This window comes from Tursiops truncatus, chromosome 4 (assembly GCF_011762595.2).
Source record: "Tursiops truncatus isolate mTurTru1 chromosome 4, mTurTru1.mat.Y, whole genome shotgun sequence".
NCBI classification, from domain to species: domain Eukaryota; kingdom Metazoa; phylum Chordata; class Mammalia; order Artiodactyla; family Delphinidae; genus Tursiops; species Tursiops truncatus.
The window spans coordinates 78,159,220-78,421,371 of NC_047037.1; the positions used below are offsets into that span (position 1 = coordinate 78,159,220).

General features: G+C 38.2%; 2 protein-coding genes and 1 pseudogene across 9 annotated transcripts; 2 read left to right on the forward strand and 1 right to left on the reverse strand.

The window, feature by feature from the left end:
* The first annotated feature begins 25,665 nt into the window (after positions 1-25,665).
* On the forward strand, positions 25,666-226,830 carry GSK3B (glycogen synthase kinase 3 beta). Of its 8 annotated transcripts, none has more exons than XM_019922438.3 (12): positions 25,666-26,149; positions 93,377-93,570; positions 121,838-121,921; positions 143,692-143,802; positions 145,853-145,983; positions 153,252-153,358; positions 156,138-156,235; positions 180,125-180,220; positions 189,182-189,220; positions 191,999-192,185; positions 206,298-206,396; positions 221,233-226,830. In XM_019922438.3, exons 1-12 carry the CDS (start codon positions 26,062-26,064, stop codon positions 221,298-221,300), a joined length of 1,302 nt encoding a protein of 433 aa, XP_019777997.1. In that variant the 5' UTR covers positions 25,666-26,061; the 3' UTR covers positions 221,301-226,830. The 8 variants fall into 8 exon arrangements, with proteins under 8 accessions (XP_019777997.1, XP_019777996.1, XP_073660296.1 ...); XM_019922437.3 differs by having other exon boundaries at positions 226,385-226,830; XM_073804195.1 differs by lacking the exon at positions 221,233-226,830 and adding an exon at positions 212,454-212,473.
* Positions 127,243-129,055, forward strand: LOC109547837 (hypoxanthine-guanine phosphoribosyltransferase pseudogene; annotated as a pseudogene).
* Positions 226,831-229,924: 3,094 nt separating the features above from the next.
* On the reverse strand, positions 229,925-250,590 carry NR1I2 (nuclear receptor subfamily 1 group I member 2). Its single transcript, XM_033855791.2, is given in 10 exon segments — positions 229,925-230,192; positions 231,387-231,492; positions 231,855-231,980; positions 232,182-232,315; positions 234,357-234,600; positions 234,949-234,979; positions 235,475-235,662; positions 236,888-236,933; positions 236,935-236,987; positions 236,990-250,590. Coding segments are annotated over 10 exon segments (1,104 nt in total). The 5' UTR covers positions 237,021-250,590; the 3' UTR covers positions 229,925-230,047.
* Positions 250,591-262,152: the final 11,562 nt, after the last annotated feature.

The following is a 262,152-nucleotide window of genomic DNA, read 5'->3' on the forward strand; positions in this document are numbered from 1 at the left end:
GCTTCAGTAGTTGTGGCACGTTGGCTCAGTAGTAGTGGCTCGCAGGCTCTAGAGCGCAGGCTCAGTAGCTGTGGCGCATGGGCTTAGTTGCTCCGCGGCATATGGGATCTTCCTGGACCAGGGCTTGAACCCGTGTCCTCTGCATTGGCAGGCAGATTCTTAACCACTGCACCACCAGGGAGGCCCAATGTCTTTTTTTTTTTTTACATCTTTATTGGAGTATAATTGCTTTAAAATGGTATGTTAGTTTCTGCTTTATAACAAAGTGAATCAGTTATACATATACATATGTTCCCATATCTCTTCCCTCTTGCGTCTCCCTCCCTCCCACCCTCCCCATCCCACCCCTCTAGGTGGTCACAGCACACCGAGCTGATCTCCCTGTGCTATGCGGCTGCTTCCCACTAGCTATCTACCTTACGTTTGGTAGTGTATACATGTCCATGCCACTCTCTCACCCCGTCACAGCTCACCCCTCCCCCTCCCCATATCCCCAAGTCCATTCTCTAGTAGGTCTGTGTCTTTATTCCCCTCTTACCCTTAGGCTCTTCATGACATTTTTTTTCCTTAGGTTCCATATATATGTGTTAGCATACGGTATTTGTCTTTCTCTTTCTGACCTACTTCATTCTGTATGACAGACTCTAGGTCCATCCACCTCACTACAAATAACTCAATTTCGTTTCTTTTTATGGCTGAGTAATATTCCATTGTATATATGTGCCACATCTTCTTTATCCATTCATCCAATGATGGACACTTAGGTTGTTTCCATCTCCTGGCTATTGTAAATAGAGCTGCAATGAATATTTTGGTATATGACTCTTTTTGAATTATGGTTTTCTCAGGGTATATGCCCAGTAGTGGGATTGCTGGGTCATATGGTAGTTCTATTTGTAGTTTTTAAGGAACCTCCATACTGTTCTCCATAGTGGCTGTACCAATTCACATTCCCACCAGCAGTGCAAGAGTGTTCCCTTTTCTGCACACCCTCTCCAGCATTTATTGTTTCTAGATTTTTTGATGATGGCCATTCTGACTGGTGTGAGATGATATCTCATTGTAGTTTTGATTTGCATTTCTCTAATGATTAATGATGTTGAGCAATTTTTCATATGTTTGTTGGCAATCTGTATATCTTCTTTGGAGAAATGTCTGTTTAGGTCTTCCGCCCATTTCATGTCTCTTTTGAATTATGGTTTTCTCAGGATATATGCCCAGTAGTGAGATTGCTGGGTCACATGGTAGTTCTATTTTTAGTTTTTTAAGGAATCTCCACACTGTTTTCCATAGTGGTTGTATCAATTTACATTCCCACTAACAGTGCAGGAGGGTTCCCTTTTCACCAAACCCTTTCCAGCATTTACTGTTTCTAGATTTTTTGATAATGACCATTCTGACTGGCATGAGGTAATACCTCATTGTAGTTTTGATTTTCATTTCTCCAATAATTAGTGATGTTGAGCATCTTTTCATGTGCCTCTTGGCCATCTGTATGTCTTCCTTGATGAAATGTCTGTTTAGGTCTTCTGCCCATTTTTTAACCGAATTGTTTGTTTTTTAGATATTGAGCTCCATGAGCTGTTTGTATATTTTGTAGATTAATCCTTTGTCTGTTGTTTCATTTGCAAATATTTTCTCCCATTCTGAGGGTTGTCTTTTTGTCTTGGTTATGGTTTCCTTTGCTGTTCAAAAGCTTTTAAGTTTAATTAAGTCCCATTTGTTTTGTTTTGTTTTGTTTTAATTTCCATTACTCTAGGAGGTGGGTCAAAAAAGATCTTGCTGTGGTTTATGTCAAAGAGTGCTTTTCCTATGTTTTCCTCTAAGAGTTTTATAGTGTCTGGTCTTACATTTAAGTCTTTAATCCATTTGGAGTTTATTTTTATGTATGGTGTTAGGAAGTGTTCTAATTTCATTCTTTTACATGTAGCTGTCCAGTTTTCCCAACACCACTTATTAAGAGGCTGTCTTTTCTCCATTGTATATTCTTGCCTCCTTTATCAAAGATAAGGTGACCATATGTGCGTTAATTGCATCCCGGGCGTTGGGAGCCCCTGATCTAGATGATCAACATTCTTGTTCTCTGGGGAAAGCTTCTAGCATCTCTGTTGATGACTAGTAAACCTACACTTTTTAGCCCTGTGCTCCAAGCCAAAGTACTAAAAATAATGTCTATCTGCTTCTAGATATCCATGTTCAAATTCTACATGTTCCAAACCAAAAGCTTCACTATCACCTTAAAGTCTGCCCCCTGAACTTTCCTAACCCTGTTAATGGGATTATCTAGCCTCAGTCATCTAGGCTAGAAATCTTGCTGCCTTTGACTTTTTCCAACATGTTTCTATATAGTAACTAGGAAAAAATATATTAAGGCCTTATAAAGAGTAGTATGCTTGCTTCAGAGACAGTGAGGGAGGGAGAAACTGGGAATTAATTCATAATTCATAAATGGTCTGGAGGGAGAGGCACCCATTGAGAAAGTGTGCTAACAGTCACTAAATCGGTGGATTGCAAGTACCGTTGATAATGCCTCAAGTATGTTTCTCTTTTTGACTCTTCCTTTCTGGCCACACTGCACTGGTTCAGTGCCTTGTGCCTTTTCTCCTGGATTACTGTAATAGCCTGCTAAATGTAAGGCCTTGGGCTTGATTTTCAAAATCTACCTGAACAAGTTAAAACAGGATTGATGTGAGAAAGCAACAGAACATAGTAGGGGTAGAGGGAGTGGGAAGGAGTGTGCTTAGCTGGCGGTTAGGAAAATGAGACAGCAGTGTGAAGTGGACATCAACAAAGTTAGGCCAACTTAGGTCACGCTGTAAGACCTAGAATGAGAGGTGAGCGGACCTCTTTAGTTGGAGGGTGTCACAAAATTAGACTACTGTCTTTTGTTCTTTGAACAACACATTAAAATAAAGGGATAAAGTGGAGTTTATTTGAGAGAGTAACCAGGATAGCGAAGGGCCCTAAAGTAATACCTCATGAAGAATTGCTGACCAACTGGAGATATTTAGCTTGGAGAAAATACAAGGGAGTTATTATAGTTGTTTTCATATACGTAAAAGACCATCTTGTGGAAATCACCTGAAAACTTTATGAATGTCAGAGTTGTCCTGAAATTGAATGCATTCATTTCAACAAATATTTATTGTATGCCTACTCTGTGCTAGGCACTGATAGGCAAGACAGTCCCTACCCTGTTGGAATTTGAGTTCTGGTCTGACAGAAAATAAGCAAGTAAACAAATAACTGAGTAATACAATTTCAGATAGTGATAGAATCAGCTGCCTTAGGAGATAATAATGTATCTTTTGCTAGGATGGTATGAGCCTAGATTTTATGATCACTTGGCAGGAGGATTTTAGAAGAGGTTTAGGCATTGGATGATTTATTGGATTAGATGACCTTAGGGGACTCTTCAACTCCAAGATTTTATGGTTCTACTATCGTCTACCAAATTAGGACTTCCTCATAGATACTCTAAGGTATAGAAACCCCAAACTCCTTGCTATTCCAGGAACAAGCCCTGCATTGAGGTTGGTGAGTCAACAGTGACTCCGTGTGAGTATTTGCCCATGTGGTTTCTTTGCCTGGAATATCTTTCTCTCACTTCTCTGCCTCTCAAAATTCTCTTTGTCCGTCAAGTCTCAACTCAAAGATAAACTTTGTAATCAAGCATTTTGGATACCACTGAAATATGTCGTTCTCTGTTCTGGGCCCAGTGGCTCTTGGCTTGCAGCACTATTAAAGTACTTACTGTATTTTACCTGTATTGGAGTTCACTATTTCTCAGTCTGCTTCCCTATTAGCTTCTGATTTTCTTGAGGGCAGGAACCATATATTTCTCTTTTTATAATGAAGAGAAAAGAAACCTCCTAGTCATTACTTTGCACCCAGAAGATATTCAACAAACAAATGTGACAGTAGGCAATATATGTACTCATTATTACTTGGAGTGAATTAGATTGCTTTAAGTAGAAAATGAATAACCTATTGGTTTAACTAATAACTTTCCCTCCCAATCTCTGCTGTATCCTTCTCTACCTACTAGCTATGATGAGCATGTTGCCTAACATCTTCATGCCTCAGTTTCTTCATCTATAAAATGGCAAGAATAATAGTACCTGCTTCTAAGATTGTTGCAAGGATTAAGTACCACAGTCCATGCCTAGGTCAGTACCTACCACATAATAAGCCCTCACTAAATATTAGCAATTATTATTATTAAGGTTAGGCATCCTGCCCTCCAATAGTTTTATGGTTTAAAGGATTTAAATATTAACTTTATATTAGGGAAAATTTCCATCATCCTATCAGGCAAAGATAATTTGAGATATAAAGTTAAGAAGGAAGCCTCTACTTGTATTGAATTGTTAAATAGCGTAATAGAAAAACTAAATATAGTTACCAGCAAGAGCCCCTATATGGAATGGGCATTAGAGACAACCTCCTCTTTATGGAAAAGAAGCAGACGGTTCAGAGAGGTTCAGTGACTTGTCCAAGGTCACACAGCTAAGGGTCAGAAGCGGCAGACTAACTTTAACATTCCAGGTCTGCCTGGCTCCATAGCCACTGCTCTTTCCACTGCACCCTGCTGCCTCACAGCTACATGAATGAAGTCAACACAGATTAGAGATGATGTTACTCTAAAGCCTCACAGGCCCCAATTCTTCACTGCTAGCATTCTGTGGGCAGCAAGCCTAATTTGACTGTTAGGGCAGAGGCTGCTGATATTCTTCCGGCCTTAGGGAGAACTGACTCACGGCTCAGGCAGGCTGGGGCCTGCAGGTGAAGGTTATCTAGGGCTCCCTCTGTGAAAGGCTGTGGGCATGGCAAAGAGGATCTGAGGCCTGTCTGATGTGCATTTAAGCCAGGAGAAGAAAGACAGCACTACACCATTCTGCATCTGGTGTGTCAGGAAGACAAACCCTGGAATGGATCAAGATGTACCCATAATGCCAAAGCCAAGCAAAGAAGAATTTTTATGAACTTATTTACAAAATAGAAATAGACTCACAGACATCGAAAACAAACCTACTGTTACCAAACAGGAAAGGGGAGGGAGGGATAAATTAGGAACTTGGGATTAACAGATATTATATATAAAATAGATAAACAACAAAGACCTACTCTATGGCACAGGGAACTACATTCAGTATCTTCTAATAACCTATAATGGAAAAGAATCTGAAAAAGAATATGTATATAAATGGAATCACTTTTCTGTACACCTGAAACTAATGCAACATTGTAAATCAACTATACTTCAATTTAAAATAAAAGGATTTTTGGACTTCCCTGGTGGTCAAGTGGTTAAGACTCTGCCCTTCCACTGCAGGGGGCACGGGTGCCATCCCTGGTCTGGAAACTAAGATCCCACATGCTGCCTGGCATGGCCAAAAAAATAATAATATTAAAATAAAAGGATTTTCAATCTATGCTTGGAGCAAGAAGCAAAAATCAGGAAGCATAGCCCTCACCTCCTTACTCTTTGAGAAGTGGTGTGATGTTAAGAAAACATTGAAAAGAGGTAAAGTTACTTTGATCTCAAGCAGGGGAATGGTGTTCAATTGCAGATGTGAGAATAAACAGAAGAGACTGGAGCCCACCTAAGAGGAGAAGTGGTAAAGCACATCTTGCTGTTTTTCTTGAGTCATGAGCTTAAAAGAATTATGTACCAAGAGACTGATTGGCTAATATTGATCTTTATATTATTAATACGTTATATCTAAATAGAGTTTCTCAGCTACAAAAAGTTCTCAATAGTCAACAATATTCCAGTTAATAAACATTTACTGAGATTTAGATTATGCAAAGTGTGACCACTCTTCCCCACTCAAATTAGATGACTGACTTGTCAAGTCTTCCTAAATATAGATCAATCACACCCTGCTTCTCACCCTGGGTCGTGGAGGGCTCCTCTGCCACATGCCAGGATAGAGGGAAGCCATGGCCGAAATGAAGCATCTTCCTGAGGAGTCAATTACTTGAGGATTTGTGTGTGTGTGTAAGCAGGGGTGAAGGGTGAATTTTTATACTAAAACAACCATTTTCTATTTTGTAGAAAATAGAAAGAGTTGTAGAAGACAGTCTGCTTCTTTGGGCTTTGTTGTGGGCAGGTCCTAGTGGAATAGAGATATTTTTGTTAGTGGTAAAATGTGAAAAGTACTATATCTTGACCAAGACACTCAGACTAATGCCCTTACTTGTAGGCATATTAAAACTTCATTAATTCAGGCTCCATTTATTTGGAATTTTTAATAATCTGAATAAGTACTATAGTCTATATATATGTAAAAATGATGATGAGAAATATTTTATTTTTTTAAGTTCCATGGCGATGATTTAAGTAGTAAAGAAAACTTATAAAAAAACACCCTCAAATACTTTATAAGGAGAAATTTATATTCAAATACTTAATACATGAATTGTAAGTATTCTTATCTACTCATCAAAGCAGATGTAGAAAGTTGATCAGTCTCATTTTGAATTACATTATGTATTTGAACATTTATAAAACTTCCTTTGATTTTCTTGAACAATATTTTTATAATCAAGGCTTTTCCTTCACTTTTTCCTCTTCCTGCCATTCATGATAATCAGTAAGGTTTAAATCACTACCCACCTCCCATTTTCAACCACATAAACCTTCTAAAGAAGGTGTGGTTTCCTAGCTTCTAGCTGGGCAAGTTGTAACAGGGTGATTGTACCGAGGTTCCTCAATACAGTTACCCTTGAAATGACCTTATTAGCTTCAATTCAGAGAAAAAACTGGGCAAATAATAACTCAATGGGCCATTCCCCAGGGAAACCCTGACATATCTTTAATCATTTCTAGACCTGAACAATTCATTCTATTTAGATAGAGGACAATTGTCACAAATATTCCTTCCAAAGCCAGTAGAACAAAAGTTTTACAGATTAATTTCCACCTTTAGTGAATTCCCTATTAAGAGGGTGGCAAATTCTACATAAAGGACATTTGCTGCAAACACAGTATGTTGAAGGCACATTGGGTTTTTAATTCTCAATATTGCTTTATGCATCATTTATCCCATGCCACGCTGTTCCCTGGGTACGGGTTCTACCCATCCTATCCCAGTGCTTAGGACCAGAGGAACAAGTTGTGTGGGGAATGGAAAGCATGTTGTCTTGGCCACAGTGGAGGGGTTGTGTATGGCCTTGGGAATATCACCTCACCTCTCTGGGCTTTAGTTTTCCCAACTATAAAATACGAAGATTGGATGAGCACCATCTTTTTTTAAATTATTGAAGTATAGTTGATGTGCAATATTATATGTTATGTGTACAATACAGTGATTCACAATTTTTAAAGGGTATACTCCATTTATAGTTATAAAATATTGGCTATACTCCCTGTGTTGTACAGTATATCCTTGTAGCTTATTTTATACATAATAGTTTGTACTTCTTACTCCCCTACCCCTATTGCCCCTCCCCTTCCCTCTCCCCACTGGTAAGCACTAGTTTGTTCTCTATATCTGTGACTCTGCTTCTTTTTTGTTATGTTCACTAGTTTGTTATATTTTTTAGAGTCCACATATAAGTGATATCATACAGTGTCTGTCTTTCTGTGTCTGACTTATTTCACTTAGCATAATGCCCTCTAATCCATCCATGTTGCTGCAAATGGAAAAATTTCATTCTTTTTTATGGCTGAATAGTATTCCATTGTATATATATACCACATTTTCTTTATCCATTCATCTGTTGATGAACACGGGTTGCTTTCATATCTTGGCACTTGTAAATAGTGCTGCTATGAACATTGGGAGCAACCATCTTTTTGATGATTGCCAGTTCCAACAGTACCTGCTTCTACAATGTGAAGCAGGAAGAGGTGAGACTGGAAAGGTGGTGGAGGTTGGTGGGTGAGTGGAAGCGGTGTATAGTTGAATGAGGACTTTGGTTTGTTTTTCTTTTAATTAAAAAAAAATGTTTGGCGTATAGTTGATTTACAATGTTGTGTTAGTTTCAGGTGTACAGCAAAGTGAATCAGTTGTACATATACATATATTCACTCTTTTTTTTTTTTTGTGGTACGCGGGCCTCTCACTGCTGTGGCCACTCCCGTTGTGGAGCACAGGCTCTGACGCGCAGGCTCAGCAGCCATGGCTCACAGGCCCAGCCGCTCCGCGGCATGTAGGATCTTCCCGGACCGGGGCATGAACCCACATCCCCTGCATCGGCAGGCAGACTCTCAACCACTGCGCCACCAGGGAAGCCCCTAGCCACTCTTTTTTTAGATTCTTTTCCCATATAGGCCATTACAGAGTGTTGAGTAGAGTTCCTTGTACTATACTGTCGGTCCTTGTTGATTGTCTATTTTATATATAGTAGTGTGTATAAGTTAATCCCAAACTCCTGATTTATCCCTTCCCGCACCTTTCCCCTTTAGTAACTGTAAGTTTGTTTTCAAAGTCTATGAGTCTGTTTCTGTTTTGTAAATAAGTTCATTTGTATCATATTTTTTTTAGATTCCACATATAAGTGATATCATATAATATTTGTCTTTCTGTGTCTGACTTACTTCACTCAGTATGACAATCTCTAGGTCCAACCATGTTGCTGAAAATGGCATTATTTTGTTCTTTTTTATGGCTGAGTAATATTCCATTGTATATATGTACCACATCTTCTTTATCCATTCCTCTGTTGTTGGACATTTAGGTTGCTTCCATGTCCTGGCTATTGTAAATATTGCTGCAATGAACACTGGGGTGCATGTATCTTTTCGAATTATGGTTGTCTCCAGGTATATGCCTAGGAGTGGGATTGCTGGGTCATATGATAGTTCTATTTTTAGTTTTTTAATCAACCTCCATACTGTTCTCCATAGTGGCTCTGCTGATTTATATTCCCACCAACATTGTAGGAGGGTTCTCTTTGCTCCACACCCTCTCCAGCATTTATTGTTTGTAGATTTTTTGATGATGGCCATTCTGACTGGTGTGAGGTGATATCTCACTGTAGTTTTGATTTGCATTTCTCTAATAATTAGTGATGTTTGAAGGACAACTTTGAATGCAAGACAGAAGAGCTTACATTTTCTACAACAGACAGGGGAATCAATTTAGGTTCCTGAGCAGCTGGGTGAAGTGATGACAGTGGTGTGAGAGTTAATTTGACAAGTGTGTAGGATGTGTTGGAGTCGTAAGGATGTTATACATACACAATAATAACAAAGTCAAGCATTCATCTCATTATTTTTGCCTCCCAGAGGGGAAAATATTCCACTCCAGTATTATGGAAAAGAACTAATTAAATAAGAAATTGTAAGCCAAAGGAAAAATTCTGGGCTTAACTCTTTGTTATCTCCCAATAATCATCCTCACCCATATCCCCTACAAGAGTACAGGCCTTTAAAGATTTCGAACAATTTTCACAGGTGTTACCTCATTACATCCCCTCAAAAACCAAGTATTTTCCAACAGCAGAAACAGTCCTAAGCCAAGGCCAAGAAGCAACCAACCACAGGGAGCCTGGCTGCATTAGCATCTCTTTATGGAAAGGTTTGCTTAGCTGATGTCTACTCAGATCAGGTACTCTTGGGCAGTGGGCCATGAGTAATGAAGCATGGCAGTCCACTTCTGGGGGTAAGCTGAATGCAAGTGGATCCCTGAGCTCCTGGACATCCTCATGAGTGGACATTCACTTAGTTGTGTTGCCCAACCTCTTGTGAGATGAAAGCCCCTCCCACAGCCAAGTCCTTTTCTTCAGGACCATTATCCTCTCACCTAAGGGTAGACCAGGCATCTGTCATATGGGAGCAGTTCGCAGGCAAGGAAATAGGTTTCGAACGACCTGACGGATCCCACTAATAGGCAGTGCCTACTTAAAATGCTGTGTTGATTTGAGAAGGACCCTGAGACTGAGAAGGACCCTGAGACTGCGTTATCTGTCATCCATGTCTCTACATGCATAGAAATGGAATAAATGGTGCCACAGGTCCTCATTTTTGCTATGCCTGCCCTAGGCCTTAACACTTAGGGCTTAAAACCCCTACCCAGTGATTTACCTTTACCAAAGTGGTTTCCGATTTGCCAGCTCATTAAGTTAGTGCCATGCCCAATTATGACTATTTTGCTTTCAGCACAGACTTCAGCAGGTCCCTCATCATCTGCCTGGAAGGCCATCCCTAATACCCTCTCCCTTCTGGGTTATATGAAGCTCCTTTGCCATCCACTATGGCAGTTTGATATTTTTGGCAAATCATCATTTGGCTGTCAGCATAGTATGCACCCGCTCCCTAAAGCAAAGTAATCCTAATTTTGGCAGGGAACAAGTTGTTTCTTTTGGGAGCATGATGAGGCCTCTTTCATAAATTGTCATCTGAATGCCAATAGGTTATGGCCTCAACATTAAAGTTCAAGGAGAGAGATCAGTCTTTATTTTTTTAAAATTAATTAATTTTTGGCTGCGTTGGGTCTTCACTGCGTGGAGGCTTTCTCTAGTTGCGGTGAGCGGAGGCTACTCTTTGTTGTGGTGCGCGGGCTTCTCATTGTGGTGGCTTTTCTTGTTGCGGAGCATAGGCTCTAGGCGAGCGGGCTTCAGTAGTTGTGGCACGCAGGCTCAGTAGTTGTGGCTTATGGGCTCTAGAGCGCAGGCTCAGTAGTTGCTCCGTGGCATGTGGGATCTTCCGGACCAGGGATCGAACACATGTCCCCTGCATGGCAGGCGGATCCTTAACCACTGCGCCACCAGGGAAGTCCCAGGGATCAGTCTTTTAAATGGGCACCTGGCAGAAGTACTCAAGAGTGTCCCCAGATTCACTGGGTCCTGAGCCACTTTCTAAAAGAAAAAAAAAAATCTATCAAATTGATTGATGAAGCTTTAGCCAGTCTCTGAAATTTGCAGCTTTGGACTCATTCACTTTGGAGATAAATTTTAGTGTGTCTTTTCCAAAATCCTATAGAGTACCAAGTTCCCTGTAAATGTATAAAACATCAACGTGGATTATCTCAAATTGTACTTTTTCCATGAAGGAGATTCCAGACTAAGCTCAATTTTCCATTGTATGACCAAGTAATGCAAATCTTAACTTAGAAGAATACCTGTCTCTGTGCCAACTCTTGGCTTCTAGAGTGATCATCATACTGACCTCAAGTTGCTCCTCCAAGACACTACTGGTATCAGAACAATTTCTGTTTTGCTTCCAAGATAAACATTAGTATCCGCATATCTTCTTAGTATACTCTTAGTTACCTGTAATCCCTGGTTTCTTCAGCTGAATTATTCTTTTGGCTATTCAGAATTGATCTGCAACCTGACCTCACCTTCATAATTCTGACTCTACATAGTTATAGAGGACTCTAATGACTTCCTAATGATAAATATAATATCATTTTGCAGTCTTTTAAAAAAATTGATATAATGGTCCACTGCTTACCCTCTCGAACCATTCTTTCTACTATTTCCATACCTTTGCAATCCTTAAAAATGAGGGAGTCAACATCTCAACTCTGTTCTCTAAATTCCACTGTTTCTTAGATGCCTCATTCATCCTACAGAGTTAGTGGATAATCCCTTGTTCTCTTGATATAGCTCCAGATTTTCTTCTAGGCACTGGCCTTGCACCTCCTGCTGCTTTCTGGGTATGGCAAATATCCTACTGAAAAATTTAAACTAAATAGGCCTATAGTGGCCAGGGGTAACTTTAGTTTTGTCAGTGTGCTGTCCCAGCCTTTCACCTTAAATTTTTTTTGTAACAGAATTCCTCTTTTTCTTGTGGGGACATTACTCTATGTGCAGGAGTGAGTATGCAAGATGGGTTTGACCAGTAGAGTATTCCATTCTCTATTCCAACTATCACCTGAACTCCAATCTATATATACACATTCTCTCATTTTCTTGGTATTTATCATATGCTACTATGGACCAATAATGAACTATTATAGCCATCTATTTATTCATTCAACAAATATTTATTGAGGCTTTTTTTGTGTGTTAGTTTCTGATATACAGCAAAATGATTCAGTTTTTTAATATATTCTTTTTCATATTCTTTTCCATTATGGTTTTTTACAGGATACTGAATATAGTTCCCTCTGCTATACAGTAGGACTGTTTGTTTATTTTCAATATATCTGTCTTATCCCTTCCTACACAGATTAGAAATTATTAAGGGTAGGGGCTTTCCTGGTGGCTTAGTGGTTAAGAATCTGCCTGCCAATGCAGGCGACACGGGTTCAAACCCTTATCCAGGAAGATCCCACATGCCGTGGAGCAACAAAGCCCGTGCACCACAACTACTCAGCCCATGCACCACAACTACTGAAGCCCATGCGCCCAGAGCCCATACTCTGCAACAGGAGAAGCCACCACAATGAGAAGCCCGTGCACTGCAATGAAGAGTAGTCCCCACTCGCTGCAACCAGAGAAAGCCCGCGCGCAGCAATGAAGACCCAACGCAGCCAAAAATAAACAAATTTATAAAAAAATTATTAAAGGGCAGTGATCATGTCTCATATTCTTTTTTGATTCACTCTCATTAAGAACACCACTTTGGGGCTTCCCTGGTGGCGCAGTGGTTGAGAGTCCGCCTGCCGATGCAGGGGACACGGGTTCGTGCCCCGGTCCGGGAAGATCCCACATGCCGCGGAGCGGCTGGGCCCGTGAGCCATGGCCGCTGAGCCTACGCATCCGGAGCCTGTGCTCCGCAACGGGAGAGGCCACAACAGTGAGAGGCCCGCGTACCGCAAAAAAAAAAAAAAAAAAAAAAAAGAACACCACTTTGCACATAATAAGTATTCAGTGTGTTCACTAGTTAAACCGTATTTCAAATCTGGTGGGACTCTATATGTACATCTTTCTTTTAAAAAAATCTCTGATTCATATGGTAGATGCCATGAATAGTGTTCTGTACTCCAACAGTATTTGTTTTCAAAGGGTCTGTTTATTTTAATGCAGTTATTAAACACCAATTACTACACCATATAAAGGGAGTAAATAGACCAATGAGAAAAAGAAGGCCCATGAAAAAAATTTTTAAAACGATGTCACATTGTAAGCTACTTTCATTTTATGAGAGACTTCTCTTGCCTGCTCAGAGCATACCTTCATGCCTTTAAAAATATATATTCCAAGAACATAGTGGAATGCCATATAACTGTGACTGCTCAGTAAATATTTACTGATCAATGTGGTAAAGTTGAGCCAGAAACCTAATTATAGTTCTCTTTGCCTCCATTTTTAATCTGTAAAATGGGAGTACTATTACCTGTTTTATCTACCTTACAGGTTTTGTCTGGTACATGTCCAATTCTGTAATGTTCATTATGAGCCTATTAAGCACTATATGAAAGGTAAACCCCTGGAGTTGCCTCTTTGGCAAGATTTAGGTTCTAAAAACAGCATTTTTGGATGTATACATCCAAAATTACTCTTTAAAGGACCATAGATAATAAAGTCTGTCTTTTTATTTATTAGTTTTTCTCCCAGTATTGGAACGTACCAGTGTTTCTTTCATTGAACCAGATGAAGAATTGTATTTAACTTGTATTATGGGTCATGTTGTAAGAAAAATAAGCCCTGTATTTTGTTTATTTATTTATTTATTTGGTTGCACCGGGTCTTTGTTGTGGCAGGTGCACTCCTTAGTTGTGGCTCACCAGCTCTTAGTTGCGGCACACGGGCTCCTTAGTTGTGGCATGCAAACTCTTAGTTCCGGCATGCATGTGGGATCCAGTTTCCCGACCAGGGATTGAACCTGGGCCTCCTGCACTGGGAGCATGGAGTCTTATCCACTGCGCCACCAGGCAAGTCCCAAGCCCTGTATTTTAAAAACTATCAGCAGGCTTAGTTCCATGAAATGCTCACACTGATAAGTAGCATGTGGGGGATGGGGAGCACTGAGTGAGATTCAGCAGATTCACTTCTCACATTTCATATTCTTTATGAACTAAAAACTATAATTATGAACTTATTAGTAATGGTTTTATAATCCATATTTCACTGGCTCCTGGCTTCCCTGCTGTTGCAGGACCTCCAGCTCCTTGCAAAGTCCCCTGCCCATAATTTCTAAGAGCCTGTGGAGAGTGTTCTACATGGACTCAAGAACAAGTCTTGTCTGTGGCCACATGGATGTCTGCTGCTGAGATTTCTGCTGTCTTTGAACACTTCTGGCACTCATCGCTGAGTCAGTCCCATTAAGCCAGGTCACCACAACCTTCTACTGGACATTTTCATGATCTACAGTGTGGTTCTCAAGGAATCAAAATGCTTCTGTGTTTGCTGGAGTCTCCAATACTGCAAAATTGTATCGTATTTCCTCAGAAGTAGAAAAAAACACCCAATCACTCATCTTTGGATTATATTTTGTGATGTAATAAAGATTTTAGTGCACTCCTATTTCTGGTTATGGTGCTTTCCAAGAGGAGTCCATGAGACTGCATGAGAGTATGAATCTTTAAGATAGGTAAGCATTGTCCTCTCAATCCAAGAGTTAACATTCAAAATTGGTTCAGCTGGCCTGGTACGGGCATTGACCAAGTGGAATACTGACTAGTGCATTGTAGCAGTGCAAACTGATCAAAAAGTAGCCTGGCCAACACCCTCCTTGATGGCACCCACACTTCTTGGCAGTCTTTCTGCCAAAACCCTTATGTAAATCACCCTCTTGGCAGTCTAAACCCACTAATTTGCCAGATATGCCAAGATATGTTTGAACCCCAGTGGTGGACAGAGGTTTGTCTCAAGCTGTGATTCTCTGTTAAGTATTTGAATGCACCTACTTTTTAAAATTTGATACCCAAGTTATATTGCAGCAACAATAATGGAAAAAAATTTAATGTAAGAAAAAACTTTCAGAAAACCAACAAATCAATAAATCAAATGTTTTTATTCTTGGACATTTCCTCAGAGTCCCTCTCCATATGCAAATATTTTATAAAGTTCTAATTTTAACGGTTATAATTAGGTTTCACTTTTTCAATTGTAATCATATTGCTCATTTTGCCAGCATTTACTGAGTTCCTATTATGTGCACAGCATCAACTGAGGTCAAGAGAAATGCTTTACATCTCCATGTAATTCCATTTAAGCAGGAAGAAAGATAAAAGGTAAACTATGTGTGTCTTTTGGCAACTCCTGTTGATGAATTTTTCACTTGATGGTTTCTCTGGTGCTTAGAAGTACTTCATTTTAACTCCTCTCATGCTAGATTAAAAGCTTAACCTCTACGGAATAGTTTACTTACATAGCGTTCCAGCTGACTTTGCTCTGTAAGAGATTTGTTTTGAATTCTGAAGGAGCCCATACCCTTTTGACCTTGAAAATATTAAAACATATATATAGTTTAAACATGTATAGTTTTTAGTTTTCTCAATTTGCTGTGAGCAAATGTGTTTCCCACCATATCTGGCACAGTTCTGGGCATGCAGCAGACACATAATAAACACTTCCTAATGGAATCAGGATATTCAATATTGTGTTTTTCAAACACAAACCCAGCAACATTTATAAAACTTTCATAGAACCACAGCCAAAGCATTTAACGATAAAAATTGGAGTAACTGGATCACTTTTTTTTTTTTTAATATTTATTTATTTATTTGGCTGTGCCGGTCTTAGTTGTGGCTTGCAGGATCTTTGTTGCTGCATGTGGGATCTTCATTGCGGCATGCAGACTTCTTAGTTCTGTTATGCAGACTTAGTTGCAGCATGCATTCAGGATCTAGTTCCCTGACCAGGGATTGAACCTGGGCCCCCCGCATTGGGAGTGTGGAATCTTACCCACTGGACCACCAGGGAAGTCCCAACTGGATCACTTTTGATAGGAAGACTAAATGTAAAACTGCATTCAAATTGTAAAGACATAATTCGAGAAAATAGAAGAGGACTGAAAAGAGGAAGTGCTCAGCTGTCTCAGACATGTTGATTCCTCAAAAAGAAAAAAAAAATCTGTGTTAGTATTTTTCTGAGACTCTTGAATGCTCCTAAAAAGTAGTAAGAATCATTTAGGATTCTTTTTCCTGAATTATTACTTTTATCTTCAAGTAATGGGCACTATCAATACATATACAGTATAAATTATAAAAATAATGAATAATAGACACAGAAAAATATTAATGGGTTTACAACACTGAGCTATAAACCTTCCGCCAAGAATCCTTTCTGGTCTGATATATGGTACTTCCTACTACCCTCTCATCTGGATGTCATACAGGGACACACACTCCTTGGGGCTTTGTGCATTCTCTCCCATCCCCTTTCAGAATTCCATCCCACAGGGCACAGGAATGAAGTCAGAGCAATGATGCCTCTTGATGGCCACAATCCAAATGAAACTGTGGCCTGACTGAAGAAGACAGGCCGTCTCTGCATTCTGGAATTCCTTCTTGGATAATCCATGGGACTTAATTTCTCTTCAAGTGTTTCCCCCAACTCCAAGTTGAGCTGTTTAATAGCCAAGAAACAGAATGCCAATTTTCTTGTAACTTTCACATTCAGCATCAACCAGATATAAAGACCTAGAGTTTTTGGCTTCCCTGGTGGCGCAGTGGTTGAGAGTCCGCCTGCCGATGCAGGGGACATGGGTTCATGCCCCGGTCTGGGAAGATCCCACATGCTACAGAGCAGCTGGGCCGCTGAGCCTGCGCGTCTGGAGCTTGTGCTCTGCAACGGGAGAGGCCACAACAGTGAGAGGCCCGTATACCGCAAAAAAAAAAAAAAAAAGACCTACAGTTTTGCTGTATTCTCAGATGTGAGTCCTAGTTCCATGTGAACAAGAAAATATGACCATTTCTGATTTACTGCTGGCTAATGAGTTCTTAAAGTATTTGTTCCAACTGAGAGTTTTGCACTTTTAATTTAATACATTTAATGCACATAAAACAAGGCTGAATCACCTAGAATGTTGTAAAGTATACTTAAGTCAAAGTATTCAATCAATACATACTTATTGTTTTCAATTCATGTGGATTCACTTATTCAGTTCAATGTGGAAATATTTACACTCTTATCTAAAGAAGCCCTTTCTTAAAATTGTGAATAGAAATGGAGTAAAAGAAATAAAATTGAAACAGCTCAAAATAATCTAATCAGTTATAATGTATTAACCACATGATTATACCCTCTTTGGAGCAAAAATATGACAAGCATAAAAAACTAAAAGGATTCACCGAGTGTTTGCTTTCTTTTTAGATAGTATACTTCTTTAGATGTTAAATTAGAGTATTTATATGATCAAAGGCTTGATATGAAACTTTTAATATAACCAGAGTCTACTTCATAGTGGCAATGTTTCAAACACTGTCCCTCTTCTTTCTGGGTAGTCATCCATTATTTTCCCATTTGGGCACACCCCATTGGTTATAAGAAGCATGATCAAATATGCTGTCTTGTTACCCTGGGCACATTTTCAGCAACGGGAAAAACCACACAGTGTATGTTACCCCAGAGGCTCTCCTGCAGTGACAATGTCTTACATCTGCTACCTCCCATAATTCTCCATTGTCTACAAGATTTCTTGGTATAACATTCAAAGCTTTTTCAAATCTGGCCCCAAACTACCTTTTTTTTTTTTTTTTTTTTTTTTCGCGGTACGTGGGCCTCTTACTGTTGTGGCCTCTCTCGCTGCGGAGCACGGGCTCCGGATGCACAGGCTCAGCGGCCATGGCTCACGGGCCCAGCCGCTCCGCCGCATGTGGGATCTTCCCGGACCGGGGCACGAACCCATGTCCCCCTGCATCGGCAGGCAGACTCTCAACCACTGCGCCACCAGGGAAGCCCCCAAACTACCTTTTAAGCTTTATCGTCCATTAGTCTCCTCTATCAGCTTTCTATTATAGCCAAACTGGTTTTCCTATAGTCAAATGAACAGACTCACACTGTCCTTAATTGCTCTGACAGCTGGATCCACCTAAGTTTACTAAGGGGGTTTGTCTGATGGGTTGGAAATGAAGTGGTAGAAAATAGTTTACTTCCACTTTCCTTTCTTCATCTCCAAATCCTACTACCCATCCTTTAAGATTCACTTTAGATTGAAGTGTCCTCCATTTACCTATTTTAAATAGGACAGCATGACCAATTCATTTGAGCATGAGTAACAAACATATTAGCAAATTATGTTCTGCCTTACAACTTATGGATTCAAATATGATCTTAAATAATTACTTATTTAGCTTTTCATGAGGTTGTTTCCCCAGAGGATAAGTTCACTAAGGGCACAGAGCCACTCAGGTGGCTCATGTACTTCTTTATATCAGGTGCCTAGCAGATGTCTTGCATATAACAAATGTTGGCTAGTTTTATTAATACAGTGTATAATTTATAATACAAAGGCTTATCAGTAGAAATGTTAGCATTGGAAAGCTTTGCTGAGAAATTTGGAGTTTTTGTTAAGAATTCCATGTAATGAGAGCCATTCTGAGGAATATGTGAATCACAGTAAAGAAAAGGGAGCCAATTCCCTTTTAAAACCCAACAAACATTGATTTATTGTAAAAATATGACATGAAAACAGTTAAAGTGAATATTTTCATCTATAATATGCCAATATATTAACAAAATTATTCTAATTTCTGTCTTCCTTTTCAATATGTTCATATTTTGCAGAATTGGAAATTGGTAATATACAATCAAGTTCTATATTTTTTAATTAGTATTAAGTTGCTATTAGTCTTTGTATTTATTCTTTTTTCTGTTTACATAATATGGACTTAGTAGAACATAATTTACTTAACTACACCTTTATTATCTGATACTGTTTCCCTTTCTTTTCTCTAGGCCCAGATTTTACATGCTACATAATTTCAAACTACCTCCAGTTCTCTGATACCCTGTAACATATATTTCCGCCATTGCATAACTTCTTTTTGCCTAGAATGTTCTTCCCTTCCATCATCTAAAAAACTAATCTTTGTTTAAAACAGTGGTCTACAAGATGAATGGATAAAGATGTGGCACATATAAAAAATGGAGTATTACTTAGCCATAAAAAGAAACAAAATTGAGTTATTTGTAGTGAGGTGGATGGACCTAGAGTCTGTCATACAGAGTGAAGTAAGAAAGAGAAAAACAAATACCGTATGCTAATGCATATATATGGAATCTAAAAAAAAAAAAAATGGTACTGATGAACCTAGTTGCAGGACAGGAATAAAGAGGTAGACATAGAGAATGGACTTGATGACATGGGGTGGGAGGGTGAAGCTGGGGCAAAGTGAGAGGAGCATCAACATACATATACTACCGAATGTAAAATAGTTGGCTGGTGGGAAGCAGCAGCATAGCACAGGGAGATCGGCTCAGTGCTTTGCAATGACCTAGAGCAGTGGGATAGGGAGGTTGGGAGGGAGGCTCAAGAGGGAGGGGACATGGGGAAATGTGTATGCATATGGCTGATTCACTTTGCTGTACAACAGAAACTAACACAGTATCGTGAAGCAATTATACTCCAATAAAGATCTATTAAAAAAAAACCCAAAAAACAGCAAAAAAAACAGTGGTCTACAAACTATTTTGTTCTTACACTGTACTAGTAAAAAATTTTAATATCAACCCCCCAATATTCTGCATATTTATAAAACATATACTCTTGAGCTAACATGATATGCATATATAAGACATATACAGGAATAAAAAAGGATAACAGGCATAATAAACAATATTTTAAAACAACATTATTTAAAGCCCAATACTTTTTAAAAAATTAATTAATTAATTTTTGGCTGCATTGGGTCTTTGTTGCTGCGCGCAGGCTTTCTCTAGTTGTGGTGAGCGGGGGCTACTCTTTGTTGCAGTGCATGGGCTTCTCATTCCTGTGGCCTCTCGTTGCGGAGCACGGGCTCTAGGTGCGTGGGCTTCAGTAGTTGTGGCGCACGGGCTTACTTGCTCTGTGGCACGTACGAATCTTCCTGGTCCACGGTTTGAACCCATGTCCCTTGCATTGGCAGGCGGATTCTTAACCACTGCGCCACCAGGGAAGTACCCCCAATACTTTTTTATTCTCACCGCTAACCCCCCGCCCCCCCCAAATTATTAACTGTCCCAGATGCATAGTCTTTAAACATTTTGGTAATTGTGAAGACTTCACACTGGCATTAGCTATATGTCATACTTAACCTTAGGGTAAATTTTGACTAAAAAATAGTGGATGGTTCATATTTCAAAAATTCCAAAAATTTCAGGCCTACTTCTTGTCAAATTTGATTAGCTCATTATTGTTTTTAACCTATTGATGTGACTGATGAAGAGTTCCTACTAAGAGTAGAATGTGAGCTTTGCCATTTTGTTTGTTCTTTTATCTACACTTTATTTGCAGGAATCATTTTCAATCTATGAGGGTCAAGTTAGTTAAAAATCAAATAATATGACTGCAAATCCATTAATTAAGCACAAGTAAAGTGTCGTATGTTGCTGAAATTTTTAAAAAGCAGGAGGGTACCGTATATTCACAATCCCTTCTAGGCTGTGGATTCATCCCCTTCCTTTAGGAAAACTGTATGGTGGACCATGTGACTCCTTCCTTTGACATAGGGACTGAGGAGGGCACCACTGTCTACCAGTATATTAACCACTGGAAAGGTAATTTCTTACGTTTTAAGATAAAAATAAGATTTAGTAGTTCTAGCATTCCAAAGGATCATCCCATACAACCTCTGGGTATATACACGCAACTTTGGAGACCGGTAGTTTAAATACAACTTGGAAAATGATCTCTGGGCCACTTTTCTTCCATAGCTGCCCAGATCACATTGTGGTGTTGTCTGTTTACACGTCTCCACTCTACAAGAGCTCCCCCTAAGACTGGAGCAAGACAGTCACCTCTGAATGACTTTTATTCATCTTCACACTCCTGTATTCCTAAGACTTGGCACAGTGTCCTATAAATCAAATTGATTTAATCAAACTGAGCGATTTCACACTGCTACTTCTTTTCTTTGGTTCGTCTGCAGTCTTACCTTTGTTTTCTCTTTTTAAGTATTTTGTTTCTTATGTAAAGGTGGAAAATGAAGACAATACTGGAAATCATGAATACAGTAAGTATCATCCAAAATGCCATCAAAATGAATATTTCTAGACTCTTATGTGTGGGTGTGCAAGCACACACACATATGCAATTTTACATAAATGGGATAAACAATATTATTTTTTGATGGAGAGCAGAGTAATCTAGTATAAAGAAGCTGGATCAAATATACTCAGCTGTAGATTCCATCCCAGCTCTGCCATTTTCTAACTGTGTGGCCTTGATCAATGTACTTATTGCTCATCCCCCCTCCCCAATCTATTAACAAAAGAGTTAATAATGGCTGTCTCTGGAGGTTCAGGGAAGGACTGAACAGGCACTCAGTAAATGCAAAATCTTTTCCTTCCTCTTAATCTTCACATCGACCTTGTTATTGGAGGGTTTTCCTAGAGTTCATTACTAAACAACTCTTTTCCATCTTACAGTATCTGCAAATATCTGGAGCAGAGACCATATCTTATTAAATTTTGAAGGCCAGCACCCAACAACATTTAGGTATTTAATATACGTTGGCTAACTAAATGAGGTCCTAGGAAGAGTTTGCTAGTGAACTTCTGTTTGTACTGACTGACCCTGGGTTCATCTAAATAAACAGCATCTCATATTCTATTTGCTATCTTCATTATTAAACCTGCATATATTTTCTTCTAGTTTCAATTAAAAATGCAGCTAAGTGATTCTGAGCTATTGTGTAGTTTCCTCATTTGTAAAAACATAATAATAGTTCCATAACAGTACTTGGTAAACTTCATTAACGTAATAGTACTTCCCAAGTGCAAAGTGCTATACAAATACATGTAATTACTATAGAAGCCAGTTCATTGTGCATTTTAATTTATAACTGTTACCTTGTGGACAGGCTCACCAATCTCTTTTTTTTCCCCCTCTACTACACTACTTACCTGTTCTGTATCACCCAGCTTTCCTATATTCATCTTTTTCTAGTCCTCTGGTTGGTTACTGTGGCTCAGAATCACTGATCTTTGCAAGGGACCACCTGATGAGCCCTAAAGGAAACCAAACTATTAGAAACCAAACTAGGGGATGTATTCACAACCAGGCACACACAGTTGAAGATATAAGGCTTAGAATTTAAGATAAAGCAAGACCAGGAGAGGTGGGGACTATGTTTGAGAGAGAAGTACAAGAGATCTGAATCCTGGTTCTGCTTACTTTAGCTCTGTGGACCTTAGGTAAGTCAGTACAACTTTCAGACCTTGAGTTTCCTCATCTTTTAAGTGGAGGCTGGTAACAGTACTTACGATTATAATTTGAGATAGCATGTGTGAAGCACTTAAGAACAGTGTCTGGCACATTATAAACACTCAGGAAGCATTAACTATTAAAATCATTAAAAACTGATAAATGGTTGACAGCAGGCGGGAAGGTAGAGGAAGAATTTGAAAGGTCAGAGAAACAATCATGGAATGTTAATTTCAGTGGTTCTATATTTTCTCCTAAACTTCTCCCTCCTTATGTCCTAATTCTAGATTGAACTACTTTTATTTTTTCCTATAAAGTTTCCCCCCTCTTGGTCAGATTTTTTTTTTTATTTTAAACAGCATCAGTTCAAAATATTTGAAGGCAGCAACAGTAAAGCTATTAATCATAACCTTAAGGTAGACTATTTTTGTACTTTATTATATACAAAAGAATAGCCATGTTTCCAATTTGTATAACCTAAACATTTGTTATTCACTTTCCCGCTGGTATAACTGGGAGTAGGGATGGGGAGTAAAGAGGAAGGCAGGATTTAGAGCTTTGCCTCACAGTGTTTTAGGGACTAGTGGCAAAGGTCTTTCATAATAGTTTGCAGGGAGAGGCAACAATCATTTGACAAAATTGCCACGCACTGAGTTTGCTTTTAACATTCTTTACCCTTCTCCCTGGCATCCAGAGGCCTCATGTTCTCTCTTCATTGCAAAGAACAAGAGCTGCTACCACTCCTGGGCTATATAAAAAAACCTATGTCCAGGTTTGAGATTACAAATTGATTGCATGTTGGCCACATCTACCCTGGGATGTTTTTAATTCGGCCTGTAGGGTTTGGAAATATTGGTGTAAAAATCGAGGGATTTCATAGAAAAATCCTGCTTTACGGTTTCTCTTGGGGGAAAAAACCAGAATACCTCAGAACACTGGATCCACATTCTTCAGGGTAACAATCTGCTAGAGCCGAACAGCTGCTCCTTTCAGTTACAGCAGGGACACTCCAATTTGCCACGTTGCTTATCATTCCCTATTGTTTTACACCAGGCCAGTTTCACTCATTTGCTTTGCTTTTCTGGCCCCTGTAGACATCTGAGTTTGCAAACACTATCTAGACCTTTCCGTTCTCCCATCAAAGCTTACTTTGTTCTGTCCCAAGTTCCTCATCAGTTTAACAAAGCAACATCTAGTTAACCTGACCAAGTATGTGTATTTTTATATGTGCTCCCAGAGATAGTATCTTAACAGAACGGGATGACTCTGCAGGTGGAAATTACAGACACCACGGGACTGCTGGCAACTGCCCTTTCTACTTTTTCTGTAGCCATACCTCACTGTCCTTAGGCAAACCACGGGAATCTTACCACTGGCCTACGTGCGAAATCAACTTATATAGTACTTTTATAGATCACCCTAGTTCCAAAGAACCAAAAACTACAAAGGGCTATTCTGACTCCCTGTTTCCTCAGAGTCTTCGGGATATCCGACCTGACGGCACTTCCCCTCACCTGCTTTTGGGGCCCGTTCTGCGCTGGGCAGTCGCGCCCGAAGAGCGCGCGCAGCCAGCATGAGCTCATTTCTCAGGGGCGTTTCTGGAAGGCCGGGTTTGGCCTGGCGCACGAGGCGCAGTCGCCCTCACTCTTATCAATGGCCTCCGCGACTGGGCGGGGCGCGGCCGCCGAGGGGCGCTGCCTGTCTGGAAGCTTTGTTCTCAGTTTAGCGCCCGAGAGCTCGCACCCAGCCGGGGAGGCGCCCTGAATCCGTCTGGCCCTTCCTGGGAAGACGCCGGCACTCGGGACGCGCTCTCTCGGGCGGAGGGGAGCCTCGGGCGCGCAGAATTAGCCCCGCCCCGCCGAGAGCCTCCAGTGGGTGGGGAGACCCCTCAACCCTCCGTTCGCTCGAGCGCTCGGAGCCCAGCGCCGCCGACCACAGCAGCTTCACACCGGCTCGCGAAGGGCTCGTGCTCCCTATCTGCAGTTTCCACACAAGCTGCAAGTAGCCGCAGGCCAGCCCGTCTAACCATCCGCCACGACCCCAGTCGCGATTCTCCCCGCTCCAGGGACCGCCACCGGAGACCGAAGGCCAATCACACTGCAGCTAGGTCTTGCGATTGGACGGCAGCGAGAGCCGATTGGCTGCCGCTACGGGTTTCGACCTCCCTCCTTTTCCCTTTTGCCCCGACTCCGGCTCCAGAGCTTCAGGCCAATGAGAAGGCGCTTTATAGATGCCCTCCCTTCGCTCTCAACTTCTCCCCACCTCGTCGAGGGAGGGGACGTCCTGACTGGACAGACTGTCCTCGGAAGCCCCATTCCTTCACCAATCACCGAGGGAGGTGCACTCCCAGCGGAGTTTCGGCCAATTACAAAGCGGCCACGGCGCCCAGCCGTGCGGTTTCACCAGCGACTCCGGGCTTCACCGTCCTTAACTCTTCAAGCATTTTCCTGAGGGCCGGCGACTCCGATTGGTCACTGTTGCCATTGTCGAATTTCTCCTCCAGCCAGCCACAAGACAAGGCGAACCCACCTTCTTCTCGGTCGGCTATCTTCGGCATTTTCCGTCCTTGGGCGTGAATTTCCAGCGACACTTTCTAATTGGCTCCTCAGGTCGATCGGCTTTTTCCGGGAGGATCTGCAAACAAACGACATCCGTGATTGGTTCCGCTCGGGCTTCGGCTCCCCTACCGAAGGGGGAGGACACTCGGCTCGGCCGGCGATTCCCAGACGCCTGTTACGCGGACGCGGGGGCGCTGGGCGGTGTAAGGCTGGGTGGGGGAGGAAGGAGGCGGAGGACGAGTAGGAGGGGGGAGGGGGAGTGGGGAAAAGCTAGGCGGCTGCGCAGACGGCACTCCTCACACAGAGCTGCCCCCGACCCGGGCGAATGCAGGTTTGTGCTGCCGCTGCCGCTGCCGCCGCCGCCGCCGCCGCCGCCCGGGCCGAGTGACAAAGGAAGGAAGGAAGCGAGGAGGAGCCGGCCCTGCAGCCACTGACAGGGCCCGGGCTGGGGGCAAAGCGCGGACACTTCCTGAGCGGGACCGTGCAGAAGCGAGGGGCGGGAGGGCGGCCGCGCTGGTGCCTTGGACGGGGGAGGGGGCCCCGAGGGACGGAAGCGGTTGCTGGGTTCCCATGTCCCCGGCGTATGGGGAGCAGTCGAGGAGCCGCTGCCTGGGGTCTGAAGGGAGCTGCCTCCGCCACCGCCGCCGCCATGGCCGCTGGATCCAGCCGCCGAGTGCAGCTGCTCCTGGCGCAATGAGGAGGGGAGCCGCCGCCACCGCCCGCCTCTGACTGACTCGCGACTCCGCCGCCTTCCAGTTCGCCGGGCCCCTGCCGTCAGGCCGCCGGATCCCGCCGCTGTCGGACCCGCAGCGTTTCCCGACGCATCTCCGAGCCACCCCCTCCCTCTCCCTCCCTCCTTCCCATCCCCCTTTCTTTTCAAGCGTGAGACTCGTGATCCTTCCGCCGCTTCCCTTCTTCATTGACTCGGAAAAAAAATCCCCGAGGAAAATATAATATTCAGAGTACTTATTTTCAATCAAGTATCTGCCCCCGTTTCACGTGATATATATTTTTTAGGACCTCCCAACCATTTCTCCCTTCCAAGGAAAGGGAGGGGAAAGAATTGTATTTTTTTCCCAGCTCCCGATCATCTATATGTTAAATATCCGTACTGATCTGTCTTCAAGGAGAAATACATCGCTCGCTTTTTTTTATAGCTGTACAAAAGGAGTGAAAAGCCAAGAGGACGAAGTCTTTTTCTTGTGGGAGAACTTAATGCTGCATTTATCATTAACCTAACACCCCAACATAAAACAAAAGGAAGAAGAGGAGGAAGGAAGGAAAAGAAGGTGATTCGGAAAGAGAGTGATCATGTCAGGGCGGCCCAGAACCACCTCCTTTGCGGAGAGCTGCAAGCCAGTGCAGCAGCCTTCAGCTTTTGGCAGCATGAAAGTTAGCAGTGAGTATTGATTTTATTTTACACCCCCTTTCCACCTCACCCTTTAAATAAGAGACTTTAAAATATCAGGATCTTAAATTATGAGACCTTCTGATATAACAGCCGGAGGTAATGGAAAAGGGCAAAAACCTGTCTTCAGTCAAGGATGAGGCAGCTCCCTCTTTTCTCCTCCCATATCCCCTCCCCCGGTCTTATTAACCTTGAATTGAGGGAATATGATTTTTATTTGGATGATTCGATCTGAAACTTAGTTCTTTTCATATAGTTTTCTTGCAGTTCATAGCTTTATCAAGCGGTTGAGTTTTTCCATCTTAGAATAGCGATGGAAGTGTTTACTTGCTCATCCTTTTGAATAAAGCGAAGGACAAGACTCATAAACCATTATGTGCCTTTGCAGAATGTGTCTTTTGGAATGAGGGATAGTTTAGTTAGCTCAGGTCTCAGGGGTTATCATAGTTTTGTATACTTAATAGAGGAGCTAAATGTCACTGTCTCGTAACATTTCTTTCTTGCCTATGTGACTATACAAAGTATGTGTTCATAATCTAGAGATGAACTTGCTCCGTAACCACATTACGGTTTGGAGGCAAGCTTTGATTCTTCCCTTTAGAAGGGACCGGTGGGGCTGATTGATATGCAGTAGCAGTAGTATCTCAACATGCATTGTTCTAAATTGGATAAGTGGTATAATATGTTATCTCTTAACCTTTCCATTTTGACATTACCAATCTACCACTATAGAATTAACGTTTAATCAAAAGGTAATTTGGAAGTATGTTCAAGTTTTGATTGGGGCTTGTATTGTCATGTTGCCAAATGCTAAGTTGAATGTTAATTGTCACTGACTCATCATTAAAGTTCAGTTTTAGGGTGCCATTGCACTCAGTACTTGCTAAATGATCTAGAGTTCAGGGGTTCCTTCTTAAGACTATTTAAAATACTCTTGCATTGGTTTCCTGTTGAATTTAGGTAAGACTATGGAGTTAGAAGAATATGGATTTAGACCTTTCCATCATAGGTTTTGCAGAAGGCTGTGGTCCTGCATATAATAGGGATACTTGGGCTGTGTTCAAGGTTGTTGCTAGACTGTACCGTCTTCCCTGATTTGTGCAGAAAAGTCTATGTTGAGTGTCCAAGTCTATACTAAGTGTCCAATGTTCTAATGTTCTCTGTATGTGGATATGTTTATGTGGTATTTAATGACAGTTTATTTAAACATACTTACAGAATTTGACAAAAATATCTGTATTGTTTCCTTATTCCTCCAGAAAGGGGCATGGTGAGGGCAAAGAAAAACTGTTTTGCTGCCTAGAAGGAGAGAATTGAACTGAGATTTTTAAAAAGTATTTGCTGTTATATGAAATTGATTATGTCCTTAAGCAACATAAAATGATCACTCTTATTTGAACTCAGAATTTCAATTTATTTTGGCTTTTGGAACTTGCCTGAAACAGGGTAGTCTAAGGTAATAACTGAATGGGAGATTATTTTTGAGAGTTAAGTTTTTTTTTGGTGACTAGCTAGTTCAGAATGCAGGGTATGTGAAGAGGGAAGCTGATGATGCATCTTTCAGGGAATGGTCAAGCTTTCTAAGCACTTCATGGGGTCATTTGAGAGGAATATTTTAAAATTCTGGGGTAATTTTCTGCTGTGATGAAGCAAATCTTATAATAGCTACTTAAGAGCCTCTTGTGGTACTGGAGTGTTAGGATGTTTTTCATCTTGGTTTAAAAACCACTTGAAATCAATTTTAGGTAATTAATGTATTAGATCTATTTCAGAGAGCAAAATAGGATAGCTTATAATATTAAATTTGGGGACTTTTCATTTAATTTCCAGGATTCTCTTTGAATCCTGTGTGGATGTTGCCTGAGGATGGAGTAACCCTTGCAAAGTGTGCAGGTTAAAATGTTGACTTTTCTGTTACCATATAGGTCAACCTAACATTTTAAAAGTTGGAGATCAGTGCTAATTATGTGTTTTTGACAACCCTGACTTTAAGGACATTTTGGAAGAAAGGGGAGTAATTAAGCATTTGTTGGAGTGCTAGTGTTCTAAGGGACCCCTGTTCAAATGAGAGATACGTAAGAAATTATAGTCCTTGGCCTGAAAATCTTGTCAGTTGTTGAGACAGGTTATAGGTCAAAATGTGAAAACAATATCATGATGACTGCAAGATTATAAATGCAAACAGAAGTGCTTCGTTCAGAGGGACAAGAAATGAAGGGATGAGGTAGAGGGCTGGAGAGAGAAGACTTCTGTAGAGGTGTGTTTTAAGACAGGTGTTAAAGGAGGCAGTAACTTGAATCGACAGAGAAGCATAGAGGATTCTAGATGGAAGGAATGGACAGACACACAGAGGTGGTGATTTTTGTATTTATAAAGCAGGTTAGTAAATCTGAATGAAAGGGGCCTAAATAGGAAAATAAGAGGAGATGGAATTTGGGAAATGTGTTAACTGATGGAGGGCAAAGGGGGCCTGTAAGAGTTTGGTTGAGATTCAAGAGAGATTGGTATTTACTGTAGGTTGCTGAACGAAATATTTGAAGACGATCTGGGCAGCTGAGTTGATGGGTTAGTAGCAAAACATCAGAGCCATTTTAGGGAGTAGTAGGGTATGTCATGAAGAATGAGAATATAAAGTGTGAAAATGAGATGAAAGCACATTTGCAAGACAGCGTGAATGAAGAACTGGCAGGGCTTTGGATTGGATTGAAGGGGAATATTTGGGAAGGAGTCAGGAGTTAAAAATAAATTCTGATGTTACTGGTCTGGAAGATTTGACCACCAAGTTATATTGTTGATTGTAATGGGAAAGTTGAGAAAGTGCTGAGATGAGAGGGTAGTTGAGTTCACTTTTTAAAAATTTAATATACAATAGGTTTTCTTGAAATTCAGAGGCAGCAGTTGGTTACTGGCAATGATATTTAACTTTACAGTCTTGAACTGTTTCTAATTTTTCTGAACCCAAAACTGTCAGATTTATTTTCAGGACTAGTAAACTAAAGGTTTTTATTTATATGCATTCCATTTAAAGTCCTAAAAAAGAAAATAATTTTTTATGTAGATTCAAAAACCTCACACTTGAAACTTAGTTATAATAACCCTATGGTAATTTATTTGAAAACAATGAAAATATTTTTTGGGCTAAACCGTGACATAAAAATTTTAGATATTTTATACAGCCTTTAATCTTCGGTACTTGCTTAAAACTAGTTTTTCATAAATAATGGTTATTCTTAAGTAAACCTTCCATTTAAAATAATGGTAATATGCAGACTCCAGCAGAAATTAAAAGTTGATTTTATAACAAGTATTTTTTGCCTTTTTTTGTTGAGCTAAGTTTAAAACAGTATATTTGAATTTTTTTTTTGGCTGTGTTGGGTCTTCGTTGCTACACGTGGGCTCTCTCTAGTTGTGGTGCACGGGCTTCTCATTGCGGAGGCTTCTCTTGTTACAGAGCTCGGGCTCTAGGTGCTTGGGCTTCAGTAGTTGTGGCGTGTGGGCTCAGTAGTTGTGGCTCGTGGGCTCTAGAGCACAGGCTCAATAGTTGTGGTGCACGGGCTTAGTTGCTCCGCAGCATGGCGGATCTTCCCAGACCGGGGCTCGAACCCGTGTCCCCTGCATTGGCAAGCGGATTCTTAACCACTGTGCCACCAGGGAAGTCCCTGAATTTTTTTTTTTTTTTTTTTTTACTCGCTATGGTGAACCCATTTTTTTTTTGCCCTCGTCCATATTCAAGTGTTATTAAATAAATGTAAATAGTTATGAAGTTCTTCTGTAGAATCACATGATATTTTACTCAAAATAGAGAAAGTGAGGGACTGTCTATGGTGACTTTTGGTTAAAATATTAGTAATAAATCTTTTTGATAAACTGTTAGTGAAAATTTAGCTAGTTGTCTAGCTAAGTCAAGTTATTTCCTCATATAAAACTTTTTTAGATCAATTTTTTTTAGTGAAGTGAATAATTAATAGTAGTTGCATATTACTGTGCAGTATTTAGTTGTATGGTGACTAAAACCAAAGAGCAGGTGGCAACTTAGAGTTTTTCTATTCCAGAGGGAATTTAATCTCTTTGTGACACATAAAAATCAGGTTATTAGAATGTAACCAATTTCTAGATTATTCATTGTGGAAGAGAGCTCATGTGTGAAACTGAAAACTAGACTTTTATTTTCATTGTTTTCATTCCTTTCCCAACCAGCCCTTTCCAGAGTTGTTAAAAAAACTAGACCTTCATATAAAAATTGCATGCTCTCTTGTTACATGCACCTCTAGAATGCTAATTGTGAAATGACTTTAAGGCACAGTAGTGTACTAGGAAAAAACTTCAAGGGAACCCAGAGGTTCACAAATCAATTTATGACTGGTTGGGAATTGCATTTAGAAAATGAGGCGACATCTTCTCATTTCACTTGCATAGTTCAGCTGAAAATCAGTATATACTTGTATCCTGTGCTGTCTGCCCCTTGTTTTGGACTTAGGTTGCTGGTGTGAGATACTGTTTTGGAGAAACAGCAAGGCTGGGGAAGCAGCCTTAAGTGTCAGCAGCAGATTCTGAGACCAAGGGAGCTCTGTTTTTTTGTGTGCATTATGTGTAGAGAAGGCTGTGAAACGTGCATGTGCTGCAGTTCCATACATTTAATAACTCTCATGGGATTGTGGGACAGCGGTGGGATTGGGCAGGCTGTGGGATTGTGGTGTCTCTTGTGATGCTCCACCCTGCAATAGGAGAATGGAGGGGCAGAGCATGTGGGTGTGATGGGATTATATGCTGGTACTAACAGAACTAACCTGATTTCCCAGATATTGTTCTACTAAGAACATAATCACCATGAGTAAATGAATTTATTGGAATGTTTAGCATCATTTTCTAGCCTATTTTGGGGGGGGAGGGGTTGGAGGAGATAGTATGGAAAGGGAACCTTGCATGATTGCAAGGATAGAAGCATTTTCATGGTTCACTGGTTTTAAAGTAGAGGTTCCAATCTTTGCTTCTATCTTGGGTTGTACAAATCATCCTTGGTTATATAAATTGTCTTTGACCTTGTTTGAGTGCGATATAGAAATGTATATTTATATGAAGACCTGTGTGAATAAAACAGCAAGGAAAAACTGACAGAGTTAAAGGAGAACAATTTGTTTTCCCAAGTTTCCTACCATTAAATTGATAAAATAAAGGGATATTTATTCTATTCTATCTATTATTGAGTTTTTATTCTAGTTTTTTTAAAAAATGAGTTAATATTTAGCACATGATGGACATTCAGTAAATTATTTCAGTTTATGCTCATGTCTGTAATATACTTGGTCTGAAACAAGATACAAAGACACAACTTTGTAGATTTGGATTCTTAGTTTATGATCTCCTTTCTCACTTTTGCTTATGTTTTGGGGAGAAAAGTGTACTTTCAAAGCGTGTGCAAGTTGAAATTCTGTAAATGATTGAATCTTATATTTTTGTATTGAATAGTTTTCTTAGAAGCATTTTAGTGTGATCATATTGAGGCAATGATGTTTTGGTTATTTTGAAACTAATTTTGCCAAACCAGGTTTTCCTTTTGTCTCCAGGATACCATGGCCAACAATGGCATGAATATGAACCTTTAACGTGTTCCTTTATTAACATAGTTTGGAGTTGTCAATTTCTTGATTGTCCTTTGAAATCAATTTAATAATGAAAAGTAAACATTCCTGATGAACGAGGCACTATTTTCCTAGAAACTTGTATTTTTAAAATTTTAAACTTTTTTTTGGCTGCACCACGGGGCTTGTGGGATCTGAGTTCCCGGACCAGGGATTGAACTTGGGCCACGGTAGTGAAAGCCCGGAATCCTAACCACTGGGCCACTAGCAAACTCCCATAGAAACTTGTGTTTTAGATGGTGGTATAATTTAAATGAACTTACAGTCCTAGGATTTAATGAGCATGCCCTAATGCCAAAGAGATGGTAGGAAGGCAGGCAAAAATATTGGTAACATTGGTGCAAAGCAGTAACATTAATACTCCATTTTTTCATTACCATTAATTGTATCATGTTGAATTCCTTGGCTTAGGAAGCCAAAAATAAGTAGGTTGCTTTAATAGAAAGGGGCTGTGAATAATAACGTGATTGACTTGTGATATGTCTATTGAATGTTTATTAAATGCTAATAAGCAATCTGCTAAATTCTTTACATGCAACAGCTCATTTTAATCATTACAACTCTACAAAGTAGCTAATACTATTATCCCCACCTTATAGATAGGTAAATGACATTTAGAGAAGTGAAGCCACTTGTCCAAGATTACCTGACTAGAAGATTGCTCTGCTAGAATTCAAATACAGGCATTCTGATTCTAGAGCTCTTGCTCTTTATTGTATATTTTATAGAGAATGGATTGCTGTTGCCTTAACACTTGGATTCCAAGTGTTAAGCTAAAGTGCCTTTTCTTTTAGGATAGTCTTTCATTGATAATTTAGCAGTGACTGTGTAAGACTTTCATGATTGGTACCTCTTTTGAAATTAGTTTCAGGCATGCCTGTTAGCAAATATAGTATTTAATTACTTACAGTTATATTGGAAAAAATTCTCAATTCTTTTAAGGTTTCAGGGAAAACTTGTTAAGACAAACATTGAAAATGAAAATGTTAGGGCTTATGATGGCACAAAAAGAAAAATAAGTTATGGTATTTTTTTGTTTAATGTTCAGTTGGAGCACTGGTTTTTATTGAAAAGTACTGATTGATCGTAAGTAAATCTGGTGTATTTATATTTCCAGGTAATATTAGAATGTGATTCTACAAATTAGCCATTATTATTTTTTTTTTGGCGGTACGTGGGCCTCTCACTGTTGCGGCCTCTCCCGTTGCGGAGCACAGGCTCCGGACGTGCAGGCTCAGTGGCCATGGCTCACAGGCCCAGCCGCTCCGCGGCATGTGGGATTTTCCCAGACCGGTTTGTGTCCCCTGCATCGGCAGGCGGACTCTCAACCACTGCGCCACCAGGGAAGCCCCAAATTAGCCATTATTAAGGATTATTTCTCTCCATCTCTTCATATAGGTTGTGAAGTATTTTAAGTGTTCTACTCTTTATTTTAATATTTGACAGCAAACTTCATGAAATTTTATTATATGTACACAACGAATTAGTCAAGTATCTATCGGACACTTGTTATGTCTGGAACTGTGAGCCTTGTACTTGTTGTTAAAGAATGACAGCTATGCATCAATGTGCAGTTGGGTTATTTGGAACATCACCTTTTTGGAATTCGTTGGTATTTGACAATCAGGAGGTGAACCAAAAATCCCCACACAAATGGTGCATACTCTTTCTTCATAGGTTATTTTTTGGCTTTTATTTAGAGTTCTTTTTTTATTCTTTAACACATAGCTCTAAGTCATTCAATTGTCTTTTTTTTTTTTAAAACTGCAAATTAGAAGGGACTGAATTACACTGATATTAAGCATTACACCTTCTAAAAAGTATAGACAGACAGTTCAGGAAAACAAGCATATTGCGATTACTTGGTGTAGCCTCACACAACCCCAGGGGAAATCACTCTGATAATTGTTCAAAATTTTGGTCTAGGGAAGGTTAAATTATACTAACTTCACTCTCAAAAGGACAGGAGTCAGGAAGGTCTCTTCTGGGTAGCTGGGATTCTCAACTTCTCACTGCATTAAACAGTCTCTAATTTCTTGGTTACCTGAAGTGATGAGGAAGAGAACTGGGTCATCTCTGTCTGGTTGACCAATTCCAGTTGGCTTTCAGTGATAACGGATGAAGGTACTAAAGTCTTCAGTATGCTAGCCCAGAGTATCGTTTCTAACTCTTTCTTCCATTGCCCGTCTATGTATATTACTCAGCAACAGCATTTTATCTGATTTAAGATTTGTTGTCTTATTTTTTCTTCTGTGGTATATATGGAGTTGCTGTTTGGATTTTGACATGCCCATACCTTTGTGGAATGCTTAGAAGGCACTGCATGGAGTCATTTAAGCTTTCTTATGAATTATGATTAGCTGTTAGAGAGTCACTTTACCAAATACACTTATGGCCTCTATAATGAGAATTGAAAAGGTGGGTATCTTAATTGTTGACCTGAAGAAAAAGGACAATCATGACAACGTACTTTTTTTTCTCTTTTGGAGGTCTAAGAAATTTTTAGGGGCTTCATTGACTAATATAAGTGAGAAGATGTTTCAGATTTCTTTCTAAGGAAGGCTAACCTATCTTTTAAAAATGTGACTCCCTCTACTTCCCCTTATTCCGTAAAATCAGTTAATTCTTTTAAATTGATTAACCACTTTCTTCATGATCTGTGTGGAAGTTATTGAGTTGAATCGAGCTGCTAATCCTAGACTTTTGAATTCATAAAGGCAGCACCTGGAGAATTGGAGTGCTGGAGTTATGCCTGGCATCAGACTGACGGTATTGTAGGTGCATTTGCTGTCTTACTGGAATTTCAGAGCTTTCGCACTTTACACATTATTTAAACTCTGAAGGGAAGAGGGAAGCTTTGAGTTGGTAGGGTTTCAATAATAATAATAAATTATATGTATATATGTGTATCATATTTACGTAATGTATAGTAACAATCGCAATAATAATATAAATTGGATGCTGTATGATAGACAATTCCATGTTTGTCTTATTTACATATTTTGCTTTTAAAAATGGAATTTATTCACATGATTCAAAATTTAAAAGTATTCAGTGATGTCTTCCTCCTCCTCCTGCTCTGTAACTACCAGTCCTCTTTCCTGGAGACAGTCAGCATTCCAATTTCTTAAGTATCCTTCCATAGATATTCTGAATCTTTACAGGTTATTTCTGCTATGAAATAACATTTTGTGTATGCAGACCTAAATTAACACTGGCTTTAGCATAAGAGTGTTAGAATTAAAACGAAATTTAAATCAATTATTCTAGAAAATTGCTATTGTTTTTCATCCTAGTAGATTACTAAACCCTTATTTTTAGAATATGAGTTGGATGGGGAGTAAATACGAAGATGAGAGAGTACTTCTCTTGGTAATAAGAGGTAAAATGATAACAGGCATAACCGATGAACGCTTAGTGGCACATTTAAAATATTTGCCACTCTGTGTATTTGAGAAATGATCTATAAGGTCAAGTAGATATTATGTGTGTTCTTGCTGGAAATAGCTGTTTATTTCATTGTAAAGAAAAAGATAATTGATATTTTCCTTTAACTTTGCATTTTTTGAACATCTTAGATGAGAAAACCTGTTCTCTTGAGAGATCAGAGGCGCAGAGTGCGTCAATGTCAATGAAGCCTGTGCCTTTTACCTCTTTAAGAGCGCATGGTTTCATTCTGCTCCTAAACCAGCATTCCTTAGTCTTAAAAAATTAAAAAAAATTTTTTTATTAAGTAATACACTCTATCGTATGATTCAAAGAAATCAAATAGTGCAGAAAGTCTTAATATCGAAGCGTAACTCCTCTCCCTCATTTCTGTTTCTCAGAGGCAACCTTAACTATGACAGCTATTTCCTCTAGTAGTTTTATTATAATTTTAATTAGTGTACTATTTGTCTATGTCTTTAAATTATTTTTAGATATTATTTATTGTTATCACCATCTCCCTTTTACTATCTTACTAATGCAATTATACCACCATTTTTAGTTAAATAATTATTTATTTAAATTATTATTCAAATGATCAGTACTCAATATCTAGACATTAAGGTGAATAGTGTACAATAGTGTACAATTTCCTTTTAAAAACTGCATTATTGAGATATAATTCACATACCATAAAATTCATTAATTTAAGGTGTACAGTTCAGTGGTTTCCAGTACTCACAGAGTGATGCAACCATCACCACAATCTAATTTTAGAACATTTTTAATCACCCCAAAAAGAAACCCTGTATCCATTAGTAGTCATTCCTCATATTTCCCTTCCTTCCAGCTCCAGGCAACCACTAATCTACTCTCTGTCTCTATGGATTTGCCTATGCTTGACATTTCATATAAATGGAATCATAAAATATGTGGCCTTTTGTGACTAGCTTCTTTTACTTCATATAATGTCTTCTAGGTTCATCCATGTTGTAGCATTTATCAGTACTTCATTACTTTTTATTGCTGAATAATATTCCATTGTATGGAAATGCCACCGTTTGTTTACCCGTTCATCAGTCAGTGGACATTTGGATAGTTTCTACTTTTTGGCTATTATGAATTACGCTGATATGAACATTTGTGAACAAGTTTTTGTGTGGACATATATTTTCAGATCTTTTGGGTATATACTTAGGAGTGGAATTGCTAGGTCATATGGTAACTGTTTAATATTTTAAAGAATTACCAAACTGTTTCTGAAGTGGCGATCACATTTCCTTTGCTTTCAACTTTTTTTTACACTTTTTTGTTGCCGTTTTCTTTTTCTTGCACAGCTTGCAATGATCACAGTCTTCATTTTTTTCCCCTCAAATTTTATTAAGCATTCTCTGGATTCTGCCCTACCCTCCATTCTTTTCCTGGAGTGCTGTCCTACTGGGATCTGGCCTGGTTGTTCTCCAGGCCTCTGCTGTACAGCTGTCATCCTCTAACTTCTTTCACTGCTCTTTAGGGTCCACTGTCCTATTTCTTGGATCCCATCTCTTTGCATCCCTGAGTAGTTCTTATCTAACATAGTCTCATGACATCAGCTAGCAGTGCCTGGAGTATTAACTGTTTGGTAAATGTATCTGGAAAAGTTTTTAGTTGGTTGTTTTTTCCACATTTGCTCCAAAAGGGTAGTTAAGAAGCTGGCACACTTTTTTGGCAGGTGTCTCACCTTTTCAGTATCTAGACACTGAGGCAAGATGTTTGGAAGGTTACTTAGTATCATTGTGATCAAGTGATTACCATGCCAATCTGAAGCAAGTACAGAAATCTGAACAATATAAATGTTAAGTAGTTGTTTAAACCAGACCTATTCAATAGAAATATAATGGAAGCCACAAATGTGAGTCGCATATGTAATTTAAAATTTTCTAGGAGCCACATTAAAAAGAGTAAAAAGACAGGTGAACTTAATCTTAAGAATATATTTTATTTAAAGCAGTGTATCCAAAATATTATGTCAACATGTAATGAATATAAAATTTACTAATGATAAATTTTGCCACCTTTTTTGAGTACTGAGTCTTCACAATCTAGTGGGTATTTCACTCTTAATAGCACATACTAATTTGTAGTAGCCACATTTTAAGCGCTTAATAGCCACATGTTGAGCAGTACAGGTTTAGAATTTTCCAGAGTTACGTTACTGTGTAATATTGTTGTTAATCTGCCTAATCATATATATATATATATAAAATATATATATGTATTTTAAAGGAACAGATAAGGTGTATGTAGTTTAAAAACGCTTCATTGATTTGTCTCATTGCTTTGTTTTTAGTCATGTCTTCAGTTTATTTTGAAATTTACACCACATTAAAGGAGGTTGAGAGATTTATGTTCTTCAGAAAGGTCCTTGGTGTAGGAGGTAATGATTTTTTCCCCATATTTTAGCACACTTAAAAAGTATATTAAAATTCTTATTGGTATACTTGTTAGATGTTGTTATTGCCATGATTGTCTTGGTCCCAATGAGATCTTATTAGTCTAAATATTCTTTGTCATACATTCTCTCCCCTTGCTGTTTCAAAGAGCCACCCAGCTTTCAGAGTCTCATATGCCACCTCAACTACTTAGTCTTCCTGGCCCTTTACTCCAAGGCATGAAATGCACTTGCATGTAACTCCTATAGCACAATTACTCTTCTTATGTGCTGCCTTGTATTCTAGTTAACTTGTTTTGTCTCTTTCTAGGTGATTATAAATTCGAATATGGCAAAAACGGTATTTTACTCACCTTTATGTTTCCTGCAGTGTGGAGCACAGTGCTTTCTATAGTGGGTTACTTAATACGTATTTGAGTTGAAAGCAATTTATCATGGTAGTTACATGTATACTATACATGATAGTATTAGAGTTTCCAGGTCATCAAACTGTCACTGATGTTTCTAAAAACATTTAAGTTTTGATACAAGAAATTAATTTATAAAGTTAAACCTGGGTTTTTGTTTAAACACAAAGGAACAATAGTAGGGAAAGGAAAGAGACACAGAGATATAGACACTTGTGTTATACTGTGTGCTTAGCACAGAGGGGTGTGAACTCTGGATGGATAGCTGAATGAAAGAACTCAGGTGCTAGGTTGCACTGGTTGGTAAGCACAATACCTTTGAAACATTGAGCCTGTCCAGCTAGTACAATACCCCCAGGCCTTCCAGGAGTTTATTTGGAGAGGGTGAGGGTAGAAGAGAGATTTAGAATAATGAAAAGTGATAAATCAGTTTCCTTATTTTTACCAGGTAGCTTATTCTGCAAGAGACAAAGTAAACAGACTATTTAAATATGAACAGGCCCTTTCACCATGGATGTACTTAGACATATAATTGTATTGTGGGGATTTATGAAAACTTTAATTTTTACAGGGCCTCTTTTTGTGTCTCTCGGATAGTGTGTGTTTGTCTGATATACTAGTGTATATTCGTATATCAATTCAAGAGCTTTCCCAGAGAAAGTAAGAAATATTAATAAGCAATAAGGGTTCTCTTCACTAAATAATCCAACTTCTTAAATAGCTATAAAATTTGGCCGTCTGTATTGGGTTTTGAGAAATCATGATGTCAGGATAATAATTTGGTTTTTACTGATCAACATTGTATCTGCTTCTTTAACTAATTGTATACATTGTGAGATGTTTGGCTGACCTAGGGCATGATTCTTAGAAGAGATTTATTTTCTCTGTAAGTAGCAAATGCTTGCTGTGCCATTGAAACGTAAGAGGAGTTAATAAAGGACAAAACATAATTCTATTTAAATTCAGTTGAACATCAGGGATAACCTTTATTGAGAGAGTTTTGAGACTTTACAGTATATATTTACCTCTTGTCAATTTATAGAAAGTTAAAGAATGGCTGTGCACTTTCAAAGGATAGAGGAAATGTTCTAGTATTTTATTTCTGCTATAGTGGAGAATGAGTACTTAGTAAGAAACAAAGGATCTGTGTGTCATGACTTCTAACGTAGGAGCAAGTGGGCCAGTTCCTGGGATCCTTAGAAAAGAAAGATCCCCAGAGGCAGAAGATTCTCTGACTCCACTGTCTTGTATATGGCATCAATATAAATTGTATAGCTTGTCAACTACCATTATTAATTTAAGAATAAAACATTGTTTAAAAATGTAGCTTTACTTTATGTCCCAATTAACAACAACAACAAATTTTTTTTTCATATATATACCTGGGAAAGCCTATGTACTTTCTAAAGTTTAGGGAAGAGGTAAGAAATGCTGCTGTTGACCATAGGAGTGAGGGTTGGGGAAAAAGTTAATTAGAAAAAAGATTGTGGTTATTATGATGAGTATTGAGTTTCCCTAGATGCTATGATGGTAGTCCATATCTTAGAACTAGAATAATTCAGATGTAGCTACTGTTTGAGTGTTTACTGTGTGCCAAGGACTGATACTTCATATAACTTTCATAATGCTTTGAGGCAATATTCTCCGCATTTAAAGGATAATGGAGTTAAAAATATTTTAATTGATATATTCAGGATCTCACAACTAGAAGGGAATAGGCCCAGCATGTTGAACTCAGGCCACCAGACTTTAAATAAAAGACAAAAGTTTTTTCAGTACTTAGTATGTCATTGCACTGTACTAAGCAATTTATTTCTATCTTATTTAATCTTTACCACAATCTGGTAAGGCAAATACAATTTACAAGTGGGGAAACTTGAGGCTTAGAGAGCCTTACACAGCCAGAAAATTTTGTAGCCATACTTCAAATTTGTTCTTTTAACTGCTGCACTATGTAACCTTTATAATTTGGAAAGAAAATAGGAAGATTCTGGGAAGTTGGTTGAACTAAGATTTCTTAGGGTAGGGCTTTGGAACTTTTACTTTTTATTAATGTTGCTTACCAAGAAGAAAGTAAATTGTCAGCCATATACAAGTAAAGTTAAATTGTTTTATCCTTTTGAAGTAAAAATTTTAAGAGCAAATACCTTGCTTTAAAATTAATGCAGCCTGTCTGTGAAATAGTGGCTATAAGAAATGGATAACAAATATAGTTGAAATCCATATTGCAAAGTCAGTTATGAGCCAGATCCCATTATCATTGAGGAAATTGAGGCTTAGAGAGGTTGGGTAACTTTTGCCAAGGTTTCAGAACCAGCAGATGGCAGAGCTTGGATTCCAACCAAGGTAATTTAATCTAGAGCTCTTTTCTTAACTACTTTACTGTCCTAAGAGAATGTGAATGATGTGCAAAAATGGAGCCTTGCTACCTCTGGTAACTTGAAGACACCGATTTTGAGTTTGACACATCATAGCTTGACTCAAGGCAAGCGTTAGACTTCACCCACCTGCTTCCATCCTTATTGTTTCCTGAGGTCACTAGTCTCAATAATTTTAAAAAAATTAATTAACTTATTTATTTGGCTGCATCAGGTCTTAGTTGTGGCATGTGGGATCTAGTTCCCTGACCAGGGATTGAACCCAGGCCCCCTGCATTGGGAGGGTGGAGTTTAGCCACTGGACCACCTAGGAAGTCCCTCAATAATTTTTGTTGTTGCTTTGCATTTTTGTTGCACATGAAGATCCTCTGTATCTAGTTGTTGCTTAATAAATGTTGAATGTTGAAAAATAAATCAGAAATTTAAAGCAGTGACTCTTGAGCATAGAGACCAACTTTTAATACATCAGTTCATAATCATGTTTTTCTCTCTAAGTAGTATTTTTGTAGCTTTTGAGGGTAGTTAAATATTAATTTAAAAGGTTGATTTATAGTTTTCATGACGTGGAGTAAATTTTCTGTGCTTCTGAGGAACTTTTCTTAGTTGATAAGTGTTTTAAGTGTCAGATTATAATAAAATCCTGTGATGATACAAAATTCAGGTGCAGTATAATTGGCTCCCATTCTCTGTACTGGCTTTTTCTCTACAGGTGAGGCCAGATACACATTATGTTTGTAGTGATTTAGTTTATTTTATGTCCTACAGTTTTGGTAAATGAAAACTGATATGTGAACTTTTTATCCCCTGTCTCCTCTACTCTGTAACTGGAAGACTAGTGGAAAAATACTGTTTTCTGTTAACATTGCAGTAACAAGCCCTGTTAGAATTTTCAGACCACACTTATAAGAGGACATCTGGGTTTTAATGTATAATAGTTTATAAATGGAGTATTCATATATCCACAAGGCACTTACTCAGCTAAGCTATCCAGAATGCAGGCAGGAACTAGATAGTGGATAAAAATGAACACTGAGAGCCAAAAGAGCTATCATCTGAAGCAAAGTGTCATTTTGTTTTTTAACCTATGTAAAATCCTTTGGTCAGCATTTCCTACACTAGTTACTTTAAGCAGTGTTATGCTGTAATAATATTCTGTGGCTAAAGAAGTTTAGGAAATGCTGCTTATAGGATCCCTCTAAGGGTTGGTGTTCATTGGATCACACTTTGGAGTCCTTACCTTAGGTATCTGGGTCTTGCTTTTATTTTAGAAGAGAAGGGAGGGGAACCAACGTTTAAAGAGCATTACTATACAGGACCTAGGTGATATCTCCATTTTACAGACAAGGAACCTGAGGCTCTTCTGGAGGATAAAGAACACAAAACTAGCAACAGGGCAAAACTGGGAATGGATCCCTAATCTCTCTGATTCCTAAATCTTTGCTCTTTTGACTTTATTGTGCTACTATATAATTGTAATGAACTGCCCATTTGGGTTTTACACTTTAGAAACAGCAATTTAGCAATAATACTAGGAAAGAGATTAAGCTGCCCTACTTAGGGAAGAAGGAAAGGATAAATTTACTTACCTGACACATGGCCTGTGTCCTTTGCTTTGCATGGATGAATTCCATGCTCCAGAGGGGAAGGTTTCAGAGAATACTGTGTAAATTAAAGTGAGAGTTTTAGAGTGAGATTTTAGAGTGAGATTTGATAGTATGTTTAGTTATGTATAGCTTTATGTCCATTTTTGACATTATAAGGCCAGAAGCCCCTCTTTGATCAGATATAGTGGGCTTAGACAAGTTACAAACTTTTTATAGCTTCATTTTCCTCTTCTGGACGTGGTGATAATAATACCTACTTTTCTGGGTGATTGTGATGCTTAAAGGAGGTAATTATGCATGTAAGGTGTCTGGCACAGGGTAACCTTAGCTGCTGTTATTATTATTAGTAATAAAAGTAATTAAGGCTTAGGTGTAGATTGTTACCTCTCTGTTTCCTGTTTTTTTGTTTTGAACAGTTTCTTAATGGGCATGTGTAGGGTGGTCATAAGGAAAGCCTCCAAATCTTTTTTTAAACTTACTTGAGGAAAAATCATCACCATTTGCCTTACTAAATTACAGTCATAGCTCATCTTACTGTGCTTCGCTTTATTGCACTTTGCAGATACCACATTTTTTACAGACTGAAGGTTTGTGGCACCCTGTGTTGTCAGATGATGGTTAGCATTTTTAGCGACAAAGTATTTTTTAGTTAAGGTGTATACATTGTTTTTTTGTAGATATAATGCTATTGCATGCTTAGTAGACTACAGTGTAGTGTAAACATAAATTTTATGTGTGCTGGGAAACCAGAAAACGTGTGTGGCTCACTTTATTGTGATACTCACTTTATTGCGATACTCACTTTATTGCGATGGTCTGGAACCGAACCTGCAATATCTCCGAGGTATGCCTAGAATGAAAGTCCTATCTTGGGTATATTTTATAGGGCATTAAGAAAGTTACGGTTGCTGTTAGGCATCTGGCACTTTTTCAGTGAGTACTATTTGTAATCAGCAGATGTTGGCCTAGTGCCCATAAAGTTCTTGTTTGTTTTTAATGTGAGATGTGTATTTTGAGTAGATCTAATGTCTGTGTAGTCAATTTTTTTTTTTTTTTTTTTTTTTTTTTTTTTTTTTTGCGGTACACGGGCCTCATCACCGCTGTGGCCTTTTCCGTTGTGGAGCACACGCTCCGGACACGCATGCTCAGCAGCCATGGCTCACGGGCCCAGCTGCTTCGCAGCATGTGGGATCCTCCCGGACCGGGGCACGAACCCGAGTCCCCTGCATCGGCAGGCGGACTCTCAACCACTGCGCCACCAGGGAAGCCCGTGTGTAGTCAATATTTAAAAAATTTTTTAATTTATTTTTGGCTGCACTGGGTCTTCGTTGCATGCGGGCTTTTCTCTAGTTGCGGTGAGCGGGGGCTACTTTTTGTTGCGGTGTGTGGGCTTCTCATTGTCATGGCTTCTCTTGTTGTGCAGCACAGGCTCTAGGCGCCTGGGCTTCAGTAGTTGTGGGACACGGGCTCAGTAGTTGTGGCTCTTGGGCTCTAGAGCACAGGCTCAGTAGCTGTGGCACACGGGCTTAGTTGCTCTGCGGCATGTGGGATCTTCCTGGACCAGGGCTCGAACCCGTGTCTCTTGCATTGGCAGGCAGATTCTTAACCACTGCGCCACCAGGGAAGTCCCTAGTCAGTCTTTTTATACTGCATATTTTTCTCCTGAAAACTGTTTTCAGGCTAATCTGTATGCAGTGACAGTTTGGTTTGTATTTGACCATTAGTTATTAAATGTTTAACTATGGCAGGCAAACCAGATTACTGTGGAATGTGAAGATTTTTTTTCTCCCAACTTGGATGTCTATAGTCTTGCTCAGTAGAGTTAAATAGTCTGAGGTGCCCTCTGAAAATTTGGAAAGCATGTTTAGAGCCTTTCAAAACCAGTTAATAAGACTATTAACTGTGGATTGAGTTAAGCAGAGTAAGGTATTTTTCTTCCTTCAGTTTTTATTCCTCTTCAGTTCTGAGGAAGTGGGGGAGAGAGCCTCCCCACCACCCCCCTGAAAAATTTTTTTCTTTTCCTAAATTTTTATTTCCTGCTTTGAAATAGCCAAGATCTTTGGGGGCTCTAAGAACACCAGTTTTCACAGCTTGAGGCAGAGTGATTTTCATGGGAAACCTTTTCTTATAAAATAAAATACTCTTTGTCCTTGTCAGGACATTTTTAAAGGAACAGCTAGTAGCAGCACCTCACTACCTTGTCACTAACTAGGGTGAAGGAAGAGAAGAATGAGTCACAGTTTCATTCTTTCTCCTATTCTGCTTCTCTTCTCCTTTTCCCTTTCCACTTAGCTCTTTATTGGCACTGAAAAAGTTTGCCAGCCCTGATCTAGATCACTCTATTTGATGGTGGTGATATTTTTTTATTCCTTCTGTTTTATTTGCTGGAGCTCTTCTATAAAAAAGAACAACTTTACTTCAATCAATTGTATGATTATTCTGAGGAACAGTAGAATAAATGCCTGATTCTTTTCCTAGTATTTGATAGAGGTGGCCAGTGAGGTTTTTGTTTGTTTGTTTTGTTTTCTTTAAGAATCAATATGAACCCCAGGTTTTGGATATGTTTGTTATAATCCGTTGTAGTTATTCTTTTTAATTCTCAAATTGTCTCATCTTTAGCTAGTGGGAGCCCCTTCATGTTGACTCCTGTATTCCTCGAGAAAACCTCAATAATCTTTGGTAACCCTGTTTTCCAGTATAAAAAGATGTTCCAGGCTCATCTTGTACATCACCTGTCTCAGATCTAGAACCGGTTATTTCTCTAAGGGTTTTGATTCCTTTTAGTGTAAGATTATGTTTAAAGACCATCATCTGAGTCTTTGTTGCTATGGTTGTGTTGTTTGTAGGCCCTTTTATTGGACAGAGAGCTAGGGGGTGTGGTGTGTATATGTGTGTGATTTTTTTTTTCTGGTAAAATAAGCAATGTAAAATTGACCGTTTCTATTTTAAAGTATACAATTCAGTGACATTAAGTACATTCACAGTATTGTTTATTGATCACCACTGTCTAGTTCCTGAACTTTTTCATACTCCAAAAGGAAACCCTGTATTCATTAAGTGGTCACTCTGCACTCCTACCTCTCCCCAGACCCTGGCACTACTCTGCTTTCTGACTATGGATTTGCTTGTTCTGGACGGTTCATAAGTAGAATCATACAACATGTGGTCTTTGTGTCTGGCCTCTTTCACTCAGCATAGGTGTTTTCAAGGTTCATCCATGTTGTAGCATGTATCAGTACTTCATTCTTTCTTATGGCTGAATAACATTCCATTGTATGGATATATCACATTTTGTTTATTCAGTTGATGGATGTTTGGGTTGTTTCCAGATTTTGGCGATTGTGAATAGTGCTGGGGTAAATGTGTACAAATTTTTTTTGAACACTTGTCAGTTTTCTTGGGTGTTTACTGAGGAGCTGCCAGTTTTCCACAGTGAGTGCCTCATTTTATATTTCCACCAGCAGTGTATGAGGGTTCTAATTTTTCCACATCTTCTTTAACACTTGTTATTTTCCATGTTTTGATAATGGCCATCCTAGTTGGTATGAAGTGGTATCTCATTGTGATTTTGATTTGCATTTCCCTAATGACTAATGATGTTGATGGGCATGTTGGCCATAGGTATATTTTCTTTGGAGAAATGTCTATTCAACTCCTTTTCCCATTTTTTCTTTTTGTTGTTGGGTTGTAAGTCTTCCTTATATATTCTGGATACTAGACCCGTACCAGATACATGATTTGAAAATACATTCTGCCGTTATGTGGGTAATCTTTTCACTCTCTTGACAGTGTACTTAGATGCACAGAAGTTTTAAATTTTGATGAAGTTGAATGTACCTGCTTCTTTCCTTCTTGTGCTTTTGGTGTCATATCTGAAAAAGTATTCCCAAATCCAAAATCATGAAGATTTACCCATGTGTTTTCTACCAAGGATTTTATATTTTATTTCTTATATTTAGGTCCCTGAACCATTTTTGAGTTAATTTTTATATATGGTGTGAAGTAAGGGTCCAGTTGTCCAAGTTCGATGTGTTGAAGAGCCTGTTCTTTTCCCGTTGAAGTGTCTTGGCACCCTTGTTGATTATCAGTTGACTATATAGATGCATGGGTTTATTTGTGGGCTCTCACTTCTGTTCCACTGATCTGTATTTCTGTCTTTTTGTCAGTACTACACTGTCTTGATTACTCTAGCTTTGTGGTAAGTTTTGATACTGGGAAGTTTAGGTAGTCTAACTTAGTTTTTTTTTTTTTTGCGGTACGCGGGCCTCTCACTGTTGTGGCCTCTCCCGTTGCGGAGTACAGGCTCCGGACGCGCAGGCTCAGCGGCCATGGCTCACGGGCCCAGCCGCTCCACGGCATGTGGGATCTTCCCAGACCGGGGCACGAACCTGAGTCCCCTGCATCGGCAGGCGGACTCTCAACCACTGTGCCACCAGGGAAGCCCTAACTTAGTTTTTTAAGAAGATTATTTTGGCTGTTCAGAATCCTTTTCAATTTCATTTGAATTTTAGAATCTTCTGTAGATTGCTTTGGGTAGTATTGACATTTTAATATTAAGTCTTCTGACCTATGAACATGGCATGTCTTTCCATTTATTTAAGTATTCTTTTATTTCTTTCAGTAACTTTTGTAGTTTTCAAGTCTTGTACCTCCTTGGTTAATTTACTCATAAGTGGTATTTTATGCTATTAAATTGAAATTTTTAATGCTGTTGTAAACTGAACTGTTTCTTAATATTCTTTTCAGAGTGTTCATTTGCTTAGTGTATAAAAATATGCATGATTTTTGTGTTGATCTTATATTCTGCAACTTTGCTTAGTCTGTTGTATGATTATTTAAATGCGAAAATACACTAACAACGCTGTAAAGTAGCTATACGCCAATAAAAATTTAAAAAATAAATAAAAATTTTTAAAAGTAAAAAAAAAAGAAAATAAAATACACCATGAGTTCATACTAATATTTCTAAGTCTGATTTTGTTTCCAGTTTAAGGGTTTAGGATTATAAGATTTTCCCTTTAACTTTTTAAAGATTTATATTTATAGCTCTTCTTTTACGCTGAACGTCTTGGAGAGTAATGAATTACTTGCCATGTTACTTATATATACATATGTGTATTAGTATTATTATTTTGAGCTTATTTTAGAAAATGGTTGCTGAAAACAATTGCCAGTTCTGCCACCACTGGGGTGGCTTCGTTATTCTCACAGTGGCGGAGTCCTCGGTCACTTCTCTGCACTATGTCAGGTGGCCTCCTGAAGGTGCTGTGCAGCGACTCCTACGTCGAGCTGAGCCAGTAGCGGGACCAGCACTTCTGGGTCTCATTACTTTAGAAAGTTCCACATCATAACCATCATGAATTTCAAGCATCCTGCAAGATTGAAACAGTGAATGGATTCAACTTTTGCGGATTCAATTTTCAAATTTTAAGTTTGCATGAGATAAAGTTTAATAAGTGGAGTTTTGCTATGTAATATAGCTTTACTCTAAATTAGGAATAGATGTTTGATAACTGAATTTTTTTCTGTGTTGAATTTTAACCTCTAAAGGCAAACTTAAGAGTCAAGGGAACTTCGTAAATAGTTGGTAAGCCTTAGACAGTCACAGGGGACACCACGTCTTATGTGCTTTACATATAAGGAAATTAGGTCAGGACTTGAAGGGTATTTTTACTAAACACATTTTTCAAAATATGTGTTTTAGCTAACGCTAAAAAAACCTAGGGTCAGTATTATAGGGAACCTCAATTCTGTAAGGGCAAGGGGGACGCTGTCGGTAGGAAATGGGCAGGAAATATCAGGAGATGTGAGTTAAACCAGTGCCTTGACATGATGAAGGTTGCTGTGAGAGCCAGCAGATCTATTTTTTTCATTTTCAAACTGATCTTGGGAATTGAGTGGTTTTTTTTTTCTTTTTTTTTTAATGAGCTTAAAGATCAAGAGAATACTTAACAAAAACAAAATCAGAAATGCTTCCCTCGGGAAATGTTTTGGCTCATTCTCATACTGAAGTCTGTCTTGTTTTTTCCCTAACTAACTGTGCTGAGTTTCAGAGCCTGGTTAGTGAGCTGGTGGTCTCTACAGAGAAGGGAGTCTGGAGGATTTATTTTGCATTTGTAAGGCAAGAGAGAATTTCTCTAATATTATGTGAACTATTGCTCATTTTAAACTGGTAGTCTAGTATAATTTTCCCTGACGTAAGTGATATTTATTCATCTAGCAACAGAGTATCTCCTAATTTCCAGTAGTTTGTGAAGCTGGGGCTGAAGTATCTCAATGTGAACATCTTTCATGTTACAGTAAGTATGTTTTCTCAAATTTAAACTGGCTATTTGAACTTTAAAAGATATCTCTAAATTAGTTGTAAGTATTTAGGAAAACATTTGCAAATATCTAATTTAATGAGGACGTACAATTCATTATTAAAACCTTTTTACGCTGTAGTTTGAATTAATGTATTTTATATTTTGTAGTAAAACGTAACTCAGATTTCTATAGGCCTTAAAACCACAGACAGTGGTTCCTATTTGAATTGTCTTCTGTAACAGATTTCAATCAAATTGGACCAACTTAAAAAAAAAAAGAATTCTTACAAATTCTACTAGGGATTTATAGTCAAACTACTGTTTTAAAATCATTTGAAATGATTGCTCTCTAAGCCACCCATTTGATATATAGTTTGGTTTATTCATTTTGCTGTCAGTTTTTGGGAATAATCTGTTTTCATTTTGATTTATTTTTGATTACTTCTATAATTATGTAAAACATTTTCATTGTTCCCGAACCAAAACTACAATACGTAGTCAGAAAAATCTAGCCTTTATCCTCTCCTTCCCCCATAAGTGACCATTTTTATTAGTTTTTCGTTGTTTACAAAAAATGTATATATACTTGGTCATATTACTCTTTCTTTCTTAGATAAAACTTACACTTTATTTAGCACCTTGTATTTTCTTCTACTTAGCAGAAATCCTGGAAATCACTCAGAATATAGGGAGCTCCTCCTTACTGCTTTTTAAACCTAACACTCTGATTTTTTAATTCAAGCAGTTCCATATTGATTACATTAGTGTATTACATAGAGAATTTTTTTTTTTTTTCACTACGCGGGCCTCTCACTGTTGTGGCCTCTCCCATTGCGGAGCACAGGCTGGACACGCAGGCTCAGCGGCCATGGCTCATGGGCCCAGCCGCTCCACGGCACGTGGGATCTTCCCGGACCAGGGCACGAACCCGTGTCCCCTGCATTGGCAGGCGGAGTCCCAACCACTGCGCCACCAGGGAAGCCCCATAGAGAAATTTTGATGGGACCAAGTTCCTGGTTCTTCTGGCACTGAAACTTCAAAGTATTTTATTTTTTATTTATATAATAAAGATATTATTTTACCACAAATACTCAAACAGTATAGAAGTGTATGCAATAAAATTTGTAAAGTTGTCTCTGATTACCATATGCTCAGTTTCCCTTTATTCCTATCTCCAGAAATTACTGCTAGTAAGTTAGTTCAAGATATTTTTCTACGAGTGTATAGCATTTAATATACTACAAATAGTTTTTAAACAAAATGGGGATCATATCATGAATATTCTGTAACTTGATTTCTTCAATGTGATATTATCGATTGAGCTTTAAATTTGGATAATGAAAAAGATTCGTGAGTATAACTAAGACTTAAAAAATTATTTTGAGGGCTTCCCTGGTGGCGCAGTGGTTGAGAGTCCGCCTGCCGATGCAAGCCCCGGTCCGGGAAAATCCCACATGCTGCGGAGCGGCTAGGCCCGTGAGCCATGGCCGCTGAGCCTGCGCATCCGGAGCCTGTGCTCCGCAATGGTAGAGGCCGCGACAGTAAGAGGCCTGCGTACCGCAAAAAAAAAAAAAAAAGATTTTGAGACTTTTTTCCTTCTCTTTCATTAACACTAGTCAATAATATTTTTTTTTTGTGTGTGTGTATATAACTTACTAAATTTTCTGTATTGTAATTTTTGCTCTAAAATCCAGAAAGTAGTGTGTGTAGCTATATCCCTCTTTACTTTCTTCTTAGACTCAAACTTACATTTGGAATGAAATTGAGAAAAATTTTATTGTATTCTATTGTGGCTTAACACTAAAAGGAAATCTAAATAAAGTCAGTATACCTGTTAACCACCAGTGAGCTCCATAAAAACAGGAAAAAACCTGCCTATCTTGTTTATCACTGGGTCCCTAGCACCTAGGACAGCGACTGGTTCCCTATTCTTCTTACTCTGTATTTGTTTTATTTTCACCATAAATTAGAAATGGATCATGTTCTGTATCCTTTTTTCATTTGTTAATATATTATGGAAAGTTTTCTTGTCAATACTTAAGTATCTGCTTCATTCTTTTAAATGAATGTATTAATGGAGATACTATATATTACATAATTAGGTGGTTTTAAAGACTGTAATTTGAACCCTCCTCACCCCCCCCAGACTTTGGTACTAGTGTTCTGTTTTTAAAATATTAGTGAAAAATACTAAGTTGAGGATTATATTGGAACGAACTTGTATAACTCCCTTTCTTAAAGTGTATAACATAAGTAAATGTTTATGTAGAATGGCAGTGTGCATTAACGTGCTTTAAACAAATCTAATATATGAGTATTCTGATGATGAATATTAGAGTTATTCACATTAAAGTATTTTGATAAGCAATTCACATAATGAGAAATAAAAATAGTTAACGTGAAAAAAGTGTTCAATTTAGTATAATTGGTGAAATACAAAAATAGAATGAGGCAAAATTGTACCCCTTCCTCCCCAGTGAAATTGGCAAAGATTAGAAAGGTCATATTTAGTTGGTGACAAGAGTTTTGGGAGTTGTGTTGCAGAAGGAAAGTAAATTTATTCTTTTTGGAGGGCAGTTTGGAGAGTTTCAGAAGTTCTAATTCTGAGACTTTAAGGAAAAAAATTAAGGCTATGCTCATAAATTTAGTTTCACATGAATGTTTATGAAAAATTTAATCCTGGGATTAATAACAGTAATACTACTTAAATAGTGCTTCATCCATGCCATACATTTATTTAATCCTTTCTACAATACTATAGTATTTATACAGTAGGATTAAAAATGATGATGTATAAGAATTTAACATAGAAATAAGTTCATGATAAGAATGAGTGAAAACAAACAGCACACTGCATAGGAGTATGTGCAGTGTGATTGCATTAACTGCAACAAAATAGAGAAAACTGAGAATATTCTCCAAATATTTATTCTTATGGTTATAACCCTTTATTGTACTTACAATACAGTTATAATCCTGTTGTTCAAATATGTTACTTTTTCTGAGTTTTTTTACAGTGAACATATATTTGTCTAACAACAAACCTGTTATTTTTTCAAATGTTCTTTGATTTTGCAAAAGGGTTTGCTTCAGGATTCCTGAACAGTAAATTCTCTAAGTACCTTTAAAGTAGAAATCCATTAGTAACTAACTTTTGGTGAACACCTAAATTAGGGATTAAAATGAAGTGTAGTCTTTGATTTCTGTTAATTGGATGGTGTTTTCTAGGGATTAGAAATGGAAAGAGTAGAAAGTTAACTGAAGCATATAAAGTTTGAAGCCTGACAATGGCAAAATGACGAAGTCTTTTAGATGTTAGTTTTGTGGTTGCTGGCAGTAAAGCTTTATCATAAATAAAAGAAAGAAAGAAAGAAGGGGGAGGGGGAAAAAGAATGAAGGAAGGAAATAGAAAGGGACTTGCTATATTTTTGCTTGCTATATTTTCATGGTATTATAATCAGGTATTTTCTCTTTTCCAGTAGGAATTTAGTAATTCTTTTTAAAAAATTTTTATTTCATTATATCTTTCATTTTATTATTTATTTATTTAATTTTGGCTGCGTTGGGTCTTTGTTGTTCCACGTGGGCTTTCTCTAGTTGCGGCGGGTGGCGAGCAGGGGCTGCTCTTAGTTGCGATGCGCGGGCTCCTTATGGCAGTGGCTTCTCGTTGCGGAGCACGGGCTCTAGGCTCGCGGGCTTTAGTAGTTGTGGCTCGCGGGCTCTAGAGCGCAGGCTCAGTAGTTGTGGCCCACGGGCTTAGTTGCTCCACGGCATGTGGGATCTTCCCGGACCAGGGCTCGAACCCGTGTCCCCTGCATTGGCAGGTGGATTCTTAATGACTGCACCACCAGGGAAGTCCAGTAATTATTTTTTTTTTTTGCGGTACGCGGGCCTCTCACTGTTGTGGCCTCTCGCGTTGCGGAGCACAGGCTCCGGACGCGCAGGCTCAGCGGCCATGGCTCACGGGCCCAGCCGCTCCACGGCACGTGGGATCCTCCCGGACCGGGGCACGAACCCGTGTCCCCTGCATCGGCAGGCGGACTCTCAACCACTGCGCCACCAGGGAAGCCCCCAGTAATTCTTATAATTATTTTTTCTCCTCCTTAAGAATTGGTTTCTTTCAAATCTTTTGAGTCTTATAGTTTCAGTCTTGTTCCTACCCTTTTCAGGAATTAAGAAAATTAGTTCACCAGGTTGCTGCTTATGAATCTGATCTATGTAGGACTAGAACTTGTGCTAGTTTTACTTAGCTTCATCTTTAAGACCTTGTTAAAATGTTTTTCTCAGTCAGGCCTTCTTTGCCCCATATTTTAAAAATTGTAGCTGCTCCCCAATTCTGCACTTTCCATTCCCCTCCTCTGCACTTTTTTTTGAAACATTTATCACCTTGTTATATATAATTTATTTTGTGTCTGCTCTTCCCTCCTCCCCTGTTTAAAATGAAAGTTACAGAGAGTGGGCAGATTTTTGTTTCTTTAGTGCCTTGTGTATTTCCAGAGTGCAAAGCAATGCCTGGATAATAGGATTTCAGTAAATATTTTTTGAACAATGAATAGAGGGTACTCAGTATTTGTGGAATGATTGGATGTTTTATATTTAGTTGATGGAGGTGAAATTCTAAGTGTTTACAGTTTAGGATTCCATAGTTGTTTTGTATTGTGGTGTTTCATTGTCAGTCTAGTAATAGAATTAAATTTATTGACAAGTTGAAATTTCTGAATTTATTTCTGAATAATTCCAGAACAGGGATTATTCTTTATTAATTTAACTTTTATGATATTGTTTATTAACATTTGCTAAGTGAATACCAAAAAGACTAATAAGATGAGTAGGGGAAAACCTTTTAGCTTGCTGTGAGAGTCTGGCTTTTTTGGTCCTTGTGAGGGACCTGGATTAAGGTTTAAGAGCTTTCTTGCTCTCTCTCTGACTTTGAGATTCATCCCAGGGATTTTGTGTTTTTAGTTATATTTCTTTGGAAATAACAAGTTGTGAGGAAATGAGTTTGATGAAACTGCTGCCATGATTGCTTTTTTGAAATCAAAACTGTTGTTGAATGTTAATTAGCACCACAGCTTTGTGTGAAGGCTTTTAGACTTGAGTGATAATGAGTCTCATTATTATAGAGTGTAAGATGTTCCAAGGTCTCCACATTTATTCATCCAGCACTTAAGGCCAACTATATGCTAGGCACTCTGCTAGACTACTGAGCATACAAAAGTCAGTGGGACAGATTCAGTAAAGAGGAGATAGTAAAAATGTTTGTTTCACAGGTGCTTCTCCTGGATGTGGGATTTCCCAAAAGCAGGAGAATTTATTTTCTTGGGTATTTTTGATTTTGATTTAATCTAAATTGAAATAGAAAATGAGCCACTAACTAGTATTGAGATGTATGATCACAGCATAATTTTTTTTTTTTGCGGTACACGGGCCTCTCACTGTCGTGGCCTCTCCTGTTGCAGAGCACAGGCTCCGGACGCGCAGGCTCAGCGGCCATGGCTCACGGGCCCAGCCACTCCGCGGCGTGTGGGATCTTCCCGGACCGGGGAACAAACCCATGTCCTCTGCATCGGCAGGTGGACTCCCAAACACTGGGCCACCAGGGAAGCCCTCACAGCATAATTTTAATATCAATCTGCTATTGAGCTGGAGTTTGTATGAATGTATATGACTTTTTGAAGGTATTAACATTTATTGTCTTGTACTTTTTACCTGCTTTATTCTTTTAACGTAGTCCTTATAACAACCCTGAGAGATGGGAGTTATTGTCAGTATTTTACAAATAAGAAAAGTGAGTTTCAGAGAGCTTAAGTCATTCGCTTACGGTTCATAGCTTATAAGTTGTGGATTTTAAACCAAGCCTATTGATGCTGAAGTCCATAAACTTTTTATAACACTTCCCCAGAGGAATCTGGTTTTCTTTATTTTGGCAGGGTTGGGGGCATGTAGGTAATGTTAAATAACAAGATGTACTGAATTTGTAAGCTGTTCTGCAAATTTTGAGCCAGAGTATTTCAAAATAAAAATTCTCTTTTTTTTTTAAGAAAAAATAAAATATATTCATTATGGCAAGAAATACAACATTAGGGAGAAGAGAAAAGAAGAAAAGAAGAAAGGTAGCTGGGATGGGGAGAGCCATAGTCCTGTTGATCCACTGTTAACCTTTTGGTATATGGGTGATATTTAACGTAATATATTGATAGTTTGGATTCCAGAGTTTCTGAGACCTGGAGTTAAATCTGGGCTCTGCCATCTAATAGTTTTGTGATTTGAGACTTTAATGGTTTTGGGGCAAATTATTTAAATTTTTCAAAGGAAAGAACTGAGGTTTGGAGAGGGCAGCCTACGTCATAAAGTTTTTTTTTTTTTTTAATAAATTTATTTATTTTTGGCTGTGTTGGGTCTTCGTTGCTGCTCACGGGCTTTCTCTAGTTGCAGCGAGCAGGGGCTACTCTTCATTGCAATGCACGGGCTTCCCATTGCGGTGGCTTCTCTTGTTGCAGAGCACAGGCTCTAGGCACGCAGACTTCAGTAGTTGTGGTGCATGGGCTCAGTAGTTGTGGCACACGGGCTTAGTTGCTCTGTGGCATGTGGGATCTTCCCGGACCAGGGCTCGAACCCGTGTCCCCTGCATTGGCAGGCGGATTCTTAACCACTGCACCACCAGCGAAGTCCCTAATGACATTTTTAATAAAAATAATATTTTCCCAAATAAAAATATTGAGAAATTTTACATTTTTGCAAATCTCTTTGCAAAGAGAATGAGAGTGAAAAAGGCATTGTTATGTTATGTGAAATATTATTGTTATGAAAATAGTTTTGGCCTCATGGGCCTCCTGAAAGGATCCAGAGATCTAGACTACACTTTGAGAACTACTGACATAAATATTCAATTATATTTTCTTCTTGTATTTTTATGACCAAATTTAAATCTGGAATGAATTTGATTACTACCTTCCCACCACTCATTAGTCAACAATTTTTTTTTTTTTTTTTTTTTTTTTTTTTGCGGTACGCGGGCCTCTCACTGTGTGGCCTCTCCCGTTGCAGAGCACAGGCTCCAGACGTGCAGGCTTACCTGCCATGGCTCATGGGCCCAGCCGCTCCGCGCCATGTGGGATCTTCCCAGACCGGGGCACGAACCCGTGTCCCCTGCATCGGCAGGTGGACTCTCAACCACTGCGCCACCAGGAAGCCCTACCCAACATCTTTTGAAAGTCCCATTTTCTTGTAAATCATTGACTGACTGCCTAGAAAGAAGCTATAAACCTTTCCACCTTGCTCAGTTGTTACTGCCTGAGCTTAACTGTTGATTGAAAGCCCTAGTCTTAGCAATCTTTGCTTAATGTTGTATTTCTATTTTGGTATATTCTCTTAGGTTCCTGATGCATTCCCTCAACCCCAACTTTCAGTTTCACATATATTGTCCTAAAACTTAAAGATTTTTTATTTCTGTTGATGATTGTGGCATATTGCTCTGATAAATAGTTTGCTCACCAATTCTGAAAGTGATGTATAATCACTGTAGGAAATCTAAAATGTGCATAGAAGCATAAATGAGAAAAGAATATTTTGTCACTATGAATATGCGGAGTGCTGCAGACATGCTATTGTTGTTGTCCTGTGGTGGAGGTTACTTCAGTATTGAAAAATGCTAGCAAGTTGAACTATACGTAAATTCCTGCTCCACTCTTAATAAATTGTACATCTTTTGATGTGCTGCTTAGCTTCTTGGGATCCCTTGCTCACCAGACTTATGTTTATTACTTTTTGTGTGTTCCTAGGTACTTTGGATAAAAAGAACAAGACTTCATTTCTCTTGTCACTAATTTTGCAGGTTAATGAAAAAATAATAAACATGTTATGTGATAAGTATTATTATAGCTGTAAGCAATTATGAATATTATGGGAGAGCCTAAGCAAGCTATTGTTGAAAAATGATGAGGGAGTGAAGAGTAGGTAGTGGTCTTGAAAAAATTAAGGTTGTATAATCTTTCTTTAGTATTTTTTGATGATTTGTTTGGCTGTCTGGGTCAAGAGAAGGTAGGAGTCAAGAATGACTCCCAACTATTTGGCTTGAAAGACAGGGTGGATAATGAAGTTTACTAAAATAGGGAATATATTCTGCTCCTAACAAAATAAAACTCCCTGCACACCTACACTTTCCAAGGCTCTGTTCTTTTGCTTTCCAAGATGAGCTCAGTTGTGGCCATGTTGAGTTTGATGGGCCTGGAAATATTCAGGTGGAGATGTGTAGGAGGCATTGGAAAGCTGTTAGGAGAGAGTGTGGGCTAGAGAGTTAGCAGTGTAGCATAAGTGGTTGAATGAAGATTAAGATCATCCTTTGAGAATTATTAGCAGGAGAAGAGAAGAAGGATAGGGACCCTCCAACATTTGAGAGACAGGCAGAGGAAAATAAATCCAGCAAAAAGTAGTCAGAAGAGGGGAAAATGGAAGAGTGGTGGTGTAGAATGCAACTGACCAGAATTTAAAGAAGGATGAGGGTAGCGGAGAAAGGGATTTGAAATGTTAAATCCAGCTTAAAAAGGCAAGCCTGAAAATGGTTCATTAGATTTAAGAATAAGGAGGCATTGTTGACTAAAGCAAAAACAGTTTAACTGGGGGGCTGGGTACAGAAATTAATAGCAAAGAGGTTAAAGGTGAAGAAGTGGAAGATAGTATTGGCTACTCTTTGAGAAGCTTGCCTATGAAGATAGGGGAGTGTGAATTAGAAGTGGACAAAAACATAGGGATTTGAGAGTGTTTATGTTCTAAGGAAGAAGAGAGGAGAGAATAAGAGATTGAACTAGGAGTTGGGGAAATACAGTCATCTTGGACTTTCTAGAGAAATGATTTCAAACTTTTTGTTCTTTTCGTAAAAATTTTTCTAAAATGTATATTTTAGATAATACTGACTATGGTTTTTGATACCTTTTTATGATATTTCAGTTGTCACAAACAGGAGTTACTCTACTGTTGTTCTTCTGAAGAGCTCCATTCTAAAATGGGCTATTTAATATAATCATGTAGCTTTTTGATGGTCAGTTTCATCTTTTTCTTGCATGTGTATGTGTCCCCCCAACTCATTAATGTGGTTGATGCTAACAGTAATACCATCTGTTCCTACAAATGTACTGCCTACGTAACTGAACTGGGAAATCTGTTAATCAGTAGTTAGAATTGTGCTCTGAATGAGATTACTGATATTAATTAGTAAATTGTAAGGAAGATCTGGGGGATGGCTGCTTCCATAAAGCTTAGTTTGTGATCTATCTATGTATCTGTCTATGGTTTTCTGCTGCTGTTTCACTTAAAGGATGTAGAGCTCATAGTTACATTGCTTTAGAATGCCAACTCCAACACTTACTAACTCTGAACTTTCAAAACTTTCAAAACTTGACTTTATTTTTAAAATGATGATAATAGTACTTACCTCACAGGACCATTATGGAGGATAAATGGTGTAACCCATTAAAAACACGCTTGGTACAGAGCAGGTAGATTAACAATTGTTAGCTGTTACTGTCTCCAGGGTTTTGATTTTCTAGGCTTGATGTTCCTGGATGTTTTCTTGATTAGAGAGGTGTTACTATATTTGAAAAGGGACTAGATTAAAATAGAGCATAGTGTAGATTTTATGTGTCTGGGAGGGCAGTGAGAATTTGCAGCATATATAAAGAAGGAGATTTATTTCCTGAGATAGGTTGCTTGGTTGTTATACCTGTTGAGGGCAGGTTTTTCTTAGAGGCATTTGAAATGCTGTATACCTCTAAATTGGTTCTGTAATCCCTTTATTTTTGAATCGAATACAAAAAGTATTTTAAAATGAGAGGGGGGTAAAAATGACCTAGAATTATGTTATGGGGCATTTTAGTTGAGAGAGACAGAGACACACACAGAGAGAGAGAGAGAGAGAGAGAGAGAGAGAGTGTGTGTGTGTGTGTGTGTGTAGGAGAACAGGGGTTGCTGTAGGCTGCTATTTTAGGACAGGAAATTAATGTAACCTGGTGAGGCTCATGAATATTGCAGGCTTAGTATCAAAACCACTGGGTAACCTGTAATTTAACCCAGGGCAGTACTTGGAGGGCAGGAAGTTAGAGTCTGTGCCTTTGTCTGAGAAAGCCTATATTCACCTTTTTTTATGAGAGACTTGAGCTCTCAAAAAAGACAGAGAATGAAATTATCTAGTATTTGATAACCGTCAATTTAGTCATTCTTTTTTTCCTTCTATCAAATAAGTTGTACTATTCTTTTAAACAATTTAGAGTTCTGTTGAGAATCTATGCCTTTTTTGGTATAGTCAAACATTAATGGATGGAAAATCCTGTTTTGTAGCTTTTGTGAATGTACAAGTACATATGTAAGCCTCGCCATTGAACTTCTGTAACACCCACAGACCCCCTTTATAAAGGAGAGGAGCATTTAATATGTTTAAAAATAGTTAACTAAATTGTTTCCTTCTGAGAATTTCTCTGGATGTGTTAATGGAGTTGAAAATTTATAAAGCTGCTAAACCCACACGGGAATTTTCACTTGTTTTAAATGCCATAAAAACAGATTTTACTTTTATTGATAACTGGCTTAGTAAAAAGACCATGTTAAATTCAGAATGATTTAAGAAAACATTAAAGGTTTCAATGCGTTTTTTTAAAAAAAGTACTTCCTGTATGCAGGTCTCTCCGTATCTGCAGTCATACCAAATGAAACACGAGTGCCTTGGTTCTTGCCTTGCTACAAAACCACCCTCTCAGCAGTAGGTAGAGCTTGTTGGCATTGGCAGTGTTAGGTCAGTGACCTGACTATTAAAGCAGTGCTAGCTTTTCATTGAAGGAGGGATAAGATCTCTGTCCTGTGTTGAAATATGTTAGGTGCTTGCCAGTTGAGAAAACTATTGTACCATTTGTGGGAGGTATTGGATTAATAAGGTTTAGTATTTTTGACTTGTCAAAGTAAGATTTAATTGTCTTGTATTAAAAAGTTGCTCTCGTGATACAGTTCTTCTGGAAAATTTAGAAACACTTGGAGAATTCCCTTACTTAAGCAAAAGGAAAAAACCCTAAAAACTCCAATTTTAGTTAACCATATAAATACCTCCCCTCTAAGTACAGTCAGTGGCCACTATGTGATAGTTGTTTTTCCAAAGTAATGTCATGTTATCAAAAATTGCATTTATGTTATTAATGGTTTTAAGTTGCTAAAATTTTAGAAAAAAGGGTGGTGGTGGCTTAGTAGATTGGTTTTCAGATTTCTAATCACAAAGTAATTGTACAAATTTAATAGGTAGGTTTTCTTTTTCTCTTTAAGATATAGATTGTATATCTATAGAACCTAAACCACACTGAACAAGTGAGTATTTGATAACATAAAGCTAGCTTTTGCACCAGATTAATGGCCTTTACCTGTCATCACTGGTATCAGTAGTGTGTGTTAGCTATTGACATATAACAAACCACTGAAAACATGGTTTAAAACAACCACCATTTGTTATTGCCCATGAATCTTTGGATCAACTGGGTAGTTCTGCTGATCTGGGCCAGGCCTACGTATCTTACATGGGTTTGCTCATATTTCTCATGGATTTAGTCAATAGATTGTCTAAGACTAACTTGTCTAGCGTGGTCTCACTCATGATTTGCTGGTTGTGGCTGCATGTCAGCTGGAGTACCAGGGTAACTGGGCCACATGTCTTTAGATACCCTGCAGTCTGACTTAGGCTTGTTCCACTGTGGCAGAGCATATTTTCAAGAGAGAGAGATGGAAGCATGCAGGAGTTCTTGAGGCTTAGGCTTAAAACTGGCAAACTGTCATTTTTACTGCCTTCTATTGGCCAAAGCATGTCATCAGTCCAATTCAAATTCAAGAGTTGGGGAAAGACTACAAAGTCACACTGTGAAGCGTGTAAATATAGGGAGACCTGAAAAATGGGGGGAACTTTTACAGTCAGTCTCCCACATTTAATGGACTATACTCCAATTAAAAAAAAAACCTCCCACATTTAGTATAGTGATTTTTTTTCAATTACCCAATCGTATACTTTTAAACCTTTATTAGTGATAAAGCACATACCTACTCCCTGGAGTAGCTGTGCTATACCTACAAACAGCTTTTATCTTATTTCCTTCACAGTTACGCTTTCCTACATAATGCAAATTGGGTTCCCAACTAAACAGTTGAGTTATGTCCTGTTTAGTTAAGAAAACTGGAAGAGATGTTTAAAATTGTCCTCTGTTGCCTATTTTAATCTGATTAATTTTCCTGCCTTTCTTTGAAGGCTTTCTTAATAATTTGCTTTCTCATAGTCTATTCAGTTTTATTTCCCAGAGTTCTGTTCTCTGGCTTGCCCAGTGACTTTCTCTCTGTCATTTTTTTTTTTGGAGATAAAATTGACACAACAAAAAAATCAAACACTTTAAAGTGTACATGCGTTTACATTCACAGTATGTAGCCACCACTTTTATCAAGTTCCGAAACATTTTTATCACCTTGAAAGAAAAATCTGTGTCCATTAGCAATCACCTACTCAAGTCTTCCTATAAACCCCTGGCAACCACCAGTATGCTTTCTGTCCCTATGGATTTACTTATTCTGGGCTGTCATTTGTTTTTATCCTCTATGCATCCGGTTTTGTTCTTTCTGCCCAGAGTATCCAGAATCCTATTAGGCCTCTTCAGTATTTGGCCCACTTATTTCTTCCTCCTCACAGAGATTGTATCCTGTAGTTTAATTTAGCTTCAGTGAACATTAGCACTGCACTCCACTGGAACTGCTTTTCCGTTTCTCAAGTTGTTTCCTCTGAGTCTTTCCTGCAGGGTGCTTCCTTTGCGGGAAGGCAGGGAGAGGGCCCTCCCCCTAATGTTTGTATATTGACCTCAGCCCTTTGTTCTTACTCTTTCCACCTTCCTTCTCCCTGGGTGATCTTAGCTACTTCTGTGGCCAAATTGAGATCTCTAACCCAGATATCATCAGAATTCCAGACCTGCTGGAATTACCACCTGGATGTTTCACAACTACTTTAAACTGAACATGTTAAAATTGAAATCCTTTTCTCTCCTTACCCTCTCCTTCCTTAAATGAAATGAAACCTTAGTATTACTCTTCCTTCTATTCTCTCTCTTGGTAAATGGCACCATTATCCATGGAGATCCCTGGGTTTGTTCCCAGGAGTCAGAGTTGTTTCCTCTTTATATGAGTACCTAATTCTCTACCTCTAGTCATTCTTCAAGTCCACTCCACCCCTTAAATATCTCTGGAATCTCTTCCTTTTCATTGCTATAGACCTCACTTTAGTTTAGGACCTTATCACTTTTTGCCTAGAAAGGGGTTCACAAACTGTAGGCCAAAGACCAGTTATGGCCAGCTGTCAGCAGTTTTTGTAGAATCAAGTTTTATGGGAATACAGCTTTGCTCATTAGTTTTACGTGTTCATCATCTATGGCTGGTTTTATGCTACAGTGGCAGAGTTGTATAGTTGTAACAGAGACCACATGGCCTGCAAAGCCTAAAATATTTACTGTCAGACCCTTTACAGAAAAGATTTGCCTACCCTTGGATTTTCTGTCTTTACTGTGTCTACCGCTCCAGGTGAATATTCAGAGGTCTGACCATATATCCCATTGCATGAATCTTTTATTTACTATTCATTCCCTATTGAATAAAGTTTGAGACTCTTATCATACATAAAGCCCTTGCTTACCTCTCTTGGCTTATTTTCTCATTCAGAAGGCATCTTAGTCTCTCTGGTATGTGCCTGAAATGTTCTCTTTTCTTTCTGGTACATTTATATGTCTCTCAAAATCTAGCACAGATGTTATTTTCCTAAGAAATCTTCTGATATTCTAGATTATTCCCTCTTCCTTGCTTCCTTCATACCTTCTACAACTTTTGTTGTACTTAACATACCCATCATGCAATCTTATCCATTTAATGGTATTCCCCTAGTAGACTTTAAAACCAACCCTTGGCCATGCCTGGAGCCAGGTATTGAATTACTCTTTCAAGAAGTGTTTGTTGACTGAGTGAATTGATTGCTTTTGTGTTAAACTTTTCCTAACTAGTCTGTCATGGCAGGAATCATGTCTTAAACAACTTTTACTTCCTCTGATTGTATCTAGGGAAATGCTATATCCATAGTAGGTACAGTTATTGGTTAAATTCTTGGTTTGAATTGTCATCTAGATAAAGGAAGCAAAAGATTCCTTTTGGGGAGAATGGACATTTATCAAAGAGAGGCTATCTGGCTAAGCCCATTAAAAGGGGACTTGATTTGTTTTAATTACTAACTTCCCCCCCCTTGTCATATATAGGCACTTTTTATTCTCTTCCGTACTGGGCAATTTAATTGATTTTAATTTAATATTTTGTGCCATTAATTAGGCATCATATGACCTGTTCTGCATAGTGCAGAGATAAGGAACAAGATAGATGGAATGTGCTAAGTTGATGCATTCATACAGGACAAAGTCATTCTAAAAGTACTGAGTTAGTCTGGGTGTAAATGGGAACAGAAATGGAATGTGTTACTATTGCCATTAGCTGTTAGCTATCTATACTTTTTCTTTACTAGATTAATATACCTGTTTGTGGGACGTAGGTGCTGGTCCTCATAATATTTCCTACCAGTAGAAGGAGGAGGAGTCATCATTGTCATTGTCATTGTCATTGTCGACACCTGTCTAGTGCTTTTTATGTGCCAGCGACTGTTCTAAGCACAGTAGTACATAAATTAACTCATTTATAACCTATGAGGTAGATTCTGTTATCCTTATTTTACAGATGAGGGGCCTGAGGCACAGGGAAGTGACATAAATAAACTTGGCTAAGATAATACAGCTAATAAATGGTGGAGCCAGAATTTAACCCCAGCTGTCTGGCCCCAGACTAGGTGCTCTTGGTCAGTACGATGGACTTTTCCTTCATGGATCATGGAATGATTTGAGTGCACAGTTCTTGTGTTCATTGCCTTCCTCTTTAAAACAAAACTCTGGGATTTGGGGCCAGTGGGGAAAGGAGGAAGTACTAAATGGTTAAAGATAGTTTTCTTAAAAAAGACATTTATATCCCATTTTATATTTTTCGTGATTAGTGATAGAATTCCTTTTATCTTTTACTGCAAATTGAAGCAAGAGTTTGGTTTTCTTTTGGCTTAACTTGTATGTATATAGTAAGTGCTTACTAAATGGTTGGCTTTAAGCAAAGAACTGTGGGGCAATAGAGGCAAGTGTACTACAGTTGAAAGTTATATATATATATATATATATAATGAAACAAATTTATGTATGTAGCTATAGAAGGTATAATTTTATTTAGCTGTGAGTATATAAAGTCCCTAAACCTGGAAATATATTAATAACTGTGGTAATCAAGAGGAAATCATCATTGGAGATTCTAGGTGTTGCTTTTAGCCAGCTTAAAAAAACACCTGGAGATACAACGTATATAAAGCAGATTACTCAAAGCCTAAGTGTACAACGCAGTGAATACACTACCACAGAGATCAACCGAAGTGTTCAACATTTTCATTATCATTCCAGAAGACTCTCTTGTGGCCCCTCCCAGTCAGTAAATGCCCCATCCCTTATCTTGCTTTATTTTCAAAAATTGCAATTATTTCAGCTTGGTATATGTTAGTTTGTCTTTTCTACTTAAAGTGTAAACTTCCTGAGGACAGAGACTTGGTTTTGCTCACTGTTCTTTTCCATTGCTCAGCATAGTGTCTGGTATATAGTAAGTGGTTAACAATTATTTGCTAACTAAAAATACTTAATTATTCCCTATATACATATTATATGGTACACAGGTGCTGCTTAATGTACTAGGTGCTGAGGATAGATGGTAAATTTTAGTTTTCTAGGGTGAGACTTTTGATATCAGCATGATACTTAGACCAATTTTTAAACAGGGATATTGAACCGTACTGGCATTGAGTTTAGTGTGTGCTGGTCTTTGCTCTCGTGAATGTTAGGAAATATGGGAAATTTGGTACCAGTGAGCGATAATAGCAGTCTATCAGATTGCTTTCTTGAGAGTATCTGATTTCTTAGTTATCTCAGATTCTTAACTTACACCCTAAATGATCTTTTTGAATACCCCAAACAGTTGCAAAAGACTTAAATGCTCTTGTTCTTGTGGGAAGAGAACTGTGATAGAAGAAGCATTGGTTTATTTGATCAGGTAAGAGTTTAGGTGTAGTTTATAGGTCTTTTGTATCACTTCAGTTAAAACAATAAAAATTGTCTATCTTGATTAAAATAAGTTAAGGAGTATGTGGTTTAGAAATCATTCTAGTTCAAACTTATATTCATGTAGAGAAGGAAATTTTGAGCCAGAAGTGACCCTAGTATTCTGGTTCATGTTCCTGTTTGTCAAGTTTAATCCTCTCATTTTACATTTGAGGAAATTGGGGTGCAAAGAAGTTATGTTACGTGCTAGCTCAGTACAAATCAGCAGTCATCCAGTCTGTTTAACTCAAAAGTTCCTGGCTCTTTTGCATCATATTGACAGTAGAATCACTTGGGGACTTTTATAAACTTAATAAACATGTTAGGGTCCTACTCCCAAAGCTTTTTTTTTTTATTAGATTTGGGATGGGGACCAACAGTGGAAGTTTCTGTTGCTCTACATCCTCACCAGCCTTTGGTGTTGTCAGTGTTTTGGATTTTAGCCTTCCTAATAGGTTTGCAGTAGTATTTTATTTTAATCTTGCAATTCCCTAATGACATACAGTGTTGAGCATCTTTTCATACTTTATTTGCCATCTGTATATCTTCTTTGGTGAGACGTCTGTTCAAGTCTTTTGCCTGTTTTTAATTGGGTTGTTTTCTTATTGTTGAGTTTTAAGAACTCTTCATATATTTTGGATACAAGTCCTTTATCAGATATGTGTTTTGCAAATATTTTCTCCCAATTTGTGGCTTTTCATTCTCTTAACGGTGTCTTTTGCTAAGCAGAAGTCCAACTAATCAGTTTTTCTTTCATGGAATTTGATTTTGGTGTTGTATCTAAAAAGTCATCACCAAACCCCTGGGCAGCTAGATTTTCTCCTGTGTTATCTTTTAGAAGTTTTATAGTTTTGCATTTTACTTTAGATCTGTGATCCATTTTAAGTTAATATTTGTAAAAGGTGTAAACGCAGTTTATATTCAAATTTTTTTTTTACAAGTAGATATCTAGTTGATCTACCACAATTTTTTTGAACACCTGTCATGCTTTTTTGATGTCCTCTTTCAATGGAGCTGTGCTCAAGTGTGAATTATGATTCTTAAAATAAAATAAGGAGGGCTTCCCTGGTGGTGCAGTGGTTGAGAGTCCGCCTGCTGATGCAGGGGACACGGGTTCGTGCCCCGGTCCGGGAAGATCCCACATGCTGCAGAGCGGCTGGGCCCGTGAGCCATGGCCGCTGAGACTGCGGGTCTGGAGGCTGTGGTCCGCAACGGGAGAGGCCACAACAGTGAGAGGCCCGCGTACTGCAAAAAATAATAATAAATAAAAAAAAATAAAATAAGGAACTTGAGATTACCATCACTGTTTTGATTTATAGAGTTAAATTTTTTTTTTTTTTTTTTTTGGCTGTGTTGGGTCTTCATTGCTGTGCATGGGCTTTCTCTACTTGCGGCAAGTGGGGGCTACTGTTGGTTGTGGTGAGCGGGCTTCTCATTGCGGTGGCTTCTCTTCTTGCGGAGCATGGGCTCTAGGTGCATCAGCTTCAGTAGTTGGGGCACGCGGGTTCAGTAGTTGTGGCTCACGGCCTCTAGAGTGCAGGCTCTGTAGTTGTGGCGCTTGGGCTTAGTTGCTCCATGGCATGTGGGATCTTCCCGGACCAGGGCTCGAACCTGTGTCCCCTGCATTGGCAGGCGGATTCTTAACCACTGCGCCACCAGGGGAGCCCTGATTTATAGAGTTTAAGAGTAGTTTAGGAGGTAGTAGCATATTGAGTAAGAGCTTGGGCTCTAGGACAACTCATTTCTTTTTTTCAGATTCTGAATTTGCCATTTACTAGCTGTGACCTTGGACAAGTTACTTAACTGTGCCTCAGTCTCCTCCTGTGTAAAAACTATTCTTATGCTAAGTGAAAAATATGTAATATAAAGCGGTACAGTATGTTGCCTATCATATGGCTGATTCTCCTTGTTGTGCAACAGAAACTAACACAGTATTATGAAGCAATTATACTCCAGTAAAGATCTGTTAAAAAATAAGAAACCCCCAAATGCTTTATATACTTTTAAATTTCTAATCTCTGTTACTTTATTCCCTACAGTGTGTTATAGAGAAATAATAATGGTGTTAATCTAAAGAAGAATAAACATTATACTTGGACTGTTTCTGTTGTTATTGATGACTTTCTGGCAGAAGCAGATTTACATAAGGGAGTTTAATGACTGACCTAGTATAATCATCGTTTAAAGTGCGTAAAGTATAAAAAACTGAGTGCTTACTTCATTCTACAAGCTCATTGTTTTCTAAACTCAATAAATATCGAATAGTTCAAGAGTAACAGTTATATGTAAAAGGTGATGGTGAAAGAAGAGCTGTAGTGTCTATGAAAACATATTTCACTTCTTTGTATATGATGAATTACACACTATCTGCTTGCTTATGTATTTAGAATAATTTATTTTAGATTTTGTTTGAGTTAATCTTGCCAAAAAGAATATGAATTTTTTAAGGTAATGGGTCTTCAGTTCTTCAATGTTACAGAACTTCTGGGTAGAGAAGTATGTGTTTCTTAATTGCTATGGATAAGCTAAGATCAGGAGCAAGATAAGAATGTCCACTATTGCCACTTCTATTCAACATTGTATAGGAAGTCCTAGCCACGGCAGTTTGGCAAGAAAAAGAAATCAAAGGCATCCAAATTGGTGAGGAGGAAGTAAAACTGTCTCTGTTTGTGTATAGATCAGATGTGTATAGAAAGTCCAAGAAATCCACTATTACAGCTAATCAGTGAGTTTATTAGCATGACAGAGAATCACTGTATAAAAGTAAGTTGTATTTCAGGAGATTGGGATTCACATATATACACTAATATGTATAAAATGGATAACTAATAAGAACCTGCTGTATAAAAAAATAAATAAAATTCAAAAAAAAGGTTGACTAAAGTTCCCTCTATGCCTACTTTCTGCAGGGTTTTTATCATAAATGGGTGTTGAATTTTGTCAAAAGCTTCTTCTGCATCTATTGAGATGATCATATGGTTTTTCTCCTTCAATTTGTTAATATGGTTTATCACATTGATTGATTAGCATATATTGACGAATCCTTGCATTCCTGGAATAAACCCCACTTGATCATGGTGTATGATCCTTTTAATGTGCTGTTGGATTCTGTTTGCTAGTGTTTTGTTGAGGATTTTTGCATCTATGTTCATCAGTGATATCGGCCTGTAGTTTTCTTTCTTTGTGACATCCTTGCCTGGTTTTGGTATCAAGGTGATGGTGGCCTCGTAGAATGAATTTGGGAGTGTTCCTCCCTCTGCTATATTTTGGAAGAGTTTGAGAAGGATAGGTGTTAGCTCTTCTCTAAATGTTTGATAGAATTCTCCTGTGAAGCCATCTGGTCCTGGGCTTTTGTTTGTTGGAAGATTTTTAATCACAGTTTCAATTTCAGTGCTTGTGATTGGTCTGTTCATATTTTCTATTTCTTCCTGATTCAGTCTTGGCAGGTTGTGCATTTCTAAGAATTTGTCCATTTCTTCCAGGTTGTCCATTTTCTTGGCATAGAGTTGCTTGTAGTAATCTCTCATGATCTTTTGTATTTCTGCAGTGTCAGTTGTTACTTCTCCTTTTTCATTTCTAGTTCTATTGATTTGGGTCTTCTCCCTTTTTTTCTTGATGAGTCTGGCTAGTGGTTTATCAATTTTGTTTATCTTCTCAAAGGACCAGCTTTTAGTTTTATTGATCTTTGCTATCATTTCCTTCATTTCTTTTTCATTTATTTCTGATCTGATTTTTATGATTTCTTTCCTTCTGCTAACTTTGGGGATTTTTGTTCTTCTTTCTCTAATTACTTTAGGTGCAAGATTAGGTTGCTTATTCGAGATGTTTCCTGTTTCTTAAGGTGGGCTTATATTGGTATAAACTTCCCTCTTAGAACTGCTTTTGCTGCATCCCATAGGTTTTGGGTCATCATGTCTCCATTGTCATTTGTTTTTTTTTTTTTTTTTTGTATTTTTTGATTTCCTCTTTGATTTTCTTCAGTGATCACTTCGTTATTAAGTAGTGTATTGTTTAACTTCCATGTGTTTGTATTTTTTACAGATCTTTTCCTGTAATTGATATCTAGTCTCATGGTGTTGTGGTCGGAAAAGATACTTGATACAATTTTAATTTTCTTAAATTTACCAAGGCTTGATTTGTGACCCAAGATAAGATCTATACTGGAGAATGTTACATGAGCACTTGAGAAAAATGTGTATTCTGTTGTTTTTGGATGAAGTGTCCTATAAATATCAATTAAGTCCATCTTGTTTAATGTATCATTTAAAGCTTGTGTTTCCTTATTTATTTTCATTTTGGATGATTTGTCCATTGGTGAAAGTGGGGTGTTAAAGTCCCCTACTATGAATGTGTTACTGTCGATTTCCCCTTTTATGGCTTTAGTATTTGCCTTATGTATTGAGGTGCTCTTATGGTGGGTGCATAAATATTTACAATTGTTATATCTTCTTCTTGGATCGCTCCCTTGATCATTATGTAGTGTCCTACTTTGTCTCTTCTAATACTTTTTATTTTAAAGTCTATTTTGCCTGATATGAGAATTACTACTCCAGCTTTCTTTTGGTTCCCATTTGCATGGAATATATTTTTCCATCCCCTTACTTTCAGTCTGTATGTGTCTCTAGGTCTGAAGTGGGTCTCTTGTAGACAGCATATATATGGGTTTTGTTTTTGTATCCATTCAGCCAATCGGTGTCTTTTGGTGGGAGCATTTAATCCATTTACATTTAAGGTAATTATTGATATGTATGTTCCTATTCCCATTTTCTTAATTGTTTTGGGTTCGTTATTGTAGGTCTTTTCCTTCTCTTGTGTTTCTTGTCTAGAGAAGTTCCTTTAGCATTTGTTTGTAAAGCTGGTTTCATGGTGCTGAACTCTCTCAGTTTTTGCTTGTCTGTAAAGGTTTTAATTTCTCCATCAAATCTGAATGAGATCCTTGCTGGGTAGAGTAATCTTGGTTGCAGGTTCTTCTCCTTCATCACTTTAAATATGTCCTGCCAGTCCCTTCTGGCTTGCAGAGTTTCTGCTGAAAGATCAGCTGTTAACCTTATGGGGATTCCCTTGTGTGTTATTTGTTGTTTTTCCCTTGCTGCTTTTAATATGCTTTCTTTGTATTTAATTTTTGACAGTTTGACTAATATGTGTCTTGGCGTATTTCTCCTTGGATTTTTCCTGTATGGGACTCTCTTTGCTTCCTGGACTTGATTAGCTATTTCCTTTCCCATATTAGGGAAGTTTTCAACTATAATCTTTTCAAATATTTTCTCAGTCCCTTTCTTTTTCTCTTCTTCTTCTGGAACCCCTATAATTCGAATGTTGGTGCGTTTAATGTTGTCCCAGAGGTCTCTGAGACTGTCCTCAGTTCTTTTCATTCTTTTTTCTTTATTCTGCTCTGCAGTAGTTATTTCCACTATTTTATCTTCCAGGTCACTTATCTATTCTTTTGCCTCAGTTATTCTGCTATTGATCCCATCTAGAGTATTTTAAATTTCATTTATTGTGTTGTTCATCATTGCTTGTTTCATCTTTAGTTCTTCTAGGTCCTTGTTAAATGTTTCTTGCATTTTGTCTATTCTATTTCCAAGATTTTGGATCATCTTTACTATCATTATTCTGAATTCTTTTTCAGGTAGACTGCCTATTTCCTCTTCATTTGTTAGGTCTGGTGGGTTTTTATCTTGCTCCTTCATCTGCGGTGTGTTTTTCTGTCTTCTCATTTTGCTTATCTTACTGTGTTTGGGGTCTCCTATTTGTAGGCTGCAGGTTCGTAATTCCCGTTGTTTTTGGTGTCCGTCCCCAGTGGCTAAAGTTGGTTCAGTGGGTTGTGTAGGCTTTCTGGTGGAGGGGACTAGTTCCTGTGTTCTGGTGGATGAGGCTGGATCTTGTCTTCTGGTGGGCAGGTCCACATCTGTTGGTGTGTTTTGGGGTGTCTGTGGACTTATTATGATTTTAGGTAGCCTCTCTACTAATGGGTGGGGTTGTGTTCCTGTCTTGGTAGTTGTTTGGCATAGGGTGTCCAGCACTGTAGCTTGCTGGTCGTTGAGTGAAGCTGGGTGTTGGTGTTGAGATGGAGATCTCTGGGAGATTTTTGCCCTTTGATATTACGTGGAGCTGGGAGATCTCTTGTGGACCAGTGTCCTGAAGTTGGCTCTCCCACCTCAGAGGCACAGCACTGACTCCTGGCTGCAGCACCAAGAGCCCTTTCATCCACACAAAACTGCTTTTTTGCAGAAATTGATGAGCTGATCCTGAAATTCATGCAGAAATACACGGGATCTTGTATTAGTTTTCTAGGGCTTCCATAGCAAAGTATCAAAAGCAAGGTGGCTTAAAACAACAGAAATTTATTGTCTCACCGTTCCAGAAGCTAGAAGTCCAAAATCAAGATGTTGGCTGGGCCATGCTCTCTGATAGCTCTAAGGAAGAATCCTCCCTTGTCTCTTCAGGTTTCTGGTGTTTGCTGACAGTCCTCTGTATTCCTTGGCTTGTAGACGCATCACTCCATTCACCTGGATGTCTTCTCCATGTGTGTCTTCACATTGTCTGCCCTCTATGTGTTTGTCTGTGTTTCCAGAATACCCTTTTTTATAAGGACACGAGTCATTGGATTAGGGGCCACCAGAATAACCTCATTTTAACGTGATTACTTCTGTAAAAACCCTGTTTCTAAATAAGGTCACATTCTGAGGTACTGAGGGTTAGAACTTGCATGTGTCTTTTGGGGGGGACCCAATTCAATCCATAGCAGCCTCTTAGTAGCCAAAAATATCTTGAAAAGAAAAAGAACAAAGTTGGAGGACTTATACTTACCAATTTCAAAACTTACTACAAAGTTACAGTAATCAGACAGTGTGGTACTGGCATAAGGATTGACATATAGATCAATGGAATAGATTTGAGAGTTTAGAAATAAGCCCCTACATTTATGGTCAGTTGGTTTTGAAAAGAAGTGTCTTTTCCACAAATGGTCTGAGACAACTCGTTAACTACACACAAAAAGAATGAAGTTGAATTCCTACCTCACACCATATGTAAAAATTGTCTCAAAATAGATTAAAGACCTACATGCAAGAGCTAAAACTATAGAACTCTTAGGATAATAAAACAGTAATAAATCTTTGTGACCTTGGATTAGGCAATGGCTTCTTGCATATGATATCAAGAGCACAAGTAACAAAAGAAAAGGTAAATTGAACATTATTAAAAATAAAAACATTTACGGTTCAGAATACCAAGAAAAAGAAAAGACTGTTTTCTTGGGAGAAAATAATTGCGAATCATATATCTGATAAGGGACTTATATCTAGAATATATAAAGAACTCTTATAACTCAATAATAAGAAAGCTAAGTAACCCAGTGGCCCATAAACACATGAAAAGTTGCTCAACATCATTAGCCATCAGGGAAATCTAAAGAAAAACTACAAGGAAATACTACTTCACATCTGCTAGGATGGCTAGAATAAAAATGTCAGATAATGTTAAGTGTTTGTGAAGATGTGGATAAATTGGAACCCTGATACTCTGTAGGTGGCAATATAAAATAGTGCAGCCACTTCAGAAAACAATTTGGTAGTTCTTTGAATGTTTACACATAGAGTTACCATATGCTCCAGCAATTCCGCTCCTCGATATATACCCATATGTTCATGTACATGAATGTTCATAGCTTCATTATTCATAGTAGCCATAAAGTAGCAACACCCAAATGTCCATCATCTGATGAATGGACAAAGAAAATGGGGACTATCCATACAATGGAATATTATTCAGTAATTTTAAAAAATCGTATCAATACATAAAGAAATCAAAGTACCTCAACATGGATGAACCTGGAAAACATTGAAAGTTAAAGAAGCCAGCCACAAAAGACCACATGATTCCATTTGTATGAAGTGTCTAGAACAGACAAATCTGTAGATAGAAAGTAGATTAATATTTTCCTAGGGCTAGTAGGGATGGAGGGTTGGGGGGATGATGGCTAAGGGGTGTAGAGTTTCTCTTTGATGTAATGAAAATGTTCTGAAATTGATTGAGATGATGGATGCACAAGCCTGTGAATATACTAAAAGTCACTGAACTGTACACTTTAAATGGGTGAATTATATGTGATGTAAAGTATAACATAACAAACCTGTTTTAAAAAATGCATTTAAAAAAGTAACATTTAAAAAGTTCATATTGTCATTTTATAAGACTAGGGACCCTTCATTGTAGGGAAACATCACATGAAAATTTAAATAACATAAGAGATGCTATAAAATAGAAATATGTAAGTTATAGGTCAGTGTTGTTCAGTAAAGATATACTGTAATGCCATGGAGTGGCTAGGCCCGTGAGCCATGGCCGCTGAGCCTGCATGTCTGGAGCCTGTGCTCCGCAACGGGAGAGGCCACAACAGTGAGAGGCCCACGTACCGCAAAAAAATAATAATAATAAAATAAAATAAAATAATATATATTGTAAGGCACACATATAATGAAAAATTCTAAAAGCCACTTTTAAAAAAAAGAAATGGATGGGATTAATTGTAGTAATATATTTTATTTAACCCAATATATAAAAATATTCACATTTTAACATGTAATACATATAAAAGTTATTGAGATATTTTGCATTCTTTTTTTTATATTGAGTCTTCAAAACGTGTTATGTAATAACAGCACGTCTCAATTCAGACTAACCACTTTCAAGTGTTCAGTAGCCTCATGTTGTTGGTGACTGTTGTGTTAGCACAGATAGAGACAGTCAGTGTGACTCCAGAGGATGAATAATCATTGTAGTTTAGAATGATTAGGACAGGTCACAGAGGAGATGGAGGTTCAGTTTATTTTGCTCACTCATTCATTTATTGAGTCAGTCATTTATTCATCCAAGAAATGTTGAGCTCTTTTATGAAAACTGGTGTAAAATGCAGACCTGTCTTATCTCCTTGTGGACAGTACATTAAACAGTTAATTATACAATTATTTAATTAGAATTGGTTAAGAGTAGTTAGTGGAAAGAGCATAGGCTTAAAGTTAATTATTCCCTGTGAAACAACGGATGATGATAACTGCATTGTGGGGTTGGTGGGAGTAAGTGAAATAGGATATGCCCAACACTGTACTTGTTGCCAAGTATTTAATAAATACTGCTCTTCTCTTTCTTTGTTCCCACTTTATCCTCTGTCCCTTGTTGAATGCATGCATCAGGGCATGGGAAAAAGAAGCTTAGGATGTGGCAGAGTCAAAAAACAAGCAGGCTACCCAGGGACTTAAATGAGCTCTTACCTTCTTCTTTTATCCTCAGCCTTCTTTCACTACACAGTCCTGCTTCCTAGACCCAGAACTCAGGTTTGTACTATTAGTACTAAGGCCTATTTAACCAGTGTTAAATAGGTTTTTATGGACTGGATTAAGAACATAAATTATTGCTTTTTCTGTAAATTTTAATGTTTCAATCCAAACAATTCTATGAGTGAAAATTTGGAGCTCTGCCTGCTAAATTTATTATCTTTTGCTTATTCAGATAAGAAAGTGTTTCAAAAATATTTTGAGAAGTGTTGAAATAAAATTATTATTAATATTTTCTGCGGTACGCGGGCCTCTCACTGTTGTGGCCTCTCCCATTGCAGAGCACAGGCTCCGGGTGTGGAGGCTCAGCGGCCATGGCTCACCGGCCTAGCCGCTCTGCGGCATGTGGGATCTTCCCGGACCGGGGCACGAACCCGTGTCCCCTGCATCGGCAGGTGGACTTTCAACCACTGTGCCACCAGGGAAGCCCTAAAATTATTTTATTTTTCAAAAATTCAGACTTCCCATTACATTTCTGAGCACTCTGATCCTTGTAATTTTTACATTCTAAGATCTCAAAACTTTACCATACTTTTTTACAGTAAGAATTATTAAATCTAGTTAAATACTAAAGTTAGTTACATTAAGTTTGAGATGAGTTGTAGTGACATTATTATTGTATGTTGAACACTGGATTTAGGTTGGGCAGATCTTGCTTTCATGTGTGTTAGCTATATGGTTGTAGTAAGTCAGTTCATTCACTGATTGTCGATTCATTTGAAAGATATAGTTTGAATATTTAATGTGATCAGGACATTATTTGTGTATTTACTTATATTTACAGATTGTGATAAATACTTTGAAGGAAAAGAGCTGGTTACAGTGAGAGGATAATAACAGAGGAAAACTACTTTGTTAGGACGGTCATATAGTAGGCTTCTCTGAGAAAGTGATATTTAAGCTGAGACCTAAAAGAAAAGGAGTCGGCTAGTGGCCTAGAAAAATACCATTCCAGGCACAGGGAAATATCATGTAAGAGTCCTGTGGAGGCAAAGAGCGTTGTGTATCCAATAAATTGAAAGAAGCCTAGTGTGACCTGATGATGGGAGCAAGGGGAAGAATGGCATGAGGTGAGAATCCAACCAGATTTTTGTAGAGTCTTGTATAACATGTTGAACCCTTTCAAGTATTTTAATCAGGGACATGATTTAGACAAGTGTAACACTGAAATGGGAGGTTGAATATAAGGGTCTCTAAAGGTTGAAAGAGAGGTCTGGGCTACAGAAATAAATTTGAGAACCAACAGCTCTCAAATGTTATTAGCAATTTGAATACCATGTAATTAAAGTTCTGGGAATGTGTAAGATAAATTTGGGGAAAGTATAGTGGCAGAAGAGAAAGGAGGTCTAGGACCCAGACCAGAAGACCTCCAGCATTTAGAGGTTTGTAGAGGAGGAAACAGAATAGACAGGAGTCCCTCAATTATAAGCAAGGCTGTATTTTTTTTTTTTTTTTTGCGGGGTGGTGGGGGTTGTTTTGGATGACCAGAGGTTCTGAAATGGAAATAAGGAGCAAGAAGGACATTATTTGAGATGTGTCGAGGAATTGAATCAGCCTCTGTGGGATTTCTGAAAGTAGTGTCCTTGGGGGAAATTATGTTTTCCTTAAGGCCAGCAGATGGGAGTTTGCTGATCAGAGTAAGAATTCAGAGGATATTGTAGAAGGGGAAGTCGAGTTGACTCAGATGAGAAGGATATATAGAGTAGATGGGAGATGAGAGTTAATAGCAAATAAGAGGGGCTTGTATTTCTGGCGAAGACTTAGGTAAACAAGGATATGCGGTGTGATAGATTTAGTCCTTAAAGTTTCTTGTAGGCTGGAGGGATCTATGGCCTTAGTGGTAAAATTTGGACAATTTCAAATAGTTGTTGGGGGAGGAACAGGTTTTTGTTGATGTAAATTGGCTTTAGTACTTTCTAGTTGTACTATGGTGAGGCTCTGGGCTGGCCAGTTCAATTCTTTTATTTATTAAATAGTAATAATACCTCGTTGATTGTTTTATGATTTAAATGAACAGTCACAGAGTGGTTCATAAAAGTTGAATCTGAATACGGATAGCCCTTTAGGAAATCTTTTAAATGTACATCATAATGAGTCATGATTTATCCAACTTATTTTCTTGTCACTCTTTTCTGTATTGAATATAAGAATCAATGCTTAATTGAAAAATAAACATTGGCTATGAGGCACTCAATCCATCTCTTCATAATACTGATTATACTCTATTTTAGAACTAAGGATAAGACATTCAGAAAGTAGGCCTTTGCTCTTTTTTTACTTTAGACAGTTCCTTAAGCGTACTTGGATATTTTAGAACCCAGTGATGAAAATGGTAGATTATAACAGTAATACTTCTATGAAAAGAGTATCTTTTTAGAACTTTAAGCAAATTCATCTTTAAAAAATTTACATGCTCAATTATAGAGAATTTGGAAATTACAAAGAGGTACAAAAAAGAAAATTTGTCTGTATTCTCACTATCCAGAGAAAAACTCCGTTTACTTTTTGATGTGTTTGTAATATTTTTTTTCAACATTGGGCTCACACAGTATATAGCAGTTTGTAACCTGCTTTTTCATGTAATCATGAGTATTTCCTTGTACACTTAAGTATTCTTTGAAAGTTAATTTTAATGGTTGTTTAATCTGTTCACTGGAGCATTATCGTATTTACCTAGTTATTCTCTTATTTTGGAGTATCTAGATTGGTTTCAATTTATTGATATATATATTGCTTCAGTGAATATGAATGTCTACATAAAGCAATCATTCTCTCTCAGTTTATGATTACTTTTTTTTTAATGTTTATGTTCTTTATTTATTTATTTATTTTTGGCTGCATTGGGTCTTCGTTGCTGTGCGCAGGCTTTCTCTAGTTGTGGCGAGCGGGGGCTACTCTTCATGTGGTACACGGGCTTCTCATTGTGGTGTCTTCTCATTGTGGAGCACGGGCTCTAGGCGCATGGGCTCAGTAGTTGTGGCGCACAGGCCTAGTTGCACAGCATGTGGGATCTTCCCGGATCAGGGATCGAACCCGTGTCCCCTGCATTGGCAGGTGGATTTTTAACCACTGCGCCACCAGGGAAGTCCCTCTGATTACTTTTTTCCCCACCATATTCCTAGAAAGGGAAATACTGAGTCAAAGGGTAGGGTTTTGTTGTTGTTTGTCATTGTTGATGCTTTTAAGGAAAAATATACTTAATACAGGATTTCATATTTAAGAATCTATATACATATGTGTATATATTTGTGGGTATGACATTATTTATTGTGCAATTCCAACAATGGTTGGTTTGTTTATGGATTTGGAGACCCCCTTGCAATAACAGATTCTACAGGGTCTCTTTGGCTCAAATGTTGCGACTACTACTGGAGATTATATTATATATAAACCTTCACTTCTCTCTCACACCTTATCTTTCACTGCTCTTACTCCAGCAGATACCTTCTCATTGCCCCTAACAAATACTCCTTCTTCATTAAGTGAACTTTTTTTCTAACATTCTTGCTTGATATTTGGGAACAATTTTAAGACGTTTTAACAGTTTTAAGATATTAATTCTCGAACACTGGGAGTGAAAGTGTAAATTGATAAAACCTCTAGAACTCAGTAAGAGCTAATTGTGTTTGAGGATGCCTAGTTTTATTGTATCCTTGTTAACCTCGAGTGTTTACTTTTTATTTTTTAATATTTGCTAATTTGCTGGGTATAAATGATAGCTATATTTGGGGGTAGGAGGAGTGACTGAAATAGTAACTTCTTTATTTCCCAACCTGTAACTGAATAAAAATTGGAAGGTGAGAATTAGGTTCTGAAACCTAGTGTTTGAAATTTATCCTCTTCATCTGGCTGCCATGAAATCATATACTTTAAGACCCAAAAAGGATCTAAAAGCTCATATTTATTCACTCCTTTCAGTTTACAGATAGGGAAAGTGAGGTTTAGAAAGGAGCTTCCTTGACTTTGCCAAAGTCATAAACCAAACAGTGGTACAAAAAAGCTGGCTTGTTTTTTCATAGCTAGTCTGTTGGCTTTTCTGCAAACATCCCCTGCCCCCCCACCCCCGCCCTTGTAGGTGACTAATTTTTTTCTGTTTGGATGCCTGATAGAATCTTTTTTACCCTTTAGTTTAACCAGGATATTTCAACCATTCTGAGTCAGTTCTTTCTGGTATACACCATAACTTTTTGTCCTGCAGATGTAGTTTGCTCAATTTCAAGGAAATTTGTATCTTTGAATACGTTTTCTACTCATGTGTTGGAATCCATTCTTGGAACAATAATTATCATTTTTGTTCTCCACATTTATTATCTTCTCAAGAATTACTTTAATCTCTTCATTGATTCCCTCTGCATTACTATGATTTCCTTTCCCCCTTGCATTAATTTTTCACCAAGTCTCTCCTGTTCTTTGCTGTTTCTAGTTTATTAGATCTGTGGTTGTTTTGCTAAGCTAAGGAACAAATTGAGAACTGTGGTAGGCTGAAAAATGAGCCCCCCAAAGATATCCATGTCAAACTTTAGCAACCTGTGAATGTTACCTTATTTGGAAAAAGGGTTTTTGCAGATTGCAGGTAAATTAAGGATCTTGAAATGAGACCATCCTAGATTATCCTGGTAGGATCTAAGTCCAACTGACAGATGTCCTTATGAGATACACAGAAGAGAGCAGACACACAGAGGAGGAGGCTATGTGACCATGGAGGCAGAGATTTGGAATCATGTGTCCACAAGGCCACAATGCAAGCAACGTGGACAGCTACCAGAAGCTAGAAGATGCAAGGGATGGGTTCTCTCCTACAGCCTACGGAGGGAGTGCAGCCATACTGACAGCTTGATTTCAGACTTCTGGTCTCCAGGACTGTGAGAATAATTTCTGTTCTCTTAAGCAGCCCAGTTTTTGGTAATTTGTTACTGCAGCCACAGGAAACTAATACAAGGACCAAAATAATTTTTCTTTTTAATCTTTCTGTTGTTTTATGACCTTATCTTTGGACTCTTGTTTTAATTACTTTCTTTTTAAGTTCTCACTATTGGAAGGAATTTTTTTCCTGTTCTTCCAGATAAGTGTTTGATTTGGCTTTTGCATGTTTTTCCTGTAGTGTGTTTGTGTCAGTTTTTTTCAACTTTCTTATGGTTAAATTGGGCAGCTCTTTCCAGATCTTTTGTTTTGATACAATGTCTATCAGTGAATTCTTTCTTTTGCACCTTAGTTTGGACATCTTTGTCTTCTACTAATGTGGCCATTGTTTTTCAACCACTCTTCTGTAGCCTGAGGGGTATAGTAGGTAAAGAAGTCTATTAACCAGTGTAATCCTTTCTGAGCATTTTTTCCACCACTAAGCCATGGGTACATTCCATTTTTGTGGGCTTCTGTTTTTTCCCTCAATTTAGTATAATCTTGAAGACATCGGCCTTTTCAGCTTTTGCTGAGGTTCACCTGTGGTGTGTAAGGGGCTTTCGGGGGTAAAAAAATTAGCTGCGGACTTCTCCTGGACCCTCCCTCCCCCACCTTGCCACTCCCAACTCCATAGCTGCCTATGGCATTTTCATGTTCTACTTTTTACCATATTGAGGAGTATCATAGAGAGTTCTCAATACGTTGTCTTTTCACCATTTTCCTTCAGAATTGCTTTTAGACGTATGAGCAGTGTTAGGAACCATGCCGTAGTGTATTATTTTCACTGATGGTCATTGTTTTTCTAGAGGTAGCCTGCCAAAATGTCTAATTTTATAAATAATCTACTTAATTAGAAACCATTCATCTCTCAGTGACATCAGTTTCATTTAAAGTATCTGATAGCTAAAGTAGTTAAACTACCTGTTTTTGCTGTAAAGCCAAAGTTGGGGAGATAGTGGATCTATTCTTCAAATGACCATTTCTGAGTTGCAGTGAATATATACTGAGGTATCAGACAAGAAGTCATTTAATTCAATCTAGTGATACTGAAATGGTTTACAAACCTGCTTAGTAATACAGCTCCTGGCCTCTTCTCCAATCCCCTGCCTCCATTCTTTTTTGCTCACTTAGCTCTAACCACGCTGCCTTGGGCTTTGGGTGCCCCCACTTTTAGAGAGTATGTATTTTCATACTGTAAAATTCACTCATTTAAATGGTACAATTCATTTATCTTTAGTTTGTTTACAGGGTTGTGCAATCATCACCACAATCTAATATTAGAACATTTCCCTCATCTCGCAAAGAAATCTCTAACCCATTAGCAATCATTACCTATCTTCTCCCCCACGCCCCTCCCCAACCCTAGGCAACCACTAATTTACCTTCTGTAGATTTGCTTATTCTGGACATCTCATGTAAACAAGATCATGCAATATATTGTCTTTGTGACTGACTACCCTTCTTTTAGTCCCCTATTTTCCTGAACTCCTTCAATGTCTTTCTTTTAACATGCCTTTATTATCTTTTCCCATCCTGTTGTCCCTCCCCCCTTCACAATTCTTCAAATTTCAACCAAAATATATCACTCTCTCTAGGTGACCCAACCCTAATTAGGTTCTAGATCCTCCATCATGGGCTTCCTTGAATCCTGTAGTTCTCTTTTACATACTCTTACCTCATTTGTTATATAACTGGATAATTATTTGTATAAATAATCTTTGCTTTTCTCACTAGACTCTAGGTCCATGAAAGCAAGGAGTTAGTTGTTTGTTGTTGATTTTCCACTGTCTAGTCTAGGAAGAAATAACTACTTGGATGAATACATTCAGGTGCTCAACCCAGTGAGAGGGGGGAAGTTTTTAGAGAAGAGAGGGAGGGTATTAATTGTGTGTATTAACTCTCAGTGTAACAACACTACTCATAGTTGAAAACGTAAGCTGAAAAATTAGAAAATTAGTGGTAAATTAGGCTTTATGTACATGTGTTGGACATAAGCATTGTCTATTACACTCTCCCAGAAATATGACTTGAGAAAATCTGTCACTAAAGGAAAGCTTAAGATATTAGTGCCAGGTTAATTTCTGGAGTCCATTTATGTTGTTGACTAGATTATGTGGAATATTTATCCTACCCAAGAAGTGGAATAGCCCAACTAAAATATTCTCTCTTTTTAAAATTTGGAATCAAACATTTCCAAGGACATTTGTAAATTATGGGTTCTGTTGTCTCCTTGGGACACAGTTTATTGCAGGAGCATGTTGCTTCACTTGCTTTGATGGATATATTAATGAATTTGTCAAGGTTCAACTGCTGTTATTGGTCTCTGAAGTCCACTATTTCTTCTCTATTTGTTATAGTACCTGGATTGTTTGGTACATTTGTTCTTTTCTCCCTTAATGTTTATTTGCTCCTTTTTGGATAATGCAGGGGCCTGGGGCAAAGGTATGTGACTATGGGTTGTGTGTATGGGGGTCTCAAAAATAGGGGGAAATAGTATATTTCTCCTTGATGAGATTTAAAGTAACATTTTAAGAGTAATAGTTCACATGGCTTTCTGTTGACCTTGTTGATCTACAAGATCATAAGTTGCACAAGACTGTTTACCAAATCAAATCTCTGAAGCCTTAAACTCTGTCTCTACCGTTAAGCTCTTCTGTGGGTTCGTAGTTTCATTTTTTTATAATGGAAACTGGTGAGAAAGTATGATGGTGCTACAGATACTTACTTGATAATTAACTTTTATTACAGTGTATTTCATCTGTGAAGCATGAATGTGCACAGAATGGAGGGCTGTATTGGATGGAGTCTTGAAGGGAATCAACTCAGAAATGTCTTCATTGCAGTCTTGGTCCTGTTATTTGTATATATTTGCACCAGAATGTTTTTAAAAAGATTTTTGGAACTTCGTTTCTTGTTAAAGTTAATTTCATAATCTGGGCAGCCAGTGGTACCTTTTCCTGTTTGGCCTTTTCTTAGAAGCAGATTGATCTGTTAGTAACGGAGTCGTCACTTGGAGTTAGAATAGCTGTTTTAATGTGGTCCCTCTTAATAGTTAGTGATTTCCAATGAGTCTCTTAACTTCCTGGAGTCTCAGTTTCCTCATCTGTGAAGTAGAAGTAATTTCATGAACTTCACAGGATTATTAAGGTTAAGTAAGGTATTATGTGAAAATAATTAGTAAGGTGTCTGGCTCTATTATGTTACAGGAAATACTGAACCCAGATTTTGAATAAATATTGAATCCAGATTTCATTAATAAATAAATAACTAAATTCTCTTTGAACAGAAAACTCCATGAAGGAAGGGTTCTTATTTATCTTATTCATTTTTGGGGACCCCAGTTCTTAGCACAATACCTATTTAGTACACAGAGAATGCTCATGTTTTTAAAAATAAATTTATTTATTTTTGGCTGCGTTGGGTCTTCGTTGCTGCGCACAGGCTTCTCTCTAGTTGCGGCGAGCGGGGGCTACTCTTCGTTGTGGTGCATGGGCTTCTCATTGCGGTGGCCTCTCTTGTTGCGGAGCACGGGCTCTAGGCGCTTGGGCTTCAGTAGATGTGGCATGTGGGCTCTAGAGTGCAGGCTCAGTAGTTGTGACGCACGGGCTTAGTTGCTCCGTGGCATGTGGGATCTTCCTGGACCAGGGCTCGAACCCATGTCCCCTGCGTTGGCAAGCAGATTCTTAACCACTGTGCCACCAGGGAAGCCCCGATAATGCTTATTAAGCATGTGAAGAATTAATCAATAACAATGTATGTGAAGAAAAATTCAACTGCATCTTCTTTTTCTGTTCTCAAGATTTTTGAAACTTTCTACAGTTAGCCTACTGTGTGCCATTAATGTGAGAGAATACTTACAAACTAGAAAGGTTGTATGTAACACAAACACATATGAGAATATTTTATAAAGCCACACACAGATGATTTATTAAAATACAAGTACTTGAAGTATAGGATTACATTTCTGTCTCTCTTGTTCTCATTTTAAATGGTACTCACTTTCCCATTGACTTTAGAGTATGTGTTCCAGTGCTTCTGTAGATTGTGGGGGTATGGTATAAAAAAGGAACTTAGCCAGCAGTCACTGTTAATAGGCTTACGCTGGTCCTGTCCTGGTTTATCATTGGATCATGTAGGTAACAGTAGGAGATGACAGAGACCATCTGAAAAGGCAAGGTTAGCAAGGTAGGTGTTTCCCAAGGACGAGAGTTCTTTTTCTTTAAGTCCTCTTAGGCTTCTTACATTATACGTTATGAGTCAGCAGTGTGAGAATTACTCTACCCTGGCATGGGGGTGTCCCAGCATGCTCTTCTGTGACCCACTAGTAAGAGGATCAGCCATACTTCTTAGGCAGTGGCAATTGAAGCCAACTCTTATTATAGTCCCACTGAGTGTAAGACTGTGTCATTTCAATGCTCTTTATTTAACAGAGCCCAGTTAGCTTCTCTTGTAGCAGAGCTTTGTGAGGAGAAATGCAGAGTGGACTCTGCTTTGTGAATTGACCCAGTTGATCTGTCATTACTCTTCCTCCATGGAAAGATGGGCCTGGGACTTGTCCTATTTAAATGGCATTGTTCTGTTCTCTAAAGTCCATTTTTGTGGGCAGAGTACTGGGGAATGTTGTCAGCTTTTGGAGGAAGGAAGAAAGGGGTAAATATGAAAACCAATATGGATTTGATTCCAAAGGATTAGCATCAGTTGGGACAATGCTATTTAATATATTTTTCTCTTAGGCATATTTATTAACTATAAACGTAGTGTTATTACTCATGTAGTTATAAATGTAATCTAAAAATTAATTAACCACTATTTGAAAGTGTATGGTGTTCCTTATGGAAATGGAATTGACAGAACTCTTATTACCTGGTTATTTTATTTTTCATAGTTAAAGAGATTCTTGTAAAGTTCTTAGGAGGTACTCTATCTCATTTCCACTTTAACAGTTTAACAAGTTAAACTGTAACATTTTATGTTTATTTTCCTCCCAGATTATACAGAATAGTCTTAGCCTGTAAACAGATTGTGTTTTAAAAGTTCATCAGTTGTTTTGGAACTCAAAACATACTTTTTCACTGAAAGTTTTGTAAATATGTGAAATAAAAATAATTAGGTTCCCAGGCTATCCTACAAAAGCCTAACTAAGCCATAATTAGCTCAGATATCTACATACTATAGTGAAAAATAATAGAGAATAATAATATTCTCTATATTATATTATTACTGATAATATAATATCATATTATAATATTATTTTAGTAAAACTAAACCCCCCCCTAAAAATTAGTTTTGAAAAATTCTTCCAAATGCTGGTACTACTAGATTGATAAAGGGATTTAATCTGAGGGAGATGAGAAGTAGATAGAGACTATGGGAAACTGACATCTTTCTGGGTACTTTCAGGAGCTTAATAGATGGATGGGATTGGCTTTTTAACTCATGGCTTTACTTTCTCTTGATACTGGTGTAAGAGCAGAAGTGCTATCCTTTTGCTTACCAGCTGTGGTTAAGGTTGCTTTTTTAGTTCTTGAGTGGAATGAAGTGATAGGGAAAAGAAAGGGAGAGAAAGTTTCTTTTGGCAACTACAACTTGAAAACAGACAGAAGGTGAAGTAACCTAGGATGTCTGTTGTCTGAGGTGGATTTAATTGACATAAGAATAATGCAAGTGTAAGGGAGTGGGGGGAGAGTATAACAATGTGAATGATTCCTGTTCTGGGAGAGAGAAGGTGATAATAAGAAAGTGTGTTGAGTTAGACAACCTTGTGTTGGTCAGTAACTGGTGCTGGGTACCTTTGGAAGCTGTTTAGAACTGGGAATGAGGAACAGTGTGCTAATTTGGTATTTATATTTGCACATATTTCAGAGTTGGTTTTTCATGATGTGGGACAGCATCTACCACCAAATATTACATAGATTTGGGGGTATTTTTTAAAATAAATACAATTATCATTATTAAGCAAATATGCTGTTATCTTTACATTTATGAAAAGTGAAATATTGTATGTTAATTATGTTAACATGTAATGGGTTTATTTTTGTTATTTCTGTTATTTTTAAATGAATTAATAAATCAGTATTTTTAAAACTTAAAAAAAAAGGGAAATATTGTAATTCAGCCAGATCAATAGGAGATTCCTAAAACTGTGTAATGTAGAGAGATTTAGTCTTCATATTTCTTTTTTGTTTCTTGATTAGAAAAATCATGCTTCCCTGCTTTTTCTGTCCTCAGTAGGTTTCTTATTTAGAATAAACCACACAAACCCCCCACCCCCGCAGACGTGCCCCCACCAAAAAAAAAAAGGCAGGAAATGTTTCTTCTGTTCCTGCAAAAGTAGCAGCTATCGTTAACCAGTGGATTATTATTTTGTATTGTGATGAATCTGTTCAAGCACTTAAATTTTTGCTATCAGGTCACTGATTTGATTTTCCTCAGAGGAATTCTGACTCTCATTTTACTCATTTTAGATAGCCTTATGTATCAGGTAGCCTTATGTCTCAGGCAAAACGAAGCAATTTTTTATTGAAAGTATTTTTGCAGTTTATATTAAAATGTGTGAGGGGACTTCCCTGGTGGCGCAGTGGTTAAGAATCCGCCAGCCAGTGCAGGGGACACGGCTTCGAGCCCTGGTCCGGGAAGATCCCACATGTCGCGGAGCAACTAAGCCTGTGCCCCACAACTACTGAGCCTGTGCTCTAGAGCGCACATGCTGCAACTACTGAAGCCCGCATGCAGCAATGAAGACCCAAACGAAGCCACAAATAAATAACTAAATAAATAAAAATTTTAAAAATGTGTGAGGATGCTTAAGTGGTACTGTTGGCTGAGTTATTTTTATGGATTTATTTTGGAAAAAAATAAATGGCTTGGTTTGCTTCCATTTTTATAGGCATTGGAAAGTGTGTTAAACTTGGGAATTGGACGACCTGGGCAATTTTGCTTATCTTTTGAGCTTCAGTTCTACAGTTCATTATTGGTTCTACCTCCCCCATAGGACTGTTGCCTGGATAAAGTGAGGTTATGGGTCTAAACATGTTCATAAACTATCAAGTGCTCCACAAATATGTTATTGGTGAAGATGATGTGTGGTGATCATGGTTGGTCCCAGGGAAAATTGTCAAACCACTGAATTTGTCTTTGCATTTTCTTCTCAGTCTACTGAGTGACCCAGTCCTTTTGAGAGATTACAGAGTCTTGTATCATTTTAGAGGAGGAATTAGAGGTACTTGTAGTGACTTTAAGAATTTTAGCAGATTTCAAAGTTTAGTGGAATCCTATAGGAAGCTGTTCACTTATAAATGAGCAAATATTTTACAGCCTGCTACGTGCATAGGCATAAAATGGGTTACAGCAATAAACGTGTGATAAACTTGATTGTTGCCCTCATGGATTGGATATAGTTGTTAAATTGTAATTGATAAAGCACATGGGACCAACCTAGAGTAACCAAGTCTTCTGGGAGAAAACAGATCCTGCCCTTCCCCTCTTTCCTTTACTGCTGTTTGAAATATAGCATAAAATTTTAGGTTAATAACTTCTTTAAAATGCATATAAAAACACTTGTAAATTTGTATGCTGTGCTGTTGGAAAAGCAGTTTGGATTTAGGGGTGGAGATAACTTTGGTGCGTAGTTCAGGAGAAAGCAAGACTGAGTCAGGGTTTTGGGTTGTCAGAAGGTAATATTGAGTATTGAGGGGATGTGTGTCAGGCCAAGAACAGACGTAATCCATTAAAAAGAAATTATAGAGTGCTGATTTTAATATTACGCTCACTAAAGACTAGAATAAATTATATCAGCTTTGTGAGAGCTATTTTTTGGCTTTCTTCTGGATTCACAGCTGTTCAATACTGAAGTTGCCAGAAGTGTGATCACTGCTTAGTGAGTCATTGTGTTTCTTAAAGTAATTATTTGTTTCTTTAGTTTAAGTGTTTACCGTTTACTCTTCCCACCCATGTATGGTATACTGTTTCTTTGGTAATATGGTGAACTTCCTCATTAAGAAAGATTTTAATGTATTTGTCTACTTTCTCCCTGCCCCAAATTGGTCACTTTTTGTAAATCAAGCAGATAAGCATGTTTAAGACTTAAAGATTCTAATGTTAATTCCTAAAAGCCAAAGCTCTTTAGACACATGCTGCAAGCCTTTTAGACTTCTATGGGAAATAAACCTGTTTCTAAAATATTGATACATCTTGATACTGTTTCAAGTGAAGGCTTAAGACCAAGTAAAATGTTTATTAATTTTGGGTTTGGTTTAATTTTATTCCAGTTCACTTGAGTTAGAAAAAAGGAAAAAATGTGCTTGATTCCAGTTCATAGTTCATTAATAAAATAATATTTAAATTCAGACTGTTGAAAATTAGCATGGTTCATTCTGGTTTTTGGTTTAAAGTAAAATTTGGGTTTTAAGAGAAGATTTAAAATTTGAGTAAATTAAAATTAGTTCAAAAGGAGTATAGATAACTTGAAGTAAGAGTTTTGCATCAGAATCTTCTGTAAAATATTTAAAATTTTCAGTTTTGCTGAAAATAGAAGGTTGATTTTAGGACCTTAATCCCTGTGTGTTATTTTCATGGCATAGTCTTAAGCAAAGTAGTAGGGTACAGGTTTTAGAGTAAATGGATAGGTCTGAATCCTGTGGGTACACTTTGTTGAAGGGGTTACTTTGGGCAAATTACCAATGAACCTTTCAAACATCCTAGTTTCTCCCATTTGTTAAATGATTATCTGAGTACATCACAAAGTTGTACGAATTAAATGGTATTATGGTTCTTTCTCACAATATGGTAGCTAGGGGCTTCCCTGGTGGCACAGTGGTTAAGAATCCCCCTGCCGGGCTTCCCTGGTGGCGCAGTGGTTGAGAGTCCGCCTGCCGATGCAGGGGACACGGGTTCGTGCCCCGGTCCGGGAAGATCCCACATGCCACGGAGCGGCTAGGCCCGTGAGCCATGGCCGCTGAGCCTGCGCGTCCAGAGCCTGTGCTCTGCAACGGGAGAGGCCACAACAGTGAGAGATCGGCGTACAGCGGGAAAAAAAAAAAAAAAAAGAATCTGCGTGTCAATGCAGGGGACACGTGTTCGAGCCCTGGTCCGGGAAGATCCCACATGCCGCGGAGCAACTAAGCGCGTGCGCCACAACTGAGTCTGCACTCTAGAGCCCCGCGAGCCACAGCTACTAAAGCCCGCATGCCTAGAGCCCGTGCTGTGCAACAAGAGAAGCCACCGCAATGAGAAGCCCGCGCACCATGCTGAAGAGTAGCCCCCACTCGCCGCAACTAGAGAAAGCCGTGCTCAGCAACAAAGACCCAACTCAGCCAAAAAAAAAAAAACAAAACAGTGGTTGCTAGAACTGCATTAAGAATCATTGGGGCGGGGGGCTTATTAAAAATACAGTTTCGGGCTTCCCTGGTGGCGCAGTGGTTGAGAGTCCGCCTGCCGATGCAGGGGACACGGGTTCGTGCCCCGGTCCGGGAAGATCCCACATGCCGCGGAGCGGCTGGGCCCGTGAGCCATGGCCGCTGAGCCTGCGCGTCCGGAGCCTGTGCTCCACAACGGGAGAGGGCACAACAGTGAGAGGCCCGCGTACTGCAAAAAAAAAAAAAATACAGTTTCTGCCCTACTGCAGATTTACTGAGTCTTTCTAGTGGTGAAATTCTAGAATCTTCATTCTTAGTAAACTCTCCCAGGTGACTCTTACATCCACTGTGAGTGGTGCTTCCAAACTGTAAAATAGTACTCAAGGAATATACTTATATATGTATTGATGTAAATTGAGCTTCAGACCTCAGAGATGTCCCTTGCCCAGTTCTTATCCATTGCTGCATATTGATGCTCTGAAGAAACCAAAATTACTTGGAAAAGGGTTATGAACAGAGTAATTCTCCTACCTGTAAATAGATACACATGTGGCAAATTGTGTTATTTGTTTTGGCTGCTTGTTGTTGCCATGTTTTTAGTAAACCTTCCATTCTGTTTTGCTATTTTTAAGGTTTCTATATACCTTGTCCCTAGGGATTTGTATCTGATCAATGGCAAGTGCAAGAAGTTAAAACACTACTAACTGTTTAGCAGGAAGTAGTCATTTCCCAAATCCTAATAATTCTGCTCGAGTGATTTTTATATAAATTCAAGAGCAGACATTTGCTGGGCCACCTGCATTGTGCTGAACTCTCTGCTAATAAGTACTAGGGAAATAAATCTAAATGATTTAGGTAATGTCTGGCTTTCCTAAGAGCTCATAGTCAAGTGGGGGGCTCGGACTCTTAATAATTATAGAACATTGTGATCAGCACTGTAGTAGGGCATGTACCTGGTGGTAAAAGAGCATAGGAGAAGAATTTTTTTTTTCAATTCCCACTACCAATAATTCTTCAGAGAAACTATAATTTATTGAGCACTCACTATATGGCATGTACTTAAAAAACAAAACAAAACAAAACTGCTTAACCTGTGTTATTTAATCATTACAACAACCCTATGAAGTAGCAGCTATTTACATTTTATAGATACTAAGTGGTAGAATACGTGATTCAAACCTTGGTCTGACTTCAGAGCCCATATTAACACCATTATGCCTCTCTCTAAGGACAAAAATGACTGATTTGTTTTTCTTAAGATTAATTTTATGGTTCTTCAGAATTGATGCTTGTTAATCATTTGGCATGGTATCTGCCTGTGATTGAAAATGTGGTATTATTGCACTATCAAGGACTTGGGAGTCTTTTCTGTCTCACCTTTATCCTCTATCACCCTATGTTTTCCTTTCATTTCTAGAAGTGATATACAGGAAAACATCTCCAAAAGCCAGCTCATGTATAACATCTGTCCTTTTTTTTTTTTTTTTTTTGCGGTACGCGGGCCTCTCACTGTTGTGCCCTCTCCCGTTGCGGAGCACAGGCTCCGGACGCGCAGGCTCAGTGGCCATGGCTCACGGGCCCAGCTGCTCCGCGGCATGTGGGATCTTCCTGGACCAGGGCACGAACCCGTGTCCCCTGCATCGGCAGGCGGACTCTCAACCACTGCGCCACCAGGGAAGCCCCTAAAATTTTTTATCGTGCTGTTGACATTAGGATTGATTTGACTGATTCAGCTGCTTAGTTTGCATTCTCTTTCTTTCTTCATAGTTTTGCTCCAAGTTATGAGAGCAGTTGCACACTCGCTAGAGCTTCCACATCATAGGGTAGAGGCCCTATTTCTGGACAATAATAAGCTTATTTTAGAATTTGTCTAACTCTGATGTTCTGTGGACCTCAGTTCCTTGTTTCTTATTTCTTTTGCTTATTAATTTTTATGTTGTTTTCATGTCTCTAAGCTGTTGTGTTTATTTAGGGGAGGACATCTTGCTTTAATAGAAGTTCCTTAGCCATATACTTAGGATAAAGAGTTATTTGAAGTTTAATTTAAAAACCTGAAAATTTGACAGTGGTCAGTGTTTCCCCTTCAGACTATCTTAATCATGCCTGAAAATAAGGTTTTTTGGTTCTTTTAAGTAATTTATATAATAATATTTTTCAATAGACTGTTATATTGTTTTTGAACATCCATAAACATAGCTATCTGTTATATCTCTTAATGAGAAACAATAGTCAGAGCTAGTTTCCTTACTAATCCTATTGTTAGGTTAAAAAGCTTCATAAAAATACCTTGTATCCTCCTTGTATCATACCGGGTGTGCTGGTTTCTCTGGACTTTGTAGACTTTTAATTTTCTGCTATTTCTACACGGGAGACATTCTTCTGGAGGTAAAGGAAGATTTAATATAGATAGTCGTTGCTGACTTTGTTCAGTTTATTTAGTAGTATGACTTATTAACATCTCTAAAAGTCTCCTAGTTAAAAAGGGTCACAGTTGCTTTTTCTCAGCTCTGAATCATTAAGAAATACTAAAATTAGAATGTCAGTGTCAGATACCTCCTAAATATTTACATATGCCCAAAGTGGCCTTTTGGGTTTTGGATGGATCGATTGTTCTGAGGAGTGACTTCAGAAGACAAAAAAATGTAACCACAAGGTGTTGCTGTGTTTGAGAGACTGAGAACAAGACTGCACATATCATTTTGGGATACATATAAGGGGCTTTGTAAAATTGTATTCTGTATTTAACAGCCTTCAATTGAAAGTGGTTGTTCTGTTGCATACCACCTTTCCATTGCTTTATGAGGAGTCTTTTGTGGTTTATATATTTAAGATTTATCCACTGTGCTAAAGAATAGGGGATTTAATTCTATGTTCTAATCAGAATAGGAAATTCATACCACCTGAGTGAATTTTAGTTGTAATAGAGGATCCCAGGAGTTCTCTGGCCAGAAGAGAGTGCCTGAAACTGAGCTGTTCCCACTGCTTTGCTGTTGTTGCTCCTGAGAGACAGTGGCATTTTTTAGGGACCAATTTTATTGTAGTTGGTGTGAAGCTCATGATACCATGCATTCTGGGAAATTCAATATTGGGCAAAGTGGTGACTTTTTTTTTAATTTTTTAATGAGGCATGTCTGTTATGAATTCTAGCTTTTCATGAGGATTTTGGTTTCTTGGTAGCAGTGTTTAAAATGCTGCTCTGTTGTTAAGATCCAAAGTTATGCAGTTTCTAGTAGCAAAAGTTAAATTGTTTGAACATCACAGAATCAATTGTTTTATATTTTTGTTTTCCATGCTTTTGCTTTGGGATAACTTTCAAACTAATGTTGCCAAAGTATCTTTGGAAAAAGCTCTTCAGCTATTAATAAATGAATAATTGAGGACTGAAAACTACAAAAGATTATTCATGTATTCTCTTACTATTATTCTGGAACTGACCTTTTTTACATCATATTTTCAGAAACATCTGCTTCTTGGGGGGTGGGGTGGGTAATGGTATATGAAGTCGGTCTTTCAGCTGTAGTAGGAAGGTTGTAAAATAATGGCAGAGGCAGCCTGACGTGAATGAAGAGTTCTTTTACTTAAAGCTTTATGATATTGGACAAGTTAATCTCTCTTACTTTCCTTATTTGCATAGTAAACATGGCCCTCCATTTAAGTATTAGAGTAGATGAAACAATCGGAAAGTTCTTTTGTACAGTGAAATTTTATACAGCTGTTATTTTATTGCTGAGTCAGCAAATTGCAGGCCAAATGGTGACATGCTTTTCCTTGGCACACTAGCTGCTGACTGTCCCATGCATTACTAATGCTCATACCAAGTCACCCCCGGTGTTACCTTGCCATTCTTTACAGCTCTGCTCTTTCAGATCTCTGATGGAGCAGTCTGAAGAGCTTGGTGATTTCTGAATAAAAATTCCAGGATGCTTAGGCTCAAAGAGCCATTGTTCCTTGTATACCCAGGATTTCCTACTAGTGGGAGAATATAGTCTGTAAGAGTTCTCAGCAGTTTCTCTAACTGCTCAAAAGAGAACAGAGTAAACCTTTTAATTTTTACTAAGATAGTGACCAGAGGTTTTTGTTGTTGTTGTTTGGTTTGGTATCTAGGGTTAAATATTACATTATTTTTCTTCTATGAGGTTAGTATGAATTCAGTGAGCATCTTAAAAATAAAATTGCTATAATGGAAGAGTAAGAGAGAGAAGAAAAAGAAGTGAAGTTTAGTCAGTGAGCCTAAGGACTTACATTGTAGTGAGAATTGGTTTTAGATTTGTCAGGAAAGAGAGAACAAGCATGAAGTCATAATTGCTACTTCACAAAGATTGTAGTCCCTAGAATCTTTGTGTATTCTGGAATCACTAAAAGAACAATTTAAAGCTTCTTAAAATTAAGTGCTAGGTAGTATAGAATGGTTTAGAATAGTTTAAGAATTCCGAGATATGAACTGTGCTTAGTCAAGAAGGAGGTGGCTCTTGAGCTTGAATTGAAGAGTCTTTGGATTGTTACTGGCGAGGAGAGAAGGCAGAAGAGTTAAGGAGATGGTCATGAGTGGGCAGAGACCCCAGAGCTGGAGAGCTAGTTATGAATGAGGCTCAGTTCAGAATGGGTTTGATTTTTCTTTTAAGTTTTGCATCTCTTACCCCCAAATTTAACATTCCGCTATTTCTTTTACCCATCAGACCTTTCTTGGAAAGCCATCATTATTTTCTGAAGAAGAAATAAGACACGGAGAAGCAAAAACTCAAAGCCTTACCTTCCTAAAGGGAGAGTGGTCTGAATAGAGTCAGCATATTTAGACTTTTTCAATTGCACTTATCTTATTTTCAAGTAAAATAAGAAAGCCCTGAGGAAAGAATTAGGGCCTTTAGAGTTGGACAGATAAGGATTCTTTGGTGGGTCCATCATTCGCCTTTTGACTGAACAAACGTAACATTCTTCTCATTATGTTTAATATAGGAACAGTTCTGTCTACTTCATGGGGTTGTTTTCATTAAATGAAGTCATATATATAAACTAAGCATGGTGTCTGGTCTATGGAATGACTGAATAAATGGTGGTTAAAATAATTACTTATAATTGAAACAAATAGTTGAAGTAATACTATGTGATAAACTAAGATGAGCATTTAAAAATAATTTGTAGTAAAGAATATAGTTTACTTGGTATACTTTGGCAATTTTCTCTGTTGAATTTTTACAGTTCTCATTTATCTATCCCTTATTTCTTTTAGGAGACAAGGATGGCAGCAAGGTGACCACAGTGGTGGCAACTCCTGGGCAGGGTCCAGACAGGCCACAAGAAGTCAGCTATACAGACACTAAAGTGATTGGGAATGGGTCATTTGGTGTGGTATATCAAGCCAAACTTTGTGATTCAGGAGAGCTGGTTGCCATCAAGAAAGTATTACAGGACAAGAGATTTAAGGTAAGACCTTCAGTATTTCATGTATTTTGTTGCTGTCAATACATGTAAATAATTATTTTTTCAGTTGTTTCTCTTTGCTTTAAATTTCATTTATTGAACAAATTTTTATTCAGCTCAACTACTGTAGTGACTTTATTTTGCATTGTGTATTATGTAGAGATAAAATTTACTGAAGATTGCAGTATTTTTTTTGAACTGCTGTGAGTGACATATGTATTTAAAATGCTGTGAAATGTAGATTAAAATTTCTTAATTTCTATTTTAAAATGTGACCTTTCTCTGCCTTGGTTGTCATTGGTGTAGGAGACCAGAGAAACATTACCTGTAGCATATGATCATTTGGTACAGTTGACTATGCTTCCTCTCTTGAAAAATTTCCTTTGAGTCAGTGATATAACACTATCATTTTTTTCCCCCATAACTGACCTTTCTTTGCTATCTTCTTATGTCTCCCTTTCATCTGCCCCTAGAAAGCAGTACTCCCCACAGTTCAGCTTATTTTTATTTCTTACACCGTCTTTTTAGGGTGTCCTGTACATAGATGGTCAGAGTCACCTGTACGTTATGGTATAGTGGAGAATCAGTGAGCCTGCGCTCTAATCAAGGCTCTGCCATTAACAAGCCATGCAACTCTGTTCCCTTCCCTACTCTTCCCACCTCTGCAACATTTTACTGAGAGTCTCCTGTGTACTAGGAACTGTGCTAAACATTGAGGGATTAAAAAAAAAAAAGAGGTGATCACTGCTCTGAAATAGCACACAGCCTAGTGTCTGTATGCTCCAGAATGTCCTGAACTTTCTAAAGAGATTTAAAAAAAAAATTCTGAAGTTTTTGTCTTCAATTCTCTCTCTCCCAAGCACTAGTACCATGTTGCCCAGTCTGAAGGTACTGTTATTTCATATTGGCAAGGTTTCTTATCTAACTCTAACTTAAACTTTCAATCTTAAAGGAAATCCTCTCTATTGGCTCCCATTCCTTGTGGCTCTTTCCTTCTAATGGTTTTCTCATTTACCTGTCATTCAGGCTCTTTCATTCTCTCATACCTCATATCCAGTGATTACCAAATTTGGTTGATTCCCCCCACCCCACCCCGCCAACTGCCTTGTTGAGCTATACCTTCTTTCCTTTTCTCATCACTGCTATTCTAGCCAGACCTTTGTCATTATTTGGCTTAATGACTAGTAAGACTCTTGCCTCTGATCTTCTCACTTCCAGTCTTTCTGTATACCGACATTAGAATAATCCCACAGTTCAGTTTGGTCATGTTGTTTCTCCTACACACAGATCTTCTATGGGTTCCTCATAGCCTAGAAAATAAAGCCTGCCCAGTTTTAATTGTACATTCGGGAGCTTCTATAGTCTTGCCTTATCTCCAGATATTCAGCTTTTACAAACCTTATGTATCACTATCTTTGAGATATATTGGTTTTTATGGCCTCTCTGCTTTTGTTCAGTTTCCCTTCTGTCACTTGCATTCTCCTGCTGTCTAAACCGTGTGCATATATAAAGATCCATGTCAGTTTCTTCCTTTATGAAATTTCCCAGATGATTCCAGCCAGCCCTATGGGTCTTGCTAGTCTAGATTCCTTGAACACTTATTGTTCATAAACTAGGAAATTCCAAATTTTTTCATGACAAGGACTCCATTTTTATTATGTGTGTCTCCAGGATATCCACACACTTAATGTGTTTTTGAATTAATAGTTGCTGATAGCAGATACTTATCAAATCCTTAAAATATGCCAGGTGATCTAAGGCTTTTACATGAGTAGTTTTATAGGAGCTTTACCGTTAGTCCTGTGATATTGGTACTGTTATTATTCAGATAAGGAAAACTACACACAAAGAGATTATAAATTAACTTGTCCAGGGTCATACAGTTAGCAAGTAGATAGATGGGCAGGTATTTGAATCCAAGCAGTCTGACTCCAGAGTGCTTTATTATATTTTATCATTGCTGTATCAAACCAGTATATTCTGTTCAGAAGATACTTCGGTTAGTTCTTCTTTTTCTTGCTTTTTAAAAAAATTTTAATTTTTCCCTTTATCATAGTTAAGTTATTCAACTGAAATACAATTTGGTTCATCTGTTTTTGTATGTATCCCTTTGTAGAACTTTATCCCCATTCTTTCTGACTTTTTAAAAAAAATTTATATTTTCAGTCTGTGAAACGCTAATGTGGTTCTAAAAGTCAGAGATACACAAATGTCATTCCCTCTGTCTTGTTTCCACTCACTCCCTCTAGATAGCCAATCTCATTATGTTCTGATTTATTTTTTCTGGGTTTCTTTTGCACAAATGAGCAGTAAGTGTACAATCATCCCTTGGTATCCACAGTGGACTGGTTCCAGGACACCCAGTGGATACCAAAATCTGCAGATGCTCTAGTTCCGTATATAAAATGGTGTGGTATTTCCATGTAACCTAAGCTCATCCTCCCATATACTTTAAACCATCTCTAGAATACTTATAATACCTTGTTGATGCTATGTGAATAGTTGTAAATACAATTTAAATACTATGTAAATAGTTGCTGATGTGGCAAATTGAAGTTTTGATTTTTGGAACTTTCCAGAGCTTTTCCCCCCTGAATATTTTTGATCCCAGCTTGGCTGAATCCCTGGTTGCGGAATCCATGAACGCAGAGGGTAGACTAGTTCTCTTTTTTTCTTTCTTACACAAAGTGTAGTATTAGAGATACTCTTTTGTACTTTCCTTTTCTGTTAACTATAGTTCCTGAAAGTCATATCAGTTCAGAGATTTTTCTCATCCGTTTTATAGCTTCATAGTATTGCAGAGTTGATTCCAACCATTCTTCTATATATGGATATTGAATTACTTTTCAATATTTTGTAATCTCCAAGGGGGCTGTTATGAAAAACTTTGTGCATAGGTATTTATTATTAGATGTGTATCTTCACAATAAATTAAGAGAACTAGGGCTGCTGAATGAAAACATAAACATATATGTAGTTTTGTGTGATATTGCTAAATTCCCCTGCATAAGAGCTTGTACAGATTTGCATTCTCTCTAGTAATATATGAATGCCTATTTACCAACAAGGTTTGACAACATGCATTGATTTACTTTTTCAGTTTTTGCCAATCTGATAGGTGAGAAATGGTATCTCGTTGTAGTTTTAATTTACAATCTTATGAATGTAGTTTAACATCCTTTCATGTGTTTAATGTCCACTTTTATCATATCTGGATTTTAGTTGTGATTAGAAAGCCTCTTCCTTATAAAGTCTTATAGAAAGCCTTTTCCTCAGGTTAAAGAGAAATTCATCCATATTTTCTAGCACTTGTAAGTTTTCACTTTTTACAGTTAGATCCCTGATCCATTTGAAGTTTGTTCCTGTTTGTGGAGTTTATTCCTATGTACGGTATGAGTTATTGATCTAATTTTATCCTTCCTAAATCATTAATCATTTATCTCATTTATTAAAAAGTCTATGTTTGTTCCAGTGATTTGAGATGCTATTGTTATTATATGTTATAATATAGCATATATTATATTATATGCTATGTTATTATATTGTTATTATATGTTATTATATACAATATATACACATATATTGTTATATGTTATTATATATATTATATGCTATTGTTATTATTATTGTTATTATACCGTGGAAATTATATTAATTTCCACGGTAATTTGGTCTATTTCTGGACTTTCCATTCTGTTCTACTAGGTCATTTGCATATATCTAAGTCAGTACCACATTGTTTTAATTATAGAGCTCTATAGTATATTTCAGTGTCTGGTAGGGCTAATCCACCCATGTAGCTTTTCTTTTTCATGTTTTTCTAGCTATTTTTGGATGTTTATTTTTCCCGATGAACTTTGGTATCAGTTTGACTAACTCCATGAAAAGGCTCATTGATATTTTTAATTGGAATTTCATCAACTTTATAAACTAACTTAGGGAGTTAAATCACCTGTCCATGATGCTGAATTACCTTATCCAGGAATAAGAGATGCCTTTCCATTTGTTCAAGTTTACTTTTGTGTCTTTTAGGAGTTTTACTTATATAGGCTTTGACATTTCTTATTAAGCTTATTTTATTGCTTCTGTTGCTATTATATAATTTTGTTTTTCTTTTTATTTTTTTCTGCTAAATGCTATAACGTGGCAGGCTGTGTGACACCAGGCTCAGTTCTTTCCAGTGTATCACCTTTTCTTTGTGAAACTTAGGTATTCTTTGTTCTCCTTGCTAAATATTAGCTGTTTCCAAAAATATAAAATTTGGTGTATTGACCGATTCATTTCTCTTGATTATCATAAAATAGGCATTTTTTCTGACAACTTAAAATTCTGTAGTTTCACATTTGTAATTTTTACATAGCTGCTACCTAGGATTAAATAATCATGTATTTTGCATTAAATAATTACGTATTTTCAGGAAAAGGTGGAATAGGATCTTCTTGCACAATTACATAAACCAACATGCTTAACCTGCTGGTGTCAGTGAGAGGCAGTTTGTTGTGGTGAAAAAACAAGAAGAGAAAGAATGGTCAGAGATAGAAAGAAAACAAGAGTAATTATCCCTGTACTGTAGTCATGAAAACTATATCTAAGATACTGAACCTTTTTTTTTTTAAAAGAATTTCTGGTGTAACAAGTTTCATTTCAGTAGTGTTTTACTTACAATTTGAATACTTTTATCCTTCTGGACCCATCATACTGTGGCAAATAACTAAAATTAAGCAACTTCAATTGGCCAGTTTGAAAGTGCTTGTGATAGAAAATGCTATTGTGGTGTTAGGGGTAGAGTCCAGCTAGGTACCTAATGTAGGAGACCTTTGATATTAGAGCAGGGAGAAGATTAATGAATCCCAAAGGCTACAGATGGTTGTTGGGGCTGGCTTTTCCAATTTGAAAATCAGTAAGCTACATTTTAATTAATTAGTAATCTTAGCTTCATTAACTATTAATTTCAGTTCTCCTTTGAACCAAGTCATAGGTTTCAGGTGTCCTGCTTAGTTTCATTTGTTCTGTAGTTAGGATGTGGGGGTGAAGTGAAGTGTCACTGTTGTTCTGTTGTGAATAGAGAATTTGAGCCCTACTTTAATATATACCATTTTGGAGAGTGAGGAGAGAGAATGTCTGGGCTCAGTCCTTAGGGATATGATTATTTTCTGTATGATATTCTGGAGACAACAAAGGAGAAATAAGACCTTGGTCCACTATTAGTTTTGTAAGCTTAAGTATATCCATTAACTTCATGAGCTTCAATTTCATCATGTGTACAATGGGAATGCTGTTACTACAGCAATGCCCCAGTCCAGTGTTTGGTGCATAAAAGAACTCAATAAGGAACTTCCCTGGTGGCGCAGTGGTTGAGAGTCTGCCTGCCGATGCAGGGGACACGGGTTCGTGCCGCGGTCCGGGAAGATCCCACATGCCGCGGAGCGGCTGGGCCCGTGAGCCATAGCCGCTGAGCCTGCGCGTCCGGAGCCTGTGCTCCGCAACGGGAGAGGCCCGCGTACCGCAAAAAAAAAAGAAGAAAAAAAAAAAAGAACTCAATAAGTATTGTGCTCCCTTTTTACTCCAATATTGTGTGAATCAAATGAAACAATGTATTATGAGAACATTTACTGAATTTTAAAACTCCTTATAATTAAGTTCTATTGGTTTTAATTTTAGGCTTCTGAAGTATTACAAACTGCTATTTACTTTGGATTTTTTTCAGTGCAAGGTTGAACCATCAGAGGAGTCCAGTGTCTCCTGGGAAAAGAGCTTCATTAAATATGTCTGCCATGCTGAGTCATTGGCAGGGAACAGCTCATGAGAAGCTTGGCTTGGCCCCAAACAAGAGAATAGCTTTGAGAGTTCAGCAGCTGGGACCATTGGTCAATAATGTTTCCTGCGGTGGGATATCTGAGAGGCACATTTTCATAGTTGACATACCAAACTTCCTAAGGATATAGACTATTTTATGCTACTTTCCCAAGTGCCTATGTAGGATGACTGGTAAAATGTTTTTTCAAATTGAATTTTCAGAGACTGTACAAAGGTTTATTGGTAAGGATCCTATTGATTTTGCTTTAAAATTATATATAGTTTTATTGCCTCCATTATTCCAGAGAGAAAAAATGGAGGCATGATATTGTGGTCCTGAATGTCTTCTTTCTGCCTTTCAGTGGCTTGAATGGCTTGAGAGAAAGAGAAATAAAACTTAATAGAAGGCGGCCAGAGTAATTAGGCAAGAAAAAGAAGTAAAAGGCATCCAAATTGGAAAGGAAGAAATAAAACTGTCACTGTTTGCAGATGACATAATATTACATACGGAAAATCCTAAAGACTCCATTAAAAAAAAAAAACTGTTAGAATAAACCAATTCAGTAAAGTTGCAGGATACAGATCAGTGCACACAAATCTCTTGCATTTCTGTATACTAATAACAAACTATCAGAAAGAGAAATAAAGAAAACAATCTCATTAACAGTTGCACTGAAAAGAATAAAATACCTAGGAATATATTTGACCAAGGAAATGAAAGACCTGTATATTGAAAACTCTAAGACATTAATGAAAGAAATTGTTGAAGACACAAATAAATGGAAAGATATTATGTGCTTGTGGATTGAATCAATATTGTTAAAATGTCCATACTACCCAAAACAATCTACGGATTCACTGCAATCCCTATCAAAATTCCAATGCCATTTTTCAAAGAAATAGAACAAATAATCCTAAAATTTGTATAGAACCACAAAAACCTCAAATAGTCAAAGCATTCTTGAGAAAGAAGAACAAAGCTGGAGATATAATGCTTCATGATTTCAAACTATATTACACAGCTACAGCAATTAAAGCAATATAGTATTAGCATAAAACCAGACACATAGATCAGTGGGACAGAATAGAGAATCCAGGAGTAAACCCACACATGGTCAATTAATTTACAGTGAAGGAGACAAGAATATACAGTGAGGAAAGGACAGCCTTTTCAATAAATGGTGTTGGGAAAACTGAAGAGCCACATGCAAAAGAATGAAACTTGACAACTGTCTTATACCATACACAAAAATTAACTCAAAATGGATTAAAGACCTGAGTTTAAGACCTGAAACCATAAAACTAGAAGAAAACATAAATGGTAAACTACTTGATGTAGGTCTTGGTGATGATTTTTTGAATCTGACACTAAAACCAGAGGCAACAAAAGCAAAAATAAACAAGTGAGACTACATCAAACTAAAAAGCTTCTGCACAGCAAAGGAAACCATCAACAAAATGAAAAGGCAGCCCACTGAATGGGATAAAATATTCACAAATCATATGTCTGATAACAGGCTAATATAAAGAAAAAACCCCAACAATCCAATTAAAAAATGGGCACAGGACCTGAATAGACATTTTCCTGAAGAAGACATACAGATGGCTGACAAGTACATGAAAAGATGCTCAACATCACTAATCATCAGGGAAAGGCAAATTAAAACCACAATGAGATATCACCTCACACCTGTTAGAATGGCTATTATGAAAAAGACAAGAAATAACAAGTGTTGGCAAGGATGCGGAGAAAGGGAACATTTGTGTGCTGTTTGTGGGACTGTAGATTGGTACAGGCACTATGGAAAACAGTATGGAGGTTCCTCAAAATATTAAAAATAGAACTACCATAGGATCCAGCAGTTCTACTTTTGGATATTTATCTATAGAAAATGAAAATAACTAACTTGAAAAGATATATGTACCCCATGTTCATTGCAGCATTATTTATAATAGTTAGGATATGGAAACAACCTAAGTGCCCATCAGTGGATGAATGGATAAAGAAATTGTGGTGTGTGTGTGTGTGTGTGTGTGTGTGTGTTGTGTGTATGATGGAACATTATTCAGCCGTAAAGAGAAGGAAATCCTGACATTGTGACAACATGGATAGACCTTGAGGGCATTATGCTAAGTGAAATAAGTCAGACAGAATAACACAAATGCCATATGCTCTCTCTTATGTATGAAATCTTAAAAAATGAACAGCAGCAACAACAAAAAACAAGCTTGTAGATATAGAGAACAGATTGGTGGTTGCCAGAGGCAGGAGGTGGGAGAAATAGGTGAAGGGGGTCAAAAGGTAAAAAGAAAAAAGAAAATAAAACTTAAATATGAGGCATAGTACACTTCTGAGTTTTCTCACTTTTTTTCTTTTAATTTTATTATCCTTTAGTGTTTATACCTTTTCAAATTCCTATATTTCTGTGGTAAGTTCCAAAGAAGTGTTTAGTAGCCGGAGTTAGATCTGCTCTTTTGACTAGTTTCACTGAAGGCTTTGCAATTTTTGTGGATGGTCAGCTGCTTGATTCTTTTTTTATTAACAGTTTTATTGAGATATAATTCCTATACCATAAATTTCACCCTTTTAAAGTAAACACTCTCTCACCCTTTTAAAGTATATACACTGGTTTCAGTATAGTCACAGAGTTGTGCAACTGTCACTACTAATTCTAGAATATTTTCATCACCTCAAGAAGGAACTCTTTTAATAGTTCCCTATTCAATTCTTATTAATAGTCCCTCCTCATCCTCCTCTTCCCCTAGGCCCTGGCAATCACTAATCTACTTTCTATCTCTATGGATTTGCCCATTCTGGACATTTCATATAAATGGAATCATAATACATGACCTTTTTGTTTCTGTCTTCTTTCACTTGGAATAATGTATTCAAGGTTCATCCACATTGTACTGTCTCATTACTTAAGTACTTTTTGTGGATGAATAATATTCCATTTTATGGATATGCTACATTTTGTTTATCCATTTGTCAATTGATGAACATCTGAGTTGTCTTCATTTTTTGGCTATAATGAATGATGCTCCTCTGAACATTTGCATACAAGTTTTTGTGGGGACTTTTTTTTTTTTAACAGTTCTCTTGGGTATATACTTGGAAGTATGGTGGGTCATATGGTGACTCTGTGCTTAACATTATGAGGAAGTGCGAACTTGTTTTCCAAAGCCACTGTACCATTCTACAATCCACAAGCACTGGATAAACATTGCAGTTTCTCCACATCATTGCCAATACTTGTTATTATCTGGTTTTTGATGGTATCTGTCTTAGAGTAAACTGATACATCTTGTCTTGATTTAAATTTCCTGGTGGCTAATGGGCATCTCTTCATCTTTTATTGGCCATTAGTATGTGTTCTTTGGAGAAATGTCTGTTGAATTTCTTTTTTTTAATTAATTAACTAATTATTATTTTTGGCTGCGTTGGGTATTCGTTGCTGCGTGTGGGCTTTCTCTAGTTGTGGCAGTCGGGGGCTACTCTTCATTGTGGTGCGTGGGCTTCTCATTGTGGTGGCTTCTCTTGTTACGGAGCACGGGCTCTAGGTGCGCGGGCTTCAGTAGCTGTGGCTCTTGGGCTCTAGAGAGCAGGCTCAGTAGTTGTGGTGCACGGGCTTAGTTACTTCCTGGCATGTGGGATCTTCCTGGACCAGGGCTCGAAACTGTGTCCCCTGCATTGGCAGGCAGATTCTTAACCACTGTGACACCAGGGAAGTCCCTGTCTGTTGAATTTCTTTACCCACTAGAATTTTTTTTTAATTTGAAATTTTCTCTTTTTAACAGATAACTATTTTTTGAGCAGTTTTAGTTTTACAGAAAAATGAATGGAAAGTACAGTGTTCCTGTATACACTCTTCTCCTCAGTTCCCCCGTTTTCAACCTTTTGCATTAATGTAGATTTGTTACAATCGTAGCAATATTGATGTATTAGTAGTAATTAAAGTCCACAGTTTGCATTATGGTTCAGTATTTGTGGTGTATAGTCTGTGGACTTTGGCAAATGTATAGTGACATGTTTCCATCATTACAGTGTCATGCAGAATAGTTTCACTGCCCTAAAAATTTCCTGAGCTCCACCTATTCATCCCTCCCTTCCTCCCCTCAACCCTGACAACCATTGATTTTTTTAAAAACTGTTTCTGTAGTTTTGCCTCTTCTAGAATGTCATATACTTGGAATCAAACAGTACATACATAGCCTTTTCAGATTGACTTTTTTCACTTAGCAGTATGCATTTAATGTGCCTGCATAGCTTTTCTTGGCGTGATAGCTCATTTCTTTTTCTCTCTGAAAAAATATAATTATATGCATATACTACATGTTGGTTTTTTTTTATTTGCTTATTGAAGGACATCTTGGTTGCTTCCAGGTTTTGGCAGTTATGAATAAAGTTGCTGTAAACATTCATGTGCAGGTTTTTGTGTGGATATAAGTTTTCAGGTCATTTGGGTAAATACCAAGTAGCACAGTTGCTAGATTGTATGGTAAGAGTATGGTTCAGTTTTTCAAGAAACTGCCCAATTATCTTCTAAAGTGACTGTGCAGAATAATTTTGTATTCCCACCAGCATTGATGAGAGTTCCTGTTGCTCTGCATCCTTACCAGCCTTTGGTGTTATCAGTGTTTTGGGTTTTAGCCATTCTAATAGGAGTGCAGTAGTATCTCACTGTTGTTTAAATTTGCAGTTCCCGATGAAATACGATGTTGAGCATCTTTTCTTTCTATATCTTCTTTGGTGAGGTGTCTTTTCAAGTCTTTTGCCCATTACTAATGGTTGAGTGTTTTCTTCTATTGAGTTTTAAGGGTTCTTTGTATATTTTAGTTAAAAATTCTTTATGATATAAGTGTTTTACAGTGCTTTTCTCCCAGTCTGTGACTTGTCTTTTCATTAGTGTCTTAGACCAGAAATTTTTAATTTTAGTGAAAAGTCCAATTTACAACTTCTTTCTTTCATGGATTGTGCTTTTGGAGTTGCATCTAAAAAGTCACTGCCAAATGCAAGGACACCTAAATTTTCTCCCATATTATCTTGTAGTGTTTTATAGTTTTGCCTTTTACACTTAGATATGTGATCCATTTTGAGTTAATTTTTGTGAAAGATGTAAGATCGGTGTCGAGATTCATTTCTTTGCTGTTCAGTTGTTACAGCACTATTTGTTGAAAAGACTATCCTTTCTCCTTTTAAATGCCTTTGTTCCTTTGTCAAAGTTCAGTTAATTGTATCTGTGGCTATTTCTGCACTCTCTGTTCTGTTCCAGTGATCTATTTGTTTGTTCTTTCTCTAATATCGTATCCATTTTTACTCTAGCTTTATAATAAGTCTTGAAGTCAGTTAGTGTCAATCTTTTGACTCTTCTTCAGTATTGTGTTGACTGTTCCATATCCACAAAATAATTTGCTGGGATTTGATTGGGATTGCATTAAATCTATAGATCATGTTAGGAAGAACTGACATCTTGACTATTCAGTCCTCCTCTCCATGTACATGAAATATGTTTCCATTTATTTAGATCCTTGATTTCTTTCCTCAGAGCTTTATAGTTTTCCTCATATAAATCTTTTATATAGTTTGTTTGCTTTGTACCTAATATTCCTTTTTTTTCTTTTTTTGTGTACTAATGTAAATTGTATTGTTTTTTAATTTCAAATGTAAATTGTTCATTGCTGGTATATAAAAAAGCACTTGACTTTTGTACCTTAATCTTGTATCCAGCAATCTTGCTATAGTCCCTTATTAATTCCAGGGTGTTTTTCGTTTTTGATGCCTTGGGATTTTTTACATGGACAATCACGTCATCTGTGAACAAAGATAGTTTTACTTCTTTCCAAGTTTGTATACCCTTTATTTTCTTGGGGGGTGGGTGTCTTATTGCATATGCAATCTTGAATAGGAGTGGTGAGAGTCTCAAGTTTTTCTTGGCTTGTTTCTGATCTTAGCAGGAAAACATAGTTTCTCCTCATTAAGTATAAAGTTAGCTGTAGAATTTTTTGTAGATGTTCTTTTTTTTAAAATTTATTTATTTATTTGGTTGCGCCTGGTCTTAGTTGTAGCAGGCAGGCTCCTTAGTTGTGGCATGCGATCTCTTAGTTGCGGCATGCATGTGGGATCTAGTTCCCTGACCAGGGATCGAACCCAGGCCCCCTGCATTGGGAGTACAGAGTCTTAACCACTGCACTACCAGGGAAGTCCCTGTAGATGTTCTTCATCAAGTTGAAGATGTTCCCCTCTATTCCTAGTTTGCTAAGAGTTGTTTTTTTCTTTTTTTCATCGTGGACGGATGTTGGATTTTGTCAAATACGTTTTCTACATCTATACATATGATCAGATAATTCTTCTTTAGCCAGTTGATGGACTGGATTATATTAATTAATTTTAAACGTTGAACCAGCTTATCATACCTGGACTAAATCCCACTTGGTCTTGGTGTATACTTCTTTTTATACATTGTTGGAATCAGTTTGCTAATATTTTGTTGATGATTTTTGCATTTATGTTCATGTGAGATATTGGTCTGTAGCTTTTGTTTCTTGTAATGTCTTCTGTTTTTGGTATTAGGGTAATACTGGTCTCAAAGAATGAGTTGGGATATATATTCCCTTTGTTTTTGTCTTCTGGAAGGGACTGTAGAGAATTGATATAATTTCTTCCTTAAGTGATTGGTGGAATTCACCGGTGAACTCATCTGGGTGTGGTGCTTTCTATTTTGGAAGGTGATTAATTGTATGTCAGATTATTTAATAGATACAGACCGTTTCAGATTATCTAGTTCTCCTTGTGTGTGTTCTAGTAGATTGTGTTTTTCAAGAAATTGGCCCATTTTATCTATGTTATCAAATTTGTGAGTACAGAGTTTGTCATGATATTCCTTTAATCTGTTAATGTCCATGAGATCTGTGATGATGACATCTTTTTGCTTTTGATATTAGTAATTTATGTCTTCTCTCTTCTTAGCTAACCTGGCTAGATTTTTATCAGTTTTATTGATCTTTTCAAAGAACTATCTTTTGATTTTGCTAATTTTTCTCTGTTGATTTCCTGTTTTCAGTTTCATCTCTGATTTACATTTCTTTTCTTCTGCTTACTTTGGATTTAATTTGTTCTTTTTCTACTTTTCTAAGTTGCAAACTTAGATATTGCTTTTGGATTTTCTTCTTATTTAATATATGCAATCATTGCTATAAATTTCCCTGTAAGCACTGCCTTCATTGCATCCACAAATATTGATTTAGCTCAAAATATTTTCTATTTTCTCTTGAGACTTCTTTGACCCAGTTGGTACTTAGAAGTATGTTGTTTATGCTCCAAGTTTTTTTTTTTTTTTTTTTTTTCTGACTGTTTTTCGGTTACTGATTTCTAGTTTAATTCCCTTGTGGTCTGAGAGCATACCTTGTATGATGTCTCTTCTTTTTAATTTGCTAGGGTATGTTTTATGGCCCAGAATTAGGTCTATCTTGACTAATGTTCTATATGAGCTTGAGAAAAATACATATTCAACTGTTGGGTAAAATTTTCTGTAAATATGTTAATTAGATCCAGTTGATTAATAGTGTCGTTCAGTTTAACTATGTCCTTCATTGATTTTCTGCTTGCTGGATCTATCAATAACTGATAACTGATGAAAAGTTGTTGAAATCTCTAAATATAATAGTGGATTTGTCTGTTCCTCCTTGTGATTCCATTAGTTTTTTTTTGTTTGGTTTTGTTTTTTTGAGGTACGCGGGCCTCTCACTGTTGTGGCCTCTCCCTTTGCGGAGCACAGGCTCCGGACGCACAGACCCAGCAGCCATGTCTCACGGGCCCAGCCGCTCTGCGGCATGCGGGATCCTCCCGGACCGGGGCACGAAGCCGTGTCCCATGCATCAGCAGGCGGACTCTCAACGACTGCACCGCCAGGGAAGCCCGATTCCATTAGTTTCTGCCTCAAATATTTTGACTCTGTTGTTAGGTGCATACACCTTAAGAATTATTATGTCTCTTTGGAGAATTGATCCCTTTTTCATTATGTAATGTCTGTAATGTCCCTTTTTATCCCTGATAATTATTCTTGCTGTGTAGTCCTCTTTGTCTGAAATTAATGTAACTACTTCAGTTTTCTTTAGCTCAGTCTTTGTATGGTATATTGTTCTGCATTCCTTTATTTTATAAAAAAAATATGTAACATTAAACTGATTTACATAGCTATTTTTTCTGTTTTGAGGGTTTTTTTTGTTGGACGTTTTCCCCCCAGTTTTATGAAGTATAATTGACAAAACTGCATATATTTAAAGTATTCAATGTAATAATCTATTATATGTATAAATTGTGAAATGATTGCCCTAAGAAGTAATTAACATATTCATCACCTCACATAATTACCTTTTTTGTATGTGCATGGTGAGAACACTTGAGATCTACTCTCTTAGCAAATTTCAAGTATACAATACAGTACTATTAACTATAGGTACCATGCTGTACATTAGATCCCCAGAACTATGTCGTCTCATGACTGAAGGCGTGTACCCTTTAACCAGCATCTTTCTATTTCACCCACACCCCAACCCATTGTAACCATAATTCTACTCTATTTTTCTGTGTTTGACCTTTTTTTTAATTAAAAAAAGGATTTCACATACAAGTTAGCTTATGCTTTAATTTCCTTTAACACTCAGAAGTTTAAAAGTTTGATGTAGTCCCATTTGTCTCTTTTTGCTGTAGTCACTTGAGCTTTTTGATGTCATCAAAAGAAAGAAATTCTGTCACTTGTCAGAACATGGATGAACCTCAAAAACATTATGCTAAGTGAAGTAAGCTAGTCACCAAAGGTCAAATATGTTGCCGATGCTCGTGTCCTGAAGTGTTTCCCCTATATTTTCTTCTAGGATTTTTGTGGTCTTCTGTTTAGGACTTTGATCCATTTTGAGTTAATTTTTGTGTATGGTGTAAGGTAAGGGTCCCTCTTATTTTTTTTTTTTTTTTTTTGCCTGTGAATATCCTGTTTTCCCAGCACCATTTAAGAGATTATCCTTTCCCGATTGTGTAGTCTTGGCACCCTTGTTGAAAATACACATAAGGGTTTATTTCTAGTTTCTCTATTCTGTTCCATTAGTCTGTATATCTGTGTTTATGCTAGTTCCATACTGTCTTGATTCCTGTTGCTTTGTAGCTTGTTTTCAAATCAGGAAGTGTGAAACCTCTAACTTTGTCCTCTGTTTTCAAGATTGTTTTGGCTCTTTGGGGTATTTGAGATTCTGTATAGGATTTTAGGATTTTGTTTTTCTATTACTGCAAAAGATGCCATTGGGATTTTAATAGGAATTGGATTGAATCTGTAGATGACTTTTGGGTGGTACAGACATTTTAATGTTATTAAGTCTTCCAGTCCATGAGCGTGAGGTCTTTCCACTTATTTCTATCTTTGATTTCTTTTGGCAGTGTTTCATAGTTCTCAGTGTACAAGTCTTTTACCTCCTTGGTTAGGTTTTTTCCTAAGTATTTTGTCCTTTTTGGCGCTATATATAGTAAATGAAGTTACTTTTTTTTTTTTTTTTGCGGTACGCAGGCCTCTCACTGTTGTGGCCTCTCCCGTTGCGGAGCACAGGCTCCGGACGCACAGGCCCAGCAGCCATGGCTCACGGGCCCAGCCGCTCCGCAGCATGTGGGATCTTCCTGGACTGGGGCACGAACCCGTGTCCCCTGCATCAGCAGGCATATTCTCAACCACTGCACCACCAGGGAAGCCCGATTGCTTTCTTTTTTGATTGGTCATTGTTAGTTTATAGAAATACAATCAATTTTTGTATTCATTTTGTTTTAGTATCCTAAAACTTTGCTGAAATCGTTTCTTATTTCTAACAGGGCTTTGTGGGTTTTTTTTGTTTTTAATTCTTCAGGTTTTTCTACATGTAAGATCATCTCATCTGTAAACAGAAATAATTTTACTTATTTTTCCAATTTGAATGTCTTTTATTATTTTTCTTTTGTAAATGTTCTGGTTAGGGTTTCAAACACTGTTTTAATAGTAGTGGCAAGAGAGGGCATCCTTGCCTTGTTCCTGATTTTAGAGGGGAAGCTTTAAGTTTTTTGACATTGAGTATGATGTTAACTGTGGGCTTTTCACATACAACTTATTATGTTGAGGCAGTTTTCTTCTATTTCTAGTTTGTTGAGCATTCTTATCATGAAAGAATGTTGAATTTTGTTAAATGCTTTTTCTGTATCAGTTGAGATGGTCATTTGATTTTTGTCCTTCATGTTGCTAATGTGATGTATTACATTGATTGATTTCCATATGTAGAACCACCCTTGCATTCCAGGTATAAAACTTGGTATTTCTCCAGAGATATACCCAGGAGTAGGATTACAGGATCATATGGTAGCTCTATTTTTAGTTTTTTAAGGAACCTCCATACTGTTCTCCATAGTGGCTGTGCCAATTTACATTACACTCCTGGGCATATATCTGCAGAAAAACATGGTCCAAAAGGATACATGCACCCCAGTGTTCATTGCAGCACTGTTTACAATAGCCAAGACATGGAAGCAACCTAAATGTCCATCAACAGAGGAGTGGCTAAAGAAGATGTGGTGCATATATACAGCAGAATATTACTAAGCCATTAAAAAGAATGAAATAATGCCATTTGTAGCAACATGGTGGACCTAGAGATTATCATACTGAGTGAAGTTAAGTCAGACAGAGAAAAAGATACATTGCATGATATCGCTTATATGTGGAATCTAAAAAGAAATGATACAAATGAACTTGTCTGATGATACAAATGAACTTATCTGCAAAACAGAAACAGACTTAGAGCAAATTTACGGTTACCAGAGGAAAGGGTGAGGGGTAGGGATAGTTAAGGAGTTTGGGATTGACATGTACACACTGCTGTATTTAAAATGGAGTGGGTGTGGAGAAAGGAGAACCCTCTTGCACTGTTGGTGGGAATGTAAATTGATAGAGCCACTATGGAGATCAGTATGGAGGTTCCTTAAAAAACTAAAAATAGAACTACCACATGACCCAGTAATCCCACTACTGGGCATGTAACCTGAGAAAAACATAATTCAGAAAGACACATGTACCCCAATGTTCATTGCAGCACCATTTACAATAGCCAGGACATGGAAGCAACCTAAATGTCCATCGACAGATGAATGGATAAAGAAGATGTGGTACATATATACAATGGAATGTTACTCAGCCATAAAAAGGAATGAAATTGGGTCATTTGTAGAGATGCAGACGGACTTAGAGTCTGTCATACAGAGTGAAGTAAGTCAGAATGAGAAAAAAATATATAGTATATTAACGCATATATGTAGAATCTAGAAAAATTGTACAGATGAACCTATTTGCAGGGCAGGAATAGAGACACAGACATAGAGAATGGACATGTGGATACAGCAGGAGAAGGGGAGGGTGGGATGAATTGGGAGATTGGGTTTGACATAAATACACTACCATGTGTAAAATAGCTAGTGGGAAGCTGTGGTATAGCACAGGGAGCTCAGCTTGTTGCTCTTTGATGACTTAGATGGGTGAGATGGGGGGTACTGGGAGGGAGGGGATATATGTATACATATAGCTGATTCACTTCATTGTACAGCAGAAACTAACACAACATTGTAAGGCAATTATACTCCAATTTAAAAATAAATAAATAAAATGGTTAACCAACAGGGACCCACTGTATAGCACAGGGAACTCTGCTCAATATTATGTAACAACCTAAATGGGAAAAGAATTTGAAAAAGAATAGATACGTGTATATGTATAATTGAATCACTTTGCTGTATACAAGTTTAAAAAAAAACTTGGTAATGTTTATAAGGTATATAATCCTTTCAATGAACTTTTGAGTTTGGTTTGCTAGTATTTTGTTGAGGGTTTTTGCATCAGTATCTATCAGGGATACTGGTCTGTAGTTTTCCTGATGTTTCCATCCCTACTTTTAATGTATCTGTGTCTTTGAATTTTAAATGGTTTCTTTTAGATTATATAGAGTTGGGTCTTTTTAAAACTTATTTTTTAAATTATTTTTATGTTTTTAAATTGTGATGTAATTGATTTATAACATTGTGCAACTTTAATGTTTTTTCGTGTTTTTTTTTTTAATCCACTGATAGTCTCTGTCTTTCGTGTGGTATATTTAGGCCTTTGATGTTTAAAGAGATTATTGATATAGTTGAATCATATTTTTACCATATTTGTTACTGTTTCTATTCATTGAACTTGTTCTTTATTTTGTCTTGCTGGTTTTTTGCTTCCTCTGTTTTTGAATGAGCATTTTATAGGATTCTGTTTTTTCTCCTCTCTTAGCATATCTATTACACTTTTCTTTTTAACTTTATTTAGTAGTTATACTTGAGTCTACAATGTACATTTTACTGCTTTTTTTTTTTTTTTTTTTTTTTTTTTTTTGCGGTACGCGGGCCTCTCACTGTTGCGGCCTCTCCCGTTGTGGAGCACAGGCTCCGGACGCGCAGGCTCAGCGGCCATGGCCCACGGGCCCAGCCGCTCCGCGGCATGTGGGATCTTCCCAAACCGGAACACGAACCCGTGTCCCCTGCATTGGCAGGCGGACTCTCAACCACTGCGCCACCAGGGAAGCCCCATTTTACTACTTTTTGAAGTCCATTTTCAATTAACACTATACTACTTCACTGATAGTGAAAGTACCTCAGGGCAGAGTATTCCCAGTTCCTCCTTTCCATTCCATATGACGTTGCTGTCATTAATATCACTAATCTGTAAGATATCATCACTGAATGCATTGTTGCTGTTATTATTTTGAACAAATGGTTATATGTTAGATCAATTAAGAATACGAAAAATAAAATATATTTTACTTTTATTATTCATTTTTTAATGCTCTTTTTTTTTAACATCTTTATTGGAGTATAATTGCTTTACAATGGTGTGTTAGTTTCTGCTTTATAACAAAGTGAATCAGTTATACATATGCATATGTTCCCGTATCTCTTCCCACTTGCGTCTCCCTCCCTATCCCACCCTCCCTATCCCACCCCTCTAGGTGGTCACAAACCACCGAGCTGATCTCCCTGTGCTATGCGGCTGCTTCCCACTAGCTATCTACCTTACATTTGGTAGTGTATATATGTCCATGCCTCTCTCTCGCTTTGTCACAGCTCACCCTTCCCCCTCCCCATATCCTCAAGTCCGTTCTCTAGTATGTCTGTGGCTTTATTCTTGTCTTACCCTTAGGTTCTTCATGACATTTTTTTTTTCTTAGGTTCCATATATATGTGTTAGCATACGGTATTTGTCTTTCTCTTTCTGACTTACTTCACTCTGTATGACATCTCCACATCTTCTTCTACTACTTTGTACGTTTGTGTGTATTTTCTAATTCTCCCCAATTTTATTATATGTGTAGGTTTGTGTATTTACTACTACAGTCAAGATATGGAACAGTTCCACCATCACAAGGACCCTCTTACTGCCCTTTTATAACCATACTCATTTGTCTCCCCACCATCTTTCCACTCCTAACCTCTAGTTTAACCCCTTGCAACAATCAGTAATCTGTTCCCCATTTCTGTAATATCGTTATTTGAAGAATGCTATATAAATGAAGTCATATACAGTGTGTTACCTTTTGAGATTGGCTTTATTTGCTCAGCATAATTCTCTGGAGATTCATCAAAGTTGTTGCATGTATCAATAATTGGTTCTCTTTTCTTATTACTAACTAGCATTCCATAGTATGTATATACCACAATTTGTTTATCCATTCGCCCATTGAAAGACATCTGGTAGCTATTCTGAATTCAGCTATGAACATTCAACTGTAGGTTTTTTGTATAAACATAAATTTCCATTTCTATTAAATTGCTTCACAGTGCAGTTGCTGGGATCTTGGAAATATTTTGAAGGTGGAGCCAACAGTATTTCTTGACAGATTGAAGGTGAGGTCAGAGACAAGGAGGAATCAAGATTTCAAATTTTTGGCCTGCACGGCTGGAATAGTGGAATTGTCGATAATTGAGACAGGGAAGCTATGAGTTGAACAGGTTTAAGGAAGATCAGGAATTTTACTCATGATATGTCAAGTTGAGATGTATATTAGAAGAATTGTCAAGTAGGCAGTTGGCTAGAAGATTCTGGAGTATTAACATAGGAAAGATCTGGTCTGGCAATATAAAATTGGGAGTCATCAGCCTTTAAAGCCCTGAGACTGGAAGAGATAATTGAGATAGCTAAAAAGAGGTGAGAGACCAAGCCCTGGCTACTCCATTGTCTAGAAAATAAGGAGATTAGATGAACTAGCAAGTGAAACTATTAATTTGGCTAGGCTTTGAGAACCCTGTGGGTGATATAGAAAGACACAAAATTCATATTTTGCTCTAAAGGCACTTATAGTAAGCTAGTTGGGCAAGGGTGTGTGTGTGTGTGTGTGTGTGTGTGTGTGTGTGTGTGTGTGTGTGTGTGTGTGTGTGTGTGTGTGTGTGTGTGTGTGTGTGTGTATCTCCAGTGATATATATGATTTTTATAAGCTGCTTTTTGAAAAGCAGTGTTTTATATAACAGCACTGAACTATAGTTGTAAAATAAAACAAAGCTAATAGAGTATATAATAAATTCCAAAATAATTCTTAGGTGCTACAGGAATTTAGATACTGGAAAAGATTAGTGTGAGTGGGGGCAGCTGGAGATGGCCTTGAAGAGGTGGGGGTTAAATAGGAACTTAAAGGATGGGTAGAATATATGTAGGAGGGAGGGAGGGTAGAGACATTCCAGTGATGCTAAGTGTGATCAGTGGCTTAGAACTGGGAGTGAAGTAATATACTCAAGAAGAGTGAGACGTGGGATCTAGTTATGATCTCATTGGCCTTGAGCAGAGGGTAAGATTGAGTTGATAAAGAGGGACGAGATTATGAAGTGATTTAGACTTTATCTGGTAGGAAATGGGAATATTTCTTATCTCTCTTAAAATTTACTTTGCTAATAACATTTCCACTCCAGATCTCTTTTGTTGCTGTTTTCATGGCATATGTTTTTCCATCATTTTATGCTCAAGTTATTATGTCTTTGAATCTGAATCTAAAGCGTGCCTATTGTAGAAAGAATATAGTTGGAGCTTGCTTTCTTCTCCAGTCTGACAATCTTTGCCTTTGACTGTATGCTTAATCACATTTTACATAGTTTTTCATATGACTAGATTTACCCCTGCATGTTGCTCTTTGTTTTCTGTATCTCTCGTGTTGTTTTTGTTCCTCCGTTCTCATTTATTGCCTCCCTTTGTGTTGAACAACTTTTTTAGTGTACCATTTTAGGTTCAGTGTTGATTTTTTTTTTTTTTTTTTGCGGTACGCAGGCCTCTCACTGTTGTGGCCTCTCCCGTTGAGCACAGGCTCCGGACGCGCAGGCTTAGCGGCCATGGCTCACGGACCGAGCCGCTCCGCGGCATGTGGGATCTTCCCGGACCGGGGCACGAACCCGTGTCCCCAGCATCGGCAGGCAGACTCTCAACCACTGCGCCACCAGGGAAGCCCCCGGTGTTGATTTTCAATATTAAAAAAATTATGTTCTTAGTGGCTGCTTTAGGAATTACAGTGTGCATTTCAGTTTATCACAGTCTGCTTCAGTTTAGTTACTGACTTAATTCCAGTAAAATATAGCACCTTTTTTCCAAAATACCTTTTCTGCTCTCTCCTTCCTGCTATTATTGTCGTATGTATTATATCTATTTCTGTTATAAGCCTACTAACACACTGTTATCATAATTGCTTTGTAGAGTTTATGTCTGATGAAATTAAGAAAAGAAAAAATGTGTAGTTTTTTCTATTTTCCCATTTATATTTACCATTTGTAGTGGTCTTATTTCTCCTTGTGTATTTGAATTACCTTCTGGTGTCATTTCAGCCTGAGAGACTTGCTTTAGTATTTTTAAAAGACAGGCCTTCTGCCATAGAATATTCACCATTTAAAAAAAAAATCTGAGGATGTTTTTATTTTTCCTTTCCTGTTTGAAGAATAATTTTTTTGTATATAGCATTCTTGGTTGACAGGGTTTATTATTTTTCTTTCAGCATTTGGATTTTTTTTTTAATTGCTTTCTAGCCTCCATTAGTTCGATGATTAGTCAGCTGTTAATTATATTGTTTTCCCCGTGTATATGCTGAATCATTTTTCTTTTACTGCTTTCATTATTCTTCTTTTGTGGCTTCAGTTCAAAAGTGCTGTGCCTCCATGTGAATCTTTTTGTGTTTATTCTGTTGGGGGTTCATTAAGCTTTATGGTTCAGTAGATTAGTGTTTTTCATCAAATTTGGGAAGTTTTCAGCAATTACTTCTTCAAATATATTTTTTCTCCTTTTTCTTTTTCCTCTTTTCTGATGTTGCCTTTAGCCATATTTTGGTAGGTCTTTTTTCTGATTGCCTTTATACATATTTCTAGTTGTTTGGTAGGTGTGACATTATCCTACAGCAGGTCTCTGAGGCCCTGTTCATTTTTCTGCTGTCTTATTTTTCTCTTTGGTTTTTCAATGGAATAATTTCTAATTCTCTGTTTTCAAGTTCACAGATTTTTTTTTTAATGTCACCTCAAATCTTATCTTGAGCCCATAGTGAATCTTTTATTTGTTACACTTTTCATCTCTAGTATTTCCAGGTTTTAAATGTTAATATTTCTTTATTGAAGTTTTCTACTTGTATAGTTGTCATCATATTTTTCTTTAATTTTTAAAATATAAGTTCCCTTAATTCTTTGAACATATTAATTTATTTAGTATATATTAAAATTTTTTTCAGCTTTATTGAGATACAATTGATGTATAATATTGTGTAAATTTAAGGTACAACATTTTGATTTCATGCAGTTATATATAGCAAAATGATTACCATCATAGCATCTGCTAACATGTCACGGCTTGTAATTACTATTTCTTTTTTGTAGTGAGAACATTTAAGGTCTACTCTCTCAGCAACTTTCAGATATACAATAAGTATTATTAATTATAGTCATACTGTATATGAAATTCTCAAAACTTGTTTATGTTATAATTTGAAGTTTATATTCTTTGACCAGCTCCTCCTTTCCCCCAACCTCCAGCCTCTGGCAGCCACCTTTCTAGTCTGTTTGTATGAGTTGGGCTTTTTTAGATTCCACATGTGTTATCGTACAGTGTTTGTCTTTCTCTGTCTGACTTACTTCACTTAGCATAATGCTCGCTCTCTCTCTCTCTCTCCTCTCTCTCTCTCTCTCTCTCTCTCTCTCTCTCTCACACACACACACACACACACACACATTTTCTTTATCCATTCAGCTGTTGATGGACACTTAGATTGCTTCTATGTCTTGGGCTGTTGTAAATAATACTGCAGTGAACATGGCAGTACAGGTATCTCTTTGAGATAGTCATTTCATTTTCTTTGGATATATACCCCGAAGTGGAATTGCTGGATCCTTTGATAGTTGTTTTTTTTTTTTTTTCTGCTTTTAGCTCTTTATTCATTACAATGATATACTGAAATAATAGAGGTCAAAATGGTAACATTTCCATAAAAAGCTCCTCAAATAGTTCTATTTTTAATATTTTGAGGAACCTCCATACTATTTTCCATAGTGGCTGCATCAGTGTACATTTCCACCAGTGTACTATTATTTTCCATAGTGGCTGCACCAGTGTACATTTCCAAGGTTCCCTTTCTCTGCATCCTCACAAACACTGGTTATTTCTTGCCTTTTTGATAATATCCATTCTAACAGGTGTGGTTTTGATTTGCATTGCCTGATGATTAGTGATGTTGAGCATCTTTTCATGTACTTGTTGGCCATCTGTATGTCTTCTTTGGAAAAATGCCTGTTCAGGTCCTTTGCCGATTTTTAAATCAGATTATTTGAGGTTTGTTTTGTTTTGTTCTTTATTTTGCTGTTGAGTTGTATGAGTTCTATATATTTTGGATATTAACCCCTTATCTAATACATGATTTGCAAATATTTTATCCCATTCCATAGGTTGTCTTTTCATTTTGTTGATAGTTTGCCGTGCAGAGGTTTTTAATTTGAGGTAGTCCCACTTGTTTATTTTTGTTTTTGTTGCCTTTGCTTTTGGTGTCAAATCTAAAAAATCATTGCCAAGGCCAGTGTCAAGAAGCTTAACATTCTTTGAACATAATACCTGCTTTGTATTCTTGTCTGCTAAATCCAACAGCTGTGTCTACCCAGAGTCAGTTTCTGTTGGCTCCTTTTCTTTTTTACCTGAGTGTAGGTCAACTTTTCCTGTTGTTTGCAGGTCTCACAATTTTCTTGGACAGTTGGAAATGTTGGATAATATATTGTAGCAACTCTGGATTCTGTTAATTTTTTTTTATTCGCCCTGAAACTTGTTTTGCGGGTTTTCTTTCTTTTTCTTTTTTTTTTGTAACTTACCTGCAGCTAATCTATAGAATCTTTCTCCTCCCCAGTTTGAAGCCCCTGAATTCTGTGTTAAATTTTTATTCTAATTTTAATTTTTTCTCCTCATTTCTTAGGAGTTACTCTTTGTCTGCATGGCTTAGTGGTCAGCCAGTTATTGGTTAGAGATTATGTTCAAACATTTTGAGTTTATAAAGCTTCCATCATTTTTTGGATGCTTCTGTACACGGGTTCTGTACATTAAAAATTCAGGCAGTTTTTAAGTCAGCCTCAGCTTTTACTTTCTCCAAAGGCCTTCTTGGATCTCCCATGCATATGTGCACAGCCTCTAAATCAGCCCAAGGGTATGTGCAGAGCTTATTTAGCCTCTCCATTTTCAGGATCTCCCTGTTATATTTCTTAGTGTTCTGCCAGTCTGTCATTTTCTCCACCTGGTGTTGAATCCTCAGGGTAGCAGAGCTGTGGGCTGAGCTGGGAGGTGATTGTGGGGGAAGGTAGTATTCCCTAGCAAGAAGGTCACCAGCCCCCACTGTCATAACTCCAGTATCTAGCAGTGTTTCTTGAATAAATGCTTTTTGATTTGTTGTTGCTTTTGGTTGATTTCCTGAGCCCTGAAATGATTGTTTTCTACAATGCAGTTCTTTTTACAGGTGTTTTGGGGGAGTGAATTTGCTGATTTCTTCATTCCGCTAGAGCTGAAAATCTCATTTCTCTTTGAACTTTCTGACTTCTTAGTTCTTTCCCTTGTCTCCCAACCCCAATTTAATTCACTGTAGTCAGACTTTTGTCACCACTGAAATCACTCTTGTAAGAGTCACTAACATCCTGCATTTGCCATATCCAGTTGTCTTCTATTTTCATCTTAATCAGCCTTTCAGCAGCTTTTGATATAAATGGTCAGGGCCTTTTCCTGAAAACTTATTTTACTTGGCTTCTAAGGTAATCTTCTCTCTTGCTTTTCATCCTGCTTCACTGATTACTTCACTTGATTTACTCCTTTTTATACCTGTGGACGGACAGACAGATGAACGGATGGATGGATAGGTAGGTAGGTAGGTAGATAGATAAATAGACAGATATAGATATATAGATATATGAATATATATATGTATTTTTCTAAACTTCTTCCCTAGGTGATATTATTAGGTCCCCTTGCTTTGAGTCCCCTTTATGCGATGACTTCCAGACATATATTTCCAGCCCCACCTTCTACCTTGAGCCTCAGTGTTTTCACTTGGATGTCTAATAAGGATTTCAAACAGAACTCTTGATCCACTTTCTCCCCCAAATTTATTTTTAGTTTTTGGAATGATCATTTAAAAATGTAAGTCTGATTATGTCATTTTCTTGGCCTCATTGGCTTTCCTTTACATTTAGTGTGAAATTCAGTTTCTCACCATTATTAATAAGAGTTTATATGACATACCACCTGCCTCTCTCTGTACTTGTCTCCCGCCTCTTCCTTTACTCAACATGTTGCAATCACATTATTCTTCTAGCTATTTTTGAATATACCAAGCCCACCTCTAGGCATTTATATTTGGAGTTCCCTGTAACTGTAGTGCTCTTCCCCCATATCCTCACATGGTTCTCATTATTATATCATTCAGATTTGTGTTCAGATCTTACCTTCTTTGTGAGGTCTACTCTGACTTCCGTATCTAAAATAATAACCCTTTCTCTCTATCATGATCTATCCTCTTACTTTACATGAAAATATATTGTTTATTCCTCCCTGTCCTCCATAGACTGAAAGTTTCATGAGGATAAGAACTTTGTTAGTCTTGTTCACTGCCATATCCTTAATACTGTAAATGATGCCTGTCACAGAATAGGTGCACTGTATTTGTAGAATAACAATTTTTTTCTGTAGAATTAGTATGTCATTAGTGTACTAATAAAGAATGACTCAGTAAAAATGGTTAGGCTTGGGATAGTTGTGTATTAAATTCATCTCAGATATGAACTTTGTCTAATATTGGCTTGATTAATAATTTAAAATATTGCTCTATGAAATTTATATTTTGGATCTTTTAGGGAAATTTTTTTTTGGCTGTGTTCGGTGTTTCATTGCTGTGCACTGGCTTTCGCTAGTTGTGGTGAGTGGGAGCTACTCTTCACTGTGTTGGGTGGGCTTCTCATTGCAGTGGCTTCTCTTGTTGTGGGGCACGGGCTCTAGGCGTGTGGGCTTCAGTAGTTGCGGCACGTAGGGTTAGTAGTTGTGGCTCACGGGCTCCAGAGCGCAGGCTCAGTAGTTGTGGTGGACGGGCTTAGTTGCTCTGCAGCATGTGGGATCTTCCTGGACCAGGGCTCAAACCCGTGTCCCCTGCATTGGCAGGCGAATTCTTAATCACTGTGCCACCAGGGAAGTCCCTAGATGAATATTTGGTCCTTGTACTTGCTTCACTTATGCATTCTTTTTGATAAAAGATCATATGCATAACCTTAACACAACTTCTGTTATCTGGGAATTTAATAGTTCTCTGTTACCTTGGTTAATGAGTCCGGAAAAATAGATAGCTTATTTTAACATGGGTGTCTATGTTAAAAACAATCTTAATATCTGAGAAGAGTGAGTCTTAGCTTACTAGCAGTTCTCCCACAAAACTAGCTACTTAGATGTGAATTGGCAAAGTATAGCCTACTTCAGAAATAGCTTCAATTTGGAAGAAATGGAAAGTTTTGAAATTTGCAAAATTTTCTGTGTCCTTCTCTGTAACAGTCAAAACTCAGAGTCTGATACAAGTTATTATTTTTGTTAAAGCAAGTATACTGTACTCTCTTAAGTTTCTGTTTATTGCTTCAGCTATAAACATTTTATAACAAGTAATGGAGTGAAAGATGGATATTTTATAAAAGGATTTTAAATATCACTGTGTACATAAGCCCAGCTCTCATAGTCAGTTTAAAGGGACAGAAGGAGAGTCATCTTGAGTTTCCTATTTCCTTTTAGAGGACATGCTAGAACCATCATAGAGTCTATTGGAAGTTTCTAGAGGAGGAGGAACATTTGCTTATTTCTGCTACCATCTTCCAAGAACTGGAGCCCACTCTGCTCTAGGACGGTTCTGCTTATTAGGCTCTTTGTCCGCAGTACACCCCCCACCCCTCTATATTTTGGCCTTGTTTTCTAACCATAACATTATTTACCTTCCAAATTCCCAGGTATGTACTTTATGTTTCTAGCTCTTCTAAATCACCATTTTAATTGAAATTGTATGTTTTCTGTCCGCTTAACAGACATTTTGGTATTCTTTCTCTGTGTTATATAATTTGGACTTTATTAACTGGATTTCTGACAGCTAAGTATAATGGTTGGAATTGTTGTAAATATACATGTACTCTTCAAATTTATTACTGCAAAATTCATGGTGTTAGGAAGTTGTCATATTATTTAATGTTTTATTTTCTTGAAGCATAATTTTGAAACTCCCCAAAGGGAATATTATTTGTAGAATCTATAAATTTACCAGGACTGTACAATTTCCAGCATGTCATATTTTAACTCTGGCAACTGAGCCCTTCTAATGGGGCTAACGCTCAGAGTTTTCACTGTATCTTGGAAAATAATAGGGCTTGTGAGAGTTTTCTTGGCACCCAAATTTATTTGTTTGGTGAGAAGTTTGATTTTTATTATAGTTGCAAAAATTATAGTAATAATAGCTTCTTTCAGATAACTCTTACATACTGTAGACCAGTGCTTCTCAAGCTATTTGTAGTGAGGTACTTACTGGTTTTAAAATTTTCCAATTCATTGAAGACTGATATTTTTTATAAAATACAATAAAAATGAATTATGAGAAAAGTGAATTTTAAGAAAATACAAACTATAGGCCCCACTTTTAATTATAAGATTCATAGATATCAAATTATTCTTTCACATTGCAATAAAAGAGTCTGAACACTTATTCTCAATTTCTATATTTATCTTATTGCAGAACAGTAATAAATAGTTCACAGACTGGTCTATAGATGATACTTTTTAGTAACATATCTATAGCCTGCTCTTTTTAGTGCTTAATGTTATTTCAGAAGCATCTTAGTCAATATGAATAGCAGTTATCCTTTAAAAAATATTTTCATGTGTTTCCTTTTCAGAACCGAGAGCTCCAAATCATGAGAAAGCTAGATCACTGTAACATAGTCCGATTGCGTTATTTCTTCTACTCAAGTGGTGAAAAGGTAAGTCTTGTAGAACGTTGATACTGAATATTGTGATAGACTTGTTATTTTTCTAGAAATAGTCCATATCCCCCCTTCCCCTTGAAACAGCTTTGCTCATTGAATGGAAGTATTCCAAAACACAGGCCCTAGTGATTCTGACCTCAAGATATGATTATTGAATATCATTAGTTATATCAGGAAAATGTTAATGAAATGATAGAGGGGATTAATTTTTAAGAATTTTCTTCTTTTTAAAACACTTGTCTTCAGTTCTAAAGCAAATATGTATATATTTTAAAACCTTTTGTGTTCCTTATGTGCTTCTGGAGCCCCATGATAGTTCACCTGTTTATTGGAGGGAGGAAAATGATGTCATATTGTTAAGTGGAAGTGTTGGAGGGGAAAGGGAAGCAGGAGGACTTTGGTAGGACCAGAATGAGACTTAAACATTGGGAAGCATGTTTAACCTATCCTTGGCTAGGGAAAAATTTGGAAAAGATATAATATTACAGAACTTCTTAATAAGTGATCACTATTTATGATCACATTTAATTCTGTGAAAGCAAAGGATAATTAAAGAAGATTTCATGCTTTGGATCCCCCTTGCCCCCTACCCCGACCCCCTTGGTCTTTCTCTTTAGAAGATGCAATGGCTAATGTCACTGTACTCACGGGAGTTGGAAGCATAGAAAACCAGTTTCTTCTGTTTTACCATGGTCTTTTTCTTTCTGTCTGTTCACTGTTCCTTCTTCCCAGATTCAGTCTTCCTTCACTGGTTTGGGGTAAGGGGGAGGGCAAGTAATAAGCACTTCATCTTTTTGGCTAAATAAACATTACTTTGGATAAGTTCATTTGATATTTTTGGACCTCACATACCGTGCTTATACTGTCCCAAAGCCCTTAGATCCATAATACCTCTTGATTTCTAGCCCAGTTCTTTTTACTCACATATTTCCCAGTGTACCATTTAATCATTTTCCATTAACTTTTTTTTTTCCCCCATTAACTTTTATTGAGATTATTTTCTTAGAAATTCTTTTTTCATGACAGAGCCTGTAATATGGGAAAATACCTATGTATTAAGCCAGAATTATGATATACATGCCTACAGATATATAGTTGTTGCGCGCATGCACGCGCGTGTGTGTATATGATAGCTAATGTTCTAACAACCATAATTAGCAGATTGGCCCTTTAGTGACTCTCATTTCTTAGGTGTTTTTTTTTTAATTTTTTTTTTTAAGTTTAAATGATGGCCTCTGCTTGTATTAAGGACCATAAACCCTCAAATATTTGAGCTCTTTTGTTCCTAAAGCCCATTATTTGGTTCATGCTCCTTTTTTTTTTTTTTTTAACGTAGCAAACTGCCTGTTATGTCTTTGATCTTACCTGTTTTGACATGTTTTTACTTTTTCCTGTCCCTTCCCAAATAAAATTATGGAGCATCTGTTGTGTGCACAGCACTCTTATAATGGAATTTCGCATCCCTATGGGTTTTGTTATTAAATGCTAGACATTATAATACCCCAGGGAGGAACGTAAAGGTCAGAACTGTTTGTTCCATGAACCACTGAACTGCATGTGGATTCATTTGCAAAGGCCTCCCTACAAAGCCCCTTAAACATCTTCTCTTGATTACTTAATTTATATAGCTTTCCCTGGATAAACAACAAGGTCATATTGTATAGCTCAGGGAACTATATCCAATATCCTGTAGTAAACCATAGTGGAAAAGAAAAAAATATATATATATAGATATATGTGTGTGTGTGTGTATGTATATAGCTTTTCCTGTATGCCAGGCACTGTTTTAGTGCTTTACAAATACTAACTCATTTAATTCTTACGAAGATAAAGAGCAGAAAGGGAAGCACAAACCTTTTGAACAAACCTTTTCAGGACTACCTTTTGTGGTAGCACCTAAAGGCTTACCTGTCTGGTTTTGGTTTGGTGGAAGCCCCCATCACAATCTGCCCTTACCCTTACTTAATCCTGCAGAAGAAGTGACAATGGACTGACTGTTATCTGTGTACCGCAGAGGATGATTTCCTCCCTGCTGCTCTTCAGAGCTGCTTATTTATCTTAGATGGTCTTACAGATAAAGAGCAATTGAGAAGTCATTAAGGGAAGATAACCGGAAGGACAATGCACTTCTCTCTATTATAAAAAAGAAATACATATACTTTCTAGTATTTCATTTATCTCAGAACTTTCTCTTGAGTGTTGTAAGTTTTCCAAAGTGAAAAAAAGACCCCTTTTAATTTTGCCTAGCTCCATTAAGAGAACAGAAAGAAAGGAAGAAAAGTTGTGATGTGTTGCTGAAAATAATGATCCTCCGTTGTCAAAAAAGGGAAGGCTTTCTAAAGATATGCAGAAGTATATAGGTTAAGGAACTTCCATAATCTTCCAGCCACCAAAATGATAATTTCTTCTTCCCCTACTCATGATCTTCACTTCCTTGCTTCTGAATTGTTCTGGCAGGACTAACATCACTCAAGAGACCAGGTAGTAAACTAATATTTCTCATATGAGAAAATGGATTCTGCTCTAGGTTTGAGAGCTTAGGTTTGTTAGTTCTAACTCTCCAAGAGTAGGTTACTGAGAGTGAACTCAGAGCTGCTGTTTAGAAAGGGATCTAAATGTCTTGTGAAGAGCATTATATATTGCCTATGTATATATATTAGAAGAGTTTAGGGGGAGGAAATAATAAACTAGTAGTTTGAAATGCCTCTGGGATATGCAAATAGAGAGATGCCCAGTAGACATATACATGTAAGACTTCTGGGTGGTGGTGGTGGGACTCTTAAGTGGAGAGATGACATTGACAAGGTTGGGTAGATAGGGTGTGTAGTCATGTTGTAGAGCTCTTAGGAGTCAGGAAGGAGGGAGAGGTGATGTTTGAGCAAAGAGCTAGCAGTTTATCAGTATTGCTCTCTTGTCCTAGAATATGTTGAGGGTTGAGAGCAGGCTTCATTTGAGAGAGGTGCAAGGAAACCAGTGCCTTTGGGTTGGATCCAGGTTTTGTCTAGGGCAAGGCCGTGAAAAGAACCCTCTTTGAAGAGACTGGGGTTTGAAGCTCTGTGAAGAGTTTCTTTTGGGGTTTCAGATTGCTTAGGGGAAGCTCTGAGCAGGAGATCTCTGGTAAGAACATGAGCCTAAAGGAGGTGTGAGGAGGCCATTAGAATGAGTTGACGGCATTGTGAGGATGAGAAAGAGAAGATTTCAATGTTTCATCATTATAGGCATGAAATTCTTGTAAGGTTCTGTGGATATGTTTAAATATAAATGGGAATATTTTTTAATCCTCTCATCATCTTCATCATCTCTGATTCTCTTTCTTCTCTATGATTTTCAATCACTCTGTTCTTCTAAGCTTTTTACCTCCTTTTCCTTCAGTCTCTGTCCACATTCTGGGTTTCTGGCCCTTTCACTCTGGGCTCTTTGTCTCTTTCTGTCTCTGGGTTTCTATCCCATTCTCTTGGTCTGTGGCACCCCCTCATATTTCTTTCCTCTTTAACTCTGGTGTCTGTCTATCTGTTTCTCTCTCTGTGGGCTACTTCTTTTCAACCTCTTTCTCTGGGTTTCTGTACCCCTCATTCATTGGGTTTCTGCCCATCCTATTCTCTTTGAATATTTGATCCTTTCTACATTTTTGTGTGGATTTCCATCTGTCCTGAGCCTTCCTCATTCACTCTCTTGGTATGTCTTCTCTCTGAGCCTCTACTACTCCTTTTTGGGAATTTTTTAAAAAAGGAAAAATTTTCACTCACTATCCTGGCTTTTGACTTCAGTACTACATATCTTATTCTGTATGTTCATGTTCTACATAGTTGTGTGAATAACTATTTTTAACCTTGTTAAGTATTCAAAATCTCATAAAAGCTTTCCCTTTTTGCCTTATAATATTTTTAGTTATTGGTTATGTAATATTCCTCTGGGTTTTTGTACTACATAATACTCTTAACTGTTCCCCTATTGTTATTTTTAATTTTAGAATTGTAGCTAAGCTATCCAAAAGTCTCATCATAATTTTTGTCCATAAGCATTTTCCAGCTCTGGGTTCAAGTAGGATGGCTGTTAATATTTGACAAATATGTCCACTGGCCACAGTTTGACTGAACGGTTATACCTATTTTGGTGACCTTCTCTTTATTGTGCTCCACCCTACCATTTTAAAGACTGTTTTTCTTTAGGAATTATACATAATCAGCTTTCAGCCTATAATTGTGGAAGAGAGTAGCCAATGTAGCTAGAAGAAGGAGGAATTAGTCAGGACAGGGACTAGAAATGTGACCAAATTAGTCCTAGTCATTAGTCTTCTGGTTAGAATTATTAGTATTTGCTGTAATAACTGGAGCATCATGTAGTCAATTAGTATACTCCAGGTTAACCAATAGATTTTATTAACTCTGATTTAGTTCAGAGTAATTAGTACTCTTTCTCCTTGATCAGAGAGAAATGGAATTTTTTAAAGGTTTTGAACAGTCTGGGCTTATAATAGTTTTGTGAATTCCAAGTATCTTAGAAAATAGTGTTTTTTAGTATTAATATTTAGCAATAGGAACCTTTCTCCCCCTAAATGAAATTTATGAAGAATCCCTGTTCTACAGGTAGAATAGATAAAAAGCAAAGTTGTTCTGGTTGAAACTGGGATATGGGACCAGCTGACTTTACCTTCCCTTGAGTTGCGGCTCACCTTTGTAGAACCTTGGGTCTCTGTAGGAGTATGGAAATCATATTTTGTTTTTACAGGAGCCTTCAATTTTATTTAAATCAATTAAGTTTTCTGTAAGAAATATTTCTCTAAGTAGCCTTACATATAAAAATGTTTTACCTGTGGTTCATCATAGATTGATTACTTGAGTGATAAAGGCTATCTTCCTTAAATAAAACTCTCCCTCTATTTGTATGAGAGACAGTTTAAATAGCAAGGTTTGCAAATTGATCTTATTCCTCATACCAACTTTTCTATTGAGAGTAACTGTGTGGAGGGCTGTGTTCAGAAAGTGAAGACTGTACCAGTGCTTCTGGGATCAGGGAGAAGAATGCTGTGCTTGATTATGCCTGTTTGTCACTAGCCCTGGAGAGGAAAGGTTGGGGTGAATCCATTCTGAAAAGTAAAGAGCTCTGGCTTTGTGTCCAGAAATATTTGGGTTTGCATCCTATTTGTGCCACTTGATAGCAGTATGACAGGGCAAGATATTTACCTTTGTAAACCCTTTTCAACCCTTGTCATCTGTACAGTAGGGATTTTGTAAGGAAAAAATGTAATAATGTTTACTAAGTGCTTATCATAGCACGTGGCATATAATTAACACATTAACTTACTATTTTACAAATTATTGTTTAATAATAGCAAATATATGTTGCACTTGCTATGCATCCAGACACTTAAACCTCACTGCAACCCAGTGAAGAAAGGGTATACTGTTATTATCCCCATTTTATAGAAGAAGAAACGGAGGCAGTCACAGTTAAGTTACCTAAGAGTCCTACAACTACAGAGTGTCAAAGTTAGGAGTCAACTCCAGAGTCTGTGTCTCCAGAGTCTGTGTAATATTGCTATACCATTTAGCATAGAATGTAGATTTCTCTAGAAGCAGTGTGTTAGAAATGTAACACTTAAAAATGTCTTAGTAGAGCTGCAGCGTTGGCGGTGGGGAAGAGCGCTGCGGCGGGGAAGAGTGCTCCCGCGGACCACTCTGCTTTCCCGCGCGGCGCCGCTTCCCGCCGCGCCTCTGCCTCCTGCTGGGCCTGGCCATCGGCTTCCTCCTCCCCAGACTGCCCTCAGCCCGCGCGCCGCCCGGCTCCGTTATGGCTACCCGGAGCCCCAGCGTCGTGATTAGTGATGATGCACCAGGTTATGACCTAGATTTATTCTGTATACCTAATCATTATGCTGAGGATTTGGAAAAGGTGTTTATTCCTCATGGACTAATTATGGACAGGACCGAATGACTGGCTCGAGATGTGATGAAGGAGATGGGAGGCCATCACATCGTGGCCCTCTGTGTGCTCAGTGGGGGCTATAAATTCTTTGCTGACCTGCTGGATTACATCAAAGCACTGAACAGAAGTAGTGATAGATCTATACCTGTGACTGTAGATTTTATCAGACTGAAGAGCTACCGTAATGACCAGTCAACAGGTGACATAAAAGTAATTGGTGGAGATATCTCTCAACTTTAACTGGAAAGAATGTCTTGATTGTTGAAAATATAATTGACACTGGCAAAACAATGCAAACCTTGCTTTCCTTGGTCAAGCAGCATAATCCGAAGATGGTCAAGGTTACAGGCTTGCTGGTGAAAAGGACTCCTCAGTGTGTTGGATATAGACCAGACTTTGTTGGATTTGAAATTCCAGACAAGTTTGTTGTAGGATATGCCCTTGACTATAATGAATACTTCAGGGATTTGAATCATGTTTGTGTCATTAGTGAAACGGGAAAAGCAAAATACGAAGCCTAAGATGAGAGTTCAAGTTGAGTTTGGAAACAGCTGGAGTCCCATTGAAATCACCAGGAAAATTATCAGATGTTCTAGTTCTATGGCCATGTGCTTAGTAGATCTTATTGCATGTACCTTCTAAGAATTTTATCCGTTTTGTACTTTAGAAAGGTCACTTGCTGCATTCCTGAACTCTTTATTTGCACTATGAGCCTATAGACTATCAGTTCCTTTTGGGTGGATTGTTGTTTGACTTGTGAATGAAAAGTCTCTTAAACCACACCACTATTGAATGAAAATATTGAAATTGTATCTGTAAGAAACATTGAAAGAGAAAAATATATTCGTTTTTTAATTGGTATTTTAATTTTTATATATTCAGGAAAGAACAGAAGTGATTGAATATTGTTAATTATACCACTGTGTGTTTAGAAAAGAAGCATTCAGTTTCATATCGGTGACAGCATTTAGAGGTATCGTTATGTCGGACAAACCGTATGTCCTGGAGTTATTTTAGTAGGTTTCAGTAGTATTAACTGTATTTTCCCACTTGTTCAGATTATTTCTGGCGAATCTCTGTCAACAGTTCCTTTTAAATACAGGTCAATAAGTTCTAAAAACCTACCACTTTTTGAAGTCTTCAATGTAAAAATCCTTAAAATAAAGGCTGTCTCTTTAAAAGAAAAAAAATGTCTTAGTAATGATTAACAAGGGGAGATTGTACAGTGTCTACTTTGTAGAACTTTTTTAGAAGAGAATAAATAGCCTTTTGCTGTATGATAGTAATAGTAGTAATAGTAAATAGTAATACTAATAGTAAATAGTAATAATAGCCCAAACTTATGGTGCTTACTATATGGCTATAACCTAAACATTTTACTTACTCTTTTGTTTTTTGTTTTCTGTTTTTTTGGAAGAGCTTTTGAGAGGATTGTTGTTAATTCTTCTTTAAATGTTTGTTAGAATTTGCCATTGAAACCAGCTGGCTTTGGACTTGTGGGGAAGTTTTTGCTTACTGATTCAATCTCTATTTGTCATACAGGTTTGTTGAGATTTTGTATTTCATCTTGAGTCGTTTTAGTGATTGGTGTGTTTCTAGGAATTTATCAGTTTCATCTACATTATCTAATTCGTTGGCACACAGTTTATCATATTCTGTTTAGTCCTTATTTCTATAAGGTCAGTAGTAATGTCCTCACTTTCATTTCTGATTTAGTTATTTGTGTCTTCTCTCTGTCAGTCTAGCTAAAGGTTTCAACTTTGTTGATCTTTTCAAAGAACCAACTTTTGGTTTTCTTGAATCTATTGTTTTTTTTCTGGTCTCTTATTTCTGGTCTAATCTTTATTATTTTCTTTCTTCTAGTAGTTTAGGTTTAGTTTCCTCTTCTTTTTCTAGTTCTTCAGGATGTAAAGTTAGGTTATTGACTTAAGATCTTCTTCTTAATGTAGGCATTTACAGCTGTAGATTTCCCTGAGTACTGCCTTCACTGCCTCCCATAAGTTTTGGTATATTGTGTTTTTGTTTTCATTTATCTCTTAAGTATTTTCTAATTTTTCTTGTTTTAGAGTGTGTTGTTTAATTTCCTTTGACCTGTTGGTTGTTAACAATGTGTTGTTTAATTTCCACACATTTGTGAATCTTTTGGTTTCCTCTGTTATTGATTTCTAGTTTTATTTCATTGTGGTTGGAGAAGATAACTTTGTATGATTTCAGTCTTTTTAAACTTATTGAGATTTGTCTTGTGACCTAACATATGACATATTCTGGATAACATCCCATGTACACTTGAGAAGAATTTGTATTCTTCTATTTTGGGGTAGAGTATTCAATATATATCTGTTAGGTCCAGTTGGTTTACAGTGCTGTTCAAGTCCTCTGTTTTTTTATTGCTTTTCTGTCTAGATGTCCATTATTGGAAGTGGTGTATTAAAGTCTCCCAGCTATTGTTGTAGAATTGTTTATTTCTTCCTTCACTACTATCAATATTTGTATCATGTATTTGGAACTCTGTTGTTTAGTGAATATATTATATAATAGTTATATCTTGATGAATTGACCCTTATTAAAATATAATGTCTTGAATGCCTTTTATTTCTTTTTCTTGCAACTGCCCTGGCTAGAACCTCCAGCATGATGTTGAGAAGAGATGAAGGCAGACATCCTTGTCTTGTTTCAAATTTTAGAGAAAAAGTATTTAGTCCTTCATTTTTAAGTGTTATTTTTAGCTGTGTTTTTTGTAGATGTCATTTATCAGGTTGAGGAGGTTCCTTGCCATTGCTAGTTTGTTGAGCATTTTTATCATGAAATGTTGTATTTCTTCAAATGGTTTTCCCCCATCTGTTGGAGTTTTTGTCCTTTATTCTATTAATATTTTACATTAATTTTTTGAATGCTAAACCTACCTTGCATATCTGGAATTAATAACATTTGGTCATGGTGTATAATTTTTATATGTTGCTGGATAGTATTTTTTAGAGGATTTTTGCATCTGTATTCATAAGGAATATAAATTAGTCATCTTTCTTTCTTTCCCCTTCTTGTGATGGCTTTGTTTGGTTTGGTATCAGGGTAATACTGGTCTCATAGAATGAGTTAGGAAGTGTTTTTGTCTTCTATTTTTTTGAAAATTTTTGTGAAGAATTGGTATTGATTCTTCTTTGAAGGTTTGGTAGGTTTCTCCAGTGAAGCCATTTACAACAGGTCACTTTTTGTGGTAAATTTTAAATTACTAATTCAGTTACTTTACTTGTAATAGGTGTACTTAGATTTTTTTATTTCTTCTTTTGTCCATTTTGGTGATTTGTTCATTTCATCTAAATTATCTTATTTATTGGTATAAAGTTTATACTTTTGTCTTAAAATTCTTTTTGTTTCTTTAAAGTCAGTTGTGATGTCTCGTCTTTCATTCCTGGTTTCAATAATTTGAGTCTTATGTTTCTTGGTCAGTCTAGCTCAAGGCCTGTCAATTTTGTTGATTTTTTTTTTTCAGTGAACCAACTTTTGATTTCATTAAGCTTTTAAAATTGCTTTTGTATTCTCCAGTTTATTTATTTATGTTCTAGTCTTCGTTATTTTCTTCCTGTGGGTTTATTTTGCCTTTTTTTCCCCCTAGTTTTTTAAGCTAGAAGTTAAGCTTATTGATTAGAGATCTTTCCTCTTTTAAATGTCACTTATTGGTCAGAGGCTATGCTTAAAGTCCCATTAGCCAGTTATATTTTTATCCTTTACCATTGGATGTTTGAGTGGCTTGGGTGCTGCTATCATAGTTCAGGGAGTTCATATTTATTTGCCACATGTTGAACCAGGGACTAGTAGCTTGGACTTTCCCCTCTGATTGTTCCTGAGAGGGTACAGCCTTGGGCATTCAGTCTTTTTGACTGCCAGGATGAATGTGATTTTACTTCCTGAGAGTTGCTCTTGAGTCAGTTTATTGTTTAATCAAATGTTTGGTCAGAGGTTGCTTGTAAGCCCCTTGTGCCAGTGATGCTTCTGCTGTACGTTGATGTATCTGTGTGCAACTTGGGGAATGCTTCAAGTTTGTCCTGAATGCTGCTCAGCTAGCACCTGTACACATTGGGGTTTTTTTTTTTTTTTTGGGGGGGGTACGCGAGCCTCTCACTGCCGTGGCCTCTCTCGTTGCGGAGCACAGGCTCCAGACGCACAGGCTCAGTGGCCATGGCTCACGGGCCCAGCCACTCTGTGGCATGTGGTATCTTCCCGGACCGGGGCACGAACCTGTGTCCCCTGCATCGGCAGGTGGACTCTCAACCACTGCGCCACCAGGGAAGCCCTGTACACGTTCTTATCGACCTCCAGAGATGACTGTAATCCCAAGTAGGCTCTTCTTGGCTATCTCTGTCCTTGGTTCTTTCTATTAAATTTCTGGTGCCTTGCCTTGTTTGTGTCATGAACCTACCAGCCACCTCTTAATTGCTCTCCACAAAGATCTCCACTGTTTTTAGGCAACGCCTATAGGCTAGAGCGCTTCCTACTATATTGCAAATAGTCTCTTTCAGCAGAGCACTTAGCCTGCCTTTCCCTCTGGACAGAGCCCCTTTTCTACTGCCCTAGAACTGAGGTGAGAACTCACTTTTCCCAGAGTAACATCCCCACTTTATGTAGGGCACTGGAGGAGGTGCAGTGCAATGGCAGCCCCTGGTCTTCACAAGTTGGCCCTCTCCAAGTGGGAGTTCTTCCCTGTGAGCAGATTGAGGATGAGGCTCTCGGGGCCCTAGCCTACTCTGCCTGGAGTAGGCCTTCTCTGGCTTACTAGTGGGAACTGAATGGGGGAAGGGAGACACAGTTTTCTTGGCTGGGATAAGTCTTTTGCAACTTGGGATGCAGCTTTTCCCTCCTGGGGTGAAACCATAGTTCCTGATTGGTTGCTGAGCAGAGAGGGTGCTGTCTGGATTAAGAGTGCTGGGTAGACCTTTCCAAACATGGAGGTAGGATGGCAGGGTAAAGGAGCAGGTCTGTACTAAAATGCCATAGACTCTTGCAGTTCTTACCAAGATTTGTTTCTTCACTTGCTGTGCGCCCTTAGAACAATTTCCAGATACTTTACACGACTGTTTGCTAATCATTTTATCATTTTGCTTTGCTGAGGAGAAAATTTGAACTCCTTGTGCTGCTATTTCAGAAGTCCTGCTCTCCCTCTTACTATTTTCTACACTTTGTGGACTGCTTAGTGAAATTGTTATTCTAGATAGAAAAGATGAATAAAAAAAGGCCTCCAACTATAGGGGGTGCATACTGTAGTGTAGAGGGATAGACTAAAAAGTAATGACTGAGCGTATGCTAATCGTCTATGTCTGTTTACCTCATTAGCTAAAAAAATTTTACGTAAACACAAAAAATTAGTACCTTTTACTAATACTTTATAAAACATATACCAAAATAAATATTTTAAAACATTAAATAAATATATCCTATATATAATTTTCATCACATTCAAATTCTTAGAGATATTCTTTTGGTTAACTGTAGAATTACATAATGTCTTAAATCGTGAATAAAAAAAATTTTTCTTTTAAAATTTTATGATTTATAAAGTGCTTTTTTTAATACATTTTTGTCATTTAAGCATCATAACAGTACTCTAGATTGATAATAGTACTATTTCATTAGTTTTATCATTGGGAATATTGGAGTCTTGTGTGACTAAAGAATTTGTCCAATGTTGTATAGTTAATTAGTAACCATGGGAACCATTTTCAAACATAGATTCTTCAACTATAAAGTCTGTGTTCTTTCCTATCTCCTATTCTCTTCACATTGTAAAGTTTACTTTATTTCAATTTACTGGCACTGTGTAGTGTTTTAGGTACAAAGGCAAAGTATAAGATCTGTCTAAATGAGTTTGAAGAAGGACAAGAAGAGAAATAATACTGCAAAATGATACATGGAAAGACAGTTATTTGTACTGTGAACAGAAATAGGATGGAGGAAAGTAATAAATTATCCAGAGGAGTCAGCAAAGGAATTACATAGGAGAGGTGATGCTTATTCAGGGTTTTGAAGGCCAAATAGGAGCTATTTTGATAACTAGTGCAGAATAAGTATGTGTCAATTTAGAAGTCCAGGATGTTTGAAAAGTTTATTGGAGTTAAAGAGCATAGTCTGTGTAAGGAGATACAGGTATTTTGAAATTTCAGGTATATAAAGTTAGGGGAGTGTGGGGACAGTAGTGGGAGGTGAAGCTGAGGAAGTAAAAGTGGGTTCATAATTGTTTGGGTCAAGGTCAGCCTCCCTATATGAAAAGGATATTTTGTTATGTTGTTGTTTTAAATTAAATGAAACCCTGTTATAGAAATGACATACATATAGAAATGGTATACAAAGTTATAGCTAAGTGTATACATGGCCAAGTTTACAAAATAAACCCCCGTCACTTTTTTTTCTCTCACCTTTCTTACTGTGTGAAAATTATTGATAGCAAGGAATTTTATTAAATAAAGAGGTTGCCTAAATAAGGCCAGTTTTGTATCTTCCTTAAAATTTTATGGTGATTTCTACTAAAGTGGTACATTGATAATCTGGATGAAACTTTTACTGATGAAATGCTGACATTCTTATTGGAGTGTGACCTAGAGAATAAATATATAGGTAATGTAAAACTCCTGCAGTGGATGAATTGTCAAGATCTCCTCATAAATTATAAATGTTACCAACAGCAATAAGATGCTAACTATCATCTGCTTGAAAATGTTAATCTAGGAGTTTCTTGTTAATGTCAATTATTACCTTGTTTTAATGTTATTTTAATATTTTACTAAAACTAAAATATTATTACATTCATATTATAAAAAAATTGAGGTAACACAGAAGGGCAGTAGACAACAGTAAAATCTTCTTTACCCTAATCCCTAACTCCCCAAATCCCTTTCTACAGAGGTAAATTTCCTATGTGCATATATGAGCACATATATCATAGGTTAATATAACAGCATAATAATGTGGCCTTTATGTCTGTGTGCGTAGACACTGCACCCAGTTTCCTCTGTTGTTAACATCTAATGTTAGTATGGTACATTTATTATAATTAATGAACCAGTATTGATAACATTATTATGTATCCATAGTTTATTCAGATTTCCATAGTTTTTGTTTGTTTGTTTTTTAATATTTATTTACTTATTCGGCTACACTGGCTCTTAGTTGAGGCATGCGAGATCTAGTTCCCTGACCAGGGATCAAAGCCAGTGCCCTGCATTGGGAGCATGGAGTGTTAACCACTGGACCACCAGAGAAGTCCCAGATTTCCTTAGTTTTTACATAATGTCTTTTTTCTCTTCCATGATCCTGTTTAAGCTACCATAGTGCATTTAGTTATTATGTCTCTTAGGCTCCTTTTGGCCCTGGCAATTTCTCAGACTTTCCTTGTTTTTGATGACCTTGACAGTTTTGAGGAATACTAGGTAGAGATTTTGTGGACTGCCTCACTATTGGAATTCATCTGATGTTTATCTCATAACAAACTAGGGCTATAGGTTATTTGGAAAAAGACCACAGAGTGCTATTTTCATCACATCATATCAAGGGTATGTGCTATCAATAAGAATTGCTATTAATCTTGATTACCTGGCTGACCTTGTATTTTTCAGTTTTCTCCACTGTAAAGTTCCTCTTTTTCCCCCATTTCCATGCTGTATCCTTTGGAAGGAAGTCACTATCCATAGCCCACACCTAAGAAGAGGGGAGTTATTTTCCTTAAGGGCAAAGTTGCTACATAAACTATTTGGATTTCTTTTGCGTGAAAGATTGTCTCTTCTCCCCCATTTATTAATCTATTATTTACTTATATCAGTGTGGACTCATGCATATTTATTTTATACTTTGGGTTGTAATCTAATACTACTTTATTTTATTAATCAAATTGTTCCTGCTTTGGTTATTGGGAGCTCTTTGCAGTTAGCATCTCTTCTCCTTTGACATACCCCTATTAATGTGGGTCTCAGTTTTGTTTTGGTTGGCGTTTTTGAGCATGTCTACTTTCTGGCATATAGATTATTTTACATTTCTTTTCACAAATCTTCAATCATCTTTGTGTGCATGCACATATACATAAGCATACACATACGGAATTGTTTTCATAGACTTAGTTCGTAGGAATGGCATTGCTGAGTTGAAATGGGTGTCTGTTCATCTTCACTTTGGGATGAATATATTAGCCCATTGACTTCCCAAAAGATTGCAAGAGTTGGGACATTCACCAGAAATGTATAATGGTGCATTTTGGACAGTGACACTGTTCCAATACTTAGTTTTCTCAGATTGAATTTTCTTTTCCAATTTGATATATAAGAAATGGTAGCTGATTGTTATTTTTATTGCATTTCTTTAATTATGAATGAGGTTGAGCATCTTTCTGCATTTTTGTTTGCCATTTGTATGGCTATATATTCGTGCCTCTTTCCATTTTTTTCTATTAGAATGTTAGTCTTTTGTTATTGACTTATAAGAGCCATTTGCATTTTGTAAATTTATTTTATTTATTTATTTATTTTGGCTGTGTTGGGTCTTCATTGCCACACGCGGGCTTTCTCTAGTTGCATTGAGCGGGTGCTACTCTTCATTGTGGTGCGCAGGCTTCTCATTGCGGTGGCTTCTCTTGTTGCGGAGCACGGGCTCTAGGCATGTGGGCTTCAGTAGTTGTGGCTCACGGGCTCTAGAGCGCAGGCTCACTAGTCGCGGCTCATGGGCTTAGCTGCTCTGCAGCATGTGGGATCTTCCCGGTCCAGGGCTCAAACCCACGTCCCCTGCATTAGCAGGTGGATTATTAACCACTGCGCCACCAGCGAAGTCCCATTTGCATTTTAAACAAAAACAAGTTAGTTCTTTGTCGTGTGTAAGCAAAATTTTGTTCCAAATAGTCATATTTTTATTTGGTTCTGTTTTTTTAAAGTAGTATAAATGTTTTACATTTTTATGTAATCAGATTGGCATTATTTTCCTTAATAGCTTATAAATATTTTGCCCTACAGTATTTGCAAACATCTTTTGTTCTAGTACATTTTTATGTATATTTGGTATTTATTTTCTTTGAAGGTGTGAGATAAGGATGAAGCTTGCCATAATCATGGTTGTATGCTAGGTTCTCATCTCTTTCCCCATTCTCTCCCTCAGTCTCCCAAGCAAAAGAATGTTTCTCTTTTTCCTAACCCACACCCACTTTACTGTTAGTATTATTTCCATCTTTAGCCAGCCTGGCACATTCATCAGAGAAAAGACATCTGCTTTGAAGGTTTTTCTGCTAGTGCAAGTTCCCTAAACCCAATTCTGAGGAGAATCCAGGTCTATCATGATACTTTGTTGGATGTCTTTTTTTTTTTTTTTTTTTTGCGGTACGCGGGCCTCTCACTGTTGTGGCCTCTCCCGTTGCGGAGCACAGGCTCCAGACGCGCAGGCTCAGCGGCCATGGCTCACAGGCCCAGCCGCTCCGTGGCCCAGACCGGGGCACAAACCCACGTCCCCTGCATCGGCAGGCGGACTCTCAACCACTGCGCCACCAGGGAAGCCCTGTTGGATGTCTTTTTACTGGGTTCTCTTATATGCTGCTTTGCATCCCATCAAATTTTTAGAATGCTAGCATGGTTCTACTTAAAACTGCAGCTTCAAGCAATTTTGTTTCCCTGACTTGAAAAATTATTTGGGGGTAAGAGCATCGTAGTAAGCAGTGTCTGTCTTCCAATGGATGAAGTTATCACAGCTTTTGCTGAGTTTTTGTTAGGTGTGATCAAAATTTTGTCATTTAAATTTCTTAACTCAGTGAACAGTTTTAGAGTGGAGTTCATAGAGGAGGGATTATCAGCAGTTAGAGAATAGTTTATTAATAAAAATGATAACTGAACCATTGAGAGAAATATTCCCGAAATTGTACATCATGTAATTTGGAAGCCTAGTAACTGTTCTCTGAATAGTACTTTCTCATTATGTTAGTAGACTGTTTTCAGTATCTCCAGCTAAATGATAACTCTTTATGTTGTATTTTTATACTTAGCTTTTACAGTTCACTGCTAATCTGTGAATATTCAGGCATTCTGTTTGATAACTCAAAAGAGAGAGATTACATTAAGAAAACAGCAGGCCTGAGATTTTCCAAAAAATTACAAGTGATAGAAATGCAGAATCCTGATCCTTCTTTCTTCTTGAAATATTAGTGTCCTCAGTCTCATGAATTATCTTTTACGTAAACCTCCAGACAAAGCTACTTTGGAAACGTGAAAATAGTAGTTTCTCTGCTGTGATGACATTTCCTAGGAATGGGCACTTCCCCCTCAGGGATTACTCCTGAGGCTGTTAAATTTACAGCAGAACATCTGTAGGTTTAACAAGAGCATTTAAAGAATATGATGTTGAGCCCATTTATTTCAAATTGGCATTGGTGGTAGTATTACTTGTTGTTAGTTTTGGTTTTCAGTCTTAGGACCAATTGTGTATATATATATTTCTAAGTGGATTTGATTTGAATACAAACCATGAAGTGAAGGGTTGTTCAAAGTGCCTTTGCGTATAGACGCCTCCAGTGTCTCAGAAAATGAAGATAGTCAAAATGACAACTTTTAAATGTCAGAGAGACAGTTATACTTACAAAATGGACAGACCTCCTCTATGGTGCTAAAGAAAATTGACAAGTTGTTGATTAGTTAATGGAGTGAATAAATAAAATTTATTTGAGCAAAAAAGATAAGCTTATATTAATCTGCAAAGTACTGCTCCAAATATAATTTGAGCCTCCATATTTCTCATAGTATAATAAATGAGAACTTTTGACCTATCGCAGACATGGTTTCGATAACCTTCCTTTGATGTGTTTTGTTTTGTTAATATTATGAATAAAGTATACTGCCTAAAAATGGATATCATCAGTACATCAAATGAAGCCTGAACTGTACAAAGTAGAGTGGAATTATCTTTGTTGATCTGAACACAATACTTCTACTGTAAACTAATACTGAATCAAATTTTTTCATTAGCTGTATCTCAATGTTGATAACTTGAGCTCAGTTCAGTTACACCTATCATTTATTTTCCAGATGAATTACTAAGTCTTAATCTGTCATTCTACATAATAAATTGATACTTTGATTTTAATCATAGGGTTTTATATTTATCTTTGTTAAGGTTTATTTTGTGGGTTTGGCTTAGCATTCTAGACTACTAGATATATTTAGTCTTCCATTTTAAGCCATTCTTCCTAGGTTTGTGGCAATATTAGGTGGTTGTGTTAAAATCAGAAAATTGTAAATTGACTGCCAGATTCATCCTCTGATGTGTTTTATTTTGCAAGCACATTGTTAATTTTTTTTTTTTTAATTAGAATGCTTTTAGTTAAGTCTTGTACTATCTGATTTACCAACCACTGCCTCTTACTGCATTATACATTTTGGCTTCACACATTTACATTTGTTGTTTAGCCATTTGCTCTTGCATCCCCTAATGAAGGAAATCATTTACAATAATTTGATTAGGACAAGGGAAGAACAGAGTTTGTAGCCCTACAACTAGAAATCTTCCTTGAACTTAGTATTCATTTTTTAGTCTTTTTATTCTTCACTTTTGGTATGATTATTTAGCAAATGAATTAAATTACCATACACATCTCCAGGTCATTTATAAATATATTGTGATTAACTTTGTCAAGTGATTTATTAAAATCAAGAAACCTTGTAATCAGATAATAGTTAAAAAAGAATAATTTTGGCATCCGTATTAATGACCCTTCCAAAACCCAAGACTTACCATTCCTTGGGTTCTACTTACACAGCAACCCCTTCAACACCAGTTCAGCATTTTCTATTTGTTTATTCTCTTTATCAGACCTCACCTTCACTTGGAACTAATTCTTACCTAAATCTTGATCTTTGAAATTTTCTTCCCTTAGCCCTGAGCATTGCTTTTGCTACCCTCAGTTTTACATATAACCTATCTCTTATTTTACAAGAAGTAGGGTCATCAGACATACATTCATTTTATTTATTCTTTCTAACACCTAATCACTTATTTTAGATGTACAGGGGGGAAAATGTGGTATCGTTCCTTTTTAAAGATGTTAAAATTAAGTATTATGTGCCAGGTAATATGCTTCAAGAGCTGTATATGATTATTTCTAATAATCTCATGACAATCTTTTAAAGTAGGTATCATCATTAGCACTATTTTACAGGAAACTGTGGCTTCAAGAGGTTAAGTAACTTGCTGTGGTCACATAACTTGTAGTAGCAGTGTTGGGACCTCCATGTAGTTTGTGTGACTCATGCTAACCTTGCCTCTTAATTACTACATGGTATAACTTCTCTGTGTTCTTGTTTTCCTGTTCTTGTGATGTTCAAGAACCTTGTTTCATCAGTTGTCCCTTTTCTTTTGTTTCTTAAAACTTTTCTGTCTTTATCCAGTCAGCATACAAATAAATTTGGGTCTCTTAGCCACTAAAAACTACAAACAAAAAGCACATTTAAAATTTTTCTTTGACTTTTGTTTCCCCTCAAGTTACCAGCTCCCAGCTCTCTCCTTACTTTAACCACTAGAGATTTTGTAAGAACAAACTAAATTAACTGCCTCCTATTTCTTACCTGCCATCTGCTCACTCATGAACTCAGTACAGGTTGGTTGCTATTGGCACCATGGTCTGAAACTGCTCTTTCCAACAGCATCACGGAACCATGGCATACCAGATCCAACAGCCTTTTCAATCCCATCCTTCCTGCCATTGAAACACTTTGCTGTTCCACATCTTGTCATTATTGAAACTCAACTTTGGATCTTTCGATGCTAGTCTTTCCTTGCTCTTTTATGCCTCTTAGTTCTCATTGCTGAGTTGTCCCCTAATGTCTTAAGGGAAATTTCATTCTTAATTTTCAAGGATCTTATACTCAGTCCTTTCCTCACTCTCTTGCTGTATACACTCTTCTTAGGTGAGTGATTCTTGTTCTTACAGTTTCAGCTATTGCCTAAATCTCTAGCTATGCTCTACTCTTGTTTTCTGAGTTTGACTTGACCAACCACCTATGTATTTCCAACCACCTATGGAACAAAGCTACCTAAAATGTTCTGATATTCATTAAATAAAAGTTCAACTTTTTCCCTCACACCTTTTTGCTCTTTTTACATTCCTTGTCTCATTATCTGCTTAGTTGCCCAGGTTTAGAGACTGTTAAATTAATCCAAACTTCTTTGTTTCTCAGGTTCTCTATTACTCTCTTGTTTAGCTAGCCAATATACCTGTCTCCCACCTCCTTTTTTAAAAATCCTTATTATCTATGCCCTAGTCTAGGCCTTGGATCCTTGTAGAAGGTTTCCAGCTGCTCACACTGCTTTCATTATCATCTTCCCAACTTCCCCCTCTGCCTTTAAGTCCAGGCTAGTGGATACTAGCCTGGACTTAAAGGCAGAGGTCCCAGGATATATATGAATTTGGGAGTCATCAGTGTATAGTAGTACTGAGCCATTAGACTGGATGAGTGGGCTTACACAAAGAACAGAGGTCTGAGGACTGAGCCTTAGGATCCTCTATTCCTTAAGAGATAAAGGAGAATAGAAGGAACCAGAAGTAGAGAGCCAGAAGAGCTGTCTTTAAGGTAGGATGAAAACCAGAAGAGTGTAGTGTTCTAAAACCCAAGTGAAGCAAGTGTTTCAAAGAAGGGAACGTGATCGACTATGTCAGATGGTAGTGCTAAGTCAAGTAAAAGAGAGGGAAAGATGATGCCTGAAAATTAGCACTGAATACAGCAACAAGGAGATTATTGATCTTGATGAATAATTCTTGTGGAATAGTGGTGGTGAAATTCTATTGGAGTAAGTTTTAGAGAGAATGAGAAGAGCCAGGTAGTGGAGAAAGTCAGTTCAGACATCTCTTGAAGAATTTTGCTGTTAAAGGGGCCAGAAAATAGGATGGTGGTGATTAGTGCGATTAGAGATTTTTTTTAACGATGGAAGAAATAATAAGTTTATGTGCTGATTGTAATGCTCTCACAGAGAGAGAATAATCGACAGAGAAAGAAAAATTACTGAAGCAATGAGTGTGAATAGGAAAAGCAGAGTAGTTTGTTTACATGCAGCAGAGTTTGCCTTAGAAAGGAGCTTGGTCAGCTTATCTCTAGTTAGAGTAGTGAAGGAAAAGCATCTGGAGGTAGATGCTGGTAAATGGATACATGTAGTGGTACAAGCAAGGTATCAGCTGAGGGTGAGGATGGGAGAAGAGTTTAAAAACAGGCCTTTGCTATTGTTTACTAACTCCCTTGTTAGAGAGTGAGGGTAATGTTAGACCATGGAATTTAAGCTGGATATGGAGGGAAGAGAGGAGAACATGAAAGACTGAGGGAAAATGAAAAGGTAGTAGCGTCAATGGCATGCTGCCTCACTAAACTGTTTCCTGAGATCTGCTCTGTTCTTTGACCTCACATCTTTTTTTTTTTTTTTTTAATTTATTTTTGGCTGTGTTGTGTCTTCATTGCTGTGCGCGGGCTTTCTCTAGTTGCGGTGAGTGGGGGCTACTCTTCGTTGCGGTGCGCAGGCTTCTCATTGTCATGGCTTCCCTTGTTGTGGAGCATGGGCTCTAGGCACGCGGGCTTCAGTAGTTGTGGCACGTGGGCTCAGTAGTTGGGGCTCGCGGGCTCTAGAGCGCAGCCTCAGTAGTTGTGGTGCATGGGCTTAGTTGCTCTGCAGCATGTGGGATCTTCCTGGACCAGGGCTCGAACCCGTGTCCCCTGCATCGGCAGGCGGATTCTTAACCACTGCGCCATCAGGAAAGCCTGACCTCACATCTTGAATACAATTTTCTCTCTGCCTGAAATGCCCCTGTCATACTCAATTTAGATGACATATCTTTTACCTGCATCCTTACTTCCTCTGCAATGACTACTGACATAGAAAATGCTCAATAAGTGCTGAAAATTGAAATTCTTCACTTTAGTTTGGCAGGTAAGATGATTTCAAACTGGGAAGATTGTGAAGTTTTGCCTGAAGATTTTCCTACTCAGTAGCCAGTTCTAGACTTGAACACAGTGATTCTCAACTTTGTGTTCTGCTTCAGTTTGCTTATCTGATATTCACATGAACAGGGTGAGGGTAGCACTCTCTTCTTCTTTCCTACTTGGTACTTAGTTGGAATTCCCTTCTTTCTTTCCACTGATCTTGGATTGGTGTCTTTATGCTGCTGTGAATGGATGTTTAAACATATGACCTGCAGTGAACTTGTGAGTATGGTAACTTGCTGCCTTATAAGTTATTCTTTTTTTTTCTTCAGTTAATTGTAGAAGACAAGTGGTTATTTTACTAATTATAGACTAACTAATATAACTAATCAAATAACCATAGAATCTTTTTTAAGGAGACATTTTGAAGTCCAACTTTTCATGCTATAGTTGAAGAAATGGAAGCCTAGAGAGATTAAATGGCTTGCATACATCAGTTAGCAGAGCTAGGGCTAGAAATGCACATTTCTTAGCTCCCAGTTCAATACTTATTTTACTACCATGACACCTTTCCTGATAGGATATAAGGGCAATGACTCTCAAACTAGAAAATATGAAATTTTGTGACAGGTAATATCCTCTAAAATCATATAACCAAAATAACAGTTTAAATATGTCTAGGAATCTTAACAGTCTTGAAATGGCTGTGTTTTTGCCATGAAATTGTTAGTAAAAAAAATGTGGTAGACTTGTTTTTACTATTATGGTTATATTCTGAATTAATTTTGTATAATTAAAATTGAACACATGAATCTTTTCTTTAAAAATCTGAATAAGTGAATGTATAGAGAATTTACTCTAATTTGAATATTTAAAGACTAGTTCCTAATCTTGTTTTTTTGGTTTGTTTTTAATAAACTCTTTCAGAAAGATGAGGTCTATCTTAATCTGGTGCTGGACTATGTTCCGGAAACAGTATACAGAGTTGCCAGACACTATAGTCGAGCCAAACAGACGCTCCCTGTGATCTATGTTAAGGTATGTAAAAATGGAGCAATTTACCATTTTAGTTATTATGAACAAGGGAGAGTGCTGGGTGTATTTTAACTATATTATTACATCTCATTCTGAGGGGGGAAAGCTGCAAAGTAGGTATTGCTAGAGTTTCATTAAATTTTTGTACAGTTTTAAAGCGTGAAGTCTTCCCTTTTTAAGCTTTCATGACGCAGGTGTTAAAGATACTTGTCATCTTTCTGACAAATGAACTTTTTCACAGACAATTATGGGTTTTAATTTTGCTACCTATAGCACCTTTTAATTTAATTTCTTATAACCCTTATTGTGCCACAGGCTGAAATAGGAACAAGCATATCCTATAAAATTATAAAAATATGGTTATAAATATTACTGAATGCAATGTTTCATTGCCATTTATAGATACAGTGTGTCCGTAGCTGAAGTTTAAACTTTTCGTAATTTTAAATATGCACAGACTCTATTAAGGTGTTATTTAATTTTTGGTACCTGATGTCAATGTCATCTTTTTTATTTGATACAACTCATGTTAGAGTGGCTTGCAATTTATCCAACATAATTATGACTGAAGTTGTGGTGGATTATTAGAAACAGATTATTATTTGTTTAACTATGACATTGTGAAAATTAACTAGGAGTTAAGTTTAAAAGTTCAGCTTTCTAAGTATAATTTTTTGCATTTTACCTTTTATACAAATACTCTAGAAAATAAAATGGCATTGATTCTGAATGTTGTGAGTATCGAAGTTTTTACTTAATAGTTATAGTTTTAAGCTTTATAGTAATAAAATGGATTTTGCTGATGGGATTACTATAGTGGTGTTAATATGTTCCTCTGTCCTCAGTATTTCCTGTAAATTGGTGATTCAGTATATTTTTGTAGGAGTCAAGGCCACTCCATATGTAGACGATACCTTATGTCAGTGCTTTATCTGACTTTTAACTCTCTTTTTGTTGTTTTTCACCAAGATACTGGTATCTTTGATTTGAATCATTTCAAAAGTTCTTTTCATGGTATATAACTTTGGGGTAGAGATCAGAAGGTGAGGAGTCAGAAAAATTTATAAGTGAACCAGAACACTGACCTTGGAACAAATAGAAGGTTTAAGATATACTCACTTTCGGGCTTCCCTGGTGGCGCAGTGGTTGAGAGTCCGCCTGCTGATGCAGGGGACACGGGTTCGTGCCCCGGTCTGGGAAGATCCCACATGCCGCGGAGCAGCTGGGCCCGTGAGCCATGGCTGCTGAGCCTGCGCGTCCGGAGCCTGTGCTCCGTAACGGGAGAGGCCACAACAGTGAGAGGCCCGCGTACCACAAAAAAAAAAGAAAAAGACATACTCACTTTCTTCACAAAGACTGTCTCTTCACCAGTCAAGAGTCTAATTCTTTCTTCCACACAGACCCAGTTTCTCACTGTATGTTGTTTTGTAATAAAATTGAAATAAATATTCTTTTAAATTGATGTTAGTAGTCATCTAGGATCTGTTTTTAAATGGCATTTTGAAGTCTACTTAATTCTGAAGGATATTAACAGGAAGAGTGGTGTTGCTATTAATAGATTTACTGATGTCTTGATAGATCGTTGATAACAGATTTTCTCAGTTCACGTGTGAGTTTTCCCAGGCCTCTGTATCAATAACCTCTGGCCCTGACAAAGGATGATGAAGCCAAGAAGACTTGGCTTCTGGTCTAAACATTGTTACTTGTTACACATGATTTGGAATACCCCTCTGAGTTTTTAAATCTGTGTTTAGGGGAAGAAAACAGGTTTGTGGTGAGATGTTAGTAAAATAAAAATTATAAAAGCACATTGTAAATTTTCCTTTTTTAAGTTATTAAAAGATGGTACAAATATAACATTGGTTAACTAAACTATAATTAGCTAATGGATAGAGAAATGACATAAAACTTGTTTAAGAAAGACTGAGTGCAAACAATCCCCAGCTTTTCACTATTCTTTTCTGGAAATCTGTTACTTTGTTTCCTGTGTAAGGACTCTGAATTGTTTGGGATAGAAAGTAAGTATTCAATGAATTTTTACTCTTTATTCCAGTTGTATATGTATCAGCTGTTCCGAAGTTTAGCGTATATCCATTCCTTTGGAATCTGCCATCGGGATATTAAACCACAGAACCTCTTGTTGGATCCTGATACAGCTGTCTTAAAACTCTGTGACTTTGGAAGGTAAGCTAGTTCTCTTTTCTTCTCCCTCCCTTCCCTTCTCTCCAACCCCACCCTCCCACCCTGTATACTCAGAATTTTAGTCTTTCATCCAGCAATTTAACTCCTAGGAACTGTTCCCTTACAGATACTCACACATTTACAAAATATTGTATATACCAGGATTTTTATCATAGAATTGTATATAAATGTCTAGCAGTAGGAAGATTACCAGATAAATTATGGTACATCATACATATAATGTAATACATGCAGCTGTTAAAAAAAGAAAGGGGAGAAAAAAAAAAAAAAGAAAGAAAGGGGAGGCTCTCTATGAATGGAAAATGACTGATTTTCTAAGAAGTATTAAATTCAAAAAAACAAAGTCAAGAATCTACATAGTATGTTCCCTTTTGTATTCTAAAAACACAGAGAGTATAGGCATATGTACACAGATGCATAGCTTATTTTTGGAATGATATAAATTCATAATATCGATTGCTCCTAGGAGCAAGTCCCATTTGTTTATTTATGGTTTTATTTCCGTTACTCTAGGAGGTGGGTCAAAAAAGATCTTGCTGTGGTTTATGTGAAATGTGTTTTTCCTATGTTTTCCTCTAAGACTTGTATAGTGTCTGGTCTTACCTTTAGGTCTTTAATCCATTTTGAGTTTATTTTTGTTATGGTGTTAGGGAGTGTTCTAATTTCATTCTTTTACACATAGCTGTCCAGTTTTCCCAGCACCACTTATTGAAGAGGCTGTCTTTTCTCCATTGTATGTTCTTGCCTTCTTTGTCATAAATTAGGTGCCCATATGTGTGGGGGTTTATCTCTGGGCATTCTGTCCTGTACCATTGATCTATATTTCTGTTTTTGTGCCAGTACTATACTGTCTTGATTACTGTAGCTTTGTGGTGTAGTTTGAAGTCGGGGAATCTGATTCCTTCAACTCCATTTCTCTTTGTCAAGATTGCCTTGGCTATTCGGGATCTTTTGAGTTTCCATATGCATTGTAAAATTTTTTCTTCTAATTCTGTGAAGAATGCCATTGGTAGTTTGATAGGGATTGCGTTGAATCTATAGATTGCTTTGGGTAGTATAGTCATTTTCACAATATTGATTCTTCCAATCCAAGAGCATGGTATATTTCTCCATCTGTTTATGTCATCTTTGATTTCTTTCATCAGTGTTTTATAGTTTTCTGAGTACAAGTCTTTCGCCTCCTTAAGCAGGTTTATTCCTAGGTATTTTATTCTTTCCGTTGCAGTGGTAAATGGGAGTGTTTCCTTAATTTCTCTTTCTGATTTTTCATTGTTAGTGTATAGGAATGCCAGAGATTTCTGTGCATTAATTTTTTATCCTGCTACTTTACCAAATTCACTGGTTAGTTCTACTGGTTTTCTGGTGGCGTCTTTAGGATTTTCTATGTATAGTGTATGTCATCTGCAAACAGTGACAGTTTTACTTCTTCTTTCCCAATTTGTATTGCTTTTATTTCTTTTTCTTCTCTGATTGCTGTGGCTAGGACTTGCAAAACTATGTTGAATAAGAGTGGTGAGAGTGGGCATCCTTGTCTTGTTCCTGATCTTAGTGAAAATGCTTTCAGTTTTTCACCATTGAGTATGATGCTTGCTGTGGATTTGTCATATATAGCCTTTATTATGTTGAGGAAGTTTCCCTCTCTACCCATTTTCTGGAGAGCTTTTATCATAAATGTGTGTTGAATTTTGTCAGAAGCTTTTTCTGCATCTATTGAGATGATCATATGGTTTTTATTCCTTAATTTGTTAATGTGGTGCGTCACATTGATTGATTTGTGTATATTGAAGAATCATTGCATCCCTGGGATAAATCCCACTTGATCATGGTGTATGATCCTTTTAATGTGCTGTTGGATTCTGTATGCTAATATTTTGTTCAGGATTTTTGCATCTGTGTTCATCAGTGATATTGGTCTATAATTTTCTTTTTTTGTGATATCTTTTTCTGGTTGTGGTGACAGTGTGATGGTGGCTTCATAGAATGACTTTGGGAGTGTTTCTCCCTCTGCAATTTTTTGAAAGAGTTTGACAAGGATAGGTGTTAGTTCTTCTGTAAACGTTTGATAGAATTTGCCTGTGAAGCCATCTGGTCCTGAACTTTTGTTTGTTGGAAGATTTTTAATTACGGTTTCAGTTTCATTACTTGTGATAGGTCTGTTTATATTTTCTACTTCTTCCTGGTTAAGTCTTGGAAAATTGTACCTTTCCAAGAACTTGTCAGTTTCTTCCAGGTTGTCCATTTTATTGGCATATAGTTGTTTGTAGTAGTCTCTTATAATCCTTTGTATTTCTGCAGTGTCAGTTGTGATTTCTCCTTTTTCATTTCTAATTTTATTTATTTGCATCCTCTCCCATTTTTTCTTGATGAGTCTGGCTAAGGGTTTATCAATTTTGTTTATCTTCTCGAAGAACCAGCTTTTAGTTTTATTGATCTTTACTATAGATTTCTTCATTTCTATTTCATTTATTTCTGCTCTGATCTTTATGATTTCTTTCCTTCTACTGACTTTGGGTTTTCTTTGGTCTTCTTTCTCTAGTTGTTTTAAGTGTAGGGTTAGATTGTTTATTTGAGATTATTCTTGTTTCTTGAGGTGAGGTTGAATTGCTGTAAACTTCCCTCTTAGAACTGCTTTTGCTGTGTCCCATAGGTTTTGGGTCATCATGTTTTCATTGTCATTTGTTTCTATGTATTTTTTAATTTCTTCTTTGATTTCTTCAGTGATCTCTTGGTTATTTAGTAGCACACTGTTTAGCCTCCATGTATTTGTGTTTTTTACAGTTTTTTTCCTGTAATTGATTTCCAGTCTCATAGTGTTGTGGTCAGAAAAGATGCTTGATACTATTTCAATTTTCTTAAATCTTCCGAGGCTTGATTTGTGACCCAAGATTTGATCTATCCTGGAGAATGTTCCAGGTGCAGTTGAGAAGAAAGTGTATTCTGCCACTTCTGGGAGGAATGTTCTATAAATATCAGTTAGAGCTATCTGGTTTATTGTGTCATTTAAAGCTTGTTTTTCCTTATTTATTTTCTGTTTGGATGATCTGTCCATGGGTGTAAGTGGGGTGTTAAAGTCCCCTACTATGATTGTGTTACTGTCGATTTCTCCTTTCATGGTTGTTAGCATTTGCCTTATGTATTGAGGTGCTCCTATGTTGGGTGCATAAACATTTATAATTGTTATATCTTCTTCTTGGATTGATCCTTTGATCATTACGTAGTGTCCCTCCTTATCGCTTGCAACAGTCTTTATTTTAAAATCTATTTAATCTGATACGAGTATTGTTACTCCAGCTTTCTTTTGATTTCCATTTGCATGGAATATCTTTTTCCATCCCCTCACTTTCAGTCTGTATGTGTCCCTAGGTCTGAAGTGGGTCTCTTGTAGACAGCATATATATGGGTCTTGTTTTTGTATCCATTCAGCCAGTCTGTGTCTTTTGGTTGGGGCATTTAATCCATTTATAGTCAAAGTTATTATCGATATGTATGTTCCTATTACCATTTTCTTATTTTTATTTATTTTTTTATTTTTTTGCGGTACGTGGGCCTCTCACTGTTGTGGCCTCTCCAGTTGCAGAGCACAGGCTCCGGACACGCAGGCTCAGCGGCCATGGCTCACGGGCCCAGCCGCTCCGCAGTATGTGGGATCTTCCCAGACCAGGGCACGAGCCCGTGTCCCCTGCATCGGCAGGCGGACTTTCAACCACTGCACCACCAGGGAAGCCCTTGGGTTTGTTTTTGTGGGTCTTTTTCTTCTCTTGTGTCTCCACTTAGAGAAGTTTCTTTAGCATTTGTTGTAAAGCTGGTTTGGTGGTGCTGAATTCTCTTAGCTTTTGCTTGTCTGAAAAGCTTTTGACTTTTCAATTGAATCCTGCCACTCCCTTCTGGCCTGCAGAGTTTCCGCTGAAAAATCAGCTGATAACATTATGGGGATTCCTTTGTATGTTATTTTTTGTTTTTCTCTTGCTGCTTTTAATATTTTTTTCTTTGAATTTAATTTTTGTTAGTTTGATTAATATGTGTCTTGGTGTGTTTTTCCTAGGGTTTATCCTGTATGGGACTCTCTGTACTTCCTGGACTTGGATGACTGTTTACTTTCCCATGTTAGGGAAGTTTTCAACTATAATCTATTCAAATATTTTCTCAGACCCTTTCTTTTTCTCTTCTTCTTCTGGGACCCCCATAATTCGAATGTTGGTGCATTTCGTGTTGTCCCAGAGGTCTTGAGATTGTCTTCAATCTTTTCATTCTTTTTTCTGCTCCTCAGCAATTATTTCCACCATTTTGTCTTCCAGCTCACTTATTCGTTTTTCTGCCTTAGTTATTCTGTTATTGATTCCTTCTAGTGTCTTTTTCATTTCAGTATTGTGTTGTTCATCTCTGTTTGTTTGTTCTTTAGTTCTTCTAGATCTTTGTTAACCATTTCTTGTATTTTCTCAGTCCATGCCTCCATTCTATTTCCAAGATTCTGGATCATCTTTACTACCATTACTCTGAATTCTTTTTCAGGTAGATTGCCTATTTCCTCTTCATTTATTTGGTCTTGTAGGTTTTTACCTTGCTCCTTCATTTGTGACATATTTTTTTGCCGTGTCTTTTTTTTTTTTTTTCCCTAATGAGTGGGATTGTATTTCTGACTTACTGGTTGTTTGACCTGAGACTTCCAACACTGGAGTTTGTAGGCTATTGGGTAGAGCTGGGTCTTGGTGCTGAGATGAGGAGCTCTGTGAGGTCTCACTCCAGTGAACATTCCCTGAGGTCTGAGGTTCTCTCTTAGTCCAGTGGTTCAGACTCGGAACTCCCACCGAAGGAATTTTGGCCCAACCGTGGGTTCGTGAACCAAGGTCCGGCAAGTTGCCTGGGGCAGCAAAAAAAAAAAAACAATAACAAAGTAAAAAATAAACAGATATGTTAGGAAGAATATAAAAATAAAAGTATAGATGAATCAACAGCCAGAAGGCACATCAGTACCATAATAGTAAAAAAGAGGAGGAGGGAAAAGAAAAAAGAAGAGAAAAGGGGTGGGCGGGGGGAGGCCTTGGCTGTGGAGGGCGGGGCCTAAGCAAGGGTGAGGTTTGGGCGGTGGGCAGGGCTAATGCTCAGGACTGACAGGGCTGGAAAAGGCGCTGGGGGCTGTTGGGGGTGGGGCTTAGGCTCAAGGAACAGAAGGGACCCAGATTTGCCCCCCAGCCCTGGTCTCAGAGGGTGGGGGACCTCACAGGGGAGCCCAGCAATCTTCCTGGGCTCTAGTGGGTGGGGCAGTTGCCCTCTGCTCCTCTCCCTCTCTTCCCAGAGGGCCCCTCCCGCCTGCCTCTCCTGTTCTCCCCTAGGCCTCCTTCCTATGCCCCCAAGGACCCACGAGACCTGGAGGGGCCTTTGGAGGGCAGGGGATCGGTCTGGGAACTCAGCAGGCTGCCCAGGGCCCCAGTGGGTGGGGCAATCGCCCTCTGCTTCTCTCCTGTGCCTCCTGGATGGCTCCTCCCGCCTGCCACTCCTCATCTCCCCGGCCTCCCTCTTATGCCCCCAGGACCCACATGGCCTGGATGGGGCTGTGGAGGTGGGGTACTGGCTTGAGAGCTCAGCAGGCTCCCCAGCGCAAGTGAGCCAGGCGATCACCCTCTGCTCCTCTCCTTCTCTTCCCAGAGAGTCCCTCCCTCGTGCCTCTCCTGATCTCCCTGACCTCAGGGGCACAGATCCTGTCTGACCTCCACTTCTCCTCCCCCCTCAGTCCCCCTACTTCCTACCGGTTTACTTTGGGGTTCCTACTATCTCCTTGGGCATTAGTGTCCCCCACCAGCGGCCGGCAGGCACACTAGTTGTGGGGAGAAGCTAACTGTGTCTTCCCACACCACCATCTTGACTCTGCCTAGTTCACTTTTAATAACTCTGATAATGAAGCTGCCTTTTATGTTTTTAACGGCTAGTTTGAGCAAGTAGAGTTTGGGATACACTTTGAAGGTAGCTCTATCAAGTGGCATTTCTAATATTACCTTCTTTATCACTGAATTTTCTGAGTAAATAATTGGAATCGTCTTGTTAATTTAGAAAATTCTTTATAAGGTAGAAAGGTTTTATCAGTTTTGCTGAAAAAGTGTCTTAATTTTCATGCAGCCTAAAAACAGGGATTAGTGTTTATTAATTTATGAAATGGCTGCTGTATGTCAAACCTTGGTGAGAATGTTAAAAAATAAACTGCCTCCCACCTTCAAAACTTGTGATGAAGGAAGACCAGGTTATGGTCAGACTTATCATTGACCAGAAATAAATGGAAGAACAGAAAGCCCAAACTGAAACCTTTGTGACTACTTTCATCTATCTCTACTCTGATTTTCCCGTACCTTTACCTAAAAATTTTTTTTTACCTTTTCTGTGACTTACTTTTTTACTGTTTTGATTTTGTTGTTTGTATTTATTTCCTGTATTTATCTTTGCTATTATTGTATGTCAAAATGGTTAGCTTCTGTAGCAGTTTATTTATTTTAGTGTGTCTTCAAGTTATCTTGAGAGGTACTTCGAAAGAAACTAATTTTAATATTTAAAATACATGCCACAAAGTATTTGGGAAGGAAAGTTGGATTAAGAGAATGTGTGATTTAACTTACGACAGTGGAATTAGAATTCATGGACTGTGAATTATCTCTGCCCTACAGGAAAGGGCCTATCTTTTTTTATTGGATAACGAATGCTTAGGCAGTTAATAAATTGACCAAATGGTGGAAAAACATAAAGTAGATTGGATCTGCAAGCTTTGGGATACTTACTCTGAGTCAGAAGTCAAATTTTAAGAGAGTGGCCAATTTCTTACCTTTCTAAAAAACATATTGGGTGAGCAGTATTCATTCTTATATTATAATCTATTACTGTGCTTTTTGGTGAGGGGAAGTACCGCTCATTTTTCTGCCCTTTCTTCTTTGTATTTTAAAGGTGGAATTCAGGGAACAAGAGCAGAAGAAATTCAACATTTATCATTTTGTGATTTTTTTAAAAATCTTTTTCCTCAGGTGACAGTTAACAAATGCATTCTTTAAAAGTTACTGTTCTTTTTTCAGAGTGATATGTTAAAATTATAAGTTTGTTTTGTCAGACATAGTTATGGTTCATATTTTCTTTTTCTTATATATTGCATGATTGGAATTATGGGAATCTTAGATAAACATTGTGTTGCGAATGCGAATGATAGCAGTTTACGATAGCAATGATACAGTTTAGATTTTCATTTAAAGAATTTCTGCTTTTGATTTTTTTATTAGTGCAAAACAGCTGGTCCGAGGAGAACCCAATGTTTCGTATATCTGTTCTCGGTACTATAGGGCACCAGAGTTGATCTTTGGAGCCACTGATTATACCTCTAGCATAGGTAAGTAATGGACCCAAATATAATGGCTTGTAATTATTTATTGCATCTTGTTTTTAGTAATTTAGTATTACTAATCTGTTCTTAAATATAAATATGCCTTGAAATATATTTCTTCTTAAAGATTGATATGCAAAAATGTATAGAATTTAAGATATATTTATTATTCTACTTTTATGTTTCTTGTATTATAAGCTACTCCTTTGTGATTTCTTTAGGAGTACAGTTATTTTTAACTTAAAATTGTAAATAAATTCTAAGTATACCTTTTCTAACTTAAAAAAAAAATTCCCCTGAAATATTCCCTTCTGAGCTTGATCACCAGTTGGAGAATTTGCATCAATTAAGTTTATGATTAAAGTGGTAGGATGACCACTGTGCTGTCTCAGTTGGTTATTTAAGTCTGCTCAAAAGGAACAATCTGATTTTTTCATTAGTAGTTTGGACAAACCCACCAATTCTGTAGAATTTGTCATCAAAGATCTTTAATGATAGAAGGAATTGAATAGAGACAGTTTGCTTCATTCTTTATTGACCTCCTCTTCTACCTCATTTTAGCCCACTAGTAGTAGTGCACATACAGAGTATGATCAGTTGGACATGAATAGGAAGCTAAGAAAGGAGCAACCTTAGGGTGGCATGCAGGTGGAGGTCAACTTTATTTTATTGTTATATATTGCTTCTGAAGAGAATTCCTTGGTCCAAAAGCATACAAGTACAAAACAAACAAAAAATAAATGCGGTTTGCCTCTTTTATTTATTTATTTTTTATTAATTTATTTTATTTTTGGCTGCATTGGGTCTTCATTGCTGCATGCGGGCTTTCTTTAGTTGGAGCGAGTAGGGGCTACTCTTCGTTGCAGTGCGTGTGCTTCTCATTGCGGTGGCTTCTCTTGTTGTGGAGCATGGACGTGGTGTGTGAGCTTCAGCAGTTGTGGCACGTGGGCTCAGTAGTTGTGGCTCACAGGCTCTAGAGCGCAGTCTCAGTAGTTGTGGCACACGGGCTTAGTTGCTCTGTGGCATGTGGGATCTTCCTGGCCCAGGGTTCGAACCCATGTCCCCTGCATTGACAGGCAGTTTCTTAACCAGTGCGCCTCCAGGGAAGTCCTGGTTTGCTTCTTTTAAAAAAGTCATGATCATATTATGTGACATATTAAGGCATGTTTAACATAAACCTTTAACCCTCTTAAGAGTATATTACTTCTGTAAATGTCCATGTGCCTAACAGTTCTTTGGGAATACTTCTCACAAAAAAGGCCAGTGTAATCTGTTTCCTCTACTAGGAATCAATTTTCTGGATATTATGAGTACCTGCTTTCCAGTAACCTCCTTTGCATGACTAAAACCAGATTCTGATGTCCTAGGCGTAGGATTCACCATAGGCCACTGATTCAGCCTGGGACCTTTTGAACCCTAACAAGCCTAGATTTGGCTTTCCCTTTTAGATTTATGATACTTGCTTCTTAAGACTCTGGAAGATTTATAAATAAACAAGAATAAATATATTTAAAAGTGTTCTAATACAAATATATTTTGGAAATATTTTTAACAATGGTATTAAAAGTGAAAGAGTAGCTGGACAAAATCAACTTGAATTTCTTAAATGAATTTTCTGTCATTATTTTTCCAAGCCAGTAAAATGTAGTCATTGGAGCAGGGATTTCCAATTCCTCTTTTTTTTTTAATTTAATTTTTATTTTATATTGGAATATAGTTGACTTACAATGTTGTGTTAGTTTCCAGTTCCTCTTGTTAGTGCATCTTACCACATCAGACTGATTAAATTATTTGTTGTCCCCATGCCATTCACCATTCTTCTCCTTCCCTACTGGTAGATGGAAAACCCAGCAATGACTTATGTTCATCTCCCTAAAACACTTGTTTGGTGGTTCATACAAAACCCAGGAATCCAGAAACTGAAAATTAGCTTTTTCTTGCAGGAAGTCGTAGGTAGTGGGCTCTAAATAGAGTGCCCATATAATTTATCTTCTCATTTGGTAATACTTTTAAGAGAGAAAGGGGATGCTCTTCATAATTATCCCAGGACAGTCATCTAGACCAGGACTGTTGTGGGTAAGCCAGGATGTACGCTTTATTTTTTTATTTAGTAAATTTATTTATAAATTATTAAAATTTATTAATTAAATTATTTTTTTAAGTTTTCTCTCAAGATTGAGGTTTCTGTTTTGACTTAAAAGTGAATTATATTTTATAATTTGTAAAATAAAATGTATTCTTCTCTCTTTGCATTTTAAAATATTCATATATTTAAGCACATTTTTCCGTCAGTCATATTACAAGACAAAAGTTTAACCATTTAAAGTATTAAAATTTTTTTCTCAGAAATTTTCATTGGCTTACAACCCTGTATTTAGGAGATTAAACCCTTGCTTTCTGCTACTCTGTATAAGTACCTGCCAATGTGAAGAGATTGTATCACTTTGACTTATTTTTAAGTATAATAAGTAAATAATCATGTGCTATGTTTTCATTCTATAATCCCTGTCTTGGTTGTTGAAGACTTGAACATCTGCTATTTGATAATTAAATAGATATTACCCTTTATTAGAATATTCTTATTGTCCTGTTTCCTGTTTAGTAAGTTTAACACAATTTTTAAATGCATTAAGGATAGTTTGATGACTTTTTTCCCTCTGTTTTAGATTATACAATCTTTTCCTTGTGATATTTCTCTGACCAAAGTAAAATTAGAAAATGTATACAGTTTAATGCAAATTAAGCTACAGAGTATTAATAAGCTTTTGTTTTCTTTTTTCTTCAGATGTATGGTCTGCAGGCTGTGTGTTGGCTGAGCTGTTGCTAGGACAACCAATATTTCCAGGGGACAGTGGTGTGGATCAATTGGTAGAAATAATCAAGGTGAGAAGATTGAATCAGAATTTTTGAACTGGAAGGAATCTTATTGCTGTTTTCTAAGAATCCATATCTCTCACACACTCATGAAAAACTGAGGAAATGGAGAACGTGATCTAAGATCACATAGCAAGTTCAGCTGTGGAAGAAGTATAAGAACCCAGCTTTTGCTTTCTAATTGAGTTATTCTGTTATGTGATACTAGAAAAGCTATTTTGGCTATCTGAGGCAAGAAAGGGATATATCTGTTATTTAAAGTACTTAAAAGCAATAGATCACTAAAATGTATATAAACTGAATGAAAACCCAAGCTATGTCTATTTTTGCTCACCATGTGCTCTCTGCTCATAATACTCTGCTGAGCACATAGGAGATGCTTGTATTTAGTCAATATTTAAATATTTATAAAATGAAAAAGTGAGTATATATGACTAGATCACTTGATAGAAGCAGAATTTTTACTTATAATTCAAGTAAGTTTTTACTTATAAATTTACTTATAATTTTATTTATTAGGTTGGTCAACACCTTTATTAACAACATCAGATCCAAAGTATTATTATTTTGGAATTCATACTGTCTCTTAAGAACAGCAGCACTGACATTTTAAAGTTTTTAATACTTGAGATCTTAAATAAGTTCTCACCTCCCCCCCCTTTAGTAACATCTAGTGTCTCTGTATTTAGACCACTAGATTGGTTGATTCTAAGGTTATAGTTTGTCCAAAGCAACAACACCTACTGTCTATTAGGCTTTATTCTTGATTTTCCAAATGTTTCACAGAAGTGGAAAATTGAAAATCTCCTTAGAGGTTATGTAGTCCAGTTCTCCATCCCTTCTTAGTTACATTCCTGACAGATGATTTTTCAGTGTTTTCTTGAATACTTCCAGCATCAGGTTGCTACTTTGGAATGCAGCCTGTTTTGTATCTGGACAGCTTGAATTTAGTTTTTATTGTGCTGAGCCTCAGAAGCTTATTTATTTATTTAAAAATTTTTTGTATTTTATATTGGAGTATAGTATAGTTGAAACTAACAATGTTGTGTTAGTTTCAAGTGTACAGCAACGTGATTCAGTTATACATATACATTATCTATTTTTCTAAATCTTTTCCCATTTAGGTTATTACAGAGTATTGAGCAGGGTTCCCTGTGCTATTCAGTACGTCCTTATTGGTTCTCAGTAGCTTTTTGTAGTTATACACAGGATGGTGATTAAGTTATTTGAAAATCCTTGTACTTAATTTATAAGAATATGTTACTTTTTTTTTTTTTTTTTTTTTTTTTTGCGGTATGCGGGCCTCTCACTGTTGTGGCCTCCCCCGTTGCGGAGCGCAGGCTCCAGACGCGCAGGCTCAGTGGCCATGGCTCATGGGCCCAGCCGCTCCGCGGCATGTGGGATCTTCCTGGACCGGGGCACGAACCCGTGTCCCCTGCATCGGCAGGTGGACTCTCAACTACTGCGCCACCAGGGAGGCCCAGAATATGTTACTTTTGATAAAATGATTTTGCTAGGTATCAGTGTGTACAAGTGTGGTTGAAAACACCCATGTGTAATCAAGAATCTTCCTTACTATCTATATAATTTCTTATGATTTGCACTTGAGATCACTGGTATTTTGCTGTCTTTTTGTAGTAACCATCTTTGTTTCAAATTGAAGCTTTAAACTTAGTTCAACAGATCTCCTTCCTTCCTGATTCCCATACTACACTCAGATCTAAGTTCAGATAGTTTGATTTCCTTGTTTCCTAAACGCCTATGTATTCTTCATTATTATTCAAATTAGTATTGTAATACAGGAGTTGGCAAACTTTCTATAAAGGGCTAGATAAAACATTTTAGGCTTCGTGGGCTAAAATGAAAGTTAGGGATGTCTGAGATATATTGGATTGGGCAAAAAGTTTGTTCAGTTACTGAACACATTGTTCAGTAAAGTTCTTCATGAAAATGAAAAATGTGTCTTTTATTAGTACTTAAAACCAAACGAACTTTTTGGCCAACTCAATATAACAAAATTTCCACATATTTTTCATTGATGAAATTCAGGTCTACTAATTAGAGGAATGGATTTCTTTTGAGGGGGCTATAACATTTCTCTTAATTGGGGTTCAAAGTCAGTGTATTGTATCATCAAATTGATTGCAAATGTTTATCTGTAAAATCAATTCTTAGTTCCTGGGCCCTTCCTACATAAACAGAGATTGGGCCATAGTTTGCTGACCCTTAGTCAGTACAGCCATTCAGCATTTCTTCTATCCCCAGGCTTTCAGTTGTACTTGAGTTTACCATACTACAATTCTCCTGGCGTATTGACATCCTATTTGTCATATATGTTTAGCTTATTAGAACTGCATCATTTCTCTACTGATTATAGTTTAGAACTGTGTGATGGTTTATTCTTTGTCATTAATTTTAATGAATTCATACAGGACACAAACGAAATTGCTTAGGAAGCTAAACTGAATATCTGTGATAAATCCTATATCTCATATCTTATACACCTTTAAGTCCAGAACTTATTTCACCGCTTTTTGTCAGTCCTTGTAATTCAGTTTTCTACTAATATTGGTCTGTGCTTATTTAATTTCAGTAGAAACTGTCAATTTGTTATTGATGGTTTAAGACTTCATTTTTATATAGGGCTTATTTGTTGCAAGTTTGTCCATGATTAATTTGTTGTAGTAGACCATATCTAAAACAAAACACTCTTTTCATTTTTATGTTATCTTGTCATCTTGCATTTATACATAGTCATCACCTACTGAAGTTCCAAGATCACTTTCTATAGATGTTTTGAAGATGATATAATGGAGTTAACATCCCAGAACAGTTTGGGATATCAAGCTTCTCAGTCCCTTTTACAGTTTTAAGCAATACTACCCAGGATAAATGATATATCAGTATTAGTTTACCACCCATTTGGTGACCTAAAGTTATACATTACACTAAGGTTAATTAATAGACATTGTGTTGGGGTGTGTGTGTATGTGTGTATAGTATAGCTCTAAATCTTATTGCATGGAGGTTAATAAACTTTGTAGAGATTTTGTGTGTTTAAGTTAGCTCTAAGTCTTGTTGATCCTGTCTGTGTACTTTACATGTTGAATATCTGTGATGTTTCATTGAAATAAGAACTCTTAACTAATTCTGATATAACTGTTCCAGTTTTCCTGATCTAAGTTGTATGTAAGAAAAGAGCTGTATAGGTTAGCTTTCAAAGTTAAATGTATTAAGACATTTTATATTTTAAGCAAATATTGTCATTTCTGCTAATCAGGACTTCAAGAATAGATTTGAGTTTTCCGTGAAAAGTGGTCTCACAGTTGCCCAACTCAAGTCTCAGTTTTTTTGAGATGTTAGGCATGCACCCTCAGTCCTTTTGGTAACTAGGGAATCTATGTTACTGTTCCTTTCTGCTCTTTCCATTTTCTCTCTTGAAAGCCTCATGGGTATTCCTCTGGAGTAACTGGAGGTAGCTGATGCAGCCCCCCCACACCCCTGCCCCCGGTACGATAGGTACTCTTCTCTCTGATTTTGAGTTTATGCAAAAAGTGAACAATCGTACAGCAAACTTCATAAATTATAAATGGTAGAATTACCTAATTATTTTATAAACTTTCTGAGCAGGGACTTTCTTTTATTGTTGTGCTTTAATATCCAAGGACACCAGAATAGTTTTCAGTAAGTGTTTAAATTGAATTAATCTACTAGATCATTGTTCATTCATGAATTTGGAATTACCTGGGAATTAATAAGAAAAGTTAGTGTGATTGTTGTTGTATATGTTGTTTACTAAATTTTATTGGCTTGGACGTCCATGCCAATAATTTACAGAATGAGTAACACAGAGTATTATTTAAACTGAGCTAACTTAGCTTAACCTTAACCTCCCTACTTACCCTCAAATAAGGCTTTTGAAAAATATTTAGAATAAAATTAAAATACATCTTCAGAGTAAGTTAAAAGTGTAAGGCAGAATGGAATAGAAAGTCATGAGAAATCATTTTTAAGCATGAAAAACACTTAGCTTTCTGAAGTTGATTTCATACATAGGATTATCAGATCAGAATCTCATTATGCCGGTTAATCTCTGAGTATCAAAAAGTGCTTGGATTTTCAAAGCATTTGTAAACAGAGAGATTCTGTTTGGGGCTTCTCAGATAATAAGATTTTTTTTCTTAAATTCTTCCTTAACAGTACTAGTTAAAATACCCTTAAGGAATATTTGATGTGGTTTCAGATACCTGGATAAAGATAAAACATTTTGGGATAACATCTGTCAGGAATTTCACAAACCATAGGTTCAGTGATATAGCATTGTCCTTTGACACCTCTGCCATAAGTCATAGCAGTGGGGTTAAAGAATCTTTTGAAGACTTGGAAAAGGTAGTAGTTTTTAATATGATTACTTTTTTATAATTATATATGCTATAATTTTATATGCTTAATGCAGAAAATATACCCAGACACAAATGCAAAGAAAAGAACAAAAGTAATCACTTTCTGTTCTGGTACATCATGAAAAATAACTTCTGTGAATATTTTTATACACTTTTCTATGCATATGTATGTTAAAACATAAGTGCCATCTGTTTTGTAGACTTTTTTTTACTAAATAATTAAATGTATTTCTCATGTGAAGAAGTGTATGTTGACTAAGTGATTTTTTTAATGACTGCATAGATTCTATTGTAGGTTCTATTCTGAATTACATAATTGATTCTGAAAAGAATAATATAAAGTGGTAAACTATTGCTTTTGAAGAGAAATTCCATATTTAGCTTCTCAAAGGTTTGATCATTAACTTCCTTATATAAATGACAGATGTCCCCAAAATTCCCCAGATGGATTGAAGCTGAAGCAGTCTAGGAAATTCTGGACCTGGGAATGCTGTAGGTTTTACTAATAGTTTCTTTTCCCCCTCCAAATTTTAAAATGTAAATTTCAAGTAAGGAAAGGCAAGCTTCAGTCCAGAGTTGAATTTTTGGATTAAAATATCACAGAACTTAATATTTGAAAGAAACCAACCATTTTGTAGAATTTCAAGTTTTAAATGTAATAATGTTCCTAGAGATATACTTTGATTTATTCCGTAAACATTTACTTGTGCTTTGTAATAATATGACCCTTTCTTTCTAATGGAAGAGTTTTAAAGGCAGAAGTAGAGTCCACCTCTAGATGATAGAATTTCTCTATAGCTTTCATAACTGTAGTAACTAGCCTTTTAAATTTGGATATATCTCTTTTAGAAAAACATGACATTAAACATGTAGATCTTTTTTTCTTTAATTTTTTATTTTTATAGTTGATTTACAACATTGTGTTAGTTTATGGTGTACAGCAAAGTGATTCAGGTATACATATATATGCATATCCTTTCATGTTCTTTTCCATTATAGTTTATTACAGGATATTGAATATAGTTCCCTGTGCTATACAGTAGGACCTTATTTATCTATTTTATATATAGTAGTTCATATCTGCTAATCCCAGACTCCTAATTTCTCTCTCCCCCATTGGTAACCTTACCTCTTTGGTAACCATAAGTTTGTTTTCTGTGTCTGTGAGTCTGTTTCTGTTCGTAAATAAGTTCATTTCTGTCATATTTTAGATTTCACATATAAGTGATATCATATGGTATTTGTCTTTCTCTTTTTGACTTACTTCACTTAGTATGATGATCTCTAGGTCCATCCATGTTGCTGCAAATGGCACTATTTCATTCCTTTTATGGCTGAGTAGTATTCTGTTTTTTGCGTGTGTATATACGTACACCATATCTTCCACATCTTTTTTATCAATTTATCTGTTGATTCCATGTCTTGGCGGTTGTAAATAGCCAGGGTTGCTTCCATGTCTTGGCTGTTGTAAATAGTCCTGATATGAACATTGGGGTGCAAAACATACTTAAATAATTTGTTATAAGGCAATTAAAATTACATAATTTCCCTTTTAAAACAACTTTACTAAGCTATTGTTTAATTTTCTCTTAGCAATAATTCAATTTAGATATTTGTGTAGATGGCTCTTACACAGGTAAGAGCTAGTAAAATCTTATCTCTAGCAGAAACTTCAGAAATTTGAAAGTAAAAAACAGATCCAAATAATCTTTTGATTATGTTATTATAGCCAAGTAAGTGGACTTCATTTCTTGTGACGCCTAATCAGTAGAAAAAGATTTAGCAGTGGAGAGTGGGATTAAGGAGAGAGAGGGAAAAAAGAGGATTTTCACTTTTTACTGTTCTGTGATGTTGATTTTTTTTTTTTAAACAATCAGCTCTTTGAAATCCCAGAAACTATGAAAAAAATAGATGTTTTCAGTTGTTTTGTGCCAGAATCTTTTGTTAGGAAACAAATAAAAACAGTTACATAGAGTTAAGAGAGCTGCATTTTATTACAAATGTCTGTCTAAATCATTGTTTTCCTGGTCTTCCAGTTTGACTGATGGCTCTTTGCAGTATAATTTATAGACAAATAGATCAGTGATTATCTGGCCCCTCAGAAGTCTACATTTTCGAATATTGGTAAAATACTGCTAATTATAAAAGCTACCACTCAGTGAGAACTTCCTCTGAACCAGGCACTGTGCTAAGCACTTTACATATATTACCACATTTAATCCTTACCTTAATCCTAGAAGGATGATAATGACAAAGATGAGTACCACTACTGTATCTGGGAGGGGTTGGGTGGTAGGAAAATCCTGTCTGATTCATCTTTAGCTAAATTGGTGTCCTCTATTCATGGTATTTTGTAGCTCTGGGGAAAACAATATGATACTTAATGTCAACTTGTTGTCTAGAACCCATTAATTTAGTATATTTTTTAATATATTTATTTATTTTTGGCTGCACTGAGTCTTCGTTGCTGCACGCGGGCTTTCTCTAGTTGCGGCGAGCGGGGGCTACTCTTCGTTGAGGTGTGCAGGCTTCTTATTGCGGTGACTTCTCTTGCTGCGGAGCATGGGCTCTAGGCGTGCGGGCTTCAGTAGTTGTGGCACGCGGGCTCAGTAGTTGTGGCTCACGGGCTCTAGAGCGCAGGCTCAGTAGTTGTGGCACACGGGTTTAGTTGCCCCGCGGCATGTGGGGTCTTCCCGGACCAGGGCTCGAACCCGTGTCCCTTGCATTGTCAGGCGGATTCTTAACCACTGCACCACCAGGGAAGTCCCTGAATTTAGTTTTTTTTAAGTATGACCACAAAATAAAGGAAACAGCCCCTAAATCTTATTGTGATGAATATACGAGCTCAGTTTGTGATGTCTTTGGACTAGATTTAGTTGTGCTTCATCTAAAGCAATCAAGGTTGTAATAGTGGATTCCTTGCTTTCAAGTACAGCTCAGTGTCATTTTCATCATCTTTGTTTAGCAAATAGTTTAGCTTTCAGTTATCTCCATATTATGAGTTGTTTAGCACCTGTGTGTGCACTCTCTCCTGGCTTAAAATTTTCACCATTAAACAGTCTTTCAGACAGAGGTCTCAGATATTAACTAAATCAGAATTTAATAAGTATAAAATACTTTTTTTCCTAAGTTTTTTGACGGATCCCTGACGTATCTTTGCTAACATGCATTTGGAGCTTAATCATATGTAACCTGGTGATATTTCTTGTGCTGTCATATCATAGAGCTCTTGTGTTGTTAACAGACTGCAGGGACAGCATATTAAACTTAGTTCTCTCTCCTTTTTCCACTCTGCGGAACAAGTAAGCACACCCCATTACACATTGTGGTACACAGTTTTACTTGTAATGTGTCAATATAATATGCAATATATAAAAAAATTTTTATTGCTTTTTTCATTCTTGTATTATTTGTTTAAATGTTTCTATGGTTATTACTGACTAGAGCAGCAACTTTTAGTAGCTTTTGGATCATGGACCTCTTTGAAAATCTGTTCATAGCAATGGACTCTCCCCCAGAAAAATGCAGTCATGCCAGAGTTTTGCATATGATATCAGGTGAACTTTGGACTTTCTGAAGCTCATCCAGAATCCCTAGCTTAAATATCCCTATACTAGTACAAGGAACTATGGTTACAATTTATAGTAACCACTTGCAGTATAAATATTATGTACATAATGTCAACATTTTAAAAATAAGTGAATGAGGGCTTCCCTGGTGGCACACTGGTTGAGAGTCCACCTGCCGATGCAGGGGACACGGGTTCGTGCCCCGATCCAGGAAGATCCCACATGCCGCGGAGCGGCTGGGCCCGTGAGCCATGGCCGCTGAGCCTGCGTGTCCGGAGCCTGTGCTCCGCAACGGGAGAGGCCACAACAGTGAGGGGCCCATGTACCGCAAAAAAAAACAAATAAATAAAAAATAAAATAAAATAAAAGTAAAAATAAGTGAATGAGTAAATGAGTATTAGAATAATCATTTTAATGTAAAACTCCTCAACTACATCTTTACATTAATATGTTGTACATAGACCAGAAGAAACATCAAGTTTTAAGTAACTACTATGAAATTTTACTGACTACAGTAATACTAATACTTGGTTAAATCTCTGTGCGCTTATATGTAAGTGTGCCCAGGCACAGAGAAGTCGTTTTCTGGCAATGTGGTCTAGTTTAGCTTTTGACTTGAGAATAATGACATCCGTTTGAAATCTTTAATTTCCCCAAAACAAGCAGTATAAAATGATTTACTAAGTTGCCAGGATATGTTTTATTTATGCAAAGAAACTTTTTTCACACAGACCTAAGTTTCATGACATTGTGACCTCAAAACTGTTGTACTTGATAATTACATTTTACAACCCGACTCAGAAGACCATGCACAGAATTACTCTTTGTGGGACATAATACACTTCATGTGTCAACTGCAGATTCTTCCGCATGGTTGCATTTTGAGTTCTTTGGTGTGTTTGCTTAATTTCAGGGTCCAATATAAAGAAACACTGGAATCTTGTAGAGGGGCATTTATTTTGTTAAAAGCATACTGATTGATATTTCATATTTATAAAACATAATTTTTATATTATTGATACATATATAATAGAAGGAAAACATGAAGAAAATCTTGGCATGTGGTGCTATGAAGAACGATAGTGTTAATGATTCCCAAAAGAAGCAAGAGCTGGGTGATGTGTGTATAAAATGTTTACGTGTCTCAAAGCGGAGGAGTGTGATTTTTAAAAGTTTGGGAAATACAGTGAGGTTTTTTGGTTTTTTTTTTTTAACCAAAGAGATTCTAATCCCACCCCTAGCCCCTTTTCTCTTTTGTACTCCTACCTTGAGCATACCACTATGGCTGAGATTCACCTAGGAAAAGAAAGGCCTTTGACTCCTGTGAATATGTATTAACCAAGAATGACTTTTTTACTTTATGTTGAATAATTTGAATAATCAAAACAGTAATCACCTTTTTCGGGGGGAAGGAGGGTACTTGTTGCCAAATATAAAATTTTATTCAGGGGGCTTCCCTGGTGGCGCAGTGGTTGAGAGTCCGCCTGCCGACGCAGGGGACACGGGTTCATGCCCCGGTCTGGGAAGATCCCACATGCCGCGGAGTGGCTGGGCCCGTGAGCCATGGTTGCTGAGCCTGTGCATCCGGAGCCTGTGCTCCGCAACGGTAGAGGCCACAACAGTGAGGGGCCCACATACCACAAAAAAAATAAAATAAAATAAAAATTAAAATTAAAAAAAAAAAATTTTATTCAGGAAGAAAAAATGAGAGTCAAAACAATCTTTAAAAAAAAGAGTAAAGTCATACTTCCCATTTTTGAAACTTACTATACAGTTGCAGCAATCAAGACAGTGCATATACAATGGAATATTATTCAGCCACAAGAAAGAAGGAAATTCTGCCATATGTGACAACATGGATGGACCTTAGGGCATTGTGCTAAATGAAATAAGCCAGAGAGAGAAAGACAACTACTGCATGGTATTCCATGTATGTAGAATCTAAAAAGAAAAGAAAAGAGTCAAGTCATAGAAACAGAGAGTAGAAAAGTGGTTACCAGGGACTTAGGGAGGTGGAGGAAATGAGGAGAGGTTGGTAAAAGAGGACAGACTTTATAAGATGAATAAGGTCTGAGGATCTGATGTAAAACATGGTGGCTATAGTTGATAACACTATTAAATGTTCTCACCAAAAGAAGGAAGGAGGGAAGGAAGGGAAGAAAGTGTGAGGTGATGAATATGTTAATGAACTAGATGGTGGAAATCCTTTATATGTATATAAAATCACAACTGTGTACATTTTGTATGTCTTACAATTTTGTCAGTTAAACCTCAAGAAAGGGTTGGGGGAAGTATAGTACTGACATGAGTGTAGGCATGCAGATCAATGGAGTAGAATTGAGAGTCTAGAAATAAACCTTTACATTTATGGTCCGTTGACCTTTGACAAGGGCAGTTCAACAGGGAAACAATAGTCTTTTTAACAAATGATATTGGGCAACTGGCTATCCATATGCAAAAGAATGAAGTTGGACACCTACCTCTTACACCGTATACAAAAATTAACTCAGAATGGATAGACCTAAACATAAGAGCCAAGACTATAAAACTCTTAGAAAGAAACATGGGTGTAAATCTTTGTGACTTTCAATTAGGCAGTGACTTTTTAGATATGGCACAAAAAGCACAAGTGACAGTAGAAAAAACAGATACATTGAACTTCATCAAAATTTTAAAAATTGTGTTTCAAAGGACACCATCCAGAAAATTAAAAGACAGCACACAGAATGGGAGAAAATTTTTGCAAATCATATATATGATAAAGGACTTGTATCCAGAATAAGGAACTCTTACAGCTCAATGATAAAAAGACAGCCCAATAGAAAAATGGACAAAGGATCCAAATAACATTTCTCGAAAGAAGACGTACAAATGACCAGTAAGCACACATACACAAAAAAGATGCTCAACATTGTTAGTCATTAGAGAAATGCAAATCAATACCATAATGAATACTACATCACATTCATCAGGATGGCTAAAATAAAGACAGACAATAACTAGTATTGGTAAGGATGTGGAGAAATTGAAATCTTCATACATTGCTGGAGGGATTGTAAAATGGTGTGAACAAAAAATGGTTTGGCACTTCCTCAAAATACTAAACATAGAGTTACCATATGACCCGGCAATTCCATTCATAGGAATGAATCGAAAATATTTATCCACATAAAAACTTGCACATAAATGTTCATAGCAACATTATTTATAGCCAAAAAGTAGAAATGTTTCAAACATCCATCAGTTGATGAATGGATAAAGAAAATGTCAGACACAAAAGACCACATGTTAATGTGATTCCATTTATGTGAAATGTCCAGAATAAGCAGATCTGTAGAGACAGAAAGTAGATTAGTGGTTGCCAGGAATTGGGGAGAGTGGAAATGGGAGTGACTGCTCATGGGTGCAGGGTTTCATTTTGGGGTGATGAACATGTTCTAAAATTAGATAGCAGTTGTTAAAGGGGTGAATTTCATAATAGATGAAGTATATCTGAAAGATTTTTGTTCTGAAGACAAGAGTGATGGCATCTGCCTACAGAACTTTTGATCAGGTCGTGTTGCTGTTTCCACCATATTTTAAGAAAGGCAATAAACTCTGACCATAGTTTTGCAAAGGACTCAGATCAAGTTAAGTGACAGATGGCACAGGATTAAATGGAGTACAGCATGGACACATAAAGGGACCCTCCTGTACTAGTTTATCCCCTCTAGGCTGAGAAAATACTTCAGCCAAATTGTTTAGTTGTGTTCAAATAACATGACAACTTGATGCTCTTTTCTTCACAGATGTTCCTAATGGGATTTTAAGATTTGTATTGCTGCACTTTTTTGCCGGGGAAGGGGTGGGTGGTGGTTCCTTGCCTTTTGGAAATCAGTGGAGAACCCTGAGAAGGAAACATTGCATACACCACCAAAAAAAAAAATTCTTATACCAAAATTTCACTCATATATTGTAAGAAAGAGGTAGATAGAAACTGGATAAAATCTGTGTGTGTTGAGAGTTAAGTATTTTGGCTACCTACAGAGGACATAGCATTTTATATCAATCCTGTGGAAGTGAAAATGTGTAGAAATGATTCCAGTGTCAATAGAGTACTAATATTTTGAAATAGAATAGCTCAGTGACATCTTTTCTAGTTTTCTAATTAGAGAAATTTGTTACATTTATGATGTAGGCAGCCAACTTGACAGTTATGCAATTTGAATAAACATTTCTTTTATGCAGAAAGGAAATAAAGATGTTTAATTATTCAGCCATGTCACACATAATCTCTTTTGCTTCTGTGTTACACAGTTTTTATCTGCTTATTTAAAAAGCTTTGATTGAATTCACTATGTATAGCCTGGGTCATGTATCCTTTTAGTCTTTCAGGGTACATACCACTAAATCAACAACATGTTGATTTAGTGAACTCTCTGGGCTAGAACATCGAGGGTCTTTGCCCTCAAGGAGTTCAGAGACTCATTGAGGGGAGGAAGGGAACAAATGAGGGCAATAAAGTAAGGCAGGTATGATCCCAGAAGTCTGAGCAGAGTACAAAGGCAGGAGCATTCTATTTGGAGGTAAATCCTATCTGGAAAGACTTCATATAAGAGGTAACTCTTGAGCTGACTCTTGAAACATGGAAAGATATTCACCATTTAGTGAAAGGACGAGAATGGAGGACATACGTGCCAATTTGGACCAGGATGCTTAGTGAAGTCAGGTCTATTGTGTGTTGCTTTATGGTTTGAGCCTAAGGTTCTGAATGGTGGGGATAGAATATGAGTTTACCAGGAGAGAGAAGGCTGGAGCTGTGGGCAGTGGCCAGAACACATTAGTATGTAAGCAACTGGAAGCCACTGTAGGATTTTAAGCAGAGGAGTAACAGATTTCTAATAGAATTTCTTTTATTTCACGTTTGCTTTAAAGGCTGCATATACAGCTCTATTGCTAAAGTTTGGCGACCTCTGGTGTTGAGCCATTAAAACGCAAAGCTGTGAAAGAAATGTATTTCAGAGCTCTTGTCAGATGATTCTTGGCTGTGTTTTATTTCTTTGAAGACATAAATCGTAATTCCTGACTTGATATTTATTGGTGTTAGCTAAATTTGCAACTAAATGTATGAAAAAAATGTTAAAACAAGCATGATGGGACTGGGTACAAATGAAATGATTGATTTAATCATAAGGGATGAACAGCATCCCCAAAGGGTTGTGACAGGCTAATCTCTGGTACTTTGAGTCTTTCCACCACCTACTCCACATGATGTTCTAGGACAATGGACTTAAAAAATGCTCTTTTGCAATAAAGGGAAAGATCTTATAACTCAGAGTACACACTTTCCAATGGTGTGATAATTTTGAACGTCCGCCCCTTTTATTGTGTGAGAGATATACTTACAGAAAAGTGCATAAAACATTATGTGTAGTTTCGTTTCCTTTAAGTTGTGGGGGACTCAGTTTTTAGGAAATCCAGGAATAATAATTATTTTTTAAGTGTACCCTTAGTCTAAAAGTTCTGGAAAAAAATTACTTTTCCACCTCTTAATATTTGGGGGAATCCTAAGACTTGTTTTGTGTCTGAAGTGATGAAGTCCACATCAAACATGCTTTTTCTTAATCTATAAAATGAAAAAGTTTAAGTATATGATTTCAGAGTTTCCAAATATAAATCAGCTGAAATAAATCAGGCGGAAATACACCCTGAACCTAATAGAAACAACATAAAACTTAAAGATATACTCAGAAGTAGAAATGGGATAGTTGATGTATTTAAATGTTTTATATTTGTGGTATTGATTGCAGATGGTGATGCATTCAGAATCTTGCTCTTCATAATCTGTCACTTGTTTACCTTTTAGCCTTTAATGTTGCCATCCATCCATTTTCTAATCCTTATTTTCTGTTAGCACTCAACTGTTAACAGTTATCCAGATCATGCTGTTCTCCACTTGGTACCTAGAGCGCATAGAGTGTGCATCTGACTCGCTTGCTTCCTAGATTCCTTAAGTAAAATTAGCTCTTGCCTCTCCTTTCAGGATCCTTTCCTGAATCTTTTCCTTACTTCAGTGCATTGTTAGCACTTTCACCTTACACGTTATCTGTGCTTATTTTGTTGTACTGATCTTGGCTATTTGAACTTGATTTATAATGTACAAGTCTCTCTGCCCTAGAGCTCCTTGAGCATAGGAACTTTGTTGAGTGAGTGACTTAAGGAGGCTGAAAAAAGTTTTTAAATGCCTCTCAATTATGTCTAACCTTTGCATTCTTACATTCCTTTGCATCTTAACTCATACCTTTGCTTTCTTAAAGACTAAACATACTGTATATAAAATAATTCTGATTTTAGGGTTTGACAGACTCTGATAACTTTTAATGCTAGCCTTAAGATAGCAACAGAAGAAGGATAAACATGGTTGTATTTAGGGTAGTAACGTCATCACAAATTACATAATGGTCTGTTTTTTACTTTTTAAATTAATTTCATAGAGATGTTAATTTACATACAATAAAACGTAGCAACTTTAAGTGTACAGTTTAACGAGTTTTGACAAACATATAACCACTATCCTGGTCAAGGTTTAGAACATTTACATCACCCCAAAAAATGGGGTGACCAAATGTCCCAATTTGCCCAGGACTGAGGGATTTGTCAAGATAGTCCCAGGTAAACTGGGACAGTTGATCACCCTGTTTGTATACCTTTGCAGTCTCCCATCTTCTATTTCAGGTTACCATAGGTCTGATTTGTGTCACTGATGATTAGTTTTTCCTATTCCAGAATTTCATATGAATGGAATCATATAGTATATGTATATTTTTATATCTGGCTTCTTTAGCTCAACATCATGTTTTTGAGACTCATCCATCTTTTTATTTGTATTACCTATTTATTCTGTTTTATGCTTAGTTGTATTCTATGCATATACCACAGTTTGTTTATCCATTCACTTGTGGATGGGCATTTGACTTGTTTCTTTGTTTTGGCTATTATGAGTAAAGTTTCTGTGTTTGTTTATAAATATTTCTGCAGACATGTGTTTATATTTCTCTTCAATAAAGAGCTAGGACTGAAATTGCTGGTCATATGATAAGTGTATGTAAACTTTGTAAGAAATCATCAAACTGTTTTCCAAAGCAGTTTCACTATTTTTCACTCCCACCAGCAGTGTATGAGAGTTCCAGCGGTTTACATTCTTACCAACATATGGTATTCATAATAATTTTAAGTTTAGTCTTAAAATTGCTTTTATCATTAGGAAATGTCCCTCTTTGTTTTTGTTTCATTTCCTTGTCCTGAAGTCTACAGTTTTCTGATATTAATGTAATAAGCACTCCATCCTTCTTATGATTAGTGTTTGCATGGTATATCTTTTTGCACTCCATCCTTCTTATGATTAGTGTTTGCATGGTATATCTTTTTGCATCCTTTTACTTTTAATATATGTGTCTTTATATTTAAAGTTCATTTCTTACAGACAGTATATACTTAGGTCTTCTTTTTTAAATTGTCTGATAATTTCTGCCTTTAATTGGAGTGTTTAGACCATTTACATTCAATGCAATTATTAATATGCTTAGGTTTAAGTATTCCACCTTGATATTTGTTTTCTTTTTGTTGTTCCTTCTCTCTCTCTTCTTCTCTTTTACTGCTACCTTGTGGCTTATAATGAGTGTTTTTTATTTTCCTTATTGACTTTTTAAGCTATATCACCATGTTGCATTTTTTTAGAGTTTGTTCTAAGATTGAAAATAGGCATCCTACTCTGTCACAGACTACAAATAATAATTTACCACTTTGCATATAAAGTAAGAACCTTACAACAAAGTATTTCCAATTTCCCTTCCTGTCCTTCGTGCTCTTGTTGTCAGACATTTTTTACTCCTACAATACTTTATTATTTTGCTTTAAACAGTTTTCTTCTAAAGCAATTTAAAAGCAAAGGGGAAATGTCATACCTATAGCCCATATTTACCAGTTTTGGTGGTCTTTATTCCTTTGTATAGAGAGGAATGTCCATTTGGAATCCTTTTCTGTCATTCTGAAGTATTTTCTTTTAGTGAAAATCTCCTGGTGACAAACTGTCTTAGCTTTTGTTTGCCTAATAATGTCTTTTGAAGGATATTTTCACTGGATATAGAATTTCTTGGTTTCCAGTTTCTTTTTTCTTTTTTTAGAAAGATCTCTATTTTCTTCTGGCTTGCATTGTTTCTGCTAAGTCAGCTGTCATTCTTATTGTTGGCCGTATAAAATGTGTCCCTTTGTTTTGGGAAAGATTTTCCCTTTATCAGTGGCTTTTATTAGTTGATTGTGACTTGTTATATTATTTTCTTTATTTAAACTGCCTAGGTTTCACTGAGATTTTCATCAAATTTGGAAAAATGTTGGCCACTATTTCTTCAAATAGTTTTTCTACATCTTTCCCCCCATTACCCTACTCAGACTCCAAACACACGTACATGTGTTTTTCTAGCCATTTTACCTCCATGCTTCAGCTTTGGTAGTTTCTATTTTTTGTTTTTCTTTTGTTTTTTAAAGTTCTCTGATTGTCTTCTGTGGTGTTAGACCTCCAGGGAAGTTTTCATTTCACGTGTCATACTTTTCAACTGTACAATTACTGTGTGTTTGTTTTTAATCCTCCATGTGTCTCCTCATTATAATAGCTGTCTTATAGTCCTTATTTGTCAATTGTGTCATCTCTGTCATTTTTGGATCTGTACCTGTTGACCAGTTTTTTCCCCCCCTCTTCTTTTTGGATCATATTTACCTTTTTCTTTAAAGAGTATTTTGTCTTTTTTTTTGTTGTTTGTTTGTTTTTGCGTTACGCGGGCCTCTCACCGTTGTGGCCTCTCCCATTGCAGAGCACAGGCTCCGGACGCGCAGGCTCAGCGGCCATGGCTCACGGGCCCAGCCACTCTGCGGCATGTGGGATTTTCCTGGACCGGGGCACGAACCCGTGTCCCCTGCATCGGCAGGCAGACTCTCAACCACTGCACCACCAGGGAAGCCCAAAAAACTAAACTTTTTTAGAGTTAGTTTTCTAGTTATTTACTCTAGAGAGCAATTCTAGTATCAGTTACTTAATAATGACTAGAAGGAGAAGTCCATGATAATTTTTTTTTTAAATAATGCAAGCCTTTGCATGACATTCCAAATTTATTGAACTATACTGATGCCAGGTTATGCAGAATTGTACTATGTTATATAAGGCTTTTAGTTTACATTAGACCACCTTAAGGTAGTTATGGCTCCCTGCTAGGTGTGCACAATATTTATACCCAAAGCAATTCCATAACAATGGTTTCTGTAACTTAGGCCTTGAGATTAAAAATTCTGAGCAATAGAATCACTTATAATCCATGGGACTTGCCCATCATTTAACATTCCAATCTAAATTCTACATGTGTGAAACAATCACTTACATACAAGGTACTAAACTTATATGTTTGGTATTGCAGATATGCTTAAGCATGAGTAAGCATGGGATTTACAGTGAAAATCTACAGCTAAAGGAGCCTGAAAGTGACTTATCAAGATTGCTCAATTATTAAAAGAATTTTTACAAAACTTTATAAAATAAGTTTGAGATTTGTTACACTTTTTGATCTTGTTTAGCCAAATAGATGCCTGTATTTATTCATATTATTCTTCTGTTGCCTAAGATCTATAATCCATAAACAGTTCAAGATATTCCTTTTATTAAATTGATATAGTTAGATTTTACAATGATATAGGTAGATTTTATTTAAATCATGTTTTTTTTTAAGTTGTCAAGAAAAGCCCAACTTTTTTGTTTAACTTTTAACTATAGCCTTGTGATCTTATAAAATCTAAATATATTCCACATGACTCCAAAGAATTCAGGTTTTATATTATAGTATAACCAATGGAGTTTAAGAAAGTGATTTTTTAAAATTATTATTACTTTTAAAATAAATTTATTTATTTAATTTTGGCTGTGTTGGGTCTTTGTTGCTGCACGTGGGCTTTCTCTAGTTACGGCGAGCAGGGGCTACTCTTTGTTGCGATGGGAGTGCTTTTCATCGTGGTGGCTTCTCTTGTTGTGGAGCACGGGCTCTAGGCACGTGGACTTCAGTAGTTGTGGCCTGTGGGCTCTAGAGCACAGGCTCAGTAGTTGTGACGCTTGGGCTTAGTTGCTCCACGGCACGTGGGATCTTCCCGGACCAGGGATCCAACCCATGTCCCCTGCATTGGCAGACGGATTCTTAACCACTGTGCCACAGGGAAGTCCCTTTAAATTATTTTTCAGAAACCTTTTCTTGTTCCTGCCCTTAATATTAGGTAGACCATTTTAGGGAGTCAACTACACGTGCATTGAATCCCATATTTACTATTGGCAGACTGTAACTCTGAGAAGTCTGTTTACCTCAGTGAACCGTAGGTTTCTCTTAAGTGTGAAATGGGGTAATAGAGTATCTGTAAAGTTTAAACGAGAAAAGAAAATTAATATACCTAGCACAGAGCTCTTAATACTGGTTACTCGGTAAACATTTCTTCTTTTTGTTCTCCCACTTCCCTCACTGATGTACCTTTTAAAAGGAGAACTTATGTATGCTGTCTTTACTTGCTCATTTCAGATTATAGTCTGCTTGCTCTTCTCACGACTAACCTCACCAAGGTCAGAAAGGAAGTCTTCATGGCCAGCATCAGTGAACACCTTTTGGGCTTTGTTTTACCTGGGCTCGTTTTGTCAGATACCCACCTCTCAGTCCTTTAAATAAATGTTCACTTTCCTTGTCCTCCATGGTATCATCGTCTGTAGGACCTGTTCCAATCTCTTAGGCTTCTGTCTCAACCTTTTTAAATTTCCCTTTTTCCATATATTTGTGTCTTTTGAGTCCCCATCTTTAGCACTCTTCTTCTTCAACCTGCTTTGCCTCTTACTCTCACAACCACCTAGCGTCTGTGCATCAGGTACTACCAAAGCTGTTTTTCCATCCTCAAGCTCACTTCTAAATGATATACTTATATCCACCACTTGGTGGAGAACTCCTCCAGGTTCTTCTTGAATATCTTAAATACTGTTTTCTCCTCCAGCTCTATTCCTTCATGCTTAATAGCATCAAAATTTTTCACAACTACCAACATTAAAAGCTGAAATAGTTTGTCCTCCAACCAAGTCAATAAACAGAATCTTTCATACCATCTCCTAAAATTGGTTTGCCACTGATGAGATTTAAATATTTTTTTTTAAGATTTGTCTTTCTTATGTTTGTTTGTTTGTTTAATATTTATTTATTTATTTGGCTGCGCCAGGTCTTATTTGCGGCACACAGGATCTTTAGTTGCGGCATGAGGGATCTAGTTCCCTGACCAGGGATTGAACCCTGCATTGGGAATATGGAGTCTTAACCACTGGACCACCAGGGAAGTCCCAAGATTTAAATTATGTTCTAGCTCTGCTTCTGATTAGTTCTGACCTCTGAAAAGTTGTTCTTTCTGGGCTTCAGTTTTTCTCATCTCTAAAAATGTTTAGACTAGATTAGAGGTCAGCAACTAGGGCCCAGGGACCAAATTAAGTCTGCTGCCTATTTATTTATGGCTGCTTTGTGCTACAGTAGTAGAGCTGACTAGTGACAGAGGCTGTATGGCCCACAAAGCCTAAGGTATTTACTCTCTGGCCCTTTAAAAAAAGTTTGCTAATCCCTGGACTAGTGGATCTCCCATCTACTTTTCATCTCTGTTAGCCAGCCTGGGGAGAATATGCTTTCAAGATTTAAAAGTGAGGAGAAAAAGAATAGAAAAATTATTATAGTAGTTGAATATTTGGCAAGAGAAATTAAACGTAGAACAGACTGTGACATTGGAATTTCGCTTTCCCCATCTAATGGCCTTAGTGATTCAAGGTCATGTGGCAGTAACAAAGGAGTAAGGAGATCTCTATTGCCACTTTGTGGTAACATGCTAGTTCATTTGCTTAATTGCTTTTAAATAATTGATAGTGAATATGTCAATGATTGCATTTACTAGTTAGTAATTAAGTTTCTTAAAAGTCACAAATATCCACATTTTGAAGGCAAAGAACACAGTTAAACTGACCACTAATCAAAAGTGTAATTAAGAATCTTTTTTATATCATAACTATTCATCAAAGCAGGTTATTTCCCATTGTGATAAAAGATTTTTTCCCACATCCATGCACCTGGTGCATATCGAAGGAGAATTCTAGGTATGTAAAAAATGCTTAGATGAAAATGCCAGAAATATTGAACCTTAGTTAATTATATGTATGCTGACATGTACTGGTGTCTGCAACTGACTTTCAAATGTATCAAAAAATAAGGTGGATCGATATATGGATTGAGGGGTGGAAATGTGATGAAACAAATATAGTAAAATATTAATCATAGAATCGAGATGGTATAGACGAGGGCATTTTCACTGTTTAAGAAAAGGTGCAACTTTCTCATGTTTGAAATTTTTCATGTATAAAATTTTGGATAAATGTTTAGATCTAAGTGGCTGTGAGACACTAATCCCTGGACTAGTGGATTTAGGGAGAATATGAGAGTGACTATACATATGCACACATATAGTATATCTTCTTGCTTTCACATAAAATAAATTATTAAAATTTGTATGTTAAGCAAACCTTTTGTACATGTCATAAGTTTCTCAGCTGTTTTAGTGTATATTTCACAGATTTCCCCTGGGAATATTCATAGGCTATAATAAAAAACATAAGAATTGAAACTTCAAGGAGCATCCTGCCTTTTAATTATACAGTGTGTAAATATGGGACAGTCAGCCAAATGGCTGGTAAGTTCATGTGATCTGTGTTCATACAGTAAAAAAATGTATTTACTAGTGGGTAGCATACAACGCTCATTTCTTTTGGCATTCTTACCAGCTTGTAGGGAGTTAGGACCGTGCCTTGTGTTAACAAAGTATTGAATAAATACAGGGAGACTGCGCAAAAAATACTCACTGATTTGACAGTGGGCATTTCTTAAGTGTCATTTTGTTTATTGTGAAATGTATCATAATGCAAAAATATATTAAGTTTAAAGCATAATAATAAAGTGGATATCCATGTAAGTACCACTCATATTAAGAATTAGAATTAGAAGAACTACTTAATGCCCATCCCACTCACAGTCCCTCCTCCTACATCCTTTCTAGTAAGCTAAATAATCTATACTTGATTTTTCTAATGAATATTCCCATGCTTTTGATTTAGTTTTACTATGTAAACTAAAATATAGTTTAGTGTTACCTGTTTTTAAACTTTATATAAGGCAGTTACACTATATGTATTCATTATTGAGTGAAAACTCACCACTGCATGAGATTCATCCATGAGGTATGTGTAGCTCTAGTTCATTTATTGTCATTGCTAGTTAGTATATCATCGTATGACTATACCACAATTTATTTATTCTACTTTTGGATTTTTGTTTTTGCCTGCAATATTATATTATTACAGATTACATATATATCTTACAGACTACATATATATATATTACAGACTATATATATATGTGTATATATATATAAAGAGATTCTCTAGGTTAGAGTATATGCCTTAAAGTGGAATTAGTGGGTTGTAAAATCATTAAAGGTATGCATTTCATTTTTTTAAAATTATTTATTTATTTGACTGCATTGGGTCTTAGTTGTGGCACACGGGATCTTTGTTGTGGCATGTGGGATCTTTTGTTGTGGCACGTGGGCTTCTCTCTAGTTGTGGCACTTGGGCTCCAGAGTACGTGAGCTCTGCAGTAGTTTGTGGCACGTGGGCTTAGTTGCCCCGTGGCATGTGGGATCCTAGTTCCCTGACCAGGGATCGAACCTGCGTCCCCTCCATTGGGAGGTGGATTCTTTACCACTGGACCACAAGGGGAGTCCCTGGAGGTATGCATTTTAAATACTCATGTTTTTTCAAGTCATTGCTGTTGTTTTTCTTTAGAACTTAAAAAAATCCAGTGGAGTTGCATTTAGGAAGTAGAATTATCGATAAGTTCACTCTCCCTTCTTTTTCACTCTTTTCCCTTTTTCCCAGTACATGTTATACATGTACACCCTTCATCAAGGGTCTAATTTAGAATATAAGTGCTTGCTTTATTATTTAAAAATAAAAACTTTTATTTTTCATATTTTAAGTATGGATAGCTCCTGACTTTTAAATATCTGATAGTTACAACTACAAAGATCAGAGATTTCCCTTCTCAATACACCTTGCTTCTCTCTGTAAAGCTGGAATTCTACTACAAGAAGGAAAGGAAGTTTATAAATATTTGTCACCTCTAAAAATGTCCTAGTACCTCTTTGTAATATTTGCCTCCAGCTCCTCATAACCATGGATCTTCTTTCTGTCACTGTAGGCAGAAAATGTTCTAGAATTCCATATGAATTAAATTATACAGTAGGTACTTTTTTCATCTGCTTTTGCTCAGTATAATTATTCATCCATGTTTTTATTCTTATTATTATTACTGAGTAGTATTGCATTGTATTAATATACCACTATTTGTTCATTCACCGTGTTGTGGACATTTGAGTTATATCCACTTTCTGGCAGTGGCAAGAAAGCTGCTATGCACATTAGTGTACAAGTCTTTGTATGGACATATGCTTTTAATTATCTTGGGTAACTACCTAGGAGAGGGAATGATGAGTATAACTTTTTTACAATTCCACCAGCACTGGATGAGAGTTTCACTTGCTCTACATTCTCAACAAGACTTTGTATACGTAGTCCTTTTAATTTTAGCCGCCTTAGTAGGTAGTATCTTGTAGTTTTAATTAGCATTTCCCTAATGATCAGTGATATTGAGCGTCGTTTAATGTGCTTATTTGCCATCTCTGTGTCTTCTGTGAAGTATCTGGTCATATCTTTTGCCCATTTTTATTGTGTTGTCTTTCTGTTTTTGAATTATAAGAGTCCTTGTACATTCGAGATACAAGTCCTTTGAAATATGTTTTGCAAATGTTTTCTCTCAGTCTAGCTTACCTTTTGTTTTCTTAAGAGTGTCTTTTGAAGAATAAAACTTTTAAAATTTTGATTAAGTTCTGCAAGTTTTAATGAAGTCTACAGAAGTAGAAACAAAATCCTGAAATTCTTACTTTGCCGTGATTATTCGCCACAAATCAAGTACTTATCATTACATTCTACTCCTCCTGCACAACTATCCTTGAATTGTAAATGGCTTAACATTTTATTTTAACAAACTTGTTTTATATCAGGCCCTAGAGTTATAAAGATGGGCAATAAATGTCATCTTTCTTCAAAGTGCTCATTTTAGTATTTAGTGTTTCTTCCCATCATCTACTTTGTGCACTCAGGTCCATATACTTTCCTTTGTCTGGTGCCTAATACAGCTCTGGAGGCAATGAAGTACTTGATATATTTTCATCTTGTATTATAGTTATACTTTTTTCCACACACGAATAAGTAAGTTTATCATAGCAGGAAATCTCTTGTTCTTTGTATCCTTCATATACCATAGTGTAGTTCCTAGTACACAGAGACACTCACTTAATATTCAGTGATTGAATGGAATTATTGATGACCATGTTTGACTAAGATCCTCCTAAATATCAACAGTTTATTAATAATAAAACCTTTGGCTTACTTTACTAAATGAATAAAAGATACTCTCATTTCAGATGCCATCATTGCAATAGATTGTTTTTCTAGACAGAACAAGGATTTTTACTTGAATATTTTTGAGTGATCTTTCTTTTACAAGCCTGATTTAACATTACTATTATCATAAATGTCCGTATACGGTAGTCTAGCATGGGTTCTGTAGTCAGTTAGAAATTAAAGTCTTTTTATAAAGTCTGCTCTATTTAATGAGCTGTGTATTTTATAACTTTGGGATTCCTTTTTCCAGTAAAACCAGTACATTAAGACATAAAGACTATATTTGTAAGTACATAGAAAAATACGGCAATAACTTGCTTTCTTTATCTAGGTCCTGGGGACACCAACAAGGGAGCAAATTAGAGAAATGAACCCAAACTACACAGAATTCAAATTCCCTCAAATTAAGGCACATCCTTGGACTAAGGTGAGTCAAAAGAGTTTTTTAAAAAGCACATTAACCAGTAGTTAACTAGAAGTTGGATTTCTCTTTGTTCTTAAAGTAAACTATTTCGAGACTAGATGGCTGCCAGAGTACAAAGTACAATAGCACTTCTGCACGTAAAGATAATTAGATAGCTGTACTTCAGTGTTTCATTGACCATATAGTTTCATCCCCACTGACTTCCTATAGAAAGTTTTCAGCCTGGGTTTTTGTTTGTAGGATCAGGACAATACATATACATAGCATTCAAATAAAGAATTTCATTAGGAGCAGGATCTTATATATAAATTTTGACTACTTAAAATTCAGAAGTAATTTCTTTACATAGTTAGAAGTGTTTATTATTAGTTCAGTATCATATAGCATATGAAAATATACATTTTATATATTTTTATTTTTTTAACTGTTAATATATAGACCATATTATAGATGATATTTTGTGTTCTTTTGTTTACTTTCCTATTGGTGTTTTGGGAGCAGGAATAAAATGAAGATTTGATCATACTAGTAGTATACATTGAAAGCAATTAATATGTCAACAGCGTGTCACTAGCCATTGGAAAAGCCTAACCGCAACATTTAGACGGAGCCAATTCTAAGAGCCATAAGTACTAATTTATGAGAAGACTTTATTTTTTGCTTTGATACTTAATTGAGATGATTCTAGAGAGATTTTATTACGAAGTTGTTTTCATGTCAGTTTGATTTGTGAGATTGTATGCAGAGGGAAAAGAAAAAAATCTCAACAGGGTTTATAGCTAGAGTGAATCTCTCATTTTATAGATTCTGAAACTCTGGCTAAACATGTCAAATGACTTATCAAAGATTCCATAGGTGGCTGTGACAAAGCCAGGATTAAGCTGCTTCCCGTGTGTGTGTGTGTGTGTGTGTGTGTGTGTGTGTGTGTGTGTGTGTGTGTGTGTGTGTGTGTGTGTGTGTGTGTGTGTGTGTGTGTGTGTGTGTGTGTGTGTGTGTGTGTTTAATGCCTGGTCTTTTAAACTTCTAGTTACGTGCTATGCATGCATCGCCCTTCCCAATTTACTTACATTTCATTATATATTTTGTGGGTTGGAAGTTTTCAGCTTTTTAATATGTATTTCAAGCAGAGACTTTGTATATTTAAAAATTTATATATATAACATGTTTTGATCATGTTCATTTAATTGGTTATAGATCTTTTATAATAAGAGGTGAAGTAATTTAGGGCTAGGTAAAATAATTTACAATTTTAGATTAAAAGTAGGTCTCTTTCTATAAGTTGTATTATGATTCAAGTTACTTTCCTTCGAGTTAATCACTATCTTCACTTCTCTTCGCTTCTCTTCACCTCTCTTCACTTCAGAAAATCCTCTTATTACTAATTATTTATTATTTAGAATCAAAGACCTCAGTAATATTTTAGTGCCAGAGCTATAGGTTGTAGCTTTCACTAAGATGTTGCCCTCTCCCCCACCCTCTTTTTAAGTTTACAATAAACACTAAATATTCTGAGGTAAATCATTCTTTGGTCTTTGTACTTCAAGTTTATTTTGAATCTGGTTCAGAAGATATTTAGTGTCTCTCACTTATTCTAAACTCAGAGAATCCTAGGTGGCCTGTTTGGATTTAGAAGCTGAGTTACAGTTTGAATCCAGCAAAGTTACTCCAAGTTAAAGTGTTTGTAACAAGTGATTTCAACCATGTTAAAGAGAAACAAAAAGCAATTAGTAGTTAGGGTAAGAAGAGTGTAGGTGATTTTATTTTCTTTGTTCTGCATTTCTATATTTCCATATTTTATTTAATAAGCATGTTATTTTTAGGAAGAAAGAAAAGTAAAATTCTTTTTGGTTGAATCTAATCTTAGTATTCATCACATGTATAGAGTTTCTGACCAATATAATGTTGAAACGAGGTCATGAGATCTTATTTAGTAGTCCTTGTCCTCAATTTTTTTTTTTTTAGTCAAGACTGACACCAGTATTAGTGTGTGTCATATTCTGCATTTTTTTCCCCTGGATTATATCTCTTCAAGTATTAGCCGGGATGGTATGTGGGGAATGATTTATTATAATTACCATGCAGGCAATTGAAGATTTGTGGTGAATTTGCATGCTTTACATCTTCTTTTGCCTTTGTGGATTCCTGATGTTTCTATATCTTACACTAATGCTTTTCAAACCTGAATAATCTATACAAAGCCCTTTTACTTGTTTGTTTTATTTAGGCTTCCATTCCTGTACCATGTGTAGAATAATAACTCAATTCTCCTACCTATTTTGTCTCTTCAAACTCTTGTGAACTCTTCATTCATATATGTAACATAATTGGGTTCTCACTTGGTACAAATGCATTTATTATGTAATAGTACACATATATTAATTTCTTAATAGTGCACACCATTAGGTTGCTGTTATTGTGGGTGTAAACACAAAACCAAATTCAGACATAGAAATTCCATGGCACTACTCTGTCATTCAGGTGATCCAGAATATATTGATTTTTAAAAGTAGATTATAATTGGAGCTTCCCTGGTTGCGCAGTGGTTGAGAGTCTGCCTGCCAATGCATGGGACACGGGTTCGTGGCCCGGTCTGGGAAGATCCCACATGCCGCGGAGCAGCTGGGCCCGTGAGCCATGGCCACTGAGCCTGCGCATCCGGAGCCTGTGCTCCGCAACGGGAGAGGCCACAACAGTGAGAGGCCCACGTACCACCAAAAAAAAAAAAAAAAGTAGATTATTATCAACATAATAATAAAAAATTTTAAATTTCTAGAGGGAACTCAGTCCCCTCTCCCCTGCCTTGTGATAGTGAACACCAACTTGAGAAATGCTTTCTTATGCTAGGCAGTCAATGGAGTTATTTTTTTAAAACATACAAAATGTTCTCTAAAGAGAAGAGCTTTTTGCCTTTGGAGGGCAGGTAAACGGGAGTCTGGAAACAAAACCTGCTTTGCCTTTATTGAGGTCTTCTGTTAAAACCCACTTTAGCCCCATTTCCTGAAGCTGTGAGCATGTAAACCCTCCTTTCCTATGTGGCAGTGTAGTACAACTATATCCCCAGATCTGGGAGCTCTTGTTCTCAAAAAATGTAGGCAGACAAAAAGATCAAGGGAGAAAATGTCTACCATGGAAACATTGAGGTGAAGGTATTAAGATGTGTAAGAAAGATAACAAACAGAAGAACAAAACAATGAAATAATCCTAGTGTGATATATAGCAGGAATCTTGAGAATTTAGAAATCCAATAAGATGGCCTTGCCTATTACTTAATAGCCATAACAACCTAATTCATTGGATAAGCATTTGAGGCTTAAGTTGGAAAGGAAATATGTTCTAATGTTTTGAAACAGGGACCAATATTGAGAGTGAGGGTGGGGAGGATAAATACCTCCCCACTGGTGTATGGTGTATACTTAAAAGAATAAAAGCCAGATGGGAAGCAAAAGGAAGTGATAATAAAAGTAAATTGAAAAAAAAATAAATTGAGAATTAAACAGAGATGGTGATTGGTTGGAAGAAGAGAAGAAGCTGAAATATTCTGCATTTGGTACATGGAGATTTGGTCAAATGACAGTTCTTTTAGGTATGAAGTAATGATCTAGTTTAAGCACTTCTCCCATTCCTTGTGCTTAAAATTTTTTTTGTTTTTGTCTTTTTTGTTTTGTTTTGTTTTGGTAAGATAGCAATTAGCTGTTGTGTCTTTTCTCCAAATTCTTTTGAAAACAAAGTATGCATATAAAGGATTATTTCATTTTAGTTCAGAGTAAATGTAAAGATTGTACCTCCAGTGTAGTTCTGTGATTTGTCCTCTCTATCTCCACTGCCCTGACTTTAGTTTAGCCCATCATCGTATCATAGAATTGTTAAAACAACCTCCTACATCCTAAGTTCCCTCCTTCATAGCTTTCACATCCTCATTGCTGTCAAAGTCAGCTTTCTTAAAAGCACATGTGATACTGTCACTTCTATTTAAAATTTTTCTGATTCCTCATTGCCTTTAGGAAAATTTGACATACTATACACATAAAGACAAGAGTTATCATGTGTCCCAATTTATGCTTGTCCAGTGAAATTATTAATGCCACGTTCCTTCACACTCTTCACTGTCCTAGTTTGGGTGACAGATTATCCAGTCACTCTGCTCCTAATCATTTCTGCTTTTTCTTTCCAGAAAAACAAGAGATTTAGTTCTTTGTCCTGCTCTTAACTTTTTCTGAGGCATCTAGTCCATTAAACCCAGTCTTTCCCAAGTGCTCCAACTCCTTCACCCTTAAATGCATACAGTTAAACAATGAATTTAAAAGCTTAGTGTTTAGTTGAGGTAGATTAAGGGTTTCTGATAAGGTTACATTGTAACAGTTATATAAATTTCTTCCCAATTTTGAGTAACGTTTTGTTTAAAGTTAAAACAAGTATTCCCCTTTATCCCAGTAATAAGTAATCCTGTGAGGTCAGTTAGATAACACAGATATCTGTATATTCTTTCAGAGTAATGAAATTCATAAATGATGTATCTGGTTAGTAGAAGGAAGTAGATTAGAATCCCAAGGGCCTTGGTCTCTTTCTGTTGACCTATTGCTGTTTAATATGTTAGCTACATATGACAGTGTTGTCCTCACTTTGAAGGGATCATGCAGTCATGCTGAATTTTTTTGGTCTAATCAAACTGTTCTCCTAATGATCCCCCAGAGAAGCCACATTCGTTTCTACCGCTTCCTAGTGAACACTCTTTTTTTCTCTGCTTACCAAGTCTTGACCTTCTGTTAAGACCTCAAATCTCACTTCTCCCGTGAAACATTTTCTAATTATCCAAATTCTACATGATTATTCCCACCACATAACTCCTGTAGTAGCTGTCAATTCATACCGTATGTATTGTAGCAGTTTCTAATTTCTCTTTTGTAATGGTAGTAATAAAATGAATATTCCCTCAAAATGTTTGTTGCTGAGTTTTTGGCATACATGAGTATGTATGCCAAAACTTAATATTAAGTATTAAGTTTACTTAATACTTGATTGTCTTTAGGGTATGTGAGGACCTTGGATCATTGGTTAAGTATCCTAGAAAGCCTTATCTGCAAAAATCAATCCTTACATACTTGATTTCTTAGAACACAGTCCACATGCTGTGAAATGAATGAATACTAGTGTTTCCAGCTAGCTAATAGAGTAAGCAGAAAATTGAGGTCATTTCAGCCATCAAGGACTCAGACCAGATGAACTGCTTATTATATGTATTATTCTCTATGCTTAAAGCTAAACCAAAAAGCCCCACTATAATATTTTTTAAAAGACTTTTCTTCATAATGTTGGTTTTTATTCCCTGAGCCTTTGAGTACAAGATTTTTCACTTGGTAAACTTACCTGTTCTAACTACAGTTTCACATGTTACCAAAAATGTCTTCAGAGGGTCTTAGCGCAAAACAAAAATTGCTGTCAAACTTTTTTTTTTTGCAAGTCCACTCTACCTTTTCTGGTCTGTCTGCCTTGTTTTGCTCACATGTATTCCAGAAAGCATAAAACTGTGTTGGGGATTTCTATTGGTTCCTAAGTCTGCCACTTGTCTGTTTTGTTCTATTGCTTAGGTAATCAATTGTATATTATTACTCAACCCCATCTGCATGCTGACCTCAACTAGTACATTATCAATTATCTCATAAATATACTACGTTCTCTACTGAATTTTCTACCTACATCACCTATTTTCCTATGTGAATAGACCTCCTCACTTTTCTGTTTATACTGGCTTTACCGCTATTTCTTTGGAAACTATTGCACATTAAAATCCAGCTACTAGTGTGGCTAGTCCATATGTGGGAAGAATAATATAAAAAAGAAAGAATGCTAAGACATAAGTTTCAAGATCACTTGTGGGGAGCAGAGGATAAGGTTGAGGGTGGATTGAAAAAGAAGGCAAAAATCTGCTTCTGACTTAATCATTTGTTCTTTAAAACACTTATCTCCTGTGTAATCAGTGCTGTGCTGGCTACCATAAAGGATGCAAAAGAACTAAAATATATAGTCCTCCTCTTTGAAAAACTTAGAGATGATATAACTGACTCAGTTGAAGCAAGTATTGAATAATATATATAACCATATACTTGATTATGTACTATTGGTATTCAAAGTTGTTTCACATACTATAGGTATTATAGGGAAGAGTTCCAGCATGGGTGGTGGAGGGGAAAAGGAAGCCTCCTTTAAGGGTGATAGAAGGGCTAGGGGGAATGAGGGTGGGTACTTTTGAAGGAGGATTTAGATCTGCTTAGGTGTCGCTTAAGTTAGGAATTGCTGTAGTTTAGGGGAATATCCCTTAAGATAAGGAGGTGTGGATGAAAAGAAAATATTATATTCTTAGGAAGATCAAGCTGACTATAGTCACCATTTTATGAACAATGAAAGATTAAATTGGATAAGTGGACATTTGGTAATTCACACTTCTATAGTATAGTACTATTTTATCAGTAAATGAGATTAGAGGGAGAAATTTCATTTCATAGTTAAATGCTGATATCAATACACATATGATATTCCTTATGTGTATTAGAGCTCAGGAAATCTCCATAAGCCTTTTAATTAGTGCAGCTGAAATGTATTGAATGCTGGCTCTGCTGTGGCTAAGGAAAGGATGTTTTTGTTTCTTATGAATTATGTACTGCACATGAGCACTTCAGTAGACTTAAGTTCTTTTCTTAATTAACTTGATTAATTAGCATAGTTAACTAGTCAACAAATCCATGGCATTGTCTCACTTTTAGTCCTGTATTTAAGGCTTACAAATTGCAAATAATTTTATATATTAGGGTTGCTCTTCAGGAATGTTCATGGTGTATCAGTTTTTAGCATTGGATGCTTGTGTATTTTGGGTATGACCAGAGAACAGTGTCGTCTGTATTGTACATTTATCACAATGAAAACTTGGGAGGAGTAGCTGTTTGAAACAGGCACAGTACTTGTTCTGCATTCTACTTAGATTAATTATCATTGCTCATAGGCATTCTTACATTGCTCTGGTTGGCTGTTTAATACAGTGGAATTGTTGAAAGCTGATGCTATGAGAATCAACCATAGGCCTTGATGTGGTATATATGACCATTTATAAATGATAATTTTAAGGGGCTTATGATTCAGTCATAACAGCTCCAGGTTGAAATTTGATGTTTGATGGCAAAAGTCTATTCTAGGACGTGTAAAGGAGAAAATTACCTCTGTCCTTTCTGAGTTATCCAAATACAAATTTATTTTGAATAATTCTTCTGTTAAGGACTCATTTGCATTTGTTCAGTACCACAGATAATTTATTTTGGAAAAAAATGAATTTTTTCTCTCAGTTTCTTCTGTAGACTAGTATTTGTGATGAGAGTTTGTTTCAATTTAAGAAAATAAGTTGCTGCACAGGTGAGGTAGTATTTGAATCACTTAAAAGTTCATGTCAGTGTTTTGATTCTTTTCAGTTTTTCCTTTCTCTTTTGTTTTCTTTCCTTTTGTTTATTTATTTTTTGCTTTGTTCTGTTTTGTTTTATTTATTTATTTTTGGTTTTAGTTTTTACAGGGGGTGTTTTGGGCTCTTCATGGCCTTGCTGACATTCTTGGCTGGCCATATTTAGTCTGCGCACTAATTATTAGTTGGCCCAGTTGAGTCTTACTTTGTGCTCTCAGTTTTTTGAGTCTGGTTTTCTATTTTTGTCCACCTGGTTGTGTTTTAAGTTCATGAGAGATTTTTATCCTGATGGGCCGGATTTTAATCCGTGTACTAAATTTTAGTCTGCAGACTAAAAATAATCCGCGGATTATTTATTTTTGCAAAATATTTAATTCCCCCACTGGAAACTATCCTAAAAGAATGTTAAATTCTCTTAGAATAGCCAAGGGAATTCACAGCTACTGGTGAGGTCTGCCATTTTTTGTTCTCAATACCTAGACATAATAGACCCTACTACCTCCCTTTTGCATAATTGGCTCCGTTGTGCCTAGGTGTTGGTGTACATTACTATGCATGTCACCTATAACTGTGACTGTCCCTTAGTTGTATTGTTCATTGTATATATTTTTGTTTAGCTTTTGGTGGGTGAATTGGGCATATTTGCAGATGGAGCTGTGTTGAATTTGTAGTGCTCAAAGATACAGAATTTTTTTCAGTGAGTTTTTCCAAAAAGAAAGAATGTTCATTATTTTTCCTAAGTAATGGGTGCAAGGGTATTAGGGGGCAAAGCCCACAATAGAAAAAGTAAGTTTATACCCGCACTCCTGAGGTGATATGTCAATTTCCTGAAGAGTCCTCTAAGATAATGAGAATGTCAGTAAACATCTCTTAGCAGGGAAGTCAATCCAAAATGGAGAATAATCCGCGGTGGCCTGATCCTTCTTAGCTCACACAAATTGAAAATATCTGGCTTGAAATCTATAGTAATATAAATTAAATATATTTATTACTTTTCTCTCATCACTAATAATTTAGCAAAAAATGTTTATACTGTGTACTGAAATTCATTAATAGAGAAAATTAGCAAATTGGGAACTTGTATCTTTAAAAGCAGTCTGATATGCCCCCTCCCAAGCCATGTCAATGGACAATGAATCCAGGTCGTAGAAGACCAAACAGTTTACTTTGGGAACTTTACTTCTAGATTTCATTTTGATTTTAACTTTTTTTGGTTTTGTATTTTTTTAATAAACGCACTGGCATCGGAACATAATTAACTAAAATTAAAATGTTTCTTTACTGTGCCTCACCATTGCGCAATCAAATTTTTTTGGCATACACTGTGGTGAAATAATTTTTAAAACTTGGACTTGCTACTGTGGAGACTGATGTTTAAAGTTTATAACTGTATAAACATTTTCTATGTCCCCCCCCCACACCATGGATTTCTTATAACATTGGATATATTTTTCCTTGCTGGACTATTCTCTTTTGGATTGACTTCCCCTGTTTGGATTATTTCACTGCATTCTCATCTTTAGGATTCGTCAGGAACAGGACATTTCACCTCAGGAGTTCGGGTATGTACTTAATTTTTTTTTCCCAAAATTTCAGGGCAGGTCTATAAAACTAGGGGGAAAACTTTTTTGAAAGGCTAAATAGTTATTCATTCTTGAAATGTAATAGTAAAAACAATGTAGGTAGCTGTGATTTCTGTTTTTACTCACTGTATGGTATAGGTTTTGCTTATAGTATATTTAGATTGTCAGTTTCCTGAGTGATTTATTGACATCTAAGCTGAAGTTTAGGAGTTGAGGGGTTTAAAAATTATTATTTTTACAAGAATAAATATTGACAAAGATCCACAGAACCAAAGATTCCGAGTGTTAGGCAATTTAAATGAGTAAGGAATGAAAAGCAGCAGAAACTAAAAGCCAAGGACTTCCATGGCAGTCCAGGGGTCAAGACTCTGTATTTCCACTGAAGTGGGGACGGGTTCGATCCCTGGTTGGGGAAGTTCTGCATGCCGCGCATTGCGGCCAAAAAAAAAAAGAAGCCAAATCTCAATAGTTACTGATTTCCTTTTCTTTAGACACAGACATAATTCAGAAGAGCTGTTTCTAGTTTGGCCTGTAATTTTTGAAAGTTGCATGCTACCACACCCAGTCTTATGGTCAGAAATCTGGACTTTGGGTACACTGGGTTTTGACCCCGCATAATTTTCCGCTTAACCTTTATCCATAGATTACTGAACCAAGACTTTTCTCATCAAGAATCTCTCAAGGGGTTTAAATTAATAATGGATACATTTTTAAAAGGCGGGTTAAGTCTTAATTTTAGGCTCTTGGTATGAATTCTTTTCTTTATTGTTTTTAACTCTTTGATACTGTGAGTTAGGATTCCCTGGCAAGAATAAGCTAATATGTGTCTTAGTACCAACATGGATGGTCACTTGTAGCCAGTAAGAAACCAGAAAGATGTGGATGACTTTTTTTTTTAATAATCAGAAATAAGCTTACAATACTGATTTATTAATAGCAATAACACAAATTTTTTTTTCATTTAAACTACACTCACTGTGTAGCTTCCCTGCATTTGAATGTTAGAAGATATTTATTTCTGCTTTTGGTGGTGGTACTTTTAATTCTACTTATGTGTTACCATATTGGTGCAGAGACATTTTTATTAGACTAGCTAGCAAAATAAATCCATATGCTGTCAAATGCAAATTGCCCTCAGAGCAATGTCAGTAGTGCTTAATATTTTTACGAAAAATTTTCTAAATATTTCCACTGATTATTTTCTTTCACACTTTGATTATGGTTCTGGCTGGGGAGCAAGAAAGGGGAAAATGACTAAGAACAGTGTAAGATCTAAACATTTCAAATAATACAGTAACTCCTTGACTGAGGCAAGTCAGATTACTCAAAAGAATAAAGATAAAGCAGTTTTTGACCTTAGAGAGAGGGTTTTCTAACAAGCCAAATAAATTAACTAAGGCCTTTAATATTCGGAAGTAAATTTCTAATATCCTACCCAAGCCAATCTCTCAATTTCCATGGAAAATATCTTTATTAATAATAAACTTTGTGTAAAAACAAAAGGAATAAAAAAAGATTTTCAGAGTAGAGTACTCTTATAAATAGTCTCTTATAACCTAAGGAGTCTGTAGTAGTAACCAGTTCTGCTTTCAGCCTAGGTGAATAGACAAATGTTACATGAGCCTTTCTCGTTAGGAAAACTTAAGCCTCCCAGGCTCCTCTGTGCCTTGTCACAATCTACATGTTCTTTCCTCACTTTTAGGTCTATTTCCCTCCATTTTTACACATCTCTTTCTCTTTATGTGTCTGTCCACCTCCACCACTGCCACTACTACACCTTCTATTTGATTCTGTGTTCTTCTTGTCAAGGGGTATATGTTTCATTTTTCTTTAGTTTCAAAGGCTTTCTGTTCGTTTATTTGTTTTTCACCTTCTGCTTTTATTCTTTAACTGTCCATAATTTAGAACACAGTATATTTTTCATAGTTTCATGTATTTATTAGGAGTTTTAAGACATAGATGAGTAGAAAGCTTTCTATTCCTTTAAGCAAATTTATTTATTTGCATTTTGCTTCAGTATAGCTTTCAGTTTACTTTTTCTGTGAATTAATAGCTCTTAATGAAAAATACGTTTCTCTATTCCTGATTAAAACCCTAGAATATTTATTCAAATGAGGGTAAACTGGCCGTGTTCACGACAACCGCTACCTGAGAAAACAGTTTTGGACATTTTGCGAAGTTCTGGATATTCAAGAATTTCTTCAAATAATAATAGTCTCTGCTTATTGAAGAATTAATACCAGATCATTAATATTTATAGACTAAGAGTAAAACAGCTTTTCTTTTTTAAAAGATATTAATTGCCAAAATTTGAACAGCGCTGTCCATTATCCATAATCGTTCTGCTAAAAAAATCACACAAAAGAGGCAACGTTTTATCTGTTGCCACAGCAGTCAAAACTTTAAAATTAATTTTGTATTCTCCTAGTTGCGCTTGCCTCCAGAACTCAGGCTTTCTTTTGTGCCTGTCACATTTTGTGTGCATGTTTGATTGTACTGCTTTATGATCAGCATATATAGATTTTTTTCCATTTCCCCTAGTTTTTTCTCTGAGCTTTTCTCATATAGTCTTTAATTAGCGGTTCACATCACTGTGGTAAATCATGTGCAGTTAACTCCTTTCATTCTAGAAGGTTCCTTTCACAAATGCAACCATGTTTTTGTACATGGTGGGAATTAACTCAGTACTCAGAGGATAATTTGCTAAGATTCTTACAAGGAAACATTAATTGTACCTTCTCTTTTTTTATACCGTAGGTCTTCCGACCTCGAACTCCACCAGAGGCGATTGCACTATGTAGCCGTCTGCTGGAGTATACCCCAACTGCCCGATTGACACCACTGGAAGCTTGTGCACATTCATTTTTTGATGAATTACGGGACCCAAATGTCAAACTACCAAATGGGCGAGACACACCTGCACTCTTCAACTTCACCACTCAAGGTAACTTCTAACACTTAATTCTTTTACCATTTCTGGGAAAATTACACATGTGTGTGAAGTGACACTCTGTTAATTAAATCTGTGTAGGATAAAAGTAGGCATATTAAGTACTTATGCAGGTAGGAAGCATCCTATCTAACCACTTATTAGGCTACCACTTGTATGGTTTTGAACAAAATAATGGCAGGCAAAAAGTTTCAAATAGGCATAGCTTCTCTAATTTTTAGCAGATTATGATAAATCTTGGCACTGGAGAAGTTATATAGAGATTTCACTGAGTGAGGTTTATCACTAGTAAGACTAATGTATAATTTAACCTTCAGCTTTGTATATAAAAGTTAGAATATTAAAATTTCTTGCTTCCCAAGGATTTATATCAAGTTTTTTTAACCTGGGAATAAATTGGTGGCTGTATTTTTGTAATTTTAGACATTATACAGATGGGGAAAACTAGAGTCCTGTAAACCCCTTCTTGGAACTTAATATAACTTTATATATAAGGGATGTAGAAGAGAAATTCTCATCCCTTCTGGGCTTGGCATCATTGCTGCTGAGAAAACACTGATTGGAAAACTAAGTTTGTGCATTGGTGGTTTCTAAAAAGCCCAGGGATAGTCATTTCTTCACCATTTCTATGTTCGTTTTTCATTCATTCATCAACCACACTGCCTCTGATGATATGATTTTCTTCCTAAACTGAACATTAAATGTGTACAATTCCCTATAGATAAAACAAGGAATAAATAGATTGCTTGTTTTCATTGATTAGTCAAGCTAAAAATATAGAAGGGGGATGGAGAGCTTTCTGTGATCAGGAAATAGATATATTTCCTTTATTATAAAGCCAATTTTTCCCCCATATTTAAACTTTTCTAAAATTGATTGTGGAAAAATGTGCTGCTTAAACTTTAGATTTGGAACATCTAAGTTGCTAGTAAAATAGACCTGGATGATTCAGTTGACTATAATCTTAAGCTGTCACTATTACGTAATGCTGGCAATGCTGATGTAGTCTACGTTCATCTAAGAAAAATGTTCAGGTATCCTGGGACTATTAATTTTGACTAGGGTTGATCAGAAATCACTTGGAATGTTGTTTTAAGTCCTGACTATGCCTCTCTAAGAAGAATGTTAATGAATGCCAGGTAGGGTATACAAAGGAGCAGAATTGGATATAGAGCCTGGAAAAGTGAAGACTTAAGGGACTCCTGAGAAAAATACCTCAAATAAAGACCTCAGCCCCTGGCATAAATAGAGACTAAATAAAATTATTGATGAATCAATAAAGAAGTTTTCAGCTGGTAATAATGGAACAAGCTGTTTTCAGAATATTGATCTGTATATCAGGGAAAAGCTGGATGATGTCAAATATTGTAGATAAGATGATTCTGATTTGGAAGAAGGATAGACTGGGAGACTCTTGGCCTCTTCCAGAACAGAAATTCATTGATTCCATGTCATACAAGTTTTAGACCTCTTGAGAAAATAAATTTTATTTTTAATTCTTACTGCTTTTGTTTTAATCGAGTAATACATGTAGATGGAAGAAAATGTTGAAAATGCAGAGGAGGTAGAGAAAATTAAAATTACAATCCCGAAGTACTTTTAGTCTTCAAAATAATCACTTTTAGCATTTTATGGTGTAGCTCTTTTCAGTCTTTTTTCTAATGCTAAAACTGTTAATCCTTGAATATAAAGTGATCCTCTATTTTCCCATTTAGAAGATCCCAAAAGGGTTCTTTTTGTTAACTTGAATATATTGAAAATTATATATTATGTAAAGTTAATATTAGGTTAGGAATTTATTTTACATCTCAAATTTCATAAAACAATTTTTTTCAAACTGTATATGCATCTTTTACATCTGTGTCTTTGTTATCAGTAGAGCTACTTTTTGAACCATCTATATAGTTTTTTAGGTTACATCACCTAAAGTTTTTAATATGAAGCACTTTTTGAATCTGTCTGAGACCGCCATTGGAAATTCTACATGTACCATTTACATAGCATGATACATTTTTTTCCTTTTTGTACTGTAGGTATATGTTTATTGTCTGCATAATATAATTATTTAGTGGATTGCTTTTTAAAGTGGTATCTAAAAGGCTTTTGTATACAGTGACATCCAGTGGAACTGTGGAGTCTTGACATCAGAAACTACTAAGTCAGTGCTAAATTTCTTTACCTCTTTTTTTTTACCATTTCTGTCAGGTAACTTTAAAGTTTCCCAAATTTTGAAGGGAAACTTGATTGCGTTTTTTCCCATGCTAAGTATCTTCTCCAGCAAGTACTTTGTTTCTCAGAATACACAAATCAAGACAGCCCCTTGTCAAGTGAACAACTTAGTAGAAACTCAAATGCATACAAGGTGGTATTTATGATGGATACATTTTGGAGAATAATTCTCCTTAAATTGAGACATATTTTGATACATACTCTTCAATGTGTGTGTGCACCTGTATGTGTTGATTGAAAATGAGATGCTGCTTAAACCTTTCTTTGATCAGATTTTAAAATCCAGGATTCAGTTTCACTGTTCCCATGCACTATTTTTGAAGTAATTACATTTAACTCTTTAGTCACTGGCTAATAATTTTCTATTATTACTAAAGAAAATAAAATTTAAAACAACTAAGTTTGTTATTTTATGAATTTCTAAGCTTTTTAAAAAACTGAGATAAAATTCACATAGCATGAGATGAACCATTTTAAAGTAAACAATCCAGTGGTGTTAATACATTCACAGTGTTGTGCAGCTATCACTTCTGTCAAATTCCAAAACATTTTCATTGCTCCTGAAGAAAACTCCATACGCATTAAGCACTCAGTCTCCATTAATCCCTCCTTCAGCCCTTGGTAGCCACCAATCTGCTTTCTGTCTCTATAGATTTCCCTATTCTGGGTATTTCATATGATGGAATCACATAATGTGGGATTCTTTCACTTAGCATGTTTTCAGAGCTCATCCATGTTGTAGCATGTATCAGTATTTCATTCCTTTTTATGGCAGAATAATATTTCATTATATCATGTCTTAATCAGTTCAGGCAACTATAACAAAATACCATAGACTAGGTGGATTAAGCAGCAAACATTATTTTTTTTAAACATCTTTATTGGAGTATAATTGCCTTACAATGGTGTGTTAGTTTCTGCTGTATAAAAAAGTGAATCAGCTATACATATACATATATCCCCATATCTCCTCCCTCTTGCGTCTTCCTCCCACCCTCCCTATCTCACCCCTCTAGGTGGTGACAGAGCACCGAGCTGATCTCCCTGTGCTATGCGGCTGCTTCCCACTAGCTATCTGTTTTACATTTGGTAGTATATATAAGTCCATGCCACTCTCTCACTTTGTCCCAGCTTACCCTTCCCCCTCCCCGTGTCCTCAAGTCCATTCTCCACGTCTGCATCTTTATTCCTGTCCTGCCCCTAGGTTCTTCAGAACCATTTTTTTTTTTTTTTTTTTAGATTCCATATATATGTGTTAGCATACGGTGTTTGTTTTTCTCTTTCTGACTTACTTCACTCTGTATGACAGACTCTAGGTCCATCCACCTCACTACAAATAACTCAATTTCGTTTCTTTTTATGGCTGAGTAATATTCCATTGTATATATGTGCCACATCTTCTTTATCCATTCATCTGTCGATGGACACTTAGGTTTAAGCAGCAAACATTTCTCTCTCACGGTTCTGGAGGTTGGGAACATCAAGATCAAGATGCCAGCAAATTCAGTGTTCGGCAGGGGCCCACCTCCTGGTTTGCAGATGGCTACTTTTTGCTCATATGGTGAAGAGAGATCACCTCTCTTGTGTCGCTTCTTATAAGACCACTAATCCCATTCATGAGGGTTCTACCCTCATGACCAAATTTCCTCCCAAAGACTCCACTTCCAGATACCATCACATTGTGGATTAGGGCTTCAGCATATGAAGTTTAAGGGGACACAAACCTTCAGTCCATAGCATAGGGATATACCACATTTTGTTTATCCATTCATGTACTGATGGACATTTGGTTTGTTTCTACCTTCTGGCTATTGTGAATAGTGCTGCTCTGACCATTGTGTACAAGTATGAATTTGTTTGAATACTTGTTTTCAGTTTTTTTGAGTCATATGGTAATTCTATGTTTAATTTCTTAAGGAACTACCAAACCATTTTGCACAATGGCTTGCACATTTTACATTCCTACCAGGAATGTTACAAGCGTCCCCATTTCTTCACATCCTCACAAATACTTGTCTTCCTTTTTTTTTTTAATAGCTGTCTCAGTGGGTGTGAAGTGGTATCTCATTTGATCCTAAGGCTTACTGCAGTATAATGATTTAGAACCTGGTAAATGCTATTTACCTGTTCTCTAGTAAATTGTGTTCATAAGACAGATTAACATGAAAATAAATCGGCTTAGATTTTAGAATATGGTCTCTAAAATATTGGAAGGACTTTTGTGAGTGGGCAGTTTTCATATTGTCAAATAATAGAATCAACTAAAGTAAAGAAAAGGCTCATTTTAAAGAGTAAATAATTTAACTCAGACTTTGTTCACACATACCTAATTGTTACAAGTTTTAAAAAAGGAATGAAGAATGTTTTATTTTGATATTTCAACTTTTTATATTTGCCCAGGATATCAAACATAAATATGACTCTGTGTATGTCTGAATGTGCATATGACTTTGAGGAGTTGAAGAATATGTGTGTACATGGATGTGGTATATGTAGACATGGCATGCAATCTCTGTGGCTGTCAGACTCTATGTGATTCTTTGGATATCAGTGAAAAGGATGTGCATGAATCTTTGTACCTCTTCAAATGGACCCTGTGAATATATCCTTGAAATGGTTTTTCATAAAACTCAATGTATTAAGTTGAACATGACATCATTTTGTAATATGGCCCTTCTTTATTAAAGTTGTTAAATGCTGCCCTGTCTTAGCAGCCATTCTGAAACTAGGCTATGATCACTTAGTAGTACTTTCTCCCTATCCTTCTAGATCACTATTATACTTGAACAGTGTTTCCATATAAGGACACAGCTGTCCAGGAAAGAGGTGCTACTTGATGTCAATAATTTTTGTTATTTCTGTTTGATCCTCCCTGTTCTGATTTTGGAGCAGTTTTTGCAAATGGTCATCTTATTTACTAAGGCAAAGATGTAACTGTTGTGCAGATGCAACTTTAAAGCACATACTAATTAATAGCAGTTAATGGATGATCAGAATAAAACTGGCTAATTCAAGAGAATGAAGAAGGAGAACTAACTTTCCAGTTGGTTGTATAGCTAGAGAGAGTGCAGAGATAGGAAACATGGGGGCAGAGGTAGGGGGGGATGGAGGGTGTCATTAGTGAGGTTCTGCTGTACCCTCCTACATCCTCACAGCAAATTTTCAGTGAAGTCTATACTATTTTCCCCAGATAAACTAAAGGTAATCCCTGATCTACATATAGTAGGTGCTCAATGACTGTTTGAGTGATTGATACCTGCCACTTTAAATACACACAGTATTTATTAATTCATGCAACCTGTACTTATTGGGCATTTCTAATGTTCCCTCTAGTTGTTGGTACTGTTGTTTTAATTAGTAAAGTAAACCTACCATATGAACAGAACTATGAAGATTAGACACTTGAGTAGAATATAGTAAAGCTTATAGCTAACTACAATTTGATGTTTGTTACTGTGCCATGAGTAAATAGCCATAAATGTTAGTTAATATTACTTTCATATAATCAAAACAAGTGTTTCTGTGATCAGCTAGAGGGAGAAGAGAGGTGAACTGATATGGGACAGAAAACTTTGAGATCCTTCTGACCTTCTGGATCCATAACTATTACACCTCTCTTTTTTTCTGGCACTGGGGTTTCTGTGTTCTAGGATCCCCTGACTGACAGTATTACCTGCCTCCAGACATTGGAAACCAGGACAGACCTTTAGCATACCATACCCTTCTTTCCCTTTCCCTCAGTTATTGGATCTGAAAGGTTGGACATAACTTAATCAGACCTTAGGAATCAAATAGAATCAGGAAATCCCAACAGAGATCGATATTCTCTTTGTTTACCAATTCCTTACCTATTCTAAGGCTGGAATATACTGGAAATAGGTAGTTTTGTATGTTTAAAGATGAGTCTCCAGTTAATTCCACCACACACATCCCCAGTTCCAATTTTCTAACCTGATTTTATGAGATTTTACCAAGTAAAATTATTTTAGTAAACGTCCCCCTGAGGGCATTGGATAGGATGGGGGTTGGGCAGGTGTAAGTAAAGATTATCAGCTATTTCCATTAGTGTGACTTAGTTTGAAGAGTCTACTGCTCTACCACTTAGCTGGGTTATCTGAGGGAATGATAGTTTTGTGGGGGAACAAGGAGGAAGAGTGGCTTATTGGTTAGGCCAGAAGAAGGGGGGACTGCTTAAATGAGAGTTAAAACAGGATATTTGGAGCATTCAGAAAACAGCATGCAAACTCAGGCAGACTACGGATGTCTTGGGATACAGGGAAAAGAGTATCCGGACATGAGGAAAACAGTGATGAGACAGCAAAGGGGTTCCAGAAATCAAGTGGAAAAAAAGACAGTAAAAGGAAGAGTAAGAGAAAACCGAAGGGAATGGGGGAAGGATCAGAGAAAGATTTTTTTAATGCGTTTAGGACTGTGTTAAAGAAAAGGAAGTGATGAAAACAGGGTCTGAGGACAAGTTGGGCGTGGGCAACAAAAGCAAGTGTTACAGAAGGCCAGCTTACCAAAGGCTTATACTTCTTCATCTGAAAGCAGTAGACTACTTATTTATAAAATCTGTTGTAACTCATTATTTTTGATAATTAGGAGGCTCCATATCTTTATAGCAATGATTTTTAAACCAGTTTTTTTGTTATGAAATAGTGATATGCATAAATATGGTCAGCCCACCTGCTTACCTAGCTTTCTATATCCTGGGTATTTTCTTCTAGCCTGTCTTACCCTCAGCCACATCTAAAGTGGACATAGTATGTCACAACATTGTTAATCGGCTATACTCCAATATAAAATAAAAAGTTAAAAAAAATAATAAAGTGGACATAGTATTTCAACCACCTTAATTAAGGTAATGAAGTATCTTGTAATATTCTAACCTTGACTAGGGTCTTTTTGGTTTTAGATTTATTATCATTTACAATAGCAAGAACAAATTTACATAAGATAGGAAATCTTGATTTATATGTAGGATATGAATCAAATCCTAAATAGGAACTCATAAACTGCTCTCACTTGCAGTGCCCCTCTTTTTTTTTTTTTTTTTTTAACTAAACTATAAACCTTTCACATGGCTATCCCTGTTTTTCTACTGTGTTCTTCTGGGTGAAAAATGGCTATAAAAGATCTTGATAAATGGACTTGAGGAAATTTGGGTATAAATAAAAGGATTATTCTAGTAAATAAATGAGAGATGGAGCTGTTTATACTTATCAAAGGAATTGGTGTCAGAATTATTCTTTAATATTTTATGAATAATTTAGAAGAGTAAAATATCGAGGTAAGCTGTACTCTTCTAGGTATTGAAAGCTAAACCAAGGAAATACACTGCAAGGGAGAGCTTAGGAAATTCGTGAGTGCCAGTAAGAGGGGGCAGGTTAGTTTTAGTTCAGGCAACTAGAGTACTACTGACATACAGTATTGACTGTATTCAGAATTTTAGGATCTAAATTATCAATTATTTATGAGGATTATTTTCCCTTTCCCTGAGATTTGAGTGTCTCTGCTGCCTCAACTGTACTATTGGAGAGAATGTGGGATGTTATAGGAACAAACAATGAAAAACTAATGTCTGAACTTAAAGTTCTGTGTGTAGTTTGGACAGATACACTTCCAGGAAGACCAGAATACTGGTGGTATGTGATGTATAACCAAGGCAATAAAGATATGCAGTATTGCATATGGAGTAAGTCAGACCTAAAGTCTCCTTCCCAGTCTCTCTCTAACTAGGTGCAGATCTTGGCCAAGACACTATCTCTGAGTTTACTAATTTAAAAAGATGAGGTAGTTGGATTAAAGGATATTCAAAGACACATACAGCTGAGTAATATTCCATTGTATATATGTGCCACATCTTCTTTATCCATTCATCCGATGATGGACACTTAGGTTGCTTCCATCTCCTGGCTATTGTAAATAGAGCTGCAATGAACATTTTGGTACATGATTCTTTTTGAATTATGGTTTTCTCAGGGTATATGCCCAGTAGTGGGATTGCTAGGTCATATGGTAGTTCTATATATACAATGGAATATTACTCAGCCGTAAAAAGAAACGAAATTGAGTTATTTGTAGTGAGGTGGATGGAGCTAGAGTCTGTCATATGGAGTGAAGTAAGTCAGAAAGAGAAAAACAAATACCGTATGCTAACACATATATATGGAATCTAAGAAAAAAAAAAAAAGGTCATGAAGAACCTAGGGGTAAGATGGGAATAAAGACACAGACCTACTAGAGAATGGACTTGAGGATATGGGGAGGGGGAAGGGTAAGCTGTGACAAAGTGAGAGAGTGGCATGGACATATATACACTACCAAACGTAAAATAGATAGCTAGTGGGAAGCAGCCGCATAGCACAGGGAGATCAGCTTGGTGGTTTGTGACCACCTAGAGTGGTGGGATAGGGAGGGAGGGAGACGCAAGAGGGAAGAGATATGGGAACATATGTATATGTATAACTGATTCACTTTGTCATAAAGCAGAAACTAACACACTGTTGTAAAGCAATTATACTCCAATAAAGATGTTAAAAAAAAAGATTCTTTTCAAAACTCTGTCAGAAAGAATAAAATAAGAAAGAACGTGTGTTTAAAAAAAAAAAAGACACATACAGCTCCAAAATTCTGGTTATAAAAAATGAGTTGACTCCAGAAGGACAAAGAAAAAATGAGAAATAAAGCTAAAAACATAGAGCATGAAAGGGTAAGATATGTAAAATCATGGTACAAATGGACACAAGAAAAACACAGACTGGTTCCTGCAGAATTCAACATAAATGCTACACTTATTACATTTCATCAAGAATGGAGTTCTAAGATTTTCAGGTTACTAAAGCTTATTCTTTTTAATCACCAGGACTTTAAAAATGCTAACATTTTGCTAGATAACTTGTAAATGTATCATTACTATAAATGTAGTACACAAAATGCATTATGTAGTATACAATGCATTACTATAAATGTAGTACAGACCTTTTTGGGTGACTAGTATAAATTGTGATGCTCCCTCTTGGGCAGTTCCAAGGCAAAGTAGTCATGGGTTTCTACAGGTATCATGTAGTCCGCGCATGAAACATTGCTAATATTACCAAGCAGCAGGAGCAAGCCTTGTAATTTGTTTACTGTTTGTCTGATCTTCTGATTAGTTTAGTATTTGTTTACTTTTCTGAATGAGTATGGCATATGTAGTCAACGTTAGGAACTTGGTCAGAGATTTCCTGGCCTGGGCACTTTGAAATTGTTAAGAGAGAAACAGTTGTAATGGGGTTACTTGTTCATCTAAAAAATATATATCCAAACAAGCAACATTAGAATTCAGTGTGTAAGATCAAGGTTCACCATCCTAACATTTAAATTACACCTCAAAGAAAAAGTACCATGCCATTGTTAAGTCATTTTCTGTGAATAGGAAAAAAAAACAGCAGTTTTAACTATATAGACAACCACTGGCAATTTTCATTTATTCTTAAGAGACCTGATACGCACATGAAAACCTCAGACTACTTATAGAAGGTAAAGAAAGTTTGCCTCTTGTAGTGACTCCTTTCTGGGGGTCTGCATGTTGAGCCCTTTCAAAGGTAACAAAGAAGATTTCCTTCTAACTTATGACTGTAAGAGGTCTAGTTAATAAAGGGTTGATTTCTTCCTTCTGGTTTGTACATTGATTACTATTCTCAAACTTATCCTCAGCTTTCACACAACACAGTTTTAACAAACGTATATACCTCTTCCCACCCCTCCTCCTATCCCCCACCCCTGCAAATTAAAAAAAAACAAAAACCCGCCCTTTCTTATTAATAAATTTGGAAATCTTATATTTGGAAGAAGAGAAACTTTAAGGGAAACTTCAGGTTTCTCCAAAACAACTAGATTTAGGTTCTGTTCTTGTTTTTAACATTTAAAAAGATTGCTTAACTAACAGTGGTCTTTTCATGGGAATTTTTCTTCTATAGTTTTTAGTGTCAACAGTGCAGCAAAATTTATTTAAATGAGTTCGGTTAACCTTTTGGTTGGTTGATACCTTTCTTGGTTGGCTTATTGATAGCTATTTTTAAATTCATTTGCTTTTGTTCGAATTGTGCATTATGTTTTGATGGTGGACCACATAATGATTGATAGACCATCAAAACATTCATAATGTTTCCTCATAAACTACTGTGGGATTTTTCTTTTAATGAGTAGTTTTATGGCATCTTCAATTGGTTGAAGAAATCCTTGTCATGCATGAAGTTTTCTAAAACATTCTGGAACCTGTTGCCATTTTGTTTGAACCATGTCTCTGGAGTAATGCGGTCTCTTATTCTTCCCACCTCTTTTCCATAGCTAGACGCACTTTTATATTATGGGCTTCCTTGTTTCCTTAATAATCTCCCTGCTCTCAAGACTCACACATATATTTAGTGAATAAATATTAACTTTTCATTTTCAATCTCTTCTACACGCCATCATATTCTCTGCCTTTAAGAATACATATACTGGGACTTGCTTGGTGGCACAGTGGTTAAGAATCCACCTGCCAATGCAGGGGACACAGGTTCGAGCCCTGGTCCAGGAAGATCCCACATGCTACGGAGCAGCCAAGCCCGTGTGCCACAACTACTGAGCCTGCGCTCTAGAGCCCGTATACGACAACTGCTGAAGCCCAAGCGCCTAGAGCCCGTGCTCCACAACAAGAGAAGCCACCGCAATGAGAAGCCCACGCACTGCAACGAAGAGTTGCCCCGCCCACTGTAACTAAAGAAAGCCCGCGCACAGCAATGAAGACCTAACACAGCCAATCAATCAGTCCATAAAATTTAAAGAAAAAAAGAATACATATACTTTCCCTGATTCTAAAAATGTCTGTTGCTTTGCTCTTTCTGTCCTCCAAAATGCCATCCTTTTTTTTGCTTTCTTTCTGTGCATTTTGTATGCATACTCATTGCCTCCGTTTCCTTACTATTCAGTGCCATGGATAGACAGGGAGATTGGGAGTAGGTTGTAATTGTTGCATGCAAAAAAAAAAAAAAAAAAATTGCAAGCATTTTGGACTACTTGTGACAGCCCACAGAAGTGCCCATAGTCTCTCCTCACAAAAGGGACAGACTTGTAGTGTAGAAAACAGTGCTATAATACATGGAGGCTTCCTCATTCACACAAGCAAAAGCTGTGACAGTTAGCAAGCTCTCTGAAGTGGAGAAGAGCTAATGGATGGAAAGCAATGGACCTGAAGGAATACATATAATTAAGGAAGAGGAAAAGGACAATGGTGTATAGAAGTTGGAGAGATAATAGAGCTATATGTGGCTGTCCAGTTTAGAATTTCTTAAGTTTTTGGGTGTGTGACTCAAAACTTTCACAAAAGTTCTCCCCGCCCCCAAAGGCTATCCACCGTTCACTCTAGGTTAAGAACTTAGTCTTTTAAGTTGTTTCATGAACCTTACTTACCTCTCCCCTGTGTCTTTAGATGTGGCAAAGCCTCCAGTATCCCATAGCTTCCTTTTTTTTGGTTATCGTCGTCTTTCTTTGCTGTTCCCTTTCACTTTCATTAGTTACCCCCCTACCACCTAGTAAAAAAGAGGATTGTTTTTCTCAAACCCTGCAACTGTGTGTGTGTGTGTGTGTACGCATACATACACCTTAACCAGAATAAGACACAAAACCACCATGGCCCTCAATTGGACATGCAGATACACAAGGATAGGTGATCTGGTAAAAGAGATTGAGTGAATGGGAGAAAATGGACAGCATGTGACCACAGACCACTGATACTCAGTTTATTTTAAAGATTATCTCAATTGTAGCTCTGTCAGAATGTCTTATATTAAAATCTTTGGTCATCTTTTCCTTTTTTGGGTTTTCTTTTAGATGTTGGGCTCATAGTCATAGAGATCTTTTAACTTAAAAGTGTCCCAGTCTCAAATCGATTGAATGCCTTTCTTGCCAGCTTATTTGTGTAATTGTCCTTCCATTTCCTATTTCTGTTGAACAGACAAAGACAACCATCTTTTTATCTGTCTATCCTGGGACCTAACACAATCTTTCATGCTCAGTATTGTTAGTTGGATGAGGGTGTGGGTGGGTAGATGGATGGGTGGATTTTAAAGAAGCTTTTCTATTTTAGAAGATTTTAATCTTAACTGGGATGGTAAGTCTGACTTTCTTTTGGATTACTGAAGAGTAACTACCACATCTTACATTAATTTTTATTCTTAGAACCATAAACTCATCAGCCATGGCAATTATCAGTGATTCTTTTCTTTTTCTAGGTGTAAGGTTGTGCGTTAAAATTGGACTGATTTGAAGTAAAACTACATTGGCTCTTTCTGTACCTCAGTGAGAACTGAAACAGCTACTAAAGCTGATTATGAGAAAACAGCATCTCTTCAAACCTGATCATTAGGGCAGTGATTTTCCAACTCAGGGAAGGTTATTATTTGATGAGCTGACCTAATAAGTCTTCTCATTTAAGGGGAAAAGATAATGAATAGTCTTCTCTCAGTTTTGAGCTTTTCCTCCCATTCATTTTTCATATATCTTGACATCAGCATATTGCTTCTTTTTACCAGAATCTGGTTATCATTTAGTATCTGATTTAGTACAAAATTTAGCTACTAAGGCACCAAGTTGAATAAATCAGTATTGCCAGGGGCTTTGTAAAGTACTGCGTTAAAACGATATTTCCCTTACTAGGGGCTGGCGGGAGGGATGAATGGCGAGTAGTTGCTTAAAGGTTTCCCTTTGGGGTGATGAAAATATTTTGAAACTAGGTACAGGTGATGGTTGTACAACATTGTGAATGTACTAACTTCCACGAATTATACACTTTAAAATGATTAATTTTATATTATGTGAATTTTACTTTAATTTAAAGAAAATACTATTTCCTAACTTTTTTTAGTCCGTGCCGTAACTGTGAATTGCTTGTAGCTCAGAGGATAACATCTTCCTTTAGCTAGTACGGTCGTATAATTATGCCTTCAAATTATTGGAATAAGAATTACTAATAGCGACACTTATTAGAGTGGAAATAAGCACTCACTAGTTAAATGCCAGAACTACAAGAATAAACCAGGGTTATCCCAGGCAGACTAGAAGAAGTCGTATTATCGGAAGTTAACACCAGATAATTTTATGTACAAGCTCACCACCATGTCTCGGTAGTTGTTTACATTATTAAGTCCAATATCATCTTTTTCTCAAGATTCATATACAGAACTTAATTCTTTAAAGAAAGCCAGTTTGTATACAGTTGACAGAGAGAAACTTTCCATGTGCAGATAAAAGCGTATTTCAAACTTTTAAAAAGTAATAATCTTACTAAGTTAAAAAGCAAAGTAGAATTCAGTAAAGACATTTTTAATAAAAGCAATGAGAATTTAAACAGGTGTTCCTTAAATCCCGTTTCCACTACTGTTTGGATAAATCTTACCTGCTATCGAGTAACTTGGTCTGTGCATGCCGAAGTACAAACTGCAATTATATTCTCTTTTCCGTGACACTGTCACCCTCAATCCCTGCAGTCAAATACTGTCAGAGCACCAAGGGAAAACCTAGTATATTTAAGTTAATAAAAGATGGAAATATATCTTATTAATATGCTTACCCTCAAACTTTTGACCAGTACCTTTCCCCGGCCTATCTTTAGTTCTCAGAGATACCCTAATTTTAGCAGATAGTGCCTTTGTTATGTATCACACCATTTCTGTGGACTTTCTCTATATGTTAATTACTAGCTCATGATTTAGTTTCAGATGTAGGTTTATCATGTCTTTTTTTTCTGTTAAACCAATGTTTTAATGCTGTATCTTCTGTTAGTGTTACCAATAAAATAGTTTCACATAAAATTTAAGAGTGGATTCTAACACATGCGTCTTACCTTTTCTCTAGAACTGTCAAGTAATCCACCTCTAGCTACCATCCTTATTCCTCCTCATGCTCGGATTCAAGCAGCTGCTTCAACCCCTTCAAATACCACAGCAGCCTCAGGTGAGAATACATAAGTCTCTTCTATAAAAACATATTTTGTTTTTGTCTTCATTTTATCTCATTTGGTGAATGTGAACATTTAGTGCCTTCCAAGTATCAAAAACATAGCATAGTCAAATGATTAAATGGGAATAAAATGTTGCTTTAATTTCCAAAAAGCATAAAAGGACCCCATAAATGCTTTATATATGAGGTATAAATATCTTATAATAATGTTAAGTGATGTCACCATAATTGTTATTTTAAAAGTCATGCTTTCTGTATAATTTCTTGATTAATATGTGAAGTGAGATGCTTATAGCAGAAAGCAGTCTGTACAAATGTAATATTATTGAAAATAATTCACTTTAATTCCATCACCCTGAATATAAATTATATTAATATACTAGAGAGGCAAATTTTCAAGAAGTATGAATATAGATTGGTGTAATTTAATCATTTGAAAGGGCTAAAACTGCAATGCCAATACATTTAGCTAAGACTTAGATCAGAATATGACTAAATCTTGTCTATCCAAAAAGAAAAGAATGCCCACATGGTCTCTCAGCTTAGAGCTCAGGTACACTGCTGGTCCCATAGCTAGCTAATGTTGGGACCTGATTTAGTGAGAATTACTGTCATTACAGATATTTTGAAAATACCCAACCCTTGAGTGAATTGAAGGTCCTCGGAAGGACAGCTAAAATGAAGTTAGCAATATAGTAGGTAGTACAGTTGGGCTCACAAAGAATTTGGTATCTTCCCCTCAACACCCCACTACCACCACCACCACCGAAAACGCAAATGTCAGGCAGGAGCTGACTCCATTTTTATTTAATCATCTGTTTCATTGAATTGAGTTGGATCAGACCCATTTTTGCCAAAGGGCGTTTATGCTCCAAGAGATAAAATCTTGCATTACTAGTTCTTAGCATTCAACAGTGAGGTCAAAATCTCTCTCATGTTGTCTGACACAGAGTTGTTTGTTCCTGTCCAATCTTATTCTTTTAGAATGTTGCTAATAAGGATTTAAAACATTTCATTCTAATCTGTGACCTGTCTTCATGCCAGAAAAAGTTTGGAAAGAAAGGTCTCTTTTCTAGTTTTAGTTTCATCAGCACATGTTAACCTTGAGAAAGTCATTTGAACTTTATTAGTTTTAGTAATGTCTTATTAGTTTTCTCAATCTGTAAAATGAGTGGCAGTGCTCTCTTAGAGTAATATGGTACAAATCAATTATGTACTGAAATGTGCTTTGAATTTTATAAATGTAAAAATATAGAGGTTGTTTTCGGTTTTGTTTTTAACTATGACCTCTATTTAGAAGGAAGACAGAATTACTTAGATGAGCTATTAATAAACTTAATAATTCACTGGCCAACGTTAGATTACACAGATTGTTCAAAACATTAAATAGGCCCTAACCCCGAACTAGTACATTTACTTGTTGATCTAGTTTCTAGGAATTGTTTTAGACTGAATAACAATGAGAATTATGATTGGTAAGTTTTGGGTAATTTTAAATGATTTTCTTAATGTGAAATACTAAACTAGTTAATGATTGCAACTAAGGTTTTGGGCAAATTGTCTGCCTGGTAGGATCCTAGTATGTAACCTGATTTTGATGTTGCTTTGATACAGGTTACAGCAGTCCTCAAAAAATATTTTCTTGTGGTATATACATTTTATAGCTGTTGAAATCGAATTTCAACATAAATATGGAAACTGACATTAGACTTTGGTCCTGAGAATTTACTTTAAAGTTGAAATAGATCAGGGTATGAGGAATTTAATAGAGGAATAGTAGGCTAAGGGCAGAGCTAAAATTAAAGGAATGTATACCTTGAGTATCTTAATAGTTATCAGAAAGGATTTCACATATTTCTCTGAGCCTCCTAGTGGCTAAAGTAAATAAAGAAATGATATCTGTTAAAAATTTCCATTGGGGCTTCCCTGGTGGCGCAGTGGTTGAGAGTCCACCTGCCGATGCAAGGGACACGGGTTCGTGCCCCGGTCCAGGAAGATCCCACATGCCGCGGAGCGGCTGGGCCCGTGAGCCATGGCCGCTGAGCCTGCGTGTCCGGAGCCTGTGCTCCGCAACGGGAGAGGCCACAACAGTGAGAGGCCCGCGTACCGCAAAAAAAAAAAATTTCCATCGTTCATTAGATTAAAAGCACACTGGTGGCTTAGGAGAAGCAAAGTGTTTCTGACTCTGCTGTTTGAGAAGTATGTCTCCTTTAGGGCCACAGATTTGGTACTATAAGAGATAAGAGTAAATGAAATTCTCAACAATAAAGTTTCAACAATAAATGTAATGGTGAGTTCCATTTGGATACTTTCTTAAGTGCCCTTCATGCCCTTCAGTGTAAGCCAAAGGCATACCACCACAGTGTAGTTAAAGGAAAACAGTTTCCTTTGGGGCCAAAGTAATGCAAGCCAAAGTAAATGTCACCAAACATACCTCAGGAAATACTCATCTAGATGAAGGGATTGACTGTATGACCTTAACGGCCACCTGTATTTATGTAAATATATATGTCTGTGCGTGTACACATATTTTAAATAAGAATTTGGTAGTATAAGTTATATTCTTTAGTAACACCTTAAAATATACATGCTCTTTGTTGTCTTTCTTAGCTTCAGTTTCTTTATCCATAAAACAGGAATAGTAAATACCCACTACATATAGTTGTGAGAAGTAAGATATAAAATGTACAAAGTGCTTAACACTTTGCCTGGTCACATGGTAGACTTTCAGTGAAAGGAAACTGCTACACTATTTTTATTATTGTTATTGCCAAGTAAGGACAGATCCAGAAATGTTAAAAACCAGCCATGTGAAAGGCAGGTTGACATCCATCCTCTTATGAAAAAGGATCATTCTTATGAAAGAACCTGTGACTCTCCTCGCCTGAATAAATAGGCACCCCATCTCTCCACCCAAGCAGTGAGGGAATGAATGCCTGCTGACATGGCTGAAACTTTCCTCACAAAGCATTTCAGGGTCTGTTCCAAGGTATGAAGAAGTAAACTGTTAAGCTACAAAGCTTCAGACCTTGAAGATCTGAACCTGGAAATTTTTCTAATTTAAAATTATCAAAATTAGAATTTCTAATCACCCACCCTAGGTGCAGCACCACAATAGAACCCAATATGTCTTTGGGTGAATTAATTGCAATATGTACCTCTAATTAAACAATTGGCTTACTTAGTATAAGTCAATTTAATGAAGGATATACATGAAAATAGAGCCACTTTTAGTTTAGGACAAAACCATATCAACAAGAAGCAGAATATCTACTTTGACTAGCCTGAGAATGTGCCTCCTAGTCATCTAACATTGGATTTAGATCACTAAGAAACAACTTTGGAAGAGAAGCATAGCCCTGAAATTATCTTCTGATCTGTTAAAATACCATTTCTGCTGGTGCTCCGCACCACTGAAGTTCAGCTTCTGTCAAACATGTTTGTATCTTGAGCAAGATCATCAGAATACAGAGGCTCCTAGATGACTGCCTCAGAAGCTTTTATGTTGTTTATAGCTGACTTAAATAAGAATGGAGTTCTGTGACATTTATGTTGATCTGGGAGCAAAGCTAAATCCTAAAGTAGGTAGGATAAAAGCAGAAGAAGAGCAAAGTAGAATGATGAAGATGCCATCAACCGTGATCATACTGACTATATTATCATGAAATAAGCTTTAGATTTTAGTCAATTTCTTTTGGTAGCCAAAGTTATTAAATGGTATTCAGATGTTAGGTCTTATTAAATTTTAAATACATTGTAGGCAGAAATCTCAATTTAGTCTCTATATTGCTACTTCTGGAAAAGCAAAGAAAGTAAACCTTTTCTTATCCAGATTGTGGCATAAAGGTTATTATTCCATGGCCTAAAGGTGAGATTACTCCAGGAATATATAGTTGTTATTCTCTAGCCTCTCCAAAAGAACCTTGATCAGTACAATAGAATATCACAGTAATAGCTATTTTTCTCACCTTTCTTGAAAATAGTAAAGATAGCTTCTATCAGTATAATGAGATTAATACTGAGGAAACTGTTTTTGCAGATGTTTCAACTACTTCTTCCATGCGTTGTATTCAAGGTTCCGGTAGTGACTGCAGATGAATGGATAAAGACCTGTTGGAAAGCATTACTATGTACAAGAGCTATCACAGCAGCGTTCATACTTTTTTATTCACTAATCCCACTTTAGGGATCTTAACTTTAGGGTACATCTAATAGAAGAAAAAAAGCTACCGTGTACAGAGATATGAATAGGAATAATTATATAATAACAAAAGAAGAGAGCCAATATGATCTGAATGGTTAACAGTAGGAAAATGTTTCAGTACATTATGAAATCTCCATTTGTATGTAACCATGAAAGACAATTATTATGAAACTTACATTTGTGGAAATATTCATCTTAATTTATGTGGAGAAAACTTAAAAATCTTATGTACCATGTTGGTAACTGTGCCAAAATATGTATTTGCGTGTGGATAGGAACTAGATACAAATATACAGAAATTAAAACAGTTGTGTTAAATTAGTGGGTATGGATGTTGTTAGTGGTGGGGAGTTTTTTTCCCTCAAAAACTTTCATTCTTTTAAATTGTTTTTAGAATACCTCAGTGCCTGGGGGCATTATATCTGACTGTGGCTCTGATTGACACGAGAAACTCCTGAAAAGTATACATACCACTCTCAGTCCATAAAGTATAATTTCTTATTTTGATATTTATACCTGATTTTTCTCCACACCCCCAACAGATCCTCCAAGTTATTCCATTTGGGAGACCATTCATCTGGACCATCTAGAGTAATACATCTTGAGGAATTATAGTTTTGCTAATCAAATACGAACCACTTTAGAGATAATCTGATCCAGTGCCACCTGAGTTAAGTGTGAGATGTGGTTGGGAATTTCAGCTAGAGCAGTTTTCTCTCTGCTTTGTATATATTAGTCTTCTTCCAGTGCAATAGTTCTGCTATTAAAACAAATTTGAAAACCACTGATTTCACCCTCCTTATTATCTACTGAGAACTAGTGTCTCATGCTTGTGTATATTCAGTAACTGGAATATTCAGTAACACATTCCATCTTTGTATCACTTTGTTAGAAATCCTCTTTCATTCAGTGATCCTACTCTGGGATTATAGAAAACCAACCCAATTCTTACACGCAAAAGTCCTTCAAATTTTAATGATGGCTAGTATCCCCTCCATACTAATGAGGATTTTTCCTTTTTTTTTTTTTTTTTTTTTTTTTTGCAATACGCGGGCCTCTCACTGTTGTGGCCTCTCCCGTTCCGGAGCACAGGCTCCGAACGCACAGGCTCAGCGGCCATGGCTCACGGGCCCAGCCGCTCCGCGGCATGTGGGATCTTCCCGGACCGGGGCACGAACCCGCGTCCCCTGCATCGGCAGGCGGACTCCCAACCACTGCGCCACCAGGGAAGCCCCACTAATGAGGATTTTAAATCCTAATCCTGAATATGTTCTAAAGTATCAGGATGTTAGGTTTTCTATACAATTATTTGTCATCTGCACATTTCATAAACACATCAATTTTTTGCCTCTATCCAAGCAACTAATAGAATATATTAAACAGGACAAGGCAGAGCCTACTAGTTTTTTGTTTTGTTTTGTTTTTTTGCCTTTACCGAAGTTACTGATAAAATAAGTTAAATGGGACTATGCAACGCTTACTAGGGATTATTCTTCTGACGGTCTCTGAATAACTGGTCTCTTAACTACAGACCAACCTTACAATACTCATTTATATAATAATGTTATGAAAACTAAGTTAAATGCTTTGCTGTTGTCAAGAAAACTTTCAGATTTTTTCCATCAAAAAAGAAACTGTCAAAGATGGAAATGAAATCTTTTTTTTTTTTAAGACTTAAGGAAATTTCTAGTGCTTAAATATTTGTAAACTGAATTTCTGTAATCCATTTAAGAATGTGTTTGTTGGACTATAGATTCTGGGTTTAAAGACATTTAAAATGTATAGATTTCCCTCACCTTCATCGGGCTGCATTTTGTTTATTAGGATTTTTGTTATATCCTTTCCAGGTTGAAAACCCTTCTAACAGAAAAGGGAATCATGATAAGAGTTGGACAAGGTCTGTCTTCTCTGTCTTTTTACCTGGTCAGGGGGCTTAATGTTTTTTGATCTTGCTTTGAAACCCTTTGCTGTTACCTCATTTAAACCAAATCTGGCCTGTTCTGACAAGTGCACATTTTTATTTTCTATTCTTCCTGGGATGTGTGCCCTACTTTTTAAATTATGAGCCCATCAAAGAAAACCCTTTTAGTTGGTTTCTTTGGTTCTTCTCCTTTTATTTTGCATTGAGAGTATGTGCAATTGTTTGGTTGGTCAGAATTTTGATTTTCATAATTTTCTATTTCTTGTCAGTTATTAACCCCTTTTGAAGACTGTAACTACAAAATCATACCTATTTGTTTCCTGAACTTTTTGAAATGCATTTTGCTAAAGTCATGTTTCAGTTTAGCCAGGGCTAGTGATCCCTTTTTCTTACTATTACAGTTATTTTTACCCCAGAATTTCTGTCACCCTGTCACCTTCTACATCACCAGACAATTTTTTCTAGCTGGGCAGAATTAAACCCAGAGTAATTTCTCCCATTGTTTGTTTCCACTGATTTTGAAAAATAACATGTTAAATTAAGTCAGTGTATCAAATACTTACTTTCCTAAAATGATGGTTACCATCCCTTTATCCCCCCGCAACCCCCAAGTATGATTACCCTTTTCCTCTGTGGCACTTGTATAGTGTGCTCTGGGAAAACTGCACCCATACCCTGTCTAGCTGCAGAACCCACAGTGTTGCCCTCAGGTGTTCATCTTCCAAACTCTTTCCTGTCTATTTTCTCTTTGTCTTAACCTAAATGTATGTGGAATTTTATAAAAATATATAACTTTTTTAAAAAACCCAAGGATTTTTCTCTATTAAAAATACAGTATATAATTATTTTAGAAAATAAGACTCTCCATATTCTCACTTCCAAAGAAAATCTAAGGTAACACTATTTAATATATTTTAGTCTAGTTATCAGTGGACAGAGATAACTCTGTCCCATTTTTTTAATGGACTTATGCTATTTGGGGGAAGGGGAGTACATGACTTTAGTATTCAAGCAGTATTCTAAGCCTGTACCATAATTTCTTTAACTAATTCCTTATTCTTGGACATTTGGGTTGTGTCCCAGTTTTTAGAAGAATTCCTGAGTCAAAAGATATAAGGAAGTTTTTTTTTGTCAAATTGTCAAATTGCCTTCCAGAAAGTTTGTCCCAGTCTACAGTGGTAATGCACATATTTTTTCACTTCTCTGTTACTTCAACACTAGCCAGCCCAGAGTGGGGTGGGGGAGGTGCAAAGTGCATGTGCACACGTGTATTTTTATGCATTACCAACTTAGCAGATGAAAAAGATGGGTGTAGGTACAGTGCTATACCCATTTCCTCCTATTGGCTCTGTGTTTGAAATACAGACTTCCATCCATATGTGCCAGTTTGACAAATTCACTGACACCGATGAGACTATATCTACCCTCTGTTAGAATTTCAAGTTCACATAGTGAGTTTGCGTATAGGTATCTAAAGTCAAACCATCTTTGTCATTATTTTCACCAGAGCAGTGCTAAGTATCACTTCTAGGAAATTGCTTCTTTTTATGTAAAACATGTTCTTTCCTATTAAGTCAAAAATTTTACCTGGGTTTTTCCTTCTTCCTCCAAAAGTAATGTAATAAAACCTTCTTGATTAAGTTGGTGAGTGTCCTATAAGACATTCTTCTGGGTATTCTTCAGGTGTTCCTCAGTTCCTTACCTGAAGTTACCTGTTTATATTCATATGCCTTTTTTTATTCTTTGTTCCTAAGCTAAGTCTTTTAACTTAAAAGATGAAAATATATCCTGTGTCCCCATGGCCTTCAGTTTTTTTACCCTGAACAACCAAGCCTCTTAATTGAAATGTGCTCTGCCCCTGAACTCACAGCAGCTAAGACCTCTACTGCTGGCAGATCAAGTATAAACAGTGTTGTTGATAAGCCCTCCAGGTTTGCTGCTGGATTGATTGACTCACTAGCACCTGAATTTCAGTTCTATTTTTTAAATGACTGAAGCCACCATGGAGTCTTGTGCCACGCCTTTTCCTTGGAATAATATGACATGAGAGGTGATGGTGCTTTGCTGAGGAGTGGTTCCCCTCCCTCTCCCTCATTATGACACACACAAAATTGTCAAAATCATAGTACACAGTATAAAGAGAAAAGTGAAAATTGAATCCTTTTCCTTAATACTGATACTACTTTGATTTCATTAGTGTGGATTATGATTTCGGTTTAAATGTAACTTTGGGGTATACCTTTACTTCTCTGTGAGTAATGGTTCATGTGTTGTTTGTTCATGTGTCAGTTAATAACATGAATGTCTGAGACATAGTTTTATAGTAGAGGCATTTCCACTTGGAACAGCTTGAATAGCAACATCCTGAGTTAGCTACACAGTACAAACAGCGTGGCCCAGGCCTCCAAAACTTTATCTTTTAGAGGAGTTGACCTGTCATGAGACATTTCTAACTTGCTATAAAAGCAGGATAGCTGGCGAATAGAAATACATAATATAGGCTTGGGAGAGCATAATAAAGGAAATAAGGAAATAAAAGTATACTTAAAGTTCCCAAGTATACTTGTAAAGTACATGTAAAGCACAAAAAGGATTTGATATATCTGAAATACGCTCTTCTACTAATATGCCAATAATGATTTTATAGCTTTTGAGAATCTGAAAACGTGTTTAGGGTAAATAAGGAACTACATTTTTATTTTTATTTAATTTCAATTAAATTTAAATAACCATATGTAGCTAGCAGTCATCCTATTAGAGAGTGCAGATAAAACATTTCCATTATTGCTGTTGAGCCAGACAATGAACACTTGTATCAATTAGAAGGTTTTAACTTTTATAGACCCATAGTTCTGGGATACTGAGCAGAGTCTTAGGAACCCCAGCTCCTTTGTTTATTCTCTGTCCTTTCCTCCTGACCTGTTCCCTTGTTTTCTGCTTTTCTATTTAAACCTTTTGGTGACAGTTTGTAAATGTGGGACCTTCCATTCACTCTCCTTCCCCTCCCCATTTACACATTGATCAGACACATTTGGAGGGAGAATGGACAGGACTTGCTGATGCATTGGCGGGGGTGGGGGAGTGAAGAATCGAGGTAAGAACTTTTGGTTGACCGCCTGAGCAGCTAGATGATGCAGTTTCCTCGGAATTGAGACAGCTGCCCATCAAATCCATGACTCGATTATGTAGCAACTCTTACAGATCTTTGAGAATCTGAGAATAAAACTGTGAATCCTCTCCTGAAAAATATATGTATCAGGTATGGAATTTTGTACATAAAAATTTAGGACAAAAATCGCAGCCTGGTGGACTCTGTTGGGAACCTAATACCTTAGAGCTTCACCCTTAGTTTCACTATGGGATTGCCCAACTTGTCATTTTTACATCTGAAGTCACACAGAGTAAAATTGGTCTCAATACAGTACATGCACAAATTCCCTTTGCCATATCCAATACAAAAGTCATAGAACCATAGACTCTTCTCAGCATTAGGGAAAAAACAGTTGAACATCTGATGCAATCTTTCTTGCTTGTACAGTTTATTAGGAGCATACCTAATTTTGTAGAGGGACTTGGTTCATGGGCTTGTGAACACAGACCCTAACTGGCATTTAAGTTATTTGACCTATATGTATGCATTAGTTATCTATTGCTGTGTATCAAGAGACCCCAAAATTTAGCAGCTTAAGAGTAAACATTTCGGGCTTCTCTGGTGGCACAGTGGTTAAGAATCCGCCTGCCAATGCCGGGGACACGGGTTCAAGCCCTGGGCCGGGAAGATCCCACATGCCACGGAGCAACTAAGCCCGTGCGCCACAACTACTGAGCCTGTGCTCTAGAGCCCACGAGCCACAGCTACTGAAGCCTGAGCACCTAGAGCCCGTGCTCCACAACAAGAGAAGCCACTGCAGTGAGAAGCCTGCAACGAAGAGTAGCCCCTGCTCGCCACAACTAGAGAAAGCCCGCATGCAGCTACGAAGACCCAAAAGTAAAAAAATAAATAAATTTTTAAAAACGAATAAAAGACAAAAAAGACATTAAAAAAAAAGAATAAACATTTAGTATCTCACACAGTTTTCATGGGTCAGAAATTCAGAAGCAGCCTAACTGTATAATTCTCGGTCAGGATTTCTCATGAGGTTGTAGCCAAAATGTCAGCCAGGGCTTCAGACATCTGAAGGCTGGTTGCCTGGGGCTGGAAGCTGTACTTCCATGATGGCTCATTCGTGTGGTTAGTGACTCTGAGCTGGCTGTATGCAGAAGGCCCAGTCCCTCACCACGTGGACCTTTCCGTAGTGCTACTTGAGTGTCTCACATTGTGGCAGCTGGCTTCCCCTAGGCCAAGCAATCCAAGGAGGAGAAGGTGGAAGTCACAGTGTCTTTTACGTCCTAACTTTGTAAGTCACGCACCATTATTTCTGCAATATCCTGTTGGTTACACAGGTCATCCCTATTTACTGGGGGAGGGGACTGCATGAGGGCATGGACATCAAGAGGTGCATGACTCATTGAAGTCATCTTCGAGGGTGGCTACCACAATGTAAAAGAATGGTCTTATACCTTCCTCCCCCAAAACTGATTATTCTCTCCTTTCTCCCTCAAGTCTATCCTTCGTTTGGTTTGTTAGTTAGTTGGTTTATTGTGCAGCAGTATCAGAGGGGTGGTAATGAGCATTGGTTTCTAGGAATGTTGGAAGTCAGTGAAATATCAGCTCTACAGTTGTTTCCAAAACACTTGTATCTCTGTATACCCCATAGAGACTGTTTGAAAATTAGATAATAAAATAGCCATCCTCTTAATTCTTCATATTATAAATTCACCTGTTTTAATGTAGTAACTCTTTAGTTAATAGAAATAGACTTCTGGAAATCACACTGGATTATGTAGAGGTTAGGCCTGAATGAAAGTCCTCTCTTCTCCCTTTGCTAGGAAATCTTTTCTGCTTGTTTCCTATAGGCATAAAGGTAATCATATTCTTCCTCTGTTCCCTCTGTGCTCAGCTCTCCACTTGTTAGCTCTGTGACCTTAGACACATTATCTCATCGCTTTGTGCATCCATTTTTTCCCATTTGCAAAATGGGTGCAATAATTGTACCTGTTTCTTGCTTTGTAGGCTAAATGACATGCTTGCAACATACTTAGTATGATGTCTAGCACATTGGTAAGCACCCAGATGTCAACAGCTGCTACCACTGATACTTACTGTGGTGGTGATGGTGGTTATTGCACTCACACTAAACTATACATCTCTGTATTTCTAGGTGTCTCTTTTACCTTTCCATTTACTGGACAATTACTAAGCACTTCTTAGGCCTTATTACATAGATGGGTGGTATTATCACCATTTTACAGATGGGGAAATTGAGGGTAGAGAGGTTAAATAACTTGTTCCAAAATCACACAGTTATTAAGTTGTACAACTTTGTGAAATTGGATTAGATTTAAGGAAGATATATCACTGTGAACTTCAGAAGAGCATCTCAAGACTGAAAACAAGAGACTATATAGTCAATCTTTGACTCTTCATAGTTGGATCCTTTATAATCAAAAGATCTTAGTTTAAATCATAATGCCAGGTTGCATCACTTTTACCAGTACATATGTAAAGGGAAGGGAATGAAGGAGAGGCAAAATGAGCTTTGCTGCTTTTAAAGAGTTACTGTTTAGACATAGAGAACAGACTTGTGGTTACCAATGGGGAGGGGTGTTGGGGGGGATGGACTGGGAGTTTGGGATTAGCAGATGCAAACTATTACATATAGAGTGGATAAACAACAAGGTCCTACTATATAGCACAGGGAAGTGTATTCAATATCTGGTCTGATAAACTGTAACGGAAAAGAATATTTAAAAAAAAGAATGTCAAAAAAAAGTTACTGTTTTAAATGCTTGAGAAGAAAAGTTACAGAAATTGCAGTAAACATCTAAGTCTAGTGACAGTTTATCAGAATTTTAAATTAATGAACATTTTTATTATAGAGGGTCCATATTCAGATTCAACTCTGTAAAATAAATTTACAGACTTGACAGTGAGATCAAAATAAGCATGTACCAAGAAGAACTTCAAAAACATAGTTTTGCTCATTTAGCAAACCAGGCAGTCTGTTGGAGCTACTATTGAGTTTATGGAGAGCCACGTTTGTTTGTTTTGCTTTTCTCCTCCCTGTGCTTTGTCTCCCTCTGAAAAGCGGAGAACTCTCCTTTCTCAGGAAAGACATGTATAATTTGATTTTAAGTAGAGTTCATTGCACAGGGCATAGGGTTTTTGTTTGTTTTTGATGAATGAGTCCAGTGCTGTGACTATATTATCCTGTGATATCAAGGATAATTGTAATCAAAATAATTAGCTGTTAAAATTTTACTCATTAGGTGATTTGGAAATAATTCAAAGAAAAATAAGAGATCATTAAATTACAAACCTGAGGAATATGAATGTTTTTTATTATTCAGAACGTGATTTTGTTTCTGGTTATATGCCCACTTAAAAGACTTATGCTTTTTATTATGATCATACAAGCAGCCTTTGAATTTATCCAAGGAAGGGAAGACTAGTTTTGGGAATGTCATAAGCTCATAGGTAATAGCCGCTGAAAGGACAATAGCAGATTAGTAGCTAAATAAGATATTGCCAAAGAGTAAATTAATGTAATGGGCTGGCAATGTAGAGGAGCCTTGGTGAATGTTTGCCAATAGCTAATGGCTGCTATAGCCAGAGCTGCTAACACTGCTGGTATGTGTGCTGATCTCTTAAGTCCTGAGGAAGACCAGAATGTGACAGTTTTACCTGTCATCTTCACATGTTGAAAATGAGAGGAAAGTGCTGTTTGATGATAATCATGCAGGTTCTGAGTGTCATCCAAAACATGAGAAATGCTGCAATAATAAGCATGGGTTTGTGAGGAGCATTATAATTCTGAAATATCTCTGTGCCTTCCAGGCTTTCTCAGGAGTGTTGTTTTTAATGTAGCCTGTCCCTAAATTATGAAAATGAACATTTTTCCTGAGAAAGCCTTATAGGAACCTGTGGCCTGGATAGGAATTGATGTTAGGTTATTGATGCACAGAATTTGGATGATCATTGAGAATAAAACTCCTGCTAAGTAGGGCATATCCAGGAAAAACCAAGAGTTAATGAATGAGGTATTAGTACAATTACTGACTGATTATTGGGAAGGGCTGTTTGCCTGCCTTTGGAGACTAGGTTATATGCTATATATCATATACCCTCTCTTGCCACCTGTCCATGTGCCATGCAGATAAGTTAGCATGATGCCATGCCATGGGCAATATGAAACTAACGTGTGGATCCTGATGTCATAATGTCTGTGCTTATTTTCATGAAAATAGTGCTATAGATGTTTTGAAGGAAGTAAAATGAATTAAACACAACCATTCTTATTAAGAGATATAAACATTTTTTCCCCAAAGGCTGAGTTAAATGTATATAAGGGTAGATTGTTTTGAGGAACAATGGGAATTTAGGAAGGAAGTATAGTTTTTAAAGAGTGGCTATCAAAATGATAAACTGAATAGCTAATCCTTAAGAGTTCCTTAAGCTACAGTTGCTGTGTATCCTTGGGGTCTTTTGTTTCTTGCTCAATTAAAAAATTCAAAGTAGAAAGATCCAAAGACCAAATGTTGCCTTCAACCATAACATTTACTCTACTCAACATAGGATACAGGAGAGCTGCAGTCTTGAGAGAGAGACAAAACTTCTGAGTCTGTTTTTTGGTGTCCCTAGCCTTGATAGCCAAGGGTGGTGGACTTCTAGGGCGATGGCTCTTGGAAGTTGCCCATCTCAGTCAAGCCACCTCCCTTCTTGCTCAGGGCTTAGTGTGAAGTTTTTGAGAGAAAATTTGCCTAGCAGTATATTCCCAGTCACGTGTGTGATGACAGGGATGCCACTTGACAAGCCACTGAAACAGTAGTATCTTGCCTACCGGAGATGGAGAGCCAGTCTGGACACAGTTAAATGTCTGTGTAAATGTTAATGGAGGCTGTGAAATAATAATGGACCTTAAAAAGTGTGAGTGGGGGGGGCAGGGGTTCAAGTTAGTTGTAAAGTTATATGTATTTTTAAAGGATTAGGTAAAGTAAGCTCAAGTGCTAAGACATTTGACTATAAGATGCTTTATTGAATTGAATAAGGGAATTGGTACTACAATGGCTGAAATTTCCTTTTTGCTGGTTGTGTCTTCCATTTGTATGAATAACGAAGGGGGACTGTACCTAGAAAGCAAGCAGCTGAGTTTGATTTATGCTTGGTGCTTCTCCCATCACCACTGACCCATATTACTTTCACTGCCCCACTCATTCACCCACTCAAGCAGATGGCATAGTGTAACACCATTCAGAATTTTTAGCAAGTTTTCACAGCTGTACACTGTCCACTTATTTTCAAGTGAGCTAGAGTCCAGCTGAGTATTCATGCTCTGCTAATCCCAGATGTGGCAAGAGCTTTGACAGAAATGGTCTCTGGCTCCCTGAGTCTGTAACTTACTGAAAGATGCCGTCTTCTCTGTACCAAGACCTGGCCAACGCACATACTTAACTCTAAGCAGAAGAAAATTCAGATTTCGTAGTATTGGCCATATTCAAAACAACGTTCCAGATATAGCTCTCAGCCTGCAGTTGAGGCCACGTACTTTTCTCTCTGGGGTGTTACAGCATTGTTCATGCTCTCTCTTGGGGCTTTTGATTTGCAGATGCTAATGCTGGAGACCGTGGACAGACCAATAACGCCGCTTCCGCATCAGCTTCCAACTCCACCTGAACAGTCCCGAGCAGCCAGCTGCACAGGAAAAACCACCAGTTACTTGAGTGTCACTCAGCAACACTGGTCACATTTGGAAAGAAAATTAAAAAGAGAAAAAAAACCTGTTCATTTTAGTGTTCAATTTTTTTATTATTATTGTTGTTCTTATTTAACCTTGTAAAATATCTATAAATACAAACCAATTTCATTGTATTCTCACTTTGAGGGAGACCCAGGGGTTGGGAGGGGTCGTGGGGAGGGGAAAGCGGGGCACTAGAACACACAGTCTCTCTCCCACGACAATCTTTTTTTTATCAAAAGTCTGCTGTTGTATACTTTAAAAACAGGACTCCTGCCTCATGCCCCTTCCACAAAAGAAGAAAACTTTGTTCTGTGCGGAAGTTTTTTTGAACTTCGTTTTCTTTTAAAGTCAAGTGTAAGACTTGGGTATAGTGCACAGCTTGAAATTGGTTGGGAGCTTAGCAGGTGTAACTCAATGGGGACTTAAATGTCACTTGTAAAATTAATCCATATCCTCGGGTACTTGAAGACATGCCTTTGGCATGTTGATGGCAGGTGTGGCAGACAAAAAAGGAAATGTGTGTCATTTGTAACCCTGGAGGTCAATAAAGTTTGAATCTATAAGGGGAAAATTCTTAATTGATTTGTCAAGGTTTTATTTTGCTCTTAATCAGTGCTAGTGGTGAAGAAACTTACGTAGGAAGCTGTCAAAGGAGGAGCGTGTGTGCTCTGTGTGTGGATCTTTGTTTGCCTGACCAAAGGTTCTCTATAAATCTTAGTACAGTTTTAATCTAGTGACCTAGGAGGAGACTAAAAAGGGTGCTGAGCTGGCCCCTCTGACTGCAGAGGTCAAAAGCTAATGAACCTGGAGGAAGGGGACAGGCCAGGGGCAGGTCTCACCACTGGATGAATTTGTCCAGATTTTTTCTAAAGTTGCTTCCCTTGGAAAGATACACTTGAGAGGACATCACAGTTAAATAATGTGAACTGTAACAGTCTACTGGCTTATTTTTCATATTTTTTAATTGCAAAATGAGCTTGCAGAAAGTGCCACATTCTGCATATAGTTCTGATTTTAAATCCAAATCTAGAATCTGTATTTAATTTCAGCCTTTTTAACCTCATGCTTTTTAAATTTTATTTATTGATGCATGTGAGATAGACCATTATAATTTTAGATGGTAGGAATATTAAAAACTACACATCAAAATGATATAAACAGTCACTTGTACCTGCTGACTTTATAGGAAAGCTGATTATATAAATGTGTGTATATATGTTATATACATAGATTCAATACTGCCTTTAGTTTTGGGTTTTTTGTTTGTTTGTTTGTTTGTTTTTGTCCACAGTATCAAAATTGACTGGTTGAAGCATGAGAAGAATGTTTCCCCCCAAACCCAGTTAAGAATTTTTGTTTCTGTTATTCTTTGTATAATCAGTGAACAGTGTAAGAATCAGTCTCTGTTTTTGAAGAAAAAGCAATATTCCTTGGAAAGCAAGGAGAATTGAAGGATTATGTTGGCAGTGAGGAAATAGGTTTTCACAACTAGTTTGGTTTATATGTTTAAGGTTGACATCTATGCGGGCCTTATATACTCTAAAATGAACCTTAGTCACCTTGGTGCTTATGGGCCATTACTTGACCTAATGAATCTTTAAGGCACAATCAGTTGTACTTTACATTTAAAGATCACTTGAGTGATGGCCGCCTTTCCCGCCTACCTTCCTTCCTTCCCCATACACCTTCCAAGGTTAGCTGATAACTGTAGGGCTGCAGAGCTGAGCCCCAGATTGTGTGTAACCTCCCTTCACCCTCCTTGTTGCCACCTTAGGACATGTTAGGGGTCTCGCCCTCCAGGTGATTTGGAAGTAGAGTGTCTCGGCAGCCCTCGTGCAGGTCCCGGCACCCTGTCCTGCTTCTTAACAAAGTGTGTGTGACTCTCCAAGAGAGTCGTACTGCCTGCTGACATGAACCAGTACCCAGAGAGACAACGGTGAGCCATCTTAGTTTTCACTCACTGTCTGGCTAAGCTCTTAAGCCACAGAAGCGTTTCTCAAGCCTCTGGTTATATCAGAGTTCATGAGAAGGGAAACACACTCAGTCAAACCAAATCAAATTGAATTTTACTTTGCATCATGAGCTTCCGAGAGCAAATTAAGATTTGAAAGAAGTCTGAATCAAAGTATTTGGCAGCATAATTCCTAAAGGGAATGGCTTTGATAGACCATTTTCAGAAAAGATTTATAAAGAAGCTGGACAGCAGGTCTGTGACAAAGGAATGGACCTACTTTCAGACCAAACTGCCCAGCCAAACATTTGGACACAGACACTACTCTGGACTTGGTATACTTGCTAGAGTCCATAAAAATCTGTGCTTGTTTTAGGAAACACTTTCCCCCCACAAATGGGGTAAGAGAAGAAGAGAGAAAAGTCAGATGCTTTTCTCTTATTTTATTGTGTGTGTGTGTGTGTGTGTGTGTGTGTGTGTGTGTGTGTGTGTGTGAGGGCTGAGGTGCATGATTTTTCTTTCTCAAGGATCATGGCGGGATCACAGAACTCTTTTATACAAGTGAGATCCAGGTCTCTGAATATCTTTTTGTAAATAATAATAATAATAAAAAGCTCCTCACCAAATTCAAGCTTGTACATTATATTTTCTTTCAATGTTTTTAAATTTAAGTTTTATTGTTTTGTATGTAAATATGTGGACCCAGGAACTGTTATTAATGAGCAAAAAGTTACTGTTCAGGGCAGTGATTCTGTTTAATAATCAGACAAATTGTAGACGAGCTTTTTAAAGCCATATAGTTTTAACTCTGTACAGTAGGTACCGGCCTGTATTATTGTAACAATAACTCTAGCAATGTATAGTGTATCTATATAGTTTGGAGTGCCTTCGCTTCCATGTGTTTGTTTTTTTGTTTTTCATTTTGGAAGTTTTAATTGGTTTCTCTATCCATGTCTCCCTGTCCCGCCCCTTTCCCTTTGAAATAATAGCTCACTCATAACACATTATCTTTGCCCCTTCCACAGTTAATTTCAGTGATACCATGCTCAGGAGTGGAAAGAGGAAACCATGTTCATAATCTCATTTCATTTAAGCCCTGCCTTTGATTTGGTTCTGAACATCTGTTTCCTCCTCAGTTGCAGTGACCAGTTTCATTTCACTCGGTCCATCCAGGGACTTAGTGTAGTGCCAGGGAGCCCTAGAGCTGGAGGATATTGAATAGATTAGATTTTGCTCGTCTCTGTCCCCAAACCCTAACCATGGGTCTTACAAACAGCAGATTCCGGGAGACTTCCACCCTCTCTCTCTCTCTCCTCCTTGTCTACTTCCCTCCCAAATGAGAGAAAGAAATAGAGAGAGAATTAGATTTATGAATCAAAGTTTCTTAATGTATCAGTTTTGATACATGAGTGGTCTAAAATGCTGTGGTGCAATTCCTAGTGGCTGCTGCACAATTGCTGCCCGCATGATGAGGACTGTTGTTTTCGCAAGGGAACTTTCCTCCCTCCTGCCACCTCTACCCCTGTTCAATGAAATGTCATTTTAATTTATCTTTGAAAAAAATCAGTTTAATTCTTACTGTGTGCACATCATGAAGGCCTTTTTCGAAAGAAAAAAAATCAAATTTGTTTTGCCTCCAAGTACTCCATATGTCTTGAGTAGAATAAAAAAAACTTTACCAAACCAAAGGTTGCTATTTTTGAAATATCACGTGTTCATTCCAGCAAGGCAGAAGACTGCACCTTCTTTCCAGCAACGTGCTGTGTCCTTTTTTTTTTAAGTCCTCTTAATTTTTAGACACGTATTTTTGATTTGTGTTTTAACAAAGCCTGCCTAACCAGTCATCTTGTCTGCACCAATGCAAAGGTTTCTGAGAGGACTATTGTATTCTCTATCCCTGTGGATATAAAGACACTGGCATTTCATTTCTTTTTCCCTTTCCTTTTTAAGGGATTTAACTTTGGAATCTTCCAAAGGAAGTTTGGCCAGTGCCAGATTCCCAGAACTTTGGGGATTTTTCTTTGTTTTAAACCAAAATTGTATCTGATTCTTCTTGTTCATGTTAGTGATCATCTAATCACAGAGTCGAACACTTTCTCCCCTATACAGAAAAATAAACTAAGCATGCTTTACAATAAAATCTGTCTTTTCTAATAGAAACCTGAGCCACTGAAAGTAAGAGAAACAACTAGAAGCAGAGTAGAGTCCCAGACTAAGGTCTATGTTTGAGAGGCTTTGAAAGTAATCCCTGGGGTTTGGATTATTTTCACAAGGGTTATGACATTTTATTCAAGTTTGTTGCTCCGTTTTGCACCTCTGCAATAAAAGCAAAATGACAACCAGTACATAAGGGGTTAGCTTGACAAAGTAGACTTCCTTGTGTTAATTTTTAAGTTTTTTTTCTTACTATATCTGTCTACAGGCAGATACAGATAGATGTATGAAAATGTGCTTGCCTGTAAAATTTGCATTCATAAATGTGTTGCCGATGGATCACTTGGGCCTGTACACATACCAATTAGCGTGACCACTTCCATCTTAAAATCAAATCTAAAAAACAAAATTTATTATATATATATATATATATATATAAAGGACTGTGGGTTGTATACAAACTATTGCAAACACTTGTGCAAATCTGTCTTGATATAAAGGAAAAGCAAAATCTGTATAACATTATTACTACTTGAATGCCTCTGTGACTGATTTTTTTTTTCATTTTAAATATAAACTTTTTTGTGAAAAGTATGCTCAATGTTTTTTTTCCCTTTCCCCATTCCCTTGTAAATACATTTCGTTCTATGTGACTTGGTTTGGAAATAGTTAACTGGTACTGTAATTTGCATTAAATAAAAAGTAGGTTAGCCTGGAAATGAAATTAAAATTCACAAGTGTGTGGTCTTTATTTCAGTACCCAACCTTCTTTTCTTCACCCTACCTATTCTGCCACTGCAATATTTAGTCACATCACCACTTCGTTCCTCCAATTAGAGAAACATGAATCTTTGTTATAAAAATCAAGATGTGAACACTAGTTCTTCTTTCAAATGATCTTATTCCATTGTATAGCCCCAACAGGTGCAGCTTCCATCTTGGAAACCTTTGGCTTTGATGTAGAGGAAGTTTTGCAGACACTGCTTTGAAAAGAAAGAATACATCCCTGAAAGGGACGAATTTTTAAAATGTGTATAAGCTGCTGTCTGATTACTGTGTTCATGGTTTGGTGTAGCTGTATTTTCTTTTAACTTTCATCCCATTAGTAATGGTCTTTGGGAGTATCTGTGAATTATATGAACACCACAAACAGTGGGGCTGTACCTCCCAGGTAACCAACACGTGTTTGAGTCTGCTCATTTCCAATACTGGATGATGTATGTAAACATGTTATGTCTCTTAGTGCAAAAAGAAACATCATTTTTTTTTAGGGCTGGCTCACTCTGTCAGGCCTAATCTAAAGGCTAGATATAAAGTCATGTGACTGCTGCTTCAATAAAAACAAATTTATATTGGATAAAGTCTGGTCCTCTTTATTTACTTCTTATTGTGGTGGTGTGCTTAGCTAATATTTGTAAACTAGTTTAACATGTTTACCAGTTGCGGGGATTTGGGGGGAAGGGTGGGGATCAGCACAAATATGCGAGATGTCACTTGTGGGATGGGTCTCCTGATGGCATTGAAGTGCGTTTGTTTGGGATATACTACTATCTTATTTCCTGCCATATTTGAATTGGGATTGAACAAGATATCTTTGTAACTTAAAAACTCCTGAAAGACTGCGTCGTTCATTTCTAAGGTCTTCCAAAATGTTGTGACGAACCAGTCCTTCGGGATCATGTCTCAGGAGAGCGGTGAGGCTGGATGCCAGTTGAGAAGGTGCTCTAGAAGTTTAGTTAGGAAAGGGAGCGCTCAGGTTGCAGCTCCCCTTCATGGAGAAGTCTGTGAAAGGAAGGGAACAAAAGTGATGGGGCTGTCACCCCTCTCTCAGGTGCAAAAATACTTCGCCCACCCACTAGCACCTTCAGGTCTAGGAGAGCTGCAGTTAAGGGGAAAACTAAAACAGTTGTAGAAGATGGCATGATGAGGCCCACAAGTTGTCAGAAGCTGGGAAGGGATGGTCCATTCAATGTATGTTTCTCTTTACATCCTCTTTTCTCCAGAAAGGAGAGGACACCCTGGGCCTTCCCACAAGAGTTGTTGATGTCAAGGCTTTAACGATCCTTAAAGTCCGGGCCAGGTAGAGACTGGTGGCGGAGGGCTCTAACAGGGCAGCCAGAAGGTAAGCAGTAAGGGGCTTTTCTCCTGAGCTTTGGAGACTGACTCCATCCTCACCTGACTGAAGCAAGACCTAGGAAAAGAATGGGGGCCACAGGGATGCCTAGAAACTGACATTTGGTTCAACTGCTCAAGGGCTCAGGGAAGGGAGTATAGGGAAATTCAAATGTTTGAGAGTAGGAAAGTTGAATCTGGCTCCTAGCCCTAAAAACGAGATGCACAAAGCTGCTGAAAGGAAGTATCCAGTGTGAGCTCTCTGGTGCATCTAACATTGTATCTTAACTGCGCTTGGACTGCACTTAGTTTTTATAATATATGTAATTCATATGTACATATCAATTCAATGTTTGTGAAACTGCCCAGGTGTTTTTACAATCAATACTGGGAGATGCGAGTTTACTCTACATCCCACCTTAATCTCACCTTGCTCTCACCTTATCGTAGTCTACGTTTAACAACCATTTCAGGCTCTTGAGTGAATAGCACACTCAAAATTATTTCAGTGGGAAAGAAGAGATGTATATATGAATACAGTTAAATGACATTTATATTTCCAAGTGAGTATAATTAGACACAATTGCTGGGGGCAAAATCTGCATTCATTGTGTTTGGAAAGAGGAGCTCCTTTCCCCTCAGTTTCTTTTCTAAAAATGAGTGCGTTCTGTGTCCCCTTGATGCAGAAGAGGCTGGAGGGATGGCAGAGAATATGTTTGTTTCCTTTGATTTATAGTCTCAATGATTTATGTTCTCCAAGTTTGGCCTTCCTGTAAAATGGTAAAAGCTAAGCCAGTATCTGTTTCTTAAAATTCAGTTAACTTGTAGCTTCATTTGCATCAAAATATTAACCATTTAAAATTAATTACTACATTTTAAATCATTCATTTTAAATTTTTATATAGAATAATTATGAGCAAACCAAGTTAAATAATGCATTTTTTCAAAATAAATTTATTTATTTATTTATTTTTGGCTCCGTTGGGTCTTCGTTGCTGTGCATGGGCTTTCTCTAGTTGCAGCAAGCGGGGGGGCTACTCTTTGCTGTGGTGCGCGGGCTTCTCATTGCGGTGGCTTCTCTTGTTGCGGAGCACGGGCTCTAGGCGCACAGGCTTCAGTAGTTGCAGCACACGAGCTCAGTAATTGTGGCACACAGGCTTAGTCACTCCACGGCATGTGGGATCTTCCCAGACCAGGGCTCGAACCCGTGTCCCCTGCATTGGCAGGCAGATTTTTAACCACTGCGCCACCAGGGAAGCTCAAATAATGCATTTTTATGTTCTCACACCAACAGTCTTCAGATATGTAAAGGGCAATAGTAAAATAAAAATTTAGAAATATATACAAATATATAATATCTCTATTTCACCACCCACATTTCTTTTTTTCCCCCAGAAAGAAAGGCCAAAAAAGGCTTAAATCTAGCCATAAGTTAATTATTGAAGTCCTCTTGCCTTGATTTGACGTTAACCACAGGATCATATTTGCTAAGCCTGGTTCTTAGGTGTGTGATGCCCTATGTAAAGTTAGTTGAAATGTAATTTTCGAAAAATGCAACAACATTTTTACTCAAAGTGGTTACAAACAAAGCAGACACTTTCATACTCTTCAGCTCTGCAAACAGGTGTGTAAACAGGAACACATTTATTAAGTGCCGTCAGTACAGCCTCGTCACAGAGCCTTCGGCGTTCCAGCCTCAGGAGCCACCCAGCCCCAGGTCGGTTGTGAAGCAAACCTGCACCAAGTCACACACGTGTATAACCCCTTCGAGGTCAGGATCCATGTCAGTCAGCATGTATTCCCCACAGCGGGTTGCACATTGTTGGTGCTTAATGATGTGTCTTAATGGATGCAGAGACACAGAATGAGGTGCCCAGAAGGAGGGAAGAATAAACACAGAGACAGGTAATGACAAGCTTGTGACATTTGGTGCAGGCCTTCTGGCCTCTCTCTAAAAGACTCCCTCAGACGCTAATGCACCTGCTGGTGGACACAGGCCTGAAACCCACGGAGCAACTCAGGACAGGAGGCTGTGGGTTGGGAACGGCTGGCGAGTGGGAGACAGGGGTAGCAGATGTAGCAGTGAAAATACCCAAGAAGTTAACGAACTTGGGTGTGGGCATAGACCCTCAGATGCCCCAGCCCCAGGCACTGTATCCCCTATCCCCTCTCCCACCAAGATACTAGATCTCCAGACCCAGGGCCTTTTCTAAGGGGAGGGTGCCCTTGCCTCTCGATAGGCCTGACCAAGGGGCCAGCATACTCTTCATGTAAGGCTCTAGGGCTTGGCTCTCCCCAGGCTGAGCTGGGGGCTGAGGAAGGCTAGCCTGCCACCCTCACGGCTGTCTTTGTGAGTTCCCTGGAGAGGCAGGACCTGCCCGGCATTGTCAGTGTCTGTCTGTGTGGCCCCAGGAGTGGTGGCTCTGGCTCCCAGGGCTCTGGCTCTGACTGCCGTGGGGCGGCCGCTCAGCCATTTGTGATGCTGAACAACTTCTGCGTGAGTGGGGTAGCGAAGGAGTGAATGTCCTGGATGCGCAGCAGCCGCTGGGTGTGCTGGACGTTGTTGCTCCGGAGCTCCGTGAGCAGAGCCATGATCTTCAGGAACAGGAACCTGCCGGCCAGTCAGGGGAAGGGTTGGGGGTGTGGCCCACCCTGCCCCCACCCACCAACACTGGGGCCCCTCTGAAATTGAACACATTTGAGGGTTTTCATCTCAGTTTTTCATCTCATCTCACAGGTCAGCCAAGAGACAAGGCTTGGCTGAATTCCTTAAGCTTCCCTTTCAGCCTGCAGATGAGGGGACAGAACAGCCTAGGCCCTGCAGGTATGCACCCACCCTTCCCACTCGCACCTCCTCCTCTGGGCTTGAGTCCCTGTACACAGGGACATCTGTGGGAAAACCAGGCATTGCAGGCACCACGTGAATAGGTGATTCCGGGGGGACATCACTGCCGTGGCTAATGGACAGGGGTCAGGATGGGGTGCAGTAGTTGTGGAGGCACGGGCCGCAGGCAGCAGTCCCTCCCCGGATCTAGCCTGGGATCTGGTGTCTGAGACACACCTCGTGCCTCAGTTTCCCCATGATGCCTCCTGGCTCCGTACAGGGGAGGACTGAGCAAAGCAAGACACGGCCACCCCCAGCATCTCAGGAGGCCAAGCTCAAAAGCCAGCTGCAGCGGAGGCCAAGTAAGGACTTGAGGTTCTATGTTCGCACTAGCACACCCAGTGCTGGCCTTCCCCCGTCCAGCCCGGAACCATGGTACCAGGTCACAGGGCTGCTGAGGCCCAGTGAACGGGGGGTAGCCTCTATCTGGTCAAGCCCTGAGCAGCCTTCCTCCTTCGGGTTGTGACCAGGACTAAGGAGTCTCCTACCCCGTTATCTGTTGTTTGTCCTGGGAGGTGGTTAGGTAGTTAGTGCTCAAGGGTGTGGGCTGTAGACTTGGCCCGCAAGGATCCATCTCCAGACCCCACCTGCCTGGGGCGGGACCCGGGTCAGTCTCCCGGAGCCCCCAGTCCCTTACAGGATATGATGGCGCCCACTGCATGGGGCTGTTTTCAAGATGAAAGGTGATGTGCATGTAAAACTGCTTGGCACCAGGGCTGGCTCTTCTCGATAAACAGTAGTTGTTCTAGGTCGACTGGGCAGGAGGCCTCAGTGGAGGTCACAAAGCAGGGTCCCAAAGCCCTGGTAATTAGAGGCTGCCCCAGGAGCAGCTGTGGTCTGCGGCCCCAGAGAGATCCAGAACAGTCGGGGGCCTGGGGGCAGGGCTCACACCCCCTCACACCCTCTCTGCTTGCTGCTCGCCGGTGGGCGGGCCGGGGCCAGTTGCACTTGATGTAGGCCTTCAGGGTAATGGCGAACCACTCCTGCAGCTGGTCCAGCAAGCGGCACTGCCCCACACCCGGGCGGTCTGGTGGGGAGGAGAAGGTGGTACGGTCCCCGCAAGGCCATGGGGGCCGAGACAAGCTTGGTCCATTCCAGAGGGGACAAACTGCCAACCACCTTCCAGAGCCAGGAATTCCCAGGCAAGGAAGTGAGGGGGGCGCTAAGAGGGCTTTGCATCACCCCTCTGACCCTAGGAGAAAACAGCCAGTGTCCCCATCCTGGCTGAGTAGTGAGTGGAGCGCGAGGCCATCAGTTGGAACCTTTCCTAGGGAAGGCAAAGGAGGGGCTTTTGCCTCTCTCGGCTGAAGCTGACGGGGTGTGAGCAAGCCTGGAGAGGTGGGGGAGGGGCACGGGGAAGCCAGGTAGGACGACAGGTGGGGTTATCACCTGGAGAGAAGAGGGAGATGGCCTGCATCAGCACATACTCCTCCTTATGCAGCTGCAGTTTCTTCCGCATGTAGTGGAATTTCAATACGGGCTCCAGCAGAAGCTGCTGGAAGCCACCTGTAGGGTGGGTGCAGGCTGGAGGGGTAAACTTCTCAGGAAGCTGACCCAAGACCCAGACTTCCCTCACCAAGGTCTTTTTTCCCATTGCCCAATCTTATGCCCTGCAATCCCAGGACCCGTGTAACCTGGCGTGGCTCCTCTCCTCCCTCCACGGCTGTTTCCCACCCTCTGCCTGGGCAGACAGGCATCTCTCGGGCACCTGCAGGGTTTCCAGGCAGTAGGACAGCTGACCACACTCCCAGGTCCTGGTTTCTGCGTTGAACATCGTGTTGAATCTCAGCTGGCACAGCTCAAAGGCGTCCGCCTTCAGCAGGGAGATCTGGTCCTCGATGAGCAGGTCCCTGGCAGCAAAGGATAAGGAAGAGATGCCGCTTCCTAGGAAACTGCCGCAGGCCAGCACCCCCTCCCATAATCCAGAATCAGGGCGGGAGGGTGGTGAAGAGGCGAGGGAGGATGGGCTCCTCCCCCTGCGGATTATTGCAGGTGCCTTCAAACTGCCTCCAATCTCTCCCTGTCCCAAGCCAGCAAGCAGATTCCTCCTCCCTGCCGTCTTCCTCTGGTCTCCTGCTACCTTCAGGGACTGTCCACTGCTGATGTAGCTTGGTGTCCAGGCCCTTATAGCCTAGCCCCATCACCTCCAGCTCCCTGCACAGCCACTGACCCCCACAGCCGATGCCTTGGCTCCTGGTCCCTGGCCTCCTGCTTTCTGCCTCGGTTTCCCCACTTGGAATGAGTACCCCTATAGCTTCACTTAAGTAGACTCTGCTAGTCCTTTGGGCCAAGCTGTCCTTGTGCCTCCTAGAGGTCTTTCCAGACTGCAGTCCTTTTGCAAGTGCCAGTCCTCCAGCATCAGTTCCATGCAGCGGGGCTATTTGCTTCCTGCCGTCTGTTTGGGATTTGCTGTTTCTTCTGTTTCTCTCCAGGCAGCCTGGATGCCCTGAGCTCCACCCGTAGCACTGAGCACAGGCCCAGCCACAGTGGATGCCTCTAGTATTCACGGTTAGACTGACACCCCTCCCAACCTGAGAGGGGCCCCCATCTCCCCACTGATGGAGGCATTCCAACTGAAAACCCAGGAGGGAGCTCTTCAGGAGGACCTTTGCCTGGCTTTGTTCTCCTCAGGAGTTCAGTCCCTTCTTTTAGATCCACGGCATTGAGCCACGAATGCCGTGAACTTGATCTTTCCCTCCGTGTGTCCCCGCCGCTGCCCTCACCCCCCGCCCCGCCCAGCTCCCAGCCCAGGACCGGGCAGGGGACCGGCTCTGGAGGCTGTACTCTGCTTCCAAAGCTGGCCCCTCTGATTAGCTGCGATCCCGCGCACGTGCCTTAACCTTGGTTTTCTATCTGTGGAATGAAGGTGAGAGCAACTCCTGCCTCCTGGGGTGGCTATACCCCAAACTGGTTGTCATGAGAAATGAGTGGCCTCCCACCCTGGTGGTAGGGTCTGGGTCATGAGATGTTGGTGGGGATCTGCCAGGTCTATGCGTGGAAGGGGGCCTTTCTCCCTGCTCCCTTGACCTACTCTGCCGCAATCTGAACCCCACTCCAGCCTGTGGCCACCATCACTCCAGTAAATAAGTCCTACGTGTCACCCACAGGGCAACCTGTGGGCTCCTGGAAGAGAACCTGCCCTCTGCCTGCGGATGAAATCAGGGCTCCTCATGTGTGATTCAGCTCCACCTGCCCAGGCCTGGCAAAGCCAGTGGCTGACCCCAGGGAAGACACGTCCAGTGCCATCTCCAGCCCTGACAGGCTCCATATTGTGTGGCTGTGGTTACCACCACACCAGAAGGGTCCAGGGTCTCTCATTCACCCCGGTTGCCCAGTGGCTGCTGCCTTCACGCCTAGCTCTGGGGCATCCCGGCCCCTTGTCCTCCCTCTCAGCCTTCTCTGGGCAGCAGACTGCCAGTGACCCCGCGTCTGTTCCTGGCCCTTTCCTTCTTCTCCCTCTGGACTTCCTTCCTTTTCCTTCCAACTCTTCCTTTGCTCTGGAACTGTCAACTTGTGATTCCTGCCCCTTTGCGGGGAAACGGGGAGGGGGATTACTTTCTGAACGTCCACCGTGTATGTGATGAATGCTCTTCCAGATATTCTCTTATTCCACACAACGGCCCTGCAAGGTAGGCATTATTAGCCCCTGTCTAGCAGATGAAGAGGCTGAAACACAGGTCAAAGGGCAGGCCACAGTCACAAAGCTAATGAGCCATACAGACAGCGAGGGCTCCGTTCCCCAGCAGGACCAGGTGGCCTGGGGGCAGAGGTAAAGGAGGGTCTTTTGGCACCAACGTCCCCCAAATTCAGAGAAATCTACCCCAGACCATTTGAACCTGTTGGCCATTTCCTGCTCATTTCCACACCATCCACCCGGCCCCTGGGTCCTACCTGAAATGGAGAATGACTTTGGCAAAGTTGATGATGCCTTTGAACACGTAGGTTGACGTGTCAGCCACGTGGGGCAACAGGGAAGAGATCTCTTTCCCACTATTGTCGGCTGCGGGCTTGTAGTTCCAGATGCTGCCGTCTTCCCCCCGCAGCTGCCGGGAGGCCTTCACTGAACGTAGATCTTCCCTGATCTTGCACCACTTGGCAGCTTCTTCATTTGACTGAGTCTGCAGAGACTCCGAATCTTGTGGACACGGCTAAGCACCTCTGGCAGCTGGGACATGAGCCGGGAGGGGTAGAGAAGAGAGGAGAGACAGCATATATTCCCCCAAACAGGTTCTGACACAGGCCCCGGACAGGCAGACACAGCCACAGCTGCACCCTGAGTGGCTGCACGGTGGCAGGAGTGTACACCCCACCTCCACACACAGCACTTGTTCCTTCTTTTTGGTCTTCTCCTATCAGGTGGATCTATTAATTCATGGTCCCTCACATCCCTGCCTGGTCAGGGGTGTGTCCCAAGCATCCCTGACCTTGCACTCAGGAAACTCAGAGAAAAGGATCTGGGAGCTAAATATGGAAAGAAACAGACTTTGGAGACCACTGGCTACCAGTTCTCTGAGCTGGACGGGTCACCGAGATACCTGTGAGCACAGGTGGCAGAGGGCACTGGGATCAGACACAGCTACCACTGCTGAGATCACTGGAGTTTATTGATTCAGTAAAACCAGTTCACAAATGTCATGCCCCCTGCAGGTCCTGCCCCTGTCCTCATAAAGCCCTGAACGCCAGCAACCCTGGGGCAACTCAGCTGTCCATCAGTCCATTTATGGCTCAGACTCAATTTCTACCTGCTGCGGAAGGACAGAGCAGAGTTCCTGACCTGAGCATGAGTCAGAATCACCTGAGGGGTCTTGTCAAGGCACAGACTGCTGGGCCCCAATCTCAAAGTTTCTGATTCAGGACATAGGGGACGATCTGAGATTCTGCCTTTCTTACAAGTTCCCAGATGCTGCTGCTGCTGCAAGTCCAGGGGCCACTCTTTGAGAACCGCTGGGAATGAGGTTGGGGTTCTGAGGAGCTAGCGCAGGAGCTGAGCCGTCGCTAAAGCCTCATACCCGGAAATTCTTGAAACGCGTGAAGATGCCATCAGAGGTTTTCACCTGAGCGGTTATCAACTCCCTGATCATCATCCGCTGATCTTCAGTCAGAGCCTTGGCTCCAGGGGGCTGAGTCCCAATCTGTTCTCTCCTCTTCCTCCTGATCAAGGCCCGCTTCTGCTCCACGGCCACGTCAGACATGATCACTGCAGGGATAGCCAGAAGCAGCCTCAGGTGCCTGCAGGGGCTCGGGCAGCAGCAGCGGATGGGGACATGCTCGTGACAAGAAACCTGCCTTTTTCCAGACTCTCAAGGACTCTGGGCTCCTCTGAAGAAACACCTGGGGAAGGACGGGTTCAAGACAACTTCGTGGAGCGATGGGAATTGCTCAGGCTTCTGGATCTTAAGGCACCGACTTGAGTGACGGTTTTGCCACTTTCTAGTGGTGACCTTGACAGGCTCCCTAACCTCTCTTGCCTTCAGTTTCCTTCTTGGTAATCTGGAGTGACAGTGCTCACCTCACACTGCTACTAGGATCAGACACTGCACAGGAAATGCCTAGTACAGCTCCTGGTACATAATAGTTGTTCAATAAATGCACCCGATTATTCTTTTCTGGTGGAACAGGTACCAACAAGACTCCTCAGAGGCCCCCAAGATCTCTGGGACTCCAAGACCCCAGAGAGCTGGGACTACTGCTTAGCAAGAAATATCGACTCCAGCCACTTCCTATGTAGCCGGTAGCCTTAGGGTCTTCCATGGATTTCTGGGGCCCACTTGTGTGTGCAGAGCAAAGCTGTGGGGATCCTGGCAGGAAGGGGATGGCAGGGACTGCTGGTCTGCAGGAAAGGATCTCTGCCCAAATGCCCAAGGAACTTGGCCCCTGAAAGGCTGCCCAGGGTCTCAGGTCCCTCTGTGACTGATGGAGAGAAATACGCTCTGGAAGCTTCCAGCCTTTTCCCCATGTGCTTTAATCTCAGAGTCCCTGGGAGCACAGTTATACCAAAGCTGGACAGGGGAAATGAGAACCCCCCTGTCACTGGCGGCACACATTTCCTCGGAGGACGCCGGGTCTGGGCAGCTGGTGGAAGGCGGGGGGTCATAGCACACCACGCGTCTCCAGCTTCCCGTCTCCAATTCACCGCCCCCAATTTGCCTTAAACAACTATGAAGGGAACAAAATGAATCACACAAGCGCAACAGAGGGGTGAGGCGGGCACGACCCTGGCCAGAGAGAACCTGGCCTCCCAGAGCAGAGAGCGCAGACGCGCTCCACCCCTCCACCCCTGGGAGGCAGCTGGCCTCAGGCCGACGCCCGCCCGTCTGCGCACGCGCCTGCACACATCCCGCGGCTGCGCACGCGCCCGCACACATCCTGCGGCCTGAGCCTGCTCGGGCTCACGTGCACACGCCCGCCTGCGCGGCCTGTGCTGTCTTTCCTGCAGCCGCTCTCCAGGAACTTGCGCAGGCGACAGGCGGCAGGCCCGGCACTGCCGCCGAGTCTTCCGGGTGATCTCGTAGGTGCCTTCTGGACAGGGCACCAGAGCTGGGCGTTGCGTTTCATGGCTGTGCTGCTAGAGGACAAAGAGCAAGAGGTAGGCCGCGTGGGGCACTGGCTCCCAGTCCCCTCCCGACACGGACACTAGTCACACCCTCTGTGGGCCCTGCCTTTGCCTCTGAGTTGGGTCGGGGCCACAGGAGGGGTACAGGCAGACGCTCTTCAGGCGTCTGTCGGTGGGTGCTGGGCCCCGGAGCCGGCTGGAGGAGGAGAGCGGGGGAGGAGACTGTCCTGCAACATTCATGCGGGAGGTGGGCACTGCTTCCAACAGGGCCTGCACCAGAGCCGCTTTCTGGGGTGTTTCAGCGCCAGGCCGAGCCTCGGTCTTTCCCGCACCCTGCCCTCTTCCCCCTCACTCCCAGGCGCCCCCAGGTTTCTGTGGAGGCGGCCTCTTCCAGGATTTCTCCTTCTTGGAAGAGGGAGCTGGAGGAAACCTGTCCCCAGGAGTATAGAAGCTCCCTGCCTTCCCCAGTCCCCATTCTGGACTGGGGGGTCAGGGGCAGCCAGAGGACCGGGTAGACTATGGGAAGCTTTCTACCTCACTGGACAAAGCCTTCCCCTTGGAAAAGCAGATTCTCCTAATGGACCTAGGGGAACAGAGAGGTTCAGAGGCCCGTAATAGTGGGGTGAGCACGCACTGCACCCACACGTCCCCGCACAGCTGTGCCAGGAGGGAGACAAGGGGGTAGATGCCTTTTAGAGATCTTAACCGTCTTATGGCCTAACCCGTGTCTCAGTCCAGCTAAGTGTCTACACATGCTGTGTGCGCAGAACTCCCAGCAGAGCCCCGTCAACACACAGGAGCATGACAGAAAATAAAATGGTGGTTGGTTTAATTAGTAAGTTTGGGGGAGGTTTGTTACTTGGGAAGAGATCATGGAAACAGACGGCCTGGAGCTTTGCTAGATGTCGATCTGGACTGGGGTCGATGGGGTGCCAGCCAACACCCCCAGTCTTGATCCTATTCCACTCTTATATCAGCCCTTCTTACAGAACGATGCCCTGTGGGCAGGAAAATGACAGTGACTAGGTGACTGGTATGTGCCAGCCACATCTCTCTTTCATGTGAATTTAATAAGACCAGTTAGCTGTGCAGTTTCAATTCATTCCAGCTGTATTTACTCTGAGGTTTGCACCTGTTCCTCACTGCTTGGGAATGTGTGAAATCTAGCCAGCAGAGGGTGGAAATGATCGCCTCTTAAATTCCATGAAAGTAAAATACTTCTTCAGTGAGGCCTTTGCAAAAATAATTAATTGTAAAATCCAGTATTTAGTCTGAATACCAAAGATGGGGTAAATTCTCAGCAAGGAAGAGCCATCAATAAATGAATGAATAAATTAATAAACAGTGTTTGTATGTGACTGGGGCTTGCTGCCCTGAGTGCACACATCCTCACCCCCTCTGTGGGCGAGTGATTAGTTGACATGGCTTAGCTACTAGGAGGTGGAGCCAGAATTTGAACCCATGTCAGTCGGACTCCAAAACCTGTGTTCTTTTTTTTTTTTAATTAATATTTATTTATTATTTGGCTGCATTGGGTCTTTGTTGCTGTGCAGGCTTTCTCTAGTTGCGGCGAGCAGGGGCTACTTTTCATTGCAGTACGCAGGCTTCTCATTGCGGTGGCTTCTCTTGTTGTGGAGCACGGGCTCTAGGTGCGCGGGCTTCAGTAGTTGTGGCGCGAGGGTCAGCAGTTGTGGCTTGCGGGCTCTAGAGCGCAGGCTCAGTAGTTGTGGCGCACGGGCTTAGTTGCTCCGCCGCATGTGGGATCTTCCCAGACCAGGGCTCGAACCCATGTCCCCTGCATTGGCGGGTGGATTCTTAACCACTGCACCACCAGGGAAGTCCCAAGACCGGTGTTCTTAATTCAACATTGTGCTGCATCCTTCACAAGATGCGTTTCTGAGTGGGTAAACCATTTATTAAACCTCCTTCGTTTCTGTGCGGACTTGTTCCTAGGCAGTTCATTTCACACAGAGCCCTCCATGTCATGTGAGTCCTTTGGGGTAGCTCTCTGTTCTTGGGCAGAAAGTGATTCCCTAAGGTCCTCAATTCTTGCCATCTCAATGCTGGTTACAGCAGAAGGGACCAAGGAACTTTGCTGTCACTCCAGCCACATCCAGAGGCATCTGGCCCTGCACCCTCTGGAGAGCTGCGGGTCCTCCCTCTCACAGAGGAGCATGTGTCAGTCCACTGGCTCTCTTGAGCAGTTCCAGGGAGGCTCCATCTGTGTTCCACATCCTTCACTTTCTAAGCAGAGGCTCATGTGAGCAGATGGCCATACCACTAAAAGGACCTGCAGTTTTTCTGGGGCTGATGCGGCCTGTTTTCTGCAGATTCAGTGGTTCTTAGCCTTTGTATTTTCCTCATTGTTTATGTTGGAGCTTTTTCTTTTGTTTCTCACCAGCCAGGGCCTTTTACTAAGCCCTTTAAAAAAAAAAACAGCTTTGGCAAAGGACCTTTGGAGAGCTTTGGGGTGGCTGCACATTCAGGATGGTTCCACAGTGTGTGCTGCCTAAGAAATCATTGACATTGTTGAAGGCTCAGTCCTGGGTGCATGCAGCAGTGGCCTGACCAGGCTGATGTAAATAAATGCAGTAACTTCATTTGCTAAAGTCCCAGGTCTCCTATTAAATTAGGGAGAAGGGAGGTCTTCCATGAATGACATACATGGGGGTACACATGGGAATGACTAACTGTGACCAAACAGGACCCAGCTGTCCTACTGTCACCTGGAGGTCAGAGGACTTTGGATTTTGCTCCCTGGGGCTGGAGATGTGGCAGGTACTGTCCTGCTTTCACTGTCAAGAGGGCCTAGCCCCTGCCACTGGCCTTTGACTCTCTCTACTCACTAACTTCTCTGGTGCTAAGGCTCCTCATAAATAAATGGAACCTGCTGGAAGAGGCCAACATGGCCTTCAGCATGAAAAGGAAGAGGAGAGTGTGCCTTTCTGGGGATGTTACCAGCTGATCTGTGTCCATCCACGGGCTGATCTGGCAGGGAGAGAAGTGGAGGAGGAACTGTAGAGGCACGTGTCCCTCAGAAGTCGGCCCAGAGGGAACCACTGTGGGTGGACAGCGTGCTGTTCAGGGAGAAGATTCCAACTTGGGGAGAAAGAAAGGAAGGAGAGTGGTGCATACCGAGACCAGAGGATAAGGGGGCAAATTCTAAAGAAAATGTGAATTGTTTCTGCAGTAGAGGGAACAAGGATCCCGGGGGCGGGGCTGGGGGTGGGGGGGGGAGAGCATAAGAGAGGAACAGAGTGGGGAGGGAGGGGAGAAAGGAGAGTAGCACAGGGTGCTACTTTCATGGGTGAAAAGGGAGCAAGGAAAGGACTGCAGAGGCATCCTCGAGGATGGGAACTAGATGGAACCCAGGGGTGAGCTGGGAGCCGCAGAGAAGGAGGACAGGTTACAGGAGGCTCACAAAGGGAGCCTGGTGCTGCGAGCGGACTCAGCAATTTCAGGTTCCTAAACTAGGCTGAATGAGACCCTGCTTCAGGACCCGGGATTTCCTGTTGCTCAGGGGATTAGGCTGTGAGATGCAGCACCCTCAGCATGAATGATACGGGATAGGTGGCTGATCTCGACTCCAGACTAGAAAACATCAGAAAAATGTGTGACATGCACGCTCCTCTACTACAGAAGGAACGTGTGAAAGGGAAGGAGTAGAAGGAAGGTGCTGGGAAGACTTTGCCTGGGGGTGGAAACAGGAGGATGGGAAGCCATCAACTAGTAACCTTTGGAGTCAGGTATTTAGAGACCACCGGAACGGTGCTGTGGCTACATCCAGGCCAACGGGCCAGAAATCAGGTATTGACATGGGAATTGGTTGGCTTTAGGTACAAGAAAGAAGATGCCCAGTGAGAGGTCCAAGGTGCTGCCTGTTAGGTTTTGAAATTTAGCAGAGATGTCATTCTGGGCAGCCCTAAGGGCCTGTCCATGTGCTGCATTTACTGGGAAAGTGACTCTCCAGGGCCCAGACAGAAGGAGGGTCACTGTGAGACACCAGTCAGCTCCACTTAGCACTCCCTGGCTCCCCTGCTGGCCTGTGAGCCCACGGGTCACCCACCCCGGCCAGCAGCAGACTCTCTCCCCAGCTGGCGGTGGGAGAGATTTCATCAAGTTCCCAGTTGAGTCAGTGGGTAAGTAGAGGTGCCCATGTGTCGGCTTATGTGGGGTCTGAGGCTTATACAATTGGAGGAGTCTTCTTTACAAAAAAAGAGTACAAGGTTGAAAATACATAATTAGGTACCAAAGAGAATATGTATTTGTGAGAAAGAATGAGAAGAGAAATCACAATAAATAACAAATACTAAAAAGGACAAGTAGCAAACATCATGAAATGCAGAAAAATAGCCTAATATTTTAATTAATTAACTTCCTGACACTCCTCTATGATATCTTGATTGTCTCCTTGTGGGAGACAGAATAATGGCCCCCAAAGACATCCATATCCTAATCCCCAGAACATGTGAATATATTTCCTTATATTGGCAAAAGGGTCTTTGCAGCTGTGATTGAGGTTACAGACCTTGAGACAGGGAATTAGTTACCCGGAGTTACCCAGGTGGGCTCCATCTAATTACCAGAGTTCTTAAAAGGCTTTCCTGGGTTTATTCAGAGAAAGAGATATGATGATATACAGACTGCCAACAAACACATGAAAGAATGCTCAACACCATTAATTATTAGAGAAATGCAAATCAAAACTACAATGAGATATCATCTCACACCAGTCAGAATGGCCATCATCAAAAAATCAGGAAACAATAAATGCTGGAGAGGGTGTGGAGAAAAGGGAACCCTCTTGCACTGCTGGTGGGAATGTGAATTGGTACAGCCACTATGGAGAACAGTATGGAGGTTCCTTAAAAAAGTACAAATAGAACTACCATATGGCCCAGCAATCCCACTACTGGGCATATACCCTGAGAAAACCATAATTCAAAAAGAGTCATGTACCAAACTGTTCATTGCAGCTCTATTTACAATAGCCCGGAGATGGAAGCAACCTAAGTGTCCATAATCGGATGAACGGATAAAGAAGATGTGGCACATATATACAATGGAATATTACTCAGCCATAAAAAGAAATGAAATTGAGTTATTTGTAGTGAGGTGGATGGACCTAGAGTCTGTCATACAGAGTGAAGTAAGTCAGAAAGAGAAAGACAAATACCGTATGCTAACACATATATATGGAATCTAAGAAAAAAACAAAAAATGTCATGAAGAACCTAGGGGTAAGACGGGAATAAAGACACAGACCTACTAGAGAATGGACTTGAGGATATGGGGAGGGGAAGGGTAAGCTGTGACAAAGTGAGAGAGTGACATGGACATATATACACTACCAAACGTAAAATCGATAGCTAGTGGGAAGCAGCTGCATAGCGCAGGGAGATCAACTTGGTGCTTTGTGACCACCGAGAGGGGTGGGATAGGGAGGGTAGGAGGGAGACGCAAGAGGGAGGGGATATGGGGATATATGTGTACATATAGCTGATTCACTGTGTTAAACAGCAGAAACTAACACACCATCGTACAGCAGTTATACTCCAATAAAGATGATAAAAAAAAAGAACCCCAAATGGCTCACATTTGGCTTCTGAGCCGTAGTTTGCGAACCCATTGTTTAGACTAAGTTTATTATATAACTAAAATGTATTTTAAATAAGTGCTTTTGTTGTATGGGAAAATAATCTTTTGTATTAACCAACTAATTCAATAAGCTGTAGCCTCTGGGGCCTTGCTTAGAATATTTTAGACTCTGGCCATATCTTTAGAGACCAAACACCCATCCCAGTGGAGATAATCCATTTACCTTGGCCATCTCGGTGGTGACCATCGGCCTTCCCAGCAGCAGAGTCGCACAGCCATCCGTGGGATGGCGGGGATAGTGCCTGCCACACGTGACTCACTGAGTCAAGGTTCAGTGGCCTCAGAGGTGACTCCTGACCATCCCCAGATGTGGACTTGCCTTAAAGCAAAGCCTCTGGCCATAGGCTCAGCCAGGCTGGGCTGTGAGGTGGGGAGGAGGGCTTGGTGGTGCTGACACCTGTAGGAGAGGCTCAGTTCTATGGGACAAGGTGCCTCTCCTGGCAAGTGGAGACAGAAAACTCACTGGGGCAAAGCCAGCGCAGCCCCAGGGCTGTGCAGTGTGTGGCAGGCCTAGGAGGGACCCCTCACTGAGGACTTGAGGCCCTGTGACTGTCACGCTGCTTTGTCTCAGCCGTGGTCCCAGGGTCTGCCAACGCTAATTCAGCAGGCTGAGCGGAACCAGGGCTGGGATGCTCCCACTGTCTAGCTCCCACAGTCCCCGACCTTCTGGGTCAGGAGGCTCCAGCTGCAACAGAGAGTGGGCTGAGTGTATGACTCACGGCGGTTCATTACGGTTGAGGTTTCCACTGTGATTATTTCTCTAGGAGGCAAGTGCAGGATCAGGAAGCATTATGAATGAGACTCAGTATAAGTGATTCCTTTCATGATTTTTTCCACCTTAGAAATGTGGAGAGCAGCAAGGCCAACACATACACATCCCACAGCGATGTTGACCTCAAACTTAAGATACATTTGTGTTGTTCCCACACTTTCACATGGAACTGGGGGCAGCAGCAAAAGAGAAAGAAAAACCATACCTGTTAGGTGGTAACTTCTTTGCTGTGACTTCTCCTTTGAGGTCCACTTTGAACAATCAGGAATAAAGGATCAATCAAACACCAATATCCCTGAAGTAGTTGCCTTGTTAAAGACTGGAGCATTAGCTTAATCTTTTGCTTTTCACAGGAGTGAACAAACACTTCACTTGGGTGAGAGGCTGCCTCTCTTGTCAGGGCAGTGCTTCCTCTGCCCTGTGCTGTAGTCATAGGTTATTATTTCCCAGGATCTGAGCCAATCTTGTCTGTCACCCACATTTCAGTCCAGGTCAGAGGGAGGCTGTAAGTGCCCCCCATCTGGCACTACTAAGTCCCAAGTCCAGTACTTGAACTTGCAAGTGACCAGATTACCGTATTTACTCTCATTATGTGCCCCTGACTTTTTCTCTGGGATGTCTTCACTGTAAAACACAGGAGAAGGGGAGGAATGTTGCTAGTATCTGCTTTGTCTAATTAGTTCTGAGCAAATTTCATGTATCTGAGGGGCTCTGCACTTTAGCCCCCCGGGGCAAAGTTAATTCGAACTTAGATCTCCAGACACTTCTTTCCTTTGTCTGAGCCACCTTCCTGGATAGGGTTACTTACTTGAAATTGCATGTTTGTGTAAGAGAGAGACAAGCACAGCAGGGAGAGGGAAAGAGTCTGAGATGAGGGGTCTGAGCACAGCTCACAAGAGTGTGATCTGTGGCTCAGACCTCAGGACGCTGGCTGACCAGGAGCAGGGAGCATGGACCATGGGGAAAGGTTCTCAGGGTTCTTTCCTCCACCAGGCCCTGCCAGCAGCCAGCAGCCCCTCATTCGTCAGCCTAATCCTTTGGGTTCCCAGCAGCAGCTGCTGATGGCTGTTCTAGCTCTCGAGGGAAAAGAGGAGACAGAAGCCCAAAGTGGTGAGTTTCACAGGATATGTTTCTCCCACTTGCTCTGTTCTTAAGGATGCTTTATGGCAGATGTAGGGAGTGGGCTAGATACATGTTTCAGACAACAGTAAGAGGGTTCTGACCTCGAAGAGGGAGGGGGAGAGGAAGGGGAGAAGAACTGTTGATTAGATGGTGGTGGGGGGGGGATGCGGGGTAGAGAACTAGGGATTCCCAAAAAATTATTGTGGCAATCTTCGTGTGAAAATTTCAGATTCCTTACACTTATTTCCTGATTTAAATTGTTTTTGTTTTGAATTCATGTCTTAATCCAGCCCTCCTGATGAGAAGAGCAAGAATATCTAAGTATGGTTTTTGTTTGGTTGGTCTTTAGTTAAATTGGTTTGTCTCTTCTACTCAGTTTGCCCCTCCCAGGGGATAAGGAGGATTTGAGTCTGGGACTTCCTAGGGGTCAACATTTCTCAAGTGCTTGCTTGCTTTGCTCCTCCCAGCCAAGCGCAGAGAATAGGGCAGCTCACACAGCCCACTGCAAGAGATCTGCAGCAGCAGTGGTGACTGGGACCCCTGGGCATGGAGCTCTTTTCTTTCAGTCAAGATTCTGACTGTCCACGGGGGATTCTGCTAAGACTGGGAAGCACTGAATTATACATCCCACTGGTTGGGAGGTTGACTTGGGCCTTGGACAGGAAGAACCTAGAATAAGTGAAATACTGGATCCTGGTCCCAATGGAAGCAGCTTCTCTAGTGTGCCCTGGGGGCTGCATGCTGGGCCCCGTGGCACCTCTGGTACCCTGATAAGCTATGACCAGAAGGTCATGACCACAACCACATGGGGTTGGAAGGCTGAAAATGGTTAGGAACTAATCCCGGGAGACTTTATTTCCACGATTCAAAGTAGGTCTTTCTGGGAGCTAAGGAGATAATTAGGGCAGTGAAAATAATCTTGTAGGACACTGTAATGGTAGGTACATGTCATTATACATTTATCCAAACCCATAGAATGTACACCACCAAGAGTGAACTCTGACATAAACCCTGGACTCTGGGTGATTATGATGTGTCAATGTAGGTTCATTGATTGTAACAAATGTCCAGTTGTTACCGGGTCCAAGCTCGCTCCACTGGCTGCACAGCAGGCCAATAAATCGGAGACGAGGTGTTGAGGTGAGGAGTACAACTTTGTTCAGAAAGCCAGCAGACGGAGAAGATGGCAGACTAATGTCTCAAAGTAACCATCTTGTCGGGGGTCTGGATGCAGTTTCTTTTATAGCATAGAGAAGGGGAGGAAATGAGGAAGTAAAGTAAAAAGGCCATAAGTTTTGCAAATATCCCCTGGAATGGCCAGCCTCGGGGAGGGAGTGTGTTAATTTCTTCTTTCTTGCAGCCATCCACAGGTGGACAGGGTCAGGATGCCTCCCTGAAGGAAGGCACTTTGGTTTAACATTCAGGCAGAGGGGTAGGGTTCCCTGAGGCAGGCCATTGTGTATAGACAGTATCATTTTAGTGAACAAAAGCAATGGGGAGCAAAGGTTAAAGTAGAAGAAACAGATCCAACATGGAGTCAGATTTGGCTCTTCCCTGTTACACCATTTTGGTGGGAGCCTGTGCAAGTGGGGGTCAGAGAGTATATGTGGACTCTGTACCTTTCTTTCAGTTTTGCTGTGACACTAAAACTGCTCTAAAAAAAACCGAAACTAAAACTGCTCTAAAAAAAACCAAAGTCTTAAAAAAAGAAGTAGGCCCTTTTGTAAAGACAGGCATTTCTGTGTCCAGGAGAAAAAGGCAGATCCCAGCTCAGGTAAGGCAGCTTGCCAGAAGTCCTTGGGTCATGGGTAAAATACATAGTTTTCATCTCTCAGTCCTTCCTGGCTCACAAGGGCCTGGTCTTAGCTCTCTTATAAAAATAGCAAATTATTTACAGTAAGGAACAGGGAACTAAGAACAGGTAATAAAACCACTGAGGCAAAGAAACTGTTCTCAGGTTTCTGCAGGGATCTTCTGGATCCCTTTTCCTTTGGGTCTCTTGTGTGGTCAGAAGACAGGAAAAAGGCTGCAGGACTGCCAGGCCTCTTGAGTCTATAAGGGCAGTTTTAACTTTAGGCACAGCTCTAAGCTAAGAAACACCCAGAAAGTACACTCTTGTTATTAAGAACAGCACACTGATGTCCCCAGATGAGTCAGCTTCAAGCACAGCTGAAAAGTAGGAGAAGTTCTGAGTCCCCGACCTATATTCTACTCTTTTGCAGCAACCAGAAATGTGGAGCTCTTAAGCTGCTGGTAACAGAAAAGCATATATGATAAACCTAGGGAGTTTCCTTAGTGTGAATCCACTTAATGTTTTACCTCCCTCTGAGGAATATTTGTATTTTAAAGAAGAACAGAGAGAGTCAACTAAAGGAGTAATGTGTGGACAGGGAATGTTGCTCACCATCCCAGGTCTACAAGGATCAAGCCATGAGCCACTGTAGCAGTGCCCCCTGAGGGGAATTCAGGATGGAGAAAGATAGCAAACATCCTGTGCCTTGGACACTGGCTCTTGACAGTTAAGATGCATATCTAAGGAATAATTTCAATGAGTCTAGACTCTTGCATCTTCCCATACATAGAAAAGCACTAAAATCATTAACTTGAGATGTCTGTTCTTTGTGATTCACAGTAATCTTTTGATGTTCGACCACATGTTTGTTTTGTTTTGTTTTTCCAGCCCCCAAACTCCTATATATCCTGGCTCCTCACTTACCTCTTCAGAGTAGTTTCTCGGAGCATCTGAGAGGCCATCTCCCAGGATATAGTCCTCAGTAAGATCCCTGAATAAAACTTTTTCACTAATGGTATAAATTCAGGTCGAGCCTGAGGAAAATAGATGTTTATCAACTAGACAGGTATCCTTCTCAAAATCTCTTAGGATTCCCCCAGGGTGTACTCTAGGAGACCCCTGGAACAGGGGGCAGCCAGGGCAGGACACATGGAGGTGCAGCTCTGACCCACGTGAGGCAATCCTAGAGGCACCCTCTTCCTTTTTGTCCTTGGGTGGAGATAGAAAAGACCCAAGAAGACAAGGAATAGGAACCTTCTCTTTGAATGTGGTCCCATTTTTCATAAGTGGGAGCAGTGCCAAGAATCTTTCTTTCCTAGAAATGGCAGGTTTCAGCAACTGGGGGAGCTACTAAAATTGAGTTTCAGCTGTTCCAGACCCTATAATTGCTCCAAGGCACCATCAGTCATACTTGTGGTTGTGGAGCCGAATCCAGCCTCTGTACTCTGACACTGAATTAAATCTCAGAGACAGAGTTTGGGGTGAAGTAGAAAAGAATAGCCTTATTGCTTTGCCAGGCAAAGGGGGCCACAGTGGGCTAATGCCCTCAAAACTCTTGTGTCCCCACCTGGAGGGGGTAGTGAGGAGTTTTATAGTAATGGTTCAAAGAGGGCGTGGTCAGCTCGTGGACATTCTTCTGATTGGTTGGTGGTGAGGTAAGTGGGAGGCAGCATCATCATCCTTCTGGTTCCAAACGGTCTAATGTGCTTGTGGGTAGCATACTGTTAACTTCTCCCACCTGGTGGGGCTTGCGTATCTGCACAACAGCTCAAAGATATTGTTATGTATATCCCCTGAGGGGGCACCAGGACCTTGCCCCAAGGCTGCACTGTTGTTCCTCTTGACTGCTCCTCCCTTGTCTCTGCATCTCCTCCCTTCCCTAATTAGCATCTGTTTGAACCTGCCTGTTGCAACTCAGGGGAGGTCAAGGAGGCTGAATGAAGCCTATTTCCTGTAATTAAGAAATGGGGGACACAGAAAGGCTTTTGTGGCCAGGAGCCCCACAAGTCCTGCTCAGTATCAGTTGAGCCCCAGTATCTCTCCTCTCAGAGTCTTGGAACACTGGTTTTCCCTCATTCATGAATTATATTGCAGAATGTGATACCTGTGTCTATTTTTGCTACTAGGTTATAATCTCCGTGAGGGCAGCTGTTTTGTATCACCTGTACCACATTCATTTGGTGAATGCTCTGTTCAGTTCAATATTTCTTTTAAAGATGGTCTTTCCTAACACTGCTTTAATAAAGTTCTGTTTTGATTGAAAAGGAGAAAGAAAAATCAGCTCACAACCACCTTGAAAGAATCTTCCTGGGGCTTCCCTGGTGGCGCAGTGGTTGAGAGTCCACCTGCCGATGCAGGGGACACGGGTTCGTGCCCCGGTCTGGGAAGATCCCACATGCCGCGGAGCGGCTGAGGCCATAACAGTGAGAGGCCCGCGTACCGAAGGAAAAAAAAAAAAAAAGAATCTTCCTTGCAGCTCACGATAGCATTGAACGAAACTCATGCTTACTTTTAATTTATTATTAAATGAATTAATATTTAAATGAGTAAAATCTTAAATTTTAATTTTTTAAAACTTACGTACACAATGATGGCAAAAGTCATGATAGAGATAAATTATATTTTGACAGTAAAGAAATACTTGGGTATTAAATATATATGGAATTACCTAAAAACTAAGATATGATTTGGACTTTTAAATTTATTTTTAAATAAATCACTATAATATATAAGAGGGATAAAGGAATTGAGGAAAGAATGTGAAAATCTGGAATCTGATAACACAACAGTGCCTCTTTCTGGCAATATTAATGACAATGACCTTCTCTCAACAGCTGTAGTTAGTTTCCTTTAGTCCTTGTCCTTGGTTTTCTTTTATTCTTTGAGTATATTTAAAACAGTTTTTTAAAAGTTTTTGTCTAGTAAGTTCAATATCTGAGCTTCCTCATGGACAGTTTTGTCAATTCTTTCTTTTTTCCTTTGAATGGATCATACTTTACCGCTTCTTTGTATGCTCTGTGATTTTTTGTTGTTGTTGAAAATTTGACATTCAAATATTATAATGTGTTAACTCTGGAAGCCAGATTCTTCCTGTCCCCCTGGGTTTGCTTTTCTTAATTGTTGAAGGCTTAGCTTATATTCAGTTAGTGTTTGACAGAGATTTCCTTGAAATCCAGGAGCTAAACAAAACAAAACAAACCCCCCACCTTTCCTACTCTTTGTGGAGTGGCTTGTCCTAGGGCACTCCTTTTAACACCTAGCCGTTTGCAACTCTCCCTCAGTCCTCACTTCCTGCTTGCGCTGAACTTCGGAGAGCAGCCAACTATAAAAGCTTAGGGTCTTCTCAAGTCTTTTACACTTTTGAACGGTCCTTATTTCCCAAAGAATCTCTCCCTGGCTTTTCCTCCCAGGCCTCAGGCAGTCTGTTGTATGTCTCCACCTGAATCTTTTGTCCCCAGGAAGCTGCGGATTTTTTGTTTGCCTTACAGAGTTCTTGAGCAGTGCTTGTCACGCACACACACCCTTCCCCGTGTGGGTTACAAGTGAATCAAAACAGAGACAGCACTTTACACAGTCCTTCATTTGGCCTCCAGACAGGTTAGGACAGACAGACACAATAATTAGTGAATAAGGTCTGCTCTGTTCCCTCCAGAACCAGGGACCAGGGGGCCACACTGGGAATACAGGCTGCTGATTTCAAGACTGCTGCTGAGCCAGGGAGGGGAAGTAGCAAGAAAAGTAAAACTGCCACAGAGCTTTCCTACCGTTTTTAAGTGGCCTTTTTCTTAATTCAGCATTTGCTTGGTTGACGTAAACTTCTGACTCTTCTCCAGAGTTCTGGCAAAGTTGGTTCTGACAGGTGCTGCTTGTTTGTCAGTGTTTGTGTGGAGGGACAGGAGTTTGGAGCCGCCCATTCTGCCATTTTGCTGACATCAGTGCTCGTGGATGACTCACTTCTTAACTTCTTTGTGTTTGTCTCAGTTCCTTTTTCTGTACAGGAGATGATACAGGGAGCTTGTAGTGAGGCTTTCCTTTTGAGAGAAATGATCACTAAAACAAAAAAAGCCTATTCCAGAAGTCTGTCAACTGAAAAAAACAATGCACAACCTAAAAGTTGAGAATTATGATTTATTCGAGGATATTACTGAGGATTATAGTGTATAAACAGCCTCTTAGATAGCTTTGTGGAACTTTCCAAAGAGGTAAGGGAGGAGCCAGGATATAAAGGAGGTTTTGCTGAAAAAAAAAAAAAAAAAAATGTAGTTGAACATGAAGAGATTACTGCAAATCACAAAAAAATCCAGACATTTCAAGTTAATGATTTTAGTGCCTTTCTGTGTATGGGAAGATGCAAGGGTCTGGGTTCATTGAGATTATTCCTCTGACATGCATCTTAACTATCTAGGACCAATAGCCTATTTTTCTCCATCCTGAATGCCCCTCAGGGTGCACCGTTGGTGGTAGCTGCAGTGACTGATGGCTTGTGTGGCATTCTTTGTTTACTAAAATGGCAGACAACATTTTTTTTTTGTCCACAAGCCCAAGACCTTTTTGTGTTGGGCTTTGCATCCACATTGGCCATAATGGTGAACGACGTCTCCCCAGAAGGAGCTGTAGGCATCCATCAGTTTGTTTTTTAGCTTATGATTAGTACTTTTTGGTTCCTGTGCGGGTAAATCATGAAGATATTCTCCTATGTTTTCTTCTAAGAGGTTTATAGTTTAAGCTTTTAACTTAATTCTGAGATCCATCTCAAATTAGTTGTGTTTGGTGTCATGTGTTAAGATTCATTTTCCTCCCTTTCATTTATTCACTAGTTCCAGCATCATTTGTTGAAAAGACAATCCTTTCCCTGTTACACAGCTCTGGCACATTAGTCAAAACTCATTTAACTATATATGCCTGGGCCTAAGCCTGGACCCCCGATTCTGTAACATTTATCTAGTTGTCTATCCTTATGCCAATATCACAGTGTTTTGATGGAAACTTTATAGCAAGTCTTGAATTCAGGTGCGTGGACCATTCAACTTTGCTTAAAATTGACCTATGTCCATTACATATAAAATTCAAAATCAGCTTATCAAAGTTACTAAAATGCTTGTGGTATTTTGATTGTTATCATTAAATCTATAGATCAGTTTGGGGAGAATCAACATCATCATAATGTTGAGTGCTCCAATACGTGAATGTGGTATATCTCTCTATTTATTTAGGTCACTTATTTTTTCACAGTGTTTTGTAATTTTCAGTGCAGAGATCTTGCATATCTTTTGTTAAATTTATTATTAAGTATTTAGGTTTTTATACTGTTATTATAAATCAAAATTTTTCATCTTCTAATTGTTGCTAATACACACACACACACACACACACACACACACACACACACACACACACATATATTTTTCCTTCCTCTGTATATTGCCCTGTGTCTGGTGACTTTGTTAAATAGCTCCAATAGTTGCTCCTTAGTACTCCTTAGGTTCTTCCATGTTAAAAAAAAACATGTTTTCTGCAAATAATGACAGTTTTACTTGTTCCTTTCCAATCTTTATGCTTTTTTCTTGCCTTATTGAACCATTTAGAACCGTTACTACACAATTGAATAGAAGTGTGGTGGGGTGTATGTCCTTGACTTGTTGCCAGTTTTGAGGTGGGGGGCATCCACTATTTCACCATCGCCTGTGATGCTAGCTTTAGGTTTTTGATAGATGCTTTTGTCAGATTGAGGAAATTTTTTTCTATTCCTAGTTTTTTTGAGAATTTCTGATCATGAATCAGTGGAATTTTGTTGAATTTTTTCTTCAGTTATGGAGATCATAATGATCTCCTTTTTCTCTATTAATATGGTAAATTGTACTGATTTTTTGAATGTTGAACCAACCTTGCATTTTTGGAATAAATCCACTTGGTCCTGATGTATTGTCCAGGTTTTTGTTTGTTTTTGTAGTGCTGGATTTGATTTGGTCACATTTTGTTAATGACTTTTGCATCTACATTAATGAGAAATACAGATCTGTAAATTTATTTTCTTTGTCAGGTTTTGGTATCATGGTTATATTGGCCTTTTAAAACATGATAGTTAAGTGTTTTCTCTTTATTTTCTGAAGGAATTTGTGTAAAATTGGTATTGGTATCTTTAAATATTTGATGAATTCACCATTGAAACCATTTGGTCCTAGAGGTTTCTTTGTGGAAGGTTTTTTGATAATGAATTCATTTTACTTAATAGGTATAGAGCTATTCAGATTTTCTATTTGTTCTCGTATCTGTTTTGGTAAATTCTATATTTCAAGGACATTGTCCATTCCAGCTAAAATATCAAATTTATTGTCTAAGTCCTCAAAATGTTCCCTTATTAATCTTTTAATGCCTGTATCTGTAGTGTATCTGTATCTGTAGTGTATCTGTAGATCTGTAGTGACATTCTTTCCTTCATTGTAGTGATACCTTCCCCTAGTCTCTTTTTTTTTTCTGGATGGTAACATTAGGATTTTTTTTTACTGAGATATAGTTGATTTACAATATTACATTAGTTTCAGGTATACAATATAGTGATTCAGTATTTTTACAGATTATACTCCATTTAAAGTTATTACAGAATAATGGCTATATTTTCCTGGGATGTACAATATATTCTTGTTACTTACTTATTTTGTAACATAGTAATTTGTGTCTCTTAATCCCATACCCCATCTCGCCCCTGCCCCCATTCCCTCTCTCCACTGGTAACCACTAGTTTCTTCTCTGTATCTGTGAGCCTGTTTCTGTTTTGTTATATGTACATTCATTTGTTTTATTTTCTAGATTTAACTTATAAGTGATAATGTTGAGTATTTGTCTTTCTCTATTTAACTAAGCATGATATTCTCTAGGTCCATCCATGTTTTTGCAAATGGTAGAATGCAGTTCTTTTGTTTTGGCTGAGTAATATCCTGGTGTGTGTGTGTGTGTGTGTGTGTGTGTGTATGTGTGTATCACACCTTATTTATCCATTCATCTGTTGATGGACATTTAGGTTTTTTCCATATCTTGGCTATTGTAAATAATGCTGCTGTGAATATTGGGGTGCATGTATATTTTTGAATTAGCGTTTTCATTTTCTCTGAGTATATACCCAGCAGTGGATTTGCTGGATCATGAGGTAGTGCTGCTTTTTGATTTTTAAGGAACCTACATATCGTTTTCCATAGTGGCTATACCAATTTAAAATCTCACCAACAGTATACTAGAGTTCCCTTTTCTGCACATCCTAACCAATGTTTGTTAGTTGTAAACTTTTTGATGATAGCCATTTTAGACAGGTGTAGGTAATACCTCATTCTGTTTTTGATTTGTATTTCTCTGATGATTAGTGATATTGAGCATTTTTTTCATGTGCCTGTTGGCCATCTGAATATCTTCTTTGGAAAAATGTCCATTCAGGTTTTCTGCCCTTTTTTTTTCTTTCTCCAAGTGTTTTTATTATTATTATTTTTAAATTATTTATTGATTTATTTATTGGCTGTGTTGATTCTTCATTGCTGCGTGTGGGTGTTCTCTAGTTGCAGAGAGCAGGTGCTACTCTTCATTGCAGTGCGTGGGCTTCTCAGAGCGCAGTCTTAGTAGTTGTGGCACACGGGCTTAGTTGCTCTGCGGCATGTGGGATCCTCCGGGACCAGGGCTCAAACCCGTGTCCTCTGCATTGGCAGGCAGGTTCTTAACCACTGTGCCACCAGGGAAGTCCCTCTGCCCATTTTATAATTGGGTTCTTGGTTTTTTGATATTGAGTTTTATGAGATGTTTCTAAATTTTGGACATTAACCATTTATCTGTTATATCATATGCAAATATTTTCTTTGCTTGTAGGTTGTCTTTTCATTTTGTCAGTGGTTTCTTTTGCTGTGCAAAACTCTTAAGTTTAGTTAGTTCCCATTTGTCTACTTTTGCTTTTTTTTCTTTTGCCTTAGGAGACTGATCCAAAAAAATATTACTACAGTTTATGTCAAAGAGTTTTCCATCAATGTTCTCTTCTAGGAGTTTTATTGTTTCAGGTCTTACATTTAGGCCTTTCAGCCATTTTGAGTTGTTGTGTGTGTGTGTGTGTGTGTGTGTGTGTGTGTGGTACGTGGGCCTCTTACTGCTGCAGCCTCTCCCGTTGCAGAATACAGGGTCTGGACACGCAGGCTCAGCGGCCATGGCTCACGGGCCCAGCCACTCTGCAGCATGTGGGATCTTCCCGGACCGGGGCATGAACCCATGTCCCCTGCATCGGCAGGCGGATTCTCAACCACTGCGCCACCAGGGGAGCCCTTGAGTTTATTTTTGTATATGGCGTGAGGTAATGTTCTAATTACATTGTTTTACGTGTAGCTGTCCAGTTTTCCCAGCCCAACTTGTTGAAGAGACTGTGTTTTCTCCATTGTATATTCTTACCTCCTTTGTCCTACATTAATTGACCATAGATGTGTGGGTTTATTTCTGAGCTCTCTATGATGTTCCATTGATCTATGTGTCTGTTTTTATGCCAGTACCATGCTGTTTTGATTACTGTAGCTTTGTAGTATAGTCTGAAGTCTGGAAGAGTTATACCTCCAGCTTTGTTCTTTGTTCTCAGGATTACATTTGCAATTTGGGGTCTTTTGTGGTTCCATATACATTTTAAGATTATTATTACTTTATTTATTTATTTATTTTGATTTTTTGGCTGTGTTGGGTCTTCACTGCATGCAGGCTTTCTCTAGTTGCGGTGAGCATGGGCTACTCTTTGTTGCGGTGCATGGGCTTCTCATTGCGGTGGCTTCTCTTGTTGTGGAGCATGGGCTCTAGGTGCGTGGGCTTCAGTATTTTTGGCACACGGGCTCAGTAGTTGTGGTGCACGGGCTCTAGAGTGCAGGTTCAGTAGTTGTGGTGCACAGGCTTAGTTGCTTCATGGCATGTGGGATCTTCTTGGACCAGGACCTGAACCTGTGCCCCCTGCATTGGCAGGTGAATTCTTAATCACTGTGCCACCAAGGAAGCCCCAAATTTTAGGATTATTTGTTCCAGTTGTGTGAAAAATGTCATGAGTGTTTTGATAGTGGTTGTATTAATTTTGTAGATTGCTTGGGTAGTATGGTCTTTTAAACAATATTAATTCTCCTAATCCAAGAACACAGGCCATCTTTCCATTTCTTTATGTCATTTTCAAATTCCTTCATCAATATATTATAGTTTTCAGAATATAGGTGTTTCATCTCTTAGGTGAAGTTTATTTCTAGGTATTTTATTCTTTTTGGTGTGATTGTAAATGGAATCACATTTACAATCACACCAAAAAGAATAAAGTACCTAGAAATAAACTTCCCTGATTGTTTCCTTAATTTTTCTTTCTGATAGTAATTATTTGTGTACACAAAAGCAACATATTTCTATATATTAATCTTGTGTCTGGCAAATTTACTGAATTAATTTATTAGTTCTAATAGTTTTTGGTGGAGACTTTAGGGTTTTGTATATATCATGTCATGTGCAAATAGTGACAGTTTTACTTCTTTCCTTCCAATTTCGATGCCTTTTTTCCTTTTTCTTGTCTAATTGCTTTTGTTAGAACTTCCAATATTATGTTAAATATATGTGGCAAGAGTGGGCATCCTTGTCTTGTTCCTGAATTTAAAGGAAAAGTTTTCAGTTTTTCACCGTTGAATATGATGTTAGCTATGGGTTTGTCATAGATGGCCTTTATTATGTTGAGATTTGTTCCCTCTATACCCACTTTGATGAGAGTTTTTATCATGAATTGATGTTGAATTTTGTCAAATGCTTTTCTCTGTCTATTGTGATAATCATGTGATTTTTTTCCCTTCCACTTGTTAATGTGGTGTATCACATTGATTAATTTGTGAATATTGAACTGTTCTTGCATCCCTGGGATAAATCCCACTTGATTATGGTTTGTAATCCTTTTTATATACTTTTAGGTTCAGTTTGCTAATATATTGTTCAGGATTTTTGCATCTATATTCATAAAAGATATTGGCCTGTAATTTTCTTTTTTGTGGTATCTTTGGTGTTGGTATCAGGGTAATGGTAGCCTCATAGAATCAATTTGGGAGTGTTCCATCCCTTCAATATTTTGGAATAGTTTGAGAGGTATAGCTATTAGCTCTTCTTTATATGTTTGGTAAAATTCCCCCGTGAAGCTCTCTGGTCTTAGACTTTTGTTTGCTGGGATATTTTTATTACAAATTCCATTTTACTATTAGTGATTGGTGTGTTCAGATTGTCTGTTTCTTCCTGATTCAGTCTTGGAAGTTTGTAAGTTTCTAGAAATTTGTCCGTTTCTTCTAGGTTGTCAAATATGTTGGTGTATAACTGTTCGTAGTATTCTCTTATTTTTAAAAAATTTTTCTTTATTTTTTTGGCTGCATCAAGTCTTAGTTGTGGCACGCAGGATCTTCACTGAGGCAGGTGGGATCTTTCTTTGTGGTGCGCAGCTTCTTCGTTGTGGCATGCAGGCTTCTTTCTAGTTGCGGTGCACGGGCTTTTCTCTAGTTGTGGCGTGAGGGTTTTTTCTCTCTCTGGTCGTGGCGCACAGGCTCCAGAACATGTGGGCTCTGTAGTTTGTGGCATGCCTCTCTCTCGTTAAGGCATGCTAGCTCAGTAGTTGCGGCACATGGACTTAGTTGCCCCATGGCATGTGGGACCTTAGTTTCCCAACCAAGGCTTGAACCTGCATCCCTGCATTGGAAGGCAGATTCTTTACCACTGGACTACCAGGGAAGTCCCTTCTCTTACGATTTTTTGTATCTCTGTGATACTGGTTGTTATTTCTTATTTTGATAACTCTGTCATTTCCTGTTTTGTTGATTTGGTCCGTCTCTCTTTTCTTCTTGATGATACTGGCTAAAGGTTTATCAATTTTGTTTATCTTTTCAAAGAACCAGCTCTTGATTTCATTAATCTTTTCTGTTTTTTCTTTTTTTGGTTTTGATCTGTGTTTTATATATTTCTTCTCTGATCTTTATTGTTTCCTTCCTTCTGCTGACTTTGGGCTTTGTTCTTTTTCTAATTTCTTTAGATGGAAGGTTAGGTTGTTTATTTGAGGTTTTTCTTGTTTCTAGAGGAAGGCTATGATATTGCTATAACCTTCTCTCTTAGAACTGCTTTTGCTGCATCCCATAGATTGTTGGAAGGTTGTGTTTCCATTTTCATTTGTCAAGGTATTTTCTAATTTCCTCTGTGATTTCTTTATTGACCCATTGTTTAGTAGTATGTCTCCATGTGTTTGCACTTTTCCCATTTTTCTTTCTGTAATTAGTTTCGAGTTTCATACCATTGTCGTTAGAAAACATGCTTGATATAATTTCTATCATCTTAAATTTGTTGAAACTTGTGTCCTAGCATGTGATCTGTTCTGGGGAATGTTCCATGTGCACTTGAAAATAATGTGTATTCTGCTGGTTTGGGATGGAATGTCCTGCACATATCTATTAAGTTCAACTGTTCTATTGTGTCATTTAAGACCACTTCTGTCTGGATAATATATCCATTGATGTATGTGCTCTGTTAAAGTCCCCTAGTATTATTGTATTGTTGTCAATTTCTCCCATTGTGTCTGTCAATATTTGCTCTATATATTTAGGTGCTCCTGTATTAGGTGCATCTATGTTAATGAGTGTAATATCCTCTTCTTGTATTGATCCCTTTATCACTATATAGTGCACTTCTTTGTCTTTTGTTATAGACTGTTTTACAGTCTATTTTGTCTAATAAAGAGTATTGTTACTCCCAACTTCCTGTCATTTCCATTTGCATGAAATATTTTTCCATCCCTTCATTTTCAGTCTATGTGTGTCTTTAGTTCTGAAGTGAGTCTTTTGTAAGCAGAATATAGATGAGTCTTGTGTTTTTATCCAATCAGCCACCCTGTATCTTTTGATTGGAGCATTTAGTCCATTTACGTTTAAAGTAATCATTGATAAGTTTGTACTTACTACCATTTTGTTACTTGTTTTCTGGTTGTTTTTGTAATTCTTCTCTTTTCTTCTTCGTTTAGTTTCCTCCCTTGTAGTTTGATGTTTTGTTTTTAGTGGTATGCTTGTTTGTGTTCCTTTCCTCTGTTTTGGTGTATCTATCGTAGGCTTCTGATTTGTGGTTACTATGGGGTTCATATATGTTGACCTATAACTTGAAACAGGTAGTCCTTTAAGTTCAAACATTCTAAAAGATGTACCTTTTTTACCCCCTTCCCCCATACTTAGTGTTTTTGATGTCATATTTTACATCTTCATGTTTATTCCTTTATTGATTATTGTAGTTATACTTAATTTTACAATTTTTTTGTCTTTTACTATTCATGCTAGCTTAAGTGGTTGATGATCAGACTTCCCTTTATATTTGCTTTTACTAGTGGGATTTTCCCTTTCCTATAGATATTTTCTTCTTGTTATAGACTTCTCCTTTCCACTTAGAGAAGACCCTTTAACATTTCTTCTAGAGTTGGTCTGATATTGATGAACTCTTCTAGCTTTTGCTTGTCTGAAAAGTTTTTTATCCCTCCTTCAATTCTAAATGGTAATTTGCTGAATAGAGTGTCCTATGTTGCAGATTTTCCCTTTCAGCACTTTAAGTATGTCATGCCACTCCTTTCCAGCCTACAACATTTCTGCAGAAAAATCAGCTGATAGCTTTATGAGAGTTCCTTTGTATATGACTGTTTTTCTCCTGCTGCCTTTAGAATTCTGTTTAACTTTTGCCATTTTAATTATGCTATGTCTTTTAATTATGGTGTGTCTTGGTGTGGGTCTGTTTGGGTTCATCTCTTTGGGAGCCTCTGTGCTTCCTGTATCTACATATCCATTTCCTTCTTCAGGCTTGGGAATTTTTCAGTCATAATTTCATTGTATACATTTTCACCCCTTTTCCTCTCTCTTCTCTTTCTGGACCCCTTTATTGCAAATATTGGTACACTTGGTGTTATCCAGAAATCCCTTAAACTGGTTTCATTTTTTAAAATTTGTTTTTCTTTTTGCCATTCTGATTGGGTGATTTCCATTATTTTTTCCAGATCACTTATGAGTTCTGTAATACCTAGTCTGCTACTCATTCCTTCTAGTGTGTTTTTCATTTCAGTTATTGTATAATTCAGTTCTGACTGGATCTTTTTTATATTTTCTAATTCCTCATCAATATTCTCACTGTGCTCATCTATTCTTTTCCCTAATTCAGTTATCATTCTTATTTACTAATGCATTGAATTCTTTATCTAGATAAAAAATATATTTAGTAAATTGTTTATTTCTGTTTCATTAGTTGTTTATTTCAGGGGTTTCCCCTTGCTCCTTCAATTGAGATAAATTCCTCTGTCTTCTCATTTTTCTTATGTTTCTCTGTCTCTGAAATTTGTGTAAGTTACCTATTGTGATCTTGAAGGGGTGTCCTTATGTGGGAGCATCCCTATACAACCTGTGTGTGCTCAGTGGCTTTTGTGGGAGAGCCAGATTTGATTTGAACACAAGTCATGCCTTTCCTCAGGCTGTGCTGGTAGTTATAACCTTGGTAGGAGGTGGAGCTGGAGGAGGGGCTAGGACAGTAACAAGTGTGAGATGAGACTTTCTCTCTGCTCAGTGACTGTCACTCCCCTATTCAGGGCAGGGTCAGGTCCCAAGATGTTGGAGAAAAAGCCCTGAGGTTCAGGTCTGAGCAGGTTCAGTTTCCTTTAAGTATGTTATGTGCTCTTCCCCCTCCCAGCACCAGCACCCTCAGCCCCATAGGGGAACAGTGCTGGAGCAAGAGGGGCAGATATGGGTATTTGACAAGGATCAGCTGACAGGGTGTGGTCATCTGGCCACTGTCAGAGATCTGGTCTGCCTCTGATGCACTGCCTGTACTATTTTTATTTTATTGGAGTATAATTGTTTTACAATGCTGTGTTAGTTTCTGCTGTATAGTGAAGTGAATCAGCTATATGTATACATATATCCCTTCCCTCTTGGACCTCCCTACTCCCCCATCCCACCCATCTAGGTCATCACAGAGCACCGAGCGGAGCTCCCTGTGCTATACAGCAGGTTCCCTCTAGCTATCTATTTTACACATGGTAGTGTATTTATGTCAAACGTAATCTCCCAGTTCATCCCACCCTCCCCGTCCCCGCTGTGTCCACATGTCCACTCTCTACATGTGTCTCTATTCCTGCCCTGCAGATAGGTTCATCTGTACCATTTTTCTCGATTGCACATATATGCGTTAATATACAATATTTGTTTTTCTCTTTCTGACTTACTTTTCTCTGTATGACAGACTCTAGGTCCATCCACATCTCTACAAATGACCCAATTTCATTTCTTTTTATGGTTGACTAATATTCCATTATATGTATGTACCACATCTTCTTTTATCCATTCATCTGTTGATGAACATTTAGGTTGTTTCCATGTCCTGGCTATTGTAAGTAGTGCTGCAGTGAACATTGGGGTACATGTGTCTTTTTGAATAACGGGCGGAAGACCTAAATAGACATTTCACCAAAGAAGACATACAGATGGCCAAGAGGCACATGAAAAGATGCTCGGCATCACTAATTATTAGAGAAATGCAAGTCAAAACTACAATGAGGTATCACCTCACACCGGTCAGAATGGCCATCATCAAAAAATCTACAAACAATAAATGCTGGAGAGGGTGCAGAGAAATGGGAGCACTCACTGCCTGTACTATTGCCAGTAATGGCTTCCCCTCTCAGCTCAGATGCTGCTTAGGGTTCAAGCTACTACAGTATCCCATGGTCATGGCAGCCCCTCCCTCCAGTGTGGAGCTGCAATGTGAGGCAAAGGGTGCTGGAGCGTTCACTCAGTTCAGGCTGCGATGTGCTCTAGTGCTGTCATGGGAAACCAGTCAGCCAGCCTCATGGTTTCAATCTGCTCTTTCTGCCCTGCTTTGTGAGCAAGCAAGAATTCCCTCACTCCTCATGGGTAGAGTCCAGGTGTTCCAGAGCCCTCCTGTTGGTCTCACTGGCCCTCTAGCCAATGGGATTCCTTTTCCCTTTGTCAGACCCCAATGCTGGAGAACTCAATATGTGGCTCAACTGCTCACTCCCTAGGGAAGATCTCCCCCATGTAGTCTCCCTTTTCCTCTGAGATCCCTCCCACGGGCACAGATCCTGACCTGATCACTTGTCTTCCATTCCTGATTCTGGATGTATCTTTCTTTCAGCCTTGGTTGTACAGGAGTCTTTCTGCTATCTCCACTTAGCTTTCAGATTTTTCCACATGTAGATGTATTTTTGATGTGTTTGTGGGGGAGGTGAGTTCTGTGTCCTCTTACTCCGTCTTCTTGATTCAAGTCCCTTCCTCTCATTCTTGACATTGATAATTTGTATTATCTCATTTTAGAATAAGTATTGCCAGGAGTTTATTCATTTTATTAATAATCTTTTTATGGAATGAAAATTTGATTTTATTACTTATCTTTATTGTTTCTAGGTTTTCTGTTTCATTGATTTCTGTTCTTATCAAAATATCCCTCTTACGACTTAGTTTGGATTTACTTTTCTTTTTGTGTCTTCCCTAGGTGGGAAATTAGATAATTGATTTTAAACTTCTTTTCTAATATGAGTAAATAAAGTTGTACATTTCTCTCTAAGCACTGTTTTAGCTGCAGCCCATAAAATTCAAAGTTGTATTTTCTCAGTCGTTAAGGTCAAAGTATTTTCTCATTTCCAGTGTGAGTTTTTCTTTGAACCAAAGGTTATTCATAAATGTACTCTTTAACCTCCAAATGTTTGGGGGATTTTTAAATTTTTTTTTTTTTTTTTTTGCTCCTGATTTCT

Coding starts and splice junctions, on each gene's coding strand:
- GSK3B (XM_019922437.3), top strand. CDS start 26,062: ATGTCAGGGCGGCCCAGAACCACCTCCTTTGCGGAGAGCTGCAAGCCA. Junction 26,150..93,376: donor TGGCAGCATGAAAGTTAGCA/GTGAGTATTGAT, acceptor TATTTCTTTTAG/GAGACAAGGATGGCAGCAAG. Junction 153,359..156,137: donor TGATTATACCTCTAGCATAG/GTAAGTAATGGA, acceptor TTTTTTCTTCAG/ATGTATGGTCTGCAGGCTGT.